The sequence below is a fragment of the Pleurodeles waltl genome, chromosome 6 (assembly GCF_031143425.1).
Source record: "Pleurodeles waltl isolate 20211129_DDA chromosome 6, aPleWal1.hap1.20221129, whole genome shotgun sequence".
Taxonomy (NCBI): Eukaryota; Metazoa; Chordata; class Amphibia; order Caudata; family Salamandridae; genus Pleurodeles; species Pleurodeles waltl.
Window position 1 is genome coordinate 167,875,410 of NC_090445.1, and position 233,040 is coordinate 168,108,449.

At 44.8% G+C, this 233,040-nt stretch overlaps 1 protein-coding gene across 1 annotated transcript; it reads left to right on the forward strand.

Moving 5' to 3' along the window:
- The first annotated feature begins 12,749 nt into the window (after window positions 1–12,749).
- On the forward strand, window positions 12,750–188,559 carry CNTD1 (cyclin N-terminal domain containing 1). Its single transcript, XM_069242020.1, has 9 exons — window positions 12,750–12,943; window positions 16,857–16,936; window positions 70,789–70,985; window positions 97,344–97,419; window positions 99,345–99,519; window positions 100,928–101,090; window positions 141,133–141,277; window positions 182,367–182,463; window positions 188,449–188,559. The coding sequence occupies exons 3-9, from the start codon at window positions 70,802–70,804 to the stop codon at window positions 188,557–188,559; spliced, it is 951 nt and encodes a 316-aa protein (XP_069098121.1). The 5' UTR covers window positions 12,750–12,943; window positions 16,857–16,936; window positions 70,789–70,801.
- Window positions 188,560–233,040: the final 44,481 nt, after the last annotated feature.

Sequence of the window (233,040 nt, forward strand, 5' to 3'; positions counted from 1 at the left end):
CATCTTATGACCAAAGGAGAAGTTCCTGGCAACTTCCGTTGTTGCAGAATCTTTGGCTTCTTCCACCCGGAGGCAGCCCTTTTGCACCTTCATCCGGGGTTTAGTGGGCTCCTGCCCCCCCGGACACTTGCGTGACTCTTGGACTTGGTCCCCTTCCTTTACAGGTCCTCAGGTCCAGGAATCCGTCTTCAGTGTTTTGCAGTCAGTTGTTGTCCTTGCAGAATCCCCTATCTCGACTTTACTGTCTTTCTGGGGTAGTAGGGTAACGTTACTCCTACTTTTCAGGGTCTTGGGGTGGGGTATCTTTGACACCCTCAGTGTTTTCTTACACTCCCAGCGACCCTCTACACACTACACTAGGCCTGGGGTCCATTCGTGGTTCGCATTCCTCTTTTGGAGTATATGGTTTGTGTTGCCCCTAGGCCTATTTCTCCCTATTGCATTCTATTGTGATTCTACATTGTTTGCACTACTTTTCTAACTGTTACTTACCTGATTTTGGTTTGTGTGCATATCATTTGTGTATATTACTTACCTCCTAAGGGAGTATATCCTCAGAGAAACGTTTGGCATATTGTCACTAAAATAAAGTACCTTTATTTTTAGTATCTCTGAGTATTGTGTTTTCGTATGATATAGTGCTATATGATATAAGTGGTATGGTAGGAGCTTTGCATGTCTCCTAGTTCAGCCTAAGCTGCTCTGCTATAGCTACCTCTATCATCCTAAGCTGCTAGAACACCTCTAACCTACTAATAAGGGATAACTGGACCTGGCACAAGGTGTAAGTACCTCTAGGTACCCACTATAAGCCAGGCCAGCCTCCTACAAACCCACCCCCCCAGAACCTGCCCAGACCACCCACGACTGGTCCACACTCACCACAGAGAAAACAGTCATCATGAACAGCACCCATTCCGCAACCCCCTCAGACACCTGCCCACACCACATATACATCAGAGCCAGCGCATCCATCGCCCCCTAGCTCCGTAACACTATCAACTGCTCCATCAGTACGGGCACCTTCGCTGAGGACTGGAAACACGCCAAAATACGCCCTCTCTTGAAGAAAACTTCGGCCGACCCATCAAAACTAAAGAATTTTCGGCCCATCTCGCTGCTACCCTACCCCGCCAAAGCAATCAACGCACAACTACCAAATTTCATTGAAGCCAGCAACTCCCTGTACAGCTCCCAGTCTGGCTTCCGCAGCAATCCCAGCACAGAGTCAGATTTCCTGGCAGCCACCGACAACATCCGATTACTCCTAGACCGTGGCCACACCGCAGCACTCAAACTCCTCGACCTCGCAGCAACTTTCAACACAGTCTCCCAAAGCATTCTGTGCACCAGACTCCACGACATAGGAATCCGCGGAAGAGCCCTGGAATGGATCCACTCCTTCCTCTCCGGGAGGATGCAGAGGGTCAGACTCCCGCCCTACACCTCCAGACCCACAGGAGTCAACCGCGGAGTCCCCCAAGGATCTTCACTGAGTCCCACGCTGTTCATCATATACATGGCCCCTCTTGCTGCCATTGCCAGAAGCCATAGTATGAACATCGTGTCATATGCCGAGGACACACAACTCATCATTTCCCTCACGGAAGACCCCGGCATGGCAAAAAGGAACTTTCAAGCATGAATGGAAGCCATTGCCACCTGGATGAGAGAAAGCTGCCTCAAGCTCAACTCCGACAAGACGGAGCTCATCATCTTCAGAAATGCCACCTCAGCTTGGGACGACTCATGGTGGCCAACATCCCTCAGTGCACCCTCTGTGCCGGCCGAGCACGCCCACAACTTAGGAATCATCGTTGACTCCTCCCTATCCATGACCCGCCAGGTAAACTCTGTCACCTCCTCCTGCTGGCACACACTCCGCAAACTCTGGAAGACCTTCAGATGGATCCCAGCAGGCTGTCGCAGGGCAGTCACCCACGTCTTAGTCATGAACAAGCTCGACTACGGCAGTTCCCTCTACGCCGGCACCTAAACTAGGAAAATCAAAAAACTTCAACTCTTCCAGAACGCCGCCGCCAGACTCATTCTGAACCTCCCTCGCCGAGAACACATCTCCCAACACCTGAGGACCCTCCACTGGCTACCGGTTGAGAAGCAAATCACCTTCAAGCTTCTCACCCACACTTACAAGGCCATACACAACGCAGGACCAGCCTACTTTAACCACCGCGCCTCCTTCCACACCACTGCCAAGTACCCCCGCTCCGCCCAGATGGCCTTGGCCACAGCCCCTCGCATCTGCAAAACTAACGCTGGAAGACAATCTTTTACGTACACTGCAGCAAAGAGCTGGAACAACCTCCCACTGCCCCTCAGACAAAGCCCATTGCTCACCATCTTCAGAAAGAACCGCCCCAGACCCTTGAGACCCTCATGGGTGAGTAGCCATGCTTTATAAATACTGATTGATTGATTGATTGATTAGCATATGACTCCTCCCTAGAGAGCAGCATTGGAGTGCCACTGAGAGGGAAGCCTTTGCTATGGTTTGGTCCCTGAAGAAGCTGAGACCATACTTGTTTGGGACTCACTTCAAAGTTCAAACCGACCACTTACCTCTCAGATGACTGATGCAGATGAGAGGGGAAAGCCCCACACTGTTGAGGTGGTCTATTTCCCTACACGGTCTGGACTTTACAGTGAAACACAGACCAGAGACTGACCATGCCAATGCAGATGGCCTTTCCAGGTTTTTCCACTTAAATGATGAGAACTACCAGGGTGTAGGTTAGTTGATCATCACCTTTTGTCTGGTGGAGGGTTCATGTAGAAAAGTGCCCCTTTATGTATGGTCACCCCACACTTTTTGCCCCCAGTGCTGATGTGTATGACTCTATTAATGCACTCTGTTAATGCAACGCCTGCTTATCAGGCTCCACTGCCTGTGCTCACTCCCTACATTGATTTGTCAACATGGTGATATCTTGATTGATAAGACTTTACCCTCTTATAAACGCCTAGTAAAAACAAATTGCTGATGGCAGGTCTGCCACTACAGACTGCCAGAGCAGAGCAAACTGCTCGAGTTCAACTGTGCCCTCACAGTGAGTGGCACAATCCCATGCACTGCTTACAGATATATCAGACACCCCTAAGATAGGCCTCTGCAACTCAGGAGGTAGGGTGTATTATATTTAAAGTGCAGGCAAATAAGCACAATCTTATATGTCTCTATAGCATCCTTTCCATTAAGGTACACTCTAAGTGCTGACTGGTCCATAGGACAACATGGGACTTAAGCCCAGTGAAACCCGGGCTGGTAGCTCCATTATGGTACAGCCTAGATATGCAGAATTTCACCTCAAACAACTTGCTTTCTCTCCCCCAACATGAATCTAGTGTCGCGGGACGGCCAGCATGCACCCAGGTGGCACACTAGAGGTTGCTCACCTGTTTGCCACCCTTCTTTGTGCTTTGACCGGCCATCCCACGCTTTTTCCCAGTCTTGCTGCCAACAAGGCAGGTTTCTGACCTCCTGCCAGGCAGCGTGGGTGCTTCCCAAGAATCAGGAACAAAGGCTGAGGCAGAAAGGAGGTCACCTCCCATGTTAGCCTTCTGTGCTGTCCCCCAGTCGAGGAAACAGCCCTCCCCTGCCCCCAGACACATTTACTTGTGGACAGGTAGGAAATTAGGTATGTAGGTCTGTGCACACCACCCTCAGGCTGACCACATCTCTAGGGTGAGCAGCCTGGTCTCTGCAATAAATTTCGATGTCTGCCATCTTAGGGGTGGCAGAATAGAGGGTTCTGGGTAGCTAAATGTGGTCACCTCCGGGGAAGATTAGCTGTAGGAGTTAGCTGCCCATTGGCCACGATTCTCCACATCGCTGACTTCCCTAAATCCAGGACTTGAGGGACACCCCTGGCACCAGGACCTATGTTCTGATCGACCAACTTCTAAGAAGGACAAAGAAGAGCTCTGCATCACCAACAACCAGACTCTGCCTGCTGCACAAAGGGAAAAGAGGGATACTCTGTCCCTGAGGCAGCAGACTAGTAACTGCGTGAACGACCTTTGTCCTTGGCTGAAATTCATCACTCCCAACCAGAAGGACCCATGTGGAAGCTAGAAGCACACTCAGACTCCCTTGGACTGGTGGCACCAGTTTGCTGCAAACTGCAGGTAAAAAGACACTCTGGAACCAGGCCCGCTGCGGGATCAACTGAATCCAGTTGGTGAAAGGCACTGTGGGAGTCATAGTCCGGCCATCCATGAAGTTACAGGCCGCTACCATGTTCCCCTAGACCTCCAGATGTCTCTAAAGCATTTTGCTGTGCTAACCGCTGCCAAGACTTGTTGGTCACCAGCCCGGTAACTGACCCATTAACTCAATGCTGCTGCAGGAAGGCACTTCCCAGCACTTGTGACTGACATCAGCAATGACCCCGCAGCTGAGATTTTGCATTTGTCACAGCACTGTTCACACTGTAAAATGCACAACAGCCCCTTGCAGCACCACAAACAGCTAGGACAACTCTGCACCCAGACCCCACAGACCAGTAGAAGTGAACTGACTGCTGTGGCTTAGTCCCAGGACCCGCACCACCTTAACCCTGCAAGTGTTCCCCAGAGCGCGACCTCCAAGTGGTCGTTTGTTACCAGTGGCTTCCTGACATTGATTTCAAGGCGAATCCCGTTCAGCACAATGGACAGCCAGGTCAACACTGCATCCAGACTCCAAGGGCCAGGTAAAACTGAACTGACTTTTGTGATCTGGTCCTAGGGACTGCACAACCTTAACTAAACCCCAAAAGGGTTCCACGCAACATTTAAATGACAATTCTGCTGTGATTTAATATTACTTCTAAAACCTATAATTCTGATTATACTTATTCAATTCTGTTCATTTTGGTGTCCAAATTAAGATAAAAAATAAGCTTTATTTTTATGAACTGGTCTCAGATTTCTTTCAGGTCCTGTCAATTACTTATCCATGTTGGTGCTCTGAAATGCTTAATGTGTTATATTAAGTAAAGTCTGACTGCTCTTTGCCATGCTACCATGACTGAGCTAAGGATTTACTATTGTGAATCCAAGGACCAACTTTTGGGTATTGTGAGAGAATTACATAATACTCCACTTTCCTACATCTGTATTTTTCCACTAGTGCTGATTTCTGTAAACAGGCCTTTAAATCTTGTTCTTATCTTGTCACATTTGCTGTGCATTCAAAGATAGAGGTCAAGTGTCAGAGTTTCTCTTCCAGGTAGTTTGCTGTTTACTTTTCTTTCTCTGACTTCAAAGTGAGAGGATTAATGTGACAATCATGCTGACTCTGGGGGAGTGCTTGGGGAAGGCTGTAGGATGATGTTTTTTTCCTACCAGACAAAAATGCTTAAATGTTTGTAAATTAACTGTGCAGATAACATTTCAGAATTAGAAAAGCCCAAATGAAGCACATCTTTTGGTAATTCTGAAGTGTGGTGGAAATATTTTAAAACAATCAAAACAAATCAATACACTACATTATTGTGTGTGTGCTGTATACTTTAATCAGTGAAACTGTATGTTTGCAAATGTAAGGTTTTTTTTTTAATTGAAGTTGTGGTGTCTGTAATGGAAGTATGCCACCACACCATGCATATTCCAGTGTATGCTACTCCACTCTACTCTGCACCACTCCTTGCCTCTGCACCCTGCACCACTGCACTCTACTCCACTCTACACCACTACATTCTGCTTCAGTCTGCACTACTCTACTCTACACCACTACAATCTATCCCACTTCACTCCATGCCTCTCTACTCTGCACCTCTCTGCGCCAATGCACTCTACACTACTGTACTCTTCACCACTGCCCTCTACATGACTCCAGTCTAGGCCACTCCACTCTACTATTCCCAACTCCACTCTAGGCCACACTTCAACACCTCTCTCTACACCACTGCACTCTATGCCAATACACTCTACACCAATGTACTCTGTGTAACTCCACCTTATGCCAATCCACTGTACGCCGCTCTAATCTACTCTGCACAACTACACCCTATGCCACTGCACTCTACACCACTTTATGCCATTTCTCTGCACCACTCTACCCTGCACCACTCTACTCTACGCAGCCTCACTCTACTCTGCATCACTCCACTCTACAACATTTCACTGTCCTCTAAAACAATCTACTCTACGCCATTGCACTCTATGCCACTCTGTGCCACTCTACTCCATTCCACTATACACTATGTCACTGCACTTTACGCCAATTTACTCTACGTTAATGCACTCTGTCACAGCCCTCTACTCTGACCCTCTGTATTCTAAGCCACTTCTCTCTATGCACATATCACTGTGGCTGACATCCAGGTGTGGTCTGGTCACTCCTGTGAATCTTCTTGTGGGTTCATCAACTTTGGAGTCCTGCTTGTTATGACAGACATCTTTCAGGATGAAGAAGAAAGAGGAAAGATGTTTACATCAAAGAAGAACCACAACATAACATTTGAAAGACTCAGACACTAAATTACATTTTGTGCCTGGAAAAGGACTATAAGTAAGGGAGATTGAGACATCAAACTTTGTTATCTGCTGAGCAGCCAGACGGTCTGTGTGAGGAGGGGAAGCACTGCAAGCCATCTACCTGTGACCAGAACTGAGTGCCCAGGCCTGCTAGTCGTACCTGCTGGGTAAGGGAACATCACCCCGGGAAACCAAGACCACTTGCCCTGGTTTACCAGCACTTGCCTGCTCGCCTAGACCACTGGGCCCTGTGAGGAAGAGGAGAGTGTTGGAAGGAGCGAGGTCCAGGGGGATGCCCTATCGCAAGGACTCCCTGTGAGAGGTGTGAGGTATCCGCCCTTGCATTTATTGGGCCATAGCCCATGTACTGGATTGTCTTGGTGACTCCCGTGCACCACAATGGGCCCAAGTGGGCTGAGCTGAGGAGTCAGGGTGAAATGGTGGCCACCAGATCTGCATGACCTCCTGTTGGGTGGCCCCGCGTTCCAGAGAGAGGGACACAGTGAACATCAACGCCAGGTCAGTATGACCAGACTTGCGAGTGCCGTGGCGGCGACCTTATATGCTAGGAGGTGCCGCCGGAGACACTGACGTCAGTGGTTCGGCCCATCGCCATGGACTGAGGAACTCCTGCTGTAACCAAGGCGGGTCTAACCTGCATACTGTGAACTGCATTAAAGGAGGCCCAAGGATCAAAGGATCAAAGGACATTGCTGGAGCCATGTTAAAGCAAGATCAACCTCCCCCTCAATTACCTCTCTCCTGCACAAAGGGAAGTGTGATTTACCATGCAATCACTAGAGGGGGAACTACCCTGATCGCCAGAACCAGCTGGTAGCGTGGCTTGGAGGAGCCTGCGCTTGCCGGGTTCCGCTTCATGTGACCGCATGCAGCCCGACTATGCTGATCCGGAGCAAGACTTTGCTTTGCTGCTGAAGGGTTCCACACCGCCAGAGTGGGTAAGTCATGAACTGGGCCTTTTGGGCCCTAGGGGACATACTGCCATCAGTACTGCAACCCCGTACACTCTTGTTACTGAATTTGCAAAAGAAGTCAGAGGAGAGAACTCTTGAGTACGGTATAACAGTTTGCTTTCCCTGGATGTGGTCATAAGTGAATGAGGAATAACATCATATCTGTTGCACTAACGTTAGTAGGACAGGGAGTGGCCTTAAAACTACTAGAGCCCCAACCTCAAGAGAGATTGTGTTATTACTTTTGAATGTCATTTACCTTTGCCTGTGTAGAATTAGAATTAAAATATTTCTTTTTATATAAAAATTAGTATTTGATTTTTTGTTTGTACAGCGCATTCCAGGCGTGGCATTGAAGCGCTTTGTACTGCTTGCACATTGAGTTATGAGTCACTTTCACAGAACTGTATCTGAGTTCCCCCCTCAAAGAGCCTTGACTTCCCGTCCGATGCCGCCTAACTGAGAGTCAGGTGCCGAAGGGATGCTTGACCCAGTTGAGCAGGATCCATAGTAGGTCAGGCCCGGGATATCAGGATTGAAAGTAAATTCCTGCTTGCCTCGGTCTCCTGTGAAAGGGGTTCTGACATGGACTTTTGAGCACTAGAAAAGTAGAGACACTAGGAGATTGGACAGGTACCAACCTCATTCAATTAACTTACCACCCTATACATCCCAATACTACTGAGTTTAGATGGACGACTCCCAATCATTTAAGCTAAATATGATACTGTTTTAGCTGTCTTCATCTAAACATGTCTTCCACCCCAGTGCACGTTATAGGGGCATTAAAATTCCTTGCTCTTTTTTCTATCTCTTATGCTAACGTGTTTTCAAATATTAGCATGTATGCCTCTACTACTCTTTTCACGTGTCTGCTGGGTGTGTAACACTTGACATATACATTTGTTTTTGTGGTTCCTTTTCTCCTATATTTAATTGCTGATCCTTCTTGAGCTTTTCATTAAAATGCATTGGACTGAAAAGGTGGAGGATAACCGCAGAAAATACTTTTTTTTAATTTAAAAAAAGTGCAACATTCTCATATTTAGCATCTTACACTTTTTGAACTGGCTATGGTCCTTCTGACTCCGTAATAGCAAAAACACAAGGAATAATGTGTATGCCTGCCATGCAATGATGAAGCACACATTTAGAAATGAAGACATTGCTTTTTCAGATGTTTTGCACTCATGCTATCATTTATATGTCAAACTCAACAAGTTTCTGACACAATACATAAACATAAATTGTGATATAGTATATAAGATGTGTGATCCTGTTACATTTGTATTATCGCTATGATATGGCCCCCTAACTGAGCTCTTTATAAAAACAAGTACAATACATGTTATCACATATAGAAATGTGAAAATAAATATTTTATGTCATCACAAACTATATTTCACATGTAATGCTTTTAAATGTAAAAGGATAACTGTGTATAAAATCATTCAATCTAAGCCAAATGTAAGCTATCTTAGTTATAACATTTAAAAAGAACACTTCTCGCTGACAATAAATAAATGCATAAAGCTGCTTGTATTTTTCCAACAAGTAGCATTCCTTTCTGAAAGAGACAAACTGGCAGCAATACATCCTGTCTGAAAAGAGTTTTCTCCTGTTAGATTTGAAGAGTTCTCAAAGGTCGAGTTTGAATTTCCTTAATGAAACTTTCCAGCAAGAAACTAGTTCTTAAATACCAATTCAGGAATTAACTTCAGAGAAGTAGTCACAATGGAATCAAAAGGAATTGCAGCAGTGAACTAGTGCACATGTTAAAGCGCCACATTGAAGGTCTTTTTAGAACTGTGGTCTAGTCTTAGTTGATGTAGTGATGTGTTATGTTTAGAAGTCTGGGGAGCGCAAACACGACATCTAGCTCTCTTTGTTTCAGCCCAAGCTGCTCCGCTGATTTCAGCGTGAAGACATTAAAGGTGGTTAATTTCAGCTGCTTGACTTGAAGAGTTTGTAAAGGTCAAGTAAGAAGATTTCAAACAGCCTTTGTTTACTTTTTCCCTTTCTGCTTAACTGTAAGAGTTCGCACAGGTCACCTTTTGATTTTTACTTGAAGTGTTCTCAAAGGTTGAGTTTGAAGATTTCCAACAGTTATGTAGGAGCTGGTAATGTGAGATGGAAAAATAACTTAGAAAGCTTTGTTTTCTTTTTGGATAGAAACCTCAATTCAAGAACATATCATTTGCTTTAGAGATTATTTAAATGCTTGGTGTTTATGTGTTTAAAAGTGACTGCAACCTGGGACGAGTTTAATTTTTGAATGCCTGACAAGTCACTGAGCTGTGTTTTTGTTTGTTGGACCTAAAATCAGACTTTCGCAAAAAAAAGTCTAATATTAATGTGAAATTGCAACACTTTGTTCTTTTGTTCTTTTGTTCTAAACAAATGTATTTAGTTTTAAGCCAGTGTTTACTAGACAGAATATAAATATGTTATAGAAGAGTGCAGTCAGCCAACAAAGTTCGGAATGTATTAAGGTTATTGGCAAGAGACTTTCGTGTGTGTGAAATTCACATCCACTCTGATATCTGAAGCAATCAGTGTATTTCTGTTCTTTAGGTAAACATCCTTTGCCTAATACCACAGTCAACAACTGCCAGCTGCTTATCTTCTCAGTCCCTTTTTCCCTGGGGGACTCCTTTACTCAAATGTAGCACTGACTAGGAGTCTCAGAGGGACGAGGAATGAAATATTCTACAGCCATCCATGTGGTGGAGCCCAGGTATTTATTTGAATTTGTGACAGTCACATAATAAGCGTCCCTAGTGCTTTCTTACTCCTATTCCCATCATTCTATCAACCTATTATGTTTTCCTGTGCAAATGACTCATGTCACAAGCCCACTGACATGATTTGTATGTTGCAGACAAATAGACATCTACACTGTGGTAGTGTTATGCCTTGAAAACGCCAAAACTGCTAAAAAACATTTCAGTTTGACAGATCTACACAACATTTTTCCATTAAATGCATAGGAACTTCTTGGGACCAAAAGGGGTTTGGCAAAGCTTATTTATTTTAGTAAGCCATTTACTTACATTGTGGAATCCTCCATGTCAGTGGTTCCCACCCTTTTGACTTCTGTGGACCCCCACTTTATCATTATTGGAACCCGGGGACCCCCACTGAATCATTATTGGAATCCGGAGACCCCCCAGTGAGTCATTACTAAATGCTGGGGACCTAATCTGTTAATATTATTTCATTTTCTAAGCAGTCGCGGACCCCTTGAGGAGGCTCAAAGAGCGAGCTATCGAAAGTGCAATAGATACGAACACCTGACCCCATTTGCTAATTCTGGGGCTCTGACTCTGTGTGAAGGCCCCAAAAAGTACCAGACATGCTTCCGGAACGACCTTAGCGTGGAGACCAAGGCTGTTAGCAGCAAATAACATTTGCCAGAACTGCCCCAGCTTCTGACAAGTATAAAACACATGAAGCAAGTCCCCAGTGCCTGCTTGGTGGCAGAGAAAACAATGATCCAAGACTGTGGGATACATTCTGTGAAGGGCTTTAAGGGTATAATAGGTCATCCATCGAGACAAGAAAGACATTTTATGAACATTTGCTGCTCTTAATGACTTGTACCCGATCTCCAAAATAATCTGCCAATCACTTGTCACAGACACAACATTGTGTTTTCAGCCAGATTTTTTCTAAAAAGCTAGTCACTTGTTCCTGGACCCCGTGACTGCATAGCAACCTGCACCAATTCCCAACTCCTTGGAGCTTGGATCTTATAAACATGCGCATGGCTGGGTGGGCATCTTGGCTTACTTCCTGACAATGATTGATTATAGAATGAATAATCTGCTGGAAACTCAGAAGAAACTATTGCACTGATCGCCACACCGCGTAAGAAGTTCTGGCCAAGTGATATATTTGCCCCTCAAAAAAAAATGGCAAGCACCTTCAAGCCACATGAGTTCCAATACCTGATCTCAGTTTTACATATAATCAATCCAAAATGGTAATAGTCCTACGGCTTAAGATAAACTAGCCGGCTGGTATGTGATTCGATACGAACAGAGCTTTCATCCAACTGCCCATCTCCTGCCGTGCCTTATACCTGGTTTTCTTTGGCAATTTCACTGTCTTAATAAAAGCTGGCCAACTAATTTCTGATTCCTACACATTTTTTCCCCAAAAATAAAAGATCTAATATCCCACTTCCTTCCAACTTCTTGCAAAAATATCAAAAATTGACACCTCAAAGTATGTCTGCACATGAGGAAGCGCATTGCCTAATTGCAAAACAGAATATTTTACCATAGGGATTTTCCTGTTCCAGATAAAACTTCTAACGAGTGAATCTAGATCTGTAAAATAGCTGTTACTAACTTTAATAGGAATATTTGAGGCAGGAATAAAAGTAAAGGTAAAACAGACATTTTGATAAGTGCAACCCTTCCAAACACTGTCAGGGGGAGAAGCGACCATCTTTCCAACAGCCCCCGAATCTTCTTCAGCATTGCCATGTAATTTAATTGAAATAACTGAGAGTAGTTGTTCATTACAAATATACCTACATAGCGTATAGGGCTCTGAGAACTACCTTGCTGCTGCAGAGAAACAGGCAAATCACCCACTGCAGCATTAAAAAGCAGCAGCTCTGTTTTATTTTGATTGATTTTATAGCTGCCTATTCTCGTGAATTGCTTTGCGCATTCATGTTGTCGTCATGTTGTTGGGTTTCAAATACAGAATATTGTCGTCTGCGAACAACTTGGACATACCCACCACTGGTGCACAGATCCCCTCATTACTCGAAATTCTGACAGCCAGAGGCTCAATAAAAAATGGATACAAAATTGGGGATAAAAGAAACCACTGATGGGTGACTCTTTTGATTGCCACTGTTCCCACCAGACTGGAATTCACAAATATCTTGCCTTGATATAAATCCTCAATTATTGGGATGAATTGTACAGGGAAGCTAAGCTTCCTTAAGCTGTAAAACAGTGCCTCCCAGTTAACCAGATCAAAGGCCTTCTCCGTAACAATCACTATTATTGCTCCGCTAATCTGACTGAATGAGAAGTAGTCTAACACCTGTATCCTGAGCACGGACAGCAGGCGTAGCCCACATGCTCTGCCATTAGTGCACATGACTTGGCACGCCTCCAACATCGCTGCAGACCACATTGAAATATCACCACAACAGGGGGTTGTTGTTGAACTCTCGTACCGAGGCAAGAAGCCAGCAACAGAAACGGCGCCACGGTTTGTAGAATCCGTTTGGCCATTCCCGGGAGGATTATTGTCGGAGTGTGCAGCTGCTCTTGCTTTACAACGCTCCAGTAACTGAAGGAAAGGAGCGGTGGAGGGTAACTGGGGGAGAACAGTTGAAATTCTCACATTAAGTCCTCATAGGGCTTCTGTCCGGCCACCACAGCTCAAGTATAGGAGTTGAAGTCCACCTGGAAATACAATAATGTGCACTCCCCCCAACGCCGCTCTTCTCGTGGGCGAGGGTGAGTGAGAACAGCAAGCTGTGAGGGATATTGATGGAGGTGGGGAGTACGGAGTGCTGAAGGCAAGCTGGGGGCAAGCAATTGTGTTATAGCCATTGTGTAAAGCTGGCATAGAGTATGAGAAAGCAGCGTTTCAAGACAGTTAATGATGCTGGTACTTTGAACTCCCCTCCTACCTTGGCCCAGAGAGCAACGAGACGTGCCTTGCACGCACAGTCAGTTGCTTCCCGGGCAAATGACAGTTTCCAATGGAGAACTGATTCCAAGATGACAGGGAGTTCAGCGTGTTGCCCATTCAGGATACAGAATGGAAGCAAGATGGAGGCTGAGAACGGCGATCAGCATGTGATATCGGGGTGGCAGCAAAAGGGCCAGTGTACTTCTCCATAGGGACTGAATCTGGAGGCCGGAATAATGAGATGGGTGAAGAGGTAACTGTTGAGGAGGATTCGCACCAGGGTAAAACAAAAGAATACCCCTTTTTTGCGAAGGGGAAACCAACTACATCCGTCTCCATGGCCCTATCTCCATCTACTACTGTCAGAGCGCCGTTAGAGATACAGGCACCTTTATCTATAGCAAGCCTGGGCTCTACCCTTGGTGAGCTTTCTGCTCTGCATTCATCATTGGCCTCAAGTGCAGAACCTATTAGCGGTATACATGATCAGCGCAAACCGAGCTTGTGGGGCTACAGGCCCAGGAACAGCAGGGTCAGCTGCAGGATCATCAGCAAGAGTGGAGGGGGAATGGAGACACCAAGGAACACTATGTCAAAAGCATGCTTAGCACTATCTTGGCTGAGATAAGGGAGTTCAAGGTCTCGAGGGCACTTGAAATTGCTGTTCTGCATGAAAGGTTGCCTAAGATTGAAGAAAGCATAGTACAGCTTCCAGAAAGACTGAAGGCGGATGAGTATGGAATATCTGAACTTGAACATAAAGTTGTTGCTGTACAGAAAGTAGTCATCCAATTTAAAAAGCAAAAGTGTCTTTTAGAATATAAGATTGAGTAACTTGAAAAACACTCACGATGTACCAACCTGTGCATTGTATGTGTACTGGACGGGAGCCAGGGTCAGTAGGGTCCCCAATGGGTAGATCCTTTTATTAAGACCAGTGTGCTGCCCGAGTTTTCAGGGGATTTAACCATAATAAGGGTCCACTGAATCCCAGGTCAACATTCTCCTAGCTTGAAATATTCTCGCACTGTATTGGTCAGCTTCTTTGATTACCGAAGAAAGGAGCACATCTTGTCCAAGGCAATTGAGAAGAAGCAGTTTTCAACTCCGGAGATATCTCATGGTTACATCTTCTCAGGCGTGTTAGGATCAGTAGCTCATCTTTGAAGAAACATTTGAAAGATGTTAAACTAATTTAGAGCTCAGGGCTCCCAGGCATCCATAGTACAACAGTCCAAATTGAAGGTGCTGGTGAAAGGGCGATTTCAATTGTTCACTAGCTTTGAAGAGGCTCAAGAGTTTCTTCTGAAAATTTCAAATCAATAATGAATGATTTTTGCAATGGTCCTCCGAATTTAACTGCATCACATTATATAGTTGAGGGTCTATTTTTTTTTGGGGGGGGAAGGGTTTGTAGAGTCACATGTGCAGCCTGGTGCAACTTTATGACACTCTTTTTTGTTAGAGGGTGCAGGACGGGGGAAGGGGGGCAAGTACCCCCGCCTCTGCCCCCCTTCCCCAGAAGGATGTGGTGTCTGGATGGTCACTGGGATATTTTTGGGCGGGAGTTGGGGGGTACACTTATAGCAAACATTAGTAGAATCTAGAAGTATTTGAAGTATTGGTGGTCAACTATATGAAGCTTGTGGTAGTCAGAAGATGGCATTTTCATAATGGTGTGCAAGGTTAGGCTTATTTCCTGCAATATCAATGGCATTGCAAATAAGTAAAAATATGGGGGACTGAGTAGATGGTTGATGTCTGTAGGAAAGTGCCTTTTTGGCACAGTTATCCCCTCGCTTCTTGCCTGATATTGATGTTGACTTGACTGAGAGTGTGCTGGGATCCTGCTAACCAGGCCCCAGCACCAGTGATCTTTCCCAAAACTGTACTATTGTTTCCACAACGGGCACACCCCTGGCACACAGGTAAGTCCCTTGTAAAAGGTACCCAGGGTACCAAGGGCCCTTTGACCATGAAAGGTTCCCAAGGGCTGCAGCATGTATTATGCCACCCTGGGGGACCCCTCACCAAGCACATGCACACTGACTTTGCAGCTTGTGTTTGCTGGCGGGGAGAAAAAGACAAAGTCAACATGGCCCCCCTCTCAGGGTGCCATGCCTACAAACCACTGCCTGTGGCATAGGTAAGTCACCCCTCCAGCAGGCCTTACAGCCCAAGGCAGGGTGCACTATGCCACCGGTGAGGGTATTGCTGCATGAGCAATATGCCCTTACAGTGTCTAAGTCCATTCTTAAACATTGTAAGTGCAGTGTGGCCATAAAAAGTATATGGGCTGGGAGTTTGTAATTTCAAACTCCACAACTCCATAATGGCTTTACTGAAGTCTGGGAAGTTTGGTATCACACTTCTCAGCACAATAAACCCACTCTGATGCCAGTGTTGGATTTATTGAAAAGTGCACCTAGGGGGCATCTTAGAGATGCCCCCTGTATTTTAGACAAACTTCTAGTGCAGGACTGACAGGTCTGTGCCACTTCCATACAAGTTTCTGACTACATGGGGTGAGAGCTTTGTGCTCTCTGTGGCCAGAAAGTCTGCACTGGGTGGAGGTGCTTCACACCTCCCCCCTGCAGGAATTGTAACACCTGGAGGTGAGCCTCAAAGGCTCAGGCCTCTTGTTACAGTGCCCCAGTGCACTCCAGCTAGTGGAGATGCCCACCCCCTGGACAAAACCTCACTTTTGGCGGCAAGTCCGGCGGGAAAATTAGGGAAAACAAGGAGGAGTGACCACTTCAGCTGGGACCACCTCTAAGGTGTCCAGAGCTGAAGTGACCCCCTCCTTGCAAAATCCTCCATCTTGGTTTGGAGGACAGGGACCAATAGGGTTAGGTCTGTGTCCCCCTCCCCAAAGGGAGTGGACACCATAGCTATTGGCTACTGCCCTCTGACCCCTGTAATGCCCCTAAATTCAGGATTTAAGGGCCCCTCTAAACCTAGCTCATCAGATTTCTGGTGACTTCACAAGAAGAAAGAAAAAGGACTGCTAAGCTGACCTCCAGCACAGAGGACTGAAGACACAAACTGACTTGGCCCCAGCCCTACCTTCCTGTCTCCAGCTACTAAAGCCCTGCTAAAAGAAGGTGACGCATCCTGCAGGACCAGCAACCACTGAGATGCCTCAAGAGGACTGCCTGCACCCTAAGAGGGCCAAGAACACCCGTGGACTGCGGCCCTGTCCAAGAAGATACTCCAACAAAGTACTCCAGAACTGCTGAGGATCCACGAGTCCTGCACACTCTGCACCCGACGCCTGTGGCCCGTGTCTAAGTGGCCCAACCAACTAGAGCTGGTCCCCAGGTGATTATGAACAAGTGCCCACCTGGGGTTGACCCCTCCTGTCGAACACTACAACAACTGCAGCCTGAATCCGGAGGACCCCCTGACCGTGACAAAGCTGGACGAAGATTCCCAACGCCTAAAGGTACCCCTGCAACTGCAGCCCCATGGCCTTGGGGAATCCGACCTTCGGTGCAGCAACGACCAGCAGGCGGCCCCCCTCCATGTCCGGTGTCATAGGGATTTGGTCAAAGCAGGATACCAGGGCTTCTGTTATCCCTATAAAATTTCCCAAACCAGGTATGACTATTCAACTGGTCTTTATTTGTATTCCAAAGAGATTGCTACTCAGTCAATAGAGTTTGTGATATAAGTCTGTAATTATAGTCCTTTTCGTCTTTCCCCTCGGTGTGACAGTTTCTTTTCTTTCCTTAGGTCGTCAGGATTTCTCCACCATCCAGTCCTAGGTAGCCAGTGAGAGAAGGGGAGATACAAGAACAACAAGCCGTTGTCAGGTAAGGTTTTTTTTCTTTTCTCTTTTCTTTGCTCTTCTTTTATTGTTATTGGCATGCACGTAGGGGTGGGATAGTGTGGGAATCCATCTGTGAAGTATAACTATTTACACAGGGTCAGTGCTGCCCATGTGCCAGAGAAAAATAAATCGTTCTCTAATTGTGGGAGTCGCCATGCTTATACTTGTCAAACAAATGGGAGTGCCCAGAGCGTCCTTCTCTTTCATTGACTCTTGTGGGAATACTTGGGGTTATCACTGTTTGGGGCCCCAGGGTTTACGTGTCGTTTTCCCGCTGCCCTTATTCTTCTCCGGTCCCTCCAACCTTCCCCTACCAGCTTCGTGAGTTGACCCCGCAAGCGGTCATGTACCTGGTATAGCCACGTCCCTCCAGGGACGTGGCTGGCTTCTCTGTGTTCCCCGTTCCTCTCCGCTGCTCCTTGGCTCGTGTGCTCGGATCCGACTTCGTCTCAGCGTGGTCCCGCATCTCCTGGGTCCTCGCTCGCCTCCTCCTTTCGTTCTTCCTTCTCGTTTGCTCCGGCTTCCCTTTCCTTCTCTTCCGGCGTCTCAAGGGGTCGCTTGGTCCTGATGAAGTCAGCACCCTCCTCCATGTGTGTTTCTGTTATTCTTGTTCTCAAACATTGGCCAGTGTTTCGCTAGTTGTTGTGCCCTGCCACATCCAGCCTTTGGTTTCCCAGAAGAGACCCCTTGGACTTCACCTGGACGTCACCTGCAGCATCTTTGTGAACCCCGGGATCCCCTTATAGGAAAGCATTGGAAGCCCTACACTGTGTTTGCGCCCTGCACCCAGCTGCCCCTGCGCCTCTGATGGTGTGTGTTTGGTGCTGACCTATGGCCCCCCGGTGCTCCTCTAAACCCCAGGTCTGCCCTCCGAAAACACGGGCACTTACCTGCAAGCAGGCCTGATTCTGAATGCCCCCAGTCTCCATAGGAGCCCATGTTAAATCAACCTCAAATTTGACCTCCGCACCCGGCCGGCCCTGTGTTGCTGGTGGTGGGTGTTTGGGGTTAACTGGAACCCCAACCTGTGGACATCCTAACCTCCAGAGACTGGAACTGTAAGTCTTGTACTTACCTTGAAACGGTGCTAACGTTTCTTACCCCCTAGAACTGTTTCTGAAAATTGCAGTGTCAACTTTTAAAACAGATATTTGCTATTTTCTTAAAAACCATTTAAACTTGCCAAAATAAAACAAAGTGGTATTAATACATATGTTGGATACTTACTTGCAGATGTACTTACCTGCAACTTGAATCTTGTGGTTCTAAAAATAAAGTAACAAAATATATTTTTGCAATATAAAAACAATTGGACTGGAGTTAGTCATTGAGGTTGTGCTTCGTTTATTGCCTTGTGTGTGTATAACAAATGCTTTGCACTACCCTGTGATAAGCCTACACTACCACAAAAGAGAGAATTAGTATTATCTACTTTAGCCTCTGTTAAGCCTCAGGGGAACCCCTGGACTCGGTGCACGCTATATTTCATTTTGCTGTAGTATATACAGAGCCAGCTTACTACAATGTCGCTCTCCTTTGAGATGTCATTTTTACAGAAGACCTACCTCAAGAATAATTTCCCCAATGTCGTTATTCCTATGCATTATCCTCAAGCGTACTTTGCTTCGGCAGGGTTGGCAGTAAGCCGTGTTGCTATTGTCTTGGGGAGGGGGATCGATTGACTGATAAGGGAAGCAATCAGGGTTCCCCATTGTAGGTAGTTATGGCTTAAGTTGTCGCCAGCAGAAGCCCCCTGAATTTAGGTAATTCTTATGGCCCAATCACCAATGAGGTCTTTGCATTATTGCAGATTTACAACATTGCAAAGGGGGTACAATAATTGTAGGAGGGGACTTTAATTATATACAGGATCTGACATTGGCCACATTAAACAAAGCCAAACAACAGTTAAAGCCCCAAATTAAAAGAGTTATCGATACTCTGAAGCAGGACTTTCATTTAATAGATCCATGGCTCTGTGATTATCCAGGCTCTTTACAATATACATGTTTTTCACATTGTTTCCATACTGCTCACCATTTGGATTTTTAAAACTCTCCCAGTCAATTAACCCCTTCGCTGCCAGGCCTTTTCCCCCTCCTGTTCCAGGCCTTTTTTTGGCTATTTGGGGCAGTGTGCGCTTAGGCCCTCATAACTTTTTGTCCACATAAGCTAGCCAAGCCAAATTTGTGTCCTTTTTTTCCAACATCCTAGGGATTCTAGAGGTACGCAGACTTTGTGGGTTCCCCTGAAGGAGGCCAAGAAATTAGCCAAAATACAGTGAAAATTTCGTTGTTTTAAAACAAATGGGAAAAAGTGGCTGCAGAAGAAGGCTTGTGGTTTTTCCCCTGAAAATGGCATCAACAAAGGGTTTACGATGCTAAAATCACCAGCTTCCCAGCTTTCAGGAACAGGCAGACTTGAATCAGAAAACCCAATTTTTCAACACAAATTTGAGATTTTACTGGGACATACCCCACTTTTACAATTTGTTGTGCTTTCAGCCTCCTTCCAGTCAGTGACAGAAATGGGCGTGAAACCAATGCTGGATCCCAGAAACCTAAACATTTCTGAAAAGTAGACAACATTCTGAATTCAGCAAGGGGTCATTTGTGTAGATCCTACAAGGGTTTCCTACAGAAAATAACAACTGAAAAAGAAAAATATTGAAATTGAGGTGAAAAAAACATCAATTTTTCTCTACGTTTTACTCTGTAGCTTTTTCCTGCAATGTCAGATTTCGAAAGCAATATGCCGTTACGTCTGCTGGACTCCTCTGGTTACGGGGATATATAGGGCTTGTAGGTTCATCAAGAACCCTAGGTACCTAGAGCCAATAAATGAGCTGCACCCTGCAGTGCGTTTTCATTCTATACCGGGTATACAGCAATTCATTTGCTGAAATATAAAGAGTGAAAAATAGCTATCAAGAAAACCTTTGTATTTCCAAAATGGGCACAAGATAAGGTGTTGAGGAGCAGTGGTTATTTGCACATCTCTGAATTCCGGGGTGACCATACTAGCATGTGAATTACAGGCCATTTCTCAAATAGATGTCTTTTTTACACACTCTCTTATATTTGGAAGGAAAAAATGTAGAAAAAGACAAGGGGCAATAACACTTGTTTTGCTAATCTATGTTCCCCCAAGTCTCCCGATAAAAATGATACCTCACTTGTGTGGGTAGGCCTAGCGCCCGCGACAGGAAACTCCCCAAAACGTAACGTGGACACATCACATTTTTTTAAAGAAAACAGAGGTGTTTTTTACAAAGTGCCTACCTGTAGATTTTGGCCTCTAGCTCAGCCGGCACATAGGGAAACCTACCAAACCTGTGCATTTTTGAAAACTAGAGACTAAGGGGAATCCAAGATGGGATGACTTGTGGGGCTCTGACCAGGTTCTGTTACCCAGAATCCTTTGCAAACCTAAACATTTGGCTAAAAAAACACATTTTCCTCACATTTCGGTGACAGAAAGTTCTGGAATCAGAGAGGAGCCACAGATTTCCTTCCACCCAGCGTTCCGCCAAGTCTCCCGATAAAAATTATACCTCACTTGTGTGGGTAGGCCTAGAGCCCGCGACAGGAAATGCCCCAAAACGCAACGTGGGCACATCACATTTTTTGAAAGAAAACAGAGGTATTTTTTGCAAAGTGCCGACCTGTAGATTGTGGTCTCTAGCTCAGCCGGCACATAGGGAAACCTACCAATCTTGTGCATTTTTGAAAACTAGAGACCTAGGGGAATCCAAGATGGGGTGACTTGTGGGGCTCTGACCAGGTTCTGTTACCCAGAATCCTTTGCAAACCTCAAAATGTGGCTAAAAAAACAAATTTTCCTCATATTTCTGTGACAGAAAGTTCTGGAATCAGAGAGGAGCCACAAATTCCCTTCCACCCAGCGTTTCCCCAAGTTTCCCGATAAAAATGATACCTCACTTGTGTGGGTAGGCCTAGCGCTTGCAACAGGAAATGCCCCAAAACGCAACATGGACACATCACATTTTTTGAAAGAAAACAGAGCTGTTTTTTGCAAAGTGCCTACCTGTAGATTTTGGCCTCTAGCTCAGCCGGCACCTAGGGAAACCTACCAAACCTGTGCAGTTTTGAAAACTAGAGACCTAGGGGAATCCAAGATGGGGTGACTTGTGGGGCTCTGACCAGGTCCTGTTACCAAGAATCCTTTGCAAACCTCAAAATTTGGCTAAAGAAACAAATTTTCCTCACATTTCGGTGACATAAAGGTCTGGAATCTGAGAGGAGCCAAAAATTTCCTTCCACCCAGCGTTCCCCCAAGTCTCCCGATAAAAATGATACCTCACTTGTGTGGGTAGGCCTAGCGCCGCGACAGGAAATTCCCCAAAACGCAACGTGGACACATCACAAATTTTGACAGAAAACAGAGGTGTTTTTTCAAAGTGCCTACCTGTACATTTTGGCCTCTAGCTCAGCCGGCACCTAGGGAAACCTACCAAACCTGTGCATTTTTTAAAACTAGAGACCTGGGGAATCCACGATGGGGTGACTTGTGGGGCTCTGACCAGGTTCTGTTACCCAGAATCCTTTGCAAACCTCAAAATTTGGCTAAAAAAACACGTTTTCCACTCATTTCGGTGACAGAAAGTTGTGGAATCTGAGAGGAGCCACAAATTTCCTTCCACCCAGCATTCCCCCAAGTCTCCCGATAAAAATGGTACCTCACTTGTGTGGGTAGGCCTAGCGCCCACGAAAGGAAATGGCCCAATACACAACGTGGACACATCACATTTTTTCATAGAAAACAGTGCCTACCTGTGGATTTTGGCCTCTAGCTCAGCCGGCACCTGGGGAAACCTAGCAAACCAGCGCATTTTTGAAAACTAGAAACCCAGGGGAATCCAAGATGGGGTGACTTGTGGGGCTCTGACCAGGTTCTGTTACCCAGAATCCTTTGCAAACCTCAAAATTTGGCTTTAATAAACACATTTTCCTCACATTTCGGTGACAGAAAGTTCTGGAATCAGAGAGGGGCCACAAATTTCCTTCCACCCAGCGTTCCCCCAAGTCTCTCGATAAAAATGGTACCTCACTTGTGTGGGTAGGCCTAGCGCCCACGAAAGGAAATGGCCCAAAACACAACGTGGACACATCACATTTTTTCACAGAAAACAGAGGTGTTTTTTGCAAAGTGCCTACCTGTGGATTTTGGCCTGTAGCTCAGCCCCAGGGAGGGCAGGAATGGCCTAAAATAAATTTGCCCCCCTCCCCCCCGGGAGCGACCCTTGCCTACAGGATCGCTCCCCGCGTGACATTGGCGCAAAAAAAACAAATCGGCCAATCTGCCCCCAAGAGGGACAGAAATGGTCTAAATACAATTTGCCCCCCAGGGGAGCGACCCTTGCCTAATGGGTCGCTCCCCATCTCTAAAAAAACAAACCAAAAAAAAAAACACAAGCAAAAAATTTGCCCTGGCGCCTAGAGGTTTCTGCCCCCCCGGGGGGGACAGAAATGGCCTAAAATAAATCCCCCCCCCCCCCGGAGCTACCCTTGCCTACAGGATCGCTCCCCCTGCGTGACATTGTCGCCAAAAATAAAATTCCCGGTACCTAGTGGTTTCTGCCCCCTTGGGGCAGATTGGCCTAAAATCGGCCAATCTGCCCCCAAGGGTGGCAGAAATGGTCTAAATACAATTTGACCCCCAGGGGAGCGACCCTTGCCTAATGGGTTGCTCCCCATCTCTAAAAAAACAAACAAACAAAAAAAAAACACAAATAAAAAATTTGCCCTGGCGCCTAGAGGTTTCCGCCCCCCCAGGGGGGCAGAAATGGCCTAAAATAAATGTGCCGCCTCACCCCCCCAACCCCCCTCCCCGGGAGTGACCTTTGCCTACAGGATCGCTCCCCGCGTGACATTGGCGCCCAAAAAAAATCCCCGGTGCCTAGTGGGTTCTGCCCCCTTGGGGGCAGATTGACCCAAAATCGGCCAATCTGCCACCAAGGGGGGCAAAAATGGTCTAAATAGAATTTGCCCCCCAGGGGAGCGACCCTTGCCTAATGGGTCGCTCCCCATCTCTAAAAAAACAAAAACAAAAAAAAAAATTGCCCTGGCGCCTAGAGGTTTCTGCCCCCCCCCCGGGGGCAGATCGGCCTAATAACAATAGGCCGATCTGCCCCCGGGGGGGGGGCAGAAATGGCCTAAAATAAATTTGCCCCCCCCTTCCCGGGAGCGACCCTTGCCTACGGGGTCGCTCCCACTGCGTGACATTGGCGCCAAAAAAAAAATCCCCGGTGCCTAGTGGTTTCTGCCCCCCCTTGGAGGCAGATTGGCATAGCAAAAACCGGCCGGGCAGAAATGGCCTAAATACAATTTTCCCCTCCAGGGGAGCGACCCTTGTCCAAGGGGTCGCTCCCCATCTGTAAAACAAAAAAATCCCCGGTGCCTAGTGGTTTCTGCCCCCTTGGGGGCAGATCGGCCTAATCAAAATGCTGAGCATTTCTCTTTCGATCGTGCTGGAAGCTGAGCTTCCAGCCCGATGGGGGAGGCCCTGTGACAAATCAGCGCGCGCTCACGCGCTGACGTCACAGGGGGGTGGGGGTGGGTGGGGGGGGTCGGGGGTGGAAGGGGAAGGGCTTCCCCTTCCATCCCTGCCTTGGGGGGGTGGGTGGGGAGCACAGGGGGGGGGGCGCTAGCGCTCCCCCCAGTTCCCGTGCCTTGGACGAGGTGACCTACCAGTGCCTTGGACGAGGTGACCTCATCCAAGGCACCCAACTGGTTAAAAGGGCGGGCTCAGACACCAGGGTGAATGCCTTCTCTGACCACTCAGTGGTCTCCATTATGATAAGAGTTGAAAACAACTAGGAGGGAAGGCCCAGGTGGTAGGTGGGCCAGTTTCTTCTCTCTAATCAAGAGTGGCTGGAAGACATGAGGAAATTAATTATATATTTTTGGAGTCATTAGAGATACGGCTCATTATTTTCAGTTAATAAGGCTTTTAAAGACACAGCTCGGGGGCAGATTATCGCATACCAAGCTAACCAAGACAAAGAGCAGGTTTGTCAAATAGCAGAATTGCAATCCACAATAGATCATGCCCTGCAGGCAAAGGACAGGTCTACAGGTATGCAGCTTCCGTTAGAGAACTATTTAGAGAAGGCCAAGCAAAATTTGAGATTTTTTTTTATATTAGAGGAAATAAGTAACTCCAAAGCATATCAGTAACCGGTATGTGAAGAGAATCAGCAGATTGGCAAGTTTGTGGCCTGGCCAACATGGATCAAGCAGGATGCCTCGATAGTTAGGCAGCTAGAGAATCCAGCCACCCTTTAGTTAGCTACAGAGAAGGAAGAGGTGTCTCAAGTTCTCTTACAGCACTATAGAACCCTGTATTATACTAAGGGCTTGATGAAGAGTGTGGCGGTTTCTAGACCCCCAGCGCCAATCCAAAATTGGTCTCAACGCACCCTCAAAGTCCGCAGTCGTGGGGCCATTCAGCTGACGATGAGGGGGGCTGCGCAATATCATCTGGAACAACTTCAGCATGTCGGCTGTCCTGTGATTTCCTGGCAGAGAGAGACTCCCTATGACCTGTTGCAGCTTAACTGGATTCACTGTAAAACTATCATGACTGCTGCTCCTCTGCACCCCTCTTCTCTCTGCATTGCAAACCGGCTATGGGACAGAACCCGCCCAGTATCTTCTGCTTATAAAATATTGAATGTTTTAAGTTTCCCCTCGGGCTGACGGCAGCTTGAAGTAGAAAATTGCAAAAGAAGACTCAAGAATTCTGAGTTCCTTGAATAAATTGAATTCAAGTCTTAGTTTTGCCTGTGGTGTTCTGTCAGGTGAGCAACAAGGACAGTGTGCACAACATTGGGGGATATCAAGAAACTGCCCTCATTTGCTATGAAATTATAAGGTGCTATAGTAGAGAGTCAACATTAATTTAACACCCATAGCTTGCAATACTGGGTGCTAAATCTAGACCAGATAGCTTTTTCATTCTGTTCCAAAACAGTATGCTTAAAAGCTAAGGCCTTTGATTTAAAAGAGGCCCGATGATGGTTCATGACCCCTCGTTAACAAACAGAAACTCCAAATATTTGCAGTGAGCAACACTTTTGAGTTTTGTTTGGGCAAGATGTAATGCCCCTTTTAAAACAATTCTCCTGCTAAAGACCAGAACCGTCGTTTTATTGATGTCTATGGGGAGTCGCCCTCTCTCCAATAGGTCTCTAATATCGATAGAGATCTTTGCAAGTCAACAGCATTTTGATCTAATACAACTGTATCATCCACATATTGTAATAATAAAAGAGGTTGTTTCCAAAACTAGGATGGAGATGCTTTGCAAGTACAAATAGTGCTAGCAAAATCTTCGATGTATAAATCAAAAAGAATGGGAGCTAGTCCATACCCCTGTTTCAGCCATTTGTTGCTGTAAATGTTTTCTGATGATACAACCGTAAGACCTAGTTTGACTCTCACCCATGTATCGTACATAACTACACAATGGGCCTTAGAAGTAGATTCAGAATCTACCACTTTGACAATTTAGCCAATAATAGGTTTCAATCTACACTCTCAAATGCTGCTCTACAATGTGTACATGCTGTGTTTGGAGTGACCTCCAGAGTGCTTATTGATTTGTGCATCAGCACTGACAGTATGAGAAGATTGTACTCAACTCAAGTGGATGATACTGGAGAAATGACAAAAATCGTACAAAAATGGCAACCATGTTACCTGTAAGCTGGTCTTGCCTTTGAAAGATGCTGTCAGGATCTCATTGCATCCTGGGGCACATGTTGTACAAAAGGAGGACAAGCATTTGTGAACCTTTCCAGTGGAAATTGCTATCTGCAGGCACTCTGAGGTAGACCCCCTTAAAAGAGTCTGCGGCGAATCATGAGACACATATAAAGATCTACTAAAATTCAACCTGTTGGTGCCAGATATGTAATTAACTTCCCGATTTATACTTTGATTGTAAAAGGGATTTAAAAAATTCCAAAACTTACCACAGTCATTATATTTTCACACAGTAAACAAATCCAGCCACCGCTTATCAATTGCTTCAGTCTTTGTTTTCCACACTGATTTCTGAGACTTTTGTTGCTTTCTTATAACTTCCATTTCCAGTGACATGTTGCCATATTTCCTGTGGTATCTTTATGCACTCAAGTGTAGAGTGTGTTTCATTGGCCTTAAATTTCTAAAGTACCAATGGTCAGATGTCAGTTTGTTTAGCAACACCCAGTAAGCGGGATAGCTCTGTGAGGGCACCTTTTTACCTAAGTGCAAATTTAACTCGCCAATAATTGGAGTCCAAAGAGTTGGCAATAGTGCAGTAGCTGGTACAAGTGACTCACCTGACTCCTTTCTTCCGGTTTAGAAAAGCTCCTTTATAGGAAGGTTTATTCTTTCTTAGTCCTTGCTATATTAATATGTGTTATATTGGATGAAATGAAGAAAGCCTGAAGGTGTCGCAGGAGCCAAATTTAAGCTGATAGCCAAGCAGTTGGAACGCGGCAAGTCAATTGGAAAAACATGCAACTTAATCTTATTTGAAACAAAAATTGATATGCCACCAGAGGCGTGACCTTTGTTTTTGCTTTTGTGGCTAGAGTAAAACATTCCTGGAAACCATGAACTGGGAACTCAGCAAGTCGCCACGTCTCTTGGGCGCATACTTCATTTGTCTTAAAAATGCTCATTATTTATGGGCATCAAACAATTTAGAGATGCCACCTATGTCAATTGTTGGGAGAACAAGACTGAAAGAAGATGCATTAACTACAGATTATATTTTTATTAATTTTAAGAGCCCTTAAGCATCAAAATCCACGGAGGGTTCTGGAGATACAGATTTTAGAACCAATTAATAACTTTCATATCAACAGCAAACATGATCAAAGGATGCTCCGTTTGTACTGCAGTTGACAGGGATGCCTTTGTGAGTGTTCCTCCGTCCGTAGGTGAAGTGAGGCGAACTTGGGCACAAAGGTCGGCGTCCCTCGAAGTCCTCTACGTTGCAGCAGCAGGCCAGTAAACGCTGGTCTGCTGGTCAGTCTGCACCATGGTTCGGAGAAAATCCATTAGTGGGGGCTAGTGTCACTTGGGTACAACAAATCCATTCCTGGAGAACACTCCCAGGCTCAGTAGACAAGGGTACAGTTTTTGGCTATCTCGGATTTGTCCTCTTGGCTGCCCGGGTACTGGTAGCAGCAAAACTTCTGCAGTGGCTCCCAAGTTGGCGATTCGGGCAACTTCAGCTCTTGTGTCCTTGTAGCTAGTTCCAGGAGATCAGCCAACTGATCCTTGCAGTCACTTCCGTTGTTGGATGTCAGGAATCAACTTTTCCTCGAGGCAGGAGCCGTAGGCACAGTCCACTAGCCCAAAGTGCAGCAGGTGCATTCCTTCCGAACATGCAGCCGGTCTTTGTGTTGGTCAAAGATCATCTGGGCAGTGCTTCTTCGGTCCTCTCTCCAATTCCAGTGTGATCCGAGGGTCAGGGTGCAGGGGTGCCATATTTATCCCAGAAAAGTGCCCTCTGGGAACCACACTGTCACTAGCCAAGGGGCCACTGGGTCCCGCCCTACCTAGTGATAAGGTACCTGTATTGTGGTGGCTATCCCCGAATGCCACATTCTTGCCCCTTTCAAGATGGCACAACTTTTCCTCGGTCCTCAGGAGCATGGTAGCCAACCCTAGGGGTGTGACCACCTGAGGGCTGCATCACCACTGTAAAAACGGTTTGGGAGTGGGTTTCTCCTCTCTGGTCCTGGCGCAATGCTGTCTACAGGAACAAAGGCATCCTGCTTGGGAATGTTGGGTCAGGCAGCCCATCAAAGCTGGCTTCCCCTCTGAAGCTCGCCTCTGGACTAACCCTACCCCCCACCTCACTGAGTGGCCATCCTGGCAAAGGAGGAGACACCTTACTGCTGAAGTACTTCCTTTGTTCCTGAGCCTGGGAGTCATTCACACTTCTCCCTAGGCAGTCAGAAAGCTGTCTGTGTGTGCCTTTGTGAGGCTACTGGATGAGCAAAGCACAAAGTGGCAATATTTCTAAAGTTGCCTGTCATTAATAGTGACATTAATTTTGACCTGGCCATCAGGTCCCATTTAATGCCATAATTAATTGATCCCTTACATGACCCAGTTTGGTAGTCTCAGTCAAAAGTTAACCAGGTTGGGAATCCACCCTGTAACTCTGTGTCAGCCAATGGGGCTACCAACTTTACCCACAGCAAAATGACAATTTGGAAATGTTGCTGTTAAGACATATCGAAAAACATATGTTTTATTTAACAAAATAAATACAGCTCCTTGCTATAGAGCTCCATAAGCCTTCCTTATGGGATACACATATAATGTTAAGGGGGGGTAAGGTGGCTTTGCAATTGGTTTACATAGCAAAGTCTAACTGGCAATGAAAACACAGTTGTTCTAGTCTGCAGTGGCAGGCTGAGAGCCATTTTGTACCTTGTCACATGAAGGGTGGCACAACCAGTGCTGCAGCCTTGAGTGGACAGTCTGACGACCATGCCCTGGGTATCCTGTTTACCATACACTAGGGACTTATATGTAAGTCAGGCCTTGCCAATTTGGCATATCCTATTCAACATGTAATTTGTATGGGGTTAAAACACTGGCACTGACGTCTGGTTAGCAGAGTCAAAAAACCAGCAGCATCAGTCCAAACTTGTTGGGGTGAACATGCAAAAACAGGCATTTTCTTACAACTTAGTTTCTGTTGAGGGAGGCATGGCCACTATATTTGTTTTATTATTAGTGTTATAGTGCACTGATTGCAGCTTTTGATGGATGTTTTACTGGTGACTTTTTTGTTATTTTTTCTAAATTAGGGAGGTTTCCTGCATCACAGTGAAGCACAAAATTAGAACTTGAAGAGGGCCTTATGGTGTTTTCTTTTTTGTGTTCAAAACTTGGCTGTACTTGAGGAGTACATGCAAGTGACTTCAGACCATATATGAATAGTTAATTTTTTTTTTTTTTTTAGTCTCTTACAATTGTTTTGTCAGTTGTGATGAAATAGTAAGCGATGTGCTATTTCTATCATTCAGAGGAGAAACAGTTCACAGACCCTCCCCCATATCAATATTTAAATGCTAAGAGTGAGTTACATTAACAAGTTCTAACTCCGAATTCACCAACTTTAAATTTGAGGAGTTTTCATACAAATTGAGATTCCAATTTGAAATGTTGATGTCCTCTAGAAGACTGTCAAGTGTTTTAGGGAGTGAGGCAAGGTTGTCAATGATCAGTGAGTATGAACAGATCTTTATCAGAATATTTGCTTCACTACTCGCCCACATTGTAAGATCTTTCAATCGTCCAAGCTTGAAGCCGATGCTGTCAGCACAGTCAGCTAATTCTTGCAGTCAGTCAATCTTTATTCACATTCTGTCAGCATGCAATGAGACTACATTGACCTTTGCCTCTAAGGTTGAGTTAACTGCACTCCAGATTTGGACCTGAGGGATACCGGTGAGATGTCTGTGAACTTAGTGGTTCAAAAAGGAGAAAGAATTGAGGGAGATGAGCTCAGAATTAAATGTTACATTTTTTTGTGGGTCAATATTATGGCATTTGTCAGCCAGCCATTTAAAGGTGGCCTGTACGTCTAACTCCAGAGGAGTTAGATTAATGGTACAGAATTTGTTTTCTGTTAACACCACAGGAGAGAGTAGAATTAGTTACCACCAGAATCCGGCTGTGAGTCATCCAGCTGCTCATCATCAAATGTGTCAAGGGAAATATCTTTTAAGATTTTTTTGACTACCAGGGCACAATCCCCTGAAACACCCCTCTGATTAAACTGATGATGAATGTCAAATATAGAATGAGCTTAAGAGAAGTCTGCGAGGAGAGTTGGATTCTCAAGTCTCAATTTCTTGTTCCAAAGTAAATTCCTTACTCATCTTGGCCATCGCTGAGGGGAGTAGAGCAAGAGTTTCTGATAGCAAGCAATTTGAATTGAATTTGAATCGATTCTGGGACCCTTTAAAAGAAGTTCCCCACTAGTGCCTCTTTCAACAGGAGTTAAGCTTTCAATATGTAAATATGATCTATTCTTGTGTTTTTGGATTCTTTGTTTCAGAACATGTTCTAGTCTTCCTCATCGCAAAGAATAATATACGTTGTGACTCAATATGAAGAATACTAATTTACTTTATGCAGTGTAAAGTGATGGGATGCATAGCGGATCACTGACAAGGGTCAATACTCCTCAAGTAAAATAATCTGAATAAAAGTCGTCAATTTCCCTTTTCTATTATAACTGCACATAACTCTGATATTATTTTGTATTACCTTGGTTAAGAAGACATTATCCCTATATCATACATTTTGGCCAAATCTGTTATCGATCAGATTCTGAAAAAGAAAACTTGAAGAATCATTTGAAAAAAAATCTAGAGAATAGGTTCATAACCAAGTTTACATCTCCTGCTGGTGCATCTTTATTTTGAAAAACCTCAGGAAGTTGAGTCATAGGTGGACTTTTGAGTTCTGAATATGATTACCAACAAGAGTCGCTATACTCTACCTCTCTTTAAAGCCATTCTTCAGTTGAGGAGATTCACAACATATGATAGTTGATGGGTTATCATCTTTTTTTAAACAAAGCCTGGTGATGAACGGAAGGTGGCCTTTCATATTCTATTTTGTCCCTGTGAATATTGTGTTATACCCTTTAAGCTTCGTAATGCATCAGCAATCTTTTGGAAGTTTATTGTTTAAGGGCCTCATTACGACTTTGGCGGTCTTTTGGGAAGACCGCTGCGGTGACGGCTTCCAAAAGACCGCCATGTTGTCGGTAATCCGACTGCCGTATTAAGAGTCACACTGAGAAGTCTGCCAAAAAAACGCCAAATTCCCAAAATCGCCAAGACACTGGAGGACGGAAAAGAGGCGGTTCCACCACCAGCCCGACACAATTCCACCCACCAAATTACGATCCACAAATCACCACAGTGGTTCTTCCATGGCAGAAAACCATTGGTGGTCTGAAACGCGGTGGTCACAACTCAATTCTGTCAGAACACATCACCACATTGGATAGTTTGAATACCCCACACCTGACACACATCCACACACCAGACACACCTACTCACAGCACCATATAACACACCCCTACACAACCCACAATCCTTTGCAACCTGAATGGCAAATACATATCCTGAATAGCGTAAAAGAGAAGATTTTGTACTTGTACACCGTAGGCACACATATCACCAAGCACACACCCCATATCAGCAGACGAGTTGAGGATCATGGTGGATGACATTGTCAGGGTAGAGCCACACCTGTTTGGAGCACAGGTCCAACAAACATATGTTGCCAGGAAAATGGAGTTGTGGCAAAGGATAGTCAACAGGGTTAATTCTGTAGGCAGTAGGGAGGACATCAGGAAGGGGTGGAACGACCTATGGGGGATGATGCATTCCATGGCATCCAGGCACCAAATAGCTGTACGGAAGATTGGCGGTGGACCCCACCTCCTCCTACTACTTTGACATCATGGGAGGAGAAGGTCTTGGACATACTGCACCCTGACGGCCTCTCAGGCATACTGGGAGGACTGGAGTCTGGTAAGTGCCCATAACGTTTATGTCAAACAATTGTCTTGTCCTGCATGCTCCCATAACACCCAATCCCACCCAATTTCCCTATTTAAGCCATTACACCTCTCATCAAATCACCTAATACCCTCTCTGGCATGCCATCTCTCGACTGAGCCCAACTGCCCTCACAGCCTTTGGAAATGGCACGCAAACTACATGACAATGATGTCACTACAACTCCCAGAATGCACTAACTCATCATTGTAAAAACCAGGAATGTGCACAATACATCACATGTAATGTATGTGCAACCCAATTACAACCTTTACCATCCAGATTGTTCCAGTGAGGACCAGCACATGGCAATGACAGCAATGCAATGGCACACTCACAATAGCAACCAAAGCAAAACACAGCAACAACTGAGTGACCATTCCTAGTGGCCACAGATAAAATATCCAAAACCAAGATTAGACTGACCTGGTTTGGAAAGGAAGAAGGCTGAGTCGAAGCACATGCACAACATCCACATACAGGACAATTTCCCTTGCAAACCTACATACTGTGTTCCCAGTAGGACACCTTTGTCCATTGTGCATCTCTGATGTGTGACATCTAGCAATCCTGACTATTCACCATGTAACAGAGGTGAACAGTAATGTCAAAATTGAAATTAACATAACCCATCTGCAGTGCAATATATACCATCCTAGTATAACAAACTCAAAACATGGAGCATGGAAATCTAGTCAGACTTGTCTGTAAAACAAAGGTATGCTGTGCAGCAGCTTTCAATGTCATTGCAGGAAATCATGTAAGGCTTCTTTCTGCATCTCACACAAATGCAAGTAAACACATTATGAATTCTACTCTGTGTCCCACTCCGTCCACAGATAACCTTGCCATTGCCACCATGGAGAGGATACCTGAGACTGTCAGTCCCCCTCAGGATGAGGGTCCCAGTGAGGACAACAGCTTTGGATGTCAGAACACTGACTAACAACCTGGCCTATCCGGGACACCTATCAGTCGACGACTCTCAGCCTCACCCTGCCCACAGAAACTCCTACCAACCCTGTTGCATCAACATCACAGGCAACCATTTGCCCCCAAACCTGTGTCCCTAGAGCAGTGTCTTCCAGTACAGGTACCTGAGTCTTCTGTTGTGACCCCAGACAATGATGGACCTGCAACCACTGGGAGCAGGCACACTGTGCCAGGGGCACAAGCATGTGAGGGTAGGGTGTACGGGAGGGATGCTGTGGGCCAGAGGATGGGGCCTCAAAGGGACACCACTGACCAGGAAACCATCTCCCAAGTCTTGGGAGCATACCAAAGTTCTCACGACAGGATGGGCCACATCATCACAAAGCTGGGGGAAAATCAAAGGCTGCAGAGGGACCACCACCAGGAAGTCATGCAGCAGTGGCAGGCACAAAATGCCCACATAGCTACCACTGCAGGGGTGCTGAGGGACATCAATATCCCTCCCTCTAAAGCTGAAGAACCCCCCACAAACGTGGACGTCCACCCAGACATCCAGAAGGCACAGATGCCAAGACCAAACCCACTGCCAGGAAGTGAACCACTCCTGATTAGTCCCCCTTGTGTGCCACACATACACCCTGTTGAAGGTATTAAAAACTAACTCAATTTTCCCATGGTACAAGGACACTGGACTTGTGTTACCAACTGCTGTAGCAGCTATCTTGATGAAATCATCCACCATGACTTCACCCATCACTGTACATATTTGTCAGTATTATGTTTACACTTTACTCTTTTTATGCACAATAAAACACACTTAACCACAGGTACTGTGTATGTTTCCTTTATAATCCATTCACAATTGTAATGCATGCCTGTTTGTTAGTGGAAATCCCCCCCAGTTTCAAACAGACATTGTAATGGATATCAAATGAAGACACCTTCAGCAGGAGACTCTTAACAACAGGAATCGCATAGGACAGACGTTAAACTGGTCAGAATCCAGGTCAATACAATTTATAGTCAATATTGTAATCAACACATACAGCATGACAGAGAGTACCATCAGGCTGGATGTAATGGTGTCACAAAATGCATAGATACAGGATACAGAAGTCAGGTTCATGGTAATCTAACTACGTAGTAGGGCCTAACAGATAGCTCCTCTGTATAGGTTCATCACATACCCATACCATACAGGGAGTGCAGAATTATTAGGCAAGTTGTATTTTTGAGGATTAATTTTATTATTGAACAACAACCATGTTCTCAATGAACCCAAAAAACTCATTAATATCAAAGCTGAATATTTTTGGAAGTAGTTTTTAGTTTGTTTTTAGTTTTAGCTATGTTAGGGGGATATCTGTGTGTGCAGGTGACTATTACTGTGCATAATTATTAGGCAACTTAACAAAAAAATATATATACCCATTTCAATTATTTATTATTACCAGTGAAACCAATATAACATCTCAACATTCACAAATATACATTTCTGACATTCAAAAACAAAACAAAAACAAATCAGTGACCAATATAGCCACCTTTCTTTGCAAGGACACTCAAAAGCCTGCCATCCATGGATTCTGTCAGTGTTTTGATCTGTTCACCATCAACATTGCGTGCAGCAGCAACCACAGCCTCCCAGACACTGTTCAGAGAGGTGTACTGTTTTCCCTCCTTGAAAATCTCACATTTGATGATGGACTACAGGTTCTCAATGGGGTTCAGATCAGGTGAACAAGGAGGCCATGTCATTAGATTTCCTTCTTTTATACCCTTTCTTGCCAGCCACGCTGTGGAGTACTTGGACGCGTGTGATGGAGCATTGTCCTGCATGAAAATCATGTTTTTCTTGAAGGATGCAGACTTCTTCCTGTACCACTTCTTGAAGAAGGTGTCTTCCAGGAACTGGCAGTAGGACTGGGAGTTGAGCTTGACTCCATCCTCAACCCGAAAAGGCCCCACAAGCTCATCTTTGATGATACCAGCCCAAACCAGTACTCCACCTCCACCTTGCTGGCGTCTGAGTCGGACTGGAGCTCTCTGCCCTTTACCAATCCAGCCACGGGCCCATCCATCTGGCCCATCAAGACTCACTCTCATTTCATCAGTCCATAAAACCTTAGAAAAATCAGTCTTGAGATATTTCTTGGCCCAGTCTTGACGTTTCAGCTTGTGTGTCTTGTTCAGTGGTGGTCGTCTTTCAGCCTTTCTTACCTTGGCCATGTCTCTGAGTATTGCACACCTTGTGCTTTTGGGCACTCCAGTGATGTTGCAGCTCTGAAATATGGCCAAACTGGTGGCAAGTGGCATCGTGGCAGCTGCACGCTTGACTTTTCTCAGTTCATGGGCAGTTATTTTGCGCCTTGGTTTTTCCACACGCTTCTTGCGACCCTGTTGACTATTTTGAATGAAACGCTTGATTGTTCGATGATCACGCTTCAGACGCTTTGCAATTTTAAGAGTGCTGCATCCCTCTGCAAGATATCTCACTATTTTTGACTTTTCTGAGCCTGTCAAGTCCTTCTTTTGACCCATTTTGCCAAAGGAAAGGAAGTTGCCTAATAATTATGCACACCTGATATAGGGTGTTGATGCCATTAGACCACACCCCTTCTCATTACAGAGATGCACATCACCTAATATGCTTAATTGGTAGTAGGCTTTCGAGCCTATACAGCTTGGAGTAAGACAACATGCATAAAGAGGATGATGTGGTCAAAATACTCATTTGCCTAATAATTCTGCACTCCCTGTAGTTAATAATTCACATATCCTGTGGAACATACAAAGATCAGAACAGAGGAACCCAGTACTGAAATCATACACAAACAATGGTCTCATACCTGCAAGTTATTCACTCACCTATGTCATTCTACAGTGACATGACTTTGGACTGCAAAGTCAGAACAATATGAAAACTATGTACAATTTTGATCACAATTTACTCCACCTATAGTGAAGTGAGAGGCTATGATCCAACTTCAACACATGTGTCAGACACTCCTCTGGACACATGATGCACCATTTGACATCCTCCCCCACCCCACAGGTCAAAGAAGAAGAGAAACCATTTACCACCCCAGTCTTCTGACGGTTAAACCATTAACCTTACGCCCCACTTACACAAAACCTATATCACCAGGTATCTTTCATGTACACCGCTCATGTCTGTCAGCAATTCCCAGCTGCTTCTGACACAGTATTCCTCATGCCAAGGTTGCAGACCCAAGGTCCCAGGTATAACTGTGAGTGAAAGGGAAAGAGGACAGGACATTGCACATAACACACCTCAGATCTGTGAATTCAGTACCAGAAGCGTAACTTAGCATCTGCTACAACAAGATATGTGAATCCAGAAGAATCTTTCCTGTACACAATATAAACTTTCACTCTGCATTCACAAATCACACATAGGCAGTTGAGCCAATTACACTCCCACAGAAGAAGCAAGTAAGGTGGTCTGATGCCAATAATAAACATCTGGTTGCACACAAACAACTGTACAATAGGTCTATTTCACATACCTGTGTGTCAGTACTGATTGATGAGATTGGCCTTAGAGTCACCTACTCCGTCTTCCTCTGGCTCTTCATCACTTGGCATTTCAGCATTACCAGCCACAGCTTCAGCTGCCTCCCCCTCATCTGCTATCAATGGTATTTGACGTCTCAGGGCTAGATTGTGGAGCATGCAGCAGGCAATTATTATCTGACATACCTTGTGGGGCGAGTAGAGGAGGGCACTTCCAGTTAAATCCAGGCACCTAAATCTTACTTTTAGGAGGCCAAAAGTCTGCTCACCTACACGCTGTGTCCTCCGGTGAACCTCGTTGTAGCGGACTTCCCCTGGCGTGGTTGGGTACCTCACTGATGACAACAGCCAAGCCATGTTTGGATAGCCAGAGTCAACTGTTAACACAATGTGAAAACAACACAAACATGTATGTCTGACATGCTGTAATGTGATGGTAGGTGTGATGGTAGGAGACATAAATTGCAAATACACAGATCCTTGGTAATTTACCAACCAGCCAGACCATCTGAATGTTGATTGAGTGGTAGTTCTTCCTTTTCCTATACCCCTTTTTTTATTAGCACTGGGAGGGACCAAGGCTACATGGGTGTCATCAATGGCTCCTACAACATGTGGAATGTGTCCCAGCTCATAAAAGTCTGCCTTCACATAGGCCAAATCCACTCTGTGGGGAAACCTAATGTAGTTGTCCAGGTGTTTCAACAATGCACACAGTACATCCTTGAAAACCAAACTGAACATAAGCTGATACATCCCTGCTGTAAGAGCCACTGTATGCTGGAAGGACCCTGTGGCAAAGAAGTGTAGCACTGACAAAACCTGAACGATGGGAGGTATGCTAGAGGGACTGCGAATGGTAGGCATCCGATCTGGCTCCAGCTGATCACAAAGATCCATGATGGTATGACGATTCAGACTATGGGGGTCATTCTGACTTTGACGGGCGGCGGAGGCCGCCCGCCAAAGTCCCACCGGCAGAATACAGCTGCGCGGTCAAAAGACCACCGCAGTAATTCTGAGTTTCCCGCTGGGCTGGCGGGCGACCGCCAGAAGGCCGCCAGCCAGCCCAGCGGGAAACCCCCTTCCATGAGGATGCCGGCTCCGAATGGAGCCGGCGGAGTGGAAGGGGTGCGACGGGTGCAGTTGCACCCGTCGCGATTTTCAGTGTCTGCTTGGCAGACACTGAAAATCTTGGTGGGGCCCTGTTAGGGGGCCCCACGACACCCATTACCGCCAGCCAGGTTCTGGCGGTCAAAACCGCCAGAACCAGGCTGGCGGTAAGGGGGTCGGAATCCCCATGGCGGCGCTGCTTGCAGGAGGATGAATATATGTACTTACGGGTTTTCAGACCCAGATATCCCTGTATTTACACGCTGCCTAAAATTCATAAAGACTCTCGCTCGCCTCCTGGCAGACCCATTGTATCTGGAATGGGTGGCCCGACTGAAAAACTATCAGAGTATGTAGATATTTTTCTACAACCTTTTGTCATCAATCTTCCTTCCTATATAAAGGATACCAAACACATCTTAGGTATACTTGGTGACATTACTTGGGAACAGGGCATGAAGTTAGTAACTTTGGATGTGACTTCACTGTATACTAGTATCGAGCACGATTTGGGTATGATAGCGATACGTCACTTTTTACATAATCAATCAGCTAGTCTATACCAACACACTTCGATGATTTTAGATATGATTAGGTTAATTCTGGACAACAATTTTTTTCTCTTTAAGAATAAATGGTTTCGACAAAAAAGGGGTGTTGCAATGGGATCCCGCTTCTCACCATCTTATGCGAATCTGTTTATGGGTTACCTCGAACAGAAATGGATATGGGGGCCGGAAGCAAAGACCTGGAACTCTAGTATTCTTTTTTGGGGTCGATATATAGATGACTGTCTTATGATATGGACGGGGGACCTCATCCTATTGAATGAGTTTGTGAATTTCCTTAACTCGAACCAATTTAATATAAAGTTCACATGGGATTGTAGTGAAACCTGTATATCCTTTTTGGATGTTGAACTTTTCATCCGCAACAACAAGATTGAAAGTCGTTTGTTTAGAAAAAGTACAGCCTGCAATTCCATTCTGCACGCCAGCAGTGCACATCCGAAACACCAAATTCATTCCATTCCCTATGGTGAAATGGTACGTGCCAGAAGGAATTGCAGTATTGATATCGACTTTATCAATACTATTCAAGATATGTCTTCTAGATTTGAGCTTCGGGGTTACCCTACAGATACTGTGACCAAAGCACGCAATAGAGTCGGTCGTTTATCCCGGACTGACACTTTGAGAAATAGGGATAAAGTATCCGATAACAAAATAAGATGTATAGTCGATTATACCCCGGCTTCATCAGCCCTGCGTAACAGTATGAAGAAATATTGGCATATATTACGGGCTGATACTACTCTGAAGGGTTTACTATCTGAATCACCAATGTTTACTTACCGTAGGGGTAGAACCCTTAAAAATATTTTGTGTCCGAGCTATCCCACAAGATTGCAACAAGAGAATTGGCTCTCAATCCACAGTAAGGGTTTCTTTAAGTGTGGTCGATGTGGAATGTGCAGGTTGAGCAGATCGGGGATCTCATCGTTTGAAAGTATGACGGGTGAGAAATTTCAAATTAACACCCACATAACATGTGATAGTTGTTTCGTGATTTACATGATTATTTGTAAATGTGGTCTATACTATATTGGTAGTACAATTAGACCCTTGAAAGTGAGAATTAGTGAACATTATAGGGCTTTGAAACACCTTGATGAACACTATCCTATTGTTACACATATGAGTCAGTGTTCTAGACAGACTAAAGTACAGAACTTTGAATTCTTTGGTTTTGATTTGGTATATGCAAACTCTCGTGGTGGAAATAGAGAGTTACAATTAAGAAAGAGGGAATGCCTATGGATTCTTAAACTTAGAGCGGTGGAAACAGGACTCAATTCGAACTACGAAATGGAGTATTTCTTGGATTAGGCATCTAATCAAATACATAAACTGTTGTGTTGTATTATTACTAATTATTGAACTATGGAATATGGGTTATATTAGCAAATATTTGCAGTATATAGTTATACATATTTATGATATTGTGCATTTTATTTACATTTGTATAAGATGCTATTCCCAACGTGTCTTTGTTATAAACTGTATTATTTTCTTCATTATGTAGTCTATTAGATTGTAATACCTCGCATCCTGAATTGAGAGGTGGTCACTATGACGCGGACGTGCGTTTGACTGCAGGGTGATGGATACAGCCTTTCTGATTAGCTATTTTTTGTTACTATAAAATTATGTATTTCAATTATTGTTACCGCTTTGTCTAAATTTCATGGTTAATTGCTGTTCGTTTATAGTATCTCACATTAATTAGAATTTTCTCTGTGCTGTATATGGACAATATGTTGTCTATTGTCATTGCGGTAACGCATTATAACATTTGTTAATATATAAGCGTCTTACTCTAAGATGGCGCCCGTGCACTGCCGTAGGTCAGCAGTAGTGCTGATCTGTGGTCGCGCTGTGATTCACATGCGCGTACCAGCTTGTTTTAATAGCGTTTACCAATGGCGGCAGCGGTAAACGCTTATCGGGCAAACGCGGAACCGATTATTCGGACTCCTGGTCTTTGAAAAACTTATGTGGGTGAGTTTGAGAGGGGCATTAGTATTGCAATTAAACCCCGTTTTGTCTGTAGTGGTGGTGATTTGAGTGCTATATTTGATTATTTCAGGTTTATTTCAGGTTTTGAATAGATTTGCGGGCCATATGTTTTGATTACAGTAGTTTGCGACGAACGGGTAGGTGATTTGAATATATTGCACTTTGGGTCTTTGGTGGTGCACATATAATCCTATTTTGTTTTCTATTTCGATTAACTTTTTATATGGTAAGTTTGGTACTAATTACATCTTTTTTGTACAACAGTGTTCTTCTAAACGCCTATTGGTTGGTGTATTTGAATCAATTTTGGGTATGTCAGCGAGGTATGTTTTCTAGAATTGTTTGATTTTAGGTGATGATATGGGGATACACACATTATTTGGTTGCTGGTGATAGTCATTTGTTTATATTGACAACTACTCATTGATATTCACCATTTTGTAGTCATTCGCACTTTTGTGTTGTGGTTGATCACTTTCACTTTTCGGATGTGAGGTTTAATTATCAATGTGTACATATAAGATATAACTAATTACAAAGTGGTGTGTATATATAACTGCTATTGATATAAATTTTGGATACCATTGAGATTTGGGAGATACCTATTTTCAGTTGTCTGTACCATATATATGGATGTTCTTTCTTGTAACTATTTTGTTTTCAATGGTAAATGTTGCTTTTTGTTATGTTTTATAGCCTTGAAAAAGTCAAAGGGAGTATACTCCCCACGACGAAACACGTGTTGGCTGTTCTTCGCTGCCTTTCGCCATATTAAAGACGGATTGATTGTGCTTATGGGATCTTTGTTGTTCTTTTTTCTATATTGTCTTTTTATTTATTATGTATTGTTGGATTGTGTATTTCTAAAAATGTAATGGTTAGTTTATTGTTATAGTGTGCCTAGGTCCTTTCTCTTACAATTTTGTTATAGCTGTGTCTTCACAGATTTTGGAGGAAGGGAAGAATCCTCTAGGGCCGGGAGCACCTAAGTTTACACTATAGGGGACAGTTGGGAGCGCTTTCTTTTCCCCTTAATTGTTCTTCCCATTTTGTTGATTGCTTTTTGATTAGGGGTAGCAGCTCCTTACACCTTAACTCAAATTTTTACACATACATGACAAATATGGATCGTATGAAACTAGCAGCTAATTTATTTGGAGAACCTGGATCTACCAATATTACGCTTATGTCTAATGCTGCGTGTGGTATATCTAAAGAAATAGGATTAAGGGCAAAGTTTATCAAATTAGAGAGATTAAAAAAGCAGGAGGTATCTAAGTGGTGGGATGGGGCTACGCTCAAACACTATATCAAACTTAATAGAATACCCAGGGGTTTGAGGTCTCATTTATTTCCCACATTTGATGACTTAGACTCAGATCTTTTGGACAGTTGGGAACAAGAGCTAATTTCCAGTTCGATGAGACTCATGAATATTCTAATTGAGAACTCGGAAAGAAAAGTGAACCAACTACAGAGAGATATTGAATGCTTAGAAACTGAGATTAAGGCTATGAATTTGGAAGAGGCAACCTCTAAAAACTATGCGATTTTAAATGAAATTGTGAACCAACATCAGTTGGAGGTTACGAGGAGAAAATCCCGCAAACTGAAGCGGGACGAGCTTGACTACAGTAGAGGGAGAGTCTTTACATTTTCTCGGAGATATGATCATTTAATTCAAGATATACAGAGACAACAGTCCCAACGAATAAGTGCTCAGTCATCACTTAACAGTATTTCAGCTACCAGCAGTGAATCCAGTGACGTGTCTAGTGTCGCAGATCAGAATATATCAAGTGAACAGGGACCATCATCTTTTTTAGCCAAAGTACAAAGAATAAGACAAGGACAGAGAGAAGTAAACAGACGTATAGAAGACCCCGGAAAACAAGGAGAAGTAAGAGAGGAGGGACTCAAAGAAACAAGAGTAGGGGTCCAAACCAGATCATGGAACAGGCGCAAATGAGTAATATGGAGAAGAAGACAATTAGTATTGTCAACCTATCAGATGTAGAATTATCTGAACAGGCCAATACATTACTCACTAAGGGGCTTGGTTTTTGCCCATTTAGTCCAGGGGATTTTCAAAGGACCAAAATAGATTTTTTCAAATATGTGAGGAGACTTAAACTTAGGAAACATTTCGGTATGTCTAGTAGCACTTCCAACAGGGATATCCTTTCTTCTTGTACTAAAGATTATTACCCTCTTTCCATTCGGGACATACAGGATACAGCTGTACTGCTCTCTATTACAGACTTTGAACAGGATCCATCTATAGTGTCCAATATTTTGGATGACTTGGACATAATGCCTGATACTGTGGCGAGTGGTTTGAAATCCAAATCTAGATGGACGCCTGTCCTTAGTGGTGGTAATTGTGTGGATACTTTTTTCAAACTAGTGTGGCAGGACCTTCTTATAGCGGAAAAAAGGAATAAGTCTTACTATTACAATTGTCATAATAATTTGTCGGCTGGTGAACTTGAATGCCTTAAAAGTTTACGCACCAATAAGGACATTATAATTAGGGAGGCCGATAAGGGCGGCAATATTGTGGTTATGAATATTGCAGATTATGAATCTGAAATCATTAGACAGCTCAGCGATTCTGAATGCTATGAGCAGATTGAGAATAACCCTATACCTGCTCTCTCTAATAAAATTAACAATTATTTGAAACTTTGTTTTGATCAAAGATTGCTCAAGGAGGATGAATATATGTACTTACGGGTTTTCAGACCCAGATATCCCTGTATTTACACGCTGCCTAAAATTCATAAAGACTCTCGCTCGCCTCCTGGCAGACCCATTGTATCTGGAATGGGTGGCCCGACTGAAAAACTATCAGAGTATGTAGATATTTTTCTACAACCTTTTGTCATCAATCTTCCTTCCTATATAAAGGATACCAAACACATCTTAGGTATACTTGGTGACATTACTTGGGAACAGGGCATGAAGTTAGTAACTTTGGATGTGACTTCACTGTATACTAGTATCGAGCACGATTTGGGTATGATAGCGATACGTCACTTTTTACATAATCAATCAGCTAGTCTATACCAACACACTTCGATGATTTTAGATATGATTAGGTTAATTCTGGACAACAATTTTTTTCTCTTTAAGAATAAATGGTTTCGACAAAAAAGGGGTGTTGCAATGGGATCCCGCTTCTCACCATCTTATGCGAATCTGTTTATGGGTTACCTCGAACAGAAATGGATATGGGGGCCTGAAGCAAAGACCTGGAACTCTAGTATTCTTTTTTGGGGTCGATATATAGATGACTGTCTTATGATATGGACGGGGGACCTCATCCTATTGAATGAGTTTGTGAATTTCCTTAACTCGAACCAATTTAATATAAAGTTCACATGGGATTGTAGTGAAACCTGTATATCCTTTTTGGATGTTGAACTTTTCATCCGCAACAACAAGATTGAAAGTCGTTTGTTTAGAAAAAGTACAGCCTGCAATTCCATTCTGCACGCCAGCAGTGCACATCCGAAACACCAAATTCATTCCATTCCCTATGGTGAAATGGTACGTGCCAGAAGGAATTGCAGTATTGATATCGACTTTATCAATACTATTCAAGATATGTCTTCTAGATTTGAGCTTCGGGGTTACCCTACAGATACTGTGACCAAAGCACGCAATAGAGTCGGTCGTTTATCCCGGACTGACACTTTGAGAAATAGGGATAAAGTATCCGATAACAAAATAAGATGTATAGTCGATTATACCCCGGCTTCATCAGCCCTGCGTAACAGTATGAAGAAATATTGGCATATATTACGGGCTGATACTACTCTGAAGGGTTTACTATCTGAATCACCAATGTTTACTTACCGTAGGGGTAGAACCCTTAAAAATATTTTGTGTCCGAGCTATCCCACAAGATTGCAACAAGAGAATTGGCTCTCAATCCACAGTAAGGGTTTCTTTAAGTGTGGTCGATGTGGAATGTGCAGGTTGAGCAGATCCGGGATCTCATCGTTTGAAAGTATGACGGGTGAGAAATTTCAAATTAACACCCACATAACATGTGATAGTTGTTTCGTGATTTACATGATTATTTGTAAATGTGGTCTATACTATATTGGTAGTACAATTAGACCCTTGAAAGTGAGAATTAGTGAACATTATAGGGCTTTGAAACACCTTGATGAACGCTATCCTATTGTTACACATATGAGTCAGTGTTCTAGACAGACTAAAGTACAGAACTTTGAATTCTTTGGTTTTGATTTGGTATATGCAAACTCTCGTGGTGGAAATAGAGAGTTACAATTAAGAAAGAGGGAATGCCTATGGATTCTTAAACTTAGAGCGGTGGAAACAGGACTCAATTCGAACTACGAAATGGAGTATTTCTTGGATTAGGCATCTAATCAAATACATAAACTGTTGTGTTGTATTATTACTAATTATTGAACTATGGAATATGGGTTATATTAGCAAATATTTGCAGTATATAGTTATACATATTTATGATATTGTGCATTTTATTTACATTTGTATAAGATGCTATTCCCAACGTGTCTTTGTTATAAACTGTATTATTTTCTTCATTATGTAGTCTATTAGATTGTAATACCTCGCATCCTGAATTGAGAGGTGGTCACTATGACGCGGACGTGCGTTTGACTGCAGGGTGATGGATACAGCCTTTCTGATTAGCTATTTTTTGTTACTATAAAATTATGTATTTCAATTATTGTTACCGCTTTGTCTAAATTTCATGGTTAATTGCTGTTCGTTTATAGTATCTCACATTAATTAGAATTTTCTCTGTGCTGTATATGGACAATATGTTGTCTATTGTCATTGCGGTAACGCATTATAACATTTGTTAATATATAAGCGTCTTACTCTAAGATGGCGCCCGTGCACTGCCGTAGGTCAGCAGTAGTGCTGATCTGTGGTCGCGCTGTGATTCACATGCGCGTACCAGCTTGTTTTAATAGCGTTTACCAATGGCGGCAGCGGTAAACGCTTATCGGGCAAACGCGGAACCGATTATTCGGACTCCTGGTCTTTGAAAAACTTATGTGGGTGAGTTTGAGAGGGGCATTAGTATTGCAATTAAACCCCGTTTTGTCTGTAGTGGTGGTGATTTGAGTGCTATATTTGATTATTTCAGGTTTATTTCAGGTTTTGAATAGATTTGCGGGCCATATGTTTTGATTACAGTAGTTTGCGACGAACGGGTAGGTGATTTGAATATATTGCACTTTGGGTCTTTGGTGGTGCACATATAATCCTATTTTGTTTTCTATTTCGATTAACTTTTTATATGGTAAGTTTGGTACTAATTACATCTTTTTTGTACAACAGTGTTCTTCTAAACGCCTATTGGTTGGTGTATTTGAATCAATTTTGAGTATGTCAGCGAGGTATGTTTTCTAGAATTGTTTGATTTTAGGTGATGATATGGGGATACACACATTATTTGGTTGCTGGTGATAGTAATTTGTTTATATTGACAACTACTCATTGATATTCACCATTTTGTAGTCATTCGCACTTTTGTGTTGTGGTTGATCACTTTCACTTTTCGGATGTGAGGTTTAATTATCAATTTGTACATATAAGATATAACTAATTGCAAAGTGGTGTGTATATATAACTGCTATTGATATAAATTTTGGATACCATTGAGATTTGGGAGATACCTATTTTCAGTTGTCTGTACCATATATATGGATGTTCTTTCTTGTAACTATTTTGTTTTCAATGGTAAATGTTGCTTTTTGTTATGTTTTATAGCCTTGAAAAAGTCAAAGGGAGTATACTCCCCACGACGAAACACGTGTTGGCTGTTCTTCGCTGCCTTTCGCCATATTAAAGACGGATTGATTGTGCTTATGGGATCTTTGTTGTTCTTTTTTCTATATTGTCTTTTTATTTATTATGTATTGTTGGATTGTGTATTTCTAAAAATGTAATGGTTAGTTTATTGTTATAGTGTGCCTAGGTCCTTTCTCTTACAATTTTGTTATAGCTGTGTCTTCACAGATTTTGGAGGAAGGGAAGAATCCTCTAGGGCCGGGAGCACCTAAGTTTACACTATAGGGGACAGTTGGGAGCGCTTTCTTTTCCCCTTAATTGTTCTTCCCATTTTGTTGATTGCTTTTTGATTAGGGGTAGCAGCTCCTTACACCTTAACTCAAATTTTTACACATACATGACAAATATGGATCGTATGAAACTAGCAGCTAATTTATTTGGAGAACCTGGATCTACCAATATTACGCTTATGTCTAATGCTGCGTGTGGTATATCTAAAGAAATAGGATTAAGGGCAAAGTTTATCAAATTAGAGAGATTAAAAAAGCAGGAGGTATCTACGTGGTGGGATGGGGCTACGCTCAAACACTATATCAAACTTAATAGAATACCCAGGGGTTTGAGGTCTCATTTATTTCCCACATTTGATGACTTAGACTCAGATCTTTTGGACAGTTGGGAACAAGAGCTAATTTCCAGTTCGATGAGACTCATGAATATTCTAATTGAGAACTCGGAAAGAAAAGTGAACCAACTACAGAGAGATATTGAATGCTTAGAAACTGAGATTAAGGCTATGAATTTGGAAGAGGCAACCTCTAAAAACTATGCGATTTTAAATGAAATTGTGAACCAACATCAGTTGGAGGTTACGAGGAGAAAATCCCGCAAACTGAAGCGGGACGAGCTTGACTACAGTAGAGGGAGAGTCTTTACATTTTCTCGGAGATATGATCATTTAATTCAAGATATACAGAGACAACAGTCCCAATGAATAAGTGCTCAGTCATCACTTAACAGTATTTCAGCTACCAGCAGTGAATCCAGTGACGTGTCTAGTGTCGCAGATCAGAATATATCAAGTGAACAGGGACCATCATCTTTTTTAGCCGAAGTACAAAGAATAAGACAAGGACAGAGAGAAGTAAACAGACGTATAGAAGACCCCGGAAAACAAGGAGAAGTAAGAGAGGAGGGACTCAAAGAAACAAGAGTAGGGGTCCAAACCAGATCATGGAACAGGCGCAAATGAGTAATATGGAGAAGAAGACAATTAGTATTGTCAACCTATCAGATGTAGAATTATCTGAACAGGCCAATACATTACTCACTAAGGGGCTTGGTTTTTGCCCATTTAGTCCAGGGGATTTTCAAAGGACCAAAATAGATTTTTTCAAATATGTGAGGAGACTTAAACTTAGGAAACATTTCGGTATGTCTAGTAGCACTTCCAACAGGGATATCCTTTCTTCTTGTACTAAAGATTATTACCCTCTTTCCATTCGGGACATACAGGATACAGCTGTACTGCTCTCTATTACAGACTTTGAACAGGATCCATCTATAGTGTCCAATATTTTGGATGACTTGGACATAATGCCTGATACTGTGGCGAGTGGTTTGAAATCCAAATCTAGATGGACGCCTGTCCTTAGTGGTGGTAATTGTGTGGATACTTTTTTCAAACTAGTGTGGCAGGACCTTCTTATAGCGGAAAAAAGGAATAAGTCTTACTATTATAATTGTCATAATAATTTGTCGGCTGGTGAACTTGAATGCCTTAAAAGTTTACGCACCAATAAGGACATTATAATTAGGGAGGCCGATAAGGGCGGCAATATTGTGGTTATGAATATTGCAGATTATGAATCTGAAATCATTAGACAGCTCAGCGATTCTGAATGCTATGAGCAGATTGAGAATAACCCTATACCTGCTCTCTCTAATAAAATTAACAATTATTTGAAACTTTGTTTTGATCAAAGATTGCTCAAGGAGGATGAATATATGTACTTACGGGTTTTCAGACCCAGATATCCCTGTATTTACACGCTGCCTAAAATTCATAAAGACTCTCGCTCGCCTCCTGGCAGACCCATTGTATCTGGAATGGGTGGCCCGACTGAAAAACTATCAGAGTATGTAGATATTTTTCTACAACCTTTTGTCACCAATCTTCCTTCCTATATAAAGGATACCAAACACATCTTAGGTATACTTGGTGACATTACTTGGGAACAGGGCATGAAGTTAGTAACTTTGGATGTGACTTCACTGTATACTAGTATCGAGCACGATTTGAGTATGATAGCGATACGTCACTTTTTACATAATCAATCAGCTAGTCTATACCAACACACTTCGATGATTTTAGATATGATTAGGTTAATTCTGGACAACAATTTTTTTCTCTTTAAGAATAAATGGTTTCGACAAAAAAGGGGTGTTGCAATGGGATCCCGCTTCTCACCATCTTATGCGAATCTGTTTATGGGTTACCTCGAACAGAAATGGATATGGGGGCCTGAAGCAAAGACCTGGAACTCTAGTATTCTTTTTTGGGGTCGATATATAGATGACTGTCTTATGATATGGACGGGGGACCTCATCCTATTGAATGAGTTTGTGAATTTCCTTAACTCGAACCAATTTAATATAAAGTTCACATGGGATTGTAGTGAAACCTGTATATCCTTTTTGGATGTTGAACTTTTCATCCGCAACAACAAGATTGAAAGTCGTTTGTTTAGAAAAAGTACAGCCTGCAATTCCATTCTGCACGCCAGCAGTGCACATCCGAAACACCAAATTCATTCCATTCCCTATGGTGAAATGGTACGTGCCAGAAGGAATTGCAGTATTGATATCGACTTTATCAATACTATTCAAGATATGTCTTCTAGATTTGAGCTTCGGGGTTACCCTACAGATACTGTGACCAAAGCACGCAATAGAGTCGGTCGTTTATCCCGGACTGACACTTTGAGAAATAGGGATAAAGTATCCGATAACAAAATAAGATGTATAGTCGATTATACCCCGGCTTCATCAGCCCTGCGTAACAGTATGAAGAAATATTGGCATATATTACGGGCTGATACTACTCTGAAGGGTTTACTATCTGAATCACCAATGTTTACTTACCGTAGGGGTAGAACCCTTAAAAATATTTTGTGTCCGAGCTATCCCACAAGATTGCAACAAGAGAATTGGCTCTCAATCCACAGTAAGGGTTTCTTTAAGTGTGGTCGATGTGGAATGTGCAGGTTGAGCAGATCGGGGATCTCATCGTTTGAAAGTATGACGGGTGAGAAATTTCAAATTAACACCCACATAACATGTGATAGTTGTTTCGTGATTTACATGATTATTTGTAAATGTGGTCTATACTATATTGGTAGTACAATTAGACCCTTGAAAGTGAGAATTAGTGAACATTATAGGGCTTTGAAACACCTTGATGAACGCTATCCTATTGTTACACATATGAGTCAGTGTTCTAGACAGACTAAAGTACAGAACTTTGAATTCTTTGGTTTTGATTTGGTATATGCAAACTCTCGTGGTGGAAATAGAGAGTTACAATTAAGAAAGAGGGAATGCCTATGGATTCTTAAACTTAGAGCGGTGGAAACAGGACTCAATTCGAACTACAAAATGGAGTATTTCTTGGATTAGGCATCTAATCAAATACATAAACTGTTGTGTTGTATTATTACTAATTATTGAACTATGGAATATGGGTTATATTTGCAAATATTTGCAGTATATAGTTATACATATTTATGATATTGTGCATTTTATTTACATTTGTATAAGATGCTATTCCCAACGTGTCTTTGTTATAAACTGTATTATTTTCTTCATTATGTAGTCTATTAGATTGTAATACCTCGCCTCCTGAATTGAGAGGTGGTCACTATGACGCGGACGTGCGTTTGACTGCAGGGTGATGGATACAGCCTTTCTGATTAGCTATTTTTTGTTACTATAAAATTATGTATTTCAATTATTGTTACCGCTTTGTCTAAATTTCATGGTTAATTGCTGTTCGTTTATAGTATCTCACATTAATTAGAATTTTCTCTGTGCTGTATATGGACAATATGTTGTCTATTGTCATTGCGGTAACGCATTATAACATTTGTTAATATATAAGCGTCTTACTCTAAGATGGCGCCCGTGCACTGCCGTAGGTCAGCAGTAGTGCTGATCTGTGGTCGCGCTGTGATTCACATGCGCGTACCAGCTTGTTTTAATAGCGTTTACCAATGGCGGCAGCGGTAAACGCTTATCGGGCAAACGCGGAACCGATTATTCGGACTCCTGGTCTTTGAAAAACTTATGTGGGTGAGTTTGAGAGGGGCATTAGTATTGCAATTAAACCCCGTTTTGTCTGTAGTGGTGGTGATTTGAGTGCTATATTTGATTATTTCAGGTTTATTTCAGGTTTTGAATAGATTTGCGGGCCATATGTTTTGATTACAGTAGTTTGCGACGAACGGGTAGGTGATTTGAATATATTGCACTTTGGGTCTTTGGTGGTGCACATATAATCCTATTTTGTTTTCTATTTCGATTAACTTTTTATATGGTAAGTTTGGTACTAATTACATCTTTTTTGTACAACAGTGTTCTTCTAAACACCTATTGGTTGGTGTATTTGAATCAATTTTGAGTATGTCAGCGAGGTATGTTTTCTAGAATTGTTTGATTTTAGGTGATGATATGGGGATACACACATTATTTGGTTGCTGGTGATAGTCATTTGTTTATATTGACAACTACTCATTGATATTCACCATTTTGTAGTCATTCGCACTTTTGTGTTGTGGTTGATCACTTTCACTTTTCGGATGTGAGGTTTAATTATCAATTTGTACATATAAGATATAACTAATTACAAAGTGGTGTGTATATATAACTGCTATTGATATAAATTTTGGATACCATTGAGATTTGGGAGATACCTATTTTCAGTTGTCTGTACCATATATATGGATGTTCTTTCTTGTAACTATTTTGTTTTCAATGGTAAATGTTGCTTTTTGTTATGTTTTATAGCCTTGAAAAAGTCAAAGGGAGTATACTCCCCACGACGAAACACGTGTTGGCTGTTCTTCGCTGCCTTTCGCCATATTAAAGACGGATTGATTGTGCTTATGGGATCTTTGTTGTTCTTTTTTCTATATTGTCTTTTTATTTATTATGTATTGTTGGATTGTGTATTTCTAAAAATGTAATGGTTAGTTTATTGTTATAGTGTGCCTAGGTCCTTTCTCTTACAATTTTGTTATAGCTGTGTCTTCACAGATTTTGGAGGAAGGGAAGAATCCTCTAGGGCCGGGAGCACCTAAGTTTACACTATAGGGGACAGTTGGGAGCGCTTTCTTTTCCCCTTAATTGTTCTTCCCATTTTGTTGATTACATAGCCATCACTACTCCTGAACCAGGGAGGGTGATTGAACAAATAGAGAAACTAGCCACGGAGTTCGGCGAGATTTCCGGCTATGCATTAAATAGGAGCAAATGCCAAATATTGGGCAATGAGTGGGCCATTATTGAAGACAACAGGAGGGCCAATCAAGTGACTTATCTAGGTGTCAGATTGTCTGCCAATTTGGACCAGATAGTGGAGAGTAATCTTGCCCCTGTCTTAGCTAAAACCAGGAAAGAGTTGCATCATATGAACAATTTGCATTTAACGATTATTGGTAGATGCAATCTTATTAAAATGATTTTTTTACCTAGGGTCTTATATTTTTTCCATACTATTCCGCTGGAAATTAACAAAGAATGGTTTAAACATATGGAGAGTTTAGCGAGTAGTTTTATTTGGTCTTTTAAAAAAGTACGGCGGGCATATAAGTATTTAGTGCTACCCAGAGAGAGGGGTGGGGGTGGGCGGCCCCTCATTTTCTTTTTTATTACTGGGTATCTGCATTGCAATATATCCAACCATTAATTAGTCAACAGGCTGATAACAGAGATTTTGGCGAAATTTGTCCTACTATATATAATATGATTTGGGGAAGACATGCCAATGCAGCTTTTTTGAGAACAGTGGAGCCTAGTTATTTAAAAAAAGTTAAGTTCAAGACTGTCTGGGCTGCATTTAAGGTGTGGACCAATGTTAAAAAAAAAAATGGAATTGGCCGGATTAAATTTTACACCCCAATTTTGAATTCTTCGGTACTTCCTGACATTTTTAAGGATGAATACTGTGCCAGGTGGGCTCAGCGTGGTGTTCGGTGTATTGGTGATTTTTATGGGAATACCCACCTTAAATCTTTTGAAGAATTGACAAGGGAATTTTCATTGGACACTAAGGATTTTTTTAAATATTTGCAAATCAGACATTTTTTGGGGGTAAATTTTAGATCAGCAGCTGGGCAAGTGGGGGATAGAATCCCAGTTATGGAGGTTCTTCATAACTCCACTAGATGGCGGGTCTGCTCGCTATATCCGCTCTTCTTGAATTTAATGCTAGATGACTTGAGCAAACAGGCGGAGAGGTGGGCTCGGAATATTGGAGCTTCTGAAGTGTCAGTACGTACCTCTTTAGATATGGCACAGCGTTTTATATTATCCGCTGGGCCACAAGCCCAACGTTCTAAGACTATTTTTCATCTATACTATACCCCCGCTAAGCTATCTAACTGGGGCAGTTTAAGGGGGGTGGTGTGTCCCAGATGTAAGAGTGTATCGGCCGACCTGGTACATATGTTTTTTAATTGCAGTAGGCTACATGAATTTTTTACTGATATGGCTAACTTTTTAACTAGGCTAATTCATCAGGAGGTGGAAATTACGCCACAACTAGTATTATTGGGAATTGATGGAGTGGTGCACCTAGAATACTCACAGAGGTTCTTGTTTTTAGCCATGTCTGTGGCCCGCTGCTGTATTGCATCTGACTGGCTGGAGTCGACTCCACCAACTTTTAACCATTGGCTGGCTCGGATGTGCTCAATGTTTTATCTAGAGATGGGTTCTTATGCGTGCAAGGGCCGCGCGCGTAGGCGGATGGGCGAAGCTATCTGGGCCCGTTTGCACAGTGGCTAGGTAATAATTGAATCATGTTTGTAGGGGATATATTTAAATAATTATGTTCAATTTTTGCACTTTATTGTAGTTTAAGGTCTTGAATAGGTTATCCACGTGTCCCCTTTTAGTGGTCTTGTTGTCTGCTGTAGATCTATGAAATGAATTTATGTAATGGTATGTATTTATACTATGTATTTATTGTATTTATTCAGCCTTCTTTTTGTTTTGGTGTCTGTACACTGTGCATCTTCAATAATAAAAAAATAATAATAATAAAGAAAAAAAAGGATCAGCTAGGCATGTGAATTGAAGGCTAGGTGCTGTCTTGTATGTTATGAGAAATGACATTCCTTGCATGGAACATGACGTTTGGTGATGGACTAGGCTGGTGTGTAGTCAGAGTAGCCAAGCTAAAGTGATAAAGTATGTGCTTTGACTAGGCAATGATGACCATGCTGCCTTTGAGTTACAGGTGATTTGATGAAATGGTATAGTGGTGTTCAGATACTTGGCTCATGGTTTCAGTGGCCAATTGACAAATAGGATAGTTTGAATTCTCATATTTAGATGTGATGTGGGATCTGAGGGTTTTAAATTGCAACTTCCCTTTCAGGAGATGTATACTTCAAGTTGTACATGTTGTAATGTGTGTATGTGAAGGATGTGATGACCCTCTCTCTCCCTCCCTCTCTCTCTGTGCATCAGCATCGGTAGGCAAAGGAGACGGGGCACAGGCGAGTGGGGATGCTGCTGGCCATGGGATCCGGAGTGCTGAGAACAGCGACAGCGAGGGACCCAGTGGCCCGTAGACAGGATCGACATCATCATCCTAGGAATCCTCCTCTCGTGGCCACTCCCCGGTGGTGGCAGACCCATCTGGGACCACCCCAGCACCATCTCTGTCCGCCACCGCCCTTTCTACCACTGCCCTCCCTGTAGCTCCCCACCCAGTTGTCTGTGCCAGCCCACCCAAGAGGGTGGGCGTCTACTTTGTCGCAGGCACCTCTGCCCCTGCCCCTGTCAGTCCTGCTGTCCTCAGTGAGGAGGCTATTGACCTGAGGTCGATCTCTGTGGGTCAGTCGACCATCATGAATGCCATCCAGGGACTTGCAACTCAAATGCAACAGAGTAATGCGTTCCTGGAGGGCATTCCCGTGCACTGGCTGGAATACAGAGAACCTTTCAGGCTCTGGCTTCCACACTGAGGGCAGCCAGTCACCCTTTGTCTTCCGTCCCCACTCCACCCTCCTCTTCCCAATCCGAAACCCCTCTTCCCAGACCAACCCAAAGCACACAGACAGACAAGCATGCATCCACCTCAACATCCAAGGGTATGTCAGACAAACACAAGCACCACAGGACACACCACTGGCATGCACACCACCTGTAGACACTTCAACAGTCACTACCTGCCCTGATACCCCACACCACCCCCAGCATCACAGACACAACACCAGACACACCTGCCAACACCACACCAACATCCAACGATCCAGCCACTACATCTATCTTACCCAAAGACATCACAAGAGCAGACCCTCAAACATCCACCCTAGTCACCACATCTGCAGACATCAACATTGGCTGATATTGTTTGTGTGTGGGCATTTGTTTTGCTGTGGTGGTTGTGCTACCTATTACGTTTGGGAAGCATGTGTGGTTGTGTGCATTGCATTTGTCCACCAGTGATGGGTGTGTTGTGTGATGGCCAAGTGTATGCTGTGGAAATGTTGTAGTGCTGGTATGGTGTAGTGTTTGTGTTGAGTTTCGTTATGTGCCTTTGTGTGCTTGGACTATGTGAGTGTGTGTGGAGAATGGTATGTCAGGTGCATTGTTTAGTGTGTTTGCGGAGTATGTCATGTGCTGCCTTTTTTGGATGCATGGTTGTTTGTGTTTGTTTCCTGGTGGTGATACTGGGTGTTGTATGTATGATTTGTCAAGGGGTATTGTCTATTGTGTGTCCTTGACAATGTTTTGATGATGTAGCGATTGTAGCGTAGTTGTATCGTTTGGTGGTGTTGTGTGTTGTTGTGTGTGACTGTGCTGGTGCTGTTTATCTGGGGGTTGGTGTGTGTTTTAGACGTGTGTGTGTGAGGGCCATAGGGTGTGTACCGTGTATGTGCGGTTGTGCATGTGGCTGTGCGTGAGTGTGCATGTCAGAATGGGGTTACGTGTGAGTGTCGCCCTCGCCACCCGTTCCTGATTTTTATGTTGTGTGTGCGTAGGTACTGTGAAAATTTACAACAGTGACAGGTAAGTACTGTATGTACCCACGGTTGCTGTCGTCGTCGCTGGTTCCGAAGTCATTGGGCGAACAGAAGCAGTGGGAGGACGTGTAGTTCTGGTTCCATGGCTGCTCCGGACGAGTATGGCTTCCTGAAGGAGAGTGTCTCCTTTTATGAAGTTGTTTTTTTGCCAGGGTTTCTGTGGTGGTGCGACTGCGGCGGAAAACTTGGCGGTGTGCTACATCGTAATCTGTCCAGCGGAAACATGGTTTCTGCCTATCTGCAGGTGGCTACCGTCGTCCGTGGCTGCATGACCACTGTGGCGGTGCTGGCGGTTGTTTGGCTGTATTCTGTTGTAAGTGCCCCAATGGTCTTCTCCGACAACCGGTTGACATTTCGACAGACACCACCAAAATGGTGGTCCTGCTACTGGCAAACTCGTAATGACCCCCAATGTCTTTGCTGATGATAGTTCTCATATATCTGGATGACATCTTGATTTACTCAATAACAAACAGAGAACATAACGAACACCTCATGAGTATACTATTCAGATTACATAAACTACAGTTGTACTGTAAACTAGGAAAATGTGAGTTTAAGAAACTGGAAGTGAATATCTTTGTTTATGGACTAAGCTTTCAGGGTTGATCAATGGATCAGAAGAAGAAGTCTGAGATCCTGGACTGGCTGTCTCCCCCCTCAGTTGAAAAAAATGTGTTTTTTATGATTTGTGATTTTCCATCAATAGTTCATACATGATTTTGCCAATATAAACGGCAAAGCAGATGGGCCTTAAACACAGAACCTCTACAGAAAGATTTTCATTGGGACACTCAAATCAGAACAATCCTTCTGAAAACCCAGAGGAGTCTTTACTCAAGCACCCATTTTGTGCCTTCCCAATCTGACCCAAATAGAGACCTACACCTCTGTCAAGAGCTGTGGGATCAATATGGTTGCAATCTCAGGATGATAGCTGGTTAGAACATCCAATCTTTTACATTTCCTAATTCCTAAATGACTGTACATTGAGCCATTCAAGAAATTAAATGATACCTACCTCAAAAGTAATTTGAGATTTGAATTACTTTTCATCAATCCATTATTCAGCCTCATCAGATTATTGGCACTGTTCAAACATTTTTATAGTGGGTACATCTGAATCATTCTCAATTGGTACAAAAGTTCTGGAACATTTGATTGCAGCATGAACATCTATATTTTCAATAGGCTCTTTGCATTTCCACCAATGAACTTCAAGAGAAAGTACATGGCACCGCCATCACTGTTCATAGAGGACTTAGGGACACTCTTGAATTAGTTCTACGATCCTTCTGGTGGCCACCTCTACTCAAGGATGTCAAGCAGTATGTTCTGGTTTCTCCAACTTGTGCACAAGGGGAATCATTTGGTTTTCTACAGTCTTGTCTAGTCCCTCCTGAACTATGACATATGATATCATCTGAATTACCCATCAGACTACCACCTTCTAAAGGATATCAAGTCATAATGGAGACTCTCTCCTTCCACTGTGGCTAAACTCATCACAGATATATTTTTTATACTTTTAACTTCCTCATACCAAAATTTTCTGATTGTGGTGCTCTATATGTTCACCATTTTTGGAATGAATTATGCAGGATGGTACATATCAATCTGGTTCATTCTCCTGGTTTTCATCCTCATACTAATTGTCAGGCAGAGTGGATTAATCAGTCTAGAACAATCCATACAGTGTTTATGTAAAACAACCCAAAGTGATATGATTTCCTTTTTTCCAACTGTAAACGTCTCCTATAACCATTATATTCACAGTGCTGCCAAGGTCTCTCCATTCTTCTCTACTTCAAGGATTTCATCTCAGGAACTTTTCATCCACTCTCTCTGTTGGTTCCAGCTGAAGCTGTTGTTATTGATTTTCTACTGAAACAAAGACTCAAGTTCAGGAATAGTCTACTTGAATCTAAAGAAAAGAGGAGGGAATATTTGGACAGTCACAAATGTCCTGCACCAACCTATACTGTTGGAGGTAAAGTCTGGTTGTCATAAAGTTTTTATGAACTCGGTCTTCATTTAAGTTCAAACCTCATTTTTGTTTCCATTTTACTCAATGCATCATTACTGAAGCCTTCAAGCTTTCTCTGGTGTTGAATTGGAAGATTCACCCTGTATTTCATAGATCCCAGTTAAAACCCTTTAAGTCTGGTCCGGTTCATTGCGCCTTTCCTAGATCTGATCCTGTCTCAGACCAACTTCAGTTGGAAAATGAATGAGGCATGAATGAGGCTTGTGATACACTGACAACCTTGAAATACTTCAGTTTCTTGTTAACTGGAAAGGTTACCCTGTGTGCGAGCTCTCTTGGGAAGATGCTGTTTCCACCTGTGTGAATGTGTTGCTTTTGTAGGCTATTTCCAGAGCACCGGAAGGTTTACTGTTGTGCTTTGAGGACGCCAAAAAAAACATAACGACTCCTGTACGTCACTTCTTGTTTTCTGGAAGCTTTCATGTCCAATAGCTTTCCAGAAATTTGCAAAGATGGACTATATTATCATTCTCAATCCACGACGGTGGGCGCAGTGGCTCCTGTATTTCCCTGTGATGTAATTTCCTTTTTCTTAAGTATAAAAGGCTGCTAAATTCAGAAGAAGGGGTACAGCAACACAGCTGGTAGTATTTTTCGTTGCATTTTTCACCCCATGCTAGATTTTTGTCACGCTGCGTCTGCCTCAGGATAACTTTAGAATTTAAGAATTTTCTGAAAGTCTCTCCTGAAAGTCTTCTGATTCCGGATACTTTACTAGTCAGTTCTGGGTATTTTAACGCCCTTGTCGCCATCTTGCATTAACTCCTGATTTGTTTGTCCAAGATTTTTTCCCTTCAGAGTTTTCCCTCCCTTGTAGTCTTTATGGAGGATACCTGCTTACCACACCTCGTTTCCTGTAGGCAGATGATACACTGGCTGCTGAAAGAAGTTATGTAAGCACCCTGCAGCATTGAAGTCAAGGCAGAGGCCCTATTCCAGTCCAGAACTTCCAGTGTAGAAATCTATCCAACGTGGCATTTCTTTCATAATGGGTGACGACTGGGTCATGGCATGATTAACAGTAGATGGCAAACCATAGATAGCCATGCTGTATAGACCTTTTTACCTGCACCCATACGTGCAGATTGTCTGTTGTCGCTCCGTGATAAAATCTATGTAGTTTGTCTCAAATTGCCCCTAACACTCCTGAATGTGAGAATGTGTTTAAGTATGTGTGTGTTTCTTCCCCTCTCTTCTCTACTTTCGTCGGCCTGCTCTCACATTCTCTCTCACGTTCCCATCCCTCACCCATGCCTAAGATCCATTATAGCTAGCTTCTGTAACGAAGGACATGCACAAAGGAATGTGGTCAAGAGCAGTGTCCTACCATACACGTTCACAAAAAAGATAGGTTTTCTTTCCGTACCCCTGGCCGTGTCCAGAATCGTTCAGAGAACAGAAGCCCTGCAGCAGTTAGTTTGATACTGTGTGAGCCAGGTAAACATTATGGGATGCCTGCTAATTAGGAAGCAATACTGAAATATTCTCCGCCATAATTTTGGATCCAATATTTCAATTTACCATTTGTTTGCTGATCCATAACTTCAGTTTACCTTTTTTCGGATCTTATTATTTCGGAAGATATTATTTTGTAAAGGTAAGTAAGTATATTTTAATATCATTCTAGAAAATATTTATAGATTATAAAGTAGAAGTACATTACAGTTAAGTAAATAAAAAGAAACCCCGTATTTACAAAATGTTTTTAAAAATTCAGAAAATATGAGGTGGCAGAATCTCACATCTTTGCACGCATGCAAGGACGACATTCTCTTGCAAAGCAGGCTTACGACCGAGAGGAGGGGAGCTTAAGATAGATGACCCTTTTAATACAGATCATTTGTGGCCAGCCTCCGACCAAAGTTATTTCACAAACATGTAAAATCGTAATCTGCAATATCGCAGACGAGCTGACTAAAGTGATAAACAAACGGGAGGAGACAGACTTGCCACTGGGAGGATGCTCGCTGGCAGGGCCGGCTTTAGGACTGGTGGCCCTCTGTGCAACAGTTTATTTTGGCGCCCCACGCCCCATGACCTTCTCCTAGGTTTCACTCAGTACCATCCGGCAAATGTGCCCCTCATCTCTCCATAGCTTCTTTTCACTTACATTCATCTGTGTTAAAGCAGTTGTAAAGGCTGGCTTCACTAATCCACTCAGCTATCCACATAAAATATAGGGGCATATGTAAGAGCTCTAGCGCCATTCTAATGCCACATTAGCGAGAAAAAAAAATTACGCTGATGTGGCGTTAGAAGGTAAAAAAATGGCTTGCCCTATTTACAAAGTAGCGCAATCCATGCATTGCACCACTTTGTATCCTTTTCGCCACATTTTGCCAGGCATAAAGAATGCAAAGGTGGCATTCCCCCGTTAGAGGGGGCCAAAAAATGGTGCAAAGAAATCTGACACATTTCTTTGCATCATTTGTTTCCGGCACTTTTAATGCCTTCTCAGAGCAAGCGTTAAAAGGAGGGTTCCGTTGGTTACAATGGGCCTCTGGGTGCTTTGCAGGATTAGAATCAAAGGGCCAGATGTATCATGAAGGCCTTTTGCGATTCGGAAATAGCGATTTTTAAGAAATCGCTATTTCCGACTGTCAAAATGCCATGTATCACATTTGCGAATCGGTAATAGCGATTTCTTAAAAATCGGAAATGCTATTACTGAATCGCAAATTGGGATACCGGCCCTATTCGCACCTATGGGCGTGTTGGCCCATATCTGCGAATTGTTTGCATTTCCAAAATAGCGATTTCTTAACCAGAAATCGCAGTTTTGGAAATGCAAAATCCCAGGGTGCTGGAGGCCTAAGGCCCCCTCTGCTGCACCCCAAAATTCTTTTTTGGGACATGTAAGGTGAACACATGCCAAAAGGGCATGTGTGCTTTACATGTACATTTTAAAATTGCATTTTTTAATTTTGCACATGGTTACCACCACCAGGTTCACCCTGGTGGTAAATAGCTATTCCTAAATGCCCAAATCGCATTTAGGAATGGTTTCATACATGTGCTAAGAAATCGCAAATAAGGAATCCTTATTTGCGATTTCTTATTTAGAGATTCTCTAAACAGGGTCGCCATTTTAAGGAATCGCTATTTTAAAATTGCGTTCAGAATATCTTTCATACATTCTGAACTGGCTTTTTGCATTCGCAAACGGGCATTCGCAAAACCTTGATACATCTGGCCCAAAGTCTTTAACGCTAATCCTGCCAAGCGCCTTATTAACGTCAAAAACTCTGAAGCTTGTCCCCTAACTACCGCCATGGTGCGCTGTATTTTAAATACAGCACACACATGATGGCATTAGGGGGGACGCTAAGGGGAGCAAGAAAAGTGGTGCAGCACTGTGTGCAGCACCACTTTTTTCAGATATTCCCCACAGGGGCATATTTAAGAGTTCCTAGTGCCATTCTAACGTCACATTAGTGTAATTTTTTTAAAGCAAATGTGGCATTAGAAGGCAAACAACGCTGCGCCATATTTACAAAGTGGCGCAATACATACATTGCGCCACTTTGTAACCCTTTGCTCTACATTATGCCTGCGCCAGGCATAATGTATGCAAAAGGGGCATCCCCCCTGTTAGGTGGCCCAAAAAAATGCTGCAGAGAAATCTGACAGATTTCTTTGGGTTATTTTTTTCCGGCACTTTTAACACCTGCTCAGAGCAGGCATTAAAAGGAGGCTTCCATTTTAATTCCAGGGCCTCTGGATGCTTCTCATGATTAGCGTCAACATTTGTGATGCTAATCCTACAAAGTACCGGACTAGCATAAAACATTCTGACGCTAGTTCCCTAGCTACCGCCATGGTGCACCGTATTTTAAATATGACGCACACATGGTGGCGTTAGGGGGGCGATAAGAGGTGCAAGAAAACTGGCGCTGCACTGTATGTAGCACCACTTTTCTTAAATATGCCCCATGGTTCTGTTTTTTGCAGCAGGCATATTAACCCTCTATGCTACTTTATGTTGAATCAAAACTGCCACTAGGCAAACCTTGCATCTCTCTCTCTAGCAGGAACATTAATCACAAGGGGTATCTTGACATTTTAATTTTTACCTGAAGGCTGGACGCACACCAGAAACTTTTCAGCAGGTGCCTTTAAATAGCAAGTTTTAGAAGTTATTGCTAAACACAGCGCCCCCCCTGAGGTCAGCGCCCGGTGCGGCCGCACAGCTCGCACCGCCCAAAAGCCGTCCCTGCTCGCTGGTTTCCCCACGCGGTGGCAATCCGGTCAGGGTTTAGACTTGTTTAAAGCTAAAAAAATTTCATTGGCGGGACTATACAAGGGCAAAGCTTATCAACTTGGTAAAGGAGGAGAGAAATTGTTCCTTTGGGGGTGTGGGTAGAAGGTGACTTTTCTTCATGAAACCCAAAACCCTGCTAAAAGAGTCCGGGAAGGAAGTACTGGAAATGCTGGAGGTGACATGGGACAGCCCTAAAATTCTGTTGACGAGATAATACTTAACGCAGTTTGACAAGCATTTCTGCGATATAGTTATGATAATAGTGGACAAAAGAGAAGTGGTGAGGTTATGGGGTAGTCGATCTCCCCAACGCATTAAGGCTTGGCAAGCAAACATGGACTGGTGCATGATTCCTGAAGAGGTGATTTATAAACGGTGAGAGTGGCCTGGGAAATTAGAAAAGTGTGGTAAAATGGCCTAGGTACCACATAATGAGTGAGAGGGATGGAGACTGTTGTGTTTAATACTCCATAAATGCAGTGGCATAGCAAGAGTGCCATGGGACCCAGTGCAAGCAATGAAAATGGACTCCAACTGTAAACGTCAGCATAATTCAGGGTTCAATAGGCCCGTTAGGCTTGAGGCCTCTGTGCCACTGCACATGCTGCACCACTGTTTGCTACCCCCCTGGATACATGCACTGATGAAAAAGTGCGCAATTTTTAAAAATAATGGGACATGCTCTATTACTGATGGAACTGCTGCCCTAGCATTTTTTGATATATATATGTTGATACAATGGATGCTGTACTCCTAACAATTATTGTGCTTGGTCATTATATTCTCTTGAAAAAAAATGTATACAAATTGTTTTAAAAATACGTATATCATTAAATACTTTTAAAAAATCGGTATTTATAATTCACATTTAGGAGGTCATTACGACCCTGGCGGTCTTCAGACCACCAGGGTCGTACTGGTGGTCAGACCGCTGCCAAAGCGCTTGTCCGACCATTTTGGTGGCGGTCTGATTGCCACATTATGAGTGTGGCGGTCGTGCTGCAGTGGGACCGCCAGCACCGCCAGTTCTCCTCCACAGGACAGTGAACATTGCAACGGGTGCTAGGGCACCCTACGCACTGCAGCATTGCTGCTGGCTCTATTATGAGCTGGCATCAACGTTGTAGGCCGTTCCCTGCTGGGCCAGCTGGCGGCAACCTGACCATGGGACTTCGGCGGACGGTGAAAACCATCCGCTGAAGTCATAATGAGGCCTTTAGTATTATATTCAGGAATCTTAACAAATGTAATATAAAATATATTTTAACAAGTCAAGAATTAAAGAAAATAGTAATAAACGCCATCTATTTAAATTTCATTTAGAATGTTTTTATTTTATGAATTATTATTAATATATCGAATTTTTTTGTTATGAAACAATGTAGTTTACATTGCATAGCAAACTTTACAAACTGGAAACTGACATACAGCAATAAGAGCGGTTGCGTCCTATGGACCATGCCGCTGCTGTGCGATTGGCGCAATTGTGACTGGAACACAAGGCGATCCTAGATCAACTAGGCACACTAGATTACAGGTAATATATGTTGCAAAAACATATGGAGGGAGATAAAGCGGGGCGACTATTGGCCTGACTCCTTTGCTCAATGACCCCCACTTCTCCCCAGGTCCTTATAACTGCCATTCATGATGAGTCAGGTCAATTACAAAATACTCAAGATGCCATCAACAATACTTTTCACTCTTAATACACCAAGCTTTATGTTTCCCCACAGGTATCAGACGCAGCACTGATAGGTTTATTCTTAGATGGAATATAACTTCCCTGGTTACAGGCTTCACAGCGGGCGGACCTGGAGGCACCCATAACAGAGGATGAAATTAATGAAGCAGTTAAACAAATGGCGTCGGGTAAGGCACCAGGTGCCAATGGCTGGCCGATTGAGATTTACTCAGCCTTTCAGTCCCAATTCCACCTGTGATTGCTCAAAGTTTTTAACTCAGTATATGATGCAGGTATACTACCTCCCTCCCTTTGTAAAGCGGTGTTGGTGGTCTTGTCATAACTGGACAGAGATGCAGCGATGGCAGCTGCAAATCTCAAGGGGAGGAGTGGGCGGAGAGAGGGACGTTGACCGGGGGGGAGGATAAAAAAATAATTAAAAAAAAACGTACACGTTCCCATCGCCCCCTGCCACGTTGCTCTTCTGCTCTTCTTCTGGTTTCCCAGCATTCACTAGGACACCAGCACAGGATCCCCAGCAATACTGGCACTGCTCTCATGCTAAACGCTCATGAAGTGATCGGCTATGCAAGGGCATACACACGTACGAAGATTGAATTGAATGAATGTTTGATACGGTGTATATGGGAGATATTTGGAACAAAATATAAATAGATTCAACTGCTTGGCAAGTAGGAATACGTAATAAGTGAAGGGTTTAGAAGATGTGACAGGGGACTCTCATCAGTTAGTCCTGAAGAAGACCCATTGTGGAGCAGTGATTTGGCCCAGGATATAAAGGGGTCGAAACGTCGGCGTATATGTTTCAGTCTGGATTGGTTTCTGCATAGGATATTAAAGAAGGACATAAAAAAATAGATTTATATTCTTTGATGATTTGGAATGGATTCAATGCAGTAAAAAAAGAACCAACCGACTGTTTTTATTTTTATGTAGTTTTGGGATTTATTGGGATAGTGATTATTCTTTCTTTCTTTTATTATCTATCACGAGCACTTCTTTCTCACATTGGTTTGTCCTTCCGTTTTTTTGATTATGAGATGGGTTGTTCCTATGGAATGAATATAGAAATATATTTTTAATGTTTATATGTAAATGAATAAATAGACGGTTGTATGTTCACCTATGTTGTTTTATGATATGTGTAAATAATTTTTGTTCTCCCTTAAGGGCATTGTTGTCTTTAATATTTAGTCTCCACCCAGCCCTTTGGTTATATGGGTTACCCTCTGTGGTTTATGAATACTCATGCTAAACCTAGCATGACAGCATCATCAGGATTGGTCTGAGCAGCTTGGACTGCCGCTCAGACACTGCCATGGGATCTGTGCAGTTTCTCCAGCCCGGCTGTTTAGCACAGCCGGGTTGGAGAAACCTAAGTGCGCATTTGTGTTTGGCCGGCCTAAGACTGCCCTCCCATGGCCCTGCCCCGCTCCTTCCTGCACCTCCTGATGGCTGAGCCAGCAGCTGAAAGATAAAACGATAATGAAATGTAATTTTATCTTTCAGCTCCTGGCTTAACGCCATTGCAAAGGAGCCACCTCAGAAGACATGTACTACAGCTGGGTTCATATCGACCTCTCTCTTTTTCGAATTCGGATTATAAAATCCTTGGAATGGTGTTGGCCAGTCGGCTGATACGAGTAGTTCAGCAAGTGGTACATCCCGGCCAGAAGAGGTTTATACCTGGCAGGATTACATTCCTGAATATTCGTAGGTTAATCATGTTGACGGACTGGGCACAGAAGATGGGTGTAGCCCTTTGGCATCGCTCGATACAGAGAAGGCATTTGATACCCTTGGGTAGGACTATCTTAAAGAGGTGCTTGCAAGATTCGGGATCGGCCCCAAATTCCTCCAGTGGATAACTACATTATATATCTCCCCCACTGCCAGGGTCACAAACGGGAGAGTAATATCAAGCCCCTGTAATATTGAAAGGTGCACTCGCCAGGGTTGCCGTTGGCTCTCTTCTACGGCAACGGAAGCTCTCGCTTGTGCACTCCGGCTGAGGGCTGCGGACTGGGGGGGTTTGGGCAGATCACAGATGCACATAATCTTCCTATACGGGGCTGACGCTCTGATATATCTCAGGGACGAGGCCACAGTACTCTCTGATCTAATGGAGCGCTTGCGTCGGTTTGGCGAGTTGGCAGGGCTTCAGGTGAATTGTAACAACAATTGTTTCACTTCATGTCTCTGACTGAGGCACAACTGCGAGCCTTGCTGCACTCCCCTCTTTCCTGGTCTTGCGCATTCATGAAGTACCTAGAGGTTCGAATTTATCATTCTGATAACGACCTGCTGGACAGCAAGAAGGGCAGAGCTCTCGCCGGGATACGGGCCTCCCTTCCATTTTGGACACCTCTGCCGCTTTCACCGACAGGCAGGATAGCTATATCTAAGATGTTGATGCTGCCCCGTCTGTTATATTTCTTTGCCACCATCCCCGTTCTGGTACTTCGGAAACTGTTCTTGGAGCTACGCTTGCTATTACTCGCACTGATATAGGGCAGGGGAAAAAGACGTGTGGCCCTTACAAAATTATTTATCCCCGGGATAAAGGAGGCTTGGGTGCTCCAAATTATGAATGTTATGCCGCAGCCCAGCGGACTTTGTACTGCGCTGGTTAGTGGGCTCACACTAGAAGGTCGCTAAGGGCGGTGGGAACATATTAATTAATGCACACAGCGGAAGTGTGTTGGATCACATTTACATCCAAACATCTTCCATATGCCAGTGCTGCTGTTGTGGGCACTCCTGGACTGCTCCATCCTCCGGAGGCGGCCAGATGTGCTGCATAGTCGGAGGCAGGCCTTGGCACCTGGGGTGATCTTTTCACAGATAAAATCCTCGGTACGTTTGAAAGCCTGGTGGACGACTACGGCATACTGTTGGGTTCCTTCCTTATTTACGCCACTTTTACACAGTATTTGCAAAGGACCTGGCACAAAAACACTTGACGAACCTGTGACTTCACTCACCCTGCAAACATTATTAACACATGGGAGCGAGCGGCGGGCTGTCATGCACCTATATAGCTCCCTACGTATAGATAGAATGACACCACTCCACTCATTACATGGATATTGGGATCCACGATTAATATCACACTAATTACCGTCATCACACATATCGTACCCCAGAGAGACTCACACGTATGTATTTGGGGGTACCCTACACCTGCCCGCGCTGCCAGGCCTCCCCCACTACTTTTTTACACATGGTCTGGACGCGTCCACCATTGGTGACATACTGGGACGAGGTGCTAGAGGTTTTCTCTGAGGCAATAAGCTCCTCAGCCAAGAGGGATGGCCTTCATTGTTTAATGGGTGTCACTCCACGGTTACCAGCCCGCAAAACTGTCAACAAATTAATTGACTTAGCATTGATACCGGCTAAACACAGGATTGCCATGTGCTGGAAGGCACCACATCCTTCCCATATTCATCGGTGGCTGGCAGACTTGAGATCTGGTATACTGGCAGAGCAACAGGCGTTAAATAGAGGCAGAGGCAGGTGCTTGATGCCAACTAATCCTCCTAACTGGCACACGTACTTGGAGGAGGTAGAGGCTAAGGCAGATCATAGACCACCCTGAACACTTCTCAGGATGTGCTCGACTCAACAGACCATTAGAATTTCACCAGTACCCCTTTATAACTTGTGTGGGAAGGTGCTGTGGCCACCATATCTGCACTACCTGTGCTCTGTGTGAGAGGCATTCCGGCCTGATCCCCCTCATTAGTCAGCTTCACAGATTCCCCTCCCCACTGCCTCCCCCTCTTCCTTTTCTCTCCCCTCCAGCTTTCTCCACCCTTGAGGGTGGGTGTTAACATGACTCAGAAATGTTGGTTTTCTTTAGTTGATACCAGTTATGTTTGTGATGTGTTATAAAGGCAACGAGCATAATGTGATCTATAATATAAATGTGATATTGCAGATGTATTCTTTTTCACCTGTTATATAATGCAGACTATGAGTCCACACCTCTATGACTTGGCGCCTCAGAGAGCATTCTCACCTATGCAACGGACGTGTTTCTCACTCATTTGTAAGATACATTGGCCCATATTTATACTTTTTTAGCGCTGCATTTGCGCCGCTTTTTGATGCAAAAACGGCGCAAACTTACAAAATACAATTGTATTTTGTTAGTTTGCACCGTTTTTGCGTCAAGAAGTGGCGCAAATGCGGCGCTACAATTGTATTTTGTAAGTTTGCGCCGTTTTTGTGTCAAAATGCAGCGCTAAAAAAGTATAAACATTGGCCATTGTCTGTAAATGTCATTATTCTAATATTCTAAACCAATAGAAATGAAACATTATAGTTAAAACAATTGAATGTAGTAAGATAAACAGTAAAAAAATCCAATATATTTAAAATGTACACATGTTTAAATGTACGTAACATACATCATTTTCTTAAGTTGTTAATTGGTTTTAAGTTAAACGTATGTAAATATATTAGTGATTATGTAGGTGAACAAGGTTGAGGTGGGGATGTTTTTATGAGGGTTAGTGGGTGAATTTCTTATTAAGTATTCTAAATGCTTGCTATGAATTTTATTTACAGGAAAACAGAGCATTTCTTATCCAAAACCGTTAAACTTGCTCAAGTAGATGCGTTGGGGAGGGGTTACACCAAATTACTATATATTTAGCCCTTTCTTTGATTTTTTTGGGATTCCTTTGCATTTTTTAAACACATTTATTTAGTTGATTTTTTATGGAAGCATGCAGTAGGAGAATCCCCCCTCTTCCAATTACACCTGACTCGCTCTCTGTTTTTCGAAATAAAATGATAGTATTAAATGCCTCTGGATTCTTTGTTTTTTGTTTGATTTCTAACACTTAAATTTTTTTGGGTTTGCTTTCCATAATTATATTTAAATGTTTTTAAAAGAGGCAGGGGTGGAGGGTACCACCCATCACACCTGATCGATGATCCCTTCTTTTTGTTTTTCACCCTCATCATATAATAGATCATATATAGATACTACATAGGACCTTGCACAACGATAGATAACTAATTTGTTTTCTATTTACTGTTAAGCTTGATTATTTTTCTAACCTTTTATTTTGTTATATTTAGATTTAAATATTTTTTCATAATATTTGTGAATATGGGGCACATTGGTTTTAGTACCGTTTAGGGGGAGAAGGCTTTTTTAGTATATATTTCTTAGCACACTTTCTGTTATATTTTAACACGTTTTTTAATAAAGTATTTTATTCTTGTACTGTGCAATATTCTTGTTGTCATGTTATTGTTAGTTTACTAGTGTTAATGCCGTTATTGTCAAGTAATCTAAACCTCTAACATTTGCAAAGAATGTATTTAATTGAAGGAGGTGTGTATTTCTCTGTTTTTTCCTTAAACTGTTGGGGTATTTCTCAGTGATTGTGCCGGACACATTTCTAGAAAACTCTCCTCTTTATGCAGGATTTATAGAAATGCTTACCGTCTGCTTGAATCCTAAAGGAAATTATGCCACCCATCTACTGAATGTTTGTCTTAAACTCAGCATCATGCTTTGATAGAAATTCCACCAAGGTATTAACAAAAGTAGTACATGTCGGCGCCCAGAGCAATGCAGATGGTCTATCACGGAGAAGCAGTGATTCCTGTCTGGACCTTATAAAGGAGTTCATGTCCAAAAATTCGATATTTTGTAAACATAATTCTATCTTTGTTTCATTGGGACTTATTTTACTTCTTGCTACTTATTTGTAATTGCTAGGCTTTTTTATAAGCTTATTTACCTTTGCAGTTTTTCTGCTGTAATGGCACTGGTAGGGTAACGGTTTTCTTCCTTAGGTGGTTGGACGTCTTTGCCAATTTTCTCACAAATGTCAGTGCTGTGGTAGCTTTTGTATTTTTTCGTCATTTCTAGAAAGCGCACAAATAGAAGAGATTATGTAAATTATTTGCTTGATGTTCAATCAGATTACTTTATTCTTAATACATGCATTAGAGAGTTAGGCACTGTTTCTTTCTGCTGTGCCACCTGAGCCAGAAACGTCCTGTCAGCATTGTGGTCTCCTCAGAATGACCACAGTTTTACTCTTGGTTGATTTTATATTGGTAGTATAAAGTTGTCTTTTGTTTAATAAAAACGATATTCATGGTCTCATCACAGTTGTTTTTCTAACTTATATTTGGTCTTCCGGTCAAACAGTGTAAGTGCAATTGTATCAAAGATTTATGTGTATGTAATGATTTGTTAAATAACTCTGAGGCGACACCATGTTTAGGATTTAACTATGTCGAATTCCATAGTCACAGTACAGGGACATCAATGTAAACCTAATTTAACATATTACTATTATATTTTTTAATTTAAAAAGATGTCTTTCAGTCATATTCCTCGGGCAAAATGGTATGCAAAATAAACACTTCCAAAATAAGGGCTGAACCAATTCAAATACATCCCAAATAAGTGTAAAGGAAATTAAAAATCAGATAAAAATATCCAAAATTGTATTTTCCTAGGTAGTAGCATACAACCAAAAGAGAAGGACAAAGAATGAGCTAAAGCTGAAAGAGTAAGATAAGAAGTTATAAGAGAAGAATTGCTAATGCTATAGAGCTTAAGAAACGTCATCTGAAAGCTGACAAGACAGCACCCGCATCAGCAGAGTGCTAGACCTCAGGGTAGTAGTACTCCCCTGTGTCATCACATGCAGAGTGATTTACAGCCGCTTCCATTTACACATGTGTACCTGACATGGTTTACTTCCCTGTGCCCTCACATGCAGAGTGATTTACATTAGCTTCCATTTACACAGGCGGACCCAACATGATGTACTTCCCTGTGACATCATATGCAGAGTGATTTACAGTCATTCCCATTTACATAGTTGGACCCGGCATGATGTACTCCAGCGTGCCATCAGATTCAGCGTGTTTTACGGTCACTTCCACTTCCACAGACGGACCCAACATGATGTACTTCCCCGTGACACCATATGCAGAGTGATTTACAGTAGCTCCCATTTACATAGTTGGACCCACCATGATGTACTCCCCCATGTCATCACATGCAGCGTGATTTACAGTCACTTCCATTTACACATGTGGACCTGACATGGTTTACTCCCCTGTGCCCTCAAATGAAGAGTGATATAGAGTAGCTTCCATCTACATATGTGGACCCAAGAGGGTGTACTCCCCCATGTCATCACATGCAGAGTGATTTACAATAGCTTTCATTTACACATGTGGACCCAAAATAGTGTACTGCCTCGTGCCCTCACATGCAGAGTATATTTTGTTGATTGGTAACACCTTGTCATCTATACCTTTTTGCAGCATATCTGTTGCATGAGAGTGTGCTGTAGTGTGTCTAGTATGTTCTTTTCAATTTGTAGTTTGATCTAAAGAAAGGGACACTACTGTATGTGTGAACCAGGGCTCTATGTTGATTGCATGAAAGGCTTTTGATTCATTTGTGTTCTGTTGAATCTGTTTCTTACTGTGAAAACCAACACATTCTCATGGCCCTTGGAATTGTGCTGGTTGCATGCATTGTTTTGTTGGCCCATCTAATAGATATTGATGTACTGTTGGTGTTGAGTTAAAGTTTGTGATGTGTTATAATAGTTCTGGTGTTCTTGCTGTGTTTGTTTAGTGCTGGTCCATAGGACTCCACTTTGGAAAGCTCACATGTTTGATCTACAAAACTGGCAGGGTCTAGGTAATACTTGTGTTTATTATTGGTGGGCAGTGGCACGTTTACATCTGTATGGCCTTTAGCACTGTGTTGGCTGCATGACCGCATGGTGTTAATAGGTTCCACAGGAATTTAGAATCCTGATTGATAATTCAGAATTCTCCTTACTGGGATAAGGCCTTTGCCTATGGAAACCACTTGTGAAGCAAATAGTATGTTTGATGATGAATTTTGTATTTCATTTCTTAGGGTTCATCCTAAAATGAAGAAAGTTGGAGTTAAAAACAAAGAAACACAGCCTATTCCTGAATCCCCGGGTACTGTTTTTGGTGCTGTATCAACAGATATGTTAGAAGATGTCCTACTAGATTTAGCAAAACAAAATGACCGTTACCTCAAAGGCTTGTCGGAGCATGCAGGCATCTTCAAGGAACCCAAGGTTGTAGGTAAGGAGGCTGGAAGTCAGAGGTATGCTACTTATTTCAAGGTTATTAGTCAGTCCATTAGATATTCTTCAGGCCCAAACAATGCTTTCCTAAATGTCCTCCTTAATACTTTATATACTGAAAAAATTAAACAGCATTGGCTCCATTAAAATGTATGTTGTTATTGATAATAATGCCTTGGTTGATACCTCCCTGAGGCCCCTGACTTTAGCCAAGTTACACCAACGCCTTAGTTTTGTGACACCCAATGGCAACTGTTTCTCTGGCTCTTCACTTATTTTCTGTTTCCATTGACAACCCAAGTATGGATACCTACTTGACTCCAACTGACCTCTGTGTGATCCTGAGATCTGTAAACACATACATAAATCCTAAAAATACAACCTTACAGCATGCCCTAATGACTTCAGGCAAAACAGTATACATTTTCAATAGGAACATCACCAAAAAAAGAAACATCAACCCTCAATTAAATGGACAGAAATGACAAGACGTGCTTCCCACCTGGGCACCAGATGCTCAATCCTACACACCCTGCTTTCTGCCATCCAGGTGTCCTCCTCATGTTTTCCATTACTTTACCCCTAAAATCTCCCTTGACCACACCACTTTTATCCACCACAACCTAATTTTGGCCACCTTCTCTACTTGCACCAGAACTTCAAATCCTCATCATTATAACTCCACTAAAACTACTCCTACCATTTGGTCAACACCACACTTACCACCTCTTTGATAACCTCCAATCTTCATTAGATTCCCAGAACCTCTTTTACCTCCTGTGATCCCCAGAATTTTGAAAAACAAACTTCCACATAACCTGGCTTGACCTTAATTCTATGCCAATGTCTGTAATCAAATGAGTCAGAATATCTTTCCTCAAATATATGCCTTTCAGTATTCCTGTCGTACATACCATGGTTATCGCTGTAATGAAAATTGCCTTCAGCCAATTCAAATTCACATGACTACCACTGCATAAATGTTGGATCGCATGCTTTCCTACCAGCCAAACAATAAAATCTAAAGCTATTTCTTCCACAGCTTCTCAGGATCTGCAGTTCACTTGTTGTTACCACCTCCAACCAGTAACCCTCTTTTGACCTTTCTAACATTCTCTGTACATTTCAGTCAGTTGATCATCAATCCTCGACCACAAAAATGGTTGATGTCACTTTTTACTTTATCAGGGTTTCTCCTAAATGCTCTTGGTGTGCCAAACTCACAGTTTTCTTGTGCACGTCCTCCAGCAGTACAAAACTATACTCTTTCATATTGCCAATGTCCACCATTATTAATTCCTCCAAAACCTTATCACATGGTCTAAATGCACGCTGTACTGTACTCTGTCCTTCCTCCCTCCAAGGTAATCTTGCCCACATCTGCAATCTCTCACCCTTCCACTGTTGTTTAGAAACAGCCCCCTCACATCTTGCCAACACATCCTGAATGCTGACAGCCGCACCCTCTTGCTCCAACCTCTTCACAGCTTCACTATCCTGCACTGGAAATGAAGAAAGGCAATCCACTTGTTTGTTACTCCATTCCTGCAATATGCACTATTTTGTACCTTTATTTCTGAAAACATGAAGCAAACCTTCTCTTAGCTTCCCCAGGCTTCAGCCCTCTCACAATTGGTTGGTTATCAGTCCATAAAACAAAACTCATGACTCACAAATAGGTCCTGAAATATTCCATACACCACACATGTGCTAATGCCCCCCTCTCAATCACAGAATAATTTCTCTCAGAGCCCATTGAGAGAACAAAAAGCATAAGCAACTGGCTTATTATGAAACATGAGACAAAATCGTTCCCACAGCTGTGGTGTGTGTGTTAGGATCTAAAAATACTCCTCCACGCTTCCCCCTCAAAAACAAAATATAATCTTGGAAGACAATGACATTCATTGTTTCCCTTCCATGGTAATAAAAGCTGTCAGTTCATTGGGCCCTTCCTGATGGTACTTGTTTTTCAAACATAGGGCCTGAATATGAGTTAGGCAGACGGGATCATCCCCATTGTGATCTCCAACTCCAACACAGAGCCAATGGGGTGTCTCACAACGCTGCATTCAACACTGTCAAGAACCTTGCTTCCAAGATTGGTGCCTGTGCCCTATTCCCTATTCGCTTGGGCTAGGCCTCAAGGAGGAATGGGAGAGGTCACTGGACCCAGCAAAATACCTGCCATACAGATAAGACCCATCTGTGGTCTGGTGTGAGGACATGGGTGAACCCAGTCGACTCCGTACTTCTCCAGGTACTGGTCTGCTTTTTCCCCCTACCGTGGCTACGGAAGAGGGAGCTATTGTGGTGCAGAGGGTGACTGAGGTCCTGGGAAACCGACTGGAAGGTAGGGCTGGACTTTCAGGACGCTTGCAGGACGCTTATTTCCCCATTCCTATCCTGCCTGCCCACATATGTAATCTGCGGTTTACGGTAGGCCACAAGCACTTTCAGTTCACCATGCATACCTTCAGCCTTACCAGCGCCCCTCGGGTGTTTACCAAGGTGATAGCGGGGTTCGCAGGTCATCTGAGGGGGTCGGGGTGCCAGTCTTTCCCTATCTTGATGACTGGCTGTTGAAGGCAAGCTCGCCCCAGGCTGTCATCTCCCACCTCCAGACTACTGCGGACCTTCTGCTTTTGCTGGCGTTCACTATCAATGTGCAGAAGTCACACCTGACTCCCTCTCAGATTCTCCCTGTCATCGGAGCTGATCTGGAAACAGTGCAGTTTCGGTATATATCATCCCAAACGGCGAGTCCAGGATATTCATGCTTTGATACAGATGTTCCGCCCTCTATCCTGGATTTCGGTGAGATTGGCTCTCAGGCTGCTGGGCCTCATGGCCTGCTGCATCCTGCTAGTGACATATGCCCATTGGCATTTGTGGGCTCTGCAGTGGGATATGAAGTTCCAGTGGGCATAGCATCAGGGGATCAGATCTCGGAGGGAACTGCGAAAGACTTGCAGTGGTGGCTAACAAACCGCGATTGGGTCAGAGGCAGACCCCTCTTCCTTCCCCAACTAGATCTCACAGTAGTGACAGATGCATCAAAGGACTCTGGTCTCCAGCAGAAGCAGGACTCCACATTAATATGATGGAGCTCTAAGTGATCCGACTGGCATTGAAAGCCTTTCAACCCTCCATCAATTGAAGTCTAGTGCAGGTGTTCACGGACAATACCACGGCCATGTAGTACTGAAACAAGCAGGGCGGGATGGGGTTGTGGACCCTTTGTGAAGCTGCCCTGCGTCTCTGGATTTATCTGGAACAAAAGGGCATTCCCTGGTAGTTCAACACTTTGTTGTATAGCCATTTTAGCCATAGTTTTATACACATTATTTTAACTAACTAGGCCTGCAGCTGTGCACCTTAGCCCAGTCATATTTTATTTAGCAAGCCACATTAGCGGTGATTGTTTCATTTTCCTCTATCTAGTTGTTCTTCGCCTAGGACAGCCCTTCATTCTTAACAAGACATTTCTTTTACTCAGCTTTCCTCAAGGCTGCAGTAAGATAGGATTGCCAGCAAACGTGGTACGCTTTGTGTCCAATATTCACAGAAGCATACAAACTCTTACCTGGGATCTTTCTTAGAACATTAGCTGTTTTATTATAAAAACACTTCCTTGTCCCATACACGTTAGAGGGAGATTCCAGCCAGATGGCCATGACTGTATGCTGATTGCTTCGCTACAGCTGCTTGCTTAGACTACCTGCTTCTGGCCCCTATGGGAACGGTGTCTACATAGACCACAGGCCTCCTTGCTCAGGTATGAGGGATGATGTCCTCTCGGGGGAAGCCTGAAGGGCAGATTAGAATTTAACACGCTGTGCTCTAACATAGCATAGGTAGGAGATAAATACACCTATATTTATACAACCCTTAGTGACAGTATGGTAGGACTATTTTTGTGTTTTACTCCTCTCATTACAATTTTACTTCTATTGTGCCTTATCATCCTAGTTATTGCAATACATGCTTTATTATCTAACATGCAGTTACTTCAATAAAACCTTATTGAACTATAGTCTGCCTCTGTTGTCTTTACATGTGTGAGACCAGTGTAACTGAGAGAAAAGGATGAGATCTGACCAACCACAATTCCCCTGAGGGGTCATGTATGTCATGCGCCCCGTTGCCATAATCGTCCCTGCTCTAGGGCAGAGACGAGGCGCTACTAGTTAGCCGGAAAAACGCAGATTAGGCCGACAGGTGTCACATGGTGTGGGAGTAGACTCAGTTCCCTTCAATACAGGTGATTTTGCCACCCAAATCCTGTAGCCTCATTAGGATAATGAGAATCTATGCGACAACCTGGTGGAATCTCTGAACTCCAGGGCAGACAAACGCAGCTGTCAATGCGTAGCAGATCACGAATGGTTTCTCCATCCAGAGGTGGCGCAAGGTTTCTTTCAGCAGTGGGGAGAGCCTTGGTTATGTCTGTTCACTGCAGCGAGAAGCAAAATGTCAGCAGTTTTGTGCACTGGAGTTTCCAAGGTAACTCTTGCTTGAAGATGTTTTTCATCTTGAGTGGAGCTCAGGCCTCCTGTATTCCTTTCCACCCATACCACTCCTGCCCAGAGTTCGCAAGGAGATCAGAAACACCAGGCCCAAGTCATTCTTGTGGCTCTGGACTGGGCAAGGAGGGTCTGGTATCCTGAGCTACTGAACACGGCCATTGATCCTCCGATCAGGCTGCTCCTTCGGGACCAGCAGCGAAGGGCTGTTCATCTGAACCTGTCCACTCTGCCGTTTTGCATGGAGATTGAGCGACAGCAGTTGACAGCTTTTGACCTTCCTCCCAAAGACTGTCAAGTTATTCTGACAGCCAGTCATCCCTCCATCAAGATGGTATACGCCTACTGTTGGAAGAAGTTTGTGGCTGATCCTCTTTCTGCCCCCCTTTCTGAAGCCTTACTCTTTATTCTTTCCCTTGCCCAGCAGGGCACTCTTAAGAACTATCTATCTGCCCTCTCTGATTTCTTGAGGCTGCGTGACCAATCCTCATTGTTCAAATCCCCTATTGGACAAAGGTTCCTAACAGGTCTTGTTAATCTTTTCCCTCATTCACCATTTATAGTGCCTTGATTGGATCTCAATCTGGTCTTAGCTTTCTTAATGTGTGCTCCTTTCGAGCCTCTCCACAATTGTCCACTCAGGCTCCTGACTTTGAAAACAGCCTTCCTTGTGACGATTACATCTACCCACACACTGAGCTGCAGGTCTTATCATCTAAGCTGCCTTACCTCTCGGTCTACTATGAAAAACTGGTGCTTCGAACAAAGGGCCTCCTTTTTGCCTAAAGTTGTCACCCGATTTCACAAAAGCTAGGGCAATCAGTCACACTGTCTACCTTTTTCACTCCTCCACATCCCCCAAAGAAGAGGAGTGACTCCACCATCTGGACTCAAAAAGAGCGTTGTCATTATACATTAAATTAACAAAAGAGTACCAGGTGGATGGCCATCTCTTCGTGGGGTATGTTGGTGCGAAGAAAGGTAAAGCGTTGCAGAAGCGGACCATCTCTAGGTGGGTCAAGAAGCAACCACCAGAGGGCTTCCAAGCTCATTCCACCAGAGCTAAAGCTATGACCACTGTGTTAGTATGTGGAGTTCTGGTCCTGGACATCTGCCAGACAGCCCTGTGGGCTTCTCTGCACACGTTTACCAAACACCACTGCCTGGGCAGTCAGGTCCATAGGAGTGGGCATTTCACCCGTTCGGTCTTAAAGGACTTTTTAGTCTGAAGTTTGTCTCGCAGACCCACCACCGGGGAGGTGTTGCTTTGGTATCTATTCACAGGTAAGGAATCTGCAGCTAGAAGTCTCTATCACACGAACAAGTTACTTACCTTCGGTAACACCTTATCTGGTAGAGACTGTATCTAGTTGCAGATTCCTTACTGACCCACCCATCCTCCTTGCTCTGCGAACAGATTTCTAGGGATAGGGCTGACTCCTTTCAGAGCCCTAGTTGTTCACACCAGTGGTCAGTGCACTTAATGGATTCACGCTTCTGATGCAAAAAGTCATGAAGAGTGACGTCAGCACAACTGGATGCCACCTATATGTGAACCGCAACGTCACTTCAGGCACAGACAATGTCGACGATGCACGTGAAGCAGATCAACTGTACCTACTGGCGCGCAGGGGCACTGCTCACAAAAATCTTCTGGATCTAGGTTGAAGCCTGGGAAATTCAAAGGTAAGGAATCTGCAGTTATATTTATAGCACCTACCAAATAAGGCATTACCGAAGTTAAGTAACTTGTTCAATAGGCCCAATGTAAAATGGCGGCACGTTACGCTGCGCGCGTTGCGCATGACATTCTTAATATGTTGTGAAGGGAAGCAAATAGATGAAGCATCACATAGATTGAGTTGTGGTTCAGTGAAGTGACATAATCTGCAAAGTTCTGTTGGTAAAAAGCTGTTTGGATGACCATTGCAGTTCTCACAGGGTGCAAATTTGGGGGTGCAAATTTGAGGTGAAGAATGAAAACATATTTACTCGTTTGTCAGTAAAATCTTGAGCAGATAAGTTACTAACGTGGATGCACCATTGCAGTCCTCCTGTAGAAACACCGGTAAGGTAAATGCACGGGGTGTTTCAGGGTTGGTCGAAACAGCTCGTCACCATGTTTGTAAAGAATCCTCCTCATACCGTTCTTTAAGAAAAGTATTTATGTTTATTGCAAGGATGACCCTGGCTCAAATCTATGATAACAGCGACAACGTCCTTCCCTGAACGGCGCCTTCCGATCTCTCTTCAACATTCCAGAATCCTTATTCCCCCAGAGTCCACCTTACCAGGGTGTTGACATCCCTAGAGAGGACTAGAGTGACTTAGACACGCTGCTAAGAGACAAAAGTGACTTGCTCAGGAGCACACTGATCAGAAAGATTGTTAGACAAACTGTAATCCACATTATTATTAGCAAAAATTGCCTCATCCCAGGACATAAAACTGCATCAGTAACCTAATGAAACAACATGGCGTGTAAACAAAAAGGCTTATATGCCTGTTGTGAGGGGAGTCACTTCTGAATCCATGCTTCACGGGCTATTGAACAGTAAACACAGAGAAAATGGGCCCCGTATTCCAAAACTACATCCAACGTGCTCCCTATGCATTGCAAACATTATCTACAACGAATACTGCAACAAAATTGATTGTCCCATAAACGCCTAGCACTACCTCATAATACTGAGCGTTACAGCAGCGACTGGAGCTCACAGAGCAGCTTGGTCTTGGCTAGATTTGGTTTTAAATGTAGAATATGGGAAAAAATGACCCCAAGCAGGACAAAGTTACTTTTTATTGCTGCAAGCCTACGAGGCAGAGATCAGCATCACCCGTCACAGGAAGAGAGGCGATGGATGCCACTGATTTAATTTGAACACAAATACCATCCTGCTTGACCTTAACACGAGTCTTGCATCAATAGATCATAAGATTCATTTGGTCAATTCAAGAAAAAATAAATTATTGGAGAGGATTTACCTTCAAAAAGAGAGGCTAGATCGGGCAGAAAGAAGAATCTCTGAGTTGGAATACGACTCCACAACAAACACAGAGAAGTTGTTAAGATGGAAAAGTTGGTCACCAAAATCACAGCGAAAAATTGTGATTTGGAGGCTTGTTCTAGGTGCAACAACATAAGGATCACTGGTTTGGTGGATTTGATGGACATGGGGCGTCCAGAATGCTAGGTTGAAAATCTGTTGCTCGAACTATTCAGAAAATCTGCCTTTTATGACATATTTAAGGTGGAGAAGGTACACCGCTCCCTTGATGCATGCCCTTGATCAGGAGCTCCCCCCCTTGAACAGCGGGAATCCTAAATTTCAGAGATTGGGAGCTGATCCTAAAATTGGCCCTCAAGGAAGCTCCCCTGCAGCATCAAGGGGCTAACATCTTCATTTAACCAGACTTTGCATTAGTGGTGCAGGAGGCCAGGCAAAGGTTTGTTATGCTGAAGGCCAAAGGTTTCAAGTATGCAATGCTGTACTCTAACAGGCTGAGGGAAGAGCTGGGAGGAAATGTCCACATATTCTCGTCAGTAAATGAGGCTACAAAAGTCTGCAGTAAATATTTCGGAGCACCAACCAAAGTCCTTATGAGAGAGGCAGTCAAACCAGATCTAAGGAATGGACAGTATGGAATAAAATGAGAAATACTGTGTGTATTTTTTCACTGACCACTGCACAAGGGACCATGTATGGCACCCACGGCTAAGAAATAAAATGAAAAACTCCTTGTTCATTCTTTCATTGACCGCTGCATGTGGGGGCATGTATGGCACCCACTACTAATCCTCGTTTATACCTCCAAGGCCTCAGACATGTCTTTTTATACCTCTATTGAGAAAATGTGTGTACTCTCATGGTTAAGCATACAATTGGAGCCAAGGTCACAGATTCTCTCTGGCATGTCCAAATGTTCAATATTCACTACAGAGTGGGGATGGCTGTTATCCTGTCATGCCCCAGGTCTGTATTGTCGTTCTATTCCTAATCTATGGTTGACATGTTATTGGGAGGGATCCAAGGCACTGAAAGTTGGCGTGACCAATATTTGGGAGAGGGGAGAGTGGGTTTGACTACCTAAGGAGACAGGTCACAGCAGCTGCACACAGGGGAAGGCATGCATTCTGAGATACTCAGATATGTCATAGACATGGTGGTTACATTTGATGCCACCAGCAAGCTAAATACTGAAATTAATATTCTGAAACATTAGGGGAATAAATGGTCCACAAAAGACAAGGACGGTGATGTCATATCTAAGACAGACACAAAATATTGTGATGTAGGAAATGCATATATTCCCACTGGCAATAATCTAATAAATGGGGGTCTTATAGTTTGCAGGGATTTGCATCCTCATTGGGAACATGGATTTCAGACTTCACAAGCAGCATATTAATCATGATGGCTGATACACAATCCTGAAGGGATCGCTTCATCATAAAAAACTTCTGTTGATCAACACTTGTGCATCAAATATTGATGCCCCTGATTTCTTTCAGAGATTTATGCTATTATTAAGGATGCAGAGACTATGCTTTGGGGAGTGGACAAGCTTTGCTCTAGACCCCATATTTGATCTTTCTAGCCAAGTAGAGGACCACAGGCCCTTCTTCATGGCAATGTTGGAATAAATTATAGACATGAATGGACTATTGGATGTATAGTAACAGGTAATCTCACTAACCTTGCAAATTCTATTTTCGTCTACCTGCATGACTCATTCTCACATATTGGCAATTGTCTCATCACGGGCGATGAGGGCTCCTGGGTGGCAGATTTAGGTTACTTACACCACTCATTACTTGATCATTTTATTTGTACTGCTCACACCCACGATTTCACACTCCAGGTAGTACAGCCATTAGTAGAGGTCTCCAGCAGGGGCTTCTCTGGGGCCACTGTTCTGGGAAGAGGGGCGCACAACTGTTGATGATTATTCAAATTAAATGAGGGCTCAGTGGCATAGGTGGCTACCTTCAAAGCTTACATCAGAGGCATAGTAATTGCCAAGTGAACAGGTATCCAAACTGATATCCAAGCTCAGCTTGATCAAATTGAACCCGATCTTAAATACCTCAACGGCTCCCTCCTATGTACACCAGTGGCGGCTGGTGAAATTTGAAAGTGGTGGGGCGTAAAAATCGCTCCCAACTTTAAGCAAGCAAAGCAAATATGAAAAAGAGGGTAAAACTGTGCATTTTACAAAACATTTTGATAAAGAATTTACTTAAAATGCTGTAGGTTTAAAAGCTAATTCTGTACTTCTGTGCCAGGTAGAGTGTTTTCTCCACACAGTGCTCTGTTGCAGAAGTGGCATAGGTAAAGCTTTGCACTATGTAACACACACCTACTAACAAAAATAAAACATCGACCACAGATTCAGTCCATCAACCAGTTTGTACCACTCTGTTTGTGCTTAAAGCTTATGGGTACTGTGAACCATTCTGTACTTCCAAACGCATTAGCACACAGTGGTTACTACTTATAGAGCCCAATGTTTGCCGCTGGTGCTATTTTTCAAATCTTCTTTGTGGATTTCTTTCACAAACGTATTGATTGGTTTTGCATAGAGCAGGACCGGTGAAGATCACGACTACAGGGGAATCCGAGGCTTTTTGCCCTAAATTCCAATGTCACACGTCCTCTTTAAGTGACTGATTGGTACTGAAAAAATATTATGTAGCAGTTGCTCATTTACATAGTGGTAGATGGGTTTGAGGTTATATGCCTCGAAATGATGTTTTGAATGGATTGATCTGCATAAAGCTGGTATTGTTTACCCTTTGAGTTCTTGGCTGAAATATATGCAAGAACAACTCAGTGGAGCAATGCACCTTTTGACAAAGATGTCCTCTAGCTCAGTCATGTGTAACGATTTTAGCCGGTCCATTACTATTTAGCAAACAGTACATACATGGTAAGATATTTGAGCTGATGTTAAAAGTGAAATACAAGTCCTTCAAACAAATTGCAGCTGTAATGTAATGTTTATTAGCTGTAGATGTTAGACAAGACATATAAATTATAGCTAATTATAACGATCTGCAGGTATTATCTCCATTTATACTTTTTTAAATCATAGCCTTTAGAATACCGTTTGGTAAAGTCGATCCCACAGTACTGGGCAACAGTGACAGTTTTGCGTCCAATAGGCCAGTAAACCTCATTTATTTGCATTATACCATTAACCACATTCTACTGAAGTAGTTTCCCAAACTTAACACAGCCATCTGCAGAAGGTTTATTTCTCTTTATTTTCTTTTTGGCACGTAACCTAATTTCTCGCCAGAATGGTGTACCCACTTACCACAGTAAGTCACCTTACCCACACGCCATTTGTAAGCCTCACACTTGATTGCTCAAAAATGTACTCCTTTCAGCTGACACGAAGGCCATAGCAGAATAGCAAACAGTATTTATTTTGTCTCCTTAAAGCACACATTTCCTGCCCCCTCCGGATTGTTTCGAGCTTGCTATACCTGGTTCCAATATATTAATGTTTAGCATTGCCAGCAGTCCTCGGGGTCTTTTTAAGTCAAGCGTGAGCGTTTGACCTCATGTATACTTTTAGTATACTTATTATGGCTTAAAGCAATTTAATTTGTTGGTTGCAGTGTCCTTTAACAATTCTTACTCGCTAGCTGTCCGTTCTGACTTGTATCCCTTATTTTTGTGTTTCAGAGCATTGACCAACTACTCTATTAATCCACTTTGGTTCCTTTATCTGTTGCTGTGACAGACTACCTTTGTAATTTCTTTGTTGCTGTCTTTTCACTGTGGGTGTTTTAGGCTGGTAGCTGTCTGCGTTTTATTGCAGCATTCCTTTCCTCCCACCTCCTCCCATGTCGCTGACATTTGTCTTGGATTTAGTCCAGTGCTGTCCTCATTTACCTCTGGCTCCTAAAATAAGCTTATTTTACAAACAAAACACCCAGTGCCTAAACATTTAGCTCACTGCTCATAAAAGCCACAACATGCCCTTTCTGGTAGAATGTAGCTAAACCTAGAAGCAATGATGTGAAACTTGCAGAGGGTCACATTTAGAGTCTCTCTCTCCAGGCCCCCTCCCTGCCAGCCCTCAGAGACATCCACACAGGGCATTGCTTATCTCCTTTATTTGGGCCATAAATCTCAGGCTGCTCTGCTACTGTTAACTTCATTAGAACTTTGTTGAAATGTGAGGCAAAAATGCTTGCAAGACTTTTCATTATGTTAACTACTCATATTTACAGCAGCCAATGAAAACAATTTAGCCATATAACAAAGTACACATCCCATGATGCTCAGTCCATAACCCCCACCAATCATGGCCCAGCAGACCATACATATACTATTGGCACCATTTTGATTGCCTCTTTCTTTGCTGCTCGGCTGTTTAGATAAGTGTATTTAAACCCATGGGATTATATGTAATGGTTCTGTTATGACAAGTCGTGATATTCATTTATAGTATGCCTTGGTTTCCAAGCATGGTCTTTCTATTGACATAATTCAGAGTGTTCATTATTGTTCTGTAGTGATTCATTGCCCTCCTTTTGTCTGCCTGTCGGGCTGCCACGGTCTTTAGCACTTGTGCTTCAATTATAGCATTTATTCCCTTCCTTTCACAGCCCGATCAGCCCTCCGAGTCAGCGCTGTCATACTCTTGAAGCCTTCCATAATCAGGCCCGAGTTAAGAGCTGGGGACGCGCATAGCCCAACTGGGCTACCCTGAGATACTCTGCTTGGCCGACGCTTCTTGATAGATCGGCTCACAGCGCTTTTTGAATATCTGAAGCACAGATGAGACGCCCAGTAAAGGTGCAGTAACTGTACACTCTCAGAGTAGTGTGCACGCTCAATAATACATTTATTTGACTCTCCTGACGCCCTCTTTTGGTAGAGGAAGAGAACTGTAATAATTGCAATACAGCATGTGCTGAGGAGCCAGGGCCTTCCTGCCTTACTTCATCCTTGTACTTAGGGCCAGCCCCCCCCTCTGATTAACCCTCTGGGGTAGACTTAGCAATTTCTTTGGGGCCATATGTCATCATGGCAGATTGGGAACCATTTGAGAAGGAACACTATGGCCAGTATTACTCCCCAAACAAACAGGGCCTCCCCCTCGGAGATGATCTGGTGGATGCTCTGGAGGCATCAGTGCAGCAAACACTTAGTAAGGCCCTAGAATCCTCTGTCCAACACTCAGTTAATCAGGTCTTGGCTGCTGCTTTAAAAAGTCCTGTTACAGTGCAACGTGAATTGTTTACGCAACAACAAGGTTTTAACCAGCTCTCTACCTCTAAACCTTTTTAGGATAAATCTGGCCAGCCTCGAAAACCCAAAGCCAAGTCGAACGATTGCCCAGGACTCTCTGGGGGATCATCAATATTGCACTGCACCTCCCACCTCCAAGGGTCACACTTCTAAAGAGAAGGCATACACATACTCAGACACTTACAATAGTACCCCTTCAAATTCTGATCAAGACATTTGCCCAAAGCGCAAGAAACAAAGGAAGTTGTCTCCAGTGCATCTCTGAGCTACTAGCGGCTCTCCTTCATTCCATTCACCTTCCATCCAGAGGATATTATCCATCACAAATTCTCGGACTGGGTCCCCGCTCCAGTGCATGACAAACTACATAAAAGCTTTGATAAGAAAGTTCACAACAGACTTAGGGGGTTATTCTAACTTTGGAGGAGGTGTTAATCCGTCCCAAAAGTGACGGAAAAGTGACGGATTTACCACCAGCCGTATTACGAGTCCATTATATCCGATGGAACTCATAATACGGCTGGTGGTATATCCGTCACTTTACCGTCACTTTTGGGACGGATTAACACTCCTCCAAAGTTAGAATAACCCCCTTAGTGCCAAGTGTCCAAGGCCAGACTTACCTGACAGGGTAGCGGAAACTCCAGACATAGATACCAGCATGATGACCTTCTTAAAGAAGTATGCTTAGGACCCAAAAAAAGGGATTGACTGTGCTGGCCGCATGTGCCAAGATACAATGCTTGGCATTGTGGCCCGCAGCAAAAATACAGCTTTTGGTCTGCGGTAGACCTGGATGTTCTGGCTGAGTGGGATCAGCGCACAATTTGCTTCCTCAGCAACACAAACTGTGCCATATCTGCAGAACAGAGAAAGTCTCTCCTTATGCGGAGTGGTGCTTACCTCAGAATTGGCGACAGCAGATGATGGCCCCCTGGCAGACGGATGGCTCTTTGACAACAAGTTCATTAAAGACATTGCCAAGTAGGTCCGTACATTCACCACCTTGCATAAAGCCCAATCTAACCTTAAACATGTGTTCCACGCCAACATTTTTGCAAGGGCTAGGTGAGGCAGGGCCCACTTGTCAGGCCGTCAGTACTACCAGGGCTCCTAAAGAGGTTTTTACGACTGCGGTCGGGTAGATTGGCAAAACTCCACTAGTAGAGGCACCTTCTTCCTTTCCAGGAACTGCTACTCCAGGAGAAGGTTCAGCAGAGGAGGCTATAGGAACACTTTTGAAGCCAATTATGCCACAGGTAAAACTTATCGACCCCTCTCAAGTACAGATGTGTAGTTGAGTATGTTTGTTTATTCACAATTGGAGTCGACTGACTTAGGATGCGTGGGTGTTGCAAACGATCTGAGGTTTCAGGTTGGAATTCTATCAAACCCCTCAACAGCAGATGATTCCTCCTCTTCTGATAGCTTTTAGAGAAGGCGAAATAGAAGATTTGCTGCAGAAGCGCGCAGTGGCTTATTGGGAACCTCACCCGTCTGGTTTCTGCAGCAACATCTTCCTGGTGCAAAAGAGAGGAGGAGGGCACAGGTTGGTTCTCAACCTGCAAGAGTTCAATTATTTTATAATGTACAGGCATTTCAAGATGGAGGGAATCCATCTTTTAATAGATTTGTTGCAAGTAAAAGATTGAATGGTCTGCTTGGACCCAAAGGATGTTTATCCAACTATTCCCATATTTTCTCCACACAGGCATTTCCTTCAATTTAGGTGGAAAAGCAGGTGGCTGGACTTTTTGGTCCTTCCTTTCAGTCTTACTTCAGCACCTTGGTGTTTCACCAAGTTGATGAAACCAGTGGTTGCTCACCTCAGGGAGAAGGGGGTGAGCATGATAATATATCTCAACAATATATTGATCATGGCGCAGTTTCAAGAGTTGATCATGAAACATCTACAGATGACTGTCTCTCTTTTACAAGACCTGCATCTTGTCATCAACAAGATCAAGTCAATTTTGGAACCTACCAAGTCCATAGAATTCCTAGGATTTGTGATAAACTCGGAGACAACTCAGTTACTGTTACTCAAAACAAAGCTACAAGGCATAAAGAAAGAGCTGAAGACTATGCTTTCTCGCCAGGGGGTGTGTTTGAGTGCAATCGCCCGCCTGGTGGGCCTGCTTGCCTCATCACTACAATCGTTTTTTCCCAGAGTACTTCAACGACTAAAATCTCAACACTTGAGGAAAGGACTGGCATGCACTGAACAGGTCCATTTGATGGACAAGGTAAGAGCAGAGCTTCAGTGGTGGTTGGGACACATAGAGGCATGGAATGGCAGGGCCATTTTCGGGTCCCAACCAGAGGTGATCACATAGTCAGATGCCAGCCGATGGGGCTGCGGCTGGCATTGCGGAGATTCTTTCACAGGCGGCAGATAGTCTCTTTAAGAATTAAATCTGCACATCAGTTGTTTAGAACTGCTGGTGGGATCATTTGCCTCCCAAAAGATGTCTTCTTGCATTCTCCTTAGACTGGACAATATGTCAGACGTAAGGTACATAAACAAATTGGGGGGGTACCAAATCAAGACTATTATTGGAGATAGCAAAGTACTTTTGGCATTATTGCCTGACCCACAAGATATCTGTAATGGCAGAATACATTACGAGGCAGTCCAATGTCATAGTGGAATGGAACTCCAGATAACTGATAGACCACAGCGACTGGAAACTCCTTCCACAAGTTTTCAAATTGATCCAGACTGGATGGAATCCTTGCCAAATAGACCTTTTTGCTTCCAGGCTGAATCGACATTTGGCCGAATTTTTCAGTTGGAGGCCAGACCATCAGGCAAAGGCGATTAATTCCTTCTTGCAGAGCTGGACGAACAGTCTCCATTATGCTTTTACCCCCCTTTGCCATGATTCCTAGGGTAGTGTCTCAGATAAAGCGTCAAACAGCAGAGTTGGTGTCGGTCACACCAAATTAAAAAACCCAGCCCTGGTTTCCACTTCTACTGGATTTGACTTCCAATCTCCCTCTTCTTTCCTGGTCTCAGAGGTTGCTCCAGGGCCTTCAAGGGGATTTGCATCAAATGACAGTCTTGGAGCAGCTCTCCCTGATGTCTTGGAGGCTTTCAGGCAACAGTGGAGTTTCCTGGGCATTTCAGAGACAGCTTCAGGATTCATTCTGCAAGCATGGGCCCCCTCTACAAGGAAACAATATGCGTCAGCATGGAGATGCTGGATGGGTTGGAGCCTGGAACACCACCTGGATCCCATGGCAGGGAAGATCTCTGAGATAGTGATTGTCTGTCTCAGAAAGCAACAGAAGGTATGTCTTACAGGTCAGTAAACAACTTTCGTTCAGCTATTTTGGCAGGATATTCGAAGGTAGGTAACACTCCTGTGGGCATGCATCCCATAATCTGTAAACTCCTCAAAGGTATCAGTGTGGCTAATCCCCCAAAACCCAAGTATTCCTTATTGTGGGACGTGAATTTGGTTTCAAACCTTTTTGAAAGATGGCCGAGCATTGATCATTTGACTAGAAAACAGTTGTCGGGTAAATTACTATGCTTGACTTCCTGCAGAAGAACTTCGGATGTGAAAACTCTTGATCTTGCAGGTTAAGTATTGACTCCAGAAGGAGTTTCTTTTATTATCACTAGGAGAACAAAAACTTTCTCTAAAAGTATTGAATATCATGCTTTTCCTGCAAATGACAAGTTATGTGTGGTCAAATGTTTAAAACCTATAAAGCTAGTATGAGTACATTGAGAAATTATTCTGCAGGTCAATTGTTGATTTATTTGCAAAAACCTTATCAGCCAGTATCAGCAGTTACTATTGCTAGATGGTTAAAAGCAGTGATGACAGAGGATGGAGTATATGCTCAGGTATTTGTAGAATATTCAAAAAAATAATTAGGCCGGTTCCTGGGGCTGAGATCAGCCTGGGAAAGGGGGGTGACGTGGCCTCTCCCACACATTTTAAAAAAATATTTAGACCAGGGGATGGGGTCCCTGGGGCTGAGATCGGCCTGGGAAGGGGGGCATGCTGACCTGCAGCCAACTATGCTATGCATGGCCAAAGGGGGTGCACAGTGTGGGGTTGGGTGGTTAGGGGTGCTGGCTGCAGGCCAAGCCCTGTGGACAACCCCAGCTGCGCACAGCTAAAGGCCGTGTGCAGTGTGAGGCTGGGTGGTTACAGGGGTTGGCCGCTGGTCCTGTGGTCAACAGCCACCAGGCATGTGGTTGGATTAAAGTATAGTAATGAAAATTACTTTACGTTAAAAAGAAAATAGACATTCACTGAAAAAAACAAAGTTTACAGGGACGTTATAGTTAGGAAATATAATTTTAAGAAGCATAGAAATTCACTTAAAAACTAAATATTACAGGAATGTTATAGTTAGGCTCACAATTTAAACATACAAAACCATTGAAATTCACCTGTAATAGTTAGTGTTATCTCAAGTAACCATAACTCGTGCCCAAAGGTAACTATAACTCGCGCCCTCGCCATACACTGCTAACTAGCCCACAAATTATGGCACTCATGACATCTTTGGTAACATCATTGATAATATCAATGTAATATTTGCAGTAACATTTTTGAGTGAAAAACTGCATGGCGGGGGCGTGAGTTATAGTTACCTTAGGGCACGAGTTATAGTTACTTAGTAATAAGCTTCAAGGGCTGCTAATATGATGCAGTAGAGGAACAGAGCATGGTCTACGGTTCTACCAGCAACCTATTTCAGCTGCAAAGTGAGGCTGTGTTGCTCATGTGACTCCTTACTCCTGTGCTGTGAGTTGTCTCCATCAATTTTAGTTCACATAGGCAAAAAATGCATATCTGCAAAGCAGTTGTAGTAGGGTGAAGTCAACACTCCCTCGAGCTCTGAGGTCAGTCTGTTTCTCCTCTGTTTACAAAAAAACAGCTGACCAAATCCTTGGTACAGCTCTGAGTTCCTAATCAGGAATCAGAGAGGCAGGCTAAACTTGCCAGAGAGGGCTGGTACCCCTGCTGAGGGGTTACTGCAACGTGTGAGAAGACACAGAGCATATCCTTCATTCACTTCACTGGAACACCTGTGAATTTCTGAATCTCAAATATCTTTGGTCAGACCCTACCATGTATTTACAGGCAGCTGCCATAGGGAGAACTGTGAGAAACTGGGTAGGTACATTAAACACCTACACATATATGTTGAACTAAAATGATGGGATGCCCACAACAAACAGTTCTTGTTGGCCTTTCAATGTACCTGTCCTCTTCCCTCTCTCTCTCCCTCCCTGCACTGACAGAAACGATAATTTCTTATTCAATCTTTTCATTTGTATTTAAAAATTGCACATACTCTTGCCTACATCCAAGTGCCGGCACGGACTGAATATGACGCTACCAAGAAATGAATACCGATTGTTCAACAATAATTATACCCCTCCTTTGACACCAGACAATGACAACACTCCACTCCCCATGCCACCAGCAGGTAAGGAAAGATAGTACATAAACCATACAGGAGATGAGAAAAATAAGTGTCAATTACTAGTGAGGTATAGGCTGGTGCTACTGTTGAGCTTTTACTGTCTCTTCTACAAAACAACTTTCAGTTCTGAATGAATTGTGCATGCTCCGGAGGGTTGTTTTTTTAAGGCTCTAAGGTAGTGGGGGCACATACGTTCTCCAAATTACTATAATGAGTAATTCAGGAACAGCCGTCATTCAATCTCATAGGTGTTTGCTTTCTATCAGAATGATTTTTATGATCTGCTTCATTCTCAACATGTTCCTACATAGCCAGTTTCACACACTTTCTAATCTCCCATTTACCATAGGAGTTTTTGTCAAGAGAAGCATTATGGGTAAGGGATATGTAGACAGACCCAGTTGTGAGATCATCCTTGTTAGAAATTGGGTTGGAGTGTCTGCCCTAGTCAAGCAACAGCCACAATCCTTTGCAGGGTGAACCACAAAAAAGTTACCAAAGTAACCTGTGCTTACATTAGGTGGCTTGGCACAAAAAGCAGTCAAGCTTACCTTGGAGGCAATGTGTAAAGTATTTAAGCAGCACACAAACTGTAATAAAGTGAAAACACAACACAAACCACTTTAGAAAAATAGAGTACATTTTAATAAGTTATTTGCCCCCAAAACAACAAAAATCCAATCAGTAGAGCGAGAGTTATGAATTTTGAATGCCCTCAAAGATCAAAGCGCAAGCTGAGGACAGCTAGTCGCACGAGACCAGGTCAAAGTCAAAACATTTGGCCAACCGTGTTGGAGCGTGGTTTGGATACATTGAGTGGATTGGGCCCGGTAAGTGCTTACCTTCGGACTTGGAAAAATTATTGAGGAAAATGTTCTGAGAAGGTAAAGTTCAGAGGGGCAAGGCGCAGAAGCTGTCCGATGAGGGAGTGGCATCGCCTTGGGTCGAATCCGCAGTGAAGATTTCTATGTTAGGACTTAGTTTCTGAAATGGAAGTCCAAAATCCCCAGCGGGAAGATGCAGTGTGCTGTAGCCAGAGACAGTTTGACAAGGTCAGATGCCCCTTTGGCTAAGGATCGCTGAAAATAGTTTGCTGCTGCGGAGCCACAAAGTCAATCCGCCCGGCAATGCACCTGAGGTGGATACGTGAGCAGGTGGTCATGGGCTTCTACTGGCTTTCAGAGCAGTTTTTAGCTCAATATTTTTTAAGACTTTTGCATTTTGGCTATTTGGGTGCCCTTAGCACCACTTTCAAGGGTCCAGGACTGGAGGGGCATCACTTGGAGCATCAGGACTCACTCAGAATGGGTCCAGGTGCAGGTTCAACATTAAGGAACCCTTATGTGTCTATGTGTGGCTCTGAACAGGAGGCCAACAAACTCGCCCTTGTGAGTCACTCTGGAGGTCCTGGGGCAGTTGAAGATCCAGTACTTGTCACCAAGCAGAAGGTGACAGATCAGCAGGACAACAGTGCAGCAATCCTGCAAGGCAGCAGTGCTTCAGAGCAGCAGTCCAGGAGAGTGGCAGTTCTTCCTGCAGCACAAAATTGTTTCTTCCTGGCAGAGTATCCACAGGTCCGAAGTGTACTGAAGAGTTGGTGTCTGAGGTCCCCTTTTCATACTCTGGTGCCATGATTCTGGAAGGTGTAAGAAGCTTCTAGACAATGGCTTTGAAGTGCATGGAATTTCCCGCCTCCACTGCCCTGGCTCCAGGCAGCCGCTGTGACAATTTGGGGTCATTAGACCCTTTGTGTGAAGGCAAAGTAAAGGCTATTCAGTTGCAAGTGGGGCTCTGCTAATCTCGACTCCCCTCCATCCTGCCAACAGATGGCCCATTGAGACACACATAATCCCTCTATTGTGTGACTGTCTTGAAGGAATTCACAAAGTCTGTCAGTTACACCCAGGCATGTGACCCAAGTCAGGCTAAAGGCACAAATGGGCTAAGGGCAGGAAAAGGGCAACTTTCTAAAAGTGACATTTTCCAAATTGTGATCAAAAACAGACTTTTACATCAAAAAGGGCTCTTTACCACAATTTCAAAGACACGAAACATGTGATATATACCTGCTCCAACTAAAAATTGCGGCTTATTAAATGCGTAAGGAATCTCCAATGTTATCAATGGGAGGGATAGGCCTCACAGTAGACAGAACGAATTTGGGAGTTCTTCACTGCCAGGATATGTAAAAGTAAAAAGTAAATATCCAACCTTTTAATCACACAGCACCCTACCCTATGGGCTACCTAAAGCCTACTTTAGGGCTGACCTAAATGTAATAAAAGAGAATTTAACACTTGACAAAGGGGTTTTAATGCCAAATTCACATGGCGGTTTAAAACTGCAGTCAGGCTGCAGTGGCAGACCTAGAACATGCTTTAAGGTGCTACTTAATTGGGTGGCATAATAAGTGCTAGGCGCCGACCGGTAGCATTTAATTTACAGGCCCTGGATATATGGTACACAACTCTACAAAGGACCTACAAGTAAATTAAATATGCCAGTTGGATATAAACCAATTCTTCCATGTTTAAAGGAGAGAGCACAGGCACTTTAGCATTGGTAAAGTGCACAGAGTTCTAAGGCCAACAAAAACTAATTCAGCAAAGAAAGTGTAGGGTAAAGGCAAAAGGTTTGGGTTGGACTCAGCAGCGAGGGTCAGGTCTAACATCCCTGTCCCAAACCACATATGGTGCCCTGGTAAATGGTGAGGAAAGAGGTCCACACAAGCAATGCTTTCTTCCAAGCTAGGGAGCTTTCCCTGTTTGTGTCCATGCAGTAGCTTGATCTATGAAGCTTTTCTAATTCGGCCTTTTCCACTCTAGTATGCAGCAGATTCGAGCTGCCAAATAGTTCACAAAGGGGAGATCCAGACCCTCATCTGCATTCTCCACCGATGGCTAGCAATCACTGGCATCTTCCTTGCTCAGATGCATTGGCAATCGCACTGCATTTTTTGAGCAGTGAACATGACCAGGCCAAAGGCAGGGTTTGGAATAAGAAAAGAACGCTGGGGAGTCTTATTATCTTGATTGCAGCAAATCTGCCTAGTAAAGAAGCTATGACTGCAAGTCCTGTTGGATGAAGTTCAGAAGCAGGGTGTACGTAGCTGGAATCAGGTGCTTGTTCTGTATTCTTAAGAAAGCTATTGATTCTATCACTCGTATTCCTGCAGTTCTGTCATGGGGTGGGGTGAAAAAAAAGGATTAATTGCTGGGAACTAACAGTTTGCCTGCATACATGGTACCTTACGTCTTCTGGGCATCTTGATTACAACCACAAAGTTATAACGGGCTGAAAGGAAGTATGAAACTAAATGCACTAGTCTACCTATAGTTACAGATGACTGTCATGGCACATGAGGCAAGGCTTTCACAATTCAGCTTGTTTGGACAAATCGGTATTAAAATGCATTATTTTCTGAAGGCTGCCTGGACTCTCTCTCCAATGATCTCACCCATGCACCTGCCTGTGTTCTTAGTTAGAGCTTACTAATGTCATCACTAATAGGAACCTCTCTGATAGGATATATATGTGCATCCCCAAGTGTGTTGGAGAACTTGTCCCCATTTCAGATGTCAGGGGAAGTCCCGTGTCATTTTGCTGTGTGATGCACGGACTCTTACATTTGCAAAGAAATGCTCTTTCAGGCTATTTCAAAATCTTAAAGTAAGAGTTTTCTTCAATATAAGTCTTTGGCATACATATATTGATGTTTGTAATAGGCCAGCTGCCAAAATTAGTTACTGTCCTATTCAGACACCTCTCATATCCCTCTTTCTGTTTAGAGGTTCAGGATGGTGGCTTGCCCAACGACATGTCCACCACTGGCTATGTTGTTGGGAACAATCTGGCCAGGAACATTATACCAGCCACTTCTCTCTGGTCTGCCTGTGACCTACAAGAAAACTGCACTGAAAGTGAAAAACTATATTTGCCTTTACTCACACCTTGTTATGAACATTGTGAAGAATGACCGCCTCCTGTGCACATCCTCTCACACCATGGGGCCCATTTCACGAAGGCATTTATTAATATATGAATTAGTATTACAGAAATACTATTTCACATTCACTTGAACACTTTTGTGAATTAGCTCTGAAATGTCCAAGTCCCTTTTAGAAAAGCTGCAACAAGGATGCAGTCATTTCTATTTGTACCAACAATAAATGAATATTCCCAAACTACTCCCATTTTAGATGTGGATTGCTATCCAACAGAGTATTTGATTCATTAAGCAGACCTCAGCCGTTTGTATTGATATCCAACAAAATGTTTCATGAGTTTTCTCACGGATTGATAAAGAATCAATGCATCATATAAAACAGAATGGTTCATGCAAACCGGTTAGCTTCTGGATTGCCTAGCAAATGCTCTGATTAATATTTTCTGCAACTCAATAAAATATACAATTTTGGACTATATAATTCATAATCTGATTGACATTGATTCTTTACAAGAGACATGTGGTTTGCATGATCCAACACATTTTCCATTAAAATTAACTGGGATGTAGGATAAAGGAACGCACCTAAGGGCTACATTTAATAACGAACTCCAACACTTAAGTATAAAGATTCACTGAGATTGTTGTTTAGGTCTGAGTTGTGTCGTGTTTTGACCATTAGTAGGGACAATTAAAAGTCCAATTTAAAAAACACTTGACTGAAGTTCATGTACTTGTTAAACAGTAACTAATTCACTGTTGTATGGGCAACTGTGGCACATGTTCGTGTATGACTCTTTTTTTATTAAAGTCTAGCCCTATGCAGGTTGTTCAAGAAACACTTAGCAAAATGAGGCCCATATTTATACTTTTTTAGCACTGCATTTGCGCCGCTTTTAGACGCAAAAACGGCGCAAATTTACAAAATACAGTTGTATTTTGTAAGTTTGCCCCGCTTTTGCGTAAAAAAATGACGCAAATGTGGCACTAAAAAAGTATAAATATGGGCCTCAATGTACCTGTTCACAAGTGCATTTTTCTCCAGGTAACTGACAGCTTGTTTTAGCCAGATGTTGTCAGGGGCTTCAAATGGCTTGGATCTAAGAGCCCTCAGTGGACAACACATCTTTAACTTCAGATACTCCATTTCACCGTCGAGCTCAGCTCCACACCTAAGCGCAGAGGTCTTAAGCCACTGTTGCTCTATTAAATTTCTTTTTGGGCACAGTGCTGCAGTCCCTTTGGGCAAGAAATTGAATAATTCTTCCATTGGTGAAGGTCAAGGGACCAAGTTTGCAGATCCCTCCTGAGGCTCCATAGATTACATCTGGGAGCTAAGCCCAGCTCCTTCTATGGGCAGTGTATGTCACAGACTCAGACTGACAAGGCTGGTCCAGGAGATTTCAGCCAGGTCTTATACTATAAGGTAGCAATTGCAAAAGAGTTCATCCATCACCCAGTCAATTATTGGAAATTCTTCCTCAAGACAAATCTCAAGAATTTCCCAATGTTTGAGCAGTCCTTTCTTCTTCCTGGAAATATAGGAAACAGAGTAGGAAGCAGAAAGGAAAAAAGCTGTGGCCTCTGCCAAGGTAGACTTTAAGGCCCAGATTTACAAGAATCTGGTGCATCAGTACAGATGTGCAAGATTTCTTGCGCCCACTGCCACCTAACGACAGCATGGCGCGTGCTAAGCCAATATCGTCAAAAAATGTTAACGCTATAGTGGCGCATTGCTGCACTAGTATCAAAAAATGTTGACGCTACTGCCAAGTGCAAGGAGGCCCATTGAATTCAATGGGTGCGTCTTTTAATGCCTGCTTTGAATGTAAATGAAATGTAGAATTCATTACGCCGTTTTTGCAGGCCTCCCAACGCCGGAACACCCCCCCCTTTCGTACATTATGCCTGGCGCAGGCATAATGTGGTGCAAGGGGTTGCAAAGTGGCGCAATGTATGCATTGCGCCACTTTGTAAATATGGCACAGCAATTGTTGCCTCGTTGAGCCACATTAACGTAAAAAAAGTACATTTGACCACTTTGAATGGTTTTTTTGGGAAATTGACCAGCACTAGAGGCAAACCACACCCCTCCACCCTCTATACCTTTATTGGAGAGCCAGGAGTTGCTGCCAACTCATCAGCACAACGTAGGCTCTCAAGAGATTCTTAATCAGTGTTCCATCACCTCAGATATCTATCTTCTTTTGACTCTCCCTTAGCTTTCACTTAATATCTTTATGGATAGTGGACTCCTTTGCAGACAGGTCAGACTCATCTAGCTCATGTTATGGCGAAATGGCTTTAACAGCAAGGGGCTAAGCCACACGTGCCGTTTCCCCGCAAGCGGATGAACACTTACCTGAACCACAACTCTGGATCTCTGTTTTAACCATGCATATGACTAAACCATGCAAATGCGTGGTTAAGGCAGAGTGTGGTCGGCGGTCTAGCTGTGCAGATGGGTGGAGAATGACAGGACAGGAAGATTCGGTAGAGGTAAGTGAGGCTGGGGCCAGGTTTGGGGGGGGTAGTTTTTAGGGGTGGGGACGGTTTTAGGGCTCGGGGCAGGAGGGGTGGGTGTAGTTTTAAGGGGGATGTGGCAGTTTTTAGGGATGGGGCAGTTTTAGGGCTGAGGGAGGGGGGGCTGTGCTACTGTCTGGGTAGTTTTTAGGAGGGGCCAGAGAGCAGAGAGAGGATAAGGAGAGGTAAGTGGGGCTGGGGCTAGGTTGGGGGGGGTCAGTCTTTCAGCTCACAGCAGGTTGTGGAGGTTGGGGTAGTTTCTTTGACAGGGGGCGGGTTTTAAAGCTCAGGGCGAGGGGGGTCAGGGTAGTTTAAGGGCTGGAGCTGGGTTTTAATAGTCTCAGGTCGGTGGGGGAAGGAGCAGTCTTCAGGGGTGGGGGTCAGTTTTAGGGCTTAGGGGGCCTGGGGTGGGGTTAGTTTTCATGAAGGGGCAGGGTTTTAGGCCTCAGGGTGGGGGAAGGGCAGGGATAGTTTAAGGGCAGTGCAGGCCGGTTGTAGGGCTCAGGGCAGCGGGGTCAGGGTAGTTTTTCGGGCAGGACGGGGTCAGTTTTAAGGCTCAGTGTGGGGGTGGGAAGGGGCAGTTTTAAGGGTTGAGGCAGTGTGGATTGCAGAGCTGGGGTAACAGGCATTAGGGGCAGGACGGAGGGCGGAGAGGTGCAATTTACCACGCATATTCCTTTACCAAACATGCTTTTACAACGAAATTCGTTGTGAAGGCATGCGTGGTAAAGGCATGTGTGGCAAAGATGCTGTCGTGGTTCCCACCACGTTGTTTAGGCATGCGTGGGTCAGGCATGCGTGGTTGTGTCACACAACCTATGTTATGTTTATTTGAAAACAGCAAGGGTATCCTTGTGCTGAGCACGTGTTTGAGCCTAGACTCACCTAAGGAAGGGAGTTAATTGAAGAAAATTGGAAAATTCAAATAGAATGGAGGATCCTCTGACGTGGAGTGGGAGGTTGTTCTATACTTTAGGTGCCATGTAGAAAAACACCTGCCATCCTGATCTGATTTTGTGTATGCAATGAATATGTATTCTGTTCCATTTTGGTGCAGGCTGTAGTTTTAAGCAATGCATTTGGGAGGTAGAGCATTTACAGAAGAGGCTAATGCTTTTTAAAATTCATTACTAACTTGTAGTGAGCACAACCTACTTACATTTAGAAAGCACCTAAAATATGGTTATGCTCTCAGTGTAATTACCACCGAACTCTAACAAAATGATGGTGCTGTGTGCCCTTGTCTAAGAGTTCTCCCGACATTTAGTGCAGTAATTGTGGATAACCCACAACTTAGACAGGTGTTTTATTGTAGCAAATATATTTATCTTCATTTATAATTACAATCTTAATTTGCCAATAACATCTTGTCAAAAGAAGTATTCTGAAACTGAGTTGCTGCTCCACAGTATGTTTCTGGATCCTGAAAGATATTTTGAATCGGGTTTTTTCCTTGAGGACATATGTACAATACGATTTAGGTGGCCATAAATATCATTATTATCATGAAAAGGTTTTATAAACATTATGATAAGTGCCTTTAACAATAGTTTAAAAATTATCTTTAACATTATAAAAGCCGATGGGTTGTCGCTCTAATTGGTGATAAAACTGCTTGCTTTGCTCTTTTGCAGAATTTGTCTTTCTTCTAGCAGAATTATGGGGCATAGATAACTCTGCAAGGTACCAGGCCGTGGAATTACTGGACAGGTACTACTGAAAATAACTCAGAAAATTCTTCAGAATATTCTATACTTTTCAGATGTTGTAGCTAGAAGAATAGTAATAAGGTTTAAGGACATTTCTTATTTCGTTCAGTTGTCCGCATGTTCACAGTTTATTTAGTGGTGAATTAGTGAATGTCTATGAAGTCTTCTATGTAATGCAACACTATTTTGTTGCAAAGAAAAAACCTGGTTATTCTGAGATCCAATCATAGCCCTCTCCGAAACTTGATTTTCCATACATTTAGAGCAAAATTCTGCCATGTTTCAGTTGTAAACATATCAACTTTATTGGATAGTGCCTTACATTCAAATAGCCCTCATAAATTGTGTTTTCAAAATCCCACTGAGGTTGTTTAAGGGACAAATGTTTTAGTGTCAATACAAAAGATCGCACAAGGGAAGAGGCAATTTCGTTAAGAACTTGCCCCCTAAGGTAACTCTAACTCGCATCCTCGCATTGCACTGCTAACTATCCCACATCAGTCGTCATCTTTTATGACATCACTGATAATATCACTGTAACATTTCCAATAAAATTATTGGTGCGAGTTACAGTTAACTTAGTTAAAGTTTCTTGAGATAAGTATACCTATAAGAGGTGAATTTCTATGGTTTGGTGTAAAATGTGAGCTTAACTATAACATCACTCTAACCTTAGGTTTTTTTTCAGTGAATATAAAAAATAATGGTTACAGGGACGTTATAGTTAGGCACACATTCTAAACATACAAAACCATATAAATTCACCTTTTATAGTTAGAGTTCTCTCAAGTAACTATAACTCGCCCCCTAAGGTAACTATAACTCGTGTCCCACCATGCACAGTTTTTTCTTATTTTTTTTACTGCAAATATTACATTGATATTATCAGTAATGTTAGCAAAGATGTCATGAGTGCTGTAATTTGTGGGGTAATTAGCAGTGCATGGTGAGAGAGTAAGTTCTAGTTACACTAGGGCATGAGTTATAGTTACTTGAGATAACTGCAACAATAACAGGTGAGTTTCTATGATTTTCCTTTCAGTGTTGGCAGCCAATCAGAGCTATGCATTGCCTTAATCTTCACAAGGTTGTAGGGGCCAATGATATACACATTTATTTTCACTTTAATATCTCCAAAACTACTGAACGGATTTGCACTAAATAAGCGAAAGCGTAATTTGCGTACCAGAAGCTAGCTTTCTGCCAAATTAGGTGTAATTTCGTCCAGTGATTTGGGCTGTAGCCTTGTTCAAAGGTCCTAAAGGAATTACCATGAGAAACACAACTTTTTTGACCCCCCTTTTCTCGGCCCCCGCTTGACAGACCGCCCTGAAACTTTCTGTGTGCAACAAAAATCACCGGGACACCTTTTGGGGGGAAAATTTCATAAAGATTTGTCAAACGGTGCCAAAGTCAAAAAACGTTTTTTCTATGGAAACATGATGGTCCTAACTATAACTACCTAGTGGCAACCACCACTAGGTAAAAAAAAAAAAAAAAAAAAAATATATATATATATATATATATATATATATATATATATATTTATATATATATTTATATATATATATATATATATATATATATATATATGTAATTAGTGAAGAGGCTCCTTGAGGCATTTTATTGCTATTTTACTATTACAATAATTACATTTTAATTTGTATTTCCCCAATAAATAGGACAGCAATTTGAGGGAATTCCGTAGGCTAAGCTGGTGAGATCATTCATTATGGAAATTCCTTGAATCCATAGAGCTGCAGGCTTTAATTAAGGTGGCCTGTTAAAAGGAGATATGTCACATCGCACTAGAGCAAGCCCATCTCTTGCATTATATTTATGTTTACTTCCAAGCACAAAAGCTGAACAATCAACCACAACAAATTTTGCCAATTTTGCAATTAGAAGTGGGATTTTTTTCTTCAGGTTTATGATTAAACACACGGAAGAGGAGTACAAGAATTCTGCAGAATCAAGAAAGAAGAGTCAACAAACCGAAAAAGAAAGATGGAGCAGTATTAAATCCCACCTCTGTGAGACATTTGTTCTTCGCCTTGTGTCCTGTGTTCAAATTGCAAGCAAGCTGACATTCCACTGCAATGTAAGAAAATTTAAATTTAATGAGGATCAACAATTTATCTACTTTTAGACAGTTCAAACATAAAATGTTGCCTAACTCTCCTGAGTAGCAAATGTTTCAATCAATTGCAAAGCAATCTGTTATTTTTTTAAACTGAATAGTCCTAGAAAACGCATTTGATATATGCCCTTTTGAGTAAACACAAATGAAAATAAAGTAAGCTTTGACAAAACAACAGACATACGTTTAATATGCTATGAATTTAATATGTCAATGCAGCATTTGAACATTAGAGTGAGATGTTCAAGAGGGAGCTAGCAGAATCAGACAGAGAGGGCACCACTTATGCAAAGTATCACCTTGTAAAGTAGTCCCTCATGCAGTTCATTAGAAGTACTGGATGGAGGCAGAAGGATACAGCCAAAAAGACAATTACATTAGGTGAGAGATTGATAGTTGACTAGGCTGAGCAAATAGTTAGTTGACAAGGTATTGATCCTGTAGTTGAGTGAGACAGGTTGAAAGGGGAGGAACTAAAGCCCTTTATGTATAATGTTATCAACAGGTCTGTTTGACAGGTGTGCTGTCAAAAACTCAGACCTATAATGGAGTGGATGCGTGGTTCAACAAATTTAGACTGTTCGAGACCAGCTCAAGAAACAGGTGGCTGAAAGTCCTTAGAGTTAGGAATGGGTTGATGGAACACACTTACCATATAATAGAGAGAATTTGGACATGATGAACTTGCTACAACAAATCCATGTCTGCACTGGGGCCAAAGTGTTATATTCCAGATACCAAATGTGCATTGGGTTGACTGACTGTGTAGATCTACAGTAAGGGAAAGTAAACTGCAATGGAGCAAGTGTTCCGTTTTAAGTCATGTGCTCTGGTTAAAAATAATTGAAAATAAAGAACACAAACTGTTCCCCAGGTTAAGTATTGACCCCTTTCTTGATGCAAACATCTGTCAAACATGCACAGAGGTCCCGAATGTAAACCCTCGTACTAGCAGAGTTCACGTTAGCTTCCAATTAATGGGTCAGCTTTCTAGAGTCACACCAAGACAGTTTTCAGAATTTCCCTGAGGTGAAAAATAAATCTAAGAATCAATGTGCTTGGTTTGTGTGTACGTGTGACTTTTACGTATTTTTATCACATTAAGATTCTCAAAAATAAATTAACTGGTTTACTATTCACAACTCACACTTAGAGATTCTTGAATTATCTGTCAGTGTCAGCTTACAATTGCATGAATATTTAAAATTTCCAGTTCCAGTTAAAAAGTAATTAGATGTAGTACATGTTTTGCAAAACGAAGCTGTAGATAAAAAATAAATACATTTTTATGACAAGAACATTGTGCATGAAAGGTTTAGTAACATTATCTATAATAATTGAATGACAGTAATGCTCTCTTTTAATTCAGATGGTCAACAATAAAGCGGCCCTGAAGTTTATTCAATCACTTGGCTTCTCCTACAAGAAAGAAGAAATACTTCAATCAGAACTTACTGTTCTAAAGACTTTAAAGTTTCAAATTAATGTCTGCACTCCATTTAGCTTTGTGGAAATGTTATTGGAGGTTCTAGGTAAGTAGTTCTGATTTATATCTGTAGAACAACTTGGATGTTGTATTTGAGAGGGATTTGTCCACTGACGATCGGGGCATAGCTTATGCTAATTACATTAAAATATTTTAATGGAACTGTACAAGTCACTCGATTAGTCATTAGGCTTGTAAAATGCTCTAGTGAATAACATACATAGCTAATATGCATGGAATATAATGCAATTGTATAGATTTTATTTTTTTATACATCGTAATTGTATACAGTTGCACATTTTGCAATTGCATACAATCATATCACATTTTGTCAAGTGCAAACATGCAAGAGTGGGTCATAGAAAATATGTGCAGATAATTCTGCCACTTGTCAAAATCAAAATGGCTAGCTAGGAGACCAAAGAGGGAAAAATCTGGAAGTTTGATGGACCACTTAGCCAATTCTTCTTATACGTGGACATTTGAGGCACATTAGAGTGTCTATTCTACTACATAGAGCAAATCTAACAAGAAGACAGGGAAGGAAATAGGAAACTTTTTAATAAGTCAGTCTACTGATGGGCCACTTGCACTTTGTAATCTGTAGCCACAGTAAATTGCAAATAATTATGGATTTGCTGCATTTGCTACATAAACAATATTTTACTGCCCAGTCTACAGCATTCTAAACACAGTGTCTAGCTCAGGTGGATCAAAAGTGACAACAAATGCTATTTATGAAACGCTATGCATCTCTTCACACTTTGTGGAAGTTAATTGTTCACCTTTTATCTGTAGAGTGCTGAACTCACATATTAAAGAGATCACGCAGATGATGTTAAAATGCTGATTATCATCTTAATTTCTCATGCATTGTAAAAGTGCTTTAGTCTTAAACAGGCATAGAAAAACACTTTCCTACATGTTTAAATATAGGTCAGCGGGGTGTAGAGAATGCTTTATTGTTTATCATCAACAGGACCTTGATAAAACATAAGCTATAACAATATTATGATGTTATAAGTGTTACGAATGTTAATTGTACTCTTGAATATGTAAATCGGCTAAATATGTATTAGCTAATTTTATATCCATAAACCACCTTTAAAAAATGTAGAGGTCTGTGATCTCTATTGATGGCAAATGCATCACCATACAAAATATCTGAAATGTTTCATCTTCCAGCAACAGCCTAATGCTTATTGCAGAATGACATATACAATAACCCTGCTCCCTTTAGTTTTCTCCATGCGAATGCAACTATGCTTTCTTGTCCTTCACATACTTATGTGAATTCTGGTTCTATTCCAAAACTGGAAGCATCAATTATACTTGACCTACCACAGGCCTCACTGTGTCGTAACCTGATAGCCATGATTATATTTTTTTTATTTTTCTTAAATGTTTTGTCACATTGACTACCCTTTTCGAAATGCAGTCTTTCACATTAAGCCTCTTATTGGATCAATTTTTTGACATACTTCAGTCAGCCATTCCTAAGAACGATTTCAGCTACTCTTAGTTATTGGCCCAGGGTGTTTTTCTTACTGCTTCAATTACACTGAAATTAGGTTTGATCCCTGCTTCTGAGATCATATGCCCTAGGTAACTTAATTAACTTTAAGTTGGCAATTTGTCTCTTTTTAGTAATTTCTGAGACTTTTATTCTCTCCATGATTTCCCAGAGTGTCTTACTGTGTTCCTGTTCTGTCTTTCCCCTTATAAGGATATCTTAGAAACACCATACCTTATTCATGCTTTCAAACATCCTTTGCATAGCTCGCTGGACACCTCTGATACTGAGGTAGCCAGTGATAGCAGCATGTCGACAATGATTTACGAAATACGTTAGACGCTTGTACTCCTCATGTAGATTAATCTGATGGTATGCAGCTGATAACACACACACACACACAAAGTCTGCTGGTTTTGAGGCCAAGTCCACAAGGGACAACCATTCCTAGGACTGAACAGGTTCTATAATATCATCTGATGACAATTTCTCTAATACTCTGATGAGTGTTTCTTTCATAAGATGAGGAATTGGTCTACATTTGTGCACATCTGGTGCTATCCTCTTCTTGAGAATGATTTTATGGATAAAATATTTTCATAATACAAATTTATCTGAAAACAGTTAGGGTACATGTAAAATATGTGTTCATTTTCAGATCCTGCCTCCACCAGCATCACTATTTCTACCATACCAGAATCCATTAGAATGTGCAACTCTTCCTGACGGCACGGGCCAAGCAGTTTGAATAACCTTTAGAAATATATGCTCTTATATGCACCCATATTTTTCTGAATTCTATTTCTGCCTGAATCATACCAACTATTTCCGTTTGCTTTCCCACACATCCAGCAGCTCTTATATCTGGTTTTAATAGTTTTTTGTTTATCACATTTTAGATTGGTTTTCTAGGCATCCGTCTAACAATGGAGCTTATCCAATTTCTCTTTACTTTCTCATTTAATGTTCGTTTTGTTTCACATATTCTTATTGACATATTTCTGCACATGCTCTTACACGCATAATATATCCTCAAATTTCCTGTAGGTTCTCACAGATATATTCGATGTCATTTACTCTTTGATTTCTCCTACATACTTCAGCAAATTTCTCCCTTTCTCGGAGTTTCAACAAATACGATTTCTTACATCGCATGCGTTGCTAGATTCAGTATGTACAGGACTACAACCCTCGTAACATTTTATCACTCCGAAATGATAATTACATTCTTTTACACTTTTATTTTGTCTACTTTCATTTTCCTCTTTTGTCACTGATGATAACCTCAATTTTACAAGAGTACTAATTTATCACATCGCTGTGTATTCTACTCCACTGGTAACTGGAGAAACCTCAGCGAAAGAGAGATTCGTGCCTAAGAGTTTCTCTTAACGTGCATGTGCAGCTCACTATCTGGCCTGTGATCGATTAACATATTTACATGTTACTGATTACCCTCTCAGTGCAGCCACATAAATCACAATAGATCAGTGTCACTAAACTCACTGAACAATGTCCACCCGATAAAGGGCTGCATCTCCGCATTTCTGTTCCCACAAATCCAGAGGAGCTGACAATCAGTCCTGTGCCTTAACGCCAATGTCTTTTAGTGCACACTACAGTATACAATATGGATCTCTGGCAGCTTCAACAGCCTTGGATCAAATGCCAGAAATAGAACTCTAGGCATAATGACATATATGGTGCTTTAATGCCAACGGAGAAAATTCACCACTTGCATAACTGCTCAGCTCCACAAAATGTCACACCGTAACTACTTTAAAAAACCTTTCTCTAGATTCTCTTGGAAGCCAAGATCAAAGACAAATTACTGAGCATCACAGGAAAAGTTTTGTGAAACAAGGGACCAGTGCGCATGCTGAAGCTGGCTACAAATTATATTCCGTCAAGCAAGCTCCGAACACCCAATGCGCATAGTACTTGCCAACCAAGGTTCAAAAAGATGACATGGAAGCATCTCTATAGGAGAAAAGGGCCCAGGACTCAGGGTAGTATGCTCCCACCCTTGAGGAAATTTGTGTAGCCTACAACCCAAATTTGCCCTACCACTATTACCAAATGTGTATCCAGAACTTACGGACTTCCCTGATTGACAAACTCTTACCTTAACATGTAGCAGAGAATTATTTAAATATACTTACTACCACTAGCATCAATTGAAATACATAGAGCAGTGACATGAGTGAAGGTCACTGTTAGATCTGACAGCCTTGCTATGGTGTTCCACCAAACGTTTTGCCTTCACACCGCTTGTTTGCTGAATTTGTTTTTGTTGGATTTAGGACTCTGGGTACTGCTAATCAGTGCTCAAGTGCTTAGTTTCTCCTTTAAACATGGTACAATTGGCTTACACTTAATTGGTACATTTAATCTACCTGTAAGTCCCTAGTAGATGGTACTACATGTACCCAGGGCCTGTAAAATAAATGCCACTAGTGGACCTGCTGCACACATTCTGCCACCCACTAAAGTACCCTTTTAAAACATGTCTCAGGTCTACCATTGCAGCCTGTGGGTCAGTTTTAAACTGCCATTTCAACCTGGCAAAATAAACCTTTTGCCAGGCCCGAACCTTTGTTTTTCATACATATATACGTCACCCCAAAGGTAGGCCCTAAAGGCTCATAAGACAGAGCGCATTGTATTTAAAAAAACAGGAATTGTGGGTTGAAGGTTTACATATGCTACCAGTGGAAAACTCCTAAAGTTGTTTTCCACTGTTGCAAGCCCTATTTCTCCCGTTGACTAACACTGGGTAACCTTATTACATTTCATAAGTGCTATCCTAGGATTGAGAGCAGATACAGATAAGCTGCTTAGAATCAAATGAATAGTAATTTTAAATCATCTTTATTGGTGGATTTGAAGTCATAATTATTGAATTATCACTTTTAGAAAGTTAGCATTTTCTTGTCCTAACCATTTGTTCCTTGTGGCAGTATCCTGGGTCCCATGGTTGTGAATGGCTCTGCTGGTGGTGTTTGTGTATTCCTCCCAGACAGTGACGCAGTAGATATAGACATGATGGACCATCCTGATAGGATGTCTGTGAGGGCGGAGCTGTGCCTTGTCCCATTTGCACCTCAAAAGACTTGCTTCCATCACACAAAGAAATCTGTCACTCATCATTTGCAACCTTGACTTATTGAAGGCTTGATGAGGGAGGTAGTATACGGAATCCCCCCACTTCAAAGGCTGGCACCAGGTATAAATATTGGACTTCCAGAGCCACTCATCAGTCCAGTCCTGGACCTGTGGAATAATAGAAGGACATCCTTGTTTGCTAGAGGGCTGCCCTGCTGATTGAGGCCTGCCTTGCTCCCCAGAGGACTGCCCTGCTGCTACCGTAGGCTTGTCCTGCTTCTTGAGGACTGCCTTGACCCCTAGAGGACTGCCCTGCTCTCTCAGAAGGAAGACTAGACCTGCTCCCTTCATCTCAGGCTACCTGAGTGACTCCAAGTATCAGCTGGCTGACCATGTGTATGAACTACAGGGACACAACAAACTCCAGAGGCCTCCCTTTAACTGCGCTGGACCTGCCTGGACTTGCACCTTGACCTGCTCGTGGCCTGTTGGTGAAATCCTGAAGTATAGGGCTCGTTGAGACCGGGATAGACCTGTTAGTGCTAACATTCCACTGCCTGCTATGACCAGCAGTGTGAGATCTGCACTTCACGCTACAATTGCCCACGGTAACAGTCAATGTGAACCTCCAGCAACAGCCATCTGCAACTTCAGACTGAATCTTCGCACTACAAGGATGACCCTCCACAATGCTCTCCCTGCTTCTCGTGGCTTCCTCCACTGAAACTCTTTGCACTGGACTTTGAGAAGGTAGCTTTTTCAGTAGTACTATCCTGGTGGCTGTATGCGGCCCATGCTCCCTTGTAGTCAGCCTGTACTTGTGACTTTTCCCGGTCTGGCATGACTAGATGACTGTGAGTGGCATTTTGTACTTTCACGCGCTATATCTACCGAAAACTTTGAAATTGAATATCTACGGTTCTACTAAGTTGAGTTTTTTCATTTTGGTATTTTTAATAATTAAAATGTACTTTGTTTTTCTAGATTTGTATAGGGTTTTTCTTATGTTGTATTTTCTCTTGATTACTGTTTGTGTGCTGCATAAATACTTTACACATTGCCTCTATGTTAAGCTGGTCTACTTTGAGCCAAGCTACCACAGGGTTAAGCACAGGTTAATTTAGTGTCTTGTGTTTAACCCTGACAAGGACTGTGGTGGTTGCTGAGTGGAGCTTCCGATACCCTCAACCAATAACCCAATTTCATATAGTCATCATGTGAGAGCAATGGATGACACCTTCGCAAATAATTAATAAAGTCCAATTAGTTTAACATAATTTCATAAAATAACACAACCAACCTAACCGTTCTGAGAGAGCACTAGTGTGAATTTGGACCACCCTTCTGAACCCTTATTATGAGTAGTGCTGAACATTATCACTGTATGTTTTTATATGGTTATGACAATTACCACAATTACTAGATTTTATGCATGCAGTGTTAACAGATGTGGTGATAAAATCTGCAAAGCATTCACTACCACATATGGAGTATTGTCACCATAAGGAAATCGGAGATCCCCGTTTTATAACTGCATTCACCTGGAGAAGCACCAGCAGATTTCTTCTCTGGTGCAGGATAGGTGATAAATCTTGGCAGTGTTCCTGAAATGTATAACGTATCAATCTAAACCAACAACATATTTAAACTGACAATACTAACATATATTTAATTGGAAAATAATTACATTCAACATTTTTATAGTGCAGGTTTATGCTACCAATACCAAAGGCCTTGCAACCAAAGGCCTTGCAACATAGCCATACAATAATAACCAGGTGATTAAGAGATGCATCACAGCCCTTTAATATGTTCCTAGCCCACATGTAAAGTATTGGCAGCGCATGAAATCTCAGAATAGAATGATTGGTCAGTCTGGTCAGTTGCACTGATACATATCTACGGCATAGTCTGAACATACTACGATGTACTGCTCTTAAAGAAAGGAGGATTGCTACAAATACACTACTATATGCCAGAGCAGCAGAAACAGAGTTCAACCTGATGTTTGGACTGATGTGCCCCCATAAATGCACATCGGTATGCTCAATTCCCTCAGTGCTTAAAGAAATATCATGTCTATTGCTCAAACATACAATATTACTGGAATGATAAACCTCATATTCGGCACACGTCCACAGTAGTACTGCATATCGATACAACATGCTGCTACCTTAAGACCTCGCCTTTCTCTGCCCAAGACTAAGTGTATCCACTTTGTCTCTGACTGAGGATGCCGCCAAATAAACCTGAACCTGCACCTAAGGAGGCCTACAACTTTGTACAAAAGATGCAGATCTCAAATTAGTTTGAAGTTGGCCTTTAAAAGGTTATTGTCAATGATTAAACTGCACCTTTGGTGCCTTGGCACATGTACCAGAAGTGCCGGTACAATCTGCCTCTTTTGCTTCATGGTACATAAAATTACAGTGAGGCAACATGGGTCAGTGCCCCATGAAGATGATGAGTCCCATGGCAAATTAAGAGATGCAGCAAGAATCACACAAGTAGGACTTGGTGTAGGAAAGTACCATCTTGCCTGGCATGTTACCCCCATTTTTACTTGTGTGTCAGTTTGTTTTTGCCTGTGTCACTGGGATCCTGCTAGCCAGGACCCCAGTGCTCATAGTTTGTGGCCTATATGTGTTATCTGTGTGGTGCCTAACTGTATCACTGAGGCTCTGCTAACCAGAACCTCAGTGTTTATGCTCTCTCTGCTTTTAAAATTGTCACTGCAGGCTAGTGACCATTTTCACCAATTCTGATTGGCACACTGGAACACCCTTATAATTCCCTAGTGTATGGTACCTAGGTACCCAGGGTATTGGGGTTCCAGGAGATCCCTATGGGCTGCAGCATTTCTTTTGCCACCCATAGGGAGCTCAGACAATTTTTACACAGGACTGCCACTGCAGCCTGAGTGAAATAACGTCCACGTTATTTCACAGCCATTTTTCACTGCCTTAAGTAACTTATAAGCCATCTATTTGTCTAACCCTCACTTAGTGAAGGTTAGGTGCAAAGTTACTAAGTGTGAGGACACCCTGGCACTAGCCAAGGTGCCCCCACATTGTTCAGGGCAATTCCCCCGGACTTTGTGAGTGCGGGGACACCATTACACGTGTGAACTACATATAGGTCAATACCTATATGTAGCTTCACAATGGTAACTCTGAATATGGCCATGTAACAGGTCTAAGATCATGGAATTGTCCCCCCATGCCAAATCTGGTATTGGGGTGCCAATCTCATGCATCCCCGGGGCTCCAGCATGGACCCTGGGTATTGCCAAGCTAGCTCTCTGGGGTTTTCTCTGCAACTACCACTGCTGCCAACCCTCAGACAGGTTTCTGCCCTCCTGGGGTCTAGGCAGCCCAGTCCCAGGAAGGCAGAACAAAGGATTTCCTCTGAGAGAGGGTGTCACACCCTCTCCCTTTGGAAATAGGTGTTAAGGCCTGGGGAGGAGAAGCCTTCCCCAGCCTCTGGAAATGCTTTGAAGGGCACAGATGGTGCCCTCCTTGCATAAGTCAATCTACACCGGTTCAGAGATCCCCCAGCCCCTGCTCTGGTGCGAAACTGGACAAAGAAAAGGGGAGTGACCACTCCCCTGTCCATCACCACCCCAGGAGTAGTGCCCAGAGCTCCTCGAATGAAGAGGTGTGAGGGCACAGTGGAGGCCTCTGAATGGCCAGTGCCAGCAGGTAACGTCAGAGACCCCACCTGATAGGTGCTTACCTGGTTAGGTGGCCAATCCTCCTCTGAGGGCTATTTAGGGTCTCTCCTTTGGGTTTCTCTTCAGATAACAAATGCAAGAGCTCACCAGAGTTCCTCTGCATCTCTCTCTTCAACTTCTGCCAAGGATCGACCGCTGACTGCTCCAGGACGCCTGCAAAACCGCAACAAAGTAGCAAGACGACTACCTGCAACATTGTAGCGCCTAATCCTGCCAGCTTTCTCGACTGTTTTCTGGTGGTGCATGCTCTGAGGGTTGTCTGCCTTCACCCTGCACTGGAAGCCAAGAAGAAATCTCCTGTGGGTCAACGGAATCTTCCCCCTGCTAACGCAGGCACCAAACTTCTGCATCACCGGTCCTTTGGGTCCCCTCTCATCTTGGCGAGCGTGGTCCCTGGAACACAGGAGCTGGATCCAAGTGACCCCGACAGTCCAGTGGTCCTTCTGTCCAAATTTGGTGGAGTTAAGTCCTTGTCTCCCCATGCCAGACAGTAATCCTGTGTACTACGTGATCTGCAGCTGTAAGGGCTTCAGTGCACTTTTGCAAGGATTCCTTTGTGCACATCACAGACCAGGTCCCCAGCACTCCGTCCTGCATTGCTGAACTTGATGAGTTGACCACTGGCTTTGTGGGACCCTCTTTTGTTGTGTTGAGGCGACTGCCGTGCTCAGATTTCTTGAACACCTGTTCAAGTGCTTCTGCGGGTGCTGCCTGCTTCTGCGTGGACTCTCTGTGTTGCTGAGTGCCCCCTCTGTCTCCTCCTCCAAGGGGCGACCTCCTGGTCCTTCCTGGGCCTGGGCAGCACCCATTTTCTTCAACCATGACTCTTGCAGCTAGCAAGGCTTGTTTGCGGTCTTTACACTCCCAGCGACCCTTTACACACTACACTAGGCCTGGGGTCCATTTGTGGTTCGCATTCCACTTTTGGAGTATATGGTTTGTGTTGCCCCAGGCCTTTGTATCCTATTACATCCTATTGTGTTCTACAGTGTTTGAACTACCTTTCTAACTGTTTACTTAGCTGATTTTGGTTTGTGTGTATATTTTGGGTATTTTACTTACCTCCTAAGGGAGTATATCCTCTGAGATACTTTTGGCATATTGCCACTAAAATAAAGTACATTTATTTTTAGTAACTCTGAGTATTGTGTTTCTTATGATATAGGGGGTCATTCCAACCCTGGCGGTCGGTGATAAAGCAGCGGCCAACCCGCCAACAGGCAGGCGGTCAAAAAAATGGAATTCTGACCCTGGCGGGAACCGCCAGCACAGCCCGCCACTTTAACACTCCGACCGCCACGGCGGGACAGACAAACAGCGCGGCGGTCACCGCCAACAGGCAGGCGGCAGACAATGTACCGCCCACCCTATCACAACTCACCAATCCGCCACCTTTTCCGGGGCGGGAGCCCCACCGATAAAAACACGGCGGAAATAGACTACGAACGGGAAAACGCTCACCTGTACACACTCCACGAGGAAGGAGGACAGCATGGAGCCCGAATTAAACATCCTACCAGCTATTGTCTACCTGCTCATCTACCACGAGTACGAACGCCGGCGCAGACGACAACGGTGAGTACTGCACCTACGACACAGGGGAGGGGGGAGGAGGAAAGCTTACGGGCACACACATACGCCATACACCCACCCCCCCACCCCAAATACCTACACCCCAATGCAGAGCAACAAGTCAGAGTGACACCCCCCAAACCCACCGGAATAATGCAAAGACACAATTAAAATGATCTATAAAATATATGTATAAATAGCTCCATTGAAGTCATGGGAAATATGCAATATGAAAGATACAAAATAAGGAATGAACATAGTTGAAAATATATACATAGGCAATAAGTCCTGCCCATTCTGTCAAAGTTCCATAGTCCGTGGGCCAATGTGCACAAATACATGGGCAAAGCCCACACAGGAGACCAGATACCTTTGGAGAGAACACTGCTGGGGCATCAGATGATAAAACTACAGGCACCTCAGGGGGAAGGGAAGGGAGGGCACCTCAGCCACATGAGTCCACAACGCCAGATCCACGAGGGGCCTCCATGCCCACTGTCCCATCCTGGGGAGTGCAAAGCCACAGTCTCACAAGTCTCTACAGTGGGTGGCTTGCCCACTGTGCCATCCTGGGGAGTGCAAAGCCACAGTCTCTCAAGTCTCTACAGTGTGTGGCTTGCCCACTGTTACATCCTGGGAAGTGCCAAGCCACAGTCCATCAGATGGATTACCGACTCCACTGTTAATGGAGGAGGCATGGTGCCCAGAGTGCTTCGTGAAGCCCTGCTCGACACAGAACCGGCACTGTCAATGGGCCAGCGGTGCTTGAGACGGCGGTGCCCAGCGGAGCGGTGCTTGAGATGAAGGGCCCAGCGGAGCGGTGCTTGAAAGGAAGGGCCCAGCGGAGCGGTGCTTGAGACGGCGGTGCCCAGCGGAGCGGTGCTTGACAGGAAGGGCCCAGTGGAGCGGTGCTTGACAGGAAGGGCCCAGCGGAGCGGTGCTTGAGACGGCGGTGCCCAGCGGAGCGGTGCTTGACAGGAGGGGCCCAGCGGAGCGGTGCTTGAGACGGCGGTGCCCAGCGGAGCGGTGCTTGAGATGAAGGGCCCATCGGAGCGGTGCTTGACAGGAAGGGCCCAGCGGAGCTTGAGACGGCGGTGCCCAGCGGAGCAGTGCTTGAGATGAAGGGCCCAGCGGAGCGGTGCTTGACAGGAAGGGCCCAGCGGAGCGGTGCTTGAGATGAAGGGCCCAGCGGAGCGGTGCTTGACAGGAAGGGCCCAGCGGACCGGTGCTTGAGACGGCGGTGCCAAGCGGAGCGGTGCTTGACAGGAAGGGCCCAGCGGAGCGGGGCTTGAGACGGCGGTGCCCAGCGGAGCGGTGCTTGAGATGAAGGGCCTAGCGGAGCGGTGCTTGACAGGAAGGGCCCAGCGGAGCGGTGCTTGAGACGGCGGTGCCCAGCAGAGCGGTGCTTGAGATGAAGGGCCCAGCGGAGCGGTGCTTGAGATGAAGGGCCCAGCGGAGCGGTGCTTGAGATGAAGGGCCCAGCGGAGCGGTGCTTGACAGGAAGGGCCCAGCGGAGCGGTGCTTGAGACGGCGGTGCCCAGCGGAGCGGTGCTTGACAGGAAGGGCCCAGCAGAGCGGTGCTTGACAGGAAGGGCCCAGCGGAGCGGTGCTTGAGACGGCGGTGCCCAGCGGAGCGGTGCTTGACAGGAAGGGCCCAGCGGAGCGGTGCTTGAGACGGCGGTGCCAAGCGGAGCGGTGCTTGAGATGAAGGGCCCAGCGGAGCGGTGCTTGACAGGAAGGGCCCAGCGGAGCGGTGCTTGAGAAGGCGGTGCCCAGCGGAGCGGTGCTTGAGATGAAGGGCCCAGCGGAGCGGTGCTTGAGATGAAGGGCCCAGCGGAGCGGTGCTTGACAGGAAGGGCCCAGCGGAGCGGTGCTTGACAGGAAGGGCCCAGCGGAGCGGTGCTTGACAGGAAGGGCTCAGCGGAGCGGTGCTTGAGACGGCGGTGCCCAGCGGAGCGGTGCTTGACAGGAAGGGCCCAGCGGAGCGGTGCTTGACAGGAAGGGCCCAGCGGAGCGGTGCTTGAGACGGCGGTGCCCGGCGGTGCCCAGAGGAGCGGTTCTTGTCACGGCGGGCCCCTGTTCAGCGGTTCTTGTCACGGCGGGCCCCTGTTCAGCGGTTCTTCTCACGGCGGGCCCCTGTTCAGCGGTTCTTCTCACGGCGGGCCCCTGTTCAGCAGTTCTTCTCACGGCGGGCCCCTGTTCAGCGGTTCTTCTCACGGCGGGCCCCTGTTCAGCGGTTCTTCTCACGGCGGGCCCCTGTTCAGCGGTTCTTCTCACGGCAGGGCCCTGTTCAGCGGTGCTTGTCCTGTGTTTCTAGGGAGCCAGACCTGGCTAAGACTTCCCGCTCAGTCGCCATCCGACCTTGCGGTCGCGGGGCCCTCCTGTGATGGAGTCCTGGGCCCGTGGGTGTCGTCCGTCACAACCGGAATGGGGCTGGTGGGGCCCTCCTGGGCAGCTCGCCTGCTGCCTGACTTCTCCGCCCTGCTGCCCTTGCCCTCCTTCGCTGAAGCTCTGTGGCCCTTGCCTCCCTTTGATGATGTGGCAGGTGACGGGGCAAGGCTACTGTCCTTGGTGGCAGCCGTCTCAGGCTTGTCGCGCCGGCCCTTTTTTTTTTTTGTCCTCTTTCCAGGGGCTGGGCTGGCTGTCCCCTTGCTGCTGGCCGATGTTCCTGCCCTAGGAGCTGGTGGACTCCAAAAGCCCTGCACTATGGTCATAGTAGATGCAGGGCTGGTGGTGTCTGAGGTGCTTTTTTTACTCTTACCAGATGGAGGGGGTGGGTCAGTGACTGGAACGAGATCAAGGTTGGAAAGGAAAAGCACTTGGGAAGGACAGGGACGGGTAGGTGTAGTGGGTATGGGAGTGGAGGAAGAGGATGTGGTTGTAGGAGAGTCAAGTGTGCTGTCTTTGGGTGCAGGTGTTTGTGACGGAGGCTGTCGTGAGGTGGATGGCTGTTGGGTGGGTGGCTGCCTGCGTTTGTGTGGTTTGGAAGAGGGGGTGACAGACACACTGGGAGAGGACACAGGGGACGTGTAAATGGCAGTGGGGGTGGTGACTGCACGTGTGCGGACTGTAATGGAGGGTGTGCTGGTGATGGAAGTACTGGCTGATGGTGGTGTGCATGCAGGTGTGAGTGGACACGTCACAGGGAGGGAGGAGGGACATGAGGAGGTGGGGGACACAGAGGTGGTGGTGACTGTTGGCATGTCTGCATCTGGATGTTGCTTGGGTGACTGCTTGTGGGATCTGTGGTGCTTATGTCTGGATGAGCTGCCCTTGGGTGTAGAGGTGTGTGCAGGCTGGTCTGATGGTGTGGATGGGATAGGCAGAGGAACAGGAGACTGGGACTGGGTGGAGGGAGTCAGAAGAGGGAGGCTGGAGACAGGGACAATGGCTGCCGTCAGTGCTGAGGCCAGAGCGTTGAACGATCGCTGATGGGCAGCCTGACCCGAATGAATGCCCTCCAGGTATGCATTGCTCCGATGCACCTCCCTTTCTACACCCTGGATGGCATTCAAAAGGGTAGACTGCCCAACAATGAGCGTCCGCAGGAGGTCAATGACCTCCTCACTGATGTCAGCAGGGGTAACTGGGGCAGGGCCTGAGGTGCCTGGGGCGAAGGAGATGCCCGGCTTCCTGGCCGAGCGGGCACGGGGCGAAGGCTGAGGGGCTGCTGGGAGGGCGGGGCTGGTGCGCTGGGTGGCGGATGTTTCTGTTGTGGCGGTGGGCATGGATGTTGCTGCCACCGCAAGGGAGCTCCCTTCCGAGGACGTGTCGGTGTCGCTGACGTCTCCACGGGTCCCCATTGTGGAGCTCCACTCGCCCTCCGTCTCACTGGTGTTCTCGGAGTCTGTTGCATGGCCTTCCGGGGCCATGTGAGATGCAGCTCCCTCGTGCGCCGATGCCACTTCTCCTCCGCATGATGATGCTATTGCACACATGAACAGGAACACAAAGAAAATGGGTGGGGGGGGGAGAAATGAAGACAAGTTGAGTGCATGCATTGGCAACACCGTTGTCGGAGAGGACAGACACAGAAGCCCCCTGCACTACGCCGCGCAATCGGGGTACACTACTCAGTTATTGTGACTAGGCCTACAGGTCTATGGACGACAAATGCACACATGGGTGACCCAGGGCCATGGATAGCTGTACTTGGCACCCTACAGAGGTGGGGGGCGGGGGCACAGGGCCATGCCTAACGGAGGGGCCTAGCCTACAGAATGCGCCCTGGCCTAGAGATAGCCACAGCCCTCCTCCCCCACCCAGACACCTTCACTGCGCGCAAAGATAGCAGAATGTGCTGATACTCACCCCCTTGTGTCTGCTGTGATGTCCTCACGCGCCCATCCAAATCGGGGTAGGCCACCGCCAGGATCCGGGACATCAGGGGGGTCAATTGGCGGCTGCCACCCCTCCTACGTTGGGAGGCCATCCCCAGCAGAGACTCAGCGGTCTTTCTGGTCCCGCGGCGGATGTCCTCCCACCTCTTTCGGCAGTGGGTGCCCCGTCTGTTGTGGACCCCCAGGGCCCGGACGTCCTTGGCGATGGCACGCCAAATGTGGATCTTCTGATGGGCGCTGACCTATGTGACATGTACAGGGTGGTAAGGGAAATCTCATTACTTTTCTGCCTGGTCAATGTGAATGGCCCCCCCCTCCCCAACATTGCCATGTGGCACATGCTCTCATCTTTCGTGCGTTGCACTCCTCATTCGCTCCCCTCCCCACCATCTTACATACACCCCACTCAACACAGGCATAGCCCATTCAACGTGCACCCTGTGTACTAACCTGTTGGTCTGGAGGACCGTAGAGTAGCGCATACTGGGGGAGGACCCCATCAACAAGTTTCTCCAATTCTTCAGAAGTGAAGGCAGGGGCCCTTTCCCCAGTCGCAGCAGCCATTGTATCTCCCAGACCGAGGTCACAGCAGCACTTGCAGTATCGGTCCTCTCCTCTGGATGATCAGGTCTCAAGTGATTAATCAGATAGAAAATGGCGGTCACGCGCGACCACAGGCGCACATCCTCATTGGCTACTGAAGCCCATAGGGTGCAATGTTAACCAATGTGGCTTAGCACCGCGGTCTTCGACCGCCTACCGCCACGGTGTGCCACGCCAGCGCATTGACCTCACATCCCACTGTCACACTTCACAGGTCAGGCAGCCGCCATTTCAAGGGCCCACATGGCTGAATTTCTACTGCGTCACACAGGCCTAGGCCTTGCATTGCCACTCATACAAGCCTTTCAATGCATAGCGATTCGTGTACTGTGCAAGCTGTGTGAACGAACCTGTGGGTTGCTTGACTCTGTGCTCCATGTTGTCCTTCCTAGGCACCGTCCGCTGGGACTTGCAAGGAGAAGGGTGAATCCTCCCGTGTACCGACCGCTGGTGGACCTGTCGACAATGGAAGAACGACATATCATACTTACATACAGGCTTGACGGAGCAACTATACATGAACTATGTGCCCAGCTGGAGCCAGACCTGATGTCCCCCATCCGCCAACCCACAGGGATTCCCCCTCTGGTGCAGGTTCTGTCAGTACTCCATTTTTTGGCAAGTGGGTCTTTTCAGACAACAGTGGCCATATCATCTGGGATGTCTCAGCCTATGTTTTCTAAGGTTTTGTCCAGAGTGTTGTCTGCCCTGATGAAATACATGCGGAGCTACATTATTTTCCCTGAGGTGGGCGATTTGGCTACAGTGAAGGGTGATTTCTATGCCCTTGGACATATCCCCAACATCATTGGTGCCATTGATGGGACCCATGTGGCTTTGGTTCCCCCCAAAGAAAGTGAGCAGGTGTACAGAAACAGAAAAAGTTATCATTTGATGAATGTCCAGGTGGTCTGCTTGGCTGACCAGTACATCTCCCATGTAAATGCCAAGTTCCCTGGGTCAGTGCATGACGCGTATGTCATGCGAAATAGCAGCATCCCTTATGTGATGGAACAGCTACAGAGACACCGTGTGTGGCTAATTGGTGACTCTGGTTACCCCAACCTGTCGTGGCTACTGACCCCAGTGAGGAATCCCCAGACCAGGGCTGAGGAACGGTACAATGAGGCCCATGGGCGAACTAGGAGGATCATAGAAAGGACCTTCGGGGTCCTGAAGGCCAGGTTTAGGTGCCTGCATATGACAGGGGGATCCCTAATGTACTCACCATAGAAGGTGTGCCATATCATCGTGGCCTGCTGTATGCTTCACAATCTTGCTTTGCGACGCCAGGTGCCTTTTCTGCAGGAGGATGGTCCAGATGGTGGTGTTGTAGCAGCTGTGGAGCCTGTGGAGAGTGAAGAGGAGGAAGACGACGGGGACGACACAGACAACAGGGATACAGTCATACAACAATATTTTCAGTAGCACACAGGTAAGAATCACCCACGCCATTTTACATTTACTTAAGGCCTCATGCGTCTCCACTGTCTGTGTTTCCCCCCAGTTCCTGTTAACTGATTTGTGACTTTCCCTTCCCTTTTCAGAGCTGTATGACCCACTGCGTGACTTCTGCTTTGTTTGCCCATGGACTAAAGCTTATTGAAATTGGTATGTTGTCATCACAAAGTAACTGGACATTATTGCACTGTTATGTGTAATACATTTGTTAAGAATACAAGCAGACTCCTGTTATTTTAAGTGCAATAAGTGATTTATTTTAAGTGCTACATATAGGTACATGATTGTAAAACGGTGATGGGTGGGGGTGGAGTAATGTCCATGGCAGAGTCCAGTTCTCAGTCGCACAGGTGCATTGTCCATATGCCTGTGGAAGAATGGAGCAGGGGCAGTTAAAGGTTGGACAGGGTGACAATGTGGGACAGTGGGATGACATCAGGGGGTATCTTAGGCTGGCGGGGGTCTTGCAATCCTACTCTGTCTTCTTGTGAGATCTCAGGTTCCGCTTGCGGGGTGGTTCTTCTTCTGCAGGAGGTGGGGTTCTGGTGGCCTGTTGTTGTGTGGGGGCCTCCTGTCCACTAGCGCCGGCGGAGGTGGTAGGCTGTTCCTGGCCTGGGCTAGTGACAGGGGCCCTTTGGGGTGCCACATGGTCCCGCAATGTGGTGACTATCTGGTTAAGGGCCACGACGATGGTCCCCATTGCGGAACCGATGTTCCTCAGTTCCTCTCTGAACCCCATGTACCGTTCCTCCTGCAGTGCCTGGATCTCCTGGAACCTGGCCAGTACCGTCGCCATCGTCTCCTGGGAGTGGTGGTAAGCTCTCATGATGGAGGAGAGGGCCTCTTGGAGAGTCGGTTCCCTGGGCCTGTCCCCCCCCTGTCGCACAGCAGCCCTCCCAGTTCCCCTGTGTTCCTGGGCCTCTGTCCCCTGGACGGTGTGCCCACTACCACTGCCCCCAGGTCCCTGTTGTTGTTGGGGTGGTGGGTCAACCTGGGTGCCCTGTAGTGGTGGACACACCGCTGATCAACGTGTCCTGGAGACAGAGGCATGGGCCCGCTGAGTGGGAGCTGTGCTGGTGTTCCCAGAGGGGGTTGGGTCTGGTGTAGCCTGTGGCTGTCTGTGGGGAACCGACTGTCCAGAGGTCCCCGATGGGCCGGGCTGGTCATCTGGGTCCAGGGAGACAGAGCTGCTGTCATCGCTGGGGGCCTCTTCTGGGGGTGGGATGGACATCTCTGTACCCTCCGTGGCGGTGTGGTGGCGTTCGGGTCCTGCAGGGGTATAAAGGTATGGTTATTGCTTCTGTGTGTGCCATTTCGTGTGATGGGTGGGTGTCCGTGTACCCAAGTGCAGGCATTCCCTTGTGGGGGCTTTTGTGAGGGTGGCTTGTGGGGGTGATGTGTGTGTGTAGTGGGCATGCTTTGGTGATGGGTGTCCATGCTTTGTGGTCGCATGCAGGGCTTGGTGTTGGGATGGGTGGGTTGTGATGGTGAGCCATTTGCAAGGAGTTGGTGTGATGGGGGTGGGGGTGAGGGTGGGGGTATGATTTGGCATGCAGGTGGGGTGGGGGTGGGAAGCAGTAGTGAAGATTTGACTTACCAGAGTCCATTTCTCCGCCTACTCCTGCGAGGCCCTCAGGATGCAGGATGTGCAAGACTTCCTCCTCCCATGCTGTAAATTCTGGGGGAGTAGGTGGGGGTCCGCCGCCAGTCTTCTGCACCGCAATGTTGTGCCTTGATACCATGGAACGCACCTTCCCCCGTAGGTCGTTCCAGCGCTTCCTTATGTCATCCCGATTGCGTGGATGCTGTCCCACCGCGTTGACCCTGTCCACTATCCTTTGCCATAGCTCCATCTTCCTGGCAATTGTGGTGTGCTGCACCTGTGCCCCGAAGAGCTGGGGCTCTACACGGACTATTTCCTCCACCATGACCCTGAGTTCTGCGTCAGTGAACCTGGGGTGTCTTTGGGGTGCCATGGGGTGGTGTGGATGAGGTGTGGGGTGGCGTTTATGGTGATGAGTATGGTGCATGTGGTGGTGTGTGGTGTTTGGTGCGTGGATTCTGTGTGGGTGATGGTGTTGTGTGCCTCTGTGTTGTGGGATTGTCTATTCTGTGCTCTCTCTCTAGCCTTCGTCAATAATTTCGGGTCGTAGGGGTTTGTGGGTGATGTGGGTGTGTGTTTTATATTGTGTTGGGTGTGTGGGAGTGGTGTTAGTATGTGTATCAGGTGTGTGTGTTTCAAACTGACCAATGTGGCTGAGTTTTCTATGTGTGTGTGTATTTTGACCGCAGCAGTGTGTACCGCCAATGGAATACCGCGTTTGAAAGACCGCTGCGGGGATTTGTGGGTCGGAATGGAATGGGCGTATTTCTGTTGGCGTGACGGTGGAGGTTTGGTCATCGCCATTTTTTCGCTGACCTTTGGTGTGGCGGACTTTTGTGGATGTCGGGATTTTGGCGGTTTGCAAGTTGCGGGTCAGAATGACCGTGGCGGTTTACCGCGGCCGCGGCGGTGTTCTGGCGGTCTTCTGACCGGCGGTAAGCGCCTTTTACCGCCGAGGTCAGAATGACCCCCATAGTGCTATATGATATAAGTGGTATAGTAGGAGCTTTGCATGTCTCCTAGTTCAGCCTAAGCTGCTATGCTAAGCTGCTAGAACACTACTAATCTACTACTAAGGGATAACTGGACCTGGCACAAGGTGTAAGTACCATCAGGTACCCACTATAAGCCAGGCCACCCTCCTCCACTTGGTCAGCATCAACTAGATGCCAATGCTATTAGTATCAAGGGTTAAATCATGTACAATTACATGCAATTTAACAATAACCAATAGTATACACAATATGGTGTGTGTGTGAGGTAGCCCTTTCTTGGTAATACATGAATACTGGAAATACAAACATGCAACTTGCAAGCCGTCCATGATTCTATGCCATATGAGGGGCACGAATGGTGCATGTAATAGGCTTAAGGCTGAGAAACTACTGTTCTGAATGGTAACTCTAACGAGTGCATGCGAGATCGCCATATTATTTTAGCTGCAGGTCGACATTAGTTACCCTAAAAAAACATAACACAACACAAATATAGCATACAGGAATCTTCCATGTATGGAGGACTGCTTGTAGTGATTAGCACTACAATTCCATCTGGCCTCACACAGAACAAGCCTGGAAGGAAGCAAAATTGGTTAAATTTTCCCACCTTTCCAGCATGTCTCTAACAGAGTCATTGTTTGCACTAATATAAGAGATTGCACTTAAGTATTCCCTACCCTCTCTCCAAGAGAAGGGTATAAAGAATACTTGGGGATTTGGAAGGGACAAACATGAAGCCTGATTTCCTGAGGGGACATGCCGGACTGTGATTATCCGAATGCAGGTTCACAGCTTTCTGAGGTATGTGGGAATAGTTACAAACAGTGCTTGGCATAAATTAGGTAGAAACTAACAGTTCAGCCAATACAAACAATAACCACGCATAGGCTAACAACCTATGTATGTTATAGTTAGAGTTATTTCAAGTAACTATAACTTGAAACCTAAGGTGACTATAACTCGCACCCTCGCCATGCACAGTTTTTTATTCAATAATTTGACTGCTGCTGTTTCCTTGATATTTTTATTGACAATATAAAAGTTGTCATGAGTGCTGTAATATTTTGGGTAATTAGCAGTGCCTGGCGAGGGCATGAGTTATAGGTACCTGAGAGGGTCTGTGTGTGTGGGTGTGAGTGTCTGAGTGGGTCTGTGAATGGGTGCATGAGTGTCTGAGTGAATCTGTGAGTGTGTGTGAGAGTGTCGGAGTGGGTCTGTCAGTCTGTGAGTGGGTGCATGAGTGGATCTGTGAGTGGGTGCATAAGTGTCTGGGTGGATCTGTGAGTGGATGCATGAGTGTCTGAGTAGCTCTGTGAGTGGGTGCATGAGTGCCTGAGTGCGTGTGTGAGTGGGTCTGTGAGTGGGTGCGTGTGTGTCTCAGTGAGTCTGTTAGATGCAGAAGTGTCTGAGTGGGTCTGTGAGTGGGTGCATGAGTGTCTGAGTGGGTCTGTGAGTGGGCGGGTAAATGTCTGAGTGGGTCTGTGAGTGGATGCATGAGTATCTGAGTGGGTTTGTTAATGGCTGTGTGAGTGTCTGAGGGGGTCGGTGAGTGGGTTCATGAGCGTCTAAGTGGGTCTGTGAGTGGGTGCATGAGTGTCTGAGTGAGTCTGTGAGTGGGTGCATGAGTGTCTGAGTAGCTCTGTGAATGGGTGCATGAGTGCCTGAGTTGGTCTGTGAGTGGGTCTGTGAGTGTGTGCATGAGTGTCTGAGTGGGTCTGTGAGTGGATGCATGAGTATCTGAGTGGGTCTGTGAGTGGGCCCATGAGTGTCTGAGTGGGTCTGTGAGTGGGCACATGACAGGCTGGATCTGTCAGTGGGTCTGTGAGTGTCTGAGTGGGTCTGTGAATGGGTATGTAAATGTCTGAGTGGGTCTGTGAGTGTATGCATGAGTATCTGAGTGGATTTATGAGTGGCTGTGTAAGTGTCTAAGGGGGGTCTGTGAGTGGGTGCATGAGTGTCTAAGTGGATCTGAGTGTGTGCACGAGTGTCTGAGTAGGTCTGTGAGTGGGTGCATGATTGTCTGCGTGGGCATGAGATTGGGTGCATGACTGTATTAGTGGGTGAATGAGTGTGCCAGTGTTTTTTTGTGTGCTTTTTGTCAGATATTCGTGAATTATCATTACACTAGTCAGGGGCCGCACTGAGCTTCACAATGGATTTGCGAATACCCACGTTATGAAAATAAAAACATTTTCCTAATTTTAAAAGTCATAAACTGTCACTATAACCACTTAGCTAAATAATTAATGGAATCAGAGTACCTCCACCCTGACTCATAGTGTCGCCTTTCAAATATCTTTTCACCACATTTCAGCCGCAGAGACCATTCCCCATTATAGAAAATGGCAGCCGCAACTTTCAGGAAAGGTTGCAGCCAGTCAATTCAATTCAGCTTTATTTCGGTAAAAAGTATACCATAAACAAACACTTAAATAAATAAGTATAAATGAATAGCAATCATCACAATGATCATTGACTAAGAATAATAAAATACAATAAAAACTCAATATAGATACAGATTATAATCCGAGTGCAGCCAGTCAATGAGAGCGTTTCTGTGACTTGAGGGTTTGCGAATACACTGCAAGTAAGTTTGCGAAGTGTTAGCACCTCCAGGTATTTATGTTTAGTTTTCTTTTTATATTTCAAAAACTACTGAATGGATTTAGACCAAATAACAAAATGCACTCTTTCTGAACCAAGAGCTACCTTCCTGCCAAATTTGGTGTACCAAGCAGCAGTTCAGGCTGTAGTCGTGTCTAAAATCCCTATGGTAATTAATATGGGAAATGCACCTTTTTTTACCACCCCCAGCCCTTTTTTCTCAGCTTCCACTTGACAGATCACCCTGGAATTTCCCATGCCCAACAAGAATTACCGGCACACTTTTTGGAAAAAGTTTGTGAAGATCCATCATACGGCGCCATAGATATGGGCAAGTGAAAAAAAATGTTTTCCTATGGAAACATGGTCCTAACTATAACTACCTACAGGTGACTGCTAGTAGGTCGCCACTAAGTAGTTATAGTTAGGACCATGTTTCCATAGAAGAAGCATTTTTTGACTTCCCTAAATCTTTGGCACCATTAGACAAATCTTCACAAAAGTTTTCAAAAAAGTGTTGCAGTGATTCTTGTCATGTCCAGAAAGTTTCGGGGTGATTCGTCAAGCGGGGGCCGAGAAAAAGGAAATGTCAAAAAAGTTGTGTTTCCCATGTTAATTCCCATAGGATCTTTAGACACCACTACAGCCCAGATTGCTGGACGGAATTACACCAAATTAGGCAGAAAGGTAGCTTTCAGCACGCAGATTGTGCTTTTGCTTATTTGATGTCAATCCATTCAAGTAGTGTTTGTGAAATTTAGGGAAATCCAAATTTGTATATCTCTGGCCGCGGAGACTTTGCGATTATTTCACAAAAATTAGTGCATTTTCACGAATGCACATGTGAAAAGAAGGGCTGCTTAAATGGCAAAAGACTTTGTCACTATCTAGCTCGGCGTGGATAGCACTGTGCTGATCCAATGCTTAAAAACTTTGCTAGATAAACAGACATTGGAGGTGAGCAAATCTAGAGTGTCGCTGGTGTTGCAGGGTGCTCCTTACTAGAGCTGCTCTCCACCTAAACTTGGGAACTACCCAGAGTTCTCTATTCTTTTTTGCATAATTTATGCGGCACTCTAACCCTGAAAGGGATTTGTTTTGTACATATATATATATGTACATATATATATATATATATATATATACATACATATATATATATATGTGTGTGTCTGTGTATATACATATATAAATATATATCTAGTGCAAGCAGTATTTTTGTGACCAGTAAAGAATTTTAAGAACCAACCTGTGTACTAGTAGGTCCCTTCTTAAAATTCCAAATCGTACCGGGTGGCTAACCGATGTAACCCAGTATTATTAATGCGGAATGTTGCAAATTTCGACTCACTACGATCGGAAGCCATCGCAGGGATGGTAGCCTGCTAGAGTCAGCAACCAACCATGCTTTTGTGATTGCTTCTAAATAAAGCTAACTTTTTTTTAAATGCAGTCCGTTTTCCCTAAGGGAAACAGCACTGCATTTAAAAATAATATTTTTTTGTTTGTTTGAGAGTTGGCAATGGCCCTGTTTTTTTTTCAAATTTACAAAGGGTAAGTGGTCCTAAAGAGATCTCTTTCTCATTTGCGAATTGGTTACCACCTTCTTTGAGGTCTTGGCAACTTTTCAATGTTTTGTGACCAGATTTCAGTGGCAAAATATTGATACATAGCATATCAATTTGGTATTTGGAAGCGACCACGTCCCTTCCAGATACCAAATTGGTATCTATTTGCAATCCCATTTTAGGGTTCTGAAAAACATTGCTGACTCCTATAGTGTAATTAGTACATCTGAAAAAGCATTTTTACAGCACCAAATGCTGCATCCGGCCCCTCCTGTTGTCAAATACTATTAACTATGTGTGTTCACTGTTTCTGTGAATTGAGGTGATGGTCACTCGTATAAATCCCCCTGCAGCTAAGAGTTACTTTGGCAGGTTTGTTTGACTCATAATATTCTGAATTTGGATGAACCTAACTCATCATAGAGAAGAGCGAGAGGCACCTGTCAGTGGTCCTTGTCTCTAAGGGGGTGCACATGCACTGTTCTCTAGGGCCTTAGAAGATCTAATTGTATCTGTCCCCCCTTAATTAGGGAGGATCACAACATGGTGGCCAAGTAGATGCACAAACCTTAAAGGCCCTTGGGGGCCTCTGGACGTGAGACAAGTCACATACAGAATGCAACCGGAGATATCCAGAGGTATTTCTATGATCTTCAGAGATTGTAAAGGTTTCCCCTTCTCCTAATAGTGTTTATTATGCACTTCGCAGAAACAAAGGATAAGCCTGTATCATTAGTACTGTGACCGAGTCCTTGTGAGCAAAGGCTGGAGAATGAGAGGAGATTGAACTAGAAGTTGTTGAAATACCAAAATGTTCACCCAGCAATAACTCCAATTTCACAGCTAGGGGGTCACCATTAAGTGTGGGAGAAGTAGTAGTTTTGGTCAGAACTGATCCTGCATATACTACAAAGGTATTATACCCCTGGATTGAAATAGAGGCTGATGATGCAGCAGCGTTATTCACAAACAATGTCAAGACTGACCCTCCATCCCAATATACTCCATTTTTGCATGCAGAAATACATATGACTTACACTGATCATTTAACATTATTCCAGGGAAATCTGCCACATATTGTACAAAGGGTACACCTAGTTCCACTCACAAACGTGGGCAGTGCTTGGTACCTACCGAACACATACAGAACGAGACCACCAACGTATGGCAGAAACTAGAGAGATGCTCACTGAGATTACAAACATATACAGACAGTTGAGACAGTGCATACTACATCATTTAGGTAATGACCACAGCCATAAATCCACAATTAGTGCACTAATGGAACGTTGCCCAATGAGCAAAATCAAATATAAATACTTTACGTTATGTTTTTTGCACGATTAATCAAAATCACTGCAAATCATCAGTTACAAACAATACAAACTTGATAACATTTAAAAAAGAGCATACAATCCGATGGGAACAACCAGTAGAAACAAATACTATACATGTGAACAAATCAGAAAATACGGCAGTCAAGCAATGGTAGCAAAGACCCAATCTCATATTGGTTCACTAAAAAAAAGACAACAAGCAGCTAATGAAGGTACAAGAGCAATAGTGTAAATCAGCAAAAGGTTCAGAGCCTTTTGAGACTTAGTTAAATTGCAACTGAATAATGCAAAGTGTAAACATCCCACATCAAAAGTAATTAAAATGCACGTGCTAATCGTATCATCTTTTGCTATTAACAAGCAGGTGCTGTAAACACAGCGGCTGCATAAATCATGACCTATATTGAGAAGAAGAAAGTACAGTGCGGTTGATAATAATGCTACTTAAATGCTAATTTTAAAAATGCATGTGAACAGTGGTTTAGTCTATTGTGTCTTAAAACTGCAGCGTTCAACATCGTTATAACAGACTTCATAAATTTAAAAAAATCTTTCAGATATTTAACAAGTGTCTCCCTGTAAGAATTTATTTGCGGCAGCAATGCAACATCTGATGTTGATTTTCTAAAAATTGGTATTTGCAAATAATGCCGGAGACAGCAGAGATAGTTGCGCAGACAGATGCTGTGAGATCCACATCTGCATAGGACATCCTGATCACCTGCTAGTCACCCATATGTGTATGCTTTCAGCAGAATCAAACCAAGTGGTAGGCAAAGTAATTGAGTTGTGACAAGATGTTTGGATAGGCGCGATAGATATGAAGGCATGTTTTGTGGCAGATGAATGTCTATGGTTAGTTTTGCATGAGCCTTAGTGTAGATGGCTTGTAGGTCATCATGAGCTGATGGCAATCTTGCTTATTTCATGAATATTTTTGCTAGCTTTTTCGGTAGCAAAGTGTTTGCATGGGATATTTAGCTGCAAGCTGGTTAATCACAGCCTGAAATCAATTATGCATTTCTGATTCCTTATCTTGAATGATGCCCCAAAAGAGATTCTTGATAGATCCCAGCTAAGCTTATTTCGGCTTCACACAAAGAGAAAGAAATTGCGCATACAGTAAATAATCTTGGCGAGCAAGATGATAGAGGAATTTTGTAAACAAATGAGCCATATGTAAGAGTGGGCATCAGTTTGCTATCAAATACCTTTACAGATTTCAATAAGATCTGGGCCCGAGAGGTTTTTAAGGAGACCTTGGAAGGCAAAGGTAAGACCATTTGCAGTAGTTATTCATGCCTCGATCTGTGGGGAAGAATGGCCTCAATCATTTAGCCATGCCCCTACATTTGATTTTAGAAACCCTTTCAAGTTTCTAGCCATTTAACCATTTTCAATCCTCTTTACTAAAGACTCAACTCTTGGTTTTTCCTGTATTAACTTTATAATAATCTGCCAGGCTGGTCAAAGATCTTTGCAAACCTATTGCAGTTTGGTTCATTAACATGGTGTTAGTAGCATACTGAACAAGGAGCAGACTACAGCCTGCAAATTTCAGAGGGAAAGCTTTAGCAGTACTTAGGTTACCGTTCAAATCTACCAAATACAAAATAAAAAGTAAAGGGGCCAACATACAGCCCTGGTCATTACATATAAATTTGGTTAGCAAGGAAAACCTATCAATTAGAAGCAGTGCTATCTCTTTCCCCGACAGGATAAACACTGAATAATGAATCTGCATTTTCCAATGAGCAGGATACCGAATGTACAACAATTGCAGTATTGCCAGACGTATTGAAACAGATACAAGTGTCACCAGCAGTAGATCTAGGAATGAGGCTTATATATATATATATATATATATATATATATATATATATATATATATATATATAGATAGATAGATAACAAAGACACTGTAGCTTAGATCGTTCTTGAGAATACTAAGTGATGCAGCCGTTTTGTCCCTGGTCTTATGGTACGCCACTATTCCACAAAATCAGAAAAAATTGGGGCCACTCAAAATAAAACTCAAGTCTATATTTCCAGGGAGATAGATACCCTACGAGTGACACCACAGGAACCCCAATTAAAAACTACAGCGGAAAACAAAAATCTTTCAAAAAAAAGTAAGCCAGAGTCGCAGTGATCCAGAGGAGAAAGTACGATGTTCCGGGATGGATTTAAAAAGAAACTATAATTTTATCATAAAAATGTAGATTAGGGAGGCAATAATCTGAGAGATAAGTGAGAAACAAAAGCTCCTCTGATGAGTGTTATTCTTTTTTTTTCAAAGGATCGTTGCAATAAGGTGTAGTCAGCAGGCGGGCCTGTTATTTTCCAGGACCTGACATAGGACAAAACTATCAGCAGAGAAAAGGGGACAGATCAGGGTCAGGATCCTCAAAATGGTCTTTTCACATGACAAGAATAGCTGCAGCAAGAAAACAAGATGCCTCACAGAAAGAGAGTTCAACTGAGGAATGGTACGTTGGCAGTGGCCTTACTAACAGTGCAGCAGAAATAATGGTTATCCTCCAGAATTTCAAACCCCACCTCATGGAGGAGGAGACTAATAACTATACAAATAGAAACATTGAAGGGCATCGAAACCAATCAGATGTGATTTATAAAGTTTGTACGTAGATTGAAGGATATATTGAATGAATAACCTCAGTGATTTTCTGGAGAAATTCCTCTGACCTATTACTAGCTCAAGCCAATTGGCCCACATCAGTTATAATTGAAACTCTGTCAAAGGAGGAAGTTATAATGGGAGCGTTTTCTTCACTAGTGTCCGAACCGATTAAGGAGCGGTATGCGACAAAGTTGGTATTACAATTGGCTTCTGCGTTATATAAAAATGGAGTGAGTTGGGATAAAAATGCAACACCACACGTAATGCCCTCAAGAGATGAACAGCAAGTTCAAACTCAACATCCGATAAAGCCAGAGGTGCTAAAAGATCTTTAACAAGTTATAAGTGAATTACAATGGCGGGGTTTGTATTAACTTGCCCATCAAAGATGAACCCCCAGAAATCACACATGGAACTTCAGCAGAGGAGTGAATCACTCCATTGCAAAAATACTCACTGCTGTGCAAGTTGCAATCATCAAAGAGCAACCCAGAGCCCAAGGAAGGAAACTAATTGTGTTAACACCAGTACCATCCTTGGAGGCTGCAACTCAAACATCCCAAGTTCAAGTGTTGAGTGTCAGTTGGGTGCAATGGGCTGCTAGTCAGGCTAGCACTGATATACAATTTGGGTATGATTCTACATTGAAATTACAAGAACTCTTACAACATCACCAGTTAATACCTGAAGTCTTGTCTACAAGACAACTGCATGAGTATCATGAAGTTTTCAATACTGAAGGATAAGCATTGCTAGCAACAGACAAACTGTAGTATTCCCCTGTTTGTGCGGTTCAGAAGTTAAAAGTAAACTCACATATGCTAAGCCCTGGGTGACTCCACCACGCAAATTCTTAAATTTATTGTACTTCCTTTAGCCTTGCAGAAAGCTCACAAATCATTTTCTTCTTTAATCGTATCTGGTTCATCATTTTGTGTGCAGGGATACAATACTGAGAGACCAATAATTACAAAGATTCATAGGGAAAGGTGACTTTTGATAGCTGCCTTCTGATGAACGTATCCATTGGGGGAGATCTACTGTATGCTGGCACACCAGCATGAAAGAGTTCACTCTAAAGGCAATTGCCCTGGTAATAACAAGGTAAAATCTGCCATACATGTTTCCAAAATAGCATCAATAATCTGGTTGCAAACCAAGACCAACCTGTAAATACACTAGGCAGTGCAATTATCACACATGAAAAAGCTTTACCTCCTGGCTTTTCAGAGAATTACAACTACGTCCTGAGACCAGATGGGCTCCTTACTGTTCGGGTACTTGAAACAAGGGAATGCTAAATACCTAATTGATTAGACCTCATAAAAGACACTCATGAAGGAATAAGCTTGCACATGCTAGGATGTCTGCAATCTTACACCTCCAAATGCCAAAATAAACCAAACAATATGTATTACTGTAGTAATTGAGCCCACTCGATGAAGAACTAGGGTGGAAGTTCATTCACAGTAACAGAACTCATACCTATCACTCTATCATGGAATTGTATGACCTCACATGGAACTGTATGACCTCACAAGCAGTGTTCAATGCTAGCCTTTCAACAAGCATTGATCACTACATTATCCCTTCTCCTCCTACACATAAAAACATTACAGGGATCACTATAGAAACATTACATTGATCACTACAGTATCCCTTATCTTGCTACAGAAAACAACATAGTTACATACAATGCTGTTTCGTAAGTTAAACAAAAAGTTAAAGGAAATATTACAAACCCAACAAAAACATTGCTTACAAACAAAAATACCAACTACCATATTCTCCTCTAGAATCACAAAAAACAGTGTATACTGTGTTACAACAATGCAAAATAATACTAGCACAGAAACAGTGTTTGTCTACATAAATACCATCAACGATACCTGATGGGCAACATTGTTGTCGACTTCTTCTGCAGATCAAAGGACCATTACTGACCTACCCCTCTACTTTGGTTGTCTCATTACCATCACCACCCTTGCTTTTATCTGTCATGAGATCATTGAGACTCGCATCAGTGTTGTTCACTTTTACTACTTGCTTGACGTTCCATCAATTACATTTATTAATCCTAATTGCATTTCTGCTAATTTTATCAATGAAAAATTATTCAGAAATCTCTCCCTTCCGTTTGTGAGTCGGTATTTTGATGTGTATCTTGTCACATACATTCAAGCGAGTTGAACTAACTCTCATCCTAGTATCAAAATATTTCTTTTGGCTCGCTTAAACCATCTGTACATTTTGGCATATATCACTGTCCACGCTTTCCACTATATCATGCTTGACCCATTTTGACATCCACCCTGGCCACAACTTGGTAGAAGGTTTTCTCCCTCCCAAAGATTCAAAAGGTGAAATGTTTGTGGAAAAACGAGAGGGGTGTGATAAAGCCATAACATGGAACACACAGCATTCTGCACATTACACACGCTGGCAATGGCCCATTGGACACAGTTTCCCAAAACCCTGTTCATGAGTTCAATTAAACCATTTGTTTGTGGGTGATAGAGTGTGCTCCTAAGATGTTTAACTCCCCCTTGTTGCAAAAAAACATTAAATTCTTCACTCGCAAATCGTACACGATTGTCAGATACAAGATAAGACTGAAACCCTTCTCTTAAAAAAACGTCTTTTAAGAAATCAATGACGTGTTTTTGAAGTAGGTTCCCCAAAGAAACAAACTTCTGACCATTTTGAGTAGTAGTCCATTACAACCACTGCAAACCTAAACAAGGAAGGCAACAAATTGAATAGACCGACAAGATCAATGCCGACCTTGTCCCATTGTTTGGAAGGTAGATCAATAGGTCATAAAGGAGGACTCCTAGTTTTGTATCCTTTCTCACTACTACTGCACAACACACAGTTCCCAACATGTTCATCAATGTTTGTCCATGCTAGGACACCAAAATGTCTCCCTTATTCTACGCTTAATGAGTGTTGTACCTAAATAGTCTTCATGTGCACCACACATAATTCTGCTTATCAAACTGTCTGGAGTTAGTAACTTTCCACTCTGCGTCAATACACTGTCTTCAACTGACAAATTATCAGATACCTTTCCGTATGTTTGTAATTGGTACGGAACATTCCTTCCACACTTTTCTAACACCGTCTTCAACTGACAAATCATCAGATACCTTTCCGTATGTTTGGAATTGGTACAGAACATTCCTTCCACTCTTTTCTAACAAACTCCATAACTTGCATCAATGTCACATCCTTGTTTACTTCATGCTTCCATTCATTCTCTGTGATAGCACATGTTTTCGACATCTATGATTGCTATAAAGCAACTGTCTTGATCATCTTCACTGACTTCTTCTTTTATCTCATGTACAGGAAACCTGGACAGGTAGTCTGCCCTGGTATTTATGATTCCTGGGATATAAAACACATCAAAATCATATTGCAACAGTTTTGTTGAAAATCTAGATATACGTGGCGTGGGGTCTTTTACTTAATCACATGACAAAATGGAAATTAGTGGTCTGTGATCAGTCCGTAGTATACACCGATGACCCTATATGTATGGGTGAAATTTCCTAATAGCCTACCAACAGGCTAATAACTCTTTTTCATTCACTGAAAAATTCACCTCAGAACCTCTCAATAATCTGGAGGCATAACCCAACGTGTTTTCTACACCTTCCTTAGTCCGAGTGAAGATTGCACCCAGACTTAAACTGCTGGCATTGACAGTGATTGGGCATTAAACCTGTGGATCAAGTGGTTTTAAAATCTTTGATCCTGCGGATTGGGATTTGACCCAGTCTAAAATTTCTTGTCCTGCCCCAAACAAATATGACTTTTTTAACATATTAGTCAGTGGTTTGACTATTGACGCATAATCAGGAATAAAACGTGAATACAATTCCCATAGGCCAATCAAAGATTTAAGCCCTGCCTTGTCGGTGGGTGGTTAGGCATCAATCACTGCTTGTACTAAACCAGGCTTAGGTTCAATGCCCTGTTCCAACACTTCATGACCTACATATTCCACCTTATCTTTGAGGAATTGGCATTTATTCACCTTCTGCACTACTCCTTTTTCCTGCATAATATTCAATACCTTGTTTAGTGTGTTATTGTGCTCCTCCCTAGTTGATCCAAAAATTAATACATCATCCTAAAAAATTGCCATTCCTTTAACCTCCTTGAACAATTGAAACATTATTCCTTGAAAAACGGCTGCAGCAGATACTAAACTGAATGGCATTCTGCAATAGTGAAATGTGCCAATGAGAGACACAAAAGCCATCAAATATCTTGAAGACGGTTCAAGGACCACCTGGCGATAGGCTGCCGCCAGATCTAGATTAGAAAACCACCTGGAACCACCAATGAGAGTTAAGAATGCTGAAATTTTCAGTAGAGGGTGAGAATCTATTCATATGTTCTTGTTGAGACAGCGTAGGTCAACTCTTAGTTCACCACTTTTCTTACATGCTACTACTAAAGGTGACAACCATAGGGATGTCTCAATGGGTTCAACCATTCCTTTAGTACATAGGTCATTAACTTAACTTTCGAGTTTCTCTCTTATTCTAAACGGCAAACTCCTCAATATGTGTTTGACCAGCACAGCATTTTCCTTCAATTTTATCTGAGAGTAAATCCTTTGATGGGGCCAAGATCGTGAGAAAACACAGTGGGGAATGTCTTAACAAGCTCATCACTAACCTTTTCAGAATTGACTTCTAATACCTGATCCTTCGTGCCTGGTCTCAATACCATTTGGAACAACCCTTGGTGAAACCAGCCCAAAACACAGAGGCCCCTAATTACAACATATACTTTGCTGAAGATTTTTCGACCTCTGAACTCTAGAATATCCTCACAAAATCCTGCAAGCTCAATCTTGGATCATTCATATGACACTGGTAACCTGTCAGGTGGTTCTAAGGACCTATCTTACCACACTTCTTTAAACAAGTCTTCAGTTCTCATCGTGTTCCTAGCTCCTGAATACACTAGCAATCTGACCTTTTCTCTCCAATGCCAATATCCACATAAGGATCGACACACTGTGCAAGATCGCCACTTATTACTGACCTCTCACTGGCTACCATAACCATGGCTCTAAGATCATCTTGTATTTTGTCTATTTCATCATTCCCTGGTTCCGACACATTTGCTACAGATGCATTGTTCACACTCATACGATTATTCTTCCTGGAAAAACTACTACCCTTAGTACTCTGGCAGACCTTGGCAAAGTGACCCAGCCTGTTACATTTTCCGCATGTCACATTTGTAGCTGGGCGACCATTACCGCCCTTAGAATGATTAGGATTTCCACACCTAAACCAGATATTAGTTTCTTTAAAGAATGATCCACTGTCATTGCGAGTTTCTTTAAGACTTCTGTCTTCTTTACTTTTTACCACACCTACGTTTTCTGTAGGTTTGCTTTCCAATTCTTTGACCGATACTTTCAATATTTCAATACTTTTGGGTGTCCTTATAGTTTGTTCTGGAGATTTACCCATCAGCAATAACTTCTATTGAATGGATGTAGATATACTGATCTCTGATGAGTTGATCAGTGAATGAAATTGGCAATCCGCAAATAACTTCCTAAGTGCTGATATGTATGTGTCTACATCCTCTCCATTTCTTTGTTCTCTTTTAAAACATTTGTGTCTGGTTACCACTAGGCTCGGCTGAACGTCAAATCGTAGCTCAAACTTCTTAACAGTTTTAACAAACCCATCCATTTCTTCATCCTCATTGAGTGTCAGTGGTGGAACTTGTTTATACACAGACCTCCCTTCAATGCCTAACGAGTGGAGTAAAAGGATTTTTTTTCTTTCTAATTAAAAACCTGGAGCGCCAATTGCTCCAAAATACATTTCAAAAGCTTCACACCAACTGTGGTGGAATTTCTGGTGCTTCTAAAAATGGTGTTGGTGGAGGAACAGACTGCATGGCAAGATACATTTATGCACAGTAATAAATAAATGAAGTGAAAAAAAATCACTAATATGCCTGCTAAGAAAATAAGATTTGCCAAGAAAGAATGCTTAACGAGGGTAAATTTGCCAAGGCAAGTAGAATGCGTGCAGGAGGATACTTTGACAAAGCACTGTAGGAAAGATTATACGCCTGTGTTCAAGCTAGAACATAAATCCTGCTGCTTGAATGTACGCATCAACGATGTATCTTTAAGTCAAAGGGCTCTTAATGCCTAGTCAAGATTACTTATAGTATGAATACCTTGCAAGATAAATTTACACATTTTACTTGATGTCTTTATTAGGGGTGCACATCACTGACGTCAATTCCAGCTTACACTAGACGATGTGCGCTGCCATCAGAGTGTTTCATATAACATTTGGCAACGTTGCTGGTATATTAGGTGTGTGCATCACCAATGTGTGTGCCAACGTCTGGATACACTGGACGTGCTTGCCCAATAATAATAAACTCCTCCCTTTAAATATATTCCCCTAAGACGGCGGCAGTACGTAAAGATTGAAGCAACTCACTCAAAATGGCGGCCCGTATGCGTGTGCTTGTGTTAAAGTCAGGCAGAAGTCTTGTCACTTATAAATATATTCTCCTGAGATGGCAGCAGTATGTAAACTTTGGGGTCAGTCACTCAAAATGGCGGCATGTATGCCTGCTTGTGTTAAGGTCAGACACATTCAGGCATTTCTAATTTTGCGCAAGGCCACTAACCGTACTGTTTCCTATGTGTCTGATTCACCCCTCGCTAATGAAATGGAACTCCTGGCCCCTGGAGCAATGTCTCTCCAGATCCCTCTGTGTCTGGTTGGCCCCTTGATAATGATACAGACCTCGCAGTCTAGCAGCGATGCCTCTCTCGATGCCCTCTCATCACTTAACTAACTGGGATCAGGCTTGAAGGTAAGGATTCTTCACATGTAGTGGGTTCTGTGGTCTCTGATTATCCTCGCTCGTCGCCAGTATATTTGTAGTAATTGAGCCGACTCAATAAATAACTAGGGTGGATGTTTATTTGCAGTAACAGAGACCACAGCAGGCATACAGCAAAAGGAGTCACTGCCTAACACAAAAACCCGTTATATATTCACTCGTACCTATCATTATATCATGGAATGGTATGACCTCACATGAAACTGTTTGACCTCACACGCAGTGTTCAATGCTAGCCTTTCAACAAGCATTGATCACTACAATTACACTGTTAATTTTGTAAAGACAAATAAAGTATTCTACAATTGTAAGATTTCTCACAAATGTCTTTGGAGAAAGCACTTGAAACACATCAGTCCATTCCAGCCAATTGATAAATACAAATGCATATTAACAACAGTGGACTTGTGCATATGATTTATGTGAATGTTGCCCCAGCACCAGGATACAGTTCACACAGTCATAAAAAACTTGTTAGGCTTAGTGGCAGTGGGCTGAGTTTATTTATTTCATTCTGATCAAGGTCTAGCTTTTACCTCTTAGGCATTAGCAGAGGCACTTGCTAAGGCGGGATTAAGTCTCCAATTCTCACACCCCTTTTTAGACCCATTTCCAACAGGGTTGTTGAGAGCTAATTCCACATTAAAACAGGGCTTCAGATGTGAGCCATTTGTGAGAAAGGGCCTCTTTTCACATGGCTAGCCCCCCACCTTTTGCCTGGAAAATGATGTGTTTTCAAACTGTAAGTGCACTGGCCCCCTGCTAAACAGTTTCCCAGTGCCAGATCTCTTTCCCCAAAACTCTACTATGTTCGGCACTTCTGCCACCTTTGTAAGTCCCTAGTAAATGGTACTCCTGGTACCTAGGGCTTGGGTACTGAAGAGGAACCCCCAGAGCAGCCTCTGTGAGAAGCTCCAGACCAGCCTCATGCAGTGCGCCATTGCAAATGCATGACAAGATGTAACTCTACCTGGCACTCACCAAGAGTGCCATGTCCACTAACAATGCATGCAATATATGTAAGTCACCCCTGTGGCAGGCCTTGCAGCCCCAAGGCAGGGTGCATTATAATGCATGTGAGGGCATATGTGTGCATGAGCAAATATGATTCTGGACTCCTGGGGTGAGAGCCTGTGCTCTCAGGAACCAGAACACAAAGCCTTTCCTGGGCAGAGGTGTTACACTTCCTCCCCAAGGGAGGCAGGCACCCTGCACAGCGATCAGCTTCAAAGGCTTTGCCACCTTTGAAATCTGTCCAACGCTTCTACTGCTAGCAGCAGATGGCCGCCCAATGGTTTCGCCCCCACATTAGGCACGAAAACTGATGGGTACTTACCAAATATTGATGATCTTGGTCTTAAATATTTTATAAAAATCTGTAGTATTTTTTCGTACACTGTATAGAGAGACAACCTTCTACACCATGGACTGTGTAGTATCTAACCGCTCTCCATATGAGATGCTGTTCAAAGCCAAGATGTATGTACCTGACCTTCCAGGATGGAGGGATTGACATGATCAATCATGGCTCACTTTGTTGCAGGGTTTGCAGCATGCCCTGGATGGTCTAAGCCAGACTACAATTCCAATGTCACATCTAGTGACTGGATAGTTAACAAAAGTTGATGAGCATGAGCTTGTGGTAGAGGGACTGAAATCAAAGGAAGAGTTTGGCTTAACTGATTGAGATACTGTACCGGTTGTATGCATGAAAGGAAGAAAGAGGACAAGACTGGTGTCGGTGGATAAAGTGAAACTATGTCATGTGGCCTGTTTTGTACAGCATATCAGTGAAGCTTTTAAAGCCACCTCTGACAATCAATGACTCTGTCACAGAATGTTTCCTATTTGAAATCCTCTCACAACAATGAAGACCAATCAGTTTAAAACACAGTTAAACAAGAGACAAGTACTTGAAAACTTCTACTGTCTATCTCCAAAGATTCAATGCAGTATTATCAAAATGTGAATCAATTCTATTAAATGACTTAACATTACCTAGAGTTTAGAGATTAATGAAAATCTTCCTTTGCAAAATAAATAAAAGAAATTTACAAATAGCGCTAAAGAACACATGAAACCACGTTGGACAATTGTTGGGCTCATGCTCACATAACTTTGATTTGGCTTGTAACTGTAGTGCTCCTTGGAAGGTTTGTGCATGGAATATATGTTCAGGCATAGAATATCCAGCTGCAACCCTGAAACATCAAGCAAAATAAAATACAGAGTTACCAGAAAAACATCTCAAGAGTAAATAGACGCTACACCCCCCCCCTGCAAGATGGTGCCTACTGGGAAGACTTGAAGCATCAGATCATAGTACTTAGACTGTATAAGGTCTGCACACTTTCCGTCTTGATTTCGATTACATCATGCCTATAAATCTTTATACAGATGAATAAAATTCAGTCACTGTGAGGAACTAGTTCATGAAATTACAAATACATGCTTTAGTGTACAACACTCATCCTCATCTTGCCGAAGAAAACTACAAGCAGTTATTCTGCCACACTCAGTATGCAAATCTTTATAGCAAGAATTGTAGATCAACAATAGGAACAGTACCTTCTTCCAGTGAGCCTAAATTTGAAACAAAATTCCCTTAAAATATTTTTATAATTAAAATGTAACAAACCTCATTTGTGTATTTTTTTTAGGAACAAAGTGATCTATAGCAAAAAATGTTTTTGCAGTATGGTACAAGACCATACCATTAAAATTTGTATGTCGAACTGAAAATTAGCAAATTCAGGGACTGGATCCTTTACTTTCAGCTTGCTCTTTTCTAGAATATTCTGCATTTGTAAATAGTACTGTTCAACAGATAACATATGTGGTATTTGCTAACTGTGATGAATTGATAATACTTTTAATACCAAAAAATGATACAATGCAAATATTAATTGCTAATGGTACTTTCAGGAATATGTCTACTGAATGTGGGAGAGCTTGTGTTTGGAGTTTCCAAACAAATTACTATTAAAACATCTTTGCTAAAGGAATAGCAGGACCACTGGTAAATGGAGTAGACTCTAGATAGACATATGTTGATACTTGTGGTGTCGGCAAACACTATCAAGTAGAAAATTAGATGTTGTGGAACAACACATAAACGCTTTGTATGAAAACATGAATGTTTGTCAGATCCCCAGAATGATTAGACAATACGAGACCACAAATATTGTGTACGTAGAGAAGGTGACGAACAGCACAAAGGAGACTTTGGAATCCCACTACAAGATCTACAAACTCAAGAGTCCCACACACAGCCCCAGCCACAGTTTCTCATAGGTATACTTGAGGGTTGTTAGTGGAAGAGTGTATATACGACCATACATGTGCAAAGGCACGCTGTCTAGCAACACTGGTTGTTATGACTCTCTCAAAACTCAACAGTGTTCTCACCCGGCTCTACTGCTACCACTCCTGTATTTTTTTCTCTCTACTCACTTCCATTGGTTCCTTTGCATTTCCATAAATTGTGGCTTACCTGTTACATATATTTTGACCTTTGTGTGTCAGCCATCTTCCCTCTACCAGGCTCCTTCCTTCCCAGTGCTGCAGTGGCGTTACATCCAAGTTTCGTTCCTGAGAAGGACTCCAAGTACACCTGGGAACTAGTTAGAGCTTATCTACTACTAACATCATCACACATGGTTAGTCCATCTGCACATCCTCTGACTATATGTTATCTTTTCCCTCTTGGCTTGGCCTCTTCACTGACGTATGTCCTCTCATCTATAGGTGGAGACTGTGCCCAAGCTCGCATGTCATACAAGGCTCTGTGCTTTGTGTTATCCAGTCCTGGTGTTCCACCCACAGGAGCATGCCTCTCCTCCCTGCTAACTCCCTTTTCCCTTAAGCCTGGGTCCTCTTTACCACATTTGATACTTTACCAGCTGGGTAGGTGGCTTTCTAAAAACACCAGAAGAGAATGAAATGTGACTGTATTGCACTGTTATGGCTATGACACCTAAAACTGCTGCTGAAGCTCTTCAGAACATCAGAGAAATAAATGCAGAAAATATCAAGGGAACATTTAAAGTAATAGACAAGAATTTGAAAATAATAATGAAAAGATGTATTCGATTTCAATAAGGACTTCAAATACTTTCAATATTAGAAAGCTACAAGAATGAATAAGAGCAAAGTAGAGCTCTATTTACATTGCAGAATCCTCTGGATTCTCTTGAAAGTGCACAGAATTTAGTTAATGATGATGGATTATCAGAAAATGCAAAGTAAACACGATTCTACATACAATTAGTTCTCTATATTGAAATTTAACTTATTATCTTAGACTCAGATGAAAAATCATGTGTTACATCATTAAGGCATGGTTTCATTTGAATACCTATTAAAATGTACTACAATTTGAAGGGTGCCTTATAAAGAAAGATGCTGATTTGTATTCAAAACTACGGAACTCATAAAAAATATACATGGAAAATACCATAGTTGATGTATTTGCTGGAAAAACAGTCAATGGGCTTCATTATGAGTTTCCGCCCCTCAGCCCAGTGGGAAAATGCGGCAGCATTGTGCGATGGCGCGGGCAGGGAAACCTGTGTTTGCTCCTCCTTGGCTAGAGCATTTTAAAAACTCCCACCAAGTGGGAGGAAATACCAAGCCCACTACCGGACCTTTATAAATGTTCCTGCCGGCTGAGAGCAGACTTTTGATCTGTTTCCTGCCTGCACTGATACAGGCACAGAAACAGACTAAAATATTGCTCCAGCCCAGACAGAGCAGCTGCTCCCTCTGGATGGGAGCAATGCCAGCTGCATGTGTGATGTAATCAATGATGTCATTTGAGACTACATTGAATGTCTAAGGTTTTTCAACACAAAGTAATATTTTATTGCCATACGTAAAGCCAACCCCTTCGGCCGTGCACGGCGGGTAATTGATCACAGGGACTAATTATTTATTTTTTAAACATTTTAAGTGGAGGGGGCCACGTGTACCCCATCCCCGACCCTAATAAAACAAAAACGCATTAGGCTTTGGGGACCACAGTTCACCTAACTATAACGTTGCTTTAACCTTGGGTTAACCTTGGGTTTTTCAGTGAACATAACAATAGATAGATAGATAGATAGACAGATAGATAGACAGATAGATAATAGCACACTCACATCACACAACACCTGAAGCACTCCACTGGCATTTACAAATGAGCATAATTCAAACTCCTCATCAATACCTTCAAAGCACTACATGACACTTGTCAAGCATACCTCAACAATCACATCTGCTTTCATGCACCTTCCAGGCACCTCCACTCATCCGCACTCCTACCTGCACAAATCTCACATATATGGAAAATCACATCTGGTGGTCAAGCCTTCTACATCGCTTTCAAAGCATGGATTGACCTGCCACTACACATAAGAACCTCCTCCTCACTTCTTGAATTCCGCAAGACGCTGATGACCTGGCTTTTTGAATAGTCCCACTAGGCCCTAGATGTGCCGATACTCACACCTGCTCAGCACCAGGACCCCCTATTGGCTGATAGTGCGACTTTCAAGCCATCTCCCTCATGTACTTCTTTTCCCTGTTTCGCTGTGTGCGTCTCCTCATCCCCTCCCTGGGGATGGGGAGGCGATTCGGATCGGTAAATAAAAACAAAAAGAGGCAGCTGTGTGATATTGTAAATCAACATGTGCGAGGTGCAAGTGACTACAAATTGATGCGGGTGGACACATAAATGTTTTTTGATGTTTAATTTAGACATGCTGCGAGGACGCTGTACAGCGTGGCTAACAACCATTGACAAAGCCAGAAGGCCACAAAGGAAAGACTTATTCACTTCGGTAATGCTTGTTTTAATTGGCCAGCCAGACCATTTAATGCGTTTGAAATTCTGGAGATGAGGAGAAGGCATGATTAAAAACAGAAATCAAGAGCTTAACCAAAAATGATCGGTCCCTCTGTACTAACTGACAGATTTAGTTAGGAATTATTGATTCAGTTGTATTTTCCAATGTGTTCTTTTGACATTCAACGACATACACAGATTAGTTTAATCCTAAAATGATATTGATAGGTGATTATCCAGTCGATATTAACAGCTGCCATTTAAATTGTAGGGCATAACGGGTGCCTACTGCCTCTGAAGGAGCTGCATGAAACCTGCCTGAAGCTACTCGATTTAGTGTACCTTCTGAGAAGCTCCATCTACGAGACGTTATTGAGGCAGTCTGTGGATAATTATTCTCCCAGTGACCTTCATAGGTATGACTCTCAAGTGCTTCTTGAATGTACATAGGGGAAACCCAAAACAGACTTCCAGAGTTGAGGGTGACGCTAGTATTGAATAACGGACTTTTAACCAGGTAGGAATCATGCTTCCAGGAGCAGGCTCAGGTGAAAGGTATCACTATTCAATAAAAGATGCTTCGAGGATCCCATTCCAGCTTTTAGCTGCGAATGTTAAAAATAAATAACTGCATATAATATATCTTTGCTGTGCTGTCAAGTGAGAACAATAATTCCTGCCTCTAGCAAGGGTGGTGCAAAACAGTGCTGATGAGGCATATATTGGTGGGGATTTCACAACCTGACGTTACTCTCCCAATTGGAACTGCACGTGTCATGGGTCACATGAACATATGTAGCATCTCGCTCTCCTGGTCCTTTCACCAAAAATGAAATGGAAACGTAGTTGCTGTATTATGTATTATGATGTTACTGCTGTTGGTAGCGCTTTAATACTACATTACCTCCATGCTACTGCCAGGTTCCAGGCATCTGAACTGAAGAACAAGTTACTTACCTTCGTAACGCTTTTTCTGGTGCATACAGTAGCTACCTGTGGATTCCTCACCTTATGAATTCTCCCAATGTGCCAGCATTCGACAAGAATTTTCTTCCTAGCTCCTCACGTTGACGAGGACATCACAGTTGTACAGCTCTGTACGCGACTCCGTCTGACGTCATTGGTGCTATAAGAAGTCCTCGCTGGCGTGCTGACATCAGTTTTACAATATTTTACCGTGCCTTCAAGGCGAACAGGTGAATACCGACCTCCACAGCACAATATGTGGCAATGCAAAGAAAAAAAAAATATATATATATATATACATGCACACAAATATATATAGATCACAATATCTGTTTAGATAAACAAATATATATATATACATTCTATGTATAATAAACAAAGTCTTGGTATGACCAGGCAGGCAATGGTGAGGCGGGAGGGACTATGAGGTAGCTACTGATCCACCAGAAAATGCATTACCGAAGGTAAGTAACATGTTCTTCGGATGGATACAACTACCTGTGGATTCCTCACCTTATGAATAGAATCACAAAGGTGTCCTATACTCAGAGGTGGGCTCCTGACTAGTCAAACTAAGAAGTCCTTCAAAACAGATCGGGCAAAATCGCCATCCCCACTAACTTCTGAGTCCAAGCAATAATGCTTTGCAAACGTGTGGAGGGAAGCCCAAGTTGCTGCCTTACAAATCTCAACCACTGGTACACCTCTAGCTAAAGCCAAAGTGGCAGACTTGACCCTGGTGGAATGGGCCCTAATACCTTCAGGAGGAACCTTCTTTGGTAGCGAATAACAAATCTTTATGCAAAGAATGACCCACCTTGAAAGAGTTCTCTTGTGGATGGCTTTGCCCTTCATTTTGCCCACATATCCAATGAAGACTTGATCATCAATTCTAAAGTCTCTCGTCCTCTCAATGTAGAAACTCAGAGCCCTTCTTGGATCCAAGCGGTGCAGTTTTCCTCCTCCTTTGATGGATGGGGAGGAGGGTTAAAGGACTAGGGTGTTATAGATTGTCCCAGATGAAAGGGAGGGACTACCTTAGGAAGGAAAGCAGCCCTGGTTCTCAGCACTACCTTGTCAGCATGAAAGGTTGTAAAAGGAGGTTTCACACTAAGAGCCTGAAGCTCACTCACACGTCTAGCTGACGTGATAACTGTTAGGAAAACTGTTTTTAAAACTAAAATCTCAACTGGCAGGAATGCATAGGCACAAACGGTGAACCCATTAAAAAAGTCAGAACTAAATTCAAATCCCACTGAGGCATTACAAAAGGAGTGGGAGGAAACGTGTTAGTTAAGCCTTTAAGGAACATAAGAACTACAGGGGACTTAAATAAGAAAGGCTGATCAGGAAGGCAAAGAAAGGCTGACAGTGCTGACAAATAGCCTTTCACTGTCGCAACTGCACAACTCTTCTGTGCCAAGGAAAGGGCAAAAGGCAAAAGATCAGATAAATGGGCCTTTAAGGGATCAATTTGTCTCTCTCCACACCAAGTATAAACTTTTGCCCATCTGCCAGCATAGACAGCTTTGGTGGAGTGTCGCCTGACCGATAAGATAACATCCACCACTTCTGGAGGGAGAGAAAAAGAACTCAGATTGCCCCCATTCAATCTCAAGGCATGTAAGTGCAGACTCTGGAGGTGGTGGTGTAGAACCTGCCCCTGTGACTCCGAGAGGAGGTCTACCCTGTGATGGAGACGGAGCGGATGGCACAGTGAAAGTTGAAGAAGGTCTGTGTACTACACCCTTCTTGGCCACTCCAGGGCTATTAACCTCAGCACAATCTTGACGAATCTTCCTCAGAACTCGAGGAATTAAGGGTATAGGAGGAAACACGTAAAGCAGATGGTCACACCAAGACAGCTGAAATGTCCAGACACCCACTGCACCAGATGCTGGAGGCTGCAGAACGACAGGCAGTGTGCGTTCTTGCGAGTGGCAAACAGGTCTATCTGAGGAACTCCCCACATCTGAAAGATGTGAAGAACTACGTCCGGATGAAGACGCCACTCGTGGTCGCTTGAAAAGTGCTGACTGAGAATGTCCGCCCGTACGTTGAGAACTCCGGCCAGATGGTTTGCTACTAAGCTGTGCCCAGGACCAGAGCTGCAGAGCCTTTCTGCAGAGAAGGTACGATCCTACTCCTCCCTGCTTGTTAATGTACCACATCACAGTAGTGTTGTCTGTCAAGACTTGAACTGACTGACATTGAATGGACAGGAGGAAGGCCTTGAGAGCCAGATGTATCACCTGCAATTCTAACAGATTGATGTGAAACATCTGTTCCACTGGAGAACAATGGCCTTTGATCTCCAGGTCCCCCAGATGAGCTCCCCACCCTAGAGTGGAAGCATCCATTATGACTGTGGTCACCGGAGGTGGTAGACAAAATGGCCTTCCTTGGCCGTAGTCCCACTGCAGCTTCTCTGGAGATCATTATAGACTCCTTAAGATCCCCTTTGTGTTGAAACCACTGCTTGTGGAGGCACCACTGGAGAGCCCTCATGTGCCAACGTGCATGAGTGAGCAACAGAATGCAAGAGCCAAACAGACCGAGCAGATGTAGGACCATGAGGACTGGAACAACCACTCCATTCTGAAACAATGGAATCAATGCCTGAATGTTCTGAATCCCCTATGCGGAGGATGGAAGACACAATTCAATGTTGTGCCAGTACTGCCCCTATCAGCAGTAGGTGCTGAGAGGGCTCCAGGTAAGATTTGGGCACATTCAACCTAAAGCAACAACTGGGTTGTCACCTGCATGTGATGCAGCACGAGCTCTGGGGACCCGGCTTTGATCAGCCAATCATCCAGGTCAGGGAATACAGATATTGCCTTCCTTCTGAGGTCCGCTGCCACCACTGCCATCACCTTCGTGAAGACTCGAGGTGCGGAAGTAAGACCAAAAGGAAGGGCCACAAATTGGTAGTGTTGGACCCTACCACGAACCGGAGATACTTCCTGTGCGACTTCAGAATAGGGATCTGAAAATAAGCATCCTGTAAGTCGATAGACACCATCCAGTCTTCCTTGTTCAACGCACAAAGCACCTGTGCTAGGGTCAGTATTTTGAACTTCTGTTTGAGGAACCAATTCAAAATCCTCAGATCCAGGGTAGGTCTCAATCGACCATCCTTCTTGGGAGTCAGAAAATAACTTGAATAACATTCCTGACCCTTTCCCTGCTCTGGAATCAATTCCACTACACCTTTTAACAAAAGGGCATGCACCTCCTGCTGAAGCAACAGGAGATGCTCTTCCATGTAAAATGAATGATGGGGAGGGAATGTAGGGGGAAACTCCACCCAAGAGTCCGATATAATTAACTTCCACTCGTGGTGAAAATGTAACAGCCTTCCCCCTACGGGTAAAACATGCTGGAATATGGGGAGAAAACTAGGGCTGCTTTCCTTGATGGGCTGCCCCAGAGAAAGAGGACGAAGAGGAAGGCTGCTGTGTGGCTCCTCACATTTTAACCCTCCCACTGCCCCTATAGGACCTTTAGAGAGGGTTGGTAGGCTGCTGGACATTGGATTGTAGTCTTCCACGGAATGAGGATCCACGGCCCAATCCTCAGAATCTCAGAAAAGACATAAAGGGTGCAGAAGATGATGCTTTGAGACCCAAAGATTTTGCAGTAGCCCTGCTTTCTTTAAATTGTTCCAAAGCGGAGTCTGCTTTAATCCCAAACAGCTTCTCGCCATCAAAAGGAAGGTCCATCAGCGTAGCCTGAACATCAGAGGAGAAACCAGAATCTCTGAGCCACGCATGCCTCTTGGTTGCTACAGAAGTGCCCATAGCCCTAGCAACTGAGTCTGCAGTGTCCAAACCAGATTGAATGACCTGCTTTGCTGCCACTTGACTGTCCCGCAGGAGTTCATTAAAGTCCCCCTGCACAGCCTGAGGCAAATTTGGAACAACTGCTCTTCCCGTGTCCATTAACGCATAGATATACCTCCCCAGCACACATGTAGCATTCAGAGACTTTAAGGCCATGCTGCCTGAGGAGAAGCACTTCTTAGCTGTCTGCTCCATATGTTTAGAGTCCCTATCAGATCAGCGCAAAAGAAGATGCTTGCACCATGAACCTCTCTCGCGTTGGGTGCTGTGATAGGAACTGAGGATCTCCTGGAGCAACACTGTACCTCCTAGCTACAGTCTTTGAAACCGCCCTTGTTTGTGACAGGCTTCCTCCAAATTTCTACAATAAACTCAGTGAGGGCATCATTGAAAGGGAGGAGAGGTTCAGAAGACATAGCCAATGGATGCAACATCTCAGTTAAAATATTTGTTTTCATCTTCGATGCTGGTAGTGGGAAGTACAAAAATTCAGCAGCCTTTCTTATCACACCGTGGTAAGAAGCCGCCTCTGCAGTGAGTTCACCTCCAGGGAATGAAAATTTCCACTCAGGGGATGTATCCAAACCACTCGCAGAGTCTAGGCCCTGAAATTCACCTACAGACTCTAGAATTTCCCCTTCCTCCAATAGTTGTTGTTGATACTCTTGCTCCTCCAAGAGTCTCAAGGCCCTCCTTTTCGACCTCAGCCTGGACTCCAAACGTGGCGTTGATAGTGAGTTAACCGACCTTAACAATGTCGGTTGCAAAGTAGTAGGCCGCTGTTGGGGAGGAGACGGAGGCAAATCCACACTGTGCGCCGATCAGGATCCATCTAGTGCCAGTATCGACTCCATCGGCGCCGCTGGCACCATCATTCGGGGTAGAGATGGCAAGGCAACGTCATCGCCACCGAACCAGTACCTTCACATGGAAGAAAGGGTACAAACGGGGCCTGCTTGTACAGCGCTGGTGACCCCAGTGTGAATGCCAACTGGCCTGTGGGACCAGCAGGTGCACCAGAGGGGGCCAGAGCTCTATTAAATATGCTAAACATAGCACTGAGGAATGCTGAAGGATCGGCTCCCTGAGCCGGGAAGGCAGAAAACCCTTGCTCCTTCCGAGGTGGCTGTACTGGCTCCCATGCTTGCACAGCCGACTCCTGATCATCAGTGGATGCAGGAAAAAAATAAGCTATTGGGCTTGTCGGGGACTTGGCGATCTCAATTAAATTCGGCACCAGAGAAGCCTGTGAACTCTGAGGCTGAGAAGACACTTTAAAGCTGATCTCCTACGCCGTGTGGTGCCATCTCAGAGGAGACCGAGACTGATCTCTGGACGAATGACATCGAGATTCATGTGTTGCCTCTTATGCGACCTCGAAGATCTATGTGACTAAGTATCCCTTGCCTTTTCTCTTTGGCGACCTCTCTGCTCCTTATTAACTTTTGCCAAGAAAAGCTTAGGCCCTCTCTCTTTCAAGGCCTTCGGGTTTATCCGCTAGGAGGACACACACCCCTCCATGTCGTGATCCAAGCTCAGGCAACACAGGCAATTTTCGTGCAGATCCGTCACTGACATGTGACCCCCGCACTCGCTACAAGGCTTAAATCCCGATTTTTTCAGCGCAGACATTGTAGCGCTCTACAACAATTCCCTCGAAACAGTAACTGCCAAGAGGTAGGAAAAAAACGTTGGTGTCGAAGGCGCAGAAAAAAGGGAACTGACGTCAGCACACCGGCAAGGACTTCTTATGGCTCCGATGACGTCAGATGGAGACGTGTACAAGTGTGATGTCCTCTACGACGTGAGGAGCTAGGAAGAAAATCTCCATTGAATGCTGGCGCATTGGGAGAATTCATAAGGTGAGGAATCCACAGGTAGTTGTATCCATTAGAAATGTTTATTTTTAACTGAGAGTCGGAGGCTGATCACCTAGAAGGACGTTAATTACAGCCTGAGTCTAGTCTTTAAACTTACCTGAAATATCCTGGTAGTTCCATTTTGAAAGAGGGACTTCATGGTGGTGACAAGCGGCAGACGCAGACCTGTTATTTGGGCATGGACCAGATTTGCAACTGCCATTAGCCACAGAAAAATACCAAAGAGATGACCAAGGAGGAAAAAGAGTCTTTCATCTTGTAACTGTGTTGTAAGTCACAGTTTTATTGAGGCCCTGATTTTTAAAAGGTACTGATTCATGTCATAATACCAAGGCGCGGGGCAGCTCATGGTGCCGGCAGCATGAGTTGTAGAAGCACACACCTTCGTACAGACAAGAGCCAGAATCGCAGGCCTCTGAAGGAGCGTGATCAGGAGACATGAGTCGGAAATGTCACGACGCACCACACACAAGATATCAGCACGTATCAAGACGACTGTATCTCAGTCTCCAACAATTGCACTGCCAAAGCTATGCGCACACCACAAAAGATCTCACAACGAAAGCAGCATGGCTTCAAGGTGATCGGCACAACATAAAAAGATCTCATAATAAAACAATTGCAATGCAATGGGTCTCGCGTTAGAGCTATTAGCGTTGTAAATTCCTAACTGGACTTTTCTTGCCACACAAACTGAAATAAAAAAATAAAACAGTTGGCATAAGCGAGCCCATTCAAAGCGCAGTAAAATTTATCAACAAAAGTGCAATTATCCATGTAACAGGGTCGATGGCCAAGGCAGTAACAAAACCATCCTAAGGAGGGACAAACGTAAAACAGTGACCAACGAACACAAAGGGGTTTTGAAAGGTGTTAGTGCAACTTTGGCTTATCTATTTTATCAAAGCAGGTAAGGGGGCGCAGATTTAAGGTCGATTAATCTTTTGACTCGTTTAAATTAATATTGTTAAGTGTCATATAACACAGTAATATAAACAAAACCAAATCACACTAAAGAATCAGTAAAGAATGCACCATGACCCATTTGGCCATGAATACCCACACCTTTAGTAACAATTAAAATATTTATTTCCCTATATTAACAATGCTAAGGTCACGAAAATTAATCTCAACGCCAAATGAGACAAGTAAAGAAACATCACAGGCTGTCCAAATCGTGTAAAGAATCTTAGCTTGAACAAAGCAATAAGAATGATAATTTCAATAGCTAATTAATAATATCAGTATTTGTGTAAGAGATATGACAAACATTTGTTCAGCAATAAAATCACATTAGGTCATAGGTATAGAGGAAACACCTCACTAACCTCAGATTAGCATTAGCATATTGTGCTTCGTGCAAAAGTTTTAGTAACATTAATTTAGAAAACATCTAGCTATGGCGCTATCAAAATAGCAGCAGTATTAAAACAGTAGCAGCTGGTACCTGAAAAACAAAAGACAAATAACAATGCACAGATTAAGCATAGTTACCTAAACCTAAGGTAATCAGCAAAAACTTCTTATTCATCAGAGGGACAACAGCATCAGCATCAGGACAGGAACAGGGAAAGGGGTGATAACGCGTCCCTTTATGACTAATTTATACACATTGGGACTCGTTTTAGGCCGATGAATCTTTTGACCCTGATTGAAGACACCTTAGGACGAAATAGCTAACCAACATGTCAATCAATACGTCAATAATGTCATCGATATTTACTATAACAATGCAATTCACTTTAGTCAAAGACATTAATAAAATTCAAGAACCACTCTGACCCTTCAATCATGAATAGCCACACCAGTTTAGTAGAATTTGGTGATATTTATTCCCTATTAATTACAATTCTAATAGCATATTTATTAATCTAAGTAGCAAAAAGCTCATCAACATTGTTATAATTTGGCAACTCGAATAAGACTTCATCAAAGCAAGAATCACAATTATTAGACCATAACACAGCGTCAACATAGGTTAACTTCAGCAGAGTATTATTAATGTGTCATTTCAACAAAGCATAGATTCAGTCATTTGTCTATTTGCGTCAATTTTGTGAACCCCTTAACTAACCTCGAATTAGCATTGGCATGTTGGGCTTCATGCAAAACAATTTTAGTAAAAACCAATTTGGAAAACATCTAGATATGGTTTCTGTCAAAACAGCAGTTGGTACCTAGAAAGGAAAAGCAAACAGACAATCACAATTTCATTGTCATATAGTTACCCTCCAAGTTTGGGTCAACACTCAGGTTCGGTCTTCGTCTTCAGGACATCAGTTGGTTCGCCAACAGTCAGGAACTCAGCTCCGGTAAAGGGGGCACTTCCCTCATAAGGAGGTAAAGTGTAACTGAGCAATCTAAGGACAAGGATGGTTCTAACTAAACTAGCAAGTCACTAAGCAAAGTGACAAAGGGGGTGATTCTAACCCTGGCGGTCGGTGATAAAGCGGCGGCCAACCCGCCAACAGGCCGGCGGTCCAAAAAATGGAATTCTGACCCTGGCGGCAACCGCCAACACAGCCCGCCACATTAACACTCCGACCGCCACGGCGGTACAGACAAACAGCGCGGCGGTCACCGCCAACAGGCAGGCGGCAGACAATGTACCGCCCACAGTATTACAACTCACCAATCCGCCACCTTTTCCGGGGCGGGAGCCCCGCCGATAAAAACACGGCGGAAACAGACTACGGACGGGAAAACGCTCACCAAAACACACTCCACGAGTACGGAGGACAGCATGGAACCCGAATTAAACATCCTACCTGCTCTCGTCTACCTTCTCATCTACCACGAGTACGAACGCCGGCGCAGACGACAACAGTGAGTACTGCACCTACGACACACGGGAGGGGGGAGGAGGAAAGGTTAAGGGCACACACATATGCGACCCCCACCCCCCCAAACTATGTACACACCAATGCAGAGCAACAATGCACAGTGACACCACCCAAACCCCCCTGAAAAATGCAAAGACATAATTAAATTGTGAAGAAAAATTTATATAAAAAATAGACTCTGATATGTATCGGTCAACTATGCAAAATATCCATAACAAAATAATACTATACACACTGCCATGGAGAACCGAGGCAATTAGTCCTCTACATCAACGTTAAATAGAACAGTCCGTGGGCTACAGTGTAGCGACACAAGGGCAAAGCCCACACAGGAGACCTGAGTCCTTTGGAGAGAACACTGCAGAGGCATCTGATGAAAAAACTACAGGCACCTCACGGGGAAGGGAAGGGGGGGGACACAACAGCCACATGAGTCCACGACGCCAGATCCACGAAGGGGCCACCATGCCCACTGTGCCATCCTGGGGAGTGCAAAGCCACAGTCTCTCAAGTCTCTACAGTGGGTGGGTTGCCCACTCTGCCATCCTGGGGAGTGCAAAGCCACAGTCCCTCAAGTCTCTACAGTGGGTGGGTTGCCCACTCTGCCATCCTGGGGAGTGCAAAGCCACAGTCTCTCAAGTCTCTACAGTGGGTGGGTTGCCCACTCTGCCATCCTGGGGAGTGCAAAGCCACAGTCCATCAGGTGGATGACAGTCTCCACTGGTCAAGGAGGAGGCATGGTGGGCACAGTGAACCATAAACAGTGCTTGACAGGAAGGGCCCAGCGGAGCGGTGCTTGAGACGGCGGGGCCCAGCGGAGCGGTGCATGACAGGAAGGGCCCAGCGGAGCGGTGCTTGACAGGAAGGGCCCAGTGGAGCGGTGCTTGACAGGAAGGGCCCAGCGGAGCGGTGCTTGAGACGGCGGGGCCCAGCGGAGCGGTGCATGACAGGAAGGGCCCAGCGGAGCGGTGCATGACAGGAAGGGCCCAGCGGAGCGGTGCTTGAGACGGCGGGGCCCAGCGGAGCGGTGCATGACAGGAAGGGCCCAGCGGAGCGGTGCTTGACAGGAAGGGCCCAGCGGAGCGGTGCTTGAGACGGCGGGGCCCAGCGGAGCGGTGCTTGAGACGGCGGGGCCCAGCGGAGCGGTGCTTGACAGGAAGGGCCCAGCGGAGCGCTGCTTGAGACGGCGGGGCCCAGCGGAGCGGTGCTTGACAGGAAGGGCCCAGCGGAGCGGTGCTTGACAGGAAGGGCCCAGCGGAGCGGTGCTTGAGACGGCGGGGCCCAGCGGAGCGGTGCATGACAGGAAGGGCCCAGCGGAGCGGTGCTTGACAGGAAGGGCCCAGCGGAGCGGTGCTTGACAGGAAGGGCCCAGCGGAGCGGTGCTTGAGACGGCGGGGCCCAGCGGAGCGGTGCATGACAGGAAGGGCCCAGCGGAGCAGTGCTTGACAGGAAGGGCCCAGCGGAGCGGTGCTTGAGACGGCGGGGCCCAGCGGAGCGGTGCTTGAGACAGCGGGGCCCAGCGGAGCGGTGCTTGACAGGAAGGGCCCAGCGGAGCGGTGCTTGACAGGAAGGGCCCAGCGGAGCGGTGCTTGAGACGGCGGGGCCCAGCGGAGCGGTGCATGACAGGAAGGGCCCAGCGGAGCGGTGCTTGACAGGAAGGGCCCAGTGGAGCGGTGCTTGACAGGAAGGGCCCAGCGGAGCGGTGCTTGAGACGGCGGGGCCCAGCGGAGCGGTGCATGACAGGAAGGGCCCAGCGGAGCGGTGCATGACAGGAAGGGCCCAGCGGAGCGGTGCTTGAGACGGCGGGGCCCAGCGGAGCGGTGCATGACAGGAAGGGCCCAGCGGAGCGGTGCTTGACAGGAAGGGCCCAGCGGAGCGGTGCTTGAGACGGCGGGGCCCAGCGGAGCGGTGCTTGAGACGGCGGGGCCCAGCGGAGCGGTGCTTGACAGGAAGGGCCCAGCGGAGCGCTGCTTGAGACGGCGGGGCCCAGCGGAGCGGTGCTTGACAGGAAGGGCCCAGCGGAGCGGTGCTTGACAGGAAGGGCCCAGCGGAGCGGTGCTTGAGACGGCGGGGCCCAGCGGAGCGGTGCATGACAGGAAGGGCCCAGCGGAGCGGTGCTTGACAGGAAGGGCCCAGCGGAGCGGTGCTTGACAGGAAGGGCCCAGCGGAGCGGTGCTTGAGACGGCGGGGCCCAGCGGAGCGGTGCATGACAGGAAGGGCCCAGCGGAGCAGTGCTTGACAGGAAGGGCCCAGCGGAGCGGTGCTTGAGACGGCGGGGCCCAGCGGAGCGGTGCTTGAGACAGCGGGGCCCAGCGGGGCCCAGCGGAGCGGTGCTTGACAGGAAGGGCCCAGCGGAGCGGTGCTTGACAGGAAGGGCCCAGCGGAGCGGTGCTTGAGACGGCGGGGCCCAGCGGAGCGGTGCTTGAGACGGCGGGGCCCAGCGGAGCGGTGCTTGACAGGAAGGGCCCAGCAGAGCGGTGCTCTTCTGCACGGCGGGCCCTGTTCAGCGGTGCCTATCTTCACGGCGGGCCCTGTTCAGCAGTGCTCTTCTGCACGGCGGGCCCTGTTCAGCGGTGCTCTTCTGCACGGCGGGCCCTGTTCAGCGGTGCTCTTCTGCACGGCGGGCCCTGTTCAGCGGTGCTCTTCTGCACGGCGGGGCCCTGTTCAGCGGTGCCTATCTTCACGGCGGGGCCCTGTTCAGCGGTGCTCTTCTGCACGGCGGGTCCTGTTCAGCAGTGCCTATCTTCCCGGCGGGGCCCTGTTCAGCGGTGCCTATCTTCACGGCGGGGCCCTGTTCAGCGGTGCCTATCTTCACGGCGGGGCCCTGTTCAGCGGTGCTCTTCTGCATGGCGGGCCCTGTTCAGCGGTGCCTATCTTCCCGGCGGGGCCCTGTTCAGCGGTGCCTATCTTCACGGCGGGGCCCTGTTCAGCGGTGCTCTTCTGCACGGCGGGCCCTGTTCAGCGGTGCCTATCTTCCCGGCGGGCCCTGTTCAGCGGTGCCTATCTTCACGGCGGGGCCCTGTTCAGCGGTGCTCTTCTGCACGGCGGGCCCTGTTCAGCGGTGCCTATCTTCCCGGCGGGACCCTGTTCAGCGGTGACTATCTTCACGGCGGGCACTGTTCAGCGGTGCTCTTCTGCACGGCGGGGCCCTGTTCAGCGGTGCCTATCTTCACGGCGGGCCCTGTTCAGCTGTGCACATCCAGTAGGTTCAAGGGAGCCAGACCTGGGCTGGACTCCCTGCTCAGTCGCCCTCCGACCGTGATGTTTCTGGACCCTTTGGTGACGGAGTCCTGGGCCCTTTGGTGTCCTCCTTTACAGCTGGGATGTGGCATGTGGGGCCCACCTGCTCCGTGCTCCTGCTGGCTGACTTCTCCGCCCTGCTGCCCTTACGCTCCTTAGATGGAGCCCTCGGGCCCTTGCCTCCCCTAGATGTTGTGGCTGGTGAAGTGGGCGAACTCTGCTCCTTGGGGGCAGCCGTGTCAGTCCTCGCACGGCGGCCCTTGTGTTTCCTGGTCCTCTTGCCGGGGGGGGCTGGATGTGTCCTTGCTGCTGATGGAGGTGTCACTGCTGGCAAAGGGTGGACTCCAGAACCCATGCACAACAGTGACACCTGAAGCTTGGCTGGTGGTGGCTGTGGTGCTCTTGGGACTCTTTGCAGATGGAGGGGGTAGGTCATCGGAGGGAAAGAGGTCAAGATTAGCCAGGAAAAGTTTCTTAGGGCCAAGGTAAAGGGTAGGAGAAGTGGTGATGGGAGTGGAGGAAGAGGATGTGGTTGTAGGAGAGTCAGGTGTGCTGTCATTGGGTGAAGGTGCAGGTGCTGTAGGCTGTCGTGAGGTGGATGTCTGTTGGGTGGGTGGCTGCCTGCGTTTGTGTGTTTTGGAAGAGGTGGTGACAGACACAGTGGGAGAGGACACAGGGGACGTGTAAATGGCAGTGGGGGTGGTGACTGCACGCGTGCGGACTGTACAGGAGGGTGTGGTGGTGATGGAAGCACTGGCTGATGTTGGTGTGCATGCAGGTGTGAGTGTAGACGTCACAGGGAGGGAGGAGGGAGACGAGGAGGAGGGGGACACAGGGGTGGTAGTGACTGTTGGAATGTCTGCATCTGGGTGTTGCTTGGGTGAGTGTTTGTGGGATCTGTGGTGCTTGTGTCTGGATGAGCTGCCCTTGGGTGTTGAGGTGTGTGCAGGCTGGTCAGATGGTGTGGATGGGATAGGCTGAGGAACAGGAGACAGAGACAGGGTGGAGGCAGTCAGAAGAGGGAGGCTGGAAACAGGGACAATGGCTGCCGTCAGTGCTGAGGCCAGAGCAGTGAACGATCGTTGATGGGCAGCCTGACCCGAATGAATGCCCTCCAGGTAGGCATTGCTCCGATGCACCTCCCTTTCTACCCCCTGGATGGCATTCAAAAGGGTAGTCTGCCCAACAATGAGCGTCCTCACAAGGTCAATGAGCTCCGCACTGAGGGCAGCAGGGGTGACAGGGGCAGGGGCTGAGGTGCCTGGGGCGAAGGAGACGCCCGCCTTCCTGGGCGAGCGGGCACGGAGCGTAGGCTGAGGGGCTGCAGGGAGGGCGGGGCTGGTGCGCTGGGTGGCGGCTGTACCTGTAGAGGCGGGGGGCACGGATGTTGCCGCCACCGCTAGGGAGCACCCATCCGAGGACGTGTCTGTGTCGCTGCTCTCACCACCGGTCCCCGTTGTGGTGCTCCCCTCGCCCTCCGGCTCACTGGTGCCCTCGGTGTCTGTTCCTGGGCCCACCGGGGCCTTGTGGCTTGCAGCTCCCTCGTGCTCCGATGCCAAATCTCCTCCGCCTGATGATGCTAATGCACACATGCACAAGAAGATGAAGAAGAAGGGTGGGGGGAGAAAAAGAAGACCTGGTTGAGTGCATGCAATGTCAACACCGTTGGCGGAGAGGTCAGACACAGGAGCCGCATGCACTAAGCCGCGCATTCGGGGTACACTACTCAGTACTTTTGACTCGGACAACAGGTCAAGAGACGACAAACGCGCACATGTGTGAGGCTGGACCATCAATAGCTGTACTTGTCACCCTACAGAGGTGGGGGCCGGGAGCACAGGGCCATGCCTAAGGGAGAGGACTACACTACAGAAAGCGCCCTGGCCTAATGTCACCCACAACCCTCCCCCCCACCCAGACGCCTCCACTGCGCAGAAAGATAGCGGAATGTGCTGATACTCACCCCCTTGGGTCTGCTGTGATGCTCTCAAGCGCCCATCCAAATCAGGGTAGGCCACCGCCAGGATCCGGGACATCAGGGGGGTCAGGGTACGACTGGCACCCCTCCTAGGTTGGGAGGCCATCCCCAGCAGTGACTCGGCGGTCTTCCTGGTTCCGCGGCGGATGTCCTCCCACCTCTTGCGGCAGTGGGTGCCCCGTCTGACGTGGACCCCCAGGGCCCGGACTTCCTTGGCGATGGCACGCCAAATCTCGACTTTCTGATGGGCGCTGACCTATGTGACATGTACAGGGTGGGAAGGAAACATTAATCAACTTACTGCATGTTAGATGTGATTGGCCCCCCCTCCCCAACCTTGCAATATAGCACATGCTCTCATCTGTCGTGCGTTGCACTCCTCATTCGCCCCCCACCCCACCAACTTACATCCACCCCACTCCACACAGGCATCGCCCATTCCATGTGCACCCGGTGTACTCACCTGTTGGTCTGGAGGACCCTAGAGTAACGCATACTGGGGGAGGACCCCATCCACGAGCTTCTCCAACTCTTCAGACGTGAAGGCAGGGGCCCTTTCCCCAGTCGCAGCAGCCATTGTCTCTTCCAGACCGAGTTCACAGCAGCACTTGCAGTATAGGTCCTCTCCTGTGGATGATCAGGTCTCGAGTGATTAAGCAGATATAAAATGGCGGTCACGCCCGCGGCGGTGCGTACCACGACCGCCGGCGCACATCGTCATTGGCTCCTGAAACCCATAGGCTTCAATGTTATCCAATGCGGCTCCGTATAGCGGTCTTCGACCGCCTACCGCCACGGTGTGCTCCGCCAGCGCAGTGACCTCACATCCCATTGTCCCACTTCACAGGTCAGGCAGCCGCCATTTCAAGGGCCCACATGGCATCATTTCTACTGCGACACACAGGCCTAGGCCTTGCATTGCCACACATACACGCCTTTCAATACATAGATAACCGTGTGCTATGCAAGCTGTGGTGAACGTACCAGTGATTAGGTTGACTCTGTGCTCCATGTTGTCATTCCTAGGCACCGTCCGCTGGGACTTGCGAGGAGAAGGATGAATCCTCGCGTGTACCGACCGCTGGTGGACCTGTCGACAATGGAAGAACGCCACATCATACTACGATACCGACTTGACCGTGCCACTATCCATGAACTGTGTGCCCAGCTGGAGCCAGCCCTGATGTCCCCCATCCGCCAACCCACAGGAATTCCCACTCTGGTGCAGGTGCTGTCAGTCCTCCATTTTCTTGCGAGTGGCTCATTCCAGACAACAGTGGCCATGTCATCTGGAATGTCTCAGCCAATGTTTTCTAAAGTTTTGTCTAAAGTGTTGTCTGCCCTGACGAAACACATGCGGAGTTACATTATATTCCCTGAGGAGGTTGATTTGCCCACTGTGAAGGGTGATTTTTATGCCCTTGGACATATTCCCAACATAATTGGTGCCATTGATGGGACCCATGTAGCCTTAGTCCCCCCAAAAGACGATGAGCAGGTGTACAGAAACAGGAAAAGTTACCATTCTATGAACGTCCAGGTGGTCTGTTTGGCTGACCAGTACATCTCCCATGTGAATGCCATGTTCCCTGGTTCAGTGCATGACGCGTATGTGATGCGTAATAGCAGCATCCCTTATGTGATGGAACAGCTACAGAGACAACGTGTGTGGCTAATAGGTGACTCTGGTTACCCCAACCTGCCTTGGCTATTGACCCCAGTGAGGAATCCCCGGACCAGGGCTGAGGAACGGTACAATGAGGCCCATGGGCGAACTAGGAGGATCATAGAAAGGACCTTTGGCCTCCTGAAGGCCAGGTTTAGGTGCCTGCATATGACAGGGGGATCCCTGATGTACTCACCAAAGAAGGTGTGCCAGATCATCGTGGCCTGCTGTATGCTTCACAATCTGGCATTGTGACGTCAGGTGCCTTTCCTGCAGGAGGATGGTCCAGATGGTGGTGTTGAAGCAGCTGTGGAGCCTGTGGAGAGTGAAGAGGAGGAAGACTCAGAGGACGACACAGACAACAGGGACAGAGTTATCCAACAGTATTTTCAGTAACACACAGGTAAGAATCACACACGCCATTTTAATTTTCCTGAAAGCCTCCAGCTTCTCAACTTTGTCTATGACCCCCCAGTTCTTTAAAACTGATGTTTGATTTTCCCTTCCCTTTTCAGTGCTGTATGACCCACTGCGTGACTTCTGCTTGGTTAGCCCATGGACTAATGCTTATTGATCTCGGTATGTGTTCAGCACAAAGTTAACAGAACATAATTGATCGGTAATGTGTTATACATTTGTAAATAATACAGCCTGACTCCAGCATGATTTCAGTGCATTGAGTGATTTATTTTTGGTGCTAGATAATGGTACATGATATTAACACGGTGATGGGTGGGGGTGGAGTAATGTCCATGGCAGAGTCCAGTTCTCAGTCTCACAGGTGCATTGTCCATATGCCTGTGGAAGGATGGAGATGGGGCAGTTCAAGGTTGGACAGGGTGGCAATGTGGGACAGTGGTATGACTTCAGGGGGTATCTCATGCTGGCGGGGGTCTTGACATCCTACTCTGTCTTTTTTTTGGATCTCAGGCTCCTCTTGCGGGGTGGTTGTTCTTCAGCAGGAGGTGGGGTTCTGGTGGCCTGTCGTTGTGGTGGGGCCTCCTGTCCACTAGCGCCGGCGGAGGTGGTAGGCTGTTCCTGGTCCGGGCTAGTGACAGGGGCCCTGTGTGGTGCCACATGGTCCCGCAACGTGTCTTCTATCCGGTTGAGGGCCTGGACTATGCTCCCCATAGCGGTAGAGATGTTGGTGAGATGATTGGTGAACCCCATGTAGCGTTCCTCCTGCTGTGCCTGGATCTCCTGGAACCTGGCCAGTACCGTCGCCATCGTCTCTTGGGAGTGGTGGTAGGCTGCCATGATGGTGGTGAGGGCCTCTTGGAGAGTCGGTTCCCTGGGCCTCTCCTCCCCCCCCTGTCGCACAGCAGCCCTCCGAGTTGCCCTGTTTCCCCCGGCCTCTGTCCCCTGGACGGTGTGCCCACTACCACTGCCCCCAGGTCCCTGTTGTTGTTGGGGTGGTGGGTTAGCCTGGGTGCCCTGTAGTGGCAGACACACCGCTGATTGACCTGTCCTAGAGACAGAGGCATGGGCCCGCTGGGTGGGAGCTGTGCTGTTGTTCCCAGAGGGGGTTGGGTCTGCTGTGGCCTGTGTGTGGGGAACCGACTGTCCAGAGGTCCCCGATGGTCCGGGCTGGTCATCAGGTTCCAGGTCGACAGAGCTGCTGTCATCACTGGGGGCCTCTTCCGGGGGGGGGGATGGACATTTCTGGACCCTCCTGGCCGGTGTGTTGGCGTTCGGGTCCTGCATGGGGTAAGAGAGTATGGTTATTGTTTCTGTGTGTGCTATTGTGTGCAATTTATGGGTGCCCTTGTCCCCCAGTGCTGTCATTCTCTTGGGGGAGGTGTTGTGGGGGTGTTTGGGGGGGGGGGGTATGTGCAGTGGTCATGCTTAGGTGATGGGTGTCCATAGTTTGTGGTGGCATGCAGGGGTTGGTGTTGGGTGGGTTGTGCTGGAGAGACATTCTCAGGGAGGATGTGTGATGGGGGTTGGGGGTGAGGGTGGTGGTGGGGGTTAGCATGCTGGGGGGGGGAAGTAGTTGAGATTGTACTTACCAGAGTCCATTCCTCCGTGTACTCCAGCGAGGCCATCAGGATGCAGGATGTTTAGTACCTCTTGCTCCCATGCTGTGAATTCGGGTGGAGAGGGTGGGGGTCCCCCGCCAGTCTTCTGCACTGCGATGTTGTGTCGCGAGACCATCGAGCGCACCTTTCCCCGTAAGTCGTTCCAGCGTTTGCGGATGTCGTCTCGATTTCTGGAATGCTGTCCCACCGCGTTTACCATGTCCACGATCCGCTGCCATAGCTCCGCCTTCCTGGCTATAGTGGTGTGCTGCACCTGTGAGCCGAAGAGCTGGGGTTCAACTCTTATGATTTCCTCCACCATGACCCGAAGTTCTTGGTCCGAAAAGCGTGGGTGCCTTTGGGGTGCCATGGGGTGGTGTGGATGAGGTGTGGGGTGGTGTATATGGTGAAGAGTGTGTTGGTGTGTGGTGCTTTGTGCTTCTATGTGGTGTGTGTGATGGTGTAGTGTGCCTCTGTGTGATGTAGCTCTCTATTCTGTGATGTGTCTCTCTCTCCTTCGTCTCTGATCTTCGGTCGTAGGGGTTTGTGGGTGATGTGGGTGTGTGTTTTATAGTTGATTGGATGTGTGGGAGTGTTGTTTGTATGTGTGTCAGGTGTGTGTATTTCGAATTGTCCAATGTGGCTGTGTTTTGGAGCTGTGTGTGTATTTTGACCGCGGCGGTGTGTACCGCCAATGGAATACCGCGTTTGAAAGACCGCCGCGTGGATTGGTGGGTCAGAATGGCATGGGCGTGTTTGTGTTGGCGTGGCGGTGGAGGTTTGGTCATCTCCAGTTTTCTGCGGCCCGCTGATGAGGCGGCCTTCCTTGGATGTCGGGTTTTTGGCGGATTCACAGTTGGTGGTCAGAATGACCGTGGCGGTTTACCGCGGCCACGTCGGTAGTATGGCGGAGTTCTGACCGGCGGTAAGGGCCTTTTACCGCCGAGGTCAGAATGACCCCCAAAGTGTCTGGATCATAGCAAATCGCATCAGCATCTACCCTAGTCTCTCCTAGTCTCCTATTCACCATTCACTCTTGTTCTAATTTACTTCCTGGTGTCAAGGGTTTTTATCCCATTTTTGTTGTACATTCCCCTAAAATTTGATTGGTCAAGGGGTTGCACCCCACTATCTTTAACCAATTAACTTTACATTAGCTCATTCAATTTGTCACCCCATAACAGTTCTCACGCATATTATTTGTTCTTATGATTGGCGTCTTTAGAGGTAGAATGTCCGGTATGATTTCATCCTTCTGCGATTCTTTGCGCATCTTCAGACAGTGGCTCCATTGTCCGTACCGGTTTAGGCGACCTTGTACCTAACATTAATCTACACTGTTGCATTTAGCTAAAATGTTTCTACAAGCAGGATTAACTTCATGAGAACGGATCTACTACAGTTACATTCAGCTTCTAGTTTGGAGAAAACAAGAGTTCATGTCCTTTAGCAAGGCAGCACACTGCACGTTAGAAAAACACATTTAATATGAGAGACAGGCAGCTAGGCCTCGACTCATGCTAACTAAGGCCTAAAAGATTTATTAGCAAAACTTTAATAACATAACCATTAATAATTAGTGTAAAACCATTGTTTAATGTAATAATTTCATCATCATTAGTCCTTTCCATTAGTCACCTTACACATTGGTGGCCACTCCCCGTGGACACATTTCAAGTGCATGTTTTAGCAAAACATATTAATACATTTTCTATGCGGCATTATTGCACATTAGTTCATAAACATTTCATGTTAATATTGATTATATAAGCTACGCTCACTCAGGGGGACGGTTTAGAATTTGGACTTAAAGATTACTAAACCATCAAATCATTAGTTCAGCATTGAACAGGCATAGTAAACTGAGAAAAATAATAAAGCACCAGAATGCCAGTAAACTAACTGGCAAAGCATGAAGAGTCAAAATGGCAGATCACACTAAGAATGCGAAGTGAAGTCTCAGGGAACCAAAAAGCAAGTCCTGAATGACGAATGACGACTGCCAACTGATGACTGACTCTCCTTTCCCAGTATCCTATTCAATTAAATTTGCTAAACGTTTGCTATTGGTTGAAAACACCATGCAAAGAAGAACATCCAATTATAAAAACTTTAGAAATCTGAAATACATTTAAAAATGACACAGTAAGACTTAGCAAAACGTTGATTGGGTGCTTCCATTTTTTACAAAACTCCAAACTATACTGTTGCTTTTTAGTCTTGCTTCCGATGACCGTCAATAGGCCCCTTTTGTTTGGCACTTTCCAAATACGCTGTTGCTGGACAGTAGTTACAAAGATATGGAAAAATTCTTGTTGCATCATTTTCCCCCGAGAGAAATACATTTTATTAATACATGCACAGAACAAGTTCATGACATAAACAAAAGAGGTTTGTTGAACAACGGACATGAAAACATGCAAATGTATCAACAACCAGAACACCGGGAGTTAGATAACTTTCCACTGTGGCCTTGTCTGCTTAAAATCCAGCAGAAAAAAAGAAATACTCATATTATTTCAGCATTTAATTTTGCAGCGACCATGCTATTAAAGAGACACGTTTTTCGTTTACAACGTTAGTGCATTATTATTATAACATGTGCAAGCCTTGCATTCGATGGTGGACAATATTAAAACCACAATTTATGTAAAAATAACATTTTTAACATATAAACATTTCACACATTAGTACATCAGTATGATTACGTAAAGGATAATTATTTATGTCAGAATATCTGTGCTCACAGTCCCTCCTCTGATGACTATTTATGTCATCACACTCACAACTTAAATAAATTCATTTATTTCAAAACACATATCTTCTAGAATTTTGTTTCCCTCACATTTTTATTTAATCTTTTTCTCCTTGAATTCTTCCCCTATAATCTTTCCAATTGAAATTCTACCCTTCTCTGATTCTTTTCAAATCTTCTTCTTTTGATCACTTTGTACAATTTGTATACTCCTCATACTCAAATTAGACAAATCACAATGATTGAAACTCCTTGTGATGAAAATAATACCATTCCTTTTCCCAGGTTGCCAATCGAGTTTCCCACAGCAGTTATCCCTTTGTCAGCTTTTTCTGAAACAGTGAGCTCAGTTAGTTCATTTAATTCAGTTTTATCTTTTGTTATGTTGTTAATCAAGCCTCTAACTGCTTTACTGTTGTCCGGTATATAGAAACAACAATGACGCGGACCTAGCAATTTACAAACTCCACCTTCCGTTGCTAAAAGAATGTCTAATGCAAGGCGGTTCTGAAAAGTCATAGCTCCTACCGCAGTCATTTCTGTGTCCAAAAGGATAATGGCTCCTGAATATCCTGTCAGCATGTTATCAACAATCGAAGACAACTGTTGAATTTTAATAGAATTCAGAACAGCTCCCACTGAAGGAATTATCGCTCCAAATATGTCTCCAACAATGCTAGAAACTGATTCTTGCTTTTGTCTCTTTGGTTGTAATTCAGATATTTTAGGAAATTAACTCAAGTCACCAAGTTGGTACATTTTCGGGAAAACTATTCCCAAATAACATGTGCTATACCATCCTTTAGGAAGACGGTAATATGCATTTTTCCCACAGGTGTAATAGACCACAGGCACTGGTGGATCTTGACCATTCAGCATAAATGTTCACTTATTCTCAAACAAAAACACGTCTGCATTCACTTGTTCCCACAATTATTTTATCAAACCTAGATTGTGGCCTGTATATACAAAGCTTTCCTACATGTTGTGCATCTAAGGTTAGTCTCCCTTGTTTAGTAATGCCAGTGTATGCATAGTCAATCCCAGGACTACGTGAAACTAATCCCTTATCTACCTTTGCCTTGATCGCCCTTCTCCTATCCTCTGTGTGATAAAAAAAAATATATTTTCTAAGGGTGAAAGTAAACAGGTTAAATTGTTCCTGTGGGCGAATGCTGTCCCAAACGTTAATGTAGGTTCAAAGAAATTCTTCACTATTACTATGATATTATCCTTAGCTATCTTATTAAGATCCCTAATTATAGGTACAAAAGAAAACACTACATAAAAGTTTGAATAGAAATACTGGATATACTCCTGGTTATAGAATCGTGTTAGCAAAAGACTACAACTTATGCCATATGTTAGAGGCAAACTGTGATAGGCAATTCCCTCCTTAACAGAGGCTAACAATCTCTCGCATCCATTATATCAACATACTCATGGAATATGCGATAGAAGATATTAGAAGAAAGTTCTCCCTGTGTATGCAAATATTTTTTTTTTTCAAGACTTCAATCTTCAATCACTTCTTATTTTTTTTTTCAATAATGTTCACAGCTTCAGTCACACAGGACCCTTTTGTCAAAAGTCGGTGATGTTGTCAAAATCAGTTTAGCAGCCTGTCAGAATCAGGCTATCAAAGTCTCTGAAAATTTTCAACAATGTCTTTTTCATTTAGTTTTCAAAATTTCAATTTTTCTTCAAATTTCCATCAATTTTCTTCATGTGCTAAAAAATATACCTAGAATGTCTCTATCAAAGCAGAAATTCAAAAATTGTTCTTGCCATTCTTGAGTAAATACATATGCCCAATCTGGACCTGAGTATCTTCGATTGGCAATTATCTTCCGTTTTAATCTTCGACCTTCACCATTGTAACCGGGCGATCACCGCCACGGTTAAGAACCACACCCCTGAGCCGGCTGAAAAGTGCCCCGGGGGTATCGTCTGGGGAACCGCACACCCAGAAGTGCTTCCCGACCCGGATATCCAGGTTAAAGACGCAGAGAGAGTAGAAGACGGGGAGCTGGAGAGGAGAGCCTCGCTCGAGCCGGAGGACGGAAAAGGGATGGAGCCGGAGGACGAAAGGAGGACGGAGACGGAGGAAAGAAAAGGAGCAGGGACAAAGGCCGCAAGGAATCGGAAGAAAGACGAGGGAATCCAGCCACCCTGGGAAGCCTCGAAGGAAACCTAGAGATGCCCATGGAGACCGACGGGAGACACGACCAGCGCCGTCACGTCCCTGGATGGGCGTGGCTAGCACAGGTACGATCTTGCCTCCAGGTACATTTCTTACCAAGGAGGATTCGTGGCAGGAGCAAGAGGGGAACACAGGGGAGGGATCAGGAGTAAGGGATTGGAAAAAGGAACGTTTGACTGAGTGCACACTTACCTTTAATTTCACAAGGAGGGAGCAGGGAAAATAACCACCCTCCAACAAAAGAAAGAGAATTGCCCTGTATTAGAGATTAAGCTCACTGGGGAGATTGCGGTACACCTAAAGCCTGACCCGCTCACACCCTGCACCACCCCTACCCTCGCACACCCGCCTACTAACCCTCCTATAATAAATAGTCCCCGAAGATCCACACTCACCTGTTCTTTTCATTTTCTTTGGGGAATAGCCAAATCGGAAGAACCTCAGAGGAATACACACCTCTCGCCCAGACAACAGGACCAGTTAACACAACTCCTCTCCCACCATGACAAATTATTCTCTACTCAACCAGGGATGACTAGAATAGTACAACACCATATTAAAACACTACCAGGAAAGGTACTACGTCTGCGACCATATCGCATACCAGAAGCACAGAAGATTTTGGTAGAGGAAGAAATAGAAAACATGCTGTGCTTAGGAATTAAAGAACCCTCTAATAGCCCTTGGTGCTCCCCAGTGGTATTAGTCCCCAAACCTGATGGGTCGGTCCGTTTTTGCATTGATTTTCGACAAGTCAACGCTATATCCCAATTTGACACATATCCACTTCCCAGGGTAGATGAGCTAATAGAAAGACTAGGAAAGGCCAAATACATGCCTACTCTTGATCTTACAAAGGGCTACTGGCAAATCCCGTTGGCAGCGGCACACAAAGAAAAAACAGCATTCTCTACATCCTCGGGGCTTTACCACTTTAACGTTCTTCATTTTGGATTACATGGTGCCCTGGCCACATTTCAACGTCTTATGGATTCCCTGTTATGACAATACTCCAGATATGCCGCTGCATATTTGGAATATATTGTAATATACAGCGAAACCTGGAAAGACCACTTGAGTCACTTAAACAACATCTTTTCGGCTTTACACCATGCCGGACTAACTGCTAACCCCGCTAAAAGTCGCCTAGCTTATACCGACATCTCCTATCTAGATATCACATAGGAGGTGGCTTAATTAAACCCCAGATGAATAAAGTGGAAGCCATTACTCGTATACCCCCACCTACCACCAAAAAGGAAGTATGATCCTTTTTGGGTTTGGTGGGATACTATCGGAGATTCATCCCCCACTATTCAACCCTAGCCGCTCCCTTGACTGACCTCTTAAAAAAGGGTCAGCCCACAGAAATAACGAGGTTGACCCCATCCCAACACCAAAGTTATGTGTCTCTACAAAAGTGTCTCACCACCAAACCAATTTTGTGTTGTCCTCATTTCCTTCGCACCTTCCATTTACAAACTGACGCGTTAGACGTGGGTCTGGGAGCCGTTTGATTTAAAAAAGTAGATGAGGGTATAAGTATTTACTCAAGAATGGCAAGATTTTTTTTTTCATCAGTCGTAAGTTACTACCCCGGGAACAACGCTACCCCATTATTGAAAGGGAATGTTTAGCCATCAAGTGGGATATAGAAAGCTTACAGTACTACCTTCTGGGACACTCTTTTGTTCTATTTACCGGCCATGCTCCTCTTACGTGTCACGGCATAAGAATACCAACGACCGTATACTGAGATGGTTCATGGAACTGTAACCTTTTACCTTTCAGGTATGCCACCTTCCAGGGGAATTAATGGGTCATGCCGACTAATTGTCCCGTTATCTGATGGCTCTGGGTCTGGAACAGCCCCAGTCGTGGGGAGGGCTATGTAACCGGGCGATCACCGCCACGGTTAAGAGCCACACCCCTGAGCCGGCAGGAAAGTGGCCCGGGGGTACCGCCAGGGGAAGCGCGCACCCGGAAGTGCTTCCCAACCCGGATATCCGGGTTAAAGACGCAGAGAGAGTAGAAGACGGGGAGCTGGAGAGGAAAGCCTCGCTCGAGCCTGAGGACTGAAAAGGGACAAAGCCGGACGAAAGGAGGATGGAGACGGAGGAAAGAAAAGGAGCCGAGCCGAAGGAGAAAGGCCGCGAGGAATTGGAAGAAAGACGAGGGAATCCAGCCACCCTGGGAAGCCTCGAAGGAAATCTAGAGACGCCCACGGAGAATGACGGGAGACACGACCAGTGCCGCCACATCCCTGGAGGGGCATGGCTAGCACAGATACAATTGTACTAACCCTCCTATAATAAATAGTCCCCGAAGACCCACACTCACCTGTTCTTTTCATTTTCTTTGGGGACCGGCCACCACTATCCTGGGACGGAGAGGTCCAGTATCACCCTGAAGGCCACCATATCTTGACCACGACACCCAGACGAGGAAGACCTGAAAGAAGAAGAAAATATAATATTCCCTATGGCAAAGATCAAGGAAAACCCCAGGACATTACTTAAGGAGATAAACAGTATCTAAATAAACTTATATCTATACGTTAACCTTTATCAAGAAGCAAATAAAGAGCACGTACGAACAGCCCTGGTGTATTAGGAATCATTTATAACCATAGCCCTAAGTCGTAACGGGAACCCACTCCAACCATATTCACCATCACTTAGATCTTCTTCTCTAGAAGCATTGATTTCTTCTTGAATTGGTGGCACTAACTTTTGTCTTTTTTGACTTTGATTTTGTTTCTGGCCAGTTGTTACCTTTCAGAGTTGTTCTTAATGCTCTTTTCAGTATTGGACACCAATTCTTCTCATTTTACATTCCTGCAAGCGGTTCAGGAGGAGTCAAATCTTTTTGGCTCATATCTGCCTCAACTCCTTTCTCCCTGGGGGCAGTCACTTGTTCAATCTGATTTGTCAGACCATATGTTACTGAGGACACCCTCCTTTGAACAGGTTTTCTCAGAACCGGTTCTTTCTGGACCGGTTGTTTTACTTTTTCATTTGAGGACGTTTCATCCTCCTCTTCTAGGATTCATTCCACTTCATTTGTCACAGGAATAGGCAAACTGACTGGAGTATGTTCAGGCTCTCACTCCAGCTCACTTTGTCCTCTGTCTTCTTCTGGAATATGTCTGGCTGGTGGTAATCTCAACAGCTCTTTTTCCTGTTCTGTTGGACTATTCACTTTCCGAGTGTGACTTGCGTGGATCCAGTTCGGAAGTCCTGCACACTTCACAGCTGTGGTAGTAATCAATACCACCTGGTAAGGACCCTTCCACCGAGGCTCCAAACACAACTTTCTCACATGCTTTCGGATAACAACCCAGTCACCTGCCTTCAGGTTGTGCCCTAGGCCTTGAGACGGTTGCAATGTGGTAGCATCTACCAGATGAGAGAAAGAGCGAACCTCATCAGCTAAGCCTTTGCAGTAGTCTAATACCATATCATCTGTAATGTTCACAAGAGCATTTGCAGGTACAGCTGGCAATTTCATGGCTCTTCCCATGAGTATTTCATGGGGTGACAGTCCTGTTTTCTTGCTAGGGGTGCTTCTCATTGACATTAGAACCAACGGTAAAGCATCTGGCCATTTCAGATTTGTGGATGTGCACATTTTTACCACTCTCGACTTCAAAATACCATTCATCCGTTCTACAAGTCCTGAGGCTTCTGGGTGGTAGCTACAATGAAGCTTCTGCCCGCCGGCCCAGAGGAATGCCTGGCCGGGACGTTGCCGGCGGCTCCACATGGATCTGCCATCAATGTCTCTGTGCGGCGGTGCAGTTGTACCCGTTGCACAGATCACTGCACAATGGGGCACTACACAGGTGCCCCTGCACTGCCCATGCTAAGTGCATGGGCCCCCAGGTGGAAACCCGCCAGGGAAAGGCTGGAGGCAAAGGGATCATTATCCGAGGGGCAGCAGCGCTGCCCTGTCAGATAATGATGCCGTCCACCGCCAGGCTGCCTGACGGAGGCAGCCTGGCCATGGGTGGCTTCATTACGTGGCGGTGTGGGCCGCCATGCCGGCTGGCGGGATTTCCATAATTTGCAAAGATTTCATAATTTTCAGGTAACAAATCCCATTCTCCTTTGAAGGATATGCAGTTCAAGGCACAAAACTTTGCGACTTGATCCACATATGCATTTCCCAATGGCAAGTAATCTTGTGATCTTTGATGTGCACTGCATTTCACCACAGCAATCATTTCAGGCATTTCAATTGCTTTTAACAAGTAATGTATTCTTTCACCATTTCTTATTGGTGAACCAGAAGAGTCCAGGAAACCTCTCTGACCACAATTGGCCAAAGTCATGCACAATGCAGAATCCATACTGACTATCTGTGTAAATAGTGACTTTCAACTGAGTAGAAATGTGGCATGCTCTAGTAAGAGCCACTATTACCACCACTTTTACAGAAAACACTCCTTGAAGCCATGATGCTTCTAGTATGCCAGTGATAGTACACACTGCATAACCAGCTCTTAATGTGCCCACATTACTTCTCAGGAAGGAACCGTCAACAAAATGTATTTGGTCCTTCTCTTCCAGGTAAGTATCTCTAATATCGGCTCTGAGTTTTGTGCATAATTCTGTAATTTCCAGACAATCATGTTCTGTGTCATCCAATTTATCAATGTTTGCTTCCTCATTTGGAAGTAAAGTTGCTGGGTTAAGTACTGTACATCTCTTAATGCTTACATTTGGAGCCCCCAAGATTGCGCTTTCATACCTGGTCAGCCTAGAGCTGGTCAGATATTGTGTTTTAGATCTGGTAAGCAAAATTTAAATCAAATGAGGTACCATTATAGTAAGGGGATAACCCATTACTATACTCTCGCTCTGAGCAAGGCTCTGCTTAACAGCCGCAAACAACATGGTAAAGCTGCTGCGACCGGATCCAAAGTGGCAAACAAATATGCCACTGGGTGAGTCACACCACCATGAGTCTGAGTCAAAACAGACAAAGAACATGCATCACGTTCATGACAAAACAGCAGAAAAGGTTTAGTATAGTCAGGCGTTCCTAAAGCTGGAGCTTGGCACAAACTCTCTTTCGAATTAGTAAATGCTTTCATACAAACTTCATCCAACACTATAGGATCAGAAACATCTTAATGAGTCAGCTTCTGTAAGGGCTTTGAAAGAACTGAAAAATTCAGAATCCATTGGTGGAAGTAACCCACCATTACTCACATCTTTCTGTGTATTTGGTACTGGCATTTGCAAAATAGTAGCAACTCTTTCTCTGGACATTTTCCTATTTCCTTTATTGATAAAAAATGACCCAGGTATTTTACTTCTTTCCAACAGTACTGCAATTTAGCAGGGGACACTTTATGTCCATTGTCTCCCAGGAAATTCAACAATGCAATCGTATCATATTTACACCCTTCTTTTGTTTTGGACGCAATTAACAAATCATCAATGTATTGTACCAATGTTGACTGATAAAGCATCACTAATAATTCTAAATTCTTTTTCAAGATCTGGTTGAAAATGGATGGTGACTCTTAGAACCCTTGTAGAATTCTACACCAACATACCGTCGCTGTGGTTACCAGCCACCCACCCGCATTATGACCGTAGATGGACTTACGCCAGAAGGTTAGCGGAATACTGTCGACTGTCATGCCGGCGGACAACAGTAAGGTGGCGCAGCTGCCAGCAGCAGCGCCACGCCAGCAAAACACTGCTGACCGTATCATGAGCCATGATACAGCCTGGAGGTGTTTTGCTGATGGACGCTGCTGCTGGCAACCCCGCCGTGTCCCGTCTCCTGCCAGAGGACCCCCTGCAAGGAGGTAAGTCAGGTCCTCCGACAGGAGAGGGGGATGGGGGTTGTTGTGTGCATGTGAGCGACAGTGTATGTTGGTGTGTGTTGCGGTGTGTGCATGCATGGGTGGATGTGGGTATGCGTGTGTGTATGATTGTGTATGTGTGCGCGTGTGAGTGTGTAAATGTGGGGGGGCAGGAGAGGAAGGGGGAGGTTGGGGGAGGACTGTGGGGATGGGGAGGGGTGGAGTGGAGGCCACTATCAGTGCCAGGGGAGGAATTCCCTGCCACTGATAGTGCCTACTGCCATGGTTTTCATGTTGGTACGCTTGCCACGAAAACCATGGCGGTAGGTGGGGTCAAAATCCCGAGGGTGGGATTGTGACGACCGCCTGGTTGGAGGCCGAAGTCTCCAGCCCAGCAGCCGTTACCACCGTGGCAGACGGAGTGGTACATTTATCATAATTTGGGAAAAGGTACCACCAGCCTGTTGGCAGTACCTTTCCCCAAATTACCGCCATCCGCCAGGGTTGTAATGAGGGCCTATGTCATTTACTTTTTTCAAATCCTGCACAATTCAAATTTTCCCACGAGGTTTACACAAACCCATTATTGGTGAATTACATGGGCTGCTCAACACTTCTTTCAGAATTCCTTTCTCCACAAACTCACCTATCAAGGGTTTTACTCCTTCCATTACATCTTTTGCCATCGGGTATTGTGGAGTCCGAGGAAAAACTACATTGGGTTTAATTGCGACTCTAACTGGCTCTGCTCCTTTTATCAACCCAATGTCCTTTCCTGAAAGATCCCAAACTTTATTCTTAACACTTTTCTGTAAATCAGTAGGAAGATCTTTCACTGTGAAAACTGGAAAGAAACTAATCAAAGGAGCTTCCTCCTTCTCTGGCTCACCAAAACTGATCAAAGGAAATTCTTTAGACGCTGACTCATTGTTAACAGTAAGTTTTGGGTCTTCTTTATCATCACTGTTCGTTTGAATTTCAGTGCACTTATGTGAACAAGTAATTGAACATCTTGTTTTGCACAATAAATCCCTTCCCAGTAAGGACACAGGACTTGAATCACAAACCACAATCTTGTGCAAACCCTTGAAATTGCCAATTTTAATCAAGACTGGTTCTGTAATTGGGTTAGTCAAATATCGATTAGCATACCCCACAATCTGAACTGTTTTCCCTGACAAGGGCAGGTCTAGAACTATTGCAGATCTCACTGTGGAGCGTGGAGCTCCAGTGTCAACCAAACATGAAACACTGTGACCATTCACTTTTCCTTTAACATAAGGACCTTTCTGATCCGCTTCTAAAGAAGCTGCCATCACGCATTCTTCTTCCTCCAAACTCTCAGACATCCAAACATAATTTATTCCATCCTCACTGTGTAGTGGAAATTGATGTACAGTATTCTTACTCTGATTTACTCTTTGGCCTGTGACCATCTGAGAAAGCATCACCTGCTGCTGATCAATAGGGGCGTGAGGTATCTGAATCTGCTGCCTAGGCATCTGAATTTGCTGTGCAGGCACCATCCGCGCCTGTGGCTGCATCTGCTGTAACTGGGGTAATTGTACTTGTAATGGCTGTACAGTTTGCATGGGCTGCATAGGTTGAAAACCTTGCATTGGATTCACATTATTCTGAACATTTTGATTTTGACCTCTCCGTCTTGGTTCTCTCACATTTTGAAATGAATTGACATTATTTTCTTGCTGAACAACACCTCCCTGATTTACCATCGGACACTCTAATTTCCAATGCCCGATTCCCCACAAGCGTGACAAGGGAACATTCATTTTCCTTGTGGCTCTCCTTGCACCATTACTGTATTCAAATCCAGACCACGACTAACACTTCCCATTCCACCACAACCTCTACCTCTGCCTCCATTTTGGAATGTGCTTTGACTCTAAAACATGCCATTTCCCTGCTGCTGCTGAGGCTAAAAACTTCCTTGAATCCCTGTCTGTGCAGGCTTGATCTGCATTACCATTGCTTTCTCCTTCAGCTTTTTCTGTTTCAAATCAATCATCACTATAGCGTCTCACGTACTGCAGCACTTCATCAATCAGTTTATCTTGCCAACAAATCAAATGACTCTTAATCATCTGACTAATTTCTGGTCCCTCAACAAATCTGAATACAAAATGAATCATGTCTTTCAGCTCAATTGTTTCTATACCACTGTAATGCTTAAATGCTTTTAGCAACATCTCATAGTATGCATGAATTGATTCTTTCGCTTCCTGGGCTGTCCTCTCTATGTGCTGCCAATCAATGTTTTGGGGCGAAATTCTCATTTTCAGAAACTCAATGACTTAATAGTGATATTTCATTACTTCAGGAGAGGGTGCACCTGTTGCTGGATCACTCAGTGGCTCACTTCTTGGCCAATCTACACTCCTCTTGCATTCAATCCATAAATCTGCTGGAACAACTATCTCTAAAAGAGTATTCAAATCCAACCACAGGTATTTTGGAAGCTTCACAAACCTATCTGTCTGCTGGTACCATTCTACAGGTTTTTCCCTCAACCTGTGGTAATCATTTACTACATTTACTACTACTTATTACATGTACTAAATTCCCTCCTGGAATTTCTCTCATTGGTAAAACTTTCACTGCTTCCGTATTCTGTTTCTGAAGAAGAAGTCTCAGGACCTTTTTTTGGCTTGTCTCTTTTCTTCACTCATCTTCCTTTCCATTTGTCCAATGCTCCCCATATCTGGATGCCCTTAAGTAGCTCTCTAAGGTGTATTTTCATCCCTGCAGATCACATGTGTTCAACGTCCTTTGCCTCAAAATCCAACCTATAACTTATTTTCAAATATTTCATTTTCGAAAGGCCTAGCCCATGTTTGTCTGCTACATCTGCTAACTGTATCTCAGCTGCTTCTTTGGTAATCCTCGGACACAAGTATCTCAACTCTTCTTCAGTGTAGAACTCTAACCTATTTACACCTATGGTTCCCGCAACCAGTTCACTCACTTCCATTGAAAGCCTAGTGTAGTTAACATAATTCCCTCCACTAGAACTATCCTGTGAAGTATTCAGCTTTTCTAACCACTGGGTTAATTGCTGAGCTGGCAAACCCTGTAATGAGATGTTATTAGGCTGAGTACCAGGTAACTGTTGCACAGTTAAATTCAGAGGTTGAGGTGTCAATAACCTCATGTTTGTGCCAATGTGTGACCCTGTTTCAGTATCCAAAGGAACTCCGATAGGACTCAGGTCTAACAATGACCCTACTCCATCAACAGCATGTGTCACCTAAGAAACCATTCCAGCATTATCATTATGTCCCTTTCCCACTTAACTCTGACTTAGGACTCCCTGACCATTTATACCATTGTTACCCATGGCAAATAACAGTATGATTGGACCAATAGTGACTGTTACAGACACAGTGTGTGGACTTGGTCTAGCAGTTGCATTTTGAGACGGACATACTAATACAGACATATCTGTCTGTGTGCCTATTTTAGGAGTGTATTTCGAATAGCTTGTGGCTGCATTTGAGGCAGTAATAGCGGAGTTGGCTCTGTCTGGACCAACATTGGTTTCTGGTAAACTTGTCCCAATGGCACTACTAGATTCACTGCTGTATCTCTAATAGGCACATCTGGATAAATCCTAGGAACACTAGGTTGTGGAAATTGACACTGCACTGGTGACACAGTAGGCAGATTGAAACTGCTCTGCATTGGTACTTGCGCAAAAGGACTAGTCTGTGCTGAGCTCTGGTTCACGTTAGAATTAACCTGTACAGAACTATTAGTCATGTTATGGTTACTCTGTACTGAACTCTGTTGCATCTCAACTGGTGTCGGTGCAGTGGGGTTCACACTACATGGACCCTCTTGTGCCACATATGGTGGTGTACGATTTCTCTAAAACTGTAAAATTAACTAATCGTACGATTCCTCATCAGGAGTTAGATACTTCTTAGCCTCTTTTGATTTCTGCTCTTCATCTGAAATTGAACTCCCTTTTGATTTCTTAGAAGCTTTCTTTGCTTCTTTCTCATTGTCTTCTGAAACCGCAGGAAATATCCCAATACCATCTAAGGTCTCTGGCCTCTGGTCATTATCCCACCAAGCTTCTGCTAGTGACTTCTGTGCTCTTCTCATTTTTCTCTCAAATTTCAACCCTTGTTGTTGTCTGGCTACTAACTCCTAAATTGCTAATACTTCGAACTGAGCTGGTCTTGGTGGAGGTTTTAAACTATACATCACTTGTCTCAAATTTTCTAAAATTCTCATATTAAATGTCCCATTTTTTGGAAAAAAATATTGTGTTTTAGATCTGGTAAGCAAAATTTAAATCAAATGAGGTACCATTATAGTAAGGGGATAACCCATTACTATACTCTCGCTCTGAGCAAGGCTCTGCTTAACAGCCGCAAACAACATGGTAAAGCTGCTGCGACCGGATCCAAAGTGGCAAACAAATATGCCACTGGGTGAGTCACACCACCATGAGTCTGAGTCAAAACAGACAAAGAACATGCATCACGTTCATGACAAAACAGCAGAAAAGGTTTAGTATAGTCAGGCGTTCCTAAAGCTGGAGCTTGGCACAAACTCTCTTTCGAATTAGTAAATGCTTTCATACAAACTTCATCCAACACTATAGGATCAGAAACATCTTAATGAGTCAGCTTCTGTAAGGGCTTTGAAAGAACTGAAAAATTCAGAATCCATTGGTGGAAGTAACCCACCATTACTCACATCTTTCTGTGTATTTGGTACTGGCATTTGCAAAATAGTAGCAACTCTTTCTCTGGACATTTTCCTATTTCCTTTATTGATAAAAAATGACCCAGGTATTTTACTTCTTTCCAACAGTACTGCAATTTAGCAGGGGACACTTTATGTCCATTGTCTCCCAGGAAATTCAACAATGCAATCGTATCATATTTACACCCTTCTTTTGTTTTGGACGCAATTAACAAATCATCAATGTATTGTACCAATGTTGACTGATAAAGCATCACTAATAATTCTAAATTCTTTTTCAAGATCTGGTTGAAAATGGATGGTGACTCTTAGAACCCTTGTAGAATTCTACACCAACATACCGTCGCTGTGGTTACCAGCCACCCACCCGCATTATGACCGTAGATGGACTTACGCCAGAAGGTTAGCGGAATACTGTCGACTGTCATGCCGGCGGACAACAGTAAGGTGGCGCAGCTGCCAGCAGCAGCGCCACGCCAGCAAAACACTGCTGACCGTATCATGAGCCATGATACAGCCTGGAGGTGTTTTGCTGATGGACGCTGCTGCTGGCAACCCCGCCGTGTCCCGTCTCCTGCCAGAGGACCCCCTGCAAGGAGGTAAGTCAGGTCCTCCGACAGGAGAGGGGGATGGGGGTTGTTGTGTGCATGTGAGCGACAGTGTATGTTGGTGTGTGTTGCGGTGTGTGCATGCATGGGTGGATGTGGGTATGCGTGTGTGTATGATTGTGTATGTGTGCGCGTGTGAGTGTGTAAATGTGGGGGGGCAGGAGAGGAAGGGGGAGGTTGGGGGAGGACTGTGGGGATGGGGAGGGGTGGAGTGGAGGCCACTATCAGTGCCAGGGGAGGAATTCCCTGCCACTGATAGTGCCTACTGCCATGGTTTTCATGTTGGTACGCTTGCCACGAAAACCATGGCGGTAGGTGGGGTCAAAATCCCGAGGGTGGGATTGTGACGACCGCCTGGTTGGAGGCCGAAGTCTCCAGCCCAGCAGCCGTTACCACCGTGGCAGACGGAGTGGTACATTTATCATAATTTGGGAAAAGGTACCACCAGCCTGTTGGCAGTACCTTTCCCCAAATTACCGCCATCCGCCAGGGTTGTAATGAGGGCCTATGTCATTTACTTTTTTCAAATCCTGCACAATTCAAATTTTCCCACGAGGTTTACACAAACCCATTATTGGTGAATTACATGGGCTGCTCAACACTTCTTTCAGAATTCCTTTCTCCACAAACTCACCTATCAAGGGTTTTACTCCTTCCATTACATCTTTTGCCATCGGGTATTGTGGAGTCCGAGGAAAAACTACATTGGGTTTAATTGCGACTCTAACTGGCTCTGCTCCTTTTATCAACCCAATGTCCTTTCCTGAAAGATCCCAAACTTTATTCTTAACACTTTTCTGTAAATCAGTAGGAAGATCTTTCACTGTGAAAACTGGAAAGAAACTAATCAAAGGAGCTTCCTCCTTCTCTGGCTCACCAAAACTGATCAAAGGAAATTCTTTAGACGCTGACTCATTGTTAACAGTAAGTTTTGGGTCTTCTTTATCATCACTGTTCGTTTGAATTTCAGTGCACTTATGTGAACAAGTAATTGAACATCTTGTTTTGCACAATAAATCCCTTCCCAGTAAGGACACAGGACTTGAATCACAAACCACAATCTTGTGCAAACCCTTGAAATTGCCAATTTTAATCAAGACTGGTTCTGTAATTGGGTTAGTCAAATATCGATTAGCATACCCCACAATCTGAACTGTTTTCCCTGACAAGGGCAGGTCTAGAACTATTGCAGATCTCACTGTGGAGCGTGGAGCTCCAGTGTCAACCAAACATGAAACACTGTGACCATTCACTTTTCCTTTAACATAAGGACCTTTCTGATCCGCTTCTAAAGAAGCTGCCATCACGCATTCTTCTTCCTCCAAACTCTCAGACATCCAAACATAATTTATTCCATCCTCACTGTGTAGTGGAAATTGATGTACAGTATTCTTACTCTGATTTACTCTTTGGCCTGTGACCATCTGAGAAAGCATCACCTGCTGCTGATCAATAGGGGCGTGAGGTATCTGAATCTGCTGCCTAGGCATCTGAATTTGCTGTGCAGGCACCATCCGCGCCTGTGGCTGCATCTGCTGTAACTGGGGTAATTGTACTTGTAATGGCTGTACAGTTTGCATGGGCTGCATAGGTTGAAAACCTTGCATTGGATTCACATTATTCTGAACATTTTGATTTTGACCTCTCCGTCTTGGTTCTCTCACATTTTGAAATGAATTGACATTATTTTCTTGCTGAACAACACCTCCCTGATTTACCATCGGACACTCTAATTTCCAATGCCCGATTCCCCACAAGCGTGACAAGGGAACATTCATTTTCCTTGTGGCTCTCCTTGCACCATTACTGTATTCAAATCCAGACCACGACTAACACTTCCCATTCCACCACAACCTCTACCTCTGCCTCCATTTTGGAATGTGCTTTGACTCTAAAACATGCCATTTCCCTGCTGCTGCTGAGGCTAAAAACTTCCTTGAATCCCTGTCTGTGCAGGCTTGATCTGCATTACCATTGCTTTCTCCTTCAGCTTTTTCTGTTTCAAATCAATCATCACTATAGCGTCTCACGTACTGCAGCACTTCATCAATCAGTTTATCTTGCCAACAAATCAAATGACTCTTAATCATCTGACTAATTTCTGGTCCCTCAACAAATCTGAATACAAAATGAATCATGTCTTTCAGCTCAATTGTTTCTATACCACTGTAATGCTTAAATGCTTTTAGCAACATCTCATAGTATGCATGAATTGATTCTTTCGCTTCCTGGGCTGTCCTCTCTATGTGCTGCCAATCAATGTTTTGGGGCGAAATTCTCATTTTCAGAAACTCAATGACTTAATAGTGATATTTCATTACTTCAGGAGAGGGTGCACCTGTTGCTGGATCACTCAGTGGCTCACTTCTTGGCCAATCTACACTCCTCTTGCATTCAATCCATAAATCTGCTGGAACAACTATCTCTAAAAGAGTATTCAAATCCAACCACAGGTATTTTGGAAGCTTCACAAACCTATCTGTCTGCTGGTACCATTCTACAGGTTTTTCCCTCAACCTGTGGTAATCATTTACTACATTTACTACTACTTATTACATGTACTAAATTCCCTCCTGGAATTTCTCTCATTGGTAAAACTTTCACTGCTTCCGTATTCTGTTTCTGAAGAAGAAGTCTCAGGACCTTTTTTTGGCTTGTCTCTTTTCTTCACTCATCTTCCTTTCCATTTGTCCAATGCTCCCCATATCTGGATGCCCTTAAGTAGCTCTCTAAGGTGTATTTTCATCCCTGCAGATCACATGTGTTCAACGTCCTTTGCCTCAAAATCCAACCTATAACTTATTTTCAAATATTTCATTTTCGAAAGGCCTAGCCCATGTTTGTCTGCTACATCTGCTAACTGTATCTCAGCTGCTTCTTTGGTAATCCTCGGACACAAGTATCTCAACTCTTCTTCAGTGTAGAACTCTAACCTATTTACACCTATGGTTCCCGCAACCAGTTCACTCACTTCCATTGAAAGCCTAGTGTAGTTAACATAATTCCCTCCACTAGAACTATCCTGTGAAGTATTCAGCTTTTCTAACCACTGGGTTAATTGCTGAGCTGGCAAACCCTGTAATGAGATGTTATTAGGCTGAGTACCAGGTAACTGTTGCACAGTTAAATTCAGAGGTTGAGGTGTCAATAACCTCATGTTTGTGCCAATGTGTGACCCTGTTTCAGTATCCAAAGGAACTCCGATAGGACTCAGGTCTAACAATGACCCTACTCCATCAACAGCATGTGTCACCTAAGAAACCATTCCAGCATTATCATTATGTCCCTTTCCCACTTAACTCTGACTTAGGACTCCCTGACCATTTATACCATTGTTACCCATGGCAAATAACAGTATGATTGGACCAATAGTGACTGTTACAGACACAGTGTGTGGACTTGGTCTAGCAGTTGCATTTTGAGACGGACATACTAATACAGACATATCTGTCTGTGTGCCTATTTTAGGAGTGTATTTCGAATAGCTTGTGGCTGCATTTGAGGCAGTAATAGCGGAGTTGGCTCTGTCTGGACCAACATTGGTTTCTGGTAAACTTGTCCCAATGGCACTACTAGATTCACTGCTGTATCTCTAATAGGCACATCTGGATAAATCCTAGGAACACTAGGTTGTGGAAATTGACACTGCACTGGTGACACAGTAGGCAGATTGAAACTGCTCTGCATTGGTACTTGCGCAAAAGGACTAGTCTGTGCTGAGCTCTGGTTCACGTTAGAATTAACCTGTACAGAACTATTAGTCATGTTATGGTTACTCTGTACTGAACTCTGTTGCATCTCAACTGGTGTCGGTGCAGTGGGGTTCACACTACATGGACCCTCTTGTGCCACATATGGTGGTGTACGATTTCTCTAAAACTGTAAAATTAACTAATCGTACGATTCCTCATCAGGAGTTAGATACTTCTTAGCCTCTTTTGATTTCTGCTCTTCATCTGAAATTGAACTCCCTTTTGATTTCTTAGAAGCTTTCTTTGCTTCTTTCTCATTGTCTTCTGAAACCGCAGGAAATATCCCAATACCATCTAAGGTCTCTGGCCTCTGGTCATTATCCCACCAAGCTTCTGCTAGTGACTTCTGTGCTCTTCTCATTTTTCTCTCAAATTTCAACCCTTGTTGTTGTCTGGCTACTAACTCCTAAATTGCTAATACTTCGAACTGAGCTGGTCTTGGTGGAGGTTTTAAACTATACATCACTTGTCTCAAATTTTCTAAAATTCTCATATTAAATGTCCCATTTTTTGGAAATTCTAAACTCCCTTCTTTTCCTGTGATTTTGCACCAATGCTTTAACCAAAGGCATGCCCCAGTACCTTTTGTCTTCAATTACGATATATGCCGGAGTACCTTCTGGCGGACACATTTCTCCTACCCTAGCTGGAATATATTCATCTCCCCTAAGAGCACTTTTTAAAGCTTTGAAAAACTTAATTTTCACAAATTGAGGTCAAAAATCAATAATCAGAAAGTGACTTTTTTAACCCCACAATCCTCTTCATCTACCTTCTCGACCAATTGCACTTCACGGTTGTCCACTAATCCGTGCATGACCCTTCTCACTAACCAACCTATCCCAGCGCAGAACAAAAATGACAAAACACACACAGCAGCTGACAAAGTCTTGCAGCTTGTCTTTCAAAACTCAAACACTCAAATCGAATGCAATATTATTTTGCGAACACTTCAACAAAACCAAAAAAATCAGTCTGTCTGTTTACTACAGGTAGCGCAGTCACAATCGCTTCAGAAACCTTACGGATTTTCACTGACAGCTTTCACTCTAGCAGCTATTTTATCCTTCTCAGTTCCCCAGATTCACAAGCGAAATTGGACCCACAAATTTTTACTTTCAACTGATCCGTGGGTCTGTCCTGGTGCACAAAGAACTTGCCAAATCTCAGTCAAAAAGACATTACACTCGACTTGCCTCACAAACTCTATTTGCCAACCATGCCCGATTGGCCTGCTAAACAGACAAGTTACAACAAAAAAACAAGTGTCTCAATACACTTTTAATATACTCTGGAGTCTTAGACCAATGCAGGGTCAGTTTACCAACGACCACGTGGACAATTGTTTTGAGCACCAAGCGCCACACACATGGGAAGTTTGCCGACATCCGTACTCTCACACTTCGGAGTACGCAAACCCCTTCTATAACATCATTTGGAGTACACAAACTCCCCTAAAATCTCATAAACAACTCAATCACCTGCAAGTTAGCTAATGCTGTGCATGTGCATAATCTACTTAATTCATCTTGACAATATAACGCTGAGAAAACTCCCCACCAACATAGGCAAACTCCAAGGACTGAGGAAAGCCACCTTGGGCATTTAGGGTCACATTTTCTCCATATTCTGCATCAATTTAAAATCAATACATCTCAACTCAAAAACACTTAGCAATATAATTTAAAGAGACATAACCACCAAATTCTGCTACTAAAACTGTTAGTGTGCCTTTGAATTATGGCCCGTATTTATACTTTTTTTGCGCTGCATTTGCGTCGTTTTTTGACGCAAAAACTGCGCAAACTTGCAAAATACCATTGTATTTTGTAGGTTTGCGCCGTTTTGCGTCAAAAAGCGGCGCAAATGCGGCGCTAAAAAAAGTATAAATACGGGCCTATGTGTCTTATCATAGAAAGTAAGTGGACGCAGCTTTAAGGTGGATGAATCTTTTGACTCGTTGTTATGTGCCTGATGTTCTAAGTGAGGGCCTACAATGTACATAAAGTACTCTCCTCTACCTGAAAAGCTCCTTACTCCTCTTTGAAGAACATTCCTCAAGAGTAACAAATGTTTTTACCAGACGTATTTTTTTCCCTGAATCATATACAATCATGGCCTTGACCTTTACAACTAAAACTGTTAAAGCCATGATTTCAGTAGTCTTATTTCAATGGTATCCCTTCCTTTAGGCAACATGCTCAACATCACTTATTTTCAAGGCTGAATGTGCATCCCATCTTGGTGGACAGGAAGAACAGGAGCTGGGGATGGTCGACTGAGCTTAGGGGTGTGGGCCCAAATTTCCTCTCAACTACTCTGTTTCCAGTTACTTCAGGTTGGGACGGACATTGAACTTTAAGGAAGTAAATTTCATATTTAAGAATAAAGAAATTAGTGATAGTTATTCTTGACATTAAAAAAAAGGTATTTGAGGAAATCTTCATAAAACAGTATTCCTAAATTATACATATATATATATTTTCTTTATAACTGGTATTCCTTTATATTTTAAACTACTGTGCTGTATAGTTCAACAATTCTTAACTTGCAGTCCTAGGACCCCTGGCAGTCCGTAACGTCTACTCAGGGGGTTTGAAACTGCTTAGAAAATTAACTATTAACAGATTTGTAAAGTGTATATGAATAAAAAGCAAAATGTAAAATTGTAAATTTTAAAAAATTCAGTAAATGCAAAGGAGTTTGAAATCGGAGGCGAAAAAATAGTTGGTGTACTCAGATTAATTTGTGAGAGCAGTGCAAATGTATCACACACAATATAGTATAGATGATGGGTGGTCTCAGTTGAATTTAGAAAAGAGACAACACCCTCATTAAGATGAACATTTAAATGTTTTAGATTTGTTTTTGAGTTAAATTAAGTATTTAATAATTTGTGTATTTTCTTAATTAATGCTTTTTTCTCTATTTGTGTATTGTTTTGAGGTTCAGATCATCCTAATTGCTTAAGCCAGGGTCCTTAGCTTCCATTAAAGCCTCATTGGGAGGGAGGTCCACAGATTACAATATTGATTCAATAGGGGTCCCAGGGCTCCAGTAATGATTAAGTGGGGTTCCACAAAAGTCAACAGCTGAAGAACCACTGGTATTGCTCATAGAACAAAGGAACCACAGGTAGAGCCATGATATCTTATTCTGTACTAATTTACCATAGTTTTTGTTTTCCATTTGATAGGGAAAAGTTTCTATCCGTAAAGGAAGATTTTATGCTTTTGGCAGTTGGAATCATTGCTGCGAGTGCCTTCATACTGAACTATGAATGCTGGAATCAGGTAATACATTTTTTAGACAAGTCAGAGAGGATTACTGGTCTCAGTTTAGAAACACGCTGATACAAAATCTACATATTTCTTCATTTCTATTATCTCAAAATTGTTTCAAAGAAAAACCCTCTAACACCACTCTGGTTCTTAAAAGGAAAAGAAGCACCCCAACAGTTACCACAAAATGGCACATCCTCTGTATGGAAACTATGTTTTTTCACATAAGCCCTCAAATAAATGAGGGCTTATATGTGTATACACACACACACATATATATATATATATATATATATATATATATATATATATATATATATATATACTGGGAAGAAGTCCTGCTATTCTTCCTGCACTCGCCTATCGAGGTTGGTGCACAGAACAATGGGCGCAGGACCCATTTAATCATTACCATCACTTAGGGCCAGATGTATGATATTTTTTTTGCACTCATAAGCGGTGCGAATCGCAAAATTCGGCTTTTTGCGAGTGCAAAAAAGTGGTATGCAATGCATGAAAGGCATTCGCAGACCACAAATAAGAAATCGCTAAAATTGCGATTTCTTGCGTTGCGACCTGGCTTTGCGAGTCGCAATTTGCGATTCGCAAAATCCACATCGCAAGGCGATGCTGCAAAAAATCACAAACAGGCCCATAGCTGCAAATGGGGCCGGTATCGCAATTTACGATTCGGTAATAGCGTTTGCGATTTTTAAGAAATCGCTATTACCGAATCGCAAATGTGATACATGGCACTTTGCGAGTCGGAAATAGCGATTTTTTTAAAATCGCTATTTCCGACTCGCAAAGGGCCGTGATGATACATCTGGGCCTTAGTAATCAAACGCTGGCACTCCATGCAGTTACTGTTCTTTATTCATTCCAAAAGTCCATTCCATAACTGTTCTTTATTCACTCCAAGAGTCCATTCCATATCATAAGACCATCATAACACAAAAACAACAAAAATTGGGCAACGCTTTATATGTGGATAATTGTTAAAGCGAGTAGAGGTGCCGTCTGCCACAATGGAGGACGGCGTGCGACCCTGGTTTTGTTCTTTTGAAGTGAGACGTTCATATCTTTGATATTTGGAGCCCTGAGGATATTTGTTTCTCCAAACTTGGTTCATGTTCGATTTGTATTTACGATGAACCAGTGACAGCCAGCACTGCGTGAAATAAGAGGTGTGGATTTTATTGGAAATGCCTCTGCCCAATGCAGCGAGAGCGGCGGCTACAGACGAGATGAGTTTACTTTTATGCCCTTCCAACTTTAATTAATGAGAGACTAAGAGCCGCCCATAGCGGTAAGGAGACTTTGGTTCCCTGGGATTGTTACATTGCCGGGAGCGTCTCGGGTGTACTGAGACGTTTGAGACGCACGTCTGAGGTTTTTAACTGTGGCGGCTAATGAAAGAAAGGGCTGCCTGTTTCCCGCGTGAGGTCAGCAGTTATGTTAACTTCAAGTGCTGCCTGAGTTGAGCAGTGATACAGAGTTGTTTCAAGATACATGGAATCAGCAAGCATGGACGCTTTCGTCTGCTGTTATGTATTCGGCAGTCATTAAAACAGAGTGACTTTTGATGTATAGCTTGTTCAGAGAGTTCTGCAGCATATTTTTGAAGTGATCAAACAGAATGCTATTGGCAGGAAATTGACTTTATGCCTCAAGAGCCTGGAGTTTTATTATAATTTGGAAAGGGCATGTGATTTTGCACGCCGCTGAAGGGGGTTTGTTGTGATAAGCGCTGGCCTTTGTGATCAGCACTGGGACACTCTTTCGTGCCACTTTTTCCAATATTCCAATGAGCTGAGAGTGTACGGTTTGTAAGCACTTGGAAAACTGGACTCTTATCAAAGGATGAGATATATGGGGATGGCAGGATTGGTTCGATAATACACAATTATTTGAAGTGATCGTTATTATGTGGAACTGACTGCTAATATCACATATCTATTTGTGTGCATTATTGGAATTCTGTTGGGGTGTGGAGTTGTAGGTCATTCCAGTAGTACAAATGTGAGTGAGGCGATGCGACCGAGAATGGAGGCGGCGCGTAGCTTATCTGATGAAACTGCTACCAGTACAACACCTGGAATTTATGGGAGCAAGGATGGGGGGCCACAGTGGGTGGTGCCCCTGAAACAACATTTGTGGCAACTTGAGAAACTTAAAAAGAAAGAGATCAACAGAGCATGGGAGGTAATTTCACTGGATAACTACATTGAGGTTGGCCGGGTTCCTCGTGGCCTTAGAATATTGATTACTCCAACGCACATCAATCCGCATCCTAAGTTGCTGGAGGAATGGTCGCTCTTAATGGCGTCAACATGCAAGAGTATGTTAGAATTGTTGTCTAAATATGCGTCGATGGAATTAACACAGACCAGTAAGGAAATTGATAAGTTAAGGAGACATTTGGAACTACATGAGGCACAAGATGACATCAAAAAATTCTGTACAGATGTGGAGGAGCGACTCAAAAAGTATGAAGAAGAAATAAAGGCAAGGAAGAGGAGGAAATTTATACGTGATAAAAATGATTATGCGATGGGACGTGTCCTTACTTTTAGCAGAAGATTTGATCAAGCAAGAAGGGACTATAGACAGGGAGAAGCCTTACGACGACAGGAAGTGTCCTCGTCAGAGTCCAGTGTGGAGAATATCTCCGATGTGGAGGAGGTACCGGGCCCAAGCAGTCTGACGGGACAACCATTCACAACCTAGGAGGAGTACCGTTTTTTACAATTGAGCCAAAGACCACAGAGAAAATCCCCGCGAGGCAGGGTAGAAGGCGGAGAAATAAGAAGACCAGGAGAAGTGGCATGTCAGCAAGAAAGTGAAAAAGCAAATGGCAAAAACACGCTTCAGATCAGGAGGAAGAAGTGAAGAATAACAGAAAATTGACAGTAGTCAATATCTCATCTCACGTACTATCCCAGGATGAAAGAACAGTATTGGAACTAGGCTTATCTTTTTGCCCGACAGCCAATTTTGATTACACGAAGACACAAATTGATGTTTTTCATCTAGTAAGAAAATTAAAGTTAATGAAAATCTTTGCACAACAGAAAGATATATCCATCACAAAGAGAAAAGAAGTAGTTAACACAGATGGTGCTTCAGAATTGACTATCAGTGATATAGATGGTCTAGCTGCTTTACGTGAGTTGGAAATAGGGGAAAGAACTTGGGCAACAGATACTGAGTTATTGGGTGATTTGGGTTTACAAACAGGTAGTATGAGTGGTAGCAATTTTAAACTGAAATCTAGATGTAATCCAGTTTTGCCACATGACAATATTGATGCTTTCCATGAAGCAGTGACTTTTGATCTGTTTAAATTGTGGAGGACTGTGGATGATGTGTTTGCACAGAACTTAACTACAGGTCAACGTTCAGCACTAACGTCTTTAAAGAAAGCAACTTCTTTTGTTACTAAGCCTGCCGACAAGGGGGGCAATGTGGTGTTGTGGGATGCACAGAAGTACCAACAGGAAGCAGAAAGACAATTGTTAAACTCCAATTGTTATGAGATATCCAATGTGACTTCGTATCGAGAATCAATAACCAGCTTTCACGATCTATTATTGGAAAGTGTCAACAGGGGTCTAATTTCTGAGGATGAGTTTAAGTTTTTATTGGTGCGGAAACCGTTGGCACCTTGTTTTTACATACTACCCAAGATACATAAGGATATTGAAAATTCCCCAGGTTGACCTATAGGTTCAGCGATAGGGAGTCTTTTGGAGAATGCTTCTATATACTTAGATCATTTCTTAAGTCCTTATGTCTTCAGTCTGACCTCCTATTGTAGAGATACTACAGATTTTCTAACAAAAATACAAGATATTTCTTGGCAAACTCAGTATATTATGGTAACCATTGATGTTGTATCATTGTATACCTGCATCCCACATGAGAAGGGAATTCAGGCGTGTAGACATTTTTTCAGGGATAAACCTATAAGACTCCTTGAACATTCTGAGTTGCTTTTGCAAATGTTAAGGTTTTGTTTGGAAAATAACTTTTTCATGTATGAAAATCATTGGTTTAGGCAAACAACTGGGACTGCGATGGGGAGTTGCTTTGCTCCAAGCTATGCCTACCTCCTCATGAGGTGGTGGGAGACACAATTTGTCATAGTGGATGATAATTTGAAATGGTGCCAGCATATAATCTTTTGGACACAGTATATTGATGATATATTTATGATTTGGGATGGTCCAGAACCATTGCTATTTGATTTTCTAAATTGGTTACCAAAAAATATTTTGAATTTGAATTTCACGTATAAAACACACAAGCAGAATATGGAATTCTTGGATGTGGAGGTCAGGATTGAAGCAGGTACTTTACAGACCAGATTGTTTAGAAAAAACTACAGCTGGCAACAGTCTCCTACATGCCCTAAGCCACCAACCGTCTAGTGTTAAATGGAGCATACCTTATGGGGAATTGCTGAGAGCTAAAAGAAATTGTAGTATACCTCAAAGTTTTGAAAGGGAACAAGAGTTAATGGTACAAAGGTTTAGATCTAGTGGGTACCCTAATAAAATTTTTAAGAATGCCTGCCGTAAGGCAGAGGCAGTTCGTAGGGAGATGCTATTGATCCCAAAGAAGAAAGACACTGAAATGAATTCCCCAAGATTTGTGACTACTTTTAATGCGTATTCACTGAAAGTCAGGAAGATTCTAATGAAATACTGGCATTTGATCAAGGCGGATAAGGTGACTGGACAGTTAGTGAGTCCTCTACCTATGATAACTTATAGGAAAAGTAGCTCTCTGAGAGATATTCTGGTACGTAGTTATACATGTAAATTGAAGGGAACCTTCTTGGACAAGCAACAGGGTTTTTATAAATGCGCTAAATGTAAAGCATGCAGACCCAGCACCAACCGTAAGGATTATCTGTTACCCACAGGGAAAAAGGAGAAGATTAGGAAATTTCTTAGTTGTACTTCACATTTTGCTATTTACGTTATTGTATGCCCTTGTGGGCTACAATATGTGGGGAGCATGATCTTTCCCCTCAAGAAACAGATTCTTGAGCATTGGAGAGCAATAGCAAAGAATGATGTAACATACCCGGTTGCTCGCCATTGCAATCTGGCTCATGATGGAAAGGTGGAAAACATGAATTTTTGGGGTATTGATAGGGTGCCGACTACCCCCAAAGGGTGGAGATAGAGAGAGGCAATTGTGGAAGTTGGAATCGGAATATATTATTCGTTTAAATAGTCGCCATTCTTGGGGATTGAATAAGGACGAGGAACTGTTTGTTCACATTGGCTAATCGGATTGTATGAGATGTGATAAAGTACATCTGTTCAGGGCTTTGAATTCATTTGTATTATTTTAGTTTATAGCACGGTCCATGTGGCATCTAATTAGTCAAATAAGGTATATTGGGGAAATGTTGGTACTGTGTGTATGTGACATATGGGATTAAAAATATGTAATTAGAGAAGTTAAGTAGAATATACTTGATATATGAGGTAGAAGAAGAAGGAACAATGTAAGGAGGAGAGGAAAGAACAAAAACAAAAAAAACAACAACAAAAATAGCTTTCTTTTATGTCTGTGATGGGGGGTAGGAGTCATGTTTGAAATAGGAGGGGCCACATGGTAGTTGCTCTTTTGTTATTCTTTGTGGGCCAAGGAAGAAGACCGTTAAGTTTGAAACGCGTTGCCCCATTTTTGTTGTTTTTGTGTTTTGATGGTCTTATGATATGGAATGGACTCTTGGAGTGAATAAAGAACAGTTATGGAATGGACTTTTGGAATGAATAAAGAACAGTAACTGCTTGGAGTGCCAACGTTTGATTACTAAGTGATGGTAATTTATATATATATACAGTATATATATATATATATATATATATATATATATATCCACACACACACACACATAGTAAGTCTAGTAATGACAAGGAAAATAATCATACACTTGAAGTCAGACATTTTCCAGTTCTTTTGTCTTTTTGAAAGGTTTTGGAGCAACTAAGCTGCATCACCGGCATTGCTAATGAAAGTATTGGGGAACTGTCCGCTGTAATACTGAGGCACAGTATTGGAGCCACTACTCCGGTGAAGCACTGACTGACTACAGCAGCACAAGTGAACATCAAAGACTGAGCACTTAATTGAAATGCTCACCTAAGTTACTAAAGTGATTTTCAAAAGCAGTTTTAGTTAATTTTGCATATGTTAGTTCTATATGTCTCAAACACCCATTGTGGGGGGTTTCTGTAATGTCCCACGATTTGTCATTAAAATGTTTTTGCTTTGGCAGTGGCATTTTATTTTTCTGTCTATGGCATCTTTCTACCTGGATGTTGGGATACTTTTAAAGGGCACTTTGTTGCCCCTACAAAATGTCACAGAAGCATCACAAAAGGTGCAGCATGGCTGGATATTGCGTATTGCAATAGGATAAACAGAATGGATGTTCTGCTGTGTTGGACATGCAGTGATACAGAAATAAGGTTCCATTTGGGCGTGCCACATATTTGGAAAAATCACAAACACTGACCGCAATATAAATGGAGATTAGGAAGCAGAATGGCTCTGGCACAGGTTCATCAGAAGCCCATTTCATCTTAGCCACAATAAGGGTGTGGCCAAGACAAGCAGTTCCTACATTTCATCACCATAACAACTCATTCATAGTGACATGAATTGTTTGTTTAAGTAGGGAGGAGTGATGTTTAAAAGGACCAACAAATAATTTACAAAATATCTGTTTGTATTTTCAAAAATTAGGCCAAAATCGAAAACAGTCTTGCACAACTTAGGTCCGGGAGGGCTGTAACCATGCCAGAATCCTAGAATAACTGCCAGCACTCTAACAGCGGTCCATTTAGATTCCCTGTATGTAGTTCTATTTGAATCTTCATATATGATTAAAATTCTGGAAACCTTTTATTATATAGGATAAAGAACGATGTGCTATTCATTATAAGGATATTGAAAGTTACCAAATAGATCAATGACACATGAAGATGTGAAATCCAAGGCCAACCTCTTTTCTAGGGCCATTTAACTCTAAGATTGCTCTTAATATCTTTTCAACTTAAGACAGATGGTCTTTAGAAGTTCACTGAAAAAAAAACAAAGGACACAGGGACATTATAGTGTGGATCAGATTTCACTGGTACAAAACCATTGCAATCCTGCAGTTACAGTTAGAGTTATTTCAAGTAACTATAACTCACGGCTCATTTGGGGGGCAGTCATGTGCAAGTCCATTTGCCTGCGTCAACCGTGCAGCTCTGTCTTCAAACGTTGGCATAGTGAGGGAGGGGGTCCTCCTGACCCTCTGCACGACACGGAACACCCAGAGTACAGGAAGTGCAACTCTCACTCCGGTGCCGCGGACTTCCTGGCAGTGCACTTGGCGCTAAGGGCACAGCTCACCACTCCTCTGGAGAATCCTTTGGTGGGGCACCTCCTCTCTTAGGTGCTGTGTGCTTCGATTGGTGCTGGAAGCGCAGCTCGCCACTCTCCTGGGCAATACTTTGGTGGGTGTGCTGCCTCCTGGAAAAACTCGGGTTGCAAGGGGAAGCACATCTTGCTCTCCCACCAGTTGATCCTCAGTAAGCGTGCCTTCTGAGTCCGTTCAGAGTTGTGGCCAGTTTCAGTCCACAGTAACCATCTCCTATGTTTGCAACAAAGTGCCGGGAGCGCAACACTCAGCATATGGAAGACTTTAATGGCCTTGAATCTTCCGCAGCAAAGGGCCAGCTGGACAGACCCTTGGGGTTCTTGAGGGTTTCTGGGTCTAGGAGCAGGACCCTTTCTTCTTCCCCACAGAGGCAGCAGGCCAACACAGCAGAGCCTAGTGCAAAGTGACAGTCCCTACTGGCAACGCAGCAATCAGCATGTAGCAGGCCACCACAGCAGAGTGGCATTCTCTCCTGACAACACAGCTCCTCGCAATGACCGAGTTTCCCCAGGACCCTGAAGTGAACTAACTTGGTAGGGTTTGGGGTCCAGCTTTTATAACTTGGTGCCCAGTTTCTGGAAGGCTGGGGAAACATCCAGATCTTCCTTTAGAGTCCCCAGGGTCCCTTCCTTGTCCTCCCTGGCTCCAAACACTACACAGAGTTGGTTCCTTGGGTTCCTGGGTTTTGAATTCTTGTAAGGTACCGAAGTTGGCTGTCGGTCATCATTACAATTCAGCTCGTGCAGTTTCTAGTCGTTTTTTACCACACCGTTCATGACAGTTTTAGACAAACAAGAATGGCGGATGGCTAGGAAAACACAAGCAGCTAAAAAGTAGTTTTTTACGCTTTGGGGTTATTTAAGCAGTTAGAAGACCTGGAACTTTGATAAGTTGTGATGGCGTTACAGTGAGGTTTTATTCTCCCTTTTTTCTTTTCTTAGAATAACTGGGGAGATTGCCGCTCAAATGGCAAGTCACCTGTAAACAAGGTTGTCCCTACTCACCATGTATTTCAGATTTTTTGGAAGGGCATTGTGATCAGATCTTTTGGCACTCTATTTAACAAAGTGATCAGCATACAACCGATTTTTGTCTTCTGTTGTTACAGTCATATCCAGGTTTCTGTGTCCTGAAGAGAACCCTTGATTTGTGCGAGTTCAAAACGCGTCAACAATATAGAGCAGTTGAAAAGTGCCATTGAAGAGGATTTGGCCTGCAGAGAGAGTTAAAAGCAATCTCCTTTAACACACACCACCCCTGGCTGAGCCACTAAAAAGAATTATATTCAGCACCTCCATATATTTTTGGCTCACTAAATGTGGAGCTGTGAATAATTTGTGAATAAGTTCAGCTCCTGTTCTTTTATAAAATTGGTTCAGAACCTGGATGTTCACTTTTTAGCAATGTGTGCCACTTAATGTTTGTAATTTGTATGTGTACTTTGTATGTCACATATGTATTTTATGTTACAAATGTTTTTGCAGTGCCAATTCATCACATTAAGCATTTGTATGTTGCATGATGAGTACATTTGATACAATTTACGAAATTCTTGGACTAAGTTTAAAATTAAATTGTGAGAGTAGTAATTTGCTTTCTCAATGTAAAGAATGTTTTCAAAGTACTGACAGCGTTGGCTTTTGATTTTTTCGTTTAACTTTCTAAAAGTGGCATTTTCAGACTTACAATTTAAAATCCAACTTCACCATAAATTGTGATTATAAATTGTGAGTCTAGGGACACCAAACTCCATATTTCTATCTCGTCCAATTTTGAGGTTATCCTTAAAAGATGTTTTAAGGCAACCCTAATGCTATTCTATGGGAGAGATAGGCTTTGCAATAGTGAAAAAGAAAATTGGCAGATTTTCACTATCTGGGCATGTAAAACTTAAAAAGTACATGCCTAACCTTTTATGTACACAACACCCTGCCCTTGGGGTCAGCTAGGGCCTACCTTAGGGTGACTTACATGTAATAAAAAGGAAGGTTTGGCCCTGCAGGGTAGGGACACTTGCCATGTCAGAATGGCAGTTTAAAACTGTCCACACAGGCTTGGCAGTGCAGGCCTGAGACATGTTTGAAAGGCTACTGTAGTAGGTGGCACAGTCAGTGCTGCCGGCCCTCTAGTAGCATTTAATTTACAGGCCCTGGACACATATAGCGCACTTTACTAGGGGCTTACATGTAGATTAAATATACCAATTGTGGAGAAACCAGTGTTACCATATTTTAGAGGACAAGGCACCTGCACTTTAGCACTGGTCAGCAGTGGTAAAATGCATATATCCCTAAAGTCCAGCAAAAATAGATTAGAAAAATAGGAGGAAGGCAGGAGGACTGGGGATGACCCATATTTAGCTTTCAGGAACTCCCAGTTTCCGATTACAGATGACAGTGTATGTTATAGACTTTTGAAGAAACCCACAGCCGACCCAACGAATCTCAAAAACTACCACCCCATCTCTCTGCTGTCCTTCCCAGCTAGGGTCACAGAGAAAGCAACCAACATTCAGCTCCACCAGCACATCGAGGACAACAACACCCTGGACATCTCCCAATCAGGATTCAGAACTAACCACAGCACCGAGACCGCCCTGCTCGCCACCACAGATGACATCCAATCCCTCCTCGACCACAGCCAAACAGCAGCCCTCATCTTACTAAATCTTTCAGCCGCCTTCGATACAGTGTCCCACCACACCATATGCCCCAGACTCCATACAACAGGTATATCCGGCAAGGCCCTTCGATGGATACATTCAGTCCTACAAGCAGAACACAGAAAGTCAGGCTCCCGCCACACCTGTCGGAACCTACAGATATCAGCTGTGTAGTACCCCAAGGAACCTCATTGAGCCCCAGGCTGTTCAACATCTACATGACCCTGCTCACCCCAGTCATCAGGAACTGCGGTATGAACATCGTCTCCTACGCTGATGACACCCATCTGATTATCTCCCTGACCGAAAACCCCTCAACAGCCAAGAAGAATTTCAAAGACGGGATGGAAGCAGTCGCCGCCTGGATGAAGGAAAACTGCCCTAAGTATAAGCTAAACTCCAACAAGACCTGATCGTCATACTGGGACCTTCCTCCTCAGCCCAGGACGACTCCTGGTGCCCCTCAACACTTGGCAGCCACCCCTCACCTCCACAGGTCACGAACAACATCTCAGCGTCATCCTCGACTCAGTGCTCACCATGACCAGACAGGTCAATTCTGTCGCATCCACCTACTTCCAGACCCTCCGACTCCTACAGAAGATTTTCAGGTGGATACAAACCGACTGCTGAAAAACCGTGACACATGCCCAGATCACAAGCAGACTTGACTACGCCAACGCCCTGTATGCTGGAACCTCCAAGAAGAACCTGAGCAAGCTGCAACAAATCCAGAACGCTGCCGCCAGACTCGCCCTGAATATCACCCCGAGAACACATCACAGGACACCTGAGAGACCTCCACTGGCTCACCGTCGAGAAGAGGATCAGCTTCAAACTCCTCTTACACGCCTACAGAGCCTTCCACAACATCGGACCCAGCCACCTCAACCACTGCCTCACCTGGTACTCCCTTTACAGACCTCTCCGCTCCTCCCAGCAGTCGCTCACCAACATACCCGCATAAAGAAGTCCTCCAATGGAGGAAGATCTTTCACCTACCTGGCAGCAAAAGGTTGGAACACCTTACCTCTTCACCTCAGTCAGTCGCCATTGCTACCTCAATTCAGGAAGGACCTTAAGACCTGCCTCTTCGACTGAACCCCGAGGACATACCTCACAACACCTTGAGACCATATGGGTGAGTAGCGCACTCTAAAAACAATTGATTGATTGATTATACAGAGATATTACGAAGGTATATGAATTTTCAGTTTTATCTAGTATTCTCTTCACAAGTTTCTTAAGACATCTCTTTATCTCGTAGCATTTCCCAACAACCAGTCAACCTCTTTGACCCCCAGATGTGATGTGACACAGAGTGAAATCCTGTGTCACAGTATCCTTAGATACTTCTCTGCTTCTACAAGCTAGCTGCATATTTTAGCACACATGGCTATTGGTGGGGATGGGAACATAAAAGAACACTTCTTCCACTGAATCTTTCACACACGTTAGTGCAAACTGGTAGACTCCTGCCTTCATGTAATTAACTGTAGCTGTGCAAGATATAATCATTCTGCCATAAATATACTCCTTCTGCTAAGCACTGCTCATTTTACTAACACAGTTCGAAAGACCTGAAAAGATTATTCTTAGATTCATTGTTTAAATAGCACTTATAACTAAGGGCCAGATATAGCAAAGGATTTGCGCATCGCAAACTGCGAAAATCGCCGTTTGCGAGGCGCAAATGCCTCTTTGCCATGCAGAAATGCATATTGCGAGTCGGGACCGACTCGCAATATGCATTTCAGAATCGCAAATAGGAAGGGGTGTTCTCTTCCTATTTGCGATTCGGAGTGGTATGCAATACCATTTGCGACCGCATATGCGGTCGCAAATGGTGTCGCAGTTACCATCCACTTCAAGTGAATGGTAACCCACTCGCAAATTGGAAGGGGTCCCCATGGGACCCCTTCCAGTTTGTGAATGGACCCAAAACTATTTTTTCAGGGCAGGTAGTGGTCCAAGGGACCACTGCCTGCCCTGAAAAAATACCGAAACTAAAGGTTTCGTTTTTTTTTTTAAGTGCAGCTAGTTTTCCTTTAAGGAAAACGGGCTACACATAAGAAAAAAAAAAACTGCTTTATTTACAAGCAGTCACGAACATGGAGGTCTGCTGACTACAGCAGGCCTCCATGTTTGCGAGTGCCTAGACTCGCTATGGGGTCGCAATTTGCGACCCACCTCATGAATATTAATGAGGTGGGTCATTGCGACCCCATAGCGAGTCGCAGACGGTGTCTGAGACACCATTCTGCATTGCAAATTGCGACTTGCAATTTGCGAGTCTGAAGGACTCGCAAACTGCATGTCGCAATTTGCAATTTTCCTGCATCTGGCCCTAAGTTCCTTAGTTTTTCCTGGGCATTGTCTGCTCACTCTCGTGGAGGAATTTGTCAGCATTAAGGCAAAGCAGCAGGCATACAGGGGCTGGAAATGGAAAATGGGCCAGTGGAAGCTTACAAGGGCTGGAACACTAGACCCCTAATCTCATTGCGGACTCATGCACACTCATTATCTGGGTTAGGATTATTTCCAGGTCAGGAGTGGTAGAACCCTAATCAACACTCGTTCTGGGCTTTAGTCTTTGCCTAGGGATGGATCACTTGGTTGCATTGACTTTCCGGTTCAGTTTCCACCCATCTTGCATCCCCATAGGGTCCCCCAGTCCAGCTATTACTTCTCTGGCCCTGTCTTTTTGGTCATGCTGTCTCTTGTCTTTTTTTGTAGCATCTTACTAGTGTGTCTGCAGTAGAACATTGGGACATTCCACCGGAGTCATAGCTGACTACCAGCTCCTCATAGTATCATCCACAGCTGGGCTCAGTAAGTCTTGTTTCATTTGTTATTTGTTCATATGACTGGTATGATCTACTGACTGTCTGCCCTCTGCCTTACAGTTGGTCAGATCTACATACCCGTGTAACATCAACACAGAAAGGTGCTGCTCCTTGAAACAGATGTGTACATAGGAGAGTGGCCTCCTGTCCAGGATCGTTTTCACTTTCCCAGTTTCACCTTCGATTTTTGTGTCTGGTGACATATTCCACTCCATTCACCAGCACAGAGATTCAGGGACATTAGAGGCTTTCAGCAGATCCAAAAGTCCAAAACCTGACAGCAATGCGAAGTGACAACTGAATTGTAATCATATATTACAGTTGAGAAGCAATGTAATTTTCTTACTACAGGGGACAAATGATGTCACAACTATATAACTATAAGCTATAATAAGAAAAGTAGAGAAGGGATTTTTTTGCAGGCTATAGATATATTTTCTTCAGATGCCCAAACAAAACATCAGTTCATTTTAAACCAATCAGAAATACATACCTGATAAAAAAAACAGCCTGCTTAACTCTTATTTTAGCCATATTAAAAAATGAATTTAACAGGTAGCAAACAGAAGCTTCCTACTGAGGAATGTTGGCTTGCTCACCTTAAGTAGAGTTTGCACACCAAGTACTGCGGTATCTTGCATATTTCCTGGGACTCAAAATTCATCACATGAAGCCGGCAGCTACAGGCTGAGATTCAATTACCTGGGGCTGCCTTCCCTTGTGTTCCTGGGCTTTTAAGATGCTGCCCCTTGCTATTCCAGCTCCCAAAATGACAATTGCTTGTATGAGGGTTTGCAGCTGCCTTTTAAAGCTGCTCCGCCACAAGTCCACTTCCACTTTTCGTTTTCCTTTCCATCATGGTTGTTTCCTCCTTGGTTCCCTTCTGATTTTCTCAGTTCTCTGTGTGTCCTTTTGTGATGTTTAGTGTAATTTCCTTTTTCTGGTTCTTTCCTATATAAAGCCTAAACTGGTGAGAGAGTGAGTTGCAACAAACCTGTGTTCCTTAACTTGTTTCCTCTCTCCCTCCACTTACTAATCCTGAATCTTTGCTTTTGAGAAATTCCACTATTGGATTCCGTATTCCTGGATTTCTTCAATCCTCTGAAGACTTAGTCCAACCAGGAGATTTTTTTCAGCCTTTGGCATTTTCCACCTGTGAAGATGCAGTTTTTTACAGGCACTTGACTACCCCATATTCTAGTGTGTGGTGACATTGTGGTTTCCGGAAACAACTGCTAATTCGCCAGGCAGCAGAAGACCCGGTCTTGGATTACGGGTAAGTGTCCAGACCTAAACTGATGGATTACTTGTGAGTAATCAAATGAAAAATGTAAGAACCAGCCGCAGCTGTCCATGTCCACTTCTATGGTGTTTACCTGCTCTGGTTGTGATGGCTATTTCTCTGAGGCCTCCGGGATGCTACAGAATGTTCTTAATTTGCTCTTTGCAGTTCTCTTTGTATCGAGCAGTTTAGGGGAGGACCTGCGAACGAAGTTCGAGACGGAGACATAAACAGTGAGCCTGAAAAGATGTTTACAGACCACAAGTCAAAGGGGACATCAGGGAAAAGATACACCCAACTGTGGACTGTAACACCTTCTGGCAAAGAGAAAGAAAGATATTTCAGCTTAAATGCTAAACAAGAATAAAGGTCTCCAACGTTACAATTGGAATTACAGGCTTTGTGATTGACTAGTAGCCAGTGACATGCTTCGGTAAAAGGAGCTGCACCATATTCTTCAGAAGACAGCAGCTGTTTCTGCTTCTTGGATGTCAGTAGAAAGCAAGTGCGTTAATAGTAACAAACTAAGCTTAATCCATCTGATTTAAATCATTCTAAATTTTCTGTCTTCTAAAATGTAAAAGCAAATAATTATAAGTTAGTTTACCATTACACACACATGCACATATATATACATACATACACACATTCTTTTTACAGAATACCCAAAACTGACAGCTGTACAGCATGCTTGCCCTGAACACACCTTTACAGCTATTCTTTAGCAAACCTGCTAAGGCCAGGAGAGGTGGGTGGTGCTTTTCTGGTTTAACACATTTCAACAGTCAAAGTCAATACTACCAGTGTTGGCAAGCTCTGACCAGACCATCAGCAGAATTGTTCTTATGTGGGTTTGTTGCATTGGCTCTCATTGTACCAAAGAGGCTGCTGGATTTGGGCGGCAGCATCACCTGAATTGTGGGGAACTGATTCCAATCCCACACCATATGACAACTGTCGGCGTAATCTGTTTCCGGCCAGCTAGCAGCACCTCATCTCTGCCCAAGAGCAGGGATGACTTATGACAACCAGGTGCATGACATTGTGACTTTTCAGAAAAATTGTGGTGGATCAGATCTCATCCTTTTCTCTCAGTTACATTTGCCTCACACATGCAAAGACAAACAGAGGCAAGAAATGGTTAAATAAGATTTATAGAATTAGCTGCGTCTTAGATAAAATAACATGAAATGCAATAATTAGGATGATGAAACATACTGGTGACAAGAAAAGTGAAACACAAGAAAAGTCCCACCATACTGTCACTATGCATGATAAATGTCATCCCTACCTAAGATATGTTTTAGCAAAGCAGGATAAGCCCTTCAGGATCCCCACCAGGAAAATATCATCCCCCATACCCGAGTATGATAGTAGCGAAGAAGCCTGTTGTCTATAGAGGTACCATCCCCATATAGGCCAGAGATCCAGTGGTCTCAGCGAGCAGCTGTAACGAAGTCCGACAGCATGCCTTCATGGTCATCTGGCTGGAACCTCCCTCTAACGTGCATGGGACAGGGAAATGTTTTTATAATACAACAACTGATATTCTGAGAAAGTGTCCCTATGTAAAAATACATATGCTTCTTAGAATGTTAGAGACGCAGTATACCACTTGTGCCAACAATTGTATTTCGTTGCTGCCTTGCAGAAAGCACAGTCAAAGAATGTTGAGCTAAGAAATGTAAGCACAGCTAAGCGACAAGACAGCAAGAAAATGGAAAATAAAACATGACCACAAATGTGACAGATTCTAAAAGAATAAAATGAAATACAATAAAATGTTACTAGGCTAAAGGGCACAGGCAGCAGGCCTAGTTGCTAAAATAATGTGCCCAAAAACATCACTAAAATGACTCTACAACAGGTTTTATATGTCCATTTTTAATGCTATGCTAATTAATATGGTTACCTTTCTAGCACAATTTATAGTAATGTACATTCAACTACTTCTATAATATTGTTCAGTATGATTAACATCCATTATGGGAACAGGTAAAACATACACAAATATGTATTGATATAATGCAGATAAAGTAACACAAAATAATTTGGTACAGTGGTACCAAAAGAAAATGTTTTCTCTACTACAAAAGGTATGGTTATACAACATATTTGCTCTGACAAAATTGTGTAGAAAACAATTTATACCTATACAACAATGCCCGCACTCCTTCTACAGGTATGAGCTGCAATGAAAAATGCCCTAGGTATCATAACGGAAAGTTTCAATTGTATTAAGGACATGGATGCAAGGATTATACTTTCTTTCTGTGTTTTATAATCAATAGCAGCCATATTTAAACACTGAACAGTAGAAAAACAAGCAGGAAAAACGTTCATTTCCCATAACCCCCAGGAGAAAGATGAAGTTGTAACAAAATCATTTCATGTCCAATCCACCGCTGCTACGCTGTATACCTCACGTCTTCCCATGTCTGTTATCCTCTTTCTTCTTGCGCGAAGCTGATCGAGCAAGAACTTTATTTCTGTTTAGAGGCCTCCGTTCCTGTAATTGAGAGAGCACTCGTTAACCTGGAGAAAGAAACATTCCCAACGATAGCAGTGGCATTATGCAATTTAAGGAAATGTGCACTGGCAAACTGTAACATCATATAGCAAGTATCTTCAGAACTTGAGGAGAATACTTTATTTACTCCCATAAGTGGAGCAAATAGCCCAGGTGGATCACTCGTCATCTCAGGGTGGGCTAATCTTTGCCTCAGAGTCCTTACTAGAATTGAAACTTTCTGTTACAATAACTAAGAAATTTTTCATTCTAACCAGGACACAGAGGGTAAGATTATGCTAGTTTAAAGTTTATCCACCACCAGAGCCACAATGGAGGAGACTGGTTTGAAATAAAACCTTTTGAAGGTTGAATCTGATGATCAGTCCGCTAAGTTCAAAATAACCTCCAAGCGGGCTCCAAAATCAAACGCTATTGAGGCTATAGCTCCTCGAGAGAGTTTGCACCAAAAATCTTATCTATCCCCGCATCTGTCATGATCCATTGCCCCCATCTTGTGATGGTTGGGGAAGAGTCTGCACAGAAAGGTTTCCTCAGAGCAATTAACCGTTGTCTTGCCCCGTTAGGATGAAGTTTTTCCATCAGAGCCTCGTAGGCCTTAATTCACCTATCAACGCACAGTTTGAGGACCTACAGGAAGGCCGGCTAGGAAAGAACCCAGAAATTTTCTACACCGAGCTACATGAAAAGTAATCCTGCCCAGGGTAAAGGAACGTCCCGTGATATCTAGGGCCCTGACATCCGATACCCTCCTACAGGAAATCAGGCACAGCAGGATAGCCAACTTGGCCGACAACTGTTTTAGGGAAAGGTACTTGTTACTTGGCCATACAGACAAAAGCTTTAAGACTTTATTCACGTTCTAAAGGGCTGAGTACCTGGGTTCCGGAGGAAGGGACAGTCAAATACCTTGTTACAATTTCTTGACCAAAGGGTGATCCGCAATCACAGCGTGGCCTGCTGAGATCGCTTGTCTGGAGGTATTAATCGACCTGTAAGCCATTCTTTCCCCTGCTAAGGAGGCCAGAAAATTCATGATCTAAACAAAGTCTGCCCCGATAGGATCCAGACTCCTTTGCAGGCACCAACCCATCCACCCATCGCATCCAGGTTGAGCGATACCTTGTGACTGTACTGTCTGCGGAAGTGTGGAAGAGGAAGTCTGCAGCATCGCTCCCTAGGCCAGGGACTTGCAATTGTGACCTGTAATCCTACATGTCATTAGCTGGAGGCTGCCGCTCATCACCAGATGATGTGGGTTCCCAAAGAGGTCGCTCAGAAGATATGGATAATGGTGTAGATGGATTGGAGACAACCAAGAAAGTTCCATCAGAACTGGAAACCACACTTGTGACTTCCAAATCGGGGTGATCACCATCAAATCCGCCTTCTGCCTGCGCACCTGCATTGTCGGAAGCATGATCATGGAGAATAGGGCGAAAAGGCATAGCCTGCTCTGATGGGCAGTCTTGGGGAAAGGCATCAGTCACTACTGCTCCCGGGTCCAGTCCCCAGCTGAAGAATAGGTAAAGCTGATGGTCCAGGCGGGATGCAAACAAGTTGATCATGAATGGGCCCCAAAAGGAGGGGAGAGCTTGGAACCAGAGACTCGAATCTGAGAGGTGGCAAGATCGCCAGTCCGTTACCTGGTTGGAGGACCCCGGGAGATGTTTCGTCATCAGTGAGACATAGTGATCCAGACAGTACTGCCAACACAGGGGTCCTTGGATCGTGTACTCCCTAGATGACTGATATAGCGGACTGCCGCCACATTGTCCATCCATCCTTGGTCCAACATTTAACCGCAAAGGAGCTCGCCATCCGCTCCAGACAACTGATATGAAGGGACTGTTCTGCGGCAGACTATCCTCCGCAGGTAGTGAACTGTTCATAGCGGGTCCCCCAACCAGAGCTGCTGGCAGTGGACTCGAACACAAGATACAGCTGTGATTTGAAGATGGCAGCCATTCCACGCCTCCATATGGGAAAGCCACCACTGGAGATTTTCTTTGGCCTCATCCGATAGGGGAACATGCTGTGAGTACGTGAGACTACGGCAGAGGTGGGGGGCTTTCAGGTGTTGCAAGGCCCAAAAGTGAAGGGGACCCAGAAATATGGCCTGAATTGAGGATGACAACAGGCCTACCACCCTAGCTATCTGGCAGAGGGAGGTGCTCGGTTTTGCCGGCATTCTCCTCACTCTTCCTCGAGGGCAGGCAGAGCATGGATGCCACCAAATCGCTTACGAAGCCCAGAAAGGTGGTTGATGATCTCAAAGGTGTTAAACTTGACTTTGCTTGGTTGATGAGAGACCAGAGGGATTGGAGCAGGGCCACTGCCATCTGAAGGTGATGGGACAGGAATGCGGGTATTGGTCCATCAACTTGTAGAACTCTATGTGGAACCCCTGCACTGTTTGGAGCCAATTATCCACAAACTAATCGAGTCGACCCCCCAATCAACTGCAGGAAAGTAAAGAAATTGGACTTCAGTCCTCCCCTGCAGGGTCAGTTACGGTGACCTCTGCGATGTGACCACCCTCTGGTGGGGGAGAATCCCCCAAAGCATGAGGAATTCTGCCACTGACCTTGCTGGGAAGGCTGGCCCCCTGCCAGAAGTTGGACTGGCCACGGCCAGCCCGGTGAAAACACATGCATTGAAGACAGTCGATTGGGCCTTGTCAAGCAAGTTCAATGTCTACACAAATTTTTGAAGCTCCTTGACAAATGGGTCGCCAAAGAACCCAATAGAGCACCGGACGATTTTGCGTCCTCTGCCATATCAACTTTACAAGTAGGCGAGTGGTGTCCGGAGTTTGTCCTGGCACAACCGCCTGGAGCGGTCCATACCCTTCGTAGCCATATGTGCATCTATCTCAGGAGTGATGGCCACTCTTCCGTCCAAAGAGGGGTGGGGACATTCCTCCAGAAGGCAGTTCCTTACCTCCTAGTCAAGAGGTTTGCAGAGCCTACCGGCTACATACTTGGCCACCTTATTACTTGGAGTTGACTCTGAGGAACAGGAATACATGAGCTCCTCATCGTCTAGGAGGTCTGACTGGGTATCAGCTGTAGCTGTCTGTGGCCTAGTGGGCGGGTTGGAGGAGGGTCTCCAGGACCGGTCATGGTCCGACTCACTGTCCAAACCTATAGGAGCAGCATTTAAAGGTGGAGTTGGGGAAGAAATCAGCACCTTCTGGCAGGGTTGAGAGAGGCCGGAGGAGTTGGGCAAGTCTGGGGACGTATAGGGATTGGACCTAGAAATCCTTCTTTAGCCTGGTAAAAGTGTCCAGGTCCTCCCCGGAGTCTTGTGGGCACTTGCCTGAGTCCTTCGGGGGGGAGGGAAAAGGGGAGGGGGAGAGGCTTGGCAGAAACCTGTTCTGGATGTTCTTGGGCCAAAGGCCCAGGAAGGTCTTTCCTCAGTGTGAGGGGCTTTAGGCACTGTTGTGCATATCCATGAGTCTCTTCTCCAGAGGGGCAATTGCGTCTGAGACAGTCTTAATTATGGAGGGATCTACAGCATCACAGAATTCCTCCAAGATCGGGAAATACTGGAAGCACTCGTCCTCCTCCTGGTAATAATGTAATAATCCCAATACTCTGCAAGGGAGGTATCTCTGGTGGATAGGGATATGCACCAGATGGTGGCCACTCACCAGGGAAGACAGAATTGGGTTAAGTGGAGGAAGGGTCCCCAGTAGTGTAAGAAGCCTGTCCGAGCCCTTTGTGAGGCTCTGTGAAAAGGAGGGGAAGTGAAGTTTTCAAGCCTCTAGCCAGGAAGACCTCCCTGTGAAACTGTCAGGTATTAGGCCGTGAAGGCTGTAATGTCGCAGGTCGGTGACGTAACCGGCCACTGGACACATCCAAGTGCAGAGGGGCGCGGCCAGGGGTGGTTCCTGTGTGCGCGTCATGAGGCACTCTGTATTTGCCACACCTGTAATAAAGAGCATTGTGGTCTGCCCCAAGGTCATGGGGTTTGAGAGTACAAATAAAGAGGGCGTGGCCACGGGGGAATCCAGAGGGCACGAACGACAGCACTGGAGGAGAACAGGTGCTGCGATCGAGCCTGCCGGAATCGCACGTGGACACAAGTGATTGAATATATATACCATGTTCGTGCAGTTATTTCAGGGGGGCCAAGCTTGCCCCCAACAACACTACATTGGCGACGAGCGGTGGAGCGGCACCCTACCATGCTCCGCTTCCGCTCCGCGGCGACCGCTCCGGACGCGGTGCTCGTGCCGCGCAAGCCACATGTCGGTGTTCCCCACCCCCATTCCACCCTGCGGCGGCCGCTAAACATGAGGTGCTCGTGCCGGGGGAGAGAGGGGAAAGGTGCACACAAAAAATATTTAAAAAAGTCACACACAAGACACCAGCCCGAAGCGCCGGCACACACCGGCCAACACGAGTCTGTCTCTCACACGGCTCCAGCGGATGACCCCCCCCCAGCACGTGGCTAATCCGGCCTAATAACGGGCCTTCACAGCAGCTGTCAGCCCTTCACCCACACGCCTGCCAAGAGGGAGAATCCAGGGCCCACCAGCCTCTGCCGTGAGTACAGAATACACCATTCGGTGTTAGCCAGCCCTGCCACATTTTCTTCAAACAAACCACACCCTGACCACAGTGCAACCAACACCTCCCACACCCACCAACATGTTGGCCATACCACCAGTCGAACCATTAATTGTTGAAGGCGCCCTGTCGGTGCAAGCACCAAAGTGGAAGGAGTGGGTGGAGAGAGTCCTCCTATACTTCGAAGCCACCAAAGTCAAAGAAGAGTTGAAGCGCACCTTGCTCGTCTATTTAGGGGGGAAGGACGTATACAAGATATTGAAAAATCTAATTGAAGACACTCCCAAAACACACACGACTCTCATAGCCACTTTGAACAAACACTTTGAGCCAATGGCCAACACCGATTAAGAACGTTTTATATTAAGACAAGCGAGGCAACAAACAGAAGAATCTCTAGACTCTTTTCACATGAGGCTGAAGGACTTAGCCAACACATGTCGATTCACAGACGAAACAGAGGAAATAAGGGGACAAATCATCCAGGGATGTGCATCTTTGAAGCTTAGAGAACGCATTTTGGAAGAGTCTGGGAGGTCTCCACAAAACATTCTACAGATGGGCCGAGCGAAAGAACTATCGAAAGCCCGTGCATCCCACATGGAGATGGCCCTACAGAGGCTGATAAAAGAGGAAGAAGCCAACGCGGTCACTCCGGCTGCAAAGAACACCAAACAACGGCCCAACAGATTCCAGGCAAGACAATGTGGATACTGCGGCGGAACCCCACACAAATCAGCGGAGTGCCCAGCGAAAGGAAAAACGTGTTCCAACTGCGGAAAGATAAACCATTTTGCAAGAGTGTGCAGATCAGGAAGGGCCCGCGCCGGAAGCACGTCGGTCAATACTGCATCAAGCAAATCTGAGCACGGAAGTGATATGGACGATGACGAAACCGTTGTACATGTCATTCACTCTCTATTTACTGTCGGACACACCAGCACTCGACAAACGAGACTGCCAAGATGCCAGATCCTCATAGGAACACATGAAACAGTTGCCGTGGTAGACACCGGCGCATTGATCAACCTCATAGCCACGGAGGATCACCGCAGAATGGTGCCAGTTCCGGCACTAACGAAGGGCAACGTGAAGGTCTACGCATACGGGCAAAACACGCCACTCGCCCTGAAAGGCGTCTTTCATACGACGATCACCCATGGATCCCAAACCATCCCGGCAAAAGTCTACGTAACCGAGGGAGGGCAAGGAATGCTACTTGGTTGCAAGGCCGCAGAAGACCTAGGCGTAGTCACATTCGCATTCAGCATTCACCAAGAGTCCGTGGCAGACCTGCTGACCAAGTACAAGGGTGTGTTTGAAGGAATCGGATGCCTACGAGGCCGAGAGATCAAGCTCCATATTGACAAAACAGTACAGCCGGTTGCTCTCCGCCACCGACGTGTTGCTTTTCACCTACGACCACAAGTGGAAAAATAACTGGATCATCTCGAAAAGGCAGGAATCATTGAAAAGGTATCTGGGCCCACACCATGGGTTTCACCCATTGTGGTAGCACGCAAACCTAAACAGCCAGGGGAAGTCCGCATCTGTGTGGACATGCACATCCCCAACACCGCCATCAAACACGAGAGGCATCTAACTCCCACCATCGATGACATCCTCGGAGAGCTCAGTGAGTCCCGCTGGTTCTCCAAGCTAGACCTTCGGTCCGGATACCATCAGCTAGTGTTGGCCAAAGAATCACGCTACATAACGACATTCTCAACACACGTTGGACTGAGGAGATACAAACGGTTAAACTTCGGGATCTCCAGTGCCGCAGATTTTTTTCAGAATGTCATACGGGAGTTGCTCACTGACCTGCCCGGGACAATCAACGTCAGTGACGATATCTTCATCCATGTCCCCACCATTGCCGAGCACCATACTCGCCTCCAGAATGTTCTCCAACGAATTCAAGACTCGGGGCTCACATTGCACCGCCAGAAGTGTGAATTTCTGAAGGACCGAATTCAGTTTTTTGGCTACATCTTCTCAGCAGGCGGTGTTGCACCAGATCCAACAAAGGTAAACAACGTCAAGAATGCACCCCCTCCCATGAGCGTGACGGAGGTTCGAAGCTTTCTGGGCATGGTTAATTACAGCGGCTGCTTCATCAAAGACCTATCCACTCTCAGCCAGCCCCTTCGAAACCTCACCAAATCTTCCGAAACATGGGTCTGGGACCCTGCAGAACAGAGAGCATTTGAGGCAATCAAAGAGGCGCTGTCCAGCGAAGTACTATGACCCCAAGAGGAACACGAAAATCGCAGTGAATGCAGGGCCGAAAGGATTAGGGGCCGTGTTATTGCAAGAGCAAGCCGAAGGAATGTGGTCCCCAGTTGCGTACACCAGCAGATCACTCACAGAGACCAAACAAAGATACTCACAGATTGAGAAGGAGGCGATAGCCATGCACTGGGGTTGCAAACATTACCACATATACGTTTACGGGCGCCCCTTCATAGTGACCACAGACCATTACTTCCCCTATTCAACAGCACTGCCTCAAAACCTCCACCCAGAATTGAAAAATTGATTCTTCAGCTACAGGACTACAGATGTCAACTGGAATACCGCCCAGGGTCGGAGAACCCCGCAGATTACCTGTCCCGACACCCCTGACCAGCCTCGGATCTGGAGGTGCATGATGCTAGGGAGACAGAAGAGTACGTCAGTTACTTTGCTTACCGATCCCGACCGATCCCCATGTCTATGGATGAAATTGCCCAGGCCACAAAGAGCGACGAATGCCGGCAGAAGGTTTTAACCGCCATACAGACCAACCAGTGGTATGTCATAAAGAAACAACTACCCGTGTTGAGCTCAGATGCCAGACGCACTTTAGGGAGCCTGTACAACTTACGAGACAAACTAACTACAGATCCAGAGGGGTGTGTACTGCAAGGATGTAGACTAGTTGTACCGGTCTCCCTCACCAAAAGAGTGGTACAATTAGCGCACAACAGCCACCAAGGCATTGTAAAAACAAAGAATCGTCTGCGAGCCAAGGTGTGGTTTCCCCTCATGGACGAGAAGGTCGAAGAGGCAGTGAAGTCATGCGTGTGCTGCCAAGCCACAAGAGAACCCGATAGGCCAGTCCCAGTAGAGACAGAGCCCGCACCAAAGGGGCCCTGGATATCTGCCAGCCTAGATTTTGGGAGCCTCCCAGATGTCCGCCACACCCTAGTTTTGATCTATGGTTTTTCAAAGTACCCGAAGGTTGAAATCATCCCGACCCTCACAGCTGAGACCATAATATCATGTCTAGAAAAGACGATGGCCACGCACGGTTTGATCTCGGAGATAAAAACTGACAATGGCCCCCATTCCAAAGCCGTGAGTTAGCAGAGTACCTAAACAACACAGGGACCCGACATCGATGGATCACGCCAGCATGGCCTCAGGCGAACGGTGAGGTCGAAAGGTTCATGAGAACACTCATCAGGCTAACAACCAAACAAATGACTATGCCATATACTCATTCCTGCGGAATTACCGCCAAACCCCTCACTCCACGACTAATCGAGCACCAGGGCACATCGCGTTCGGGTGGGCGGCAACCGACTCGATCCCGCACCACCCCTCGTGGAGGCCTACACTCTTGATCCAAGACCAAGTTCAGGAGAAACGGAGGATCATCAACCAGCGTGCCAGCCTAAGCCGCCGAGCGAAGCCATCTGACTTGGTGGTGGGGGATAAAGTCCTACTGAAGGAAATATCCTCCGGGAGTAAATTTCACATGCCGCCCGGGATCATCCCATGGACAGTCATCCGCAGGAATGGATCTGCGATAGTGGCCCAGCGAGGTGAAGACACAATCACTCGCAATGTATCACTGTTTAAGACTGATTTTGTAACAAACTCATCTTTCCCCTAGGGGTCATGGAAAATGAAGATATTTTCTTCTTGTTTTTCTACTGTTCATTGTCTAAATACGGCTGCTATTGATGATAAAACAAAGAAAGAAGGCATAATCCTCACCTCCGGGTCATACCATAGAATCAGATTTTCAGCATTCAATATGCCCTATTAAAAACACAATGACTCATGAAAGTTAATTTTCAACGTCAATGCTGTTTCAGCTCCCTTACTCCCTATCTGGGTTTCTTCTTCGGGATAATAATCCAGTATCATGTACTATTTAACAATGGCACATATCCTTAAGTAATGGTAAGAAGGCACATTAAAGTTGTTAGTACAAAAGAATAGGAATTTATTCTAAGTAGGAAAAGTACAACTGCCACATTTGGATTCAGCAAGCCTAATAATTTAGTTCTCCATCTTGTCATAGGAACACATTTTTTACTTGAACAAGAAATAATAACAAAGCTTCTGTTCCCTCACTATGTACAATATGTGAGATTAGGTTGCATTCGTTTGTTGAAGCAATTATAAGTAAAAATATTGGCTTTTGAAAATATCTGTAGTTTTTCAGCATATAAAGAGATTACATGGCGTCATGAAAATGTATTCTTAAAGGGAGTCTTCCTCCAAACAACTGGTGTGAAAACTTAATCTCTGTATGTGTCTAATCTCGGTTTTAGGGGGACTGCATGGCTAGTGGTCTGTGTAAATCAGTGTGGATGACTGCCTGATTGTCGGATGTCTGTTTGTGTGTCAGTGTTTGCAAGCATGTTTCTCTAAGTGTGCATGATGTCAGCAGGTATGTTGCTGTTTTTGTGCTCAAGCATCCAATGAATGTTTGAGCCTAAGGAACAAGCTACTTACATTTATCAACGCTTTTTCTGGTGCATACTCCTAGATTCCTTACCATTAGAATATCCCCAGACAGCAAACTGGATGCAGAAGATTTTTCAGCACAGCCCCACTGCGCGAATGGGTTGCATCGCGCAGCTCCACGTCAACTCCACTCCACCCCATATGTGTCAGAAACTTACCAATCTCAACCAAACTTCCACAGGAGCAGATGTGTATTTCTCAACTCCCCCCTGCAGCTGCGTGTTCAGACCTTAAAAGGCTATCTGCACCTTACTTCCAGAAGGGGGAAAAGACGCGAGGGGGAAAGGGGAATGGGAATAAAAAAAAGAGAGACCGCCTCCAGATCCGAATCCTGCCTGTTTTCCCACTTGAAGATAGGATGTTCTAGTGTGTGCATCTGTACGCTCCTGTCTTTCTTCTTCTGGGGATTTTCTTTAAGGAAGGACCTGTAGTCGGTGATAAGAATGTGATGGGTAGTACATTCCTACTGCACATTCAACTATTCAGTCATTCATTCACCCAACTCAGTCACTCTCCTAACCTGGATTTTCTGAAGACTAGCTTCTTTCTTTGAAGAAATATAATTATCACAATTCTTCTTTTCTGCTGGAATTAGAGACTAAATCCAAAATTCTCTGAAGAAACAGTTCCGGTAGTTCATAATAATACAAATATACAATAGTCTATTAAAGAATTGAGACCTCTTCTCAGAAGTTCAGGAATTCTCAACTGCTGTCAATTTGAAGAAAACAGTATCCGTTCAGAAATTGGATTCCAAGGTTGGTAAGGTCTGCAAGGTGAAGAGTAAATGTATTTACATATATTGCAAAACAGTCTGAGAGATAAATTCCTTACTGCCCTTGCATGGACTTAGTTGCATCAAACAAGTCTTCCTCAGAAGGATGCTTAAGAAGTTGCAGAAAAAAGGAAGACACTATTCTTCCAAATGGGGAATAACCCCTGGTGTGCACACTATTCAAAAAGTAAAGTTAATCGCTCAGAAAAGGAAAAATTCCAACTGAGGCGAAGTGCCACAGGAACACTGCTCTCTTTCCTCAGGATGACATTTCAAGTACACAGCTCCTAGAGAAAAGCTAGAGCGCACCAGAGAAAAGCTACAGCATGATGCAATGACAGGAACACTAGAGCGCTGACATCGAAAAGAGCGGAGACTGCCATCTTGAGTGGTCATCAATTTAGAGGTGGCTACCTCTAACAGGAGTCTCCGCAAAAGCCATCCGGAATGGGGACCTTGCTGCAACCAACGTGGATACTGAGCACAGGGGAGTCACTTTTGCTGAGAGGAGCACTTAAAAATGCTGGCAATGGTTTTCCTGACAGTATGGGACGACTGGAGCCAAATATTTGTGCCACCCAAGCACAGTGACATCAGTTTCTATCTGAAAAAACAACAGATGATGGACAGAATGCAGAGCAAATCAAACATTCACCCCAGTCACAGATCTAGGTTTAATCCATCAGTTTTCTTTGCTTACCATGCCATTCCAGTTTGGACCCAGCCATATGCAAATCAGTCTTGACCCTATTCCCCAGGGGAACAGTCCTGCCCGAAATGCCAGGCCAGGTCCTCCCTAGACCAGAAAAAAGCATCCTGGGATCAGTTTCAGTCTATCAGCCTTCAGTTTCTATCTGGACATTGTCAACAGCCTTGGATGTGGGGCCCAAAAACTAATTGTTCATGCCAATATGCAGATCTCTAATTTAAGACATTTTTAGATGTAGAAGAATACATTCACAGCGTGGTGAGGGCAGTAAGGATTCTACTGTTAGAGTATCTACCAGGAACAGTTCTATAGAAAGTAAGTAACTTGTTCTTCTGACTGATACTTCTAACCACCGATTTACAATAGATGCTAAAGCAGTACCCCCTTGTTGGTGGGCCTGTGGAATGACTCAGAACAAAACGACCTGCAGGACAGAACTGCGAAAATGCTGTTGACCTGGTTGTCAAGTAAAAAGTCTCTTGGAGACATGTGTACTGATGCCCACGTTGCAAATTGACAATTATCCAGGATTGCCACTCTGTGTGCTAACGTGGTGGCAGCATCCTTGGCCCTGGTGAAATGGGCCCACAGCCCTTCTGGAGGTGGCTTTTTATCCGCTGCATAGCAGATCTTAGTGCAGAGGACTGTCAATCTAGGGAAAATCTTTTTCTGCACCACTTTGCATTTCCTTGGCCTGGAGAACCCCCACAAAGAACTGATCATCCACTCGAAAGTTTATGGTATGATCAATGTAAAAACTGAGCACTCTTTTGGGGTCCAAACTATAGAGTCTTTCCTCTCTCAAGGGGTGAGGTGGCTGAAAGAACATTGAAAGAGTGAGAGACTTCCCAGCGTGAAATGATGTCACAACTTTCGATACAAAGGTCCTCCTAGTACTCAGCAGCAGTTTCTTGAGCTGAGGTTATCGTGATGAGAAAGACAGTCTTCAGGTTTAGGAGACATAGGTAATAACTGTATAACAGTACACATGAGAAAAGTAAGGAAAATTAGGGTTCCACTGTGGCTTCACAAAAGGTGTAGGACAGAATATGTAGACCAAACCTTTGAGAAAACAACAGGTGATTTGAACAAGTCCAGTATATGCAAAAAGGCCACAAACCTGTCTCAGCACCCGGTGTAAACACATTTTGTAGAAGGACGTCTGGCCACCAGGATTATATCTGCCACTTCAAAGGTCAGAGAAATTGCAGTCAACTGACACCACTCAATCTCCATGCATGGAGATGCAGTGTGCAGGCGGAGGTAAAAGACCCTGCCTTGCTGCTGTCACAGAAGATCCTAACAAAGCAACAACCTGGTCAGAGGCCAAATTCTCATGCCCAGATTTTCTAGGTACCACACTCTCCTCATCCAATCTGGAGACCCTAGGATTACTTGGCTTGGTCGTTTTTGATCTTCTTTAGAACCCGCAACAGGAGAGGTAGCAGCGGAAAGACATGCTGGAGACCTATGCTCCATTTTAGGTGGAATGCATCTTTGAAAGAGAGCTTTTTTGGGAACTCTAACACACTAAAGTGTTTATGTTGTGCATTCTCAGCAGCGGCGAAGAGATTGAGCTAAGCTCTCGCCATTGTTCAAAGAAGCCTTTCACCAATTCTGGGTGTAGCTGTTACTTGTGATCTGCTAGCTGTCACCAGCTGAATTTGTCCGCTCTGGGGTTTAAGATCTCACCAGGCAGTGTACCATCAATGAAATGCCCTGATGATTCAGCTATGTACAGAGGTGCAGTGCCTTTTGGCACAAAGCACAGTACTGCAACCCACCTTGCTTGTTACAATACCATATGGTGCTGGTTTTGTTTGTGAGAACCTGAACCAGCCTTCCATGACAGAAAGGCTTTCAATACCAAGCAAATGGCTCGCAACTTCAGCAGGTTGGTGTGAATGTGTCTCTCCACAACAGAGCAGAGTCCTTTAACCTTTACCTCTCTCAGGTATCCTCCTCATCCCAGCAGTGATGCGTAGGTCCCTGCTGTAAGCTATGGGTAGGGAGGGTATGCAACCAGTCTAACTGTGGTCGAGCAGTTACCACTGCACATCTCTGACAGGTTCCCTTGGTGCTGGGCCCACTGTGACGTCAGATTTGACTGCAGGGCCCTCACTGCCACCTGGCATGGTCAACATGCAGGATGCAGGAGGCCATGGGCAGTGAGACCCAGGACTGAGGTCAGGAGCAGTGTCCAGTTCACTGGCCTCTTGTGGGTCCATAAAATAAATTGCCCTCATATAGTGGGGAGAATTCATCCCCACCATCGTCACCAAAAGCTGGTTGGCTCTGGTCAGTCTGATCTGAACAGTTGCTTATGCAGAGTATAAAAAGGGCAGGTCAGTTTGGCTTTGCACAAAGTTGATACAAATTTGGCTTAGGGTTGAAGATAACTATGAGATTGACATACTCCCCTGGTGTCAACAGCCTCAGTGCTGGCATCAACGCTGCAGGAACCAGCATGAATTGTATTGCTGAGTGCGGAGTCAGCACCAGTGTTGGAGCAGACTCCAAAGAAGGTTCAGGAGGCACAGACAGCGCAGAGGCTAAACCCACTAGCGGTGACCTGACTTTAGACCTCCACAGAGCCATGGGGCATGAAGGGGCGCCAGAGGGAGCTGGCAGTTTGTGGATGATGTACAGCATTGCCTTCTTGAATGCCTCAATTTGTCACAGCATCAATGACTGAGCCAATAATTCGGGGCGCATTAGAATCAGATGTGGAAACTGCTTATTTGCAGGGGACCATAAGCAACAACTCATCAGAGCTGATCTTGACATCCTTGCAACTTCCTAGACAGAGAATGGCAAGGTTAGGATGAGGCCCGCTTGGACTGCCTGTGCGAGTTTTCTTTTGGATTTTGACTTACCCAAAATCTTGGATCACTTCAACAACCTGGTTTGGGACTGTCCAGGAGAGCAGGAACTTTTCCATGTCCGGCCCCTACGTGACTTCCTAAAGTGCTTGGCAACGTACAACTTAGTTTTGCATTTCCGGATCACCAATGCAACATTGTTTTGAACGCATTGGCGAACAAAAGAGACTTGGCTTATCAAGGTAGAATGTTCATGTTCCCCGAGCTTCACGGTAGTTATAAATCGAGAATAGTGCAGGAACTGTGAAAGAAAAAGATTGGTTGGGGCAGGTAAGTCATAGTGCTGTAATCGCATTGGTCAAAGCAGTGTTAGGAGGAAAGATTTTCAAAGTTTACCAGAATGGAGGCAGCTGACAAATTTGTGGAGACCCTCGGACGGGAGAAGGATGCAGTGTAGTGGTCACAGAACTGTGACTGATTCTATCTCTTTGACTTGAAGTCCAAGCGTAACCTAAAACTGCTTATGTTATATTTCATAAGAAAGACGGTTTTTCAATTTGCACCCTGTTCCTCCTGCTCGTTCCCCCTTCAATTCTCAACTCACATTTCCCCACTCTGTCTACCTATGGAGTAAACAGAGCTAAATGTAGCTATTTCAATGTGAAAGAAAAACCTTACTATCACTGTAAGCAGGTCGACCTTTCACAACCACAGTTCAGGAGTATTTTCTGTTCTTTTAAACTTTTTACCTTATCGCCACTCTGCATTTCTCCCTCTGAATTTTCCTCCTTTTTATTCCCACTCACCTTTCCACTTGTGTGGAATCCCTATCACCTGAAGCCCAGGACATAGTGTTTGGGATAAAGAACACCACACTTTCATGTTTATTTTATCCAGTGGACAAGTGGGCTCAACCCCTTGCAGCACAAACACTTTGGTTGCCAGTTTACAGTACCAAAGTATGGATCTGTAAAAGAGGACTGTCTTCCCTTTGCAATGTTTGAATCCATATGTATAGAGCTGAACACATTTGTTTATATGATTCAATAAAGCAAAGTCTTTACTATTATAACAAGCACATTAAGGAAATGCTGTGAGCTCCGCTTGCATTACTAACAATCAGTCCTGGGAAAACAACGTGTACAAATTTGCAAAATGTCATTTGAAATTATTTTTGACAGCAGAATGCTCCCTGATTATATGCATATGCATGCATAAGCAAAATGGTAATTGTTACCATTCAAAATAAATTGCACGCAATAAAAATGTGCGACTTGAGAAAAATAACTTTTTGCTAAACTGTTCTGCAATTTAAAATAACTTTTCTCTGAGGTATCATTTAGTAAAACATTTGATGCCTGCCAAAAGTATAAAAAAAGATTATTAATGTAGAATCAGTGTAAAACCATTATGGGCAACATCATGGCCTAACTATTAAAGAAAGTTTTTTTTTAAAGTGCATCAACAGCTATATGGTGCCGATTTTCAAATTTCAGGAATTCAGAGGATTTTTCAGAAGTAGCCTTTTGTTAATTCCAATTTGCTCATGTGAAAACCTGCAAATCTGCTGAAAATCACAATCCCTACATTCTGTTCCCCAACCTGGATGTTTTACTCCTGCCATTGTCAGGAGTAAATTTCCGGCCTTTTGCAGCATGGGAAGAGGTTGGAAAGGAGTTGGTAAATACACTTAGACATGTTATTATACTGGTGTGCACAGGTCATTCCCACTCTAAAACTACTGCTTTCCACATATTACCAACCTCTCTATGTAGATTTGTAGAAAGAAGATAAAATCCTTGCTAGAATTCACAGCCAGATATATGAGCCCTGAAATAATTCGAGAGGCTACCATCAAAGCTCTGATATATAGAGAATGGTACCATCATTTTTCACCTTACTGCATGGCACTGAAAGATAGAAAGAATTGCGTCCTTTGGAGACAGATATGAACAAGCTACTTACACCTTTGGTAACTCTCTTTCTGGTAGAGACACTATCTAGCCGCAGATTCCTCACCTTTTCAATATTCCTAAGGAGTCAGACTGGATCCAGAACTTTTCCACAGTATTTCTGCGTGCCAGAAGGTGGTGCTGTGTGACTCTGCATGTACGCTGTTCTGCACTGGAAGTGACATGCAAGGCCTCTGTAGACGCAACTCCTATGCGCTGCAAGTTGCTTTCATGGCTGTCAGCGACCCCAGACTTGGAGTCCCAAAGCAGATGGGTAGAGCAGTGTGCAGATTCCTAGACTTGGCAATCTCATTACTGAGTAGTGTTAAATCACAGAACGGGGAGGAGGGGAGCGTTGGTGAGGAAGTTGCAGCTAGATAGAGTCTCTATAAGAAAGAGTATTACCAAAGGTAAGTAACTTGTTCTTCTGATAGAGGCTTCTGGTTGCATATTCCTCACCTTTTGAATAGATACCGAAGCATTACTTCTAATTGGAGGTGGACTGTGAATGTACTTAAACCAGAAAATCATGCAGACTGTACTGTCACTCACAAACTGAAATGGCTGACAGGTTAACACCGAAGCGGACATTAACGCAACCTTATTTAGGTACCTACAAAACTTGTACACGGAAACCACTAGGGTCCCGGCAATAGAAGTCAGAGACTACATAGACTCCATAACAATGCCCATACTCACCTGAGAATTTGCACTTGAGATGGAGCAACCTTTATCAAAGGAAGAATTACTGGAGGTGCTAAAAAGCATGCCACCAAATAAACCCCCTGGTCTGGACAGTTTCCGTCCTGAGTTTTACTGACACTTCCAGGGTGACCTCATGGAGGTCCTTAGGGAATCAACCCACCAGAGTGAACTGCCGGACTCCATGAGGGAGTCCCTGGTCCTAATGATGTTTTAAAACAGGACAAAAGGCTGACCAGCCTAGGATCATACAGGCATTTATTGATGATAAACACGGACATCAAAATACTGACCAAAACTCTGGCAAATAGACTAAATAAGGTGATGACTGCCCTGGTCTATCCTGACACTTGCTGATTTATCCCTAGTCATAGCACCCAGATGAACCTGTGCAGATTAAACCACATCATGGACATGGTGGCGGACTCAGACAAGGCGGCAGTACTTGTAGCGGTAGACATAGAAAAAGGTAGTGATACACTGTATTGGTATTACATGCAGGCTGTGTTGACGTGTATGGGATTTTGCCCGAAGTTCCAAGGATGGATAAGATTACTCTATATCAAGGTGGTAGCCAGAATGAAACTCGAAGATTATGTATCAGAAAGGTGGGCTATATAGAGGAACACTCGACAAGGCTGCCCATTCTCGCCTCTGCTGTTCCACTGGTGGTAGAACCTTTTGCCCTTAGACTAAGCAAGCACATGCAGGAATGGGGAATTAAAGTAGGGACCACAATAAATGTAGTGTCAATGTATGCTGAGCACACACTAATATATCTGACCCGCCCGAATGAGGCAATCCCAGTCTTGGTCTGCGAACTTCAATGCTTTGGAAACTTCACAGGTCTACAGCTTAATGAACACAGTATTATTCTCCTGACAACATACGCTCGGCTTCCTCCAGAACAATTACCGGCAGAGGGACTGCGATGGGAAATGGAAACTTTCGGTTATCTGGGAATAAAAAAAATAAAAAATAAAAAAAAAAACAACAACAATTGCACACAACCTGGACCATTAATACATTCACAACATATGTAGAATACTCTTGGGGATGGAGGTGTTAAGCTCTGGAATAAACTCCCTATTTCGGTTATGGGTAGGGTGGCACTGGTGAACATGGTTTTTCTCCCCACACTACAGAACACAATACATCTTATCTCACATCTGACCTTTAAGGCTCTAGACACACTGTTGATCTCACTAGTCCGGTCCAGCAAGAGGTGCAGGGTGCGACTAACACATGTGAAGATGGACAAATCTGACAGCGCCCCTAGACTGCCGAACCTAAGCACTTTTACATAGGAGCACAGCTCCAACACACAACATAATGGTGTGAGGAAGGGGCCAACTGAAAAAAACACTGTTAATGGACACAGCTGAAATGGAAAAGCTACCCAGCTACCTGATGTAGAGATCCCATTAAACTGATAAACTCCTGACAATAGTCCAGAAGGTGACAGCAGCGTGGGAAGTAGTGGTCATCCAGGTATTACGCAGACCACTATTCTTAAGGGGGCTGAAATTGGAATGGATAAAGCCATTTAGAGACATATGAAGGGACATGTTCCTAGAGTGCTGGCGAGAGGGGCTTGTACCACTCTGATCTACCTATACCAGACATGTTCATAACCTACACCAATGCCTGAGCAACTTTCAGGATAGGTGTGGGTCAATTCCTGCAATGTGCTAAATTGAGTAAAACTGTCAGAGAGGTCTGGATGGAGTTCCCAAATACGCCTACGGTGGCAGTCACACTAGAAACGTTATAAGGAGGAGGGAGCATACACAATATCCAGATTGCACAAAGCGCTAGAAGAGAACATGGTGAGGGATCCAAAGGTGGCCGGGGCGAGATGGGAGGAGGAACTAGAGGAGCCCCTCCTAGATAACGAATGGGCGTCAGCCTGAAAATTAGTTCAAAGAATAACTATTAACCCAAGATTTAAATTGACCTGTTTTCAGGTTTTACAACACACCTACCTAACCTCAGTAAGGCAACACAAAATCTACCCACAACGCCCTCCGAGTTGGCCTAAGTATGGCAGAGACAGAACAACCTTCATCCATATGTTATGGGAATGTGAGCAGGTGTGGAGATACTGGAAGGTGATTCTTGCGAACTTGCAATGGGTGACCCACGTATCGATCACTGCCATAGCAAAGTAGTGCATATTGGGAACCTGCCACAGCCCTTTAAAGCCAAAATACTCCACAAATTTGCAGCCCTGGGACTTGTAATGAGGAATAGACGTACAGCGATCCACTAGTTCTCCCCAAGAGCACCTTCATACGAGGCATGGCTAAAAGACATGACAGAACAGGCAGAAGAAAGACCCCCTAGAGATTTCAGTAAAGACTATAAAGCTCCGGATGACATTGAACAATGGGCAGAAGTTATACACAAGCTCTCTCAAGCTACACTCAGGACTCAGATGAGAATAGTTCACTGCATGCTGCACCAGACTGTCTCACTACAGTAATGAGAGAGTGAAGACCCATTCCCCCCTCCCCCAATTGCATCCCCTAGAGGGTGACAAGCACGCTAACTGACAGAGTAACAGATACCCTTGTACTCTGTGACTCCATTCATGTTGGTCGCTGCTTGTCATAGGTCCGGTGGGATTATGGAATGTTGAAAACCTGTGCTGTCTCCGACTCCTGTTGCCTGTTACAATTGTTCTACATCAAGACACAGCATAGTATGACTGTCTTGTCCATATAATGTCAATCAAATGGGATTTTGTCATGTAATTTGATCAGTTTGCCAATAAATAAATACTACAAAAACCCCACACAAAGTCCTGCAGGATCAAGAGGGCAAGGTGCCCTTCCCAATGGGCTTGGCTGTCCAGACAACAGTGCTTTGTGAATGTACGATGTAAAAAGGGACATCCACGTTGAAGCAGCCTGGCAAATGTCTAGGACAGGGACTCCACGTGGTAGTCAGAAGCAGCTTTGGGCCTGGTGGAATGAGCATGCAGTCGTTCTAGAGGCTTATTTTTAGCCAACACAGCAGATCTTAATGTAGAGCACAATCCAGTGCAAGATTGTATGATTCTATACAACCTTATCTTTTTTCACTCCGGTGAACTCTACAAAGAGCTGATTGTCACACTGGTGGTCTTCGGAATGAACAATGTGGAAACACAGTGCTCTTTTGGGATCCGAGCAATGGAGTCTCTTCTGCTTCTTAGAGGGGTGAGATGGAACATACAATGCTGACAGGGTGATGGTTCGTGAAACAACATTTCAACTTTCAGTAGAAAGGATGCCCTAGTTTGCAGAACCAGCTTATCGGGTAAGAAGGTGGTGCATTGTGGATCAACACACAGCCTGAAGCTCACTCACCACCCGTACTGGTAAGATGGAAACTAAGGATACGGTTTTGATAGTGAGTGGCCATAGGGAATAGCTGTGGAGTGGCTCATATAGATTATACATCAAATAAGTAAGGCCAAGAATGAGGTCCCATTGGGGCATCACAAAAGAGGAAGGGGGAAACTGAATCAACAAACAATATCAAAAATCTCATAAAGCCAGTTATTTTAACAACGCAAGTTGACCAGGCAATTGCAGAAGGCTGAAAGGGCCAACAGATAACCTTTAACCATGCCCAAAGCAAGGCCTTGCCAGGGGAGGAACAGAACAAACAATAGGACATCAGACAACTGGGCCTGGAAGTTGTCCATTTAGCGTGTGCTGCACCAAAGCACAAACTTGTCTCAGCAAAAGGCTTATACCATCTTTATCAAGGGAAGCATGGCTGTCGAGATGATATCAGCTACCTCCAGGGGAAGATCAAATGCGTTCAGCTAGTGCCGCTCAATCTCCATGCATTAAGGTGGAGATCATGAATGCCAGGGTGGGAATCCTGGCAGTTCTGCTGCAGCTGCTGATCTTCCTGGAGGGGCAGCCTGATCGGAGGGCAGATGCTCAAGATCAGGCATTTTGGATACCATACTCTCCATGCCCGGTCTGGAGCAACTAGAATTACTTGGGCCTGGTTGGTTCTGATCTTCTTAAGAACTTGAGGTAGGAGTCGTATCAGAGGAAAAGCATTTAGGAGTACTGAGTTCCACTTGAGCTGGAATGCGTCTCTACATGAGAAACGCCTTGAAAACTTCAATGTGCAGAAGGGTTGACATTGTGTGTTCTTGGCTTGACAGACTGAGCCAAGGTTCTTCCCATTCAAGGAAGAGACTTTGTGCCTCCTGTTAGAAACTGGGTTTCTGGTTGACAGTGGTACACACTCTAGCCAAGCAGGAACCACAATCCTAGACAGGGTAAGTCAGATACACACTGTAGGAAAGTACCCCCTTTTTGGCACTCACTTTTTGCCTGCTGTCAGTGTGTTTTGACTGTGTTCACTGGGATACTGCCAACCAAAACCCCAGTGAATGTGCTCTCTCCCCCTAAATATGGTTATTACTGACTTTGTACACCCCACAATTGACATACTGGTGCCCCCATGCAAGTCCCTAGTATTTGGTACCGAAGTACACAGGGCATTGGGGTACCAGGGGTTGCCCATAGGCTGCAGCATGTATTATGCCACCCATGGGGGCACATGCAAAATGTGTCTGCAGGCCTGCCATTGCAGCCTGCGTGAAAAGGTGCATGCACCCTTTCACTACAGGTCACTGTAAGTCACCCCTATGGCAGGCCCTCATAGCCCAGAGGGCAGGGTGCAAGTACCTGTGTGTGAGGGCACCCCTGCATGAGCAGAGGTGCCGCTACGAACTCAAGCTCAATTTTCCTGGACTTCGTAAGTGCGGAGAAGGCATTTTACCCATGTTCTAGACACAGGTCACTATACCTGTGTCCAGCGACATAATTGTAAATCGGAACCTGGGCATTTTTGGTATCAAACAAGTTGTAATCATACCTCAATACTGTTGCCAGTATTGGCTGTAGGATTCCATGCACTCTGGGGGCTCCTTAGAGGACCCCCTCCTTTGCTCCTACCAGCTTGCAGGGTTTTCTCGGGAAGCCCGCGCTGCTGCCATCCTATAGACAGGTTTCTACCCTCCTGCTGCTTGACCAGTTCAAGTACAGGAAGACACAACAAAGGATTTTGTTTGGGAGAGGGAGGCAACACCCTCTCCCTTTGGAAATAGGTGTTACATGGCTTGGAAGGGGTAGACTCCCAAAGTCACTGGTATGCTTTGAAGGGCAGGGGTGTTGCCCAGAGCTCCTCCAGGTGGTCACTTGATTCTGACATCTCGCATCCAAAGTGGGCAGAGGCCTTTGGGAGCATCTGAGTGGCCAGGACAGGCAGGTGACATCACAGCCCCCTCCTGATGAGTGGTCACCCTGCTAGGTGACCAATCCCCCTTTTAGGGCTGGTTAGGGTCTCCCTCTTGGGTGGGTGCTCTGATTTGACATGCAAGATTCCAGCAGGGCTCCTCTGCATCATTTACTTCACCTTCTGGCCCCAGTACCTGCAACTGGACCTTCCAGGAACCAACAATATGCATCCACAGCGACAAATCTGCTTGCAGCATTGTTTCCATGGCTCATTCCAGCAACTGCAACATTTCCCCAACTGTGCATCCTCTCAGGGTGACGGGTCTTCAGTCTGTACTAGAAGCAAGAAGGAATCTCCCTTGGAGTGAAGAAGTCACTCCTCTGCATCAGCAGGCACCAACTGCACCGACAACGGCTGCGTGGATCTCCTCTCCTCCACAGCTGCATGGATCCTGCATCGCAGGTGGTGGTCTGGAGTGGTCCCCTTGGTCCTCTCTACCAGCTGTCCAACTTGGGAGACAGTAAGCCCTTGCCTCGCCAAGTAGGACAGTACACCCGCGCATTGCATCTCCTGCACCTACCGAGGCTTTTTGGTATCTCCTCCAAGGTATCTTCAGGCTTCATGTAGACCCAGCGCTATTCTCTGTGATGCACAGTCCTCTGCGTGCTTCTCCAGCGATGTAGGACTCCTTTCTAGGTGTGCTGCCTGTGCCTCATCGAGACTCCTGTGCTTGCTGCCTGTGGGTCACCCGTGGGGGCAGCCTCCTCTTCCTGACACTCTCCTCACTGCTCAAGGTCACCTGGACTCCCCTCCATGGGATGAGTCCCCCTGGACCTTGCTGATCCCCGGCAGCTCTGCATTTCTTCTTCCACAACATTTGCCTTTGCCAAGGTTTGTGGGTGGTTTTTCCACACCTTTGACTGATTGCAAATTCTTCTTCCAGCGTGGTACACCGACTGCCTTACTTCAGGAACTATTCAGCTGCTCCAGTGCTGCACTGCTAACTGTCTTCGCCCACCTTCAACCTGGTCCTGCATCCACAGACGGTAGGGTAGTGGCTCCTGGCACAACCGGACACTCCAATGTGAACTGGACTTGGTCCCCCTTCCTCTACAGGTCTTCCTCTACCAGACTCCACCTTTGGTTTCTTGCAGTCTTGATATGGGTTTTGCAAAATCCTCTTCCTTAGTCCTTTTGGTGGGTTTGAGGAAATCCAGGTACTTCCCTCTTCTCCCCTGGTCACTAGGGGGGGGCACTTTGGTACCTACCTTTTGGGGTTCCTAGTTCCTCCAGCTCCCCTTTACCAACTCCACTTCCTTGGGTGGGGGCCCGACCTATGCATTCCACTTTCTTAGTATGTGGTTTGGTCTCCCCTTAGGGTCTTCAGCACTTACTATTGCTTTCACTGTTTTCAGTTGCCTTTTATGCTAACTCCTGACTTCTAATGTGCATATAAAAGTGTGTTTACCTACCTCCAGTTGGGGTATTGCCTATTCAGTATTTTAGCACTGTGTTACTATAATAAAGTACCTTCATTTTTGTAACACTGTGTGGTTCTTTCATGTGCTATGTGACTACAGTGGTATTGCATAAGCTTTGCATGTCTCCTAGATAAGTCTTGGCTGCTCATCCACAACTACCTCTAAAGAGCCCTGGCTTCCTAGACACTGTCTACACCTCGCTAACAGGGGATACCTGGAATAAGGTGATAACACCATAGGTGCTCACCACACACCAGCCAGCTTCCTGCACACACTAGAAATTAACCTGTGCTCACCCTCTGGTAGCTTGGCACAGAGCATACAAGCTTAACTTAAGAGGTAAAGTGTAAAGTATTGTGCAACACTTCAAAGAGTAACACACTGTTAACACCACAAAAGACTCCACACCAGCTTAGAAAAATAGATTATATTTTTATAACCACAGCCAAAATGACAAAAATCCCATAAGTAGAACTTGAGATATTAATTTTTATAGATTAAATTAAATTGTAGTTCTTAACATCTTAAAGCACCAACCAGGGATATCTGGTCGCATTAGAGAGGGTATAATCAAACGGTCAGGCAGACAGTTATAGAGTGCAGGTCAGATACAGGGACCAAACTTCGACCGCTGAAAATGTACCTTGGTTCGTGGATGCTTCGGCATCAAAGCCAAGATGCGGGGAGCAGAGGTGGTGATGGGTTGCCAGCGAACCTTCAGATGTAGTCAATGTGTTGGTTCCAAGCCATGCAAAGTCTGAGATGCATCAGAAACTGAGTCAGCGATGAGGGAGATGTGCCAGTTCTGATCAGCACAGCAGCATCGATGTGCAGGTTCTGGTAGTTGTAGCACTATATACACACTTCCAAGGGCCCAGGACTGGATTGGCACCATTTGGCAGAGCAAGAACGTGCAGAAAGTAAAGGCCAGGTGTTGGTGCAGAATGGTGAGAGGTCTTTGATGTCTCTGAGACTTAGAACAGGCGGCAAGCAAACATACCCTTTGATTCACTCCGGGTTCATGTGAGATAGGACTAGTCCTTCCTCAGTAGGACAGAGGGTAGCAAGGCAGTTCAGCAGAAAAGCAGTTCTTCCAGAGGAGTCAGAGAAGTAGTCCAGACTGTCAGTCCTTGTACCAGCACAGCAATCTAGCAGCACAGAAATCCTTTCTCCTGGCAGAGTTCTTCACAGTAATGTACTGAGCTGGTAGGATAAGAGGTCCTGTACAAAAACCCAGTTGTGCCTCTGAAGTGTGGGGTGACTTCAAAGAAGGGTCTCTGAAGTGCACAGAGGTCCCTCCTGACCTGGCTCCAGATTCGCTGCCTTATGCAGCCCTTTGTGTGGGGACAGGACACAGTCTAAATATTATCTATATACCCCTTCTCAATTAGGAATTACAACTTTTTAAATGTAATAAGGAATCCCAATTGTTGACCTATGAGAGGGGTAGGTCTCATAGTAGTGAAAAATGAATGTGGGAGTTTTTCCACTACCAGGACATGTACAAACTAAAAGTATATGTTAATTACATAGCACTCTGCCTATGGGCTACTTAAGATCTACCTTAGGGGTGATTCATATGTAAAAAAAAGGGGAGTTTAAGGCTTGGCAAGAGGTTTTAAATGCCAAGACGACATGACATTGTAACTGCACATACAGGCTCTGAAACAGTAGGCCTGAGACATGTTTAAGGGCTACGCGAGTGGGTGGCACAAGCAGTGTTGCAATCCCACTATTATCAGCTAATTTACAGGCCCTGGGAACATGTAGTGCACTTAACTAGGGATTTATAAGGAAACTAAGTATGCCAATTGTGGATGTACTAATCAAACCATGTTTAGGGGAGAGAGCACATGCGCTTTAGCACTAGTCAGCAGTGGTTAAGTGCTCAGAGTCCTAAGGCCAACAAAAAGAAAATATGGTAAGCAGGCAAACGGTTTGGTGAAAGATCACCTAAGGCTGACATGTCTAACACCACCTTCGGATGTAACTGCCACTAGTGATCGACTAGGCGCTGACGGCTGAACTCACCTACCCTGGAGTTCAATGAGTTGGCCAGGTGGTTCACTGCCCAGAACATTCCTTGGTGTTTCAGCAACTTCCAATGGGACCACTGTCAGCCCTGGGTAGGAAAAGGAGAATGGTCTGCCAATTGTGGTCCACTACCCATCCCTGCAGATCTTTCGCAGCCATCTCCAAAATCCGAATGTGCTTGGAGAAGTCCCCTTGATGTTGGACCCACTGGGAGATCTCACTGAAAGGCATGCATATGCCACTTGGCATGCTGGACCAGCAGGATGCAGGAGGCCATCAGTCCTAGGAGCTTTCGAGTCGACAAATCCAGGAATGAGGCTGAAAGATCAGGATCACAGGCTGAATGCCCCAGACTCCTTCCAGGGGGGGAAATCATAAAACCAAACCGTGTCCAGAATGAAGGGGAATGTCAAAAGTGTCAGCTGTGTGTTTGGCGCATTTATAGTGAACCCTAAAGATGACAGGAGGTGCGCCATAGTCTGCCGGTGGTCGATGATCGCCTGAGGAAAGCCTATCTTCAACAACCAGTTGTTAAGGTAGGGGGAAGACTGGCACCTGTAACCTTCGAAGGCGTGCTGCCACCACCGCCATCACTTTCGTAGACACCTGAGGAGCGCTTGTGAGACCAAAGCGGAGCACAGCAAACTGAAAATGCTCCTCTCCACCACAAACCGCAGGTAGTGCCGATGGGCCAGCAGGACGGGAATATGGAAATAGGCATCCTGCCACCATCCAGTCTCCAGGGTCGAGAGCAGACAAAACCTGGGCCCGTGTGTCTATAACATAAATGGAGAGAAAGAGACTAAACACAGCCCCACGTGTGCCTCTAGTAACACATTAAAGCACATAAAGTCATGGTTACCTCCTTGAGAGCATTCCAACAATCGTTTGCAACAACCTCCTCAGAGACTCTGGGGGTCATTCTGACTTTGGCGGGCGCGGTAATTCTGAGTTTCCCGCTGGGCTGGCGGGCGACCGCCAGAAGGCCGCCCGCCAGCCCAGCGGGAAACCCCCTTCCATGAGGATGCCGGCTCCGAATGGAGCCGGCGGAGTGGAAGGGGTGCGACGGGTGCAGTTGCACCCGTTGCGATTTTCAGTGTCTGCTTAGCAGACACTGAAAATCTTGGTGGGGCCCTGTTAGGGGGCCCCTGCAGTGCCCATGCCAGTGGCATGGGCACTGCAGGGGCCCCCAGGGACCCCACGACACCCGTTACCGCCAGCCAGGTTCTGGCAGTCAAAACCGCCAGAGCCAGGCTGGCGGTAAGGGGGTCGGAATCCCCATGGCGGCGCTGCCTGCAGCGCCGCCATGGCGGATTCCCCAGGGCAGCGGGAAACCAGCGGGACACCGCCGGTTTTCCGTTTCTGACCGCGGCGGTACCGCCGCAGTCAGAATGCCCATGGATGCACCGCCAGCCTGTTGGCGGTGCATCCGCGGTCGTTGGCCTGCCGGTAGTCTACCGCCAGGGTCAGAATGACCCCCTCTGTCTCTTTGCTGCTACTTTCTATTCTAAATCCTGGCAATTCCAAGATGTGGACGAGAGGGGCTCACTCACATAACATGACATGACATGCTTCATCATAGACCACCCTGTCCCACCCTGGTAAGATGATACTAGCAGGGCAGACTCGACCTCAAGTTGAACTACCTTGAGGGAGTTCTTAGAAATTCATTTTTCTGTATAAATATCCGGGATCCAGTTAAGAATGTTAAAAATCTCTTAGAGTAAACCACAAAGTATCCTTTATAAGGTGGTACTCTAGGGATATTTAAAAATATACTAGGAAGTATAATGAAAGGACATTAGTGGGTACTATGGCCCCTGCGTCCTTCTGTAGTGGTGACATTTTTCTGCCCTTGGTCAGCCTAAATAGGTCTCAGGCATTCGTCAGGACTATTGTATGAGACCCTAAGTTAGGGTCTCAAATGTGAAAGAAGACAAGAGAGGAGCTACCTCTCTTGTAGCAATCAAAAGGTAATTTTACCTAGGGTACAAGTAAAACATGGAAGTTAAAAGTGGGCAACACTGTAGACCATTGCATGATATATAAGCTGAATTTTATACACCACATAATTGCTCAACCATTGATCTCTAAACCAATTCAGAGAAACAAAAAAACACATACGTGGCACATCTGACGCATCATTCTATCACAGATAACATGCGTACAAAGATGACAAGAGACACGTGTGAGGAGAAATACATGCTTATTCTCTGCGTAGGTTTTTAGGTTACCCAATAACTAAAAGGGGATTTCTTCATGGACTGTTCTGGGCAGGTGTCGCCTGTGGTCACACTCTGAAGGATAAGAGGAACAGAGAGATATATACTCTAGTATTTGTACACATATCCAACTATTGCACATCCTTCCTGTTTGTTAGATGAAAAGGGGACTCCCTTCTCAAACACAGATCCCAGGCCATGCTACTGGGTAGTATGCCTCTAGTTACTTACTTCGTCAGGGAGAAGCTCCGATAGTGCTCCTACTGTTCCCCCAGCGAATCAATCAATCAAATTATTTGTTGAGCATGCTACTCACCCGGAAGGGTCTCAAGGTGGTGGTGGTGGGGTGCTACTGCTCGAAGAGCCAGGTCTTTTGGCGCTTCCTGAAGGTCAGGAGGTCTCGAGTCTTACGTAGGTTGGAGGGGAGTGAGTTCCAGATTTTGGCTGTGAGGTGAGAGAAGGATCTGCCGCCGGTTGTGGTATGGTGAATTTGAGGGACTGTGGCGAGGGTGAGGTTGGTGGAGCGGAGCTGGCGTGTCAGGATGTGGAAGTTAAGTTGATCGTTGAGGTAGGCCGGTCCGGTGTCGTGGAGAGCTTTGTGAGCGTGGATTAGGATTTTGAAGACGATCCTTCTGTCGATGGGTAGCCAGTGGAGGTCCTTAAGGTGGGCAGAGATGTGTTCGTGGCAAGGGAGATTGAGGATGAAACGTGCTGAGGCGTTCTGGATGCGCTGGAGTTTTTTCCTGGAGCTTGGCTGTTGTTCCCGCATAGAGGACGTTGCTGTAATCCAGTCTGCTGCTAACAAGGGCGTGGGTGACCGTTCTTCTGGTTTCTGCGGGAATCCACCTGAAGGTCTTGTGGAGCATTCAAAGGGTGTTGAAGCATGAGGACAAGATGGCGTTGACTTGCTGGGTCATGGAGAGTGAAGAGTCTAGTATGAAGCAGAGGTTGCGTGCTTGGGTGGTGGGTGTTGGGGCCGTCCTCAGGGTGGCTGGCCACCAGGAGTCGTCCCATGCTGACTTTTTGGGACCGAAGATGATGATTTCTTTTTTTTCTGAGTTCAGCTTGAGGTGGCTTGTTATCATCCAGTTGGCAATAGCGAGGGGGTCCAGTGTGGAGGTTGTTCTTGGCGGTTGCGGGGTTCCTTGTGAGGGAGAGGATGAGCTGGGTGTCGTCAGCCTAGGAAATGATGTTGAGGCCGTGGGATCGGACGATGTTGGCGAGCGGAGCCATGTACATATTGAAGAGGGTGGGGCTGAGTGAGGATCCCTGGGGGACTCCGCAGATGGTTTTGGTGGCCTTTGACCAGAACGGGTGGAGGCAAACTCTTTGTGTTCTCTCTGAGAGGAAGGAGGTGAGCCAGTCCAGGGCTCTGTGGCGAATTCCGGCATCGAGGAGGCATGTACAGAGGGTTTGGTGACATACGGTGTTGAAGGCTGCAGACAGATCGAGGAGGATGAGGGCAATGGTTTCACCTTTGTCTAGCCTGCTCCTGATGTCGTTGGTGCAGGCGATGAGGGCGGTCTTGGTGCTGTGTTTTTTGCGGAATCCAGACTGGGAAACGTTGAGTAGGCTGTTGTCTTCCAGGAAGCGGGAAAGTTGGTTGTTGACTATCTTCTCTATGATCTTCGCGGGGAAGGGGAGTAGGGAGGTAGGTCGTTTTTTAGGTCTTTGGGGTCAGCCTTGGGCTTTTTGAGTAAGGCGTTGACTTCGGCGTGTTTCCAGCTTTCTGGGAAAATGGCGGTCTTGAAGGAGCTATTGATGATGGCCCGGAGCTGGGGAGTGATGATTTGGCTGGCCTTATTGAAGATGTGGTGAGGGCAGGGTTCTGCGGGGGAGCCGGAGTGGATGGTGCTCATGGTTTTGGTGGTTTCCTCATCGTTGGTGGGGGTCCAGGTGCTCAGTACGTTGGTGCAGCAGGGTACAATGGGGTCGACCATGTCAGTGGTGGTGGACGGCGTTTCGAAGCTTCCATGAATGTCTGATCTTGCGGTGGAAGAAGATGCAGAGGGAGTCGCAGAGGTCTTATGAGTGGGGAGGGTTGGTGGAACAGGACTTGGGGTTGGTGAGTTCCTTGATGATGTTGAATAGCTCCTTGCTGTTGTTGTCAATTCGTTCTTTGTAGAAAGATCTTTTGGTGGTCCGGATGAGCTGGTGGTGTTTGCGTGAGTTAAGTTGCTCTCTGATTGTTCTTGGTGCCAGGTTTTCTCAGCTTTCCGGCATTCTCGTTTGGAGGCCTGGAGGTCTGCAGTGAACCAGGGAGCTTTCTTGTTGACGCGGGTGTTGCAGGTTTTCTTGAGTGAAGCGAGGGTGCTGGCGCAGTCGTCGAGCCATTGCTTGAGGTTGAGGGCGGCGGTGTTGGGGGTCAATGGTTTTGGGTGGTAGGGTTTGGGCAAGGTTGGAGATCAGTTGTTCCTTGAAGACCTTGTTCCACTTGCAGTGAGGGAGTGGATGCTGTTGGTGGTGGGCTTCAGGAAGGAAAAATTAACGCAATGGTTGTCGGTCCAGTGGAGTTCGGTGGTGTGGGTGAAGGTGATGTGGCTGCTGGAGGAGAAGATGGCGTCGAGCGGGTGCCTGGCTGAGTGGGTGGGCGAGGTGACCACTTGCTTGAGGGCGAGGTTGTCCAGAAGAGTTGCAGTTGTTGGTGTTCTCCAGGTGAAAATTTAGGTCGCCGGGAAGCAGGTGGTCCGAGGAGGCGAGGGCGTGGGAGCTGATCGTGTCAGCGATGGCCTTGCAGAATTGGGAGCGGGGGCCTGGTGGTCTGTAGACGAGGGTTCCTCTCAGGGTGGTGTTGACGTTGTATCTGAAAGTGCAGGTGTTCTGCGTTGTTGATGTCGGTGGAGATCCTGATGGTGCTTATGTGTATAATGGCGATTTCTCCTCCTGGTTTGTTGATACGTCTCTTCGGGTGATCTTGTAGCCCTCACGAATGGCTATGGCGATGTCTGGTTCTGAAGAGGGGTTCATCCATGTTTCGGTGAGGAAGGCGATGTCAGGGGAGGTTGACGTGAGTAGGTCCCAGAGCTCGATGGCATGCTTGTGGACGGAGCGGATGTTGAGGAGGATGCAGTTGAGATGGTTGGGGTGTCTGGCGTTGTGGTGCTTGGGGGCTTGATTGCAGGTGAAACGGCACGAGCAGCAGGCAAAGGGTCCGTAGATGTGCCTGGGGGCGGCCTGGGTGCAGGCTGTGGGCCGGCCGGTGTTGAATGTGTGGAGCTCAGCGGTGGTGTAGTGGGGTCTGGAGGCATGGGAGGTGCGAGGGTCAGGGGGACAGGCGCTGGATGCAGTTTAGATGCGGACGGGCTTGCCTCTGACGCGCCTCTGGCGTACCAGTGGCGCGGCCGCTGCGCACGCCATTAAGACGGGGAGGTGGGAGGGATGAGTAGCTGGAAGGTAGGAGGGGGTGGCGAATGGGGGTACGAGGGCGGCGGGACCGCACAGGTGGGAACGGAGAACCGGGCAGAAACAGGCAGCAAGCTAAGCAGAAAGGGCAAAAAAAGACAGAGACAGACGAAAAGGCAAAAAGCAGAAAAACGGCACAACAGGCACAGAAAACACGATACTTGCGTATACCACTAGACACCAAGGATGAGACGCAGGGGGGTGCCTACGGGTGGTGGAGGGCCTCCAACTCGTGGCAGCAGCGAGGGCGGGGTCAGGAGCACGAGGGAAGTCTGGTGGAGCTGCTCGTCGCACAGAGTGGTTCCTGGCCCTAAGTCAGGTCAGGGGTCACTCTCAAACAGCCGTCTTGTAGAACAGTATGTTGCGAATCTAGGTGATTTTATGTGGGTGTCTGCCCCTCGCGTCAGGCGGTGTGTCCACACTCCTCTGCTTGAGCTCCTTTTTTCTCAGTGCCTCTCCAGATGACTAAAATATTGTCAATGTACCACTTTTATAGTCTCAACTGGCTGCTTAACAGATTTTTTTTCCACTGTAGATGTATTGGGATTCAAAGTTATGTACGTAAAGACAGGCTAGCTGGTGGCACAAGTACTCCTCATAGATGTTCCATGTGTTTGGAGAAAGTAGTCTCCTTCATACTCCCTACTCAAAAACATTCCTGGTTAGGACCATATGTATGCACTCCATTATAAACACCACCAGTGTTTTTTATTAAACTGCATGGGTTTCCGGGCTTGCTCTAGCACATCTAAAGTGGATTCCTGGGGGATGTTGGTATATAGGGATTCCACAGCTAACATTAGTAGGAGTTCTTTATCTGGGTCAAAAGACATGTTTTGCAGTTTGTTCAGAATGTCTTTTGTGTCTTTAAAATAGTAGGGCATTTGGCTCACAAGAGGTTTTACAAAGTAGTCACAGAATTATGACAAGGCTTTTAATACCGAACCAATCCGCGATACAATCGGGTGCCCTGGTGGTAAGTGTGCAATTTTATGCACTTTGGCAGTATATAGAAATATGGAGTCTTTGGTTCTTTTTCTATGAGGAAAATTGCCTCCTTCTTGGTTATCCAGTCATTGCCTAAAACCCCTTTTATCAGAAAGGAAATGTTTTCCATGATTTCAGGGGAATGGTCTTTTCTCAGTTTTTTGTATTGCAAGGTATTACCCAGCAGTCTCAGGAATTCTGTGTGATACATCTATCTACCTCCATGACGGACTCCATGCCATCGCCAACTGGATGGAGAAGAGCCGCCTCAAACATAACTCAGACAAAACAGAGATCCTCGTCTCCAACCGCTCCACATGGGACGACTCCTGGTGGCCAGCCACCCTAGGAACCGCACCAACACCCACCACCCATGCATGCAATCTAGGCTTCATGCTAGACTCATTGCTCACCAAGACCCAGCAAGTCAATGCCGTCTCATCTTCCTGCTTCAACACCCTCTGCATGCTTCGCAAGATATTCAGATGGATCCCCACCAAAACCAGAAGGGTCACCTACACCCTCGTCAGCAGTGGACTGAACTACAGCAACGCACTCTACGCAGGAACCACAGCCAAGCTCCAGAAGAAACTACAACATATACAGAACATCTCCGCATGCCTCATCCTCAACATCCCACCTCAGAGACCTACACTGGCTTCCCGTCGCCAAGAGGATCACCTTCAAACTCCTCATCCACGCCCACAAAGCTCTCCACAACACGGACCCTGCCTACCTCAACGAGCGGCTCACCTTCCACACTCCCACCTGCCAACTTCTCAATCTGTTGTAGCTTAGACACCATTGACTCAGTTGGGTGAGCTGTAGGCATCGGGTTGCATTCAATCAATCAATCAATCATTTGTAAAGCGCGCTTCTCACCCGCTAGGGTCTCAAGGTGCTGAAGGGGTGGGGGGGGGGAAGGACTGCTACTGCTCGAATAACCAGGTCTTGAGGCGTTTGAAGGTCAGGAGGTCCTGGGTCTGTCATAGGTGGGCGGGGAGAGTGTTCCAGGTCTTGGCGAACTGAGAACTTGGCGGCATCTCGACCATCTTGAATCATCCGCTAAAGGACAGACCTTGTCAGGGTGGACAAGTGCCACAGAGTCCCTGAGGCCTACCAACAAAAGGAAGGTGTTGGACAATCGTAGGGCCAAACTGGCTGAGGAAGTGCTTCCCTACTGTTTCCACTCGCCTTGATTCCCTCAGTCAGGGGGAGTGGTAGGAAAATTGGTGGCGTTGTTCCGGCTGGTGGAGGCCTGCACCATAAGGCTCTCTGGAGAAGGGTTTTACAACAAAAAGGCAGAGTCACCTGGAGCAGGACGATGGCGCCTGCCAATTGGTCTGCTATTGGGTGGGTGGGAGAGTCTTGGCCCAAGCCATTTGGAGGGTATCCATCAGGGCCTCATTGAAAAGGAGGAGGGGCTCAGAAGCAGTCTGGCCCAGTTGGAGGACCTCAGTCAATATGTTTGTTTTTAACTTCCATGTGGGGAGCTTGAAGTCAAGGACTTCAGCCGCCCTATGCAAAGCCATAGCACAGGAGGCAGATACTTCTGTGGCTGGGCCGGAAGGGGACAAAAGATCCGTCTCTAGTGAGGTATGTAGACCACCAGCCTCCTCCAAGTCCTCATACCACTTTTCCCTAGCTAAAGGCTGAGTGAAGTCATCACCCTGGTCATAGTCGTTACTGGAGTTGGTTCCAAAAAGGGAATGTCTGCCTTGTGGTAATGTGAATGCAGAACTGGGTGTCTAGGTCGGATCCTGGTGTGACATCATGTCAAAGTCGGGCCTGAATTGAATCAGCATCAGCAAGAACAGGTGGGGGCTCCTTTTCAGGCAGCAAGGTTGGCATCTGCCTCGATGTAACAAAGCCTTGCATGGTTTTGAGCAGTGCTGGAACTAGTGCAGTGGGTAGGAGTGGCTAGGAGGATTCAGCTGGTACAGAAGGCGAACACGCTGGCGGTAGTCCAGGTAGAATGCCTCTTGGCTCCCTGGTCCCAAAGGCGCGCCAAATATAGTCAATAGAAATCTGAAGAGCCAGAGCACAGCTGAGCAGAACGCTATGATCTGGCACAGCATAGTTGAAAGCTCAGGAATCTCAGATTGTGCTGGAACGAGTTGGGGTATCGGCTTCAAAGTAGGATGACTTCAAGAG

What these genes read in the sequence shown, in the direction of transcription:
- CNTD1 (XM_069242020.1), top strand. Translation starts at nt 70,802, where the DNA reads ATGAAGAAAGTTGGAGTTAAAAACAAAGAAACACAGCCTATTCCTGAA. An exon ending in GCCGTGGAATTACTGGACAG is followed by an intron (nt 97,420 to 99,344) that starts GTACTACTGAAA and finishes TTTTTTCTTCAG; the next exon opens with GTTTATGATTAAACACACGG. An exon ending in AGCTGACATTCCACTGCAAT is followed by an intron (nt 99,520 to 100,927) that starts GTAAGAAAATTT and finishes CTTTTAATTCAG; the next exon opens with ATGGTCAACAATAAAGCGGC.